A 288358-nucleotide genomic window follows, 5' to 3' on the forward strand; every position below is an offset into this window, starting at 1 on the left:
GCACCTCCATAGCAGTATAATGCACCCCCATAGTAGTATAATGCACCTCCTTAGTAGTATGCACCTCAGTTTTGCTTTGGCAAAACTAATGTGTATTTAGTCCTGCCAATAAAGCTTCTTTGAATCTTGAATCTTGAATCTTGTATGGGGCACCTCATAGCAGTATAAAGTAACCTCCTAGTAGCATCATGCAGCCCCATAGTAGTATAATGCACACCCATAGCAATATAATGCAGCCCCATAATAGTATAATTCACACACATAGGATTATAATTCACAACCATAGCAGTATATTGCACTCCCATAGCAGTATAATGCACCCCCATAGCAGTATAATACACCCTCATTGTAGTATGATGCACCCCCATAGCAGTAAATGCACCACATAGCAGAATAATGCAGCCCCATAACAGTAAAATGCATCCCCATAGTAGTATAATTCACTCACATAGGAGTATAATGCACACCCATAGGAGTATAATGCACCCCCATAGGAGTTTAAGGCAGCTCCATAGTAGTATAATGCACCACGAATAATAAATATAATGCACCCCCATAGCAGTGTAAAGCATCCCCATAGTAGGATAACGCAGACCCATAGGAGTACAGTGCAGACGCTTAAGAGTATAATACACACCCATAGAAGTATAATGCACCCACATAGGAGTATAAGACAGCTCCATAGTAGTATAATGCATCCCCCATTAATAATACTGTATAATACACCCTCATAGTAGTATAATGAACCCCATAGAAGTATAATGCACCGTCACAGCAGTATATTCCACCCCTATAGTAGTAGAATGCACCCCCATACTGGTATCATGCACCTCTGTAGTAGTATAATGCATCCCCATAGTGGTAAAATGCATCTTCATTGCAGTAAAATGCACCCTCATAGGAGTATAATGCATCTCGATAGAAGTATAATGCAGCCCCATAAGAGTATGATGCAACCTTATAGGAGTATAATGCACATCCATAGAAGTATAATGCAAACCCATAGGAGTATAATGACCCCACATAGGAGTATAAGGCAAATCCATATTGGATTGTGATGGACACCGTATCAGACTTACCGCCAGAGACTGTACGCGTGTCCAAAGACGTGCTGGGGAAACCCAAGGACTCCTGCAGTGGAATGTGGACACGGCTGAAAGTATGCTGCAGGAGGAACAGGACCTGCAACATGTGACCACTGGGGGAGTGACTGAGGGCGGATCTAGGTCCCAAACTCCTAGCAGGGATAGTGGGACTCGGCAGAGATGGGAGAATAGTCAGTAAAGCAGAGATCAGACCAGAGGGCAGTACAGTAACAAGTGGATAACACAAGTAGAGTGGTAAGAAGCAAGCCGGGAGTCAGAAGCCAGAGAGAGCAACGCAGTACCAGGGAAACAGGCGTTCGGGAAGTCAGGGATGTAGCCAGGGTAGAACCAAGAGTAACATAGAAAGTACAGAATCAGCAGACGAATATCAAATGGTAAACAGACCGGGTCATACACAGAGCAATCGTACAGAAGTAGCCAATATACACAGGTATACAAGGGTCAGCTACTCAGCCAGTAACGGATGTATCACTGACAACAAGCATAGCACCAATACGATTACTTATAGCCCTCCCCAAACTAAAGAGAGGCCACACAGTATTAACCATAGAAGGACTGTAATAGAAATTCCAAGCAGACCATGACAAGTATAATACCTCACCCATAGTAATATAATGCACCCCCATAGCAGTATAATACAACCCCATAGCAGTATAATGCACCCGCATAGCAGTATAATGCGCCTCTATAGTAGTATAATGCACGTCCATAGTGGTAAAATGCACCCTCATAGCAGTAAAATGCACAGTCATAATAATATAATGCACCCCCATAGCAGTATAATGCGCCTCTATAGTAGTATAATGCACGTCCAGAGTGGTAAAATGCAGCCCCATAGGAGTATAATGCAAACCCACAGTAGTAAAATTCACCCCAATAGCAACCAAATAGTAGTATAATGCACCCCCATAGTAGTATAAATCACTCTCGTAGTAGTATAATGCACCCTCAAAATAGTATCATGCACCCCCATAGCAGTATAATGCAAACCCACAGTAGTATAATTCACCCCCATAGCAGTATAATGCAGCCCCATAGGAGTATAACACACCTTCATAGTAGTATAATGCACCCCCATAGCAGTATAAAGCAACCCCCTAGTAGTATCATGCACCCCCCAAGCAGTATAATACAGCCACATAGGAGTATAATGCACCCCCATAGCAGTAAAATACACCCTCACAGTAGTATTATGCACCCCAATAGCATATTAATGCACCCCCATAGCAGTATAAAGCAACCCCAGTAGTATAATGCACCCCCATAGTAGTATAATGCACCCCCAAAGCAATATAGTGCGGCTTCACAAAAAAAATTCTTTCCTGGCCGAGGTCCAGCGGTGTCCTCTGCTAGATTCATCTGAGGAGTGAACCGTCGTTCTGGCGAATGACAGTGACCTCATACGCCGGTGACGTGCAAGCTGACATAACCTGCAGGCCTGTGATTGGCTGGAGGCTGTTAACTGTTGCAGTACGGGAGGAATCTCCCACACGGCAACAGATTTTAACTGAACGTGCATCTGAGAACAAAAGTTCAGTTACTGAGCCAGCAGAATACTGCTGCTGGGGACAGAAAAGAGGGGGTCTGCTGCAGGCCCTCTCTGCTCGCCGGGCCCCATACGCCAGTAAGGGCAGTAATACCTTAATGACGACCCTGCGACCTGACACAGTAGGTTTTTCAGCACAAACCTGCTGACAGGTTAACTTTAACTCCTTAGTGACAGAGCCAATTTGGAACTTAATGACCAAGCCTATTTTTGCAATTCTGACCACTGTCACTTTATGAGGTTAAAGCTCTGGAACACTTCAACGGATCCCACCGATTCTGAGAATGTTTGTTTGCTTTTTTGTGACATATTGTACTTCATGAAAGTGGTAAAACTTCTTCAATATGTCTTGTGTTTATGAAAAAAACGAAATTTGGCAAACATTTTGCAAATTGTCTCTTCAGAGAGGAAGAGGACTAGAACTCTAGTAGGAAAATATGCCATGGGCTTTTATTTTTTAAACAGACTACAGGATGATAGTGGGGCTGCCATTTCCTTGCCGGACAGGTTTTCTATGTGACCTACGGCCACAGGTTCCTTGTAAAAGCCCCTGCATTAGAGGGTTTGTTGTGTCAGCTTGGTTTTGCAAGTGTGCAGAGCAGAATGCTCTGCAAAGCTCAACGTGTATGAAGCAACTGATCCAAGCAGTGTCTTTGTTTCCTGGCGGATGATCCTATTTACTTTCTGTTTGTGAATATTCTGATCATTAAAAGAGACTACTTTGAACTTTTCCTGGGTCACTGCCTCATCACTGCACAGTGTGGACACCACCACTGCACTACTTATGGTGCAGAATGCGGGCAGTGTGTACTGAGGCACACTCCATAGTATGCTTCATGGCACTAATTAAGCCTGCAATGCTACAGGTCAAGACTGCTGATAAGATGGAGAAGCTTTTGAAGCAGTTAATCCTCGCTCAGCAGCAGCAACAAGAGCAGCACCAGTAGGCTTCAGTTTCAGCGCCAACAAGAGAAATGACAGCAGGAGCAGAAGCAACGGCAGCAGTAGTAGCAGCGATTGCAGAAGGAGCTGCAGCAACTGCAGCAGGAGCAGCACCAATTGCAGCAGACAAATAACTTGTTGATGCAACAAATTGTGGCTATGTGAGAGGCAGCCCCACCAGCGACCTCAATCCGTTTTGAGGCTCGGGCTCTGGTGCAGCGGAATACAGACGTATTCTCAGAGCTGCCGGGGCAGACTTCTGTAGGCTTTGCAAAGCTCCAGATGTGTGAAGCAAGCAATACAGCCAAGTGGAGCCAAAAGACCTGGCACCCTTCAGCGTGCACAGCGGTGCAGTTGCCGATGGCAGCCGGTCTCAGTCACGGGCTGTCTTTGTTTCCCGACTGCGATCCAGAGGATCCTATTTGTGTTTGTGAATACGCTGATCATTAAAAGAGACCTTACTTTGAACTTTTCATGCATCACTGCCTCATCACTATACAGTGTGGACATCGCTGCACTCCAGGAGTAATATATTGGGCAATTATACTGTATGGAACAATGTATGTAATAGTGCACGCCCATAGGAGTATAATGCACCCCGATAGTGGTATAATGCATCCCTATAGTAGTATATTGCACCCACATGGTAGTATAATGCACCTCCATAGTAGTATAATGCACCCCCATAGCAATATAATGCAGCCCCATAATAGTAAAATTCACACACATAGGATTATAATTCACCCCATAGCAATATATTGCACCCCCAGAGCAGTATAATACACTTTCATAGCAGTATAATGCACCCCCATAGGAGTAAAATGCACCCTCATTGTAGTATAATACTCCACATAGTAGAATAATGCAGCCCCATAGTAGTAAAATGCATCCCCATGTTAGTATAATTCACCCATGTAGGAGTACAATTCACACCCATAGGAGTATAATGCACACCCATAGGAGTATAATGCATCCACATAGCAATATAAAGCAACACCATAGTAGTATAATGCAGCCCCTTATGAGTACAGTGTACACCCATAGAAGTATAATACACACCCATAGGAGTATAATTCACCCAAATAGGAGTAAAAGGCAGCTCTATAGTAGTATAATGCACCCCCATAATAATATAATGCACCCCATTGCAGTATAGGGCACCAATATCAGTGTTATGAATAGGTCACCGAGGAGGATGGTAGGAATAGGCTAGGCCACCAGGAAACCAGAAAGTTTGGTGACCCCTAATCCTAATAACACAACTAACAGTAGCCGTGGAGCGTACCTACGATGCCCTAGATGCCTTGGCACAGCAGGAGAACTAATTAAGCCTAAAGCAAGAAAGATGAAATCTAAACTGCCCCGGAGTAGAACCCCAAAGAAATAGCCCCCAAACATATATTGTCAGTGAGACAAGATGAAGCACAAACACAGGCAGAAAATAGACTGAGCAAATGAAGGGGCCCAAACTGTCTAGATAGGATAAGAAAGGAAAGACACTGGTCTGCAATCACACTAAAAAACGCTAAAAAATCCAACACGTCTGATGTACAAAAAACACTGAAGTCTCATGACCTCTCCCCCACTATATCAGCATTCTGGTGTGAACTGGCAGCAAAGCAAAAGAGACTAATATAACAAGGAACTGAACAAACTGACACAAGCTGTAGCATATGGAGCAAAGTCCAGCACAGCCCCAGCAGGGAGCATGTTGAACCCTCACAGTAAAGCAGAAAGAGGCAAAACCAGATCAGATGCAAAGGATTAGAAAATGAACAACTTAACTGAAAAATGCAGGATCAGGCAGGAGACAGCAGACCTCAAGATGCACAGGAAGAAACTAATCACCAGCAACAACTGAGGGAAATACAAAAGACACAAAGACAAAAACATGTATAGAATAAGATAAAAGGAGATGAGTATCCAATATAACAACAGAGTACATATGCACTATATTAATAATATGCTCAGTGCTAACACTATGTGCATCACCTGTGAACAATTAAGGAGCAAAAATACACAGACTGATAAGTAATATAGTCAAAAAGACCCCAATGTATAGCCCTCTTAGTAAAATATAAAATAATTCCACCAAACAGTAGGTGGACAGAGCTAACAATAGGGTCACAACAACTCAAGCACAAGTGAAATACTACTTATTACTGCCATGCATAACTGCCTAGATAATGGTTGATCTTAGAGAAGGTCTCTCATCTAATCATTACACCAATCCACAATGTCCCTAGATGGTGTACAGACACTTCCATGAGGGAACAAAAACCTACTACTATATGAAACTGTCAAATGACAGCTGGGTGTAGAAAGCGTGGATTAAGAGATAAATGGCTGCATGCATATTCAACTATCATAAGTTGAGGATCCAAGAAAAGCACTTCTGAGCATCCGCGCTGCTTTAGTGATAAGAATTCTTCAGAAATCCATATAAATCTTTCAAGTTCTTTATTATATGTACTACAGAAACTACGCGTTTCGAGGTGACAAACCGCACCTCTTCTTCAGGTTACAGTACAGAGTTACTCTATTTTTTAATATCAACCATTATCTAGGCAGCTATGCATGGCAGTAATAAGTAGTATTTCAATTGTGCTTGAGTTGTTGTGACCCTATTGTTAGCTCTGTCCACCTACTGTTTGGTGGAATTATTTTATATTTTACTAAGAGGGCTATACATTGGGGTCTTTTTGACTATATTACTTATCAGTCTGTGTATTTTTGCTGCTTAATTGTTCACATGTGGTGCACACAGTGTTAGCACTGAGCATATTATTAATATAGTACATATGTACTCTGTGTTATACTGGATACTCATCTCCTTTTATTTTATTCTATACATGTTTTTGTCTTTGTGTCTTTTGTAATTGAATAAAATACGTATTTTATGGCGATATGCTTCCGTAATCCATTTTTGATGAGTTATGTTGGAAGAGCCATTTTTCTAGGCCTAATTGTTCTGATTAACAACTGAGGGAAGCCTGCTCACTTATATCCACCCAATCAGTAACCGCTGATTTCCAATCATCGTCTTCAGGTGGCAGACTTCTATCAACCCGGCAGTAACCACCAGAGGGAGCCCCGACTCAGAAGTCAGATCTAGAGAATTCACAACATAGCAGTATAATTCACCCCCATAGCAGTATAATGCACTCCCATAGAAGTATAATGCACCTCTAGCAGTATAATGCACCTCCATAGTGGTAAAATGCACCCTCATTGCAGTAAAATGCACCCCCATAGTAATTTAATGCACCCCATAGTAGTATAATGCATCTCAATAGCAGTAAAAAAGCACCCCAATAGTAGTATAATGCCCCCCCATAGCAGTATAAAGCACCCCATAGCAGTATAATGCACTCCTTAGTGGTATAATGCACCTCCATAGCAGTATGAAGCAACCCCTAGTAATATAATGCACACCCATAGTATAACGCAGCCTCATAGTAGTATATTGCACCCCCATAGTAGTTTAATGCACCTCCATAGTAGTATAGTGCACCCCATAGAAGTATAAATAACCCCCTAGTAGTATCATGCATTCCCATAGTAGTATAATGCAGCTCCAAAGTAGTAGAATTCACCCCCATAAGAGTATAAGGCACCACACATAATGATATAATGCATTCCCATAGCAGTATAATGCACCCCCCATTGCAGCATAATGCACCCCTATAGTGGTAAAACGCACCCTCATAGCAGTAAAATGCACCACCATAGTATTAAAATGCACACCCTTAGGAGCATAATGCACCCCATAGTAGTTTAATGCACCTCAATAGTGTTATAATGCACCCCCATAGACTACATGAGGGAAGCTATCGGGAGATTAGTTCAGAGACATATGGAGGAGACAGGTTATAGATGGCCTTGTAGGTCAGTATTAGTAACTTGAACTGGATACGCTGAGGGAATGGGACCCAGTGAAGAGATTTGCAGAGGGGAGAAGCGGAGGCGTAGCGACGGGAGAGATGAATTAGTCGGGCGGCAGAGTTAAGCATGGACTGGAGAGGTTCGAGGGTGTTAGCAGGGAGGCCACAGAAATGGATGTTGCAGTAATCGAGGCGGGAGATGATGAATTTTAGTAGATTGAGGGTTGAGGAAAGGACGGATTCTGGAAATATTTTTGAGCTGGAGGGGACAGGAGGTAGAAAGAGCTTGGATGTGCGGTTTGAAGGACAGAGCAGAGTCAAGGGTTACTCCGAGGCAGCAGACTTCTGGTATGGGGGAAAGCATGATGTTTTTAATTAATGTCACTAATAGTAGTATAATGCACCTCCACAGAAGTAAAAAGCAACCCCCTAGTAGTATCATGCACCCCCATAGTAGTATAACGCACCCCCATAGCAGTATAATGCAGACCGATAGGAGTATAACACACCTCCATAGTAGTATAATGCACCCCCATAGCAGTATAAAGCAACCCAATAGTAGTATAATGCACCCCCATAGTATAACACAGCCCCATGGTAGTATTATGCACCCCCATAGCAGTATAATGCACCCCCATAGAAGTGCAATGCACCCCCATGGCAGTATAATACACTCCCAGAAGTATAATGCACCCCCATAGTAGTATAATGCACCCCCACAGTAGTATGTTGCACCCCCACAGCAGTATAATGCCCCCCAAAGCAGTATAATCTACCCCCACAGTAGTATTGTGCACCCTCATAGCAGTATAATGCACCCCCATAGGAGTATAATGCACACCCATAAGAGTTTAATGCACCCCCATAGCAGTATAAAGCACTTCCAGTAGTTTAATGCACCCCATAGTAGTATATTGCACCCCCACAGCAACATAGTGCGGCTTCAGAAAAAAAATTCTCCTTACCTAGCCAAGGTCTAGCAGTGTCCTCTGCTAGATTCATCTGAGGAGTAGACCGTCGTTCTGGCGAATGAGAGTGGCATCATAGGCTGACGACGTGCGAGCTGACATCAGCTGCCGGCCTGTGATTGGCTGGCCGCTGTTAACTGTTGCAGTATGGGAGGAATCTCCCACACGGCAACAGATTGTAGCTGAACGTGCATCTGAGAACGATCATTCAGTTACTGAGCCAGCAGAATGCTGCCGCTGGGGCCCGGTGAACAGAAAAGAGGGGACCTGCTGCGGGCTCCCTCTGCTCGCCAGGCCCCATACATCAGTAAGGGCAGTAATGCCCTAATGGCGGCCCTGCTACCTTACACTGTTTGTAGGTTACTCAGCACAATCCTGCTGACAGGTTCCCTTTAGTCCCTTAGTGACAGAACCAATTTGGTACTTAATGACTAAGCCAATTTTTAGAATTCTGACCACTGTCACTTTATGAGGTTATAACTGTGGAACGCTTCAACAGATCCCACTTATTCTGAGAATTTTTTTTGTGACATATTGTACTTCTTGTTAGTGGTAAAATTTATTCAATATGACTTGCGTTTGTTTATGGATAAAGCGGAAATTTGGCAAAAATTTAGAAAATTCTGCAATTTTCAAACTTTTAATTTTTGTGCTTTTAAATCAGTTATATTGCACAAAATAGTTTATAAATAACATTTCCCATATGTCTACTTAACATCAGCACAATTTTGAAACATATTTTTTTTTTTTGTTAGGCATAATAAGGGTTAAAATTTGACCAGCGATTTCTCATTTTTCTAACAAAATTTACAAAACCATTTTTTTACGGACCACCTTACATTTCAAGTGAGTTTGGGGGGTCAATATGACAGAAAATACCCAAAAGTGACACCATTCTAAAAACTACACACCTCAAGGTGTGCACAACCATATTTAAGAAGTTTATTAACCCTTCAGGTACTTCACGAGAACTAAAGCAATGTGAAAGGAAAAAATTGACATTTTACTTTTTTCACAAAAATTTACTTTTGTGCAATTTATCCTGAGTACGCCGATAACCTGTATGTTGGGGAAAGCCACTGTTTGGGCGCATGGCAGAGCTCAGAAGGTAGAGAGCAAAATTTGACTTTTTGAACGCAAAATTAGCTGGAATCAATGGCAGGCACCATTTTGCGTCTGGAGACCCCGTGATGTACCAAAACAGTAGAAATGGCCCAATTCTAACTCTAACATAGCCCTAACTCGAACCCTAACCTCAACACACCCCTAACCCTAATCCCAACCCTAATTCTAACCACAACCCTAACCCCAACACCACCCCAACACCACCCTAACACCAATGCCACCACCCTAACTCTAACACAACCCTAACCCTAGCCCAATCCTAGCCCAACCCTAACCCTAGCTCTAGCTCCAACCCTAACCCTAGCCACAACCCTAACCCTAGCTCTAACCCCAACCCTAGCAATAGCCCCAACCCTAACTGAAAAATGAAAGTACCGTATATGCTCATGTACAAGCCGACCCGCGTATAAGCCGACCCCCCCCTAATTTTGCCACAAAAACTGGGAAAACTTATTGACTCATCTATAAGCCAAGGGTTAATGGTGGTCCAAGAAAATGCTCCATAGATTAAAACCCCCATTATGCTGCTGCACAAGGGATATTGCTGGCCCAAGAAGATGCCCCATAAATACCCCCCATATGCTACTGCACAAGGGTTAGTGCTGCCCCATAAGATGCTTCATAAATACCCCCCAAATGCTGCTGCACAAGGTTTAATGCTGCCCCGTAGGATGGTCCATAAATACACCCCATATACTGCTGCTACACAAGGGTTAATGCTGCCTCATAAGGTGCTCTATTAAAAAATCCCATATGCTGCTGCACAATGGTTAATGCAGCCCCATAAGATGCTCCATAAATACTCCCCATAATATGCTGCTACACAAGGGTTAATGCTGCCCCATAAGATGCTCCATAAATACCCTTTATTTGCTGCTGCCATTAAAAAAAAAAAAATGGCATACTCACCTTTCCGTCGCTGGGGGCCAGGTACCGTGTCTTGAGCCCCCCGGCACTGGCAGTATTTACTGGACCCGTTCCATCGCCATCCACCGCTGTGTCTCCCAGGTCTCTGCAGTCACAGCCGGAGGACCCGGAGACACAGCGCTGCACATTGATGGAACGGGGACAGGTGAATATTGCTTTTCCCCCGTCATACTCACCCCCTCCTGATGCACGGTCAGCCCCTGCTTCTCCAGCGGTCGTCTTCTTCCTGCGTTCAGCAGTCACGTGGTACTTCATTACACTCATGAATAAGTGCATATTCATGAGTTTAATGAGCGGTACCATGTGACTGCTGAAAGCAGGAAAAAGACGACTGCTGGAGAAGCAGGGGCTACACAGACATGCCAGGGGGTGTATGGTCTCTGACACCCCCACTCCCCCTCCCCCGCCCACCCCTCGGTATATGACTCGCGTATAAGCCGAGAGGAGGACTTTCAGCCCCCAAAAATGGGCTGATAATCTCGGCTTATACACGAGTATATACGGTAAAGACATTTTTTTATTATTATTTTTACATAACTAAGGTGGTGATAAAAGGGGGGTTGATTTACTATTTTTTTTTTTTTTTTTCTTTACTTTGATCGCTGTGTTAGACCCTATCAAAATGAACCAATAGGAAAAGTTTCCTATTGTTGCCGGGTGCTGGCTGGCAGATCTCGGCGGGCGCACTGTGCATATGCCTGCCATTTTCTTCCCGAAAGATGACGCTGACGGCCGGGGGGACATCACTGGGAAAGCAGGAGGGACAGGAGGACATCGGAGGTACCAAGGAATGCAATTTCTCTTTCATCTGATGTGCTAGATCACATCCGAAGAGAGAGAAATTAAATGGGAAATCTGACTTTTTTTGCGGTTTTTCTGTGAATAACAATGATCGCAATACTGGGGTCAGTAGAAACTGACCCGAATCATGTTCTCTGGGGTCTTAGCTCCCAATAGATGTCATCCATGGCACAAAACACGTCTTACCAGCACCATTATGTAAATCAATACTGAAGTAGAATCATTTTGTGGATTTGGCTGCAGCCGTGTGGCAATATCCTACAAAAGAAATACTGATGCATGCTGCGCTCATGGAGACAAGGACAGTAATGTACCTATTAGTCAGTGTGCAGTGGACTGAAATTACATTCCTCCAAACTGGGGCTTCGACTACATTCAGATGAACTGACCTCTGAATTATAACATTCATTTAACAACATTAGGTCTTTGGCCTAATTCAGACGTCTGATGTATGAGCGTTAATAAAGAATGTAAGCTCAAAAATTCGATAGAAGTTTAGGGGAGCATTACTAAACCAATCATATACTGTATAGAGATACAACCTTTTATTGAAGCTAATCTAAAAACAAGACAACCACACAGAACAACCAACAAATAACTGTGTCACCTATTATGGCCCTACACTGGGGCCCTGATAGCAGCTACCTAACAGCGGAGGTTGGCACCCTATACACAGTCGAGATTGGCGCCCCCGCTCCACGATGGCTGACCCTATTACTCCTGTATAACCCTGAACTGGTGCCACAAGCAGTCACTCATTTAACCAGGAAAGGAGTGTACAAGTGCTGCCGATATAAATAGGTCAATAGGCAACAATATAAAGGTGCAAAAGAAGTGCTGTAAACACAAGACATAAAGTGACACGTGCAAACAATTGAGTACCTGACTAAACTGTTCCCTGTGACTGAACACCTTCCTGTCAGCAGAGGTTGGCACCCTACTGGTCAGTAGAATGGCGCACCCGATCCACAATGGCTATCCCTTAAATCCCTGATATAATTGTTAAATCCAATAAGGATAGCACAAACTGATTAATCAGAAGGTACAATTTCACCCATTGGTCCATTATTGACCCATATACGAGAAAATATAAATCATATTGATAACAGTAAAGGGTACTCAAAGTTAGTAGTTGATGACATGAAGCCTCAACACGTTTCTCCTATTCAGATCATCAGGTGGTAGATAATCAGATGCTGATATATGATCCCCATTCTAGTATACAGTATATGATGTACATGATCCCCATCGTGGTATATATGAATCCCCATACTGGTATATATACCCACCCTATACTGGTGTATATATATAGCTCCCATCCTGGTATATATGGCCCCCATCACACTGTGTACAGTAACAAATAAACAATTCTACATACCTTACCTGCACTACCCCTCAGTGTGGCGTCCTCTTCTGATGCCGGCAACATAATTGAAAATGTTAGCATTGCAGCGCCCCCACATGCCGACGTCAGCTACCGGAATATTTACTGCTTAACAAAAATGAATTTTCACTGCTGCCCACCCCCATAGTACCGGCATGGGGACCAGTGAATATTCATTTTCTTTAATAACGGACACATGTCCCTGCGCCCATAGTCCTGCCCACCTCTAGGTGCTGGCTTCAGTTTAGAGAGGTTGGTGCGATTATGGGCATGGGGAGCAGTGCATTTTCATCTTCTTTAATAACGGCCATACTTGTTAGCCCCAGTGCTGCTCCTGCTTCCTGTACACTTTCCTCCAAAATTTTTTGGGAAAAAAGTGCATCTTATAGTCTGCAAAATACAGTATAATGTACAGCAGAGAAGTTATTATCCCATATATCATTAATACTAATAGGTGAAATATATCCTTTGTACAAACTTGGAGTCAGTTAATATTAAAATATTAAAATATTAAAATATTTTATTTCCCATTCATAATTTATGTAAGTGCAAGGATTACAATATGGTGCAGTTAGGAACAGTTCTTCTCAGCATTACAATTCAGCAATTGTTAGTAAGCAGCACTTAAGCCTGGCTGCCACGATGTCACACAGCTATGATCAGGGTTGAAAATCACTTATTATGAGAGGGTGAGGTCACATTCACTAGTGATGTCATATTGGCATTCTAGAACCTCCTAAGGACATACAATCACTGAGCACAGTGACTTCACTGCCACTTTGTGAGTTTATGCTTTCGCTAAGACGTCACTTTGGTTCTGGAAAAGCTCTCTAGATTATTTTACATATCTAGTCTTTTTTCCATTGTTTACTTTTAATCTTTAATTTTTGCACAATAATATCGGTGCCACCAGAGAATTGAGTTCTCAAATACTCCATCATTCCATCCTTCTTAAACTAGGCCATGAGTTCCCGAGAGCTAAGACAGCTGATTGAGGACAATGAAGCATGGTTAAGTCGACCAGAAAATGAAGGTAAGTGAAATATTTGGGGTAGAAAATCAATATTCCCCTCATATCTGAGCCTTCCTGGGTGCAGTTATCCATGGAGTTTGCTGGGTAATATTTCAGGGCATTTTCCATCTTCAATCCTTATAACTTTTGGGCAAATTTACAATCTGTCCAGATCCAATCGTTCTTTGAGATGACAATTTTAGTTAAAGCTCCCATATGTGTTAACGACATCATAACATTAGAGCCCACCCATATGTGTAAAAACATATTTGTTAACTAAATTTTATTATTATTATAGGTCAGGCAACAATTGTCCATAGACTGAGGTCATCTCAAAGGCATCAGGGAAGACATTCTGAAACTGATGGCCAACAAAGTTTCAGCAACTCTGGCACTGAGAGAAGAGGGAGATGTGCCAGAGCTCCTCCACATGATAGGGGACAAGAAATAAGAACAGATAGAAGTAGGTCTCCACTAAGTCGTGCCCCTATGGAACCTTTAAGACACACGGGATCTTCAGCTACCACCACTGCATTCGAATTCCAACTGCCAGATACCATCCTGGAGACTCGCACATCCAGGGAAGCTTCAGAAAGAACAGGAGCGAGCTGCAGAAATGATGGCAGACAAGCAAGTGAATCCGCAACTGCCAGAACAGAATTTGTATTTGGTCCACCAAATTCCATCTCACCTAACCTCAGACTGATGCAGTGTCGAGCTATTCTGAGCATGCTCATTCAGCTGCAGCGAATGAGAAGACCAATGCCTCAGGTGCATCCACAATCACCACCTGCACCTTTTCAGGAACGATGTCATTCTCAGCCCAGCACAACTCTGCAAATTGACACTTTGCGAATGAGGACTATAACATCTCAGGAGGACATTGGATCATGTGTCATCTGTATTACAGAGTTTGAGATTGGGGAGCAGGTCACAGTGCTCCCGTGCAACCACAACTACCATCGGCATTGCATTTTGACTTGGCTCCAGTCCAATTCTAGGTGTCCTCTGTGTCGTAACAACTGCTTCATGTAAAGCACCAAAGTTACATTGTAAAACTACTAGAAGGACATGAAGATCAGGGAGTTGTTACCTGCGCAGATCCAGCACTAGGCCCTGCTCTAAACTCCAGTGGCCTCCATTCTTTGATGTAACCCACGCCAAGTATCTCATGTAGTCTGATGGGCTCCTCTGAAATCACTCAAAGCCTTTTATGGTCATCCAGACCGCTATGTATTGTATGTGTAATAGGAGGTTACAGTTTTTTTTTTTTTTTTTATTTTTCAATAAATCTTGCTGTTACGTGCCTCTAAATATATCTATATTCTTATTTTAGCAGTAATTTCCTTTTATCATGCGGTTAGCAGCACTTTCTCTTTGCTAGCTGTAAGGCTGAGTTCACACGTGGCGTTTTTTCGCGTTTCTGCTGCAGTCTTAACCGCGCGATTTGGCTGCGAAAAATAAGCATCCCATGCATTCCTATGGGATTCCGCAATGCTGTGGTAATGCTGCAGTTTTTACCGCGGCGGAATCGCTTCGCGGTAAAAAACGCAGCATGCTCATAAATTTGCGGAATCGCGGCAATCCCGCACCCATAGGATTGCATTGTTCCGCTTACTTCCCGCATGTGGCTGTGCACACCATGCGGAAAGTAAGCAGAACAATTGCGGATGGTACCCACGGTCCGGAGGAGATGAGACTTTCCTCCGGGCTTTGGGTACCATATCCCTGTAAAAAATAGAATTTAAAATAAAAAATATTGTTATTCTCACCATCAGGCGTCCAGCGCAGCCTTCCCGCCTATCTCCACGCTCCCGTTCCCAGTAAGCCTTTGCGAAAATGCCCGCGATGGCGTCCGTTCTCACGGGATCGCGAAGTCTCGCGGTCATTCGCGCGACGTCATCGCGAATTACCGCGAGACATTGCGATTCCGTGAGAACGGACGTCATCGCGGGCATTTTCGCAAAGGATTACTGGGAACGGATGCGCGGGACGTCGGAAGGTAAGAATAACACCTTTTTTTTTTTTTTTACATTCTATCTTTTACTACTGATGCCGCATAGGCGGCGCCTCAGTAGTAAAAAGTTGGTCACACTCGTCAAACACTGTTTGACGAGTGTGACCAACCTGTCAATCAGTTCTCCAAGCGATGCTACAGATCGCTTGGAAAACGCTAGCATTTTGCAAGCTAAATACGCTTGCAAAATGCTAGTTTTTCCGCAGGAATTTAAAATGCGATTTTTTCCGCGGAATGGAATTCCGGAATTCTCGCGGTAATTTCCGCAAGAGTTCCGGTACGTGTGCACTTAGCCTAACACTGATGCTTCCATCCATTGCTTCCACTCCCCAGAGTTTCCTGTGCTGTATTACTACAAGTTCCATCATGCTTTGCACTGGCAGTAAGCCAGCACCAATCACATGAATTCATAACTCCACTCAAGCGCCTTCCTCCTCTATCTTCAGTCTGCATCTCACTATTACCAGTGACACAGTCCAAGCACCTGCTGCTGATGAGAGTGGGAGTAAGCAAGGGGCAGCTAGGCCGTGTTGGGCTGGGAGGCAGGTGCCCCCCGAGCCACTACCCCCAGCAGCTGTACAGGGCCCACCAGCCACCTGCATCTTGAAGTGAGCATAACAGTCATGGCCGTGCACAGCGAACTGCGCCATGTCTGCTGTACTGTAATATGGCCGGGTCAGCACACTGACACATTTACAGGTGCAGTGCAGAATCACAGTACAATAGACACGGCCCTGGACGAACGGAGAGGGGGGGCACCGGCACGCTATGGGGCCTGGAAGTCAGGGGAGCCCTGTACCAGCCCTGGTACCAGAAGCTGCCACCGGGCCCCCCACGTGCGGTGAATGGGAGAGGTGAGTATTTAAAGAAAATAATGTATGGAGCACTACATGGGGCCCATTATATTGTATGGAAAAATGTATTGGGCCCATTATTATATTGTATGGAGCAATGTATGGGGCTCATTACACTATATGGAGCAATTTGTGGCAACATTATACTTTATGGAGCAATATGTGTGGTCATTTTACTTTATGAAGCAATGTATGGGCCCCATTAAACTGTAGGAAGCATTATATGGGGCTCCATACAGCTTAGTAGTATAATGCACCCACATAGCAGCATACTGTACTCCCATGGTAGTATAATGCACCTCCATAGTAGTATAATGCACCCAAATAGTAGTATAAAACAACCCCCAGCAGTATAATGCACCCCGATAGTAATACTACTATTATAGGGGTTTATTATACTACTGTGGGGTTTATTATACAATAAAACCCACAGTAGTATAATAAACCCCTATAATAGTAAAATGCACCCATACAGTAGTATAATGCACCTCCATAGTAGCGTAATGCACCCCAATAGCAATATAAAGCAACCCCCAGTAGTATAATTGCACCCCCATACCAGTATAATGCACCCGAATAGTAGTATAATGCACCCACATAGCAGTAAAATTCACCCCATTTTAGTATAATGCACCCACATAGCAGTAAAATTCACCCCATTTTAGTATAATGCACCCCCATAATAGTATAATTCACACACATAGTATTATAATTCACCCCCATAGCAGTATATTGCATCCCCCATAGCAGTATATTGCACCCCCATAGCAGTATAGTGAACCCCCATTGCAGTATAATTCACCCCCATAGCAGTATAATGCATCATCATTGTAGTGCAATGGACCCCAATAGCAGTATAATGCACCACATAGCAGAATAATATAGCCCCATAGCAGTAAAATGCATCCCCATAGTAGTATAATGCACAACCATCGGAGTATAATGCACCCACATAGGAGTCTAAGACTGCGCCATAGTAGTATAATGCACCTCAAATAATAATATAATGCATCCTCATAATAGTATAATGCAGCCCCATAGCAGTATAAAACATCCCCATAGTAGGATAATGCAGCCCCATAGGAGTACAGTGCACACCCAAAGGAGTTTAATACACACCCATAGGCGTATAATGCACCCACACAGGAGTAAGGGTATGTGCACACGTCTGCAGAAAATTCCTGACTGAAAACCGGACTCCTTCCCAGAGAACGCACGTTTTTTTCTGCGCGTTTTGTGCGCGTTTTTTTCCGGAGCATCCCCAGTCTCATAGAAAATAGTTAGAAATGCAGATTTTTCTGCGAAATTAATGTGCATGCTGCGTTTTTTACTGCGATGAGTTATTTCGCGGAAAAAACGCATTAATATGCACAAAAAGTGCAGAATTCATTAAAATGAATGGGATGCTTATTGTAAGCGTTTTTGCCACTAAAAATGCTTAAAAACCGTGAAAAAACCGCTTACGTGTGCACATACCCTAAAAGGCAGCTCCATAGTAGTATAATGCACCCCCCATAATAATGCACACCATAGCAATATAAGGTACCCCCATAGTAGTATAATGTACCTATATAGTAGTGGTTAAATGCACGCTCATTGTAATAAAATGCATCCCCATAGTAATATAATGCACCCCCATAGGAATATAATGCACCCCATAGTAGTATAATGCATCTCAATATTAGTATAATGCAGCCTCATAGTAGTATAATGCATTCCCATAGTAGTTTAATGCACCTCCATAGTAGTAAAAAGCACCCTAATAGTAGTATAATGCACTCCAATAGCAGTATAAAGCAACCCAATAGAAGTATAATGCACCTCTATAGTAGTTTAATACACCCCCATAGCAGTATAATGCAGCCCCATATGAGTATAATGCACCGCATAGCAGTATAATGCACCCCCATAGCAGTATAATGCACCTCCATAGCAGTATAAAGCAACCCCCTAGTGGTATAATGCACGCACTTAGTATAACATAGCCTCATAGTAGTTTAATGCACCCCCATAGTAGTATAATGCACCTCGTTAGTTGTATGGTGCACCCCGTAGCAGTATAAGGCAACCTCCTAGTAGTATCATGCAGCCCCATAGTAGTATAATGCACACCGATAGCAATATAATGCAGCCCCATAATAGTATAATTGACACACATAAGATTATAATTCACAACCATAGCAGTATATTGCACTCCCATAGCAGTATAATGCACCCCTATAGCAGTATAATGCACCCCAATAGCTGTAAATGCACCAAGTAGCAGAATAATGCATCCCCATAGTAGTAAAATTCACCCACATATGAGTATAATGCACACCCATAGGAGTATAATGCACACCCATAGGAGTATAATTCACCCACATAGGAGTATAAGGCAGCTCCATCATAGTATAATGCACCCTGAATAATAATATAATGCACACTCTTAGTAGTATAATGCACCCCCATAGCAGTATAAAGCATCCCCATAGTAGGATAACGCAGCCCCTTAGGAGTACAGAGCACACGCATAGGAGTATAATACACACCCATAGGAGTATAATGCACCCACATAGGAATAAAAGGCAGCTCCACAGTAGTATAATGCAACCCCCATAAAAATATAATGCTCCCCATAGCAGTATAATACACCTCTATAGTAGTATAATGCACCCCCATGGTGGTAAAATGCATCCTCATTGCAGTAAAATGCACCTCCATAGGAGAATAATGCACACCCATAGGAGTATAATGCACCCACATAGGATTATAATGCAGCTTCATAGTAGTATAATGCATCCCCCATAATAATGTAATGCACCCTCATAGTAGTATAATGAACTCCATAGCAGTATAATGCACCCTCATCGCAGTATAAAGCATCCCTAAAGTAGGATAATGCAGTCCCATAGGAGTACAGTGCACATGCATAGGCGTATAATACACAATCTTAGGAGCATAATTCACCCACATAGGAGTGAAAGGTAGCTCAATAGTAGTATAATGCAACCCCTATAATAATATAATGCACCTCATAGCAGTATAATTCACCCCCATAGCAGTATAATACACAACCATAGGAGTATAATGCACCCACATAGGAGTAAAAGGCAGCTCCATAGTAGTATAATGCACCCCCATAATAATATAATGCACCCCATAGCAGTAAAGGGAACCCCCATAGTAGTATAATGCACATACTGTATACATTAGTGGTTAAATGCATCCCCATAGTAATATAATGCACCCCATATTAGTAAAATGCAGCCTCATAGTAATATAATGCACCTCCATAGTAGTAAAAAGCACCCCAATAGTAGTATAAAGCAACCCAATAGTAGTACAATGCACCTCTTTAGTAGTATAATACACCCCCACAGCAGTGTAATGCAGTCCTGTAGGAGTATAATGCACCCGATAGCAGTATAATGTGCCTCCATAGTAGTATAATGCACCTATATAGCAGTATAATGCACCCCCATAGTAGTATAATGCACCTCCTTAGTAGTATGGGGCACCTCATAGCAGTATAAAGTAACCTCCTAGTTGCATCATTCAGCCCCATAGTAGTATAATGCACACCCATAGCAATACAATGCAGCCCCATAATAGTATAATTCACACACATAGGATTATAATTCACAACCATAGCAGTATATTGCACTCCCATAGCAGTATAATGCACCGCTATAGCAGTATAATGCACCGACAGAGCAGTATAATACACCCTCATTGTAGTATGATGCACCCCCATAGCAGTAAATGCACCACATAGCAGAATAATGCAGCCCCATAGTAGTAAAATGCATCCCCATAGTAGTATAATTCACTCACATAGGAGTATAATGCACCCCCATAGGAGTTTAAGGCTGCTCCATAGTAGTATAATGCACCACGAATAATAAATATAATGCACCCTCATAGTAGTATAATGCACCCCCCATAGCAGTGTAAAGCATCCCCATAGTAGGATAATGCAGACCCATAGGAGTACAGTGCACACGCATAAGAGTATAATACACACCCATAGAAGTATAATGCACCCACATAGGAGTATAAGACAGCTCCAGAGTAGTATAATGCATCCCCCATTAATAATACTGTATAATACACCCTCATAGTAGTATAATGAACCCCATAGAAGTATAATGCACCCTCATAGCAGTATATTCCACCCCTATAGTAGTAGAATGCACCCCCATACTGGTTTCATGCACCTCTGTAGTAGTAAAATGCATCTTCATTGCAGTAAAATGCACCCCCATAGGAGTATAAGGCATCTCAATAGAAGTATAATGCAGCCCCATAAGAGTATGATGCAACCTTATTGGAGTATAATGCACATCCATAGAAGTATAATGCAAACCCATAGGAGTATAATGACCCCACATAGGAGTATAAGGCAAATCCATATTGGATTGTGATGGACACCGTATCAGACTTACCGCCAGAGACTGTACGCGTGTCCAAAGACGTGCTGGGGAAACCCGAGGACTCCTGCAGTGGAATGTGGACACGGCTGAATGTATGCTGCAGGAGGAACAGGACCTGCAACATGTGACCACTGGGGGAGTGACTGAGGGCGGAGCTAGGTCCCAAACTCCTAGCAGGGATAGTGGGACTCGGCAGAGACGGGAGAATAGTCAGTAAAGCCGAGTTCAGACCAGGGGGCAGTACAGTAACAAGTGGATAACACGAGTAGAGTGGTAAGAAGCAAGCCGGGAGTCGGAAGCCAGAGAGAGCAACGCAGTACCAGGGAAACAGGCATTCGGGAAGTCAGGGACGTTGCCAGGGTAGAACCAAGAGTAACATAGAAAGTACAGAATCAGCAGACGAATATCAAATGGTAAACAGACCGGGTCATACACAGAGCAATCGTACAGAAGTAGCCAATATACACAGGTATACAAGGGTCAGCTACTCAGCCAGTAACGGATGTATCACTGACAACGAGCATAGCACCAATGCGATTACTTATAGCCCTCCCCAAACTAAAGAGAGGCCACACAGTATTAACCATAGAAGGACCGTAATAGAAATTCTCGGCAGACCATGACAAGTATAACACCTCACCCATAATAATATAATGCACCCCCATAGCAGTATAATACAACCCCATAGCAGTATAATGGACCCGCATAGTAGTATAATGCGCCTCTATAGTAGTTTAATGCACATCCATAGTGGTAAAATGCACCCTCATAGTAGTATCATGCACCCCCATAGCAGTATAATGCAGCCCCATAGGAGTATAATGTAGCCCCATAGTAGTATAATTCACCCCCATAGCAGTATAATGCAGCCCCATAGGAGTATAATGCAAACCCACAGTAGTATAATTCACCCCCATAGCAGTATAAAGCAACCAAATAGTAGTATAATGCACCCCCCATAGTATAACACAGTCCCATAGTAGTATAATGCACCCCCATAGTAGTATAATGCACTTCCACAGTAGTATAGTGCACCCCATAGCAGTGTAAAGCAACCCCCTAGTAGTATCATGCACCCCCCTAGCAGTATAATACCGCCACATAGGAGTATAATGCACCCCCATAGCAGTAAGATACACCCTCACAGTAGTATTTTGCACCCCAATAGCAGTATAATGCACCCCCATAGGAGTTGAATGCACCCCCATAGCAGTATAAAGCAACCCCAGTAGTATAATGCACCCCCATAGTAGTATAATGCACCCTCAAAGCAATATAGTGCAGCTTCACAAAAAAATTCTCCTTACCTCGCTGAGGTCCAGCGGTGTCCTCTGCTAGATTCATCTGAGGAGTGAACCGTCGTTCTGGCGTATGACAGTGACCTGTGATTGGCTGGAGGCTGTTACCTGTTGCAGTACGGGAGGAATCTCCCACACGGCAACAGATTTTAAATGAACGTGCATCTGAGAACAAACGTTCAGTTACTGAGCCAGCAGAATCCTGCCGCTGGGGACAAAATATGGGGTCTGCTGCAGGCCCTCTCTGCTCGCCGGGCCCCATACGCCAGTAAGTGCAGTAATACCTTAATGACGACCCTGCGACCTGACACTGTAGGTTATTCAGCACAAACCTGCTGACAGGTTAACTTTAACTCCTTAGTGACAGAGCCAATTTGGAACTTAATGACCAAGCCAATTTTTGCAATTCTGACCACTGTCACTTTATTTTTACCCAAGGTGTCATACCAAATTGATCAAACCATCTATTTCAAAATTAATCGGGCAACTCCATATGAAACAAACCTACAAAATACAAGAGTTCAAAACGCCTGGATTCAAAAAATCCCAATGAATCACAAAAAACAATTTTTTTTGTGCAAAATTCATTAAATTTATTTATTAGTGTCCTCATAAAAACGCGTATGTGTGTATATATATATATATATAGATATATATAGATATATATATATTATATTATACACACACAAAACAATGAGTACATAAGGTGGAAGACTAACAGCAAAATCGCCTGAAAGAATTGCCTTTCACGACGCGGCGGGCATGTGCACAATGCATGCGCCTGCCACAAAAGCCTTAACTGAAGAAGTGAATGGGCTCAAAGGCAAAGTGCAAATGTGCACCCAAGGCTAACCGCGTTTACAAGAGCCAATGATTATTGGTGGACATATCCATGTTTGGCTCTTGTAAACGTGGTTAGGCTTGTGTGCACATTTGCACTTTGCCTTTGAGCTCATTCACTTCTTCAGTTAAGGCTTTTTCGGCAGGCGCATGCGTTGTGCACATGACCGCCGCGTCGTGAATGGCATCCGAATGGCTTCGGCGCTCGTCGGGTCTCCATAGTGATGTGGATGCCATGACGCGCGTCGACTTCCGGGATGGCCGGAAATGACGCGGCGGGGACTCCGTGTTCACGGCGCACGCGCGGCTAGAAATGGCCGTGCGCGTCAGTAAGATTAGCGCCTCTATAAAAGGGTCCCTAACCCATAATACAAGTCACACAGCCCCCGAGGAAGCCCTTTGGAGCGAAACGCGTCGGGGCCTAGTCAGCGTCACCTGAAATTCCCACATGGGTAAGAGATTTTTAACTTTATACTCGGATGTTTTGGCATGGTATTAATAGACTGGGTAATTAGGGAGGTCTCAGGTATACTATTGGTGGGCTTTGTCCTTCAATTTACCTGACATGATCTTTGTGCACTATGCTGTTTGAAACCAGATGCGTCCCTATGCACAGTTCTTTTAAGATACACTTATCCCTGTAATGTTATATTATAATGATGACATCAGATATTGCCTCTCGTCCGTTTCACCTATATGGTGCCATTTGTTATGATTACAATTTTTTTCAGGCGATTTTGCTGTTAGTCTTCCACCTTATGTACTCATTGTTTTGTATATATATATGCGTTTTTATGAGGACACTAAGAAATAAATTTAATGGATTTTGCACAAAAAAAATTGTTTTTTGTGATTCATTGGGATTTTTTGAATCCAGGCGTTTTGAAATCTTGTATTTTGTAGGTTTGTTTCACTGTCACTTTATGTGGTTAAAGCTCTGGAACACTTCAATGGATCCCACCGATTCTGAGAATGTTTGTTTGTTTTTTGTGACATATTGTACTTCATGATATGTCTTCAATATGACTTGCGTTTGTTTATGAAAAAAAAACGAAATTTGGCAAAAATTTTGCAAATTGTCTCTTCAGAGAGGAAGAGTCCTAGAACTCTAGTAGGAAAACATGCCATGGGCTTTTATTTTTTAAACAGACTACAGGATGATAGTGGGGCTGTCATTTCCTTGCTGGCCAGGTTTTCTATGTGACCTACGGCCACAGGTTCCTTGTAAAAGCCCCTGCATTAGAGGGTTTGTTGAGTCAGCTTGGTTTTGCAAGTGTGCAGAGCAGAATGCTCTGCAAAGCGCAACGTGTATGAAGCAACTGAGCCAAGCAGATTCTTTGTTTCCTGGCGGATGATCCTATTTACTTTCTGTTTGTGAATATGCTGATCAGTAAAAGAGACTACTTTGAACTTTTCCTGGGTCACTGCCTCATCACTGCACAGTGTGGACACCACTGCACTACATATGGTGGAGAATGCGGGCAGTGTGTACTGAGGCACACTCCATAGTATGCTGCATGGCACTAATTAAGCCTGCAACGCTACAGGTCAAGACTGCTGATAAGATGGAGAAGCTTTTGAAGCAGTTAATCCTCGCTCAGCAGCAGCAACAAGAGCAGCACCAGTAGGCTTCAGTTTCAGCGCCAACAAGAGCAATGGCAGCAGGAGCAGAAGCAACGGCAGCAGGAGTAGCAGCGATTGCAGAAGGAGCTGCAGCAACTGCAGCAGGAGCAGCACCAATTGCAGCAGACAAATAACTTGTTGATGCAGCAAATTATGGCTATGTGAGAGGCAGCCCCACCAGCGACCTCAATCCGTTTTGAGGCTCGGGCTCTGGTGCAGCGGAATACAGACGTATTCTCAGAGCTGCCGGGGCAGACCTCTGTAGGATTTACAAAGCTCCAGATGTGTGAAGCAATACAGCCAAGCGGAGCCAAAAGACCTGGCACCCTTCAGCGTGCACAGCGGTGCAGTTGCTGATGGCAGCCGGTCTCGGTCACTGGCTGTCTTTGTTTCCCGGCTGCGATCCAGAGTATCCTATTTGTGTTTGTGAGTACGCTGATCATTAAAAGAGACCTTACTTTGAACTTTTCATGCATCACTGCCTCATCACTATACAGTGTGGACATCGCTGCACTTCAGGAGCAATATATAGGGCAATTATACTGTATAGAACAATGTATGTAATAGTGCATGCCCATAGGAGTATAATGCACCCCCATAGTGGTATAATGCACCCCCATAGCAGTATAATGCATCCCTATAGTAGTATATTGCACCCACATGGTAGTATAATGCACCTCCATAGTAGTATAAAGCATCCCCATAGCAGTATAAAACAACCCCCCTGTAATATAATGCACCCCCATAGTAGTAAATAAACCCCCACAGAATTAAAATAAACCCTCATAATAGTATAATGCACCCCCAAAGTACTATAATGCACCTCTATAGTAGCATAATGCACCCTGATAGCAATATAAAGCAACCCACTAGTAGTATAATTGCACCCCATAGCAGTATAATGCACCCTCGTAGCAGTATATTTTACACCCATTGTAGTATAATGCACCCACATTGTAGTATAATCTACCCCTATTATAGTGTAATGCACCCCAATAGCAATATAATGCAGCCCCATAATAGTAAAATTTACACACATAGGATTATAATTCACCCCATAGCAATATATTGCACCCCCAGAGCAGTATAATGCACTTCCATAGCAGTAGAATGCACCCCCATAGGAGTATAATGCACCCTCATTGTAGTATAATACTCCACATAGCAGAATAATGCAGCCCCATAGCAGTAAAATGCATCCCCATATTAGTATAATTCACCCATGTAGGAGTACAATTCACACCCATAGGAGTATAATGCACACCCATAGGAGTATAATGCATCCACATAGCAATATAAAGCACCACCATAGTAGTATAATGCAGCCCCTTATGAGTACAGTGTACACCCATAAAATTATAATACACACCCATAGGAGTATAATTCACCCAAATAGGAGTAAAAGGCAGCTCTATAGTAGTATAATGCACCCCCATAATAATATAATGCACCCCATTGCAGTATAGGGCACCAATAGCACTGTTATGAATAGGTCACCGAGGAGGATGGTAGGAATAGGCTAGGCCACCAGGAAACCAGAAAGGTTGGTGACCACTAATCCTAATAACACAGCTAACAGTAGCCGTGGAGCGTACCTACGATGCCCTAGATGCCTTGGCACAGCCGGAGAACTAATTAAGCCTAAAGCAAGAAAGATGAAATCTAAACTGCCCCGGAGTAGAACCCCAAAGAACTAGATAGCCCCCAAACATATATTGTCGATGAGACAAGATGAAGCACAAACACAGGCAGAAAATAGACTGAGCAAATGATGGGGCCCAAACTGTCTAAATAGGATAGGAAAGGAAAGACATTGTCTGCAATCACGCAAAAACCCTGAATCTCACGACCTCTCTCCTGCTATAGCAGCATTCTGATGTGAACTGGCAGCAAAGCAAAAGAGACTAATATAACAGGGAGCTGAACAAACTGACACAAGCTGTAACATATGGAGCAGGGTCCAGCACAGCCCCAGCAGGGAGCATGTTGAACCCTCACAGCAAAGCAGAAAGAGGCAAAACCAGATCAGATGCAAAGGATTAGAAAATGAACAACTTCACTGAAAAATGCAGGATCAGGCAGGAGACAGCACACTTCAAAATGCACAGGAAGAAACTGATCACCAGCAACAACTGAGGGAAATACAAAAGACACAAAGACAAAAACATGTATAGAATAAGATAAAAGGAGATGAGTATCCAATATAACAACACAGAGTACATATGCACTATATTAATAATATGCTCAGTGCTAACACTATGTGCATCCCCTGTTAAAAATTAAGCAGCAAAAATACACAGACTGATAAGTAATATAGTCAAAAAGACCCCAATGTATAGCCCTCTTACTAAAATATAAAATAATTCCACCAAACAGTAGGTGGACAGAGCTAACAATAGGGTCGCAACAACTCAAACACAAGTGAAATACTACTTATTACTGCCATGCATAACTGCCTAGATAATGGTTGATCTTAGAGAAGGTCTCTTATTTAATAATTACACCAATCCACAGACAATGTCCCTAGACAGTATACAGACTCTTCCATGAGGGAACAAAACCCTACTACTATATGAAACTGTCAAATGACAGCTGGGTGTAGAAAGCGTGGATTAAGAGATAAATGGCTGCATGCATATTCAACTAATATCTGCAGAGTAAATTGCACATAAGCATAACGGTAGAAAACCCAGAGGGGTGAAATACAGGTCATATGCTCTGAGTATGATGGTCCCCGACGCGCGTTTCGCGTGAGCTTCGTCCAAGGGGGTAAGTGTGTCTGGTTGCAGCAACAGACTAACCTTAAAGGTCCCTAATGTCACCATCCGATACTTCGGTGCCTTGGCAACGCGCTTTGCCTGCTGTCTTGGGTCTCCTTCCCCTGGCGGCGTTCTGGGTGGAGGAGTGACCGGACATCTGGGGGGAGTGACGGAGGTGATGTCGCATGTTGACACCTGCAACTCTGTTTGTACATGGACCTAGCGCATATACCACCTTTGAGACACCTCTGCAAAATTGTTTGTGGCGTCCATTTCCTGGCTACATCCCCACCGTGGCGCGCTGAGTGTGGTGGGGTGGTGGCACGGCGGCTGGGAGGCGTGGGCTGAGGTGACGTCAGCCATTGTTGACTACCGCTTAGGCCGCGCGTTCTTCCTGACAGGTCCGGGCCGCCTCCCCCTCGTGGGGCGCTGGAAGGTGGGAGTGGCCGGATGTTGGATGGAGTGGGGTGTGATTGATAATGTCGTCACACGCTGGGAGCCTCGGCTCCATTTATGCACAGATGTATCGGACGGTGACATTAGGGACCTTATTTAAGGTTAGTCTGTTTCTGTAACCAGACACACTTACCCCCTTAGACGAAGCTCACGCGAAACACGCGTCGGGGACCATCATACTCACAGGTCATATGCTCTATTTCACCCCTCTGGGTTCTCTACCGTTACGCTTATGTGCAATCTACTCTGCAGATATTAGTTGAATATGCATGCAGCCATTTATGTCTTAATCCACGCTTTCTACACCCAGCAGTCATTTGACAGTTTCATATAGTAGTAGGTTTTGGTTCCCTCATGGAAGTGTCTGTACACCATCTATGGACATTGTCTGTGGATTGGTGTAATTATTAGATAAGAGACCTTCTCTAAGATCAACCATTATCTAGGCAGTTATGCATGGCAGTAATAAGTAGTATTTCACTTGTGTTTGAGTTGTTGTGACCCTATTGTTAGCTCTGTCCACCTACTGTTTGGTGGAATTATTTTATATTTTAGTAAGAGGGCTATACATTGGGGTCTTTTTGACTATATTACTTATCAGTCTGTGTATTTTTGCTGCTTAATTTTTAACAGGGGATGCACATAGTGTTAGCACTGAGCATATTATTAATATAGTGCATAAGTACTCTGTGTTGTTATATTGGATACTCATCTCCTTCTATCTTATTCTATACATGTTTTTGTCTGTGTGGCTTTTGTAATTGAGTAAAATAAGTATTTTATGGCGATATGCTTCCAACATAACTGTCATCAAAAATGGATTACGGAAGAGCCATTTTTCTAGGCCTAATTGTTCTGATTAACAACTGAGGGAAGCCTGCTCACTTATATCCACTTATAGTAACCCCTGATTTCCAATCATCGTCTTCAGGTGGCAGACTTCAATCAACCCGGCAGTAACCACCAGAGGGAGCCCCGACTCAGAAGTCAGATCTAGAGAATTCACAACATAGCAGTATAATTCACCTCAATAGCAGTATAATGCACTCCCATAGAAGTATAATGAACCTCTAGCAGTATAATGCACCTCCATAGTGGTAAAATGCACCCTCATTGCAGTAAAATGCACCCCCATAGTAATTTCATATGAATATAATGCACCCCATAGTAGTATAATGCATCTCAATAGCAGTAAAAAGCACCCCCGATAGTAGTATAATGCATCCCATAGTAGTATAACACACCTTCGTAGTAGTATAATGCACCCCCATAGCAGTATAAAGCACCCCATAGCAGTATAATGCACTCCTTAGTGGTATAATGCACCTCCATAGCAGTATGAAGCAACCCCTAGTAATATAATGCACACCCATAGTATAACGCAGCCTCATAGTAGTATATTGCACCCCCATAGTAGTTTAATGCACCTCCATAGTAGTATAGTGCACCCCATAGAAGTATAAACAACCCCCTAGTAGTATCATGCATTCCCATAGTAGTAGAATGCAGCTCCAAAGTAGTAGAATTCACCCCCATAAGAGTATAAGGCACCACACATAATGATATAATGCATTCCCATAGCAGTATAGTGCAATCCCATAGCAGTATAATGCACCCCCATTGCAGCATAATGCACCCCTATAGTGGTAAAACGCACCCTCATAGCAGTAAAATGCACCACCATAGTATTAAAATGCACACCCTTAGGAGCATAATGCACCCCATAGTAGTTTAATGCACCTCAATAGTAGTATAGTGCACCCCCAAGGCAGTATAAAGCAATTCCTAGTATTATAATGCACCCCCATAGACTACATGAGGGAAGCTATCGGGAGATTAGTTCAGAGACATATGGAGGAGACAGGTTATAGATTGCCTTGTAGGTCAGTATTAGTAACTTGAACTGAATACGCTGAGGGAATGGGACCCAGTGAAGAGATTTGCAGATTGGAGAAGCGGAGAACTTGCGAGGGGAGAACTTGCGAGGGGAGAGATGAATTAGTCGGGCGGCAGAGTTAAGCATGGACTGGAGAGGTTCAAGGGTGTTAGCAGGGAGGCCACAGAAATGGATGTTGCAGTAATCGAGGCGGGAGATGATGAGGCATGCACAAGCATTTTAGTAGATTGAGGGTTGAGGAAAGGACGTATTCTGAAAATATTTTTGAACTGGAGGGGACAGGAGGTAGAAAGAGCGTGGATGTGCGGTTTGAAGGACAGAGCAGAGTCAAGGGTTACTCCGAGGCAGCGGACTTCTGGTATGGGGGAAAGCGTGATGTGTTAATTAATGTCACTAATAGTAGAGTCTGTGCCTCAAAGTGCAGGCGACATTTGGACTGCTAAGGATAAAACTCAATGGTGTAGTGATCCACTGCCAAATGCACAAACAAAATCTCGTAATGTCCTATAACAAAGAGGTGGCCCTGCAGCAATCAGCAACCTGTATACAGCAAAAGAGATATTCAAGTCAATCATGACTCCCGAGATGTGTGACATCATATTACGAGAAACGAATAGAAAGGCCAAGAGAGTTTGTGATGCTTACAACAACGAACTGGTACAACGTTTTCCTGATTCTTCTGAACGGCCACCACAAAAAACATTCAAGCAATTTACTGAAACTGAACTCCATGCATTTTTGGGCATACTGATTGCTGCTGGTGTGCACAGAGATAACAAAGAGAATCTGGAGGAAATGTGGAATGTTGATGCTTTGCCTCTTGTACGTGCAGCTATGTCTCGTGACTGCTTCAAGATAATACTCAGATTTATCAGATTTGACAACGAAAATACACGTGCAGAACGTGGGCAAACAGATAAAGCTGCACCAATATGGGACATCTGGACAATGCTGAACAGAAATCTGAAGAGCGCCTACAAGCCATATAATTGTATCACCGTCGACGAGCAATTATTTTAATTTAGAGGCCATACTAAATTTACCCAGTATATACCTTCAAAACCAGCTAAATATGGCATAAAGATTTTCTGGGCTTGTGACTCGTCAAACGCCTACCCTTTACAAGGTCAGCTCTACACTGGGAAACCAACTGATGGTCCTCGACAAGTAAACGTTGGTGAACGAACAGTATTGGACCTAGTGAGCTCGTATAAAGGCTCTGGAAGAAATGTCACCACCGATAACTTCTTTACAACCATGGAACTAGCTAAGGTATTGAACTCCTGGAACATGACACTAGTTGGTACAGTGAGAAAAAACAAAAGGTTCCTACGTAGCAACATGCAGCCTGCCAAAGAAAGGCCTGTAAACTCGACAAATTTTGCCTACAATCATGATGCAACAGTCTGTTCATATGTACCAAAGAAGAACAAATCAGTCGTGCTTCTATCATCTATGCACATGACGGGAGAAGTTGAAGAGACACTAGCAGCCAAGCCAGAGATAATAAAATACTACAACAAAACAAAAGGCGGAGTTGATGTTATGGCTAAAATGTTGGGAGAGTACACTGTGAAACGATGAACATTACGTTGGCCTCTGGCATTTTTCTACAATATGATTGCCGTCACTGGGTTTGCATCCTACATCATCTACAGAGAACACAATCCAAGCTTCAGGACAAAGGATCAACGAAGAAAGTTCCTGAAAGATCTCGCAAATCAGCTGTGTATGCCTGCAATTGAAGATCATAGTACAAACCGAATGATGAGAAACCATTTTCTTCGAGGTGCAGTAGAAATGGTGCTTGGACGATGCATTCTGGTAGCATCGCAAGCAGCAGCTGGCCCTCAAATACCTCATGGTAGTCGTGGACCCTCCCCTGTTGTTGGTAGTTGCTATGTCTGCCGAGACCTGAGGCGAAAACAACGTAAGACTAGAAAGTCTTGTGTGGTTTGTGTGAAACCCATTTGCGATGAACACTCGGTAGCAAAGACAACATGCATTACTTGCGAAGAAAATCAATAAAAAAAGTTTCTTACATTTTCTTTTATAATGTAAATGAACAGTACTTGTTTATAATAATACTTGTTTATAATAATAAAATAGCATCATTAAAAAAAATATTCTTTTTTCCTTGCATTATCTTCATTCAAAATATATGAGGGTACATTTGTACCTATGCAGCTTGTTATGGATTCAAAAATATCTCGACCCCTTATCTCGGAAGGGGGTGGAGATATTTTATTGAAATTTGGCCAATATATTCTGGACCAAAACTGCAGAGATGTCACGAAAATTCAGCCTTCAATGGCTTTTCAAAAAAAAGTTTTTGCAATTTTAAAACGGAATAGGTACAATTGTACCTACTCAGCCGGACGAAGGATAATGCACCTCCACAGCAGTATAAAGCAACCCCCTAGTAGTATCATGCACCCCCATAGCAGTATAACGCACCCCCATAGCAGTATAATGCAGACAGATAGGAGTATAACACACCTCCATAGTAGTATAATGGACTCCCATAGCATTATAAAGCAACCCAATAGTAGTATAATGCACCCCCATAGTAGTATAATGTACCCCCGTAGTATAACACAGCCCCATGGTAGTATAATGCTCCCCCACAATAGTATTATGCACCCCCATAGCAGTATAATGCACCCCCACAGAAGTACAATGCACATCCTTAGGAGTAAAATGCACCCCCATAGCAATATAATGCTCTCCCAGTAGTATTATGCACCCCCATAGCAATATAATGCACCCCCATAGCAATATAATGCTCTCCCAGTAGTATAATGCACCCCCATAGTAGTATAATGCACCCCCACTGTAGTATTATGCACACCAGCCTGACCAAAGAACTGAGGCGAGCTTCCAGGGCTGCTGAGCGCAGATGGAAAAGATCCCACTCCAACGAGCACTTCATCGCATTCAAACAGTCCCTCACTACTTTCAAGACCACACTTGCCACAGCTAAACAAGCCTACTTCTCATCTCTCATATCCTCCCTGTCTCACAACCTTAAACAGTTATTCAACACCTTCAATTCTCTCCTCCGTCCCCCAGCACCTCCTCCCTCCCACTCATCTCAGCTGAAGACTTTGCCTCATTTTTCAAGCAGAAGATTGATAACATCAGAGACAGTTTTGGTCAACAACCCCCAGAGCCCCTCCTCCCGACTTCCCAGCACTCCACCTCCAAAACCAACTTCTCCACCATTACAGAAGATCGACTCTCCACTCTACTCTCAAGATCATATCTCACCACTTGTGCACTTGACCCGATCCCTTCCCACTTCATCCCAAACCTCACCACAGTCTTCATCCCAACCCTAACCCATCTCTTCAACCTATCACTAACAACTCGTGTTTTCCCCTCAAGCTTTAAACATGCCTCCATCACACCTATCCTCAAAAAGCTCTCTCTTGACCCATCCTCTGTATCTAGCTATCGCCCTATATCACTTCTCTCCTATGCCTCCAAGCTACTGGAACAACACGTCTACCTTGAGCTGTCCTCCCATCTCTCTTCTTGCTCCCTCTTCGACCGCTTACAATCTGGCTTCCGGTCACACCACTCCACTGAAACTGCCCTTACTAAGGTCACCAATGACCTCTTAACCGCCAAGAGCAAGCGACACTACTCTGTCCTCCTCCTGGACCTGTCGGCTGCCTTTGACACAGTGGACCATTCCCTATTATTACAGACCCTCTCATCCCTTGGCATCACAGACTTGGCCCTATCCTGGATCTCATCATACCTAACAGACCGGACATTCAGCGTCTCCCACTCACACACCACCTTCTCACCTCGCCCCCTATCTGTCGGAGTCCCACAAGGTTCAGTCCTAGGACCCCTGCTCTTCTCCATTTACACCTTTGGCCTGGGACAGCTCATAGAATCTCATGGCTTTCAGTATCATTTCTATGCTGATGACACACAGATCTACATCTCTGGACCAGATATCACCTCCCTACTAACCAGAATCCCTCAATGTCTGTCCACTATTTCATCCTTCTTCTCTGCTAGATTTCTGAAACTTAACATGGGGGAAAGACGATGAATTCTGTTTTGTCCATCTCACGTGACCCCCCCAACAAACCTATCCATTACAGTAAATGGCTCCCCAGTCCCACAAGCTCGCTGCCTCGGGGTAATCCTTGATGCTGATCTCTCCTTCAAACCACATATCCAAGCCCTTTTCACTTCCTGCCGACTTCAACTCAAAAATATTTCACAAATCCGTTCATTCCTCAACCAAAAATCTGCAAAAACCCTAGTTCATGCCCTCATAATCTCTCGCCATGACTACTGCAACCTCCTGCTCTGTGGCCTCCCCTCGAACACTCTCGCACCCCTCCAATCTATTCTAAACTCCGCTGCCCGACTAATCCACCTGTCCCCCCGCTATTCCCCAGCTTCTCCCCTCTGTCAATCCCTTCACTGGCTCCCCATTGCCCAGAGACTCCAGTACAAAACCCTAACCATGACATACAAAGCCATCCACAACCTGTCTCCTCCATACATCTGTGACCTCGTCTCCCGGTACTTTCCTGCACGCAACCTCCGATCCTCACAAGATCTCCTTCTCTACTCCCCTGTTATCTCCTCTTTCCACAATCGCATACAAGATTTCTCTTGCGCATCACCCCTACTCTGGAACTCTCTACCACAACATATCAGACTCTCACCTACCATTGAAACCTTCAAAAAGAGCCTGAAGAGACACCTCTTCCGACAAGCCTATAGCTTGCAGTAACCATCGATCGACCAAACCGCTGCATGACCAGCTCTACCCTCGCCTACTGTATTTTCACCCATCCCTTGTAGATTGTGAGCCTTCGCGGGCAGGGTCCTCTCTCCTCCTGTACCAGTTATGACTTGTATTGTTTAACATTATTGTACTTGTTTTTATGTATACCCCTCCTTACATGTAAAGCGCCATGGAATAAATGGCGCTATAACAATAAATAATAACCCAATAGTAGTATAATGTACCCCCATAGTATAACACAGCCCCATGGTAGTATAATGCTCCCCCACAGTAGTATTATGCACCCCCATAGCAGTATAATGCACCCCCATAGAAGTACAATGCACAGCCTTAGGAGTAAAATGCACCCCCATAGTAGTATAATACACCCCCACAGTAGTATTGTGCACCCCCATAGCAGTATAATGCACTTCCAGTAGTGTAATGCACCCCCATAGTAGTATGTTGCACCCCCACAGTAACATAGTGCGGCTTCAGAAAAAAAATTCTCCTTACCTGGCCAAGGTCTAGCAGTGTCCTCTGTTAGATTCATCTGAGGAGTAGACCGTCATTCTGGCAAATGAGAGTGGCATCATAGGCTGGCGACGTGCGAGCTGACGTCAGCTGCCGGCCTGTGATTGGCTGGCGATTGTAACTGTTGCAGTATGGGAGGAATCTCCCACATGGCCAGGGCTGCCACTAGGAATTTCGGGGCCCCATACTGGCAAAATTTTCGGGGCCCCCTTGAGACTCCACCCAGGCTCCACCCCAGCCCTGCCCTCCACCCCTCGAACTGTCCACAGTCCCACTGCTCTCTCTTGGAAAAACTCCACTTCTCACCTATCACACATTAACAGTTCCCATCACCAGATCACACATATAGCCGGCAGCTTTTGTTTTGGCCAAAAGATTTTTTAAGCCACCACCATAACAGGGTAGACACTTTTGGCCGAGCTCTACTCTACTGTATTAAATATTTGTTAAAATATGCAATACAATTTAGATATATTTTTATTTATTTTTCAATATTTAAAATGACCAATAATATCACATACAAGGAACAAATACCGCTACACCATGTGTCCAGACCACATATTACCACCACAGTGACAAAATAATATCACATACAAGGAAAAAATACCACCACACCATGACCAGGCCACATTTTACCACCACAGTGACCGAATAATACCACATACAAGGAAAAAAATACCGCTACACCATGTCCAGACCACATATTACCACCACATGGTGACTGAATACTACAATACTGATCAGTAATAAAATAACACAATACTTTCACCATAAGTGCCATTATACACAGGAGACCTGTACTTAGTATGCAGTGTCTGTGTACAGGTAATACAGGTCTAAGGGGTAAGGTTTCTCCTGGTGGAGAGTGACATGCCAGCTCTGGCTTGTCAAGGTAAGGAGGCTTATTCGCCGTGCAGTGCTCCTCTGGGAAAATAATATGCAAATTGCCTCTTCAGCAAAAAAGAGGACTTGAACTCTATAGCGCCACCTGTTAGTAGTAGCGATCCTACAAGTCACAATCAACCCTTTAACGAGTCTTGTAATATGACTTAGGATAAGTCATATGGGAAAACTTATTGACTCATGTATAAGCCAAGGGTTAATGGTGGTCCAAGAAAATGCTGCATAGATAATGCTGCCCCGTGAGGTGCTCTATTAAAACCTCCCATATGCTGCTGCACAATGGTTAATGCTGCCCCATAAGATGCTCCATAAATACTCACCATAATATGCTGCTACACAAGGGTTAATGCTGCCCCATAAGATGCTCCATAAATACCCTTTATTTGCTGCTGCCGCTGCAATTAAAAAACAAAAAATGACATACTCCCCTCTCCGTCGCTGGGGGCCAGGTATCGGTGTCTTGAGCCCCCCGGCACAGGCAGTATTTACTGGACCCGTTCCATCGCCGTCCAATGCTGTGTCTCCCAGGTCTCTGCAGTCACAGCAGGAGGACCTGGAGACACAGCAGTGCACATTGATGGAACCGGGACAGGCGAATATTGCTCTGGCCCCATCTTACTCACCCCCGTCTGGCACACAGTCTGCTCTGCAGCCCCTGCTTCTCCAGAGGTCGTCTTCTTCCTGCGTTCAGCAGTCACGTGGTACCGCTCTTAACACTCATGAATATGCGCATATTCATGAGTTTAATGAACGGTACCATGTGACTGCTGAAAGCAGGAAGAAGACGACGGCTGGAGAAGCAGGGGCTGCAGAGACATGCCAGGAGTAGTGTTGAGCATTCCGATACCGCAAGTATCGGGTATCGGCCGATATTCGCTGTATCGGAATTCCGATACTTAGTTCCGATACGTTTTTCATATCGAATACCAGAATCGGAAGTTCCCATAATGCTAGGAGCCCGCTCGATTTGATTCAGCCAATGGGGATCCTCAGAAGTGTGGGCACATCCTGTTAGGCACGTAGGCATGTTAACTACTGGCATGGCTGTGATTGGCTGCTGAAATGATGTCATGATGCACTATAAAAACCGCAGCAGCCGCCATTTCGGGTTCACTCTGCTGTGAATTCAGTTAGGGACAGGCTGCTGTTGAAGACTGTGAGGGACAGTTAGAAATAGCGATCATCAAACATATCTATTGCTCTACCCAGGCTACATAATCCACCACTGTAGCATTTTTGTAGCCCAGCAGCGCTGTTTTAATAGCTGTCAGCAAGGGCTGTGTGAGTGGAGACCCACGCTGTGTAGTGTGTCCTGCAGGCACGTCTGCTTGTAGGCCGCCCAGAGTGTGTCTCTGCCTCATACACATTTTTCTTTTATTGCTGCTTTTTTTTTTCTCCTGTATAGTGTGCTTCCATATGTATCCATATACATTGGTTGCAAACACTAAAGGAGTGGACAGCGGAGCCTTTCAGCAGCCTTTCAGTGCTATAGCCCATTTCTCTGCACTGTTTTTGGCTGTCTGATAGGTCTCTCTGTGTGTGAGTGCACTCACTCAGTAACGTCAGCTGATCCCCTGCTGTGTGTCAGGCAAAGTGTCCTGCTCCCTCCACAGTCAAACAACCACAGATTTACACCTGGCTCCAAGTAGGCCTCGGCCTACTACCTGATTTTCCCTGGGCTCCGACACCGACAGTTGGTGCTCAGAAGTGCTGTCCGCACAGACAAAACACTCGCTCATGTGTAAGTGGGGTTCGGTAACGTCAGCTGATCCCCTGCTGTGTGTATGGCAAAGTGTCCTGCTCCCTCCACAGTCAAACAACCTCAGATTTACACCTGGCTCCAAGTAGGCCTCGGCCTACTACCTGATTTTCCCTGGGCTCCAACAACGCCAGTTGGTGCTCGGAAGTGCTGTCCACACAGAAAAAAACACTTGATCATGTGAAAGTGGGGGTCGGTAACGTCAGCTGATCCCCTGCTGTGTGGAGGGCAAACTGCTGCTGCCTCCAAATTGTAACTACTTCAGATTTAAACATTCTCTGATTTGGCCTCTGTCTCCACTCTGTCTCTAGTATTTCCCCTGACCTCCAGCACCGCCAGTTCCTGCTCACAGTTGCCGTCCGCGCATTCCACACTTGTTCCTGTGTTCCTGGTGTTTTGTTACGTGAGCAGATCCCCCAATGTGTGTCCGGCACTGTCTCCTGCGCTGTCCACCTTCCCACTACAAGTGGTGGGAATGTGGACAGTGCAGGAGACTGTGGCAGACACACATCAGGGGATCTGCTGACATTACAGAACCCCAGTAACACAGGAACACGTGTGGATTGGGCAGACGGCTGCTGTACGCATAAACTGGCGGTGTTGGTGGTCACGTGAAATCCTGGAAACAGAGTGGAGACAGATGCCCAATTGGAGCACGTTGACAGTCTGTTGTAGCCTACAAACAATCTCAAACTGCCACCAAGTAGGCCTCGGCCTGCACCATGATTGTCCCTGGGCTCCAACAACGCCAGTTGGTGCTCGGAAGTGCTGTCCACACAGAAACAAACATTCGTTCAGGTGAAAGTGGGGGTCGGTAACGTCAGCTGATCCCCTGCTGTGTGTACGGCAAACTCTCCTGCTGCCTCCAAATTCAAACAACGTCTTATCTTAAACTGCCTCCAAGTAGGCCTCAGCCTACAAAATGACTATCCCTGGGCTCCAACATTGTCAGTTGTTGTTCGGAAGTGCTGTCCACACAGAAAAACACACTTGTTCATGTGAAAGTGGGGTTCGGTAACGTCTGCTGATCCCCTGCTGTGTGTACGGCAAACTCTCCTGCTGCCTCCAAAGTCAAAATACCTCCGATTTACACCTGGCTCCTAGTAGGCCTCGGCCTGCACCATGATTGTCCCTGGGCTCCAACAACGCCAGTTGGTGCTCGGCAGTGTCTTTGGCATGGGTATTCCCTGTTGCCCAGCCTGGTTCCAGCACGCCAGCTGTTTCCGGGTAGTGTCAAGGTCACTATGCCACCAATCCGTTGTCCTGTCGTCTTGCGGCCGGGTTAGCCGACTCTACGGTGCCTGCAGTTTAGGTGACTCCTATGTGGGCTGCGGGAACTGGCACTGAAGGCTGGATCCGTAGTGCCAATGGTACATGGACCCCCTGTAGGACTGTAGGTTTCGGTAACTGCGACCGGCTTGCGGCCTGGCTACTTTGCTTTGGATGGGTACCTTCTGCTGCCCACCCGGGTTCCAGCACTGTCAGCTGGTTCTTGCCAGAGCCTTTGGCCTAGGTGCCTCCATCTTGGTATCCGAGGTCCAGCACCGTCAGCTGGTCCTTGGCAGTGCTTTTTAGCACAGGTACCTCCTGCCTAGTAACCGTGGTCCAGCACCGTCAGTTGGTCCTCGGTAGTGCCATTGGCTCTTGTTCCTTCTGCTACCCATCCGGATTCCAGCACTGTCTGCTGGTTCTCGCCAGAGCCTTTGGCCTAGGTGCCTCCATCTTGGTATTTGAAGGTCCAGCACCGTCAGCTGGTCCTTGGTAGTGCTTTCTAGCACAGGTACCTCCTGCCTAGTAACCGTGGTCCAGCACTGTCAGCTGTTCCTTGGTAGTGCCATTGGCTCTTGTAGCTTTTGCTACCCATCTGGGTTCCAGCACCGTCAGCTGGTTCTCGGCAGTGTCTTTGTCACGGGTACTCCCTGTTGCCCAGCCTGTTTTCAGCACGCCTACTGTTTCCGGGTAGTGTCAAGGTCACTATGCCACCAATCCGTTGTCCTGTCGTCTTGCGGCTGGGTTAGCCGACTCTACGGTGCCTGCAGTTTAGGTGACTCCTATGTGGGCTGTGGGAACTGGCACTGAAGGCTGGATCCGTAGTGCCAATGGGACATGGACCCCCTGTAGGACTGTGGGTTTCAGTAACTGTGGCCGGCTTGCGGCCTGGCTACTTTGCTTTGGATGGGTACCTTCTGCTACCCACCCGGGTTCCAGCATTGCCAGCTGGTTCTCGCCAGAGCCTTTGGCCTAGGTGCCTCCATCTCGGTATCCGAAGGTCCAGCACCGTCAGCTGGTCCTTGGTAGTGCTTTTTAGCACAGGTACATTCTGCTTAGTAACCGTGGTCCAGCACCGTCAGTTGGTCCTCGGTAGTGCCATTGGCTCTTGTTCCTTCTGCTACCCATCTGGATTCCATTCCAGCACTGTCTGCTGGTTCTCGCCAGAGCCTTTGGCCTAGGTGCCTCCATCTTGGTATTCGAAGGTCCAGCACCGTCAGCTGGTCCTTGGTAGTGCTTTCTAGCACAGGTACCTCCTGCCTAGTAACCGTGGTCCAGCACTGTCAGCTGTTCCTTGGTAGTGCCATTGGCTCTTGTAGCTTTTGCTACCCATCTGGATTCCAGCACCGTCAGATGGTTCTCGGCAGTGTCTTTGTCACGGGTACTCCCTGTTGCCCAGCCTGTTTTCAGCACGCCTACTGTTTCCGGGTAGTGTCAAGGTCACTATGCCACCAATCCGTTGTCCTGTCGTCTTGCGGCCGGGTTAGCCGACTCTACGGTGCCTGCAGTTTAGGTGACTCCTATGTGGGCTGTGGGAACTGGCACTGAAGGCTGGATCCGTAGTGCCAATGGGACATGGACCCCCTGTAGGACTGTGGGTTTCGGTAACTGTGGCCGGCTTGCGGCCTGACTACTTTGCTTTGGATGGGTACCTTCTGCTACCCACCCGGGTTCCAGCATTGCCAGCTGGTTCTCGCCAGAGCCTTTGGCCTAGGTGCCTCCATCTCGGTATCCGAAGGTCCAGCACCATCAGCTGGTCCTTGGTAGTGCTTTTTAGCACAGGTACCTTCTGCTTAGTAACCGTGGTCCAGCACCGTCAGTTGGTCCTCGGTAGTGCCATTGGCTCTTGTTCCTTCTGCTACCCATCCGGGTGTCAGCACTGTCTGCTGGTTCTCGCCAGAGCCTTTGGCCTAGGTGCCTCCATCTCGGTATCTGAGGTCCAGCACCGTCAGCTGGTCCTTTGTAGTGCTTTTTAGCACAGGTACCTTCTGCTTAGTAACCGTGGTCCAGCACCGTCAGTTGGTCCTCGGTAGTGCCATTGGCTCTTGTTCCTTCTGCTACCCATCCGGGTGTCAGCACTGTCTGCTGGTTCTCGCCAGAGCCTTTGGCCTAGGTGCCTCCGTCTCGGTATCTGAGGTCCAGCACCGTCAGCTGGTCCTTGGTAGTGCTTTTTAGCACAGGTACCTTCTGCTTAGTAACCGTGGTCCAGCACCATCAGTTGGTCCTTGGTAGTGCCATTGGCTCTTGTTTCTTCTGCTACCCATCCGGGTGCCAGCACTGTCTGCTGGTTCTCGTCAGAGCCTTTGGCCTAGGTGCCTCCATCTCGGTATCTGAAGTCCAGCACCGTCAGCTGGTCCTTGGTAGTGGTTTCTAGCACAGGTACCTCCTGCATAGTAACCGGGGTCCAGCACCGTCAGCTGTTCCTCAGTAGTGCCATTGGCTATTGTTCCTTCTGCTGCCACTACGGGTTCCAGTACTGTCAGCTGGTTCTCGCCAGTTTCTCAGCCTTCTTGTACCTTCTGCTACATTTCCAAGATCAAGCTTTTGAAATTGTCTTTGGTAATACTTATTGATCTCCATGACGACGACCCTGATGACGACGACCCTGAAGACCACACCAAAGAAGACCAGAAATATGACCCTAAATAATAAGACCAAGAGGACAAAGAACATGAAGACAACCACCAAGATACAGAAAAAAAGACAGAAGAACAAGAAGCAGAAGAAGCAAAAGCAGAAGAACAGAAAGCAGAAGAACATTAAGCAGAAGACTAAAAATCAGCATAGAAGAAATCAAAATTATAAGCAGAAGAAGACTAAGCAGTAAATGGGGGTGAGTCCGTTCCTCCTCGTGGTGCCCCTGGAAAATGCCTGCTGCTGCAGGCCAAACTGAACGCGGACAAATCCTGTTGTAAATCTTTAGTGACAGGCAGAACGTAAGGTGTAATCTTATAACTTTTATAGATAAGTACTACAGGAATGCCTGTCACCATAAGAAAATGAAGACAAAGAAGAATAGGAAGAAGATGAAGAAATAGCATATTAAAATTAATAATAGCTGAATAAGAAGAATATGAAGAATGGAAAAAAAATGAATGGGAAGAAGATGAAGAAGAAGAAGATGAATAAGGTGAAGAAAAAGTTGATGAAAACAATGCTACTGCTGCGGATCATGAAGGAGAAAGTGTGGGAGAAGTACAAAAGAAGGTGAAGAGCATGGAAGTTGTGAAACATACATATCTGACAAAATATAAAAAAGGTTAACATAGTCAATATCTTTTTAACTCCGAACTTATTGAAAAAAAAAATTGGAATTAATGCTATGCCATGTGATTTGAATAAACCACTATGCTTTTAATGTCTCCTCCACCTCCCACAATACATTCTACATGACTCTTATTTGTTTTCAATTACGTAGAATTAGCCAACAAGGAAATAAAGGGCTTTTTTAAATATCGATACCGGAAGTCCCATTGACTTGAATGGGACTTCCGGTATCGGAATCGGCGATACCCGATATTTTTTTCGTATCGGGCGATACCATCCGATACGATATTTTTGGGTATCGAACGGTATCGCTCAACACTAGCCAGGAGGGGTGAGTATGGTCTCTGACACCCCCGCTCCCCCGCCCACGCCCCGGTATATGACTCGCGTATAAGCCGAGAGGGGGACTTTCAGCCCCCAAAAATGGGCTGATAATCTCGGCTTATACACGAGTATATACGGTAAATACATTTTTTTTATTATTTTTACCTAACTAGGGTGGTGATAAAAGGGGGGTTGATTTACTATTTTTTTTATTTTGATCGCTGTGTTAGACCCTATCACAATGATCAAAATGAACCAATAGGAAAAATTTCCTATTGTTGCCGGGTGCTGGCTGGCAGATCTCAGCGGGCGCACTGTGCATGTGCCTGCCATTTTCTTCCTGAAAGATGATGCTGACGGCCGGGGGACATCACTGGGAAAGCAGGAGGGACAGGAGGACATCGGAGGTCCCGGGGACGCAATTTCTCTTTCATCTGATGTGCTAGATCACATCAGAAGAGAGAAATTAAATGGGAAATCTGACTTTTTTTGCGGTTTTTCGGTGAATAACAATGATCGCAATACTGGGGTCAGTAGAAACTGACCCGAATCATGTTCTCTGGGGTCTTAGCTCCCAATAGATGTCATCCATGGCACAAAACACGTCTTACCAGCACCATTATGTAAATCAATACTGAAGTAGAATCAATTTGTGGATGTGGCTGCAGCCGTGTGCAGCTCTGTGGCAATATCCTACAAAAGAAATACTGATGCATGCTGCGCTCATGGGGACTAGGACAGTAATGTACCTATTAGTCAGTGTGCAGTGGACTGAAATTGCATTCCTCCAAACTGGGGCTTCGACTACATTCAGATGAACTGACCTCTGAATTATAACATTCATTTAACAACACTAGGTCTTTGGCCTAATTCAGACGTTTGATGTATGAGAGTTAATAAAGAATGTAAGCTCAAAAATTCAATAGAAGTTTAGGGGAGCATTACTAAACCAATCATATATAAAAATACAACCTTTACTGAAGCTTATCTAACAACAAGACAACCACACAGAACAACCAACAAATAACCGTGTCACCTATTATGGCCCTACACTGGGGCCCTGATAGCAGCTACCTAACAGCGGAGGTTGGCACCCTATACACAGTCGAGATTGGCGCCCCCGCTCCACGATGGCTGACCCTATTACTCCTGTATAACCCTGGACTGGTGCCACAAGCAGTCACTCATTTAACCAGGAAAGGAGTGTACAAGTGCTGCTGATATACACTCACTGGCCACTTTATTAGGTACACCATGCTAGTAAGGGGTTGGACCCCCTTTTGCCTTCAGAACTGCCTCAATTCTTCGTGGCAGAGATTCAACAAGGTGCTGGAAGCATTCCTCAGAGATTTTGGACCATATTGACATGATGGCATCACACAGTTGGCGCAGATTTGTCGGCTGCACATCCCTGATGCGAATCTCCCGTTCCACCACATCCCAAAGATGCTCTATTGGATTGAGATCTGGTGACTGAGGAGGCCATTTGAGTACAGTAAACTCATTGTCATGTTCAAGAAACCAATCTGACATGATTCGAGCTTTATGACAAGGCGCATTATCCTGCTGAAAGTAGCCATCAGATGTTGGGTACATTGTGGTCATAAAGGGATGGACATGGTCAGCAACAATACTCAGGTAGGCTGTGGCGTTGCAACGATGCTCAATTGGTACCAAGGGGCCCAAAGAGTTCCCAGAAAAAATTCCCCACACCATGACACCACCACCACCAGCCTGAACCGTTGATACAAGGCAGGATGGATCCATGCTTTCATGTTGTTTACGCCAAATTCTGACCCTACCATCCGAATGTCGCAGCAGAAATCGAGACTCATCAGACCAGGCAACGTTTTTCCAATCTTCTACTGTCCAATTTCGATGAGCTTGTGCAAATTGTAGCCTCAGTTTCCTGTTCTTAGCTGAGAGGAGTGGTACCCAGTGTGGTCTTCTGCTGCTGTAGCCCATCTGCCTCAAAGTTCGACGCACTGTGCGTTCAGAGATGCTCTTCTGCCTACCTTGGTTGTAACGGGTGGCAATTTGAGTCACTGTTGCCTTTCTATCAGCTCGAACCAGTCTGCCCATTCTCCTCTGACCTCTGGCATCAACATGGCATTTCCGGCCACAGAACTGCCGCTCACTGGATTTTTTTTCTTTTTCGGACCATTCTCTGTAAACCCTAGAGATGGTTGTGCGTGAAAATCCCAGTAGATCAGCAGTTTCTGAAATTCTCAGACCAGCCCTTCTGGCACCAACAATCATGCCACGTTCAAAGGCACTCAAATCACCTTTCTTCCCCATACTGATGCTCGGTTTGAACTGCAGGAGATTGTCTTGACCATGTCTACATGCCTAAATGCACTGAGTTGCCGCCATGTGATTGGCTGATTAGAAATTAAGTCTTAACACACAGTTGGACAGGTGTACCTAATAAAGTGGCCAGTGAGTGTAAATAGGTCAATAGGCAACAATATAAAGGTGCAAAAGAAGTGCTGTAAACACAAGACATAAAGTGACACGTGCAAACAATTGAGTACCTGACTAAACTGTTCCCTGTGACTGAACACCTTCCTGTCAGCGGAGGTTGGCACCCTACTGGTCAGTAGAATGGCGCCCCCGCTCCACGACGGCTATCCCTTAAATCCCTGATATAATTGTTAAATCCAATAAGGATAGCACAAACTGAATAACCAGAAGGTACAATTTCACCCATTGGTCCATTATTGACCCATATACGAGAAAATATAAATCATATTGATAACAGTAAAGGGTACTCAAAGTTAGTAGTTGATGACATGAAACCTCAACACGTTTCTCCTATTTGGATCATCAGGAGGTAGATAATCAGATGCTGATATATGATCCCCATTCTAGTATACAGTATATGATGTACATGATCCCCATCGTGGTATATATGAATCCCCATCCTGGTATATATACCCACCCTATACTGGTATATATAGCTCCCATCCTGGTATATATGGCCCCCATCACACTGTGTACAGTAACAAATTAACAATTCTACATACCTTACCTGCACTACCCCTCAGTGTGGCGTCCTCTTCTGATGCCGGCAACATAATTCAAAATGATAGCATCGCAGCGCCCCCACATGCCGACGTCAGCTACCGGAATATTTACTGCTTTTCCAAAATGAATTTTCACTGCTGCCCACCCCCATAGTACCAACATGGGGACCAGTGAATATTCATTTTCTTTAATAACGGACACACGTCCCTGCGCCCATAGTCCTTTCCACCTCTAGGCGCTGGCTTCAGTTTAGAGAGGTTGGTGCGATTATGGGCCATGGGGAGCAGTGCATTTTCATCTTCTTTAATAACAGCCACACTTGTTAGCCCCAGTGCTGCCCCTGCTTCCTGTACACTCTCCTCCAAAATTTTTTGGGAAAAAAGTGCATCTTATATTCTGCAAAATACAGTATAACGTACACCAGAGCATTTATTATCCCATATATCATTAGTACTAATAGGTGAAATATATCCTTTGTACAAACTTGGAGTCAGTTAATATTAAAATATTTTATTTCCCATTCATAATTTATATATGTGCAAGGATTACAATATGGTGCAGTTAGGAACAGTTCTTCTCAGCATTACAATTCAGCATTTGTTAGTAAGCAGCACTTAAGCCTGGCTGCCATGATGTCACACAGCTATGATCAGGGTTGAAAATCACTTATTATGAGAGGGTGAGGTCACACTCACTAGTGATGTCATATTGGCATTCTAGAACCTCCTAAGGACATACAATCACTGAGCACAGTGACTTCAGTGCCATTTTGTGAGTTTATGCTTTCGCTAAGACATCACTTTGGTTCTGGAAAAGCTCTCTAGATTATTTTACATATCTAGTCTTTTTTCCATTGTTTACTTTTAATCTTTAATTTTTGCACAATAATATCAGTGCCACCAGAGAATTGAGTTCTCAAATACTCCATCATCCCAGCCTTCTTAAACTAGACCATGAGTTCCCGAGAGCTAAGACAGCTGATTGAGGACAATGAAGCATGGATAAGTCGACCAGAAAATGAAGGTAAGTGAAATATTTGGGGTAGAAAATCAATATTCCCCTCATATCTGAGCCTTCCTGGGTGCAGTTATCCATGGAGTTTGCTGGGTAATATTTCAGGGCATTTTCCATCTTCAATCCTTATAACTTTTGGGCAAATTTACAATCTTTCCAGATCCAATCGTTCTTTGTGATGTCAATTTTAGTTAAAGCTCCCATATCTGTTAACCACATCATAACATTAGAGCCCACCCATATGTGTAAAAACATATTTGCTAACTAAATTTTATTATTATTATAGGTCAGGCAACAATTGTCCATAGACTGAGGTCATCTCAAAGGCATCAGGGAAGACATTCTGAAACTGATGGCCAACAAAGTTTCAGCAACTCTGGCACTGAGAGAAGAGGGAGATGTGCCAGAGCTCCTCCTCATGATAGGGGACAAGAAATAAGAACAGATAGAAGTAGGTCTCCACTAAGTCGTGCCCCTATAGAACCTTTAAGACCCACAGGATCTTCAGCTACCACCACTGCATTCGAATTCCAACTGCCAGATACCATCCTGGAGACTCGCACATCCAGGGAAGCTCCAGAAAGAACAACAGGAGCGAGCTGCAGAAATGATGGCAGACAAGCAAGTGAATACGCAACTGCCAGAACAGAATTTGAATTCGGTCCACCAAATTCCATCTCACCTAACCGCAGACTGATGCAGTGTCGAGCTATTCTGAGCATGCTCATTCAGCTGCAGCGAATGAGAAGACCAATGCCTCAGGTGCATCCACAAGCACCACCTGCACAAAATTCACCTTTTCAGGAACGATGTCATTCTCAGCCCAGCACAACTCTGCAAATTGACACTTTGCGAATGAGGACTATAACATCTCAGGAGGACATTGGATCATGTGTCATGTGTATTACAGAGTTTGAGATTGGGGAGCAGGTCACAGTGCTCCCGTGCAACCACAACTACCATCGGCGTTGCATCTTGACTTGGCTCCAGTCCAATTCTAGGTGTCCTCTGTGTCGTAACAACTGCTTCATGTAAAGCACCAAAGTTACATTGTAAAACTACTAGAAGGACATGAAGATCAGGGAGTTGTTACCTGCGCAGCTCCAGCACTAGGCCCTGCTCTAAACTCCAGTGGCCTCCACTCTTTGATGTAACCCACGCCAAGTATCTCATGTAATCTGACGGACTCCTTTGAAATCACTCAAAGCCTTTTAAGGTCATCCAGACCGCTATGTATTGTATGTGTAATAGGAGGTTACTGTTTTTTTTAAATTTTTTTATTTTTCAATAAATCTTGCTGTTACGTGCCTCTAAATATATCTATATTCTTATTTTAGCAGTAATTTCCTTTATCATGCGGTTAGCAGCACTTTCTCTTTGCTAGCTGTAACACTGATGCTTCCATCCATTGCTTCCACTCCCCAGAGTTTCCTGTGCTGTATTACTACAAGTTCCATCATGCTTTGCACTGGCAGTAAGCCAGCACCAATCACATGTATTCATAACTCCACTCAAACGCCTTCCTCCTCTATCTTCAATCTGCATCTCACTATTACCAGTGACACAGTCCAAGCACCTGCTGCTGATGAGAGTGGGAGTAAGCAAGAGGCAGCTAGGCCGTGGTGGGCAGGGAGGCAGGTGCCCCCCGAGCCACTACCCCCAGTAGCTGTACAGGGCCCACCAGCCACCTGCATCTTGAAGAGAGCATAACAGACATGGCCGTGCACAGCGAACTGCGCCATGTCTGCTGTACTGTAATGTGGCCGGGTCAGCACACTGACACATTTACAGGTGCAGTGCAGAATCACAGTACAACAGACACGGTCCTGGACGAATGGAGAAGGGGGGCACTGGCACACTATGGGGCCCGGAAGTCAGGTGAGCCCTGTACCAGCGCTGGCACCAGAAGCTGTCACCGGGCCCCCCACGTGCGGTGAATGGGAGAGGTGAGTATTTAAAGAAAATAATGTATGGAGCACTACATGGGGCCCATTATATTGTATGTAAAAATGTATTGGGCCCATTATTATATTGTATGGAGCAATGTATGGGGCTCATTACACTATATGGAGCAATTTGTGGCAACATTATACTTTATGGAGCAATATATGATTTCATTTTACTTTATGAAGCAATGTATGGGGCCCATTAAACTGTAGGAAGCATTATATGGGGCTCCATACAGTTTAGTAGTATAATGCATTCACATAGCAGTATTCTGTACTCCCATGGTAGTATAATGCGCCTCCATAGTAGTATAATTCACCCAAATAGTAGTATAATGCACCCCCATAGTAGTATAATAAACCCCACAGTAGTTTAATAAACCCCTATAATAGTAAAATGCACCCATACAGTAGTATAATGCACCTCCATAGTAGCATAATTCACCCCAATAGCAATATAAAGCAACCCCCAGTAGTATTATTGCACCCCCATACCAGTATAATGCACCCGAATAGTAGTATAATGCACCCACATACAGGGCTGCCACTAGGAATTTCGGGGCCCCATACTGGCAACATTTTCGGGGGCCCCTTGAGACTCCACCCAGGCTCCACCCCAGCCCTGCCCTCCACCCCTCGAACTGTCCACAGTCCCACTGCTCTCTCTTGGAAAAACTCCACTTCTCACCTATCACACATTAACAGTTCCCATCACCAGATCACACATATAGCCGGCAGCTTTTGTTTTGGCCAAAAGATTTTTTAAGCCACCACCATAACAGGGTAGACACTTTTGGCCGAGCTCTACTCTACTGTATTAAATATTTGTTAAAATATGCAATACAATTTAGATATATTTTTATTTATTTTTCAATATTTAAAATGACCAATAATATCACATACAAGGAACAAATACCGCTACACCATGTCCAGACCACATATTACCACCACATGGTGACTGAATACTACAATACTGATCAGTAATAAAATAACACAATACTTTCACCATAAGTGCCATTATACACAGGAGACCTGTACTTAGTATGCAGTGTCTGTGTACAGGTAATACAGGTCTAAGGGGTAAGGTTTCTCCTTGTGGAGAGTGACATGCCAGCTCTGGCTTATCAAGGTAAGGAGGCTTATTCGCCGTGCAGTGCTCCTCTGGGAAAATAATATGCAAATTGCCTCTTCAGCAAAAAAGAGGACTTGAACTCTATAGCGCCACCTGTTAGTAGTAGCGATCCTACAAGTCACAATCAACCCTTTAACGAGTCTTGTAATACGACTTAGGATAAGTCATATGACTTATCCTAAGTCATATTACAAGACTCGTTAAAGGGTTGATTGTGACTTGTAGGATCGCTAGTACCAACAGGTGGCGCTATAGAGTTCAAGTCCTCTTTTTTTCTGAAGAGGCAATTTGCATACAGGTAATGCAGTGATCCATGACATTATACACAGGAGCTCTGTATATAGTATACAGTATATAGGTAACACACTAACTCACCAGTGACGTCTCTAGGTGAAGTCCTTCATCTTTGCTTTTCATCTTTAATCCAGCACAGATCGCCATCACGTCTTCCAGCCAGGGCTCGTCTCTGCAGGAAATAACACAGTTATCTAGAGCTCCACTTGCAGAACACATTACTTATTTTTTTTCCCAACTTCTACATTACACCACATGAAGAAAAAAAGGTGACATAGTATCACTCTGCACAGTAACAGGAAAGCCCCCCCATTTAAAACAGTATGCTCAAAAAATAAAATAAATACATCACTGCAGTAATAATATTCTTTAATTAGCCCCTATGGTAATAATATCCCCCATCCTGACCCCCGTGTGTCTCATTCCTGGCTTCAGCCATATGTTCTCTCATCCTGAACTCATGAGTATCCATTCTGCCCCATATGATCTCCCCATCTTGCCCCATCTGTCTCCATCGTATCCATCCTGCCCCATGATCCTGCCTCATCTGTCTCCAACCCTACCCCATCTGTCTCCAGTCCTGCCCCATCTGTCTCCAATCCTGCCCCAAGTGTATTCAATCCTGCCCAGTATCTCCATTCTTCTGCCCCGTGTCTCCAATCATGCCCCGTATCTCCATTCTTCTGCCCCGTATCTCCAGTCATGCTCCGTATCTCCATTCTACCCCGTACCTCCAATCATGCCCCATACCTCCATTCTGCCCCATGTGTCCAATCATGCCCCGTATCTCCATTCTGCCCTGCATCTCCATTTTGCCCTGTGTCTCCAATCATGCCCCGTGTCTCCATTCTGCCCCGTGTCTCCATTCTGCCCCGTGTCTCAATTCTGCCCCGTGTCTCCATTCTGCCCCGTGTCTCCATTCTGCCCTGTGTCTCCATTTTGCCCCGTGTCTCTAATCATGCCCCGTATCTCCATTTTGCCCCATGTCTCTAATCATGCCCCGCATCTCCATTCTTCCCTGTGTCTCCATTCTGCCCCGTGTCTCCATTCTGCCCCGTGTCTCCATTCTGCCCCGTGTCTCCATTCTGCCCCGTGTCTCCAATCCTGCCCCGTGTCTCCAATCCTGCCCCGTGTCTCCAATCCTGCCCCGTGTCTCCATTCTGCCCCCTGTCTCCATTCTGCCCCGTGTCTCCATTCTGCCCCGTGTCTCCATTCTGCCCCGTGTCTCCATTCTGCCCCGTGTCTCCATTCTGCCCCGTGTCTCCAATCCTGCCCCGTGTCTCCAATCCTGCCCCGTGTCTCCAATCCTGCCCCGTGTCTCCATTCTGCCCCGTGTCTCCATTCTGCCCCGTGTCTCCATTCTGCCCCCTGTATCTCCAATCCTGCCCCGTCTCCATCCTGCCCCCAGTGTCACACTCCAAGCTGCCCGTGTGCCTTCAATCTGCCCTGGCAGGATGGAGACAAATGGTCCATGTGTCTCCATCCTGCCAGGGAAATATATTGGACGCTTTCAGTATTTAAATAAAAAAAAAAACTTTCTACTTACCTGACCGCGCTCCCGCAGTGAAGATGCAGCTGCTGCTGTGAGCTGAAGGACCTGTGGTGACATCATCGTCATGTGATCAGGGGGTGGAGCTGAAGACATCACCACAGGTCCTTCACCTCTTTCATTTCTGCGCAACTCTCATCTGACGTCGGCCGGTGTTGCTGCTCTTCTGATGTGTGCACGCCTTACCGCAGGCGTGGCCACAGCGCACAGCACTTAGGGCCCGGCTGCAGCACACATTACTTGGGGTCCAATGACTAGAAGTACAGGAGTGGGGCCCCTGACATGCGGGCCCCCCTTCTGTACTGCTGTTCACCGCTCCCCATACAGCAGTAAGGGCTGTCATGCCCTGATGGCGGCCCTGCCCACATAGCAGTAAAATTCAACCCATTGTAGTATAATGCACCCACTTTGTAGTATAATCCACCCCTATTGTAGTATAATGCACCCCCATAGCAATATAATGCAGCCCCATAATAGTATAATTCACACGCATAGTATTATAATTCACCCCCATAGCAGTATATTGCACCCCCATTGCAGTAAAATGCACCCCCATAGCAGTATAATGCATCATCATTGTAGTGCAATGCACCCCAATAGCAGTATAATGCACCACATAGCACAATAATAATGTAGCCCCATAGCAGTAAAATGCATCCCCATAGTAGTATATTTCACCCACATAGGAGTATAATGCACAACCATCGGAGTATATTGCACCCACACAGGAGTCTGACTGCGCCATAGTAGTATAATGCACCTCACATAATAGTATAATGCATCCTCATAATAGTGTAATGCAGCCCCATAGCAGTATAATGTACCCCCATAGCAGTATAAAACATCCCCATAGTAGGATAATGCAGCCCCATAGGAGTACAGTGCACACCCAAAGGAGTTTAATACACACCCATAGGCGTATAATGCACCCACATAGGAGTAAGGGTATGTGCACACGTCTGCAGAAAATTCCTGACTGAAAACCGGACTCCTTCCCAGAGAACGCACGTTTTTTTCCGGAGCGTCCCCAATCTCGTAGAAAATAGTTAGAAATGCGGATTTTTCTGAGAAATTAATGAGCATGCTGCGTTTTTTACTGCGATGAGTTTTTTCCGTGGAAAAAACGCATTAATATGCACAAAAAGTGCAGAATTCATTAAAATGAATGGGAGGCTTATCGTAAGCGTTTTTGCCAGTAAAAATGCTTAAAAACTGCGAAAAAACTGCTTACGTGTGCACATACCCTAAAAGGCAGCTCCATAGTAGTATAATGCACCCCCATAATAATATAATGCTCCCCATAGCAATATAGGGTACCCCCATAGTAGTATAAGGCACCTATATAGTAGTGGTTAAATGCACCCTCATTGCAGTAAAATGCATCCCCATAGTAATATAATGCACCCCCATAGGAATATAATGCACCCCATAGTAGTATAATGCATCTCAATATTAGTATAATGCAGCCTCATAGTAGTATAATGCATTCCCATAATAGTTTAATGCACCTCCATAGTAGTAAAAAGCACCCTAATAGTAGTATAATGCACTCCCATAGCAGTATAAAGCAACCCAATAGTAGTATAATGCACCTCTATAGTAGTATAATACACCCCCATAGCAGTATAATGCAGCCCCATATGAGTATAATGCACCGCATAGCAGTATAATGCACCCCCATAGTAGTATAATGCACCTCCATAGCAGTATAAAGCAACCCCCTAGTGGTATAATGCACGCCCTTAGCATAACATAGCCTCTTAGTAGTATAATGCACCTCCTTAGTTGTATGGTGCACCCCATAGCAGTATAAAGCAACCTCCTAGTAGTATCATGCAGCCCCATAGTAGTATAATGCACACTAGTGTAATGACAAAAAATTTTTTTTTATGAAACCATGTGCAATGGAGGAACTTTTATGGGTTATTTAAGAATAAGTAATGCTTTTTTTTTGTTTTTTTAAAAAAGTTCCCCCTTTCATTCAAATGAAATAAGGCAAAAATAGTTTTTCCCCCCAAAAAAGGACATGCAATTTTGCATTATTGAAACGATAACAGTAATAACTAAGCAACTGTTATTATTCGTTTTTTAACAAATACGGTATAAAACAGTTAATTATAAGTACAATATGTACAAAAGAAGTGTTTAAAAATTATTTTTTCCTATGAATTTTAGATTCAATTTTTTCGATTTCGCGTGTAGTTCCTCCATCAGTTTTACAGCACGTTCAGCATTTTGGTTAGATCTGGGACTGTCAATTATTGACTCCTCGCGATTGCCAAGTGCTGGCTTGAGCTTGAAATATTGATAGTCGGATTCGTTTTCTAGGATGAATTGATTCCAAAGGAGCTATTTTGAGCATCGAAAAACCAACCTTGCCTCCACTCTCAACTTGCCTCACGTAGAGCTCTTTATCCTCCGAGTTTTTCCATTCTCCATTAAAGTTGGTGACATCAAATAACTGACAAAGTGTTGCAGTGAATCTATCAGAAGGTTTCTTTTTGTTTTTGTCATTTAGATCAATCAGACGATTGAGTTTCTTTCTGATGAGTGCACTGGATAAAAGTGGGAAGTCTAGAGTTTCCCTCCAGAGCAATTCTATATCCATTATCATATTTTTTATTCGATCTAGTCGCCGTTTCTCGCTGTTGAACAGAAAACTGAAGTTTCCAAGAATTTGGCAGTTCGTTGGCATCCGCGTGAGATTGGAGAGCTTTTCAACATATGGAATACTTGGATCCCTTTTATGTTGAGAATAGGAGGGCAGATTCCTCGTCCAGATAGACCTGTTTGCCTTTACACTGTTGCTGGAATTTCTAGAAGACATTTTCTGAATGACCTGTCCTGCACTTCTTGATCGTAAAACTTGAAGCTTTGCACTGAAAATGAAAAGATAATACTAAATTACAAAATATTTTAAAATATTCCAGAATGTTCTAGGTGTGAATAAAATACCACTTTTTGTTACAACATAGAAATATATTTTCTTTATAGATTAAAATTAAAACACGAAAAATCTTTTTTTTGAAAATTTTGAAATGAAAAAGAGGGGGAACTTTTTTGAATATTTTACAAATTTGATGATACTAATGTCATTTGAATGCAATTGTTCCTCCAATGTAAGGGGTTTCATTTTCGTTTTGCAAAATTTTTAAAATAGTCATCACCCTAATGCACACCCATAGCAATATAATGCAGCCCCATAATAGTATAATTGACACACATAAGATTATAATTCACAACCATAGCAGTATATTGCACCCCTATAGCAGTATAATGCACCCCAATAGCAGTAAATGCACCAAATAGCAGAAAAATGCAGCCCCATAGTAGTAAAATGCATCTCCATAGTAGTAAAATTCACCCACATAGGAGTATAATACACACCCATAGGAGTATAATGCACAACCATAAGAGTGCAATGCACACCCATAGGAGTATAAATCACCCACATAGGAGTATAAGGCAGCTCCATCATAGTATAATGCACCCTCATAGTAGTATAATGCACCCCCATAGCAGTATAAAGCATCCCCATAGTAGGATGTGCTAGATCACATCAGAAGAGAGAGAAATTAAATGGGAAATCTGACTTTTTTTTGCGGTTTTTCGGTGAATAACAATGATTGCAATACTGGGGTCAGTAGAAACTGACCCGAATCATGTTCTCTGGGGTCTTAGCTACCCCCGGGTAGCAAAGGGCTAAGATCCTGTATTGTTATTGTCTAGATGGAATTTAATCTCAGACCTGGCCACATAACGGAATATACAAGTATTCTATGAAATTGTAATCTCCTTCCCAATAGATGTCATCCATGGCACAAAACACGTCTTACCAGCACTCTTATGTAAATCAATACTGAAGTAGAATCATTTTGTGGATGTGGCTGCAGCCGTGTGCAGCTCTGTGGCAATATCCTACAAAAGAAATACTGATGCATGCTGCGCTCATGGGGACTAGGACAGTAATGTACCTATTAGTCAGTGTGCAGTGGACTGAAATTGCATTCCTCCAAACTGGGGCTTCGACTACATTCAGATGAACTGACCTCTGAATTATAACATTCATTTAACAACATTAGGTCTTTGGCCTAATTCAGACGTCTGATGTATGAGAGTTAATAAAGAATGTAAGCTCAAAAATTCAATAGAAGTTAAGGGGAGCATTACTAAACCAATCTATAATAATAAATGCCCTAAGCAGCTTCCGGTTGTAACAACTTCCGTCCAGTTGTAACCGGTGACGTCACCGCACACCTCTTTCCATGTTAACCCTCAACACACACACTCCTCTCACCTTACACCTTCTCCACTCACTCTTTCACTCCACATATGACCCCTTCTCTCACTCCGTCTCTCATACTCACGCCGTCATCGCTGCTGCTCCACGATCCCCGACATCTTCCGCCGGCGCCTTCCTGGATCCAGACGTTGTCCACGCCGGCGACATGTTCTTGCGGCGACGCCATCTTGAGTATAGTGAAATCCCGCGATACTCAAGATGGCGTCGCCGGAAGAACATAGCATCGGGCCATAATCTAGTCATATATAAAAATACAACCTTTTATTGAAGCTAATCTAAAAACAAGACAACCACACAGAACAACCAACAAATAACCGTGTCACCTGTTATGGCCCTACACTGGGGCCCTGATAGCAGCTACCTAACAGCGGAGGTTGGCACCCTATACACAGTCGAGATTGGCGTCCCCGCTCCACGATGTCTTACCCTATTACTCCTGTATAACCCTGGACTGGTGCCACAAGCAGTCACTCTTTTAACCAGGAAAGGAGTGTACAAGTGCTGCCGATATAAATAGGTCAATAGGCAACAATATAAAGGTGCAAAAGAAGTGCTGTAAGCACAAGACATAAAGTGACACGTGCAAACAATTGAGTACCTGACTAAACTGTTCCCTGTGACTGAACACCTTCCTGTCAGCGGAGGTTGGCACCCTACTGGTCAGCGGAAAGGCGCCCCCGCTCCACGACGGCTATCCCTTAAATCCCTGATATAATTGTTAAATCCAATAAGGATAGCACAAACTGAATAATCAGAAGGTACAATTTCACCCATTGGTCCATTATTGACCCATATACGAGAAAATATAAATCATATTTAACAGTAAAGGGTGCTCAAAGTTAGTAGTTGATGACATGAAGCCTCAACACGTTTCTCCTATTCGGATCATCAGGAGGTAGATAATCAGATGCTGATATATGATCCCCATTCTAGTATACAGTATATGATGTACATGATCCCCATCGTGGTATATATGAATCCCCATCCTGGTATATATACCCACCCTATACTGGTATATATAGCTCCCATCCTGGTATATATGGCCCCCATCACACTGTGTACAGTAACAAATTAACAATTCTACATACCTTACCTGCACTACCCCTCAGTGTGGCGTCCTCTTCTGATGCCGACAACATAATTAAAAATGTTAGCATCGCAGCGCCCCCACATGCCGACGTCAGCTACCGGAATATTTACTGCTTAACAAAAATGAATTTTCACTGCTGCCCACCCCCATAGTACCGGCATGGGGACCAGTGAATATTCATTTTCTTTAATAACGGACACACGTCCCTGCGCCCATAGTCCTGCCCACCTCTAGGTGCTGGCTTCAGTTTAGAGAGGTTGGTGCGATTATGGGCCATGGGGAGCAGTGCATTTTCATCTTCTTTAATAACAGCCACACTTGTTAGCCCCAGTGCTGCTCCTGCTTCCTGTACACTTTCCTCCAAAATTTTTTGGGAAAAAAGTGCATCTTATAGTCTGAAAAATACAGTATAATGTACAGCAGAGCATTTATTATCCCATATATCATTAATACTAATAGGTGAAATATATCCTTTGTACAAACGTGGAGTCAGTTAATATTAAAATATTTTATTTCCCATTCAAAATTTATATATAAGTGCAAGGATTACAATATGGTGCAGTTAGGAACAGTTCTTCTCAGCATTACAATTCAGCAATTGTTAGTAAGCAGCACTTAAGCCTGGCTGCCATGATGTCACACAGCTATGATCAGGGTTGAAAATCACTTATTATGAGAGGGTGAGGTCACACTCACTAGTGATGTCATTGGCATTCTAGAACCTCCTAAGGACATACAATCACTGAGCACAGTGACTTCAGTGCCATTTTGTGAGGTTTATGCTTTCGCTAAGACATCACTTTGGTTCTGGAAAAGCTCTCTAGATTATTTTACATATCTAGTCTTTTTTCCATTGTTTACTTTTAATCTTTAATTTTTGCACAATAATATCAGTGCCACCAGAGAATTGAGTTCTCAAATAATCCATCATCCCAGCCTTCTTAAACTAGGCCATGAGTTCCCGAGAGCTAAGACAGCTGATTGAGGACAATGAAGCATGGTTAAGTCGACCAGAAAATGAAAGTAAGTGAAATATTTGGGGTAGAAAATCAATATTCCCCTCATATCTGAGCCTTCCTGGGTGCAGTTATCCATGGGGTTTGCTGGGAAATATTTCAGGGCATTTTCCATCTTCAATCCTTATAACTTTTGGGCAAATTTACAATCTGTCCAGATCCAATCGTACTTTGTGTTGTCAATTTTAGTTAAAGCTCCCATATGTGTTAACCGCATCATAACATTAGAGCCCACCCATATGTGTAAAAACATATTTGCTAACTAAATTTTATTATTATTATAGGTCAGGCAACGATTGTCCATAGACTGAGGTCATCTCAAAGGCATCAGGGAAGACATTCTGAAACTGATGGCCAACAAAGTTTCAGCAACTCTAGCACTGAGAGAAGAGGGAGATGTGCCAGAGCTCATCCACATGATAGGGGACAAGAAATAAGAACAGATAGAAGTAGGTCTCCACTAAGTCGTACCCCTATAGAACCTTTAAGACCCACAGGATCTTCAGCTACCACCACTGCATTCGAATTCCAACTGCCAGATACCATCCTGGAGACTCGCACATCCAGGGAAGCTCCAGAAAGAACAACAGGAGCGAATTGCAGAAATGATGAAAGACAAGCAAGTGAATCCGCAACTGCCAGAACAGAATTTGTATTCAGTCCACCAAATTCCATCTCACCTAACCGCAGACTGATGCAGTGTCGAGCTATTCTGAGCATGCTCATTCAGCTGCAGCGAATGAGAAGACCAATGCCTCAGGTGCAACCACAAGCACCACCTGCACAAAATTCACCTTTTCAGGAACGATGTCATTCTCAGCCCAGCACAACTCTGCAAATTGACACTTTGCGAATGAGGACTATAACATCTCAGGAGGACATTGGATCATGTGTCATCTGTATTACAGAGTTTGAGATTGGGGAGCAGGTCACAGTGCTCCCGTGCAACCACAACTACCATCGGCGTTGCATCTTGACTTGGCTCCAGTCCAATTCTAGGTGTCCTCTGTGTCGTAACAACTGCTTCATGTAAAGCACCAAAGTTACATTGTAAAACTACTAGAAGGACATGAAGATCAGGGAGTTGTTACCTGCGCAGATCCAGCACTAGGCTCTGCTCTAAACTCCAGTGGCCTCCACTCTTTGATGTAACCCACGCCAAGTATCTCATGTAATCTGACGGACTCCTTTGTAATCACTCAAAGCCTTTTAATGTCAACCAGACCGCTATGTATTGTATGTGTAATAGGAGGTTACTGTTTTTTTTTTTATTTTTCAATAAATCTTGCTGTTACGTGCCTCTAAATATATCTATATTCTTATTTTAGCAGTAATTTCCTTTATCATGCGGTTAGCAGCACTTTCTCTTTGCTAGCTGTAACACTGATGCTTCCATCCATTGCTTCCACTCCCCAGAGTTTCCTGTGCTGTATTACTACAAGTTCCATCATGCTTTGCACTGGCAGTAAGCCATCAGCAATCACACGTATTCATAACTCCACTCAAACGCCTTCCTCCTCTATCTTCAATCTGCATCTCACTATTACCAGTGACACAGTCCAAGCACCTGCTGCTGATGAGAGTGGGAGTAAGCAAGAGGCAGCTAGGCCATGGTGGGCAGGGAGGCAGGTGCCCCCCGAGCCACTACCCCCAGCAGCTGTACAGGGCCCACCAGCCACCTGCATCTTGAAGTGAGCATAACAGACATGGCCGTGCACAGCGAACTGCGCCATGTCTGCTGTACTGTAATGTGGCCGGGTCAGCACACTGACACATTTACTGGTGCAGTGCAGAATCACAGTACAACAGACACAGCCCTGGATGAACGGAGAGGGGGGGCACAGGCACACTATGGGGCCCGGAAGTCAGGGGAGCTCTGTACCAGCGTTGGCACCAGAAGCTGTCACCGGGCCCCCCACGTGCGGTGAATGGGAGAGGTGAGTATTTAAAGAAAATAATGTATGGAGCACTACATGGGGCCCATTATATTGTATGTAAAAATGTATTGGGCCCATTATTATATTGTATGGAGCAATGTATGGGGCTCATTACACTATATCGAGCAATTTGTGGCAACATTATACTTTATGGAGCAATATATGGGGTCATTTTACTTTATGAAGCAATGTATGGGGCCCATTAATCTGTAGGAAGCATTAAATGGGGCTCCATACAGTTTAGTAGTATAGTGCACCCATATAGCAGTATACTGTACTCCCATAGTAGTATAATGCACCTCCATAGTAGTATAATGCACCCAAATAGTAGTATAAAACAACCCTCAGCAGTATAATGCACCCCCATAGTAGTATAATAAACCCCACAGTAGTATAATAAACCCCTATAATAGTAAAATGCACCCATACAGTAGTATAATGCACCTCCATAGTAGCGTAATGCACCCCAATAGCAATATAAAGCAACCCCCAGTAGTATAATTGCACCCCCATACCAGTATAATGCACCCGAATAGAAGTATAATGCACCCACATAGCAGTAAAATTCACCCCATTTTAGTATATTGCACCCACTTTGTAGTATAATCCACACCTATTGTAGTATAATGCACCCCCATAGCAATATAATGCAGCCCCATAATAGTATAATTCACACACATAGTATTATAATTCACCCCCATAGCAGTATATTGCACCCCCATAGCAGTATAGTGAACCCCCATTGCAGTAAAATGCACCCCATAGCAGTATAATGCATCATCATTGCAGTGCAATGCACCCCAATAGCAGTATAATGCATCACATAGCAGAATAATGTAGCCCATAGCAGTAAAATGCATCCCCATAGTAGTATATTTCACCCACATAGGAGTATAATGCACAACCATCGGAGTATAATGCACCCACATAGGAGTCTAAGACTGCACCATAGTAGTATAATGCACCTCACATAATAATATAATGCATCCTCATAATAGTGTAATGCACACCCATAGCAGTATAAAACATCCCCATAGCAGGATAATGCAGCCCCATAGGAGTACAGTGCACACCCAAAGGAGTTTAATACACATCCATAGGCGTATAATGCACCCACATAGGAGTAAAGGGTATGTGGACATGTATGCAGAAAATTCCTGACTGAAAACCGGACTCCTTCCGAGAGAACGTGCGCGTTTTGCGCGCGTTTTTTTCCAGAGTGTCCCCAGTCTCGTAGAAATTAGCTAGAAATGCGGATTTTTCTGCAAAATTAATGCGCATGCTGCGTTTTTTTACCGCGATGAGTTTTTTTTGCAGAAAAAACGCATCAATATGCACAAAAAGTGTAGAATTCATTAAAATGAATGGGATGCTTATTGTAAGCGTTTTTGCCACTAAAAATGCTTAAAAACCGCGAAAAAAACGCTTACATGTGCACATACCCTAAAAGGCAGCTCGATAGTAGTATAATGCACCCCCCATAATAATATATTGCACCCCATAGCAATATAAGGTACCCCCATAGTAGTATAATGCACCTATATAGTAGTGGTTAAATGCACCCTCATTGCAGTAAAATGCATCCCCATAGTAATATAATGCACCCCCATAGGAATATAATGCACCCCATAGTAGTATAATGCATCTCAATATTAGTATAATGCAGCCTCATAGTAGTATAATGCATTCCCATAGTAGTTCAATGCACCTCCATAGTAGTAAAAAGCACCCTAATAGTAGTATAATGCACTCCCATAGCAGTATAAAGCAACCCAATAGTAGTATAATGCACCTCTATAGTAGTATAATACACCCCCATAGCAGTATAATGCAGCCCCATATGAGTATAATGCACCGCATAGCAGTATAATGCACCTCCATAGCAGTATAAAGCAGCCCCCTAGTGGTATAATGCACGCCCTTAGTATAACATAGCCTCATAGTAGTATAATGCACCCCCATAGTAGTATAATGCACCTCCTTAGTTGTATGGTGCACCCCATAGCAGTATAAAGCAATCTCCTAGTAGTATCATGCAGCCCCATAGTAGTATAATGCACACCCATAGCAATATAATGCAGTCCCATAATAGTATAATTGACACACATAAGATTATAATTCACAACCATAGCAGTATATTGCACTCCCATAGCAGTATAATGCACCCCAATAGCAGTAAATGCACCAAATAGCAGAATAATGCATCCCCATAGTAGTAAAATGCAGCCCCATAGTAGTAAAATGCATCCCCATAGTAGTAAAATTCACCCACATAGGAGTATAATGCACACCCATAGGAGTATAATGCACAACCATAAGAGTGCAATGCACACCCATAGGAGTATAATTCACCCACATAGGAGTATAAGGCAGCTCCATCATAATATAATGCACCCCGAATAATAATATAATGCACCCCCATAGCAGTATAAAGCATCCCCATAGTAGGATAACGCAGCCCCTTAGGAGTACAGAGCACACGCATAGGAGTATAATACACACCCATAGGAGTATAATGCACCCACATAGGAGTAAAAGGCAGCTCCACAGTAATAAAGTGCAACCCCTATAAAAATATAATGCTCCCCATAGCAGTATAATGCACCCCCATAGCAGTATAATACACCTCTATAGTAGTGTAATGCACCCCCATGGTGGTAAAATGCATCCTCATTGCAGTAAAATGCACCTCTATAGGAGAATAATTCACCCACATAGGAGTATAAGGCAGCTTCATAGTAGTATAATGCATCCTCCATAATAATGTAATGCACCCTCATAGTAGTATAATGAACCCCATAGCAGTATAATGCACCCTCATTGCAGTATAAAGCATCCCTAAAGTAGGATAATGCAGTCCCATAGGAGTACAGTGCACATGCATAGGAGTATAATACACAATCATAGGAGCATAATTCACCCACATAGGAGTGAAAGGTAGCTCAATAGTAGTATAATGCAACCCCTATAATAATATAATGCACCTCATAGCAGTATAATTCACCCCCATAGCAGTGTAATACACAACCATAGGAGTATAATGCACCCACATAGGAGTAAAAGGCAGCTCCATAGTAGTATAATGCACCCCCCATAATAATATAATGCACCCCATAGCAGTATAGGGTACCCCCATAGTAGTATACTGCACCTATATATTAGTGGTTAAATGCACCCTCATTGCAGTAAAATGCATCCCCATAGTAATATAATGCACCCCATAGTAGTAAAATGCAGCCTCATAGTAGTATAATGCACCTCCATAGTAGTAAAAAGCACCCCAATTGTTGTATAAAGCAACCCAATAGTAGTACAATGCACCTCTTTAGTAGTATAATACACCCCCACAGCAGTGTAATGCAGCCCTGTAGGAGTATAATGCACCCCATAGCAGTATAATGTGCCTCCACAGTAGTATAATGCACCTCCATAGCAGTATAAAGCAACCCCCTAGTAGTATAATGCACCTCCTTAGTAGTATGGGGCACCTCATAGCAGTATAAAGTAACCTCCTAGTAGCATCATGCAACCCCATAGTAGTATAATGCACACCCATAGCAATATAATGCAGCCCCTTAATAGTATAATTCACACACATAGTGGTTAAATGCACCGTCATTGCAGTAAAATGCATCCCCATAGTAATATAATGCAGCCTAATAGTAGTATAATGCACCTCCATAGTAGTAAAAAGCAACCCAATAGTAGTACAATGCACCTCTTTAGTAGTATAATACACCCCCACAGCAGTGTAATGCAGCCCTGTAGGAGTATAATGCACCCCCATAGAAGTATAATGTGCCTCCATAGTAGTATAATGCACCTCCATAGCAGTATAATGCACCCCCATAGTAGTATAATGCACCTCCTTAGTAGTATGGGGCACCTCATAGCAGTATAAAGTAACCTCCTAGTAGCATCATGCAGCCCCATAGTAGTATAATGCACACCCATAGCAATATAATGCAGCCCCATAATAGTAGAATTCACACACATAGGATTATAATTCACAACCATAGCAGTATATTGCACTCCCATAGCAGTATAATGCACCGCTATAGCAGTATAATGCACCCCCATAGCAGTATAATACACCCTCATTGTAGTATGATGCACCCCCATAGCACTAAATGCACCACATAGCAGAATAATGCAGCCCCATAGCAGTAAAATGCATCCCCATAGTAGTATAATTCACACCCATAGGAGTATAATGCACCCCCATAGGAGTTTAAGGCAGTTCCACAGTAGTATAATGCACCATGAATAATAAATATAATGCACCCTCATAGTAGTGTAATGCACAACCATAGCAGTGTAAAGCATCCCCATAGTAGGATAATGCAGACCCATAGGAGTACAGTGCACAAGCATAAGAGTATAATACACACCCATAGAAGTGTAATGCACCCACATAGGAGTATAAGACAGCTCCATAGTAGTATAATGCATCCCCCATTAATAATACTGTATAATACACCCTCATAGTAGTATAATGAACCCCATAGAAGTATAATGCACCCTCACAGCAGTATATTCCACCCCTATAGTAGTAGAATGCACCCCCATACTGGTATAATGCACCTCTGTAGTAGTATAATGCATCCCCATAGTGGTAAAATGCATCTTCATTGCAGTAAAATGCACCCTCATAGGAGTATAAGGCATCTCAATAGAAGTATAATGCAGCCCCATAAGAGTATGATGCAACCTTATAGGAGTATAATGCACATCCATAGAAGTATAATGCAAACCCATAGGAGTATAATGACCCCACATAGGAGTATAAGGCAAATCCATATTGGATTGTGATGGATACCGTATCAGACTTACCGCCAGAGACTGTACGCGTGTCCAAAGACGTGCTGGGGAAACCCGAGGACTCCTGCAGTGGAATGTGAACACGGCTGAAAGTATGCTGCAGGAGGAACAGGACCTGCAACATGTGACCACTGGGGGAGTGACTGAGGGCGGAGCTAGGTCCCGAACTCCTAGCAGGGATAGTGGGACTCAGCAGAGACGGGAGAATAGTCAGTAAAGCCGAGTTCAGACCAGAGGGTAGTACAGTAACAAGTGGATAACATGAATAGAGTGGTAAGAAGCAAGCCGGGAGTCAGAAGCCAGAGAGAGCAATGCAGTACCAGGGAAACAGGCGTTCGGGAAGTCAGGGACGTAGCCAGGGTAGAACCAAGAGTAACATAGAAAGTACAGAATCAGCAGACGAATATCAAATGGTAAACAGACCGGGTCATACACAGAGCAATCGTACAGAAGTAGCCAATATACACAGGTATACAAGGGTCAGCTACTCAGCCAGTAACGGATGTATCACTGACAACGAGCATAGCACCAATACGATTACTTATAGCCCTCCCCAAACTAAAGAGAGGCCACACAGTATTAACCATAGAAGGACCGTAATAGAAATTCTAGGCAGACCATGACAAGTATAATACCTCACCCATAATAATATTATGCACCCCCATAGCAGTATAATACAAACCCATAGCAGTATAATGCACCCGCATAGTAGTGTAATGCGCCTCTATAGTAGTATAATGCACGTCCATAGTGGTAAAATGCACCCTCATAGCAGTAAAAAGCATAGTCATAATATAATCCACCCCCATAGGAGTATAATGCACCCCATAGTAGTTTAATGCACCCCATAGTAGTATAAATCACTCTCATAGTAGTATAATGCACCCTCAAAATAGTATCATGCACCCCCATAGCAGTATAATGCAGCCCCATAGAAGTATTTTGCAAACCCACAGTAGTATAATTCACCCCCATAGCAGTATAATGCAGCCCCATAGGAGTATAAAGCAACCAAATAGTAGTATAATGCATCCCCCATAGTATAACACAGTCCCATAGTAGTATAATGCACTTCCATAGTAGTATAGTGCACCCCATAGCAGTATAAAGCAACCCCCTAGTAGTATCATGCACCCCCCAAGCAGTATAATACAGCCACATAGTAGTGTAATTCACCCCCATAGCAGTAAAATACACCCTTACAGTACTATTATGCACCCCAATAGCATAGTAATGCACCCCCATAGGAGATGAATGCACCCCCATAGTAGTATAATGCACCCCCAAAGCAATATAGGGCGGCTTCACAAAAAAAATTCTCCTTACCTGGCCGAGGTCCAGCGGTGTCCTTTGCTAGATTCATCTGAGGAGTGAACCGTCGTTCTGACGAATGACAGTGACCTCATACGCCAGTGACGTGCAAGCTGACATAACGTGCAAGCCTGTGATTGGCTGGAGGCTGTTACCTGTTGCAGTACGGAAAAAATCTCCCACACAGCAACAGATTTTAACTGAACGTGCATCTGAGAACAAACGTTCAGTTACTGAGCCAGCAGAATCCTGCCACTGGGGACAGAAAAGAGGGGGTCTGCTGCAGGCCCTCTCTGCTCGCCGGGCCCCATACGCCAGTAAGGGCAGTAATACCTTAATGGCAGCCCTGCGACCTGACACTGTAGGTTATTCAGCACAAACCTGCTGACAGGTTAACTTTAACTCCTTAGTGACAGAGCCAATTTGGAACTTAATGACCAAGCCAATTTTTGCAATTCTGACCACTGTCACTTTATGAGGTTAAAGCCCTGGAGCACTTCAACGGATCCCACCGATTCTGAGAATGTTTTTTTGTGACATATTGTACTTTATGAAAGTGGTAAAACTTCTTCAATATGACTTGCGTTTGTTTATGAAAAAAAACGAAATTTGGCAAAAATTTTGCAAATTGTCTCTTCAGAGAGGAAGAGGACTAGAACTCTAGTAGGAAAACATGCCATAGGCTTTTATTTTTTAAACAGACTACAGGATGATAGTGGGGCTGTCATTTCCTTGCCGGCCAGGTTTTCTATGTGACCTACGGCCACAGGTTCCTTGTAAAATCCCCTGCATTAGATGGTTTGTTGTGTCAGCTTGGTTTTGCAAGTGTGCAGAGCAGAATGCTCTGCAAAGCTCAACATGTATGAAGCAACTGAGCCAAGCAGAGTCTTTGTTTCCTGGCGGATGATCCTATTTACTTTCTGTTTGTGAATATGCTGATCAGTAAAAGAGACTACTTTGAACTTTTTCTGGGTCACTGCCTCATCACTGCACAGTGTGGACACCACCACTGCACTACTCATGGTGGAGAATGCGGGCAGTGTGTACTGAGGCACACTCCATAGTATGCTGCATGGCACTAATTAAACCTGCAATGCTACAGGTCAAGACTGCTGATAAGATGGAGAAGCTTTTGAAGCAGTTAACCCTCGCTCAGCAGCAGCAACAACAGCAGCACCAGTAGGCTTCAGTTTCAGCGCCAACAAGAGCAACGGCAGCAGGAGCAGAAGCAACGGCAGCAGGAGTAGCAGCGATTGCAGAAGGAGCTGCAGCAACTGCAGCAGGAGCAGCACCAATTGCAGCAGACAAATAACTTGTTGATGCAGCAAATTGTGGCTATGTGAGTTGCAGCCCCACCAGCGACCTCAATCCGTTTGGAGGCTCGGGCTCTGGTGCAGCGGAATACAGACGTATTCTCAGAGCAGTCGGAGCAGACCTCTGTAGGCTTTGCAAAGCTCCAGATGTGTGAAGCAATACAACAAAGCGGAGCCAAAAGACCTGGCACCCTTCAGCGTGCACAGCGGTGCAGTTGCCGATGGCAGCCGGTCTCGGTCACGGGCTGTCTTTGTTTCCCGGCTGCGATCCAGAGGGTCCTATTTGTGTTTGTGAGTACACTGATCATTAAAAGAGACCTTACTTTGAACTTTTCATGCATCACTGCCTCATCACTATACAGTGTGGACATCGCTGCACTTCAGGAGTAATATATTGGGCAATTATACTGTATAGAACAATGTATGTAATAGTGCACGCCCATAGGAGTATAATGCACCCCCATAGTGGTATAATGCACCCCCATAGGAGTATAATGCATCCCTATAGTAGTATATTGCACCCACATGGTAGTATAATGCACCTCCATAGTAGTATAATGCACCCCCATAGCAGTATAAAACAACCCCCCTGTAATATAATGCACACCCATAGTAGTATAATAAACCCCCATGGCATTATAATAAACCCTCATAATAGTATAATGCACCCCCAAAGTACTATAATGCACCTCTATAGTAGCATAATGCACTCTGATAGCAATATAAAGCAACCCACTAGTAGTATAATTGCACCCCATAGCAGTATAATGCACCCGAATAGCAGTATATTTCACACCCATTGTAGTATAATGCACCCACATTGTAGCATAATTCACCCCTATTGTAGTATAATGCACCCCCATAGCAATATAATGCAGCCCCATAATAGTAAAATTCACACACATAGGATTATAATTCACCCCATAGCAATATATTGCACCCCCAGAGCAGTATAATGCACTTCCATAGGAGTATAATGCACCCTCATTGTAGTATAATACTCCACATAGCAGAATAATGCAGCCCCATAGTAGTAAAATGCATCCCCATGTTAGTATAATTCACCCATGTAGGAGTACAATTCACACCCATAGGAGTATAATGCACACCCATAGGAGTATAATGCATCCACATAGCAATATAAAGCTACACCATAGTAGTATAATGCAGCCCCTTATGAGTACAGTGTACACCCATAGAATTTTAATACACACCCATAGGAGTATAATTCACCCAAATAGGAGTAAAAGGCAGCTCTATAGTAGTATAATGCACCCCCATAATAATATAATGCACCCCATTGCAGTATAGGGCACCAATATCAGTGTTATGAATAGGTCACCGAGGAGGATGGTAGGAATAGGCTAGGCCACCAGGAAACCAGAAAGTTTGGTGACCCCTAATCCTAATAACACAACTAACAGTAGCCGTGGAGCGTACCTACGATGCCCTAGATGCCTTGGCACAGCCGGAGAACTAATTAAGCCTAAAGCAAGAAACATGAAATCTAAACTGCCCCGGAGTAGAACCCCAAAGAAATAGCCCCCAAACATATATTGTCGATGAGACAAGATGAAGCACAAACACAGGCAGAAAATAGATTGAGCAAATGATGGGGCCCAAACTGTCTAGATAGGATAGGAAAGGAAAGACACTGGTCTGCAATCACACAAAAAACGCTAAAAAATCCAACACGTCTGATGTACAAAAAACACTGAAGTCTCATGACCTCTCCCCCACTATATCAGCATTCTGGTGTGAACTGGCAGCAAAGCAAAAGAGACTAATATAACAGGGAACTGAGCAAACTGACACAAGCTGTAGCATATGGAGCAGAGGCCAGCACAGCCCCAGCAGGGAGCACATTGAACCCTCACAGCAAAGCAGAAAGAGGCAAAACCAGATCAGATGCAAAGGATTAGAAAATGAACAACTTAACTGAAAAATGAAGGATCAGGCAGGAGACAGCAGACCTCAAGATGCACAGGAAGAAACTAATCATCAGCAACAACTGAGGGAAATACAAAATACACAAAGACAAAAACATGTATAGAATAAGATAAAAGGAGATGAGTATCCAATATAACAACACAGAGTACATATGCACTATATTAATAATATGCTCAGTGCTAACACTATGTGCATCACCTATGAACAATTAAGCAGCAAAAATACACAGACTGATAAGTAATATAGTCAAAAAGACCCCAATGTATAGCCCTCTTAGGAAAATATAAAATAATTCCACCAAACAGTAGGTGGACAGAGCTAACAATAGGGTCACAACAACTCAAGCACAAGTGAAATACTACTTATTACTGCCATGCACAACTGCCTAGATAATGGTTGATCTTAGAGAATGTCTCTTATCTAATAATTACACCAATCCACAATGTCCCTAGACCGTGTACAGACACTTCCATGAGGGAACAAAAACCTATTACTATATGAAACTGTCAAATGACAGCTGGTTGTAGAAAGCGTGGATTAAGAGATAAATGGCTGCATGCATATTCAACTAATATCTGCAGAGTAGATTGCACATAAGCGTAACGGTAGAAAACCCAGAGGTGTGAAATAGAGCATATGACCTGTGAGTATGATGGTCCCCGACGTGCGTTTCGCGTGAGCTTCGTCCAAGGGGGTAAGTGTGTCTGGTTGCAGAAACAGACTAACCTTAAATAAGGTCCCTAATGTCACCATCCGATACATCTGTGCCTTGGCAATGCGCTTTGCCTGCTGTCTTGAGTCTCCTTCCCCTGGCGGCGTTCTGGGTGGAGGAGTGGCCGGACATCTGGGGGGCGTGACACCTGCGACTCTGTTTGTACATGGACCTAGCGCATGTACCACCTTTGAGACACCTCTGCACCATTGTTTGTGGCGTCCATTCCCTGGCTACATCCCCACCGTGGCGTGCTGAGTGTGGGGGGGTGGTGGCAGGGCGGCCGGGAGGGGTGGGCTGAGGTGACGTCAGCCATTGTTGACTACCGCTTAGGTCGCGCATTCTTCCTGACAGGTCCGGGCCGCCTCCCCCTCGTGGGGCGCTGGAAGGTGGGAGTGGCCGGATGTTGGATGGAGTGGGGCGTGATTGGTAATGTCGTCACACGCTGGGAGCCTCGGCCCCGTTTATGCACAGATGTATCGGATGGTGACATTAGGGACCTTATTTAAGGTTAGTCTGTTTCTGCAACCAGACACACTTACCCCCTTGGACGAAGCTCACGCGAAGCGCGCATTGGGGACCATCATACTCACAGGTCATATGCTCTATTTCACCCCTATGGGTTTTTTACCGTTACGCTTATGTGCAGTCTACTCTGCAGATATTAGTTGAATATGCATGCAGCCATTTATCTCTTAATCCACGCTTTCTACACTCAGCTGTCATTTCACAGTTTCATATAGTAGTAGGTTTTTGTTCCCTCATGGAAGTGTCTGTACACCGTCTAGGGACATTGTCTGTGGATTGGTGTAATTATTAGATAAGAGACCTTCTCTAAGATTAACCATGTTGATACAGGAAAGATGTATATCTTTGTACCGTGTTAGCCAGTAGATAGAAAAATATTCAGAATTGAGAGTCCTCAGTGGTTGATACCTTTTAATGGCTAACTGAAAAGATGGTAACACATTGCAAGCTTTCGAGACTACTCAGGTCTCTTCTTCAGGCATAGACTAATACAAAATCTGAAGAGTCACATATTTATGCACAATACAGCACAGAAAAAATGCAATAGATAAGACAAGTGACGTGAAGCAGAACTATCAATATGGGAGAGGGAGAAACAAATATTGGACCAGTACATAAATAAGGAGTCCGGATGTTTTATAGTCCTCTGATTGGAGTCTCCTAATGTGTTGTGATGCCCCCACCAGGTCTTGAAAGCAAATTCCTTAATTGATGTAAAAAGACATAAATCCGTGCGACACATTCATTCCAGCACTGAGAGTGTCAAAGTTCGTCATAAATTTATACTCTATGTCTGAAGAAGAGACCTGAGTAGTCTCGAAAGCTTGCAATGTGTTACCATCTTTTCACTTAGCCATTAAAAGGTATCAACCACTGAGGACTCTCAATTCTGAATATTTTTTTAAGATCAACCATTATCTAGGCAGCTATGCATGGCAGTAATAAGTAGTATTTCACTTGTGCTTGAGTTGTTGTGACCCTATTGTTAGCTCTGTCCACCTACTGTTTGGTGGAATTATTTTATATTTTACTAAGAGGGCTATTTATTGGGGTCTTTTTGACTATATTACTTATCAGTCTGTGTATTTTTGCTGCTTAATTGTTCACAGGTGATGCACATAGTGTTAGCACTGAGCATATTATTAATATAGTGCATATGTACTCTGTGTTGTTATACTGGATACTCATCTCCTTTTATTTTATTGTATACATGTTTTTGTCTTTGTGTCTTTCGTAATTGATTGAATAAAATAAGTATTTTATGGCGATATGCTTCCGTAATCCATTTTTGATGACAGTTATTTTGGAAGAGCCACTTTTCTAGGCCTAATTGTTCTGATGAACAACTGAGGGAAGCCTTCTCACTTATATCCACCCAATCAGTAACCCCTGATTTCCAATCATCGTCTTCAGGTGGCAGACTTCTATCAACCCGGCAGTAACCACCAGAGGGAGCCCCGACTCAGAAGTCAGATCTAGAGAATTCACAGCATAGCAGTATAATTCACCCCCATAGCAGTATAATGCATTCCCATAGAAGTATAATGCACCTCTAGCAGTATAATGCACCTCCATAGTGGTAAAATGCACCCTCATTGCAGTAAAATGCACCCCCATAGTAATTTTATGCACCCTCATATGAATATAATGCACCCGATAGTAGTATAATGCATCTCAATAGCAGTAAAAAGCACCCCAATAGTAATATAATGCATCCCATAGTAGTATAACACACCTCCATAGTAGTATAATACCCACCCATAGCAGTATAAAGCACCCCATAGGAGTATAATGCACTCCTTAGTGGTATAATGCACCTCCATAGCAGTATGAAGCAACCCCTAGTAATATAATGCACACCCATAGTATAACGCAGCTTCATAGTAGTATATTGCACCCCCATAGTAGTTTAATGCACCTCCATAGTAGTATAGTGCACCCCATAGAAGTATAAACAACCCCCTAGTAGTATCATGCATTCCCATAGTAGTATAATGCAGCTCCAAAGTAGTAGAATTCACCCCCATAAGAGTATAAGGCACCACACATAATGATATAATGCATTCCCATAGCAGTATAGTGCAGTCCCATAGCAGTATAATGCACCCCCATTGCAGCATAATGCACCCCTATAGTGGTAAAACGCACCCTCATAGCAGTAAAATGCACCACCATAGTACTAAAATGCACACCCTTAGGAGCTTAATGCACCCCATAGTAGTTTAACGCACCTCAATAGTAGTATAATGCACCCCCATGGCAGTATAAAGCAATTCCTAGTATTATAATGCACCCCCATAGACTACATGAGGGAAGCTATCGGGAGATTAGTTCAGAGACATATGGAGGAGACAGGTTATAGATGGCCTTGTAGGTCAGTATTAGTAACTTGAACTGGATACGCTGAGGGTATGGGACCCAGTGAAGAGATTTGCAGAGGAGAGAAGCGGAGGCGTAGCGAGGGGAGAGATGAATTAGTCGGGCGGCAGAGTTAAGCATGGACTGGAGAGGTTCGAGGGTGTTAGCAGGGAGGCCACAGAAATGGATGATGCAGTAATCGAGGCGGGAGATGATGAGGCATGCACAAGCATTTTAGTAGATTGAGGGTTGAGGAAAGGACGGATTCTGGAAATATTTTTGAGCTGGAGGGGACAGGAGGTAGAAAGAGCTTGGATGTGCGATTTGCAGGACAGAGCAGAGTCAAGGGTTACTCCGAGGCAGCAGACTTCTGGTATGGGGGAAAGCGTGATGTTGTTAATTAATGTCACTAATAGTAGTATAATGCACCTCCACAGCAGTAAAAAGCAACCCCCTAGTAGTATCATGCACCCCCATAGTAGTATAACACCCCACCATAGCAGTATAATGCACCCCCATAATAGCAGTATAATGCAGACCGATAGGAGTATAACACACCTCCATAGTAGTATAATGCACCCCCATAGCAGTATAAAGCAAACCAGTAGTAGTATAATGCAACCCCATAGTAGTATAATGTACCCCCATAGTATAACACAGCCCCATGGTAGTATAATGCTCCCCCACAGTAGTATTATGCACCCCCATAGCAGTATAAAGCACCCCCATAGAAGTACAATGCACACCTTTAGGAGTAAAATGCACCCCCATAGCAGTATAATACACTCCCAGAAGTATAATGCACCCCCATAGTAGTATAATGCACCCCCACAGCAGTATAATGCCTCCCATAGCAGTATAATCTACCCCCACAGTAGTATTGTGCACCCTCATAGCAGTATAATGCACCCCCATAGGAGTATAATGCACACCCATAAGAGTTTAATGCACCCACATAGCAGTATAATGCACTTCCAGTAGTATAATGCACCCCCACAGTAGTATATTGCACGCCCACAGCAACATAGTGCGGCTTCAGAAATAAAATTCTCCTTACCTAGCCAAGGTCTAGCAGTGTCCTCTGCTAGATTCATCTGAGGAGTAGACCGTCGTTAAGGCGAATGAGAGTGGCATCATAGGATGACGACGTGCGAGCTGACGTCAGCTGCCGGCCTGTGATTGGCTGGCGGCTGTTAACTGTTGCAGTATGGGAGGAATCTCCCACACGGCAACAGATTGTAATTGAACGTGCGTCTGAGAACGATCGTTCAGTTACTGAGCCAGCAGAATGCTGCCGCTGGGGCCCGGTGAACAGAAAAGAGGGGACCTGCTGCGGGCTCCCTCTGCTCGCCAGGCCCCATACATCAGTAATGGCAGTAATACCCTAATGGCGGCCCTGCTACCTGACACTGTTTGTAGGTTACTCAGCACAATCCTGCTGACAGGTTCCCTTTAGCCCCTTAGTGACAGAACCAATTTGGTACTTAATGACTAAGCCAATTTTTAGAATTCTGACCACTGTCACTTTATGAGGTTATAACTCTGGAACGCTTCAACAGATCCCACTGATTCTGAGAATTTTTTTGTGACATATTGTACTTCTTGTTAGTGGTAAAATTTATTCAATATGACTTGTGTTTGTTTATGGAAAAAGCGGAAATTTGGCAAAAATTTGGAAAATTCTGCAATTTTCAAACTTTTAATTTTTGTGCTTTTAAATCAGAGTTATATTGCACAAAATAGTTTATAAATAACATTTCCCACATGTCTACTTAACATCAGCACAATTTTGAAAATATATTTTTTTTTTGCTAGGGTGTAATAAGGGTTAAAATTTGACCAGCGATTTCTCATTTTTCCAACAAAATTTACAAAACCATTTTTTTAGGGACCACCTTACATTTCAAGTGAGTTTGGGTGGTCAATATGACAGAAAATACCCAAAAGTGACACCATTCTAAAAACTACACCCCTCAAGGTGTGCACAACCATATTCAAGAAGCTTATTAACCCTTCAGGTACTTCACGAGAACTAAAGCAATGTGAAAGGAAAAAATTGACATTTTACTTTTTTCACAAAAATTTACTTTTTGTGCAATTTATCCTGAGTACGCCGATAACCTGTATGTTGGGGAAAGCCACTGTTTGGGCGCATGGCAGAGCTCAGAAGGTAGAGAGCAAAGCTTGACTTTTTGAACGCAAAATTGGCTGGAATCAATGGCAGGCACCATTTTGCGTCTGGAGACCCCGTGATGTGCCAAAACAGTAGAAACGGCCCAATTCTAACTCCAACTCTAACATAGCCCTAACTCGAACCCTAATCTCAACACACCCCTAACCCTAATCCCAACCCTAATCCTAACCACAACCCTAACCCCAACACCACCCCAACACCACCCTAACACCAATGCCACCACCCTAACTCCAACACAACCCTAACCCTAGCCCAACCCTAACCCTAGCTCTAGCTCCAACCCTAACCATAGCCCAACCCTTACCCCAAGCCCAACCCTAACCCTAGCCACAACCCTAACCCTAGCTATGGGGTTATAGTACAGTACACGAAACGTGTAGAGTTTATGGAATAAAAAGGAAGTTATAATCACTGCTTGGTCCTTGGATTAACTCCTTGTGAACTTTGGACTGGAACAGCGCGATCCTGAAAGCCGGACTTCTCTCCTTCCTCCCAGGTCTCTGCAGTCACAGCCGGAGGACCCGGAGACACAGCGGTGCACATTGATGGAACAGGGATAGGTGAATATTGCTCTACCCCGTCATACTCACCCCCTCCTGACGCACGGTCAGCCCCTGCTTCTCCAGTGGTCGTCTTCTTCCTGCATTCAGCAGTCACGTGGTACTTCATTACACTCATGAATAAGTGCATATTCATGAGTTTAATGAGCGGTACCACGTGACTGCTGAAAGCAGGAAAAAGACGACTGCTGGAGAAGCAGGGGCTGCAGAGACATGCCAGGAGGTGTGAGTATGGTCTCTGACACCCCTGCTCCCCCTCCCCCGCCCACCCCCCGGTATATGACTCGCGTATAAGCCGAGAGGGGGACTTTCAGCCCCAAAAATGGGATGATAATCTCGGCTTATACACGAGTATATACGGTAAATACATTTTTTTTATTGTTATTTTTACCTTACTAAGGTGGTGATAAAAGGGAGGGTTGATTTACTATTTTTTTTTCTTTATTTTGATCGCTGTGTTAGACCCTATCACAATGATCAAAATGAACCAATAGGAAAAATTTCCTATTGTTGCCGGGTGCTGGCTGGCAGATCTCGACGGGCGCACTGTGCATATGCCTGCCATTTTCTTCCCGAAAGATGACGCTGACGGCTGGGGGACATCACTGGGAAAGCAGGCGGGGCAGGAGGACATCGGAGGTACTGGGGAACGCAATTTCTCTTTCAGCTGATGTGCTAGATCACATCAGAAGAGAGAGAAATTAAATGGGAAATCTGACTCATGGGGTCTTAGCTCCCAATAGATGTCATCCATGGCACAAAACACATCTTACCAGCACTCTTATGTAAATCAATACTGAAGTAGAATCATTTTGTGGATGTGGCTGCAGCCGTGTGCAGCTCTGTGGCAATATCCTACAAAAGAAATACTGATGCATGCTGCGCTCATGGGGACTAGGACAGTAATGTACCTATTAGTCAGTGTGCAGTGGACTGAAATTACATTCCTCCAAACTGGGGCTTCGACTACATTCAGATGAACTGACCTCTGAATTATAACATTCATTTAACAACGTTAGGTCTTTGGCCTAATTCAGACGTCTGATGTATGAGAGTTAATAAAGAATGTAAGCTCAAAAATTCAATAGAAGTTTAGGGGAGCATTACTAAACCAATCATATATAAAAATACAACCTTTATTGAAGCTTATCTAAAAACAAGACAACCACACAGAACAACCAACAAATAACTGTGTCACCTATTATGGCCCTACACTGGGGCCCTGATAGCAGCTACCTAACAGCGGAGGTTGGCACCCTATACACAGTCGACATTGGCGCCCCCGCTCCACGATGGCTGACCCTATTACTCCTGTATAACCCTGGACTGGTGCCACAAGCAGTCACTCATTTAACCAGGAAAGGAGTGTACAAGTGCTGCCGATATAAATAGGTCAATAGGCAACAATATAAAGGTGCAAAAGAAGTGCTGTAAACACAAGACATAAAGTGACACGTGCAAACAATTGAGTACCTGACTAAACTGTTCCCTGTGACTGAACACCTTCCTGTCAGCGGAAGTTGGCACTCTACTGGTCAGCAGAATGGCGCCCCCGATCCACGACGGCTATCCCTTAAATCCCTGATATAATTGTTAAATCCAATAAGGATAGCACAAACTGAATAACCAGAAGGTACAATTTCACCCATTGGTCCATTATTGACCCATATACGAGAAAATATAAATCATATTGATAACAGTAAAGGGTACTCAAAGTTAGTAGTTGATGACATGAAACCTCAACACGTTTCTCCTATTTGGATCATCAGGAGGTAGATAATCAGATGCTGATATATGATCCCCATTCTAGTATACAGTATATGATGTACATGATCCCCATCGTGGTATATATGAATCCCCATCCTGGTATATATACCCACCCTATACTGGTATATATAGCTCCCATCCTGGTATATATGGCCCCCATCACACTGTGTACAGTAACAAATTAACAATTCTACATACCTTACCTGCACTACCCCTCAGTGTGGCGTCCTCTTCTGATGCCGGCAACATAATTGAAAATGTTAGCATTGCAGCGCCCCCACATGCCGACGTCAGCTACCGGAATATTTACTGCTTAACAAAAATGAATTTTCACTGCTGCCCACCCCCATAGTACCGGCATGGGGACCAGTGAATATTCATTTTCTTTAATAACGGACACACGTCCCTGCGCCCATAGTCCTGCCCACCTCTAGGTGCTGGCTTCAGTTTAGAGAGGTTGGTGCGCAGGTTGGGGAGCAGTGCATTTTCATCTTCTTTGATAACGGCCATACTTGTTAGCCCCAGTGCTGCTCCTGCTTCCTGTACACTTTCCTCCAAAATTTTTTGGGAAAAAAGTGCATCTTATAGTCTGCAAAATACAGTATAACGTACAGCAGAGCATTTATTATCCCACATATCATTAATACTAATAGGTGAAATATATCCTTTGTACAAACTTGGAGTCAGTTAATACTAAAATATTTTATTTCCCATTCATAATTTATATAAGTGCAAGATTACAATATGGTGCAGTCAGGAGCAGTTCTTCTCAGCATTACAATTCAGCAATTGTTAGTAAGCAGCACTTAAGCCTGGCTGCCACGATGTCACACAGCTATGATCAGGGTTGAAAGTCACTTATTATGAGAGGGTGAGGTCACACTCACTAGTGATGTCATATTGGCATTCCAGAACCTCCTAAGGACATACAATCACTGAGCACAGTGACTTCAGTGCCATTTTGTGAGTTTATGCTTTCGCTAAGACATCACTTTGGTTCTGGAAAAGCTCTCTAGATTATTTTATATATCTAGTCTTTTTTCCATTGTTTACTTTTAATCTTTAATTTTTGCACAATAATATCGGTGCCACCAGAGAATTGAGTTCTCAAATACTCCATCATCCCAGCCTTCTTAAACTAGGCCATGAGTTCCCGAGAGCTAAGACAGCTGATTGAAGACAATGAAGCATGGTTAAGTCGACCAGAAAATGAAGGTAAGTGAAATATTTGGGGTAGAAAATCAATATTCCCCTCATATCTGAGCCTTCCTGGGTGCAGTTATCCATGGGGTTTGCTGGGTAATATTTCAGGGCATTTTCCATCTTCAATCCTTATAACTTTTGGGCAAATTTACAATCTGTCCAGATCCAATCGTTCTTTGTGTTGTCAATTTTAGTTAAAGCTCCCATATGTGTTAACCGCATCATAACATTAGAGCCCACCCATATGTGTAAAAGCATATTTGTTAACTAAATTTTATTATTATTATAGGTCAGGCAACAATTGTCCATAGACTGAGGTCATCTCAAAGGCATCAGGGAAGACATTCTGAAACTGATGGCCAACAAAGTTTCAGCAACTCTAGCACTGAGAGAAGAGGGAGATGTGCCAGAGCTCCTCCACATGATAGGGGACAAGAAATAAGAACAGATAGAAGTAGGTCTCCACTAAGTCGTACCCCTATAGAACCTTTAAGACCCACAGGATCTTCAGCTACCACCACTGCATTCAAATTCCAACTGCCAGATACCATCCTGGAGACTCGCACATCCAGGGAAGCTCCAGAAAGAACAACAGGAGCGAGTTGCAGAAATGATGGCAGACAAGCAAGTGAATCTGCAAATGCCAGATCTGAATTTGTATTCGGTCCACCAAATTCCATCTCACCTAACCGCAGACTGATGCAGTGTCGAGCTATTCTGAGCATGCTCATTCAGCTGCAGCGAATGAGAAGACCAATGCCTCAGGTGCATCCACAAGCACCACCTTCACAAAATTCACCTTTTCAGGAACGATGTCACTCTCAGCCCAGCACAACTCTGCAAATTGATACTTTGCGAATGAGGACTATAACATCTCAGGAGGACATTGGATCATGTGTCATCTGTATTACAGAGTTTGAGATTGAGGAGCAGGTCACAGTGCTCCCGTGCAACCACAACTACCATCGGCGTTGCATCTTGACTTGGCTCCAGTCCAATTCTAGGTGTCCTCTGTGTCGTAACAACTGCTTCATGTAAAGCACCAAAGTTACATTGTAAAACTACTAGAAGGACATGAAGATCAGTGAGTTGTTACCTGCGCAGCTCCAGCACTAGGCCCTGCTCTAAACTCCAGTGGCCTCCACTCTTTGATGTAATCCATGCCAAGTTTCTCATGTAAACTGATGGGCTCCTTTGAAATCACTCAAAGCCTTTTAAGGTCATCCAGACCACTATGTATTGTATGTGTAATAGGAGGTTACTGTTTTTTTTTTATTTTTCAATAAATCTTGCTGTTACGTGCCTCTAAATATATCTATATTCTTATTTTAGCAGTAATTTCCTTTTATCATGCGGTTAGCAGCACTTTCTCTTTGCTAGCTGTAACACTGATGCTTCCATCCATTGCTTCCACTCCCTAGAGTTTCCTGTGCTGTATTACTACAAGTTCCATCATGCTTTGCACTGGCAGTAAGCCAGCACCAATCACACGTATTCATAACTCCACTCAAACGCCTTCCTCCTCTATCTTCAATCTGCATCTCACTATTACCAGTGACACAGTCCAAGCACCTGCTGCTGATGAGAGTGGGAGTAAGCAAGGGGCAGCTAGGCCGTGGTGGGCAGGGAGGCAGGTGCCCCCCGAGCCACTACCCCCAGCAGCTGTACAGGGCCCACCAGCCACCTGCATCTTGAAGTGAGCATAACAGACATGGCCGTGCACAGCGAACTGCCCCATGTCTGCTGTACTGTAATGTGGCCGGGTCAGCACACTGACACATTTACTGGTGCAGTGCAGAATCACAGTACAACAGACACGGCCCTGGACGAACGGAGAGGGGGGGCACCGGCACACTATGGGGCCCAGAAGTCAGGGGTGCCCTGTACCAGCGCTGGCACCAGAAGCTGTCACCGATCCCCCCACGTGCGGTGAATGGGAGAGGTGAGAATTTAAAGAAAATAATGAATGGAGCACTACATGGGCCCCATTATATTGTATGGAAAAATGTATTGGGCCCATTATTATATTGTATGAAGCAATGTATTGGGCTCATTACGCTATATGAAGCAATTTGTGGCAACATTATACTTTATGGAGCAATATATGGGGTCATTTTACTTTATGAAGCAATGTATGGGGCCCATTAAACTGTAGGAAGCATTATATGGGGCTCATTATACTGTATGGAGCAACATATGGCACATTATATAGTGTACGGAGCGATATATGGGGGCCATTATACTGTATGTTGCAACATATGGGGCCCATTATATATTGTATGGATCAATATATGGGGCCGTTATAAACTGTATGGAGCACTATATGGGACCCGTTATACTGTATGAAGCACTATACGGGGCCTGTTATACTGTATAGAGCAATATTCGGGGCCAATTAAACTATATGGAGTGTGATCAGCGACCAGAGTCATATGTGATTGTAATGCAGAACAAAAGCAAGTGTTGGTCTTGGGCAAGCTATTTATCCAACAGAACAAACGGACCAACAGTTAAAGGGGGGTTTGTTTACAGGGATTAACACTGGCAATATAACAGTGCAATTTTTGGAAATGTGAAAACAAGTTCTCAACACAGGCAAAAAGCATAAACAGTATTTAACAGTATTAAACGATGTTTTCTGTGAAAGAACTTATCAGTCTGAAGGGGGACTTACTTGTAATGTCGAACTTCTCACACGTTGGCGCCAATCACCAGTGGCACTTGTCGTCTCAAGTCACTCTGTACTCTGTGGCGTTTCACCGTCTCAGGGGCTGTTGCAGGAGTCAGAACGGATACGAGGCAAGCGGGGTCTCCTCTGCTCTGAGTACTTGGCTCAAACACTATAGTCTCTCCTGGAGAAGCATAACTGAAGCTGCAATCAAGTCTCTCCACATAAATCAAGGGCTCTGCACTGACACCGCAGGCATCGGGGTTGCGTGCGGGGGTCACTACCTCTGTACGGGGCACTGTCTCTGCACGGGGCACAGTCTCTGCATGGTTCACAGTCTCTGCACGGGGGTCAGGACACACCTCAACTGTCACTGCAAACTCCGGCTCTATGTAGTCACGGGCTGCAGTCTCTCTTCTGTACGGGAGTTTTCTCTCTCCCCCGGTCTGTGTCTGCATCTTGTCCTGACCTCTGCCCACGCTGCTCTGAGGACTGCGTGCACAATTTTCCCACTCTCTGCCTAGCTTCCTTCCTGTCCCCGACCTTTTGTCTGTCCCCACTGTGCTGCTCAGTGGTTCCGGGCACGGAGCAGAGGAGGCAACCCCTCCCCGGATCTTCCTGTGTTTCACCCCCTTACATGTTTTTGAATTAGGTGCAGGGCAGGCCTTGCATTCAATGCATAATCAAACAGTATGGGAATACCAAGTGAATACTGGAACTATGGTTGCATGTGGCCATCCAGTATGTGGCTTCAAAGGCTTATTGGGGTGCATGTAACTTTGGTGCAGGGCAGGCCTTGCATTTAATGAATAAGTTTTAATATACCAATTAAAACAATACCAAAAATAATGTCACCCATAAGTGAATTGTCATGATCTGAATTTGATCTGACAGTTTTAAAAGCACAGAGTGAACTTTTTTTCCTTTTGGCAAGTTGCCAAGGTGACTTGACTGTCCCCGGTGGTGGTTAGTGGTATCGCACCTTAGGTTTTCAGTTTAAAGTTTTCTGTAATTATGATTCAGGTGTGGGGCTCTATAAATGAGTCTCAGGGTGTGTAATCACTGCTGGTGATATTCATTCATTCATTCTTTCATTGATTCTGAGTTGGTGAGAGCCTGTTGGAAGGATGGAGCTGAGGAGGAGTCCTGCGCAGCTTAGCCAGGGGGGACGTGTGTCAGCTATGGTGTCTGGACGAAGGGCTGGCATGGCGTGGTGGGGTCGCAGTGATGGTGTCGTCAGGAAGTGTCTGCATGGACTGGTGGAGTGGCTACTATGGAGAGTGGCACTCACCATGTGGGACTTGGCTGCTGAGCTGGACTCAAGCATGCTTGACTTCGTGTCAGAAGCTGAACTCATCCTTGGGACTCTGTTACTAAGCAGCAGCAACTGGTGGTGGACTCTGCTCCAAGTCAGCACTATGGTGAAGGATCCTGTTATGGTGATGGATCCGGGTGGAGGAGAAGACGCACTCAGGTAGAGGGCTCTGTGGCAGGAGCATAAGCACAGAGCATAAAGCTAAGTGGTGTCCCCCTGTATTGTCTCTTTCCCTCATGTGTGTTATTAGTGCAGTGGTGGGATTAGTTTCCGCACCGGCCTTCTCCCTAGTGAGGGTTTAGGTTCAGGGCGAGCAAGGGCTTTGAGGTACGCGTGCGGCGCCCGGTGCGGAACCGGCATAGGGAACGTTAGGAGTGCAGGGACACTGGCTCAGGGGAGCTCAGGAGGTCTCCACTTCCCTTTTCCCTATCGCAGGGCCCACCACTGTTAATGTTTCCCAGGTCCCCCTTATTATTTAAATTCGCCGTACTGGAGGCAGGGTTTCCAGAATGTTTATTAACGTGTAATACCTAAATTCGCCAGGTGGAGGCGGTGTATCCATCTGCATGTATTATTATTTAAATTCGCCACTGGAGGCGCTGTATCCAGGGTCACGTGTGTTATGGGTCCGCCTTGCGGTATCATCTGTGTCCAGACACACGTGACCATGACATGAATTTGTTAAAATACAGAAAGAATGGGTGATCCTCAGAGGATATTTGAAAACACCCAAAAGCATAACATTAGGGATATAGAATGTAGCTGTTAAAACAGACAACAACCTATATGATGGATACAGCATGAAAAATAGCACAGTACTATAACCAATCGCACATGTATACACATGTATAATATATGAGACCAGACCAGGGGGTTCATAGCCCCAAATAACGAGATTTAGAAGTAGGAACGAGATTTCAAAAAAAAAGGGAACAATCTCACCAATTAATGCAGACGGTCAGGAGTCATCAGGGATACTCTGTATACCTACAGGAAGGTAGCGACGGGAAGGCAATACCCTGTCAATTCCCTTACATGCTAACCATTAGACTGATCCCCAGACTCCTGCCCTTACAAGGGCAGTCCACAACTAGCCCTATATTGCACATGCCCTGCACTTTCCCTATAAGGAGCGTCCCAACGCGTTTCATCCAAGTAACTCTTCAGGGGACTAACTTGTTTAAAGTGCCATAGTGCTATAGCTAAGAGAAATGCATCCTCCCGCTCTCTATACTATCTGCTGTCTGCAGAGAATGGAAGGAAGAGGGCATATATATATTATTGTGTTAATGCACACATATTGCCGCAATTAGGTAATTAGCATATATGTTTGATTTCACATACCAGTCATCTCTCATTGAGGGATTTCAAACACCCAGGGCGCGCGCCTTAACCCGCGCTTAAAATGCCCCGCAATGACATCAATGGAAGGGGAAAGAAAACCCCTATCCAATTGGTGGACAGAGCCCCATTTCCGGTATATTCACAAAATGGTGGATGCCCCACTTCCGGTAACAAATCCAAAACATAAATGGCATATTTCAAATCATCAATAACCACTCATAGTTTGCGCACTGGGTAAACAGCATAAAACGACTTAGTTGGGGAGCGCGCGGCATAATTAGCGCTAGACAACGCCTCAATCAATCTCCCAAAGTCGATGTCGCCCCACTTCCGGTAAGGGCAAGATGGCGGATGCCCCACTTCCGTTGGCGTCCATTAACAAAACGGCGCTACACTTCTGGCTCGCAGGGAAAATACCCTGCCCCACTACCGGTAGGAGCAAGATGGCTGATGCCCCATTTCCGGTGGCGTACATTAAGCAAGACGGCTTCCGATTCCCAGGGAAAATACCCTGCCACATTTCCGGTGTCATCTATCTAAACAAAAAGGGCCACGCCACCGGTTAGCAGGGAACAATAAATACCACACTCCTAAGGATGCGGCGCCGCCCCCAGCATCGTGAAGAAAGGCAATCATATATAATTAAACCGGAGAGGCACGTTAATTCAAAAGTAGATATTCATATAAGCATACAGTTTTTTGTCTAAATGTTAATAAAGACAAATGGCGCCCAAATAATACTTAACTAAAGTGTCAGATAAATGGCGCCCAATTAGGTGCCAATATGAAATACCAACAAAAAATAAAAAATAAAATAAGCGGCAACATGAAAATGCAAATATAGGCATATAATATACATATATATATACATATGCCAATCCCCAATACTGGGTGACAGACAAGTGATTCAGGCTTAAGGAAAATCTGAGTTGTGGGTCAGAAAAATGGAAAAGACAGGAGAAGGAATTCAAATAAAACAATTAAAATTGATCTGTTCATTGAGGCCTTTAGGTGTTACAGTATCCAAGTAAAATATCCACTTAGCCTCACGTTGCAATAGCAATTGATCCCAATTGCCACCTCTCTGTGGTTTAGAAACCTTATCAATGGCAGTAAAAGAAAGATATGAAATCTGCCCCTCATGCATACCATGAATATGCCTCGAGACTGGGGTGTCCCTCTTATGTGTTATGTCTCCCACATGTTCACCAATTCTCCTCTTAAATTCTCGAATCGTCTTTCCCACATACTCCAGTCCGCACTTACAAGTCATTTTATATATGACACCTCTTGTGCTGCAATTCATGAAATGTCTAATGACATAGTTTCTACCAGTCACATTACTTACAAAAGTCTTACTCACACCAATGTGCGAACATGCTACACAATGCCATTGGAGTATGTGGGAAAGACGATTCGAGAATTTAAGAGGAGAATTGGTGAACATGTGGGAGACGTAACACATAAGAGGGACACCCCAGTCTCAAGGCATATTCATGGTATGCATGAGGGGCAGATTTCATATCTTTCTTTTACTGCCATTGATAAGGTTTCTAAACCACAGAGAGGTGGCAATTGGGATCAATTGCTATTGCAACGTGAGGCTAAGTGGATATTTTACTTGGATACTGTAACACCTAAAGGCCTCAATGAACAGATCAATTTTAATTGTTTTATTTGAATTCCTTCTCCTGTCTTTTCCATTTTTCTGACCCACAACTCAGATTTTCCTTAAGCCTGAATCACTTGTCTGTCACCCAGTATTGGGGATTGGCATATGTATATATATGTATATTATATGCCTATATTTGCATTTTCATGTTGCCGCTTATTTTATTTTTTATTTTTTGTTGGTATTTCATATTGGCACCTAATTGGGCGCCATTTATCTGACACTTAGTTAAGTATTATTTGGGCGCCATTTGTCTTTATTAACATTTAGACAAAAAACTGTATGCTTATATGAATATCTACTTTTGAATTAACGTGCCTCTCCGGTTTAATTATATATGATTGCCTTTCTTCACGATGCTGGGGGCGGCGCCGCATTCTTAGGAGTGTGGTATTTATTGTTCCCTGCTAACCGGTGGCGTGGCCCTTTTTGTTTAGATAGATGACACTGGAAATGTGGCAGGGTATTTTCCCTGGGAATCGGAAGCCGTCTTGCTTAATGTACGCCACCGGAAATGGGGCATCAGCCATCTTGCTCCTACCGGTAGTGGGGCAGGGTATTTTCCCTGCGAGCCAGAAGTGTGGCGCCGTTTTGTTAATGGACGCCAATGGAAGTGGGGCATCCGCCATCTTGCCCTTACCGGAAGTGGGGCGACATCGACTTTGGGAGATTGATTGAGGCGTTGTCTAGCGCTAATTATGCCGCGCGCTCCCCAACTAAGTCGTTTTATGCTGTTTACCCAGTGCGCAAACTATGAGTGGTTATTGATGATTTGAAATATGCCATTTATGTTTTGGATTTGTTACCGGAAGTGGGGCATCCACCATTTTGTGAGTATACCGGAAATGGGGCTCTGTCCACCAATTGGATAGGGGTTTTCTTTCCCCTTCCAGTGATGTCATTGCGGGGCATTTTCAGCGCGGGTTATGGCGCGCGCCCTGGGTGTTTGAAATCCCTCAATGAGAGATGACTGGTATGTGAAATCAAACATATATGCTAATTACCTAATTGCGGCAATATGTGTGCATTAACACAATAATATATATATGCCCTCTTCCTTCCATTCTCTGCAGACAGCAGATAGTATAGAAAGCGGGAGGATGTATTACTCTTAGCTATAGCACTATGGCACTTTAAACAAGTTAGTCCCCTGAAGAGTTACTTGGATGAAACGCGTTGGGACGCTCCTTATAGGGAAAGTGCAGGGCATGTGCAATATAGGGCTAGTTGTGGACTGCCCTTGTAAGGGCAGGAGTCTGGGGATCAGTCTAATGGTTAGCATGTAAGGGAATTGACAGGGTATTGCCTTCCCGTCGCTACCTTCCTGTAGGTATACAGAGTATCCCTGATGACTCCTGACCGTCTGCATTAATTGGTGAGATTGTTCCCTTTTTTTTTAAAATCTCGTTCCTACTTCTAAAGGGGGTTTTACACTAAGCAATATCGCTAGCAATATCGCTAAAACGTCACTGGTTTTGTGACGTTATAGCGATATTGCTAGCGATATCGCTATGTGTGATACTTACCAGCGACCGGCTCCCCCGCTGCTCATCGCTGATCGCGCGAGAATGTCCGGCTCCATTTCTCGTCGTCTGCTTCCTGCTGGGCTTCCTGCTGTGACGTCCAGCGACGCGTGGAGGCGGGCGGGAGGACGCAGGATTGCTGTGTGTGAATGGTAAGTATCGTGCGCTGCGTCGCTGCTGCATCGCTGTGAGGTCTGCCTGTGTGACAGCTCACTAGCGATCATTTAGCAATGCACCAGCGATCCTGACCGGGTCGGATCGCTGGTTGGATCGCTGGTGCATCGCTAAATGTAAAAGGGCCTTTAATCTCATTATTTGGGGCTATGAACCCCCTGGTCTGGTCTCATATATTATACATGTGTATACATGTGCGATTGGTTATAGTACTGTGCTATTTTTCATGCTGTATCCATCATATAGGTTGTTGTCTGTTTTAACAGCTACATTCTATATCCCTAATGTTATGCTTTTGGGTGTTTTCAAATATCCTCTGAGGATCACCCATTCTTTCTGTATTTTAACAAATTCACTTATGGGTGACATTATTTTTGGTATTGTTTTAATTGGTATATTAAAAGTTATATTTTATCTCATTTGCTGCTTTATATTGTAAAAATTGATGGGAAATATTTGCCATTTCGGACTGTTATTGGCTTTGCTTTAATTGATTTAATGAATAAGCAAGCAATATGGGAGTAGAAAATGAATAATGTGAACTTGGTTTTCCTATGGCACTCCAGTACGTGGGTTCATAGGCTTATTGGGGTGATGTAACTTCGTGGCAGGGCGGACCTTGCATTCAATGCATAGGCTAACAGTATGGCAGCACCAAATGAAAAATGATGGGATCTTTTGTTTCATGTAGCCATCCAGGACGTCTATTCCAAGGGTTATTGGGGTGCGTCTAACTTTGGGGCAAGGCAGCCCTTGCATTCAATGCATAGGCAAACACTATGGGAGACCCACTTTCTTATAATGGGAAGATTTTTTCAGGAGGCCCTCCTGTACGTCCCGTGAAAGGGGTATTGGGGTGCTTTTTAATTTTTGGCAGCCCAGCCACTCAATGCATAGGCAATAACAGTATAGGAGACCCGCTGTTTAATTATGGCCCCTTAAGAATAGTAATGCCGACTGATGCCCCTATAAAAATTGGCTTTGCGACTTTAAGAGTCACGCCTTCATAAATGAAACAATATGTCTCTGATGATGTGCCACACACCACATGGCCAGCTAAGGTGGTTAAATGCTACAATGACATTTCCCAGTAAATACATTTGTATTGGTTGAAAGCAATGGTAACATTGAAAAATGCATCAAAAACGCTACACATGAAAGAGGAGCATTTTTTTGGGGGGGTTATTTCTTTTGCCTTATATACAAATTGCTACCCTGGAAAGGATGTCCCTTAACATATTTCCCTGTAAAATCCGTTTTGTTTTTGTTTTTGCATGTTTTTGTGTGCGCCTGTAAAAATGGCATCACACTCTGACAACATTGATCACAGCAGTGACCTAGGAGTCAGAAATGCTTCTATGGGAGGTCCCCATGATGTTCCCATGTCGTTTTGCACTGTCCCCATACATTTCAGAAGCCTTGATACCCTAGAAACACCTCTGGGGAGGTCGCGGCAAAAAGCTCGGATTTCCCATAGACTAACATTGGGTTCATTGCTCGCTCATCACTAATAAAATGCAATAAGAAGCCATCTAAATATTGCATCTTGCCCACACAAAATAATAAGCCATCTGACAACACCATATAGTGAAAAATTGTAAGCGTCTCGGAAAATGGCGACAAATGCAAAATTTTGTTTTGCAAATTTTCTATTTTTTTTAACCACAGAAATAAAAATAAAAAAAAATATACATGTTTGTTTTGCATAATCATACTGCTCACTTTATTCCGCTCCCACGACATGTGTTGTCCCTCCTCTATAGTCAGTGCGGAAGTTGGCAGCTGACTTCAGTGTGCAAGTGGCGAGTAGCGCATGACATGCGCAGCCAGTGACTTGAACGCCAACGTCAGCTGCCAGTCTATGATTGGCCAGCAACATATATTGTGGTGCAGGGACCCATCCGATCTCTGTGCCGTAATGCATTTCAGCTAGATGTACATCTGACGTCGCCGGGCCCACCTCTGCGACCACGATCGTTACACCCCTTGATCTATGTTTCGCTGTGAATAAAATATGACAATAACAAATGTCCAATTCATTGCATTCTTGTTTTCTTCACATTTTATCCATCATAATAGTTGTGGAATTGGGGTTGTATATACTATAGAGAAATAAAATGTTAGGACGCCTGGTTTCAAAGCAGTTGTCTGTCAACTGTTTTTGTTTCCAAACTCCTTTCCATAGTAGCAAGTGAGTGATTCCTGGAAAAGTAATTGGCTTGCACAACAATAACCAAGTGCTGCACCCTGTGATTTAAGAGAACAGTTGTATGCAACTGAACACCATTATAAAAGCTGTTGTCCTGTTGGAAAAGCAGATCAGCCGGTTGATAACTTTGCCCTTAAAATAATGAGATAATAATAGAGTATATCTGTTTTCACACTATTATTGTATCTCTGGAGCACATCTTTGCAGTACTGTGACCACATATTTTGCACTGGATATTGAGCTCTCAACGATCCCAACAAGATATATTATGCTAGTAACTTAGTTATATTGCACTAAATGTATTATGCAAGATGTCGGCATCTAACAATGCTGTGATTGAGACTTAAAATGGAACTGTATTTTCAGAACACATTGCATAAATAAACAGCAAATAACATTGTGTTCGACACATAATGGACATAAATATAATATTAAAGAGTTTGTTAATTACGGCTCTACACATTTTATGTACATCATCCAGTGTGAACAGTATCACATCACAAGCAATATGTTGAATGCGCAGTGAAAAAATGAGCCAATCTATAACGTCTCCTAAGTGACCATTTAAATTAACCCCTTAAGGACAAAGGCGCAAAAACAAAAATAACCCTATTTTTGTTTTTGCGCTTTTGTTTTTCGCTCCCTTTCTTCCCAGAGCCGTAACTTTTTTATTTTTCCGTCAATATGGCCATGTGAGGGCTTATTTTTTGCGGGACGAGTTGTACTTTTGAACAACACCATTGATTTTACCATGTCGTGTACTACAAAACGGGAAAAAAATTCCAAGTGCGGTGAAATTGCAAAAAAAAGTGCAATCCCACACTTGTTTTTTGCTTGGCTTTTTTACTAGGTTCACTAAATGCTAAAACTGACCTACCATTATGATTCGCCAGGTCATTATGAGTTCATAGACACCAAACATGTCTAAGTTCTTTTTTATCTAAGTGGTGAAAAAAAAATCCAAAGTTTGCTAGAAAAAAACAAGAAAAAGCTACACCATTTTCCAAGACCCGTAGCGTCTCCATTTTTCATGATCTGGGGTCGTGCGAGGGCTTATTTTTTGCGTGCCGAGATGACGCTTTTAATGATACCACCTTTATGCAGACACGTTCTTTTGATCGCCCGTTATTGCATTTTAATGCATTATCACAGAGATCAAAAAAACGTAATTCTGGGGTTTTGACTTTTTTCTCGCTACGCCGTTTAGCGATCGGGTTAATGCTTTTTTTTGATAGATTGGGCGATTCTGAACGCAGCGATACCTAATATGTGTAAGTGGGGTTTTTTTTACTGTTTTATTTTGATTGGGGCGAAAGGGGGGTGATTTGAACTTTTAGGTTTTTTTATTTTTAAACATTTTTTTTTTACTTTTGGCATGCTTCAATAGCCTCCATAGGAGGCTTGAAGCATGCACAACTCGATCGGCTCTGCTACATATGGGCGATGAGCAGATCGCCCATATGTAGCAGATTTACTGGGTGGTGCTGAAAGCCATCAGCCTGGAACAACCATAGAGGTCTCTGGTTGTCCAGACAACATGACGCCGAACCCTGATCATGTGACGGGGGGTCAGCCATGAGCTCACTTCCGTCCCAGCGGCCGGAAGTGCTATTTAAATGCCCGCTGTCAGCTTTGACATCGGGATTTAACTAGTTAATAGGCGCGGGCGGACGGCGATTCTGCTCGCGCCTATTGCGGGCACATGTCCGCTGTTCAAAACAGCGGACATGTCCCGGGTTTGATGCGGGCTCAGCGCTGGAGCCCTCATCAAAGCAGGGGAGATGTCTAATGACGGATCGTGTCCATCATTGGACATTAAGGAGTAAGAGACCTTTAAAACTGGATTCCTCGCAATATATCCAATGATTCCTAAGGTTTCTATAACAACATGATAGACAACTTGATTTTTTTTTTACTGTAACTGGTGTAGAAAGGGTTACTAAATCCATTAGAGGGGATGATTTGCGTAAAATATTGTTTGTAATAGACAAGCATTTTGGATATTGGCACTGGATTTGAGATACCCCTTAGGTATGAATTTATGCATGGACCTTACATATATTTCTTAATGATGTAATTTCATCACTGTACTGTCCATTTCCGTCCCACAGAAAGATGGTGCTCAGCTTACAACACATATTTTACTCCATTTGGGAACTTTATTTACATTCAAGACATTTCAAGACTGCTGCGTAATTTCCTCCATGATGCTGCATGTCTGTGTGACAAAAAAAAATGTATGAAGAGCAGGAGTCCTGATGTGTGCGCTGACAGATCATAGCATCTAGTCTCCTACCACCAGCTCAGCATGGATTGTAAATTAAAGATGCAGCCTACAAAGTGACAAACTGCTGAAAATGCAGTACATAAGTCAGAAATAGTGTTATACTGTATCTCATGTGCAGTGCTAGGTCTCACCTGATACTTTTGATTCTCTAAACTGCAGGTCAAGGTGAACACATGGCCCGAAGGTAATTGCTCAGCAGGCAGGACTTATAGGATGGCATGATGAATAGCAAGGTCCAGTATAACAAGGTAAACTGCATGACATGCAGTCAATCAGAAAAAGATACACCAAGAGGCAGAGAACCGGAGGTGTAGAGAAGCACAGAAACTGAAGATGTAAAGTCGGTCCAGGAATTTTATCAGCTTTTGTAATTATTTGGGTTTGCTTTTATAGTGTCATATAATTCTACAGTACGTTCCAGATGTTATCATCACTGTCCCCATTTCAGGCTTGTAATCTAAATTCCCTATTAGTACAGTATGTTTTTGTAGTGTGGGAGGAAACCGGAGTACCTGGAGGAAACTCACACAAACATAGGAAGAACATTCAAACTCCTTACAGATGTTGTACTTGGTGGGAAGTGAACCCAGGACTCCAGCGCTGCAAGGCTGCAGTGCTAACCACTGGGCAATTATACTGCCCTTAATGTGAACTAGTCCAGATAACAGTTCATGGAGATGAAGGGTTAATCAGTAAAGGGGGCTTTACACATAGCGATATCGCTAGCAATATCGCTAAAGCATCCCCGATTTTGTGACGCAGCAGCGATATTGCTAGCGATATCGCTACATGTGATACTTACCTCTGACCGGCTCCCCCGCTGACTATCGCTGAACGCGCGAGATCGGCCAGGTCCATTTCTCGTCGTCGGCTTCCTGCTGGCCCCGACGAGTGAGCCATGGACGCAGGTGGAAGATGGTCACCCTCGCCGCGTCTGAAAGGTAAGTGCGACCGCCGACCGCTGCAGCATCGCTAGTGAGATCTGCCTGTTTGGCAGCTCACTAGCGACCTTTTATCGATGCACCAGCGATCCTGACCGGGTTATATCGTGGTTGGGATCGCTGGTGCATCGCTAAATGTAAAGGGGCCTTAAGTCTAAGCTAGGTAGTTGATGCAGACTTTAGAGTCTCATACAATACTCAGACACATAAGAGTGTCAAAGTCGGCCTTAATAGTTCTTGAGTGATCATGCTACTAAAGTTTGCCAGGCAATTTGTAGGACAGGGACCATAGGGAAAGGAAACAGAACTTGGCCCTGGACCAAATATAGTTGGGTAATATACATGTATAGCTTATCCTGAAAAATTACTTTAAAGAATAGTTACCCTTTAAGGTCCAAAACACATTAAACTAACATTGTCTGAAGCCAATGTTGGCAGGATGGATCAATGGTATAATACGTATGTGAGCCTCCTAACTCTCCTCCCTGAGATAAGCCACTACCAAAAGAGTGGCTCTCATAGAAAACACAAGAGCACTTGGATAATCTGTGTGCTCCTGTATATGGGGGAATAAGGAGAGATAGCTGTCAGCCGACATCTCTAAGGTGTATCGGGGTGCATTAAGGTGTGTGCACACTGGCTTTTGGCAGGTGTTAAACAACTATTGGTCATTTAACAGACGATTTAGACAGGTTGAGTAAATCTTCCATGTGAAAAGCACAGTCAGTAATAAGATCGTTCTGTGCACATAGACTATCGTTGCTTTAAGCAGCACATATCCTGTTTATACATGAAGATGTGATGCTGAGAATGATGAAAATAATTTTTCCTGATGCACAAATGAAATAGAAATATGTAAATGAAAAGCGCCTTAACACGAGAGTATTGTAAGGCGAGTTTAATGATGCTAATCAATAACCACAGTTTAAAAATCAGGAAAAAAAATGACAAATACGATGATGATGACTCCCTATGCATTTACACGTTTCAGTTTCATCTTGGGCATATCTGGCTTATGCATACAGTAGGAGCTCCACTGGGAAAATGAACTGATGCAACACCTTATTTGTGACCGTATCTCATGAACAAATACTTTGCTCATTTGTCAGGTGATTAGCAGCCTTTTCACACTGGCCAGCTGTAAGAAAATGAGCTTTCCTAGGAATGCCAATTTATGATAATCGCCTAGGTAAATGCACCCTTTTTCCTACTATATGCAGGCATCATTACGTACAGCAATGTTTTCAGGTACCCATTGTAAGGCATGCTATAACAATCCTTTTCTGAACTGGTGACCTGTCTGCAAGTTTAGGATTTCAAGTCCTGTGTAATAGTGTTGTGTGTTTCCAGGATCACAAAAAAGGTATAGAAGGGGGCAGGGGTAATAACAGCCCTGCTTTCCCTCTTCTATTATGTGCAGATAGTAGCTTTTCTACAGTTTACACCACTCCTGTAAATCACTTCTGTGGAGACGACCTCTCTAAACACTACTATGCTGGGTACCAGACATCTCTATTTTTAATAACTGTTCATAGTGGAAAATGAGAATTATATTCATCATCTGGATTAATGTCTTGATTTCTGAATGGTATTTGGAAAGAGGATTTTCTAAGGGTAAGGATGACATTTCATATATTTAAACTCAAGTTTATAAAATGATCTGGTTTTAATTCCTTCTTTTTTTCCTCTGGAAAATACAATTATTGCTCTCTTATCTATTGTCTAGGAATGCAGTGATGTAATATTGGGCAAAATTCAATATGTGCATGGCATGAAATATGATAAAGTACCATATATTTATAACTCTTTATATGGCATTTTCACTCACAAAAGAACAAATTTTTTTTATTGTCGCTGTGTATAAATGTACATATACATCTATCTGTCTATCTATCGGAAAACAGGTGTGTTGTGCTAATTGAGCTATATTAATTAAATTCTGGAGAACCCCTTCAAGTAGAATTAGTGTTTATTATTATTAATAATAATAATAATAATAAAAATAATAATAATAATAATTATTATTATTATACACTAATTCTACTTGAAGGGGTTCTCCAGAATTTAATTAATATAGCTCAATTAGCACAACACACCTGCTTTCCTTTCCAAATATACCATGGGGGAAGTCATAAAAGGAATACTAGAAGCCAGTTTTGGCTGTGGTTGTATTGCTTTTATTAGTGCCACATTTATCAAACTGGAACAAGATATTTGATATTTTTTTTTTCCATTTTTAGACATAATTCTTTCTAGAGACGTTTCTTTTATTTTTGCCCCATTCCCTACTAGCAAGAGAATTGAGAAATATTAGTGACTTTTTAAAAACATGAAAAACTTTTAAAAAATTCATAAATTTGGCTCAAACTTTTTATATAGAAAAAGACTTTTTAAAAGTGGCAAGAGCAGTGTACAATTTAAAAAATCAGCAATTTTTTTTATTATGTAAAAACAATGTGTGAGAAAATTTATATTTTTTTATACAGTAAGTGGCTCAAAAAGCCTTGATAAATTTCCCCACTTTGTAGTAAAATTTAGGAGGTCACATGTTTCTCCTGAAAGTTAAAAAGGTTTAAATAAATGGTGACTATGTGATTACATTGAAGCAACTTCTAAAACTAAAGGATCAGCATCTTGCAAAAAAAAAAATAAATCTATTAATTCAGAGATAATGAAATGTTTCACTGCAATCTTAGGGTACAGTTACACTTAGCGACGCACCAGCGATCCCAGCAACTATATGACCTGGTAAGGATCGCTGGTACGTCGCTAAATGGTCGCTAGTAAGGTGTCAAACAGGCAGATTTACCCAACGATGCAGCAATGATCCAGCGATCCGTATAACGATCCTTGGCGGTCGTTAAGACCTTGTCATACAGCAGCGATTCTGACGACTCCCCCTGCGTCCATGATTTCTGAGTCGCTAACAAGGTCGCTCGTCGGTGTCAAACACAGAGATGCACGCTGGGACACCAGTGATCAAAAAATGGCCCAGGACATTCGAGCACGACTGGCGACATCGCAGCGGGGGCCCGGTCACTGCTAAGTGTCACACGTAGCGAGATCGCTGGCGAGGTTGCTGTTGTGTCACAAAATCGGTGACGTTCTCGCTATGTGAGACGGGGCCTTTACTCTATGAGCTTGATGCCATTCCTAGTATAAAGGCTCTTTCTTTTTGGAAGGATCCCATAGTGATAATCAGTTCTCACTATCTTTTAGTCTGTAGCCTGAGGCACCTAACAGCAATGATGCTGCTTATTACTAAGGAAACTGACAGACAAAACAATAAAAAAGTGAACAGAGAAAGGATTTGCATGTGATGTGGGTATGACAATTGTCATCATATTAGCATACCATACCTAACTCCTGAGTACTTACTGACATTTAATATTTCTTTCAAAATTTTTAATACAAAAGTAAAAAGAAAAAAGAATATCATTATTAATACTACAAAATGAGGTAATTTTTAAATTTGTCTTGCGGGTTTGTTGGCTTTCTCCACAGAAGAAATCTCGACAAGGTGTGAACATGAAGCAAAGCAACACAAAACAAAAATAATGTAAAATCAGTTCTACAAAAAGGACACTATAAATAGGTCGTATTTCTCTGATAAAATTGTCGTTTCATCAATTTTTTTTTAAATATCACAGTGACATGTGAAAAGTTTAACCAAGTTCCTCATTGATTTTTGAAATTTTGGTGCTAGAGAGCGCTGCAAAGCTGTTCTGTTAGCTGTGGTCAACTCTACTTGAAGAGGTAGGGCTAGTAGTGTACAGACTTATAATCCACTTTTCAACTAAGAGTAGTTACCAGAATTCTGTTGTAAAACTGAAATTTCACAAACTTTTTGCTTAACTCTTAGTTGCATAAAAATGGTGCACCTTTTGCCATATTTATAATACCGTAGTCCTGGCTGACGTAGTTGGGAGGTGACATGATTGAGGATGGCTGACAAATTCATCATAATTTACTGCACAAAAGTAGAGAAAGTTATGATAGAAATGTACTACAGTACTCAAAAGAATTTCATTTTCATTAAGAGACACGCACCTCCTAGTGAATTCGAAGCTACATATTAATAGTTTAGTCCATAGACAATTAAACCTGTCTACACAAGGAGAGCTGAACAGAATGGATCAGCACTTGGCTGAGACCTCCTGTCTCTTTATTTCAGAAATTTGGGATGGTTTCTGTATCTGTATCCCCACTGTTCAAAGCTTCAGACACCTCATTAGGATATATCTATAGTTTACTCAATTATTAATATGACCACTTTTCTAAAAAATATTATCAATGTACACTTTGGCAGTACTGAAATTTGGGGGCATCATGTCCACACTTAATGGTTAAGGGTCCCGTTTCACATAGCGACGCACCAGCCATCCCGACAACGATACGACCTGGAAGGGATCGCTGGTGCATCGCTACATGGTCGCTAGTAAGCTGCCAAACAGGCAGAACTCACCAGCAACACACCAGCGATCCCGACAATGATACAACCCTCGTAAGGATCGCTGGTGCATTGTCAAACACATCAGCTATTCTGACTGATTCCAGCCTGTGTCCTGAGTTCTGCATTGCCAACGAGGTCGCTTGTCGGCGTCAAACACAGCGATGCATGCTGGCCAGCGGGACGCCGACGATGAAAAAATGGCCCAGGACATTCGAACATGATCAGCGATATCCAGCGGGGGGGCCGGTCGCTGCTACGTGTCACATGTAGCGAGATCGCTGGCGAGATTGCTGTTGCATCACAAAATCGGTGACGCATCAGCGATCTCGCTAGCGATCTCACTATGTGAGACGGGGGCCTTAAGTCCAATTCCACAGGATCCCAATTGATCTCAAGAAGGAAGCTATAAAATACCTGTGGTTTGAAGCCTTTGACATGTATGCATGTGTAAGGAAGGTGGACTGACGTACGGACCTGTCTGTAGTAGGAAGGCAAAGGTGCAGTGTATTGTAGGTGGACTGTTATAGTGAAAGATGGGAAACAGCTGGAGATAGAGAGAAAGAGTGTAATATTGGAGTTTGACCACAAGAGGGCAGTGGAGAGTATGAGGATAGGACTAAACATCAGCTATTGGCTAAAGAAACTGTCAAGTCCTGGTGGGTGGGGTTACCAGAACAGGAAGGATATAAAAGGTTGAGAGAAGGTTCTGGAAAGGTCAGTCAGTGAGAGGAGCGCAGGAGACAGGAAGATCTGCTGAGGAGAAAAGGACAGGAAAGAAGCTCCTGAGGGGACTGACAGTTGAGAGAGTCACGGGGGGTGGCCCAAACGACAGAAGCCGCAGACGGAGACAGCCTGGGGGTACCAAACGGATGACGTACTCGGACTGGTGAAGTGCTGTGGTAGATAGGCCTAGGGCAGCCACAGCGAAAAGAGCCACGAGGGGCACCACGATGACAGGAAAGGAAAGTGAAGGTACCCGGGCCTGTGTACGAAGAAGTGTGAAGCTACTGTGGTGTATTGCTGTGGTCGTCAGGAGGACGGCCAATAAAAGCGGACCTGTTGAACTTTTTTTTATTTTTTTTTACAACACTTCAACATTTTCCAGACTTTTTTTTTTTTTTTAAGTAAAGCATACTTTCCTAACTGGTAAACATATGAGGACAGGGGTGCTCCCCCTTCCTTTAAGAAGAACACTCTCTCTATGCATCCCTGCTGCACCAGGAGTAGGGTATACTACCCTGAGGGCAAGCGAAACAGTCCCCAGGCTGCGCAACAGCAGTCCCAGCAGTCCATTTTAATGGGTACTCCAGGCCACCTCCTGGCGGCCGATATCTCGCCAACAGGGGACTCCACAGCCGTGGAGCCTCTGGGTTGCTTGCAGTGTCTCTGGGCCTCGAGTGTCCCTGATGCTTGAGACCCAGGAGTCCTTGTCTCTTTATGGGGACTCATACCCCTCAGGGTAGGTGATGACGGCCACCGCATAGTAGCCGCGGGGGAAATACTCCTTGTAATAGGATACCAGACCTCCCTCCCGCGGAGCCCAGCTGTGCTTGATGGACGTTACATTCAGATAGATTTTGTAGCCGGTGTCGAGGTCCCGAATGAAGCTGTAGCCCTTGGCGGTATTCATGTGCACCAGCCGCCCGTACGACTGAGGGGTAGACATGGGGGCCTCCCCCTTCTCATGGAGCAGCGCCCACACCTCCCGCTCTTTGGCCTTCTTCTGCTCAATAACCTCTGCAACCCAGGCAGAGGGTCCGGTGTAGGCCGCAGAGTCCGGTGGGCGGGCCGCAGTTGAGAAAGGGGCAGAGGCGGCCGCAGACATTGGGGAGCAGGCCGCAACCAGAGTAGCGGACGGGACAGAGGTGGCCACAGGCATCGGCGGGTGGGCGGCAGAGTAGGCCGCAGCTGGGATCAAGGCGGCCACGGGCCCCGCTGAGCAGGCCACAGCTGAGGCCGTGGATGGAGCAGCGGTGGCCGCGGATGCCAGTAAGTAGGCCGCGGTGATCTGAGGCGGGCCCGAAGTGGCGACAGGCCCCGATGGATAGGCCGCCTCCGGAAGGCAGAGCACGGCAGGGGCAGCCACAGGTTGGCTCCGCGCTGGCGCCGCAGGGCGGGGCGGCTCGGTGTTGTTGGCAGGAGTCGCAAAGTCATCCAGGGCCGTGGTTGCAGGAGAGCGGGAGGTCAGCCGGGGGTCCGAGGGCCAGTGTCAGGGCCCGGGGGCCTGTCTTGTGCACTGGGCCTGGGGTTGGGATCTGCCTGCGGTGCCGCCGGCTGGGCCGGTGGAACGCTCACCTTCCCCGGCATCGCGGCTCCCAGTAGGCTTTCCCCCAGCTTCTTCAGTAGCCGTTGATCTTCACCCCGTTGTCCGGAACGACCGACCTCCAGGCCCGATGGTTCCGCGGGGAGAACTAGTACAAATTCCTCCAGCGGCTGTTCCAGCAGGGTCCGGGGTACCGTGAATGGCTCTCAGGGGCAGGTCTCCCGACGGGATTCGATCTCCTGACGCCATTTCCATTCCAGGTGTCCGAGGCCACGGCAGCTGCAGCGTCGCATCTCATCCGAGTTCCCGAAGCTCAATGGTGCCTAGCAGCTGCACCCAGTCTCTCCACCTGGGCCACTCCCGTTCTTGGGTGGGTCGTTGATCGGCCTCTCCACCCATCTTCCAGGGTCCAGCATGGGAGGGCGGCTGTCTCCTGATATAGGCTGCTCCCCTCAGGGGTGTGAGCGACATAGTCCCAGGTTGTCCAATGGGGCTGCAAACTCCTGTGCTTCTTTTTGATGCGGAATTGCCTGCCACAGCCATTTTGACAAAACACTTTTCTGCTCCGGATCCACCTGATGACAGCCAGCAATCCCAAACACAGTCCCGGTTTGTAATCCACAAGGAAAAATAAAATCTTCACCCCGTACAGCTTGGGGTCCTTTGGTACTTTGAGGCAGGCTTGCCGCTGAAGATGTCGTATTTGCGGCAATAATCCTGCCGACTACGCCAAATGTAGGTAGGGGGAACCGACAGGGGGGTGGTCCACTTCTTGCCGCAGACAGACACGAGATGGAGACAGAATTTGTGTTCAACAGGTCCGTTTTTATTGGCCGTCCTCCTGACAACCACAGCAATACACCATAGTAGCTTCACACTTCTTCGTACACAGGCCCGGGTACCTTCACTTTCCTTTCCTGTAGTCGTGGCACCCCTCGTGGCTCTTTTCACTGTGGCTTCCCTAGGCCTATCTCCTACAGCGCTTCACCAGTCCGAGTACGTCGTCCGTTTGGTACCCCCAGGCTGTCTCCCTCTGCGGCTTCTGTCATTTGGGCCACCCCCCGTGACCGTCTCAACTGTCAGTCCCCTCAGGAGCTTCTTTCCTGTCCTTTTCTCCTCAGCAGATCTTCCTGTCTCCTGCGCTCCTCTCACTGACTGACCTTTCCAGAACCTTCTCTCAACTTTTTATATTCTTCCCGTTCTGGTAACCCCACCCACCATGACTTGACAGTTTCTTTAGCCAATGGCTGATGTTTAGTCCTATCCTCACACTCTCCACTGCCCTCTTGTGGTCAAACTCCAATATTACACTCTTTCTCCCTATCTCTAGCTGTTTCTCATCTTTCACTATAACAGTCCACCTACAATACACTACACCTTTGCCCTCCTACTAGACAGGTCCGTACGTCAGTCCAACTTCCCTACACATGTCGTTACTCTGTTCATTATCTATAAGACTGCCAGATAAAGATGAATATGGCTCTCCTCTATCATCAGCAGTCTCATGGACAATAGAGTGGTGGCTGTGCATGTGCAGCATGCATAGCTCCATTCTAAGGATTAGGGCTCATACTCACTTGTGAGAGACTCGCACGATTCTTGTGCGAGTCTCTTGCATGAAAACCTGGCACAGCCGTCGACACTGGGACCGGAGTGTGCGGCTACATAGAAATACAAGTAGCTGCACGCTCTGGTCCCAGTGCCAGTGGCAGTGCCAGGTTTTCATCCGAGATGCTCGCACGAGAATCATGTGAGTCTCTCGCAAGTGAGTATGAGCCCTTAGTGAAGGATCCAGAAATGGATCCCTCAAACATAGTTATTACCTATTCTTACCAGCTAATCTTCTCATGGTAAGCTGCCTACATGGAGTTGTGCTTCCACACAGTTTTCCTCAGTGATAATAGCTGATCTCCCATCGCTGAAGTTAGGGCAACATTAAGGCTAAGTTCACACGTACCGGAACTCTCGCGGAAATTACCACGAGAATTCCGGAATTCCATTCCGGCGGGAAAATCGCATTTTAAATTCCTGTGATTTTCCCACGGAAAAACTAGCATTTTGCAAGCATAATTAGCTTGCAAAATGCTAGCGTTTTCCAAGCAATCTGCAGCATCGCTTGGAGAACTGATTAACAGGTTGGTCACACTCGTCAAACATAGTGTTTGACAAGTGTGACCAACTTTTTACTACTGAGGCCGCCTATGCAGCATCAGTAGTAAAAGATAAAATGTAAAAAAAAAAAAAAATGGTGTTATTCTTACCTTCCGACGTCCCGCGCAGCCGTTCCCAGTAATCCTTTGCGAAAATGCCCGCGATGAAGTACGTTCTCGCGGGATCGCGACGTCTCGCGGTAATTCGCGATGACGTCGCATGAATGACCGCCAGACTTCGCGATCCCGCGAGAACAGATGCCATCGCGGGCATTTTCACAAAGGCTTACCGGGAACGAGAGCGTGGAGAGAGGTGGGAAGGCTGCGCGGGACATCGGAAGGTAAGAATAACAATATTTTTTATTTTAAATTCTATTTTTTACAGGGATATGGTACCCAAAGCCCGGAGGACAGTCTCCTCTCCTCCGGACCGTGGGTACCATCCGCAAATGTTCTGCTTACTTTCCGCATGGTGTGCACAGCCACATGCGGGAAGTAAGTGGAACAATGCATTCCTATGGGTGCGGGATCGCCGCGATTCCGCAAAATTAATGAGCATGCTGCATTTTTTACCGCGAAGCGATTCCGCCGCTGTAAAAACCGCAGCATTAGCACAGTATTGCGGAATCCCATAGGAATGCATGGAATGCTTATTTTTTGTGGCAAAATCGCGCGGTTAAAACCGCCGCGGAAACGCAAAAAAAATGCAAAGTGTGAACTCAACCTTATACCTCTTCACTTTAAAAAAAAGGGGTGGTTAAACCAAGAACGTAGCCAAATACTTGCATATGCCAAGTGTTGAATTACTATAAGCAGGAATGGCAATTTTTACAAGAGAAGTCCTGCTATATTGGGTATTCCTCCAATATTCTTCGTTGGGTTGCTTAGCAAAGCCATCACTCAGCTTATGGAGATGGAGTTCTATGACAAACTCCTAAAAAGACCCAAGATTGGCAGGTAAAAAAGGCATCTGGAAACATAGCTGGGCCAGTCACACACAGGTGATGTCCCGCCAGCCCTAGCCTGGGAGCCTGGATTATAGCAACATTTGTCCACAGTCAGAAAACACTGACCGGGCATTGCAAACTGAGGTTGCACAAAGCTATCAGCTCATCTCTATACCATTCCCGCTGCTGAGCATGAAGGACTTGTCTTTTTTCAAGTGTATTTTGGTTTATTTTTATTAATTTATTTTACTTATTACACTTTTTGGCAGGAGTCAATAAATGTTTTCTTCTGTGTAATACTAATGTGCATTGTGTATACTGCACTTAATGAAGATATACATGCATTTGCAAATCAGGTTATAAAGGAGATGGAAACATTTGTAAATATATGGCTCTCATAAATACTTTACATGAAAACCACTATGGTATTGTTACTCGAGATAATTCTTTTATTTTCCTTTTCAGAAATAAACTACTGCAAAAAATCACCCTGCATAAATGGCAAATGTAGGAGCACTTCTAAAGGATTTGAGTGCTTATGTGAGCCTGGATGGGAAGGAGAGACTTGCAATAAAGGTATTTTATGAAGGACTAATATGTATTATATATCAGTAATGTAAGGAGAAGGCATTATAGCTACACGTTCTGCTGATATTATCTTCAATGTCTCTACATTTCTATAGCATAAAACTTCTGATTTTCCTGCTTCTTTAGACATCCGGGTGCTTTCTACATTGATCATTAGTAACGTTATAGTCTCTATCTAAGCACCTAGAAGCCCACAATAAGGCCTCGGTCACACGTTAAGTATTTGTTAGTCTTTTACATTAATATTTGTAAGCCAAAACCAGGAGTGGGTGATAAATCCAGAAGTGGTGACATGTTTCTATCATACTTTTCCGCTGATTGTCCCACTCCTGGCTTTGGCTTACAATTATTGAGTGATTAATTTGTTTTTTTTTAAATATTGTATAAACTCTAAAAATAAAAAGGAAAATCAAACAGACATGAGGTAACAGCAAGAGGTCGGTAAGGATGAAATTTATAGCTATAATATTTAAGATGCGTATAGAAATACAAAATAATGAATAAATAAAATTAGCCATGTTGATTTTATGTAAAGTCCCAGTGCAAAAAAGGTTGAATCAATCCCTAATAGTGATACATATACGAATATACGGTACATATACATAGATGGTAAAGTTCAACTGGCAAGGCATAAATAACCCTCGATGCCTCGAGATATGACAAAGTTAGATAACATATCATGAGAGGGTAGGCTAAATTGGAAAGTAGATCAGTGTGAGCCATGAACATCTCAGCAGCCAGAGAGAAGGCAAAGAGCTATGGGCAAATAGCCATATTGTATACGGGACACATAACCATCCACAGGCGCACACCTGATGCGTATTTCACTTAAGCTTCGTCCAGGGCGTAACACAAAAAGAGACGGTGCAGCTATGTAAGTGTAATGGGATCAATCCTAGGTAGAAGCTAATAAATATAAATATTATGAAGCTGGAAGACTTGCTAGAATGATTTACCTGGGTACTAATTGCAGACACGGCACATCATGTGAGGAAAAATGGAGGCAGACGCCAGAGCTTGTGCAGTTGCATCCAGAAGAGAGAAGCAGTCACATAGTTGTAATGAATAACGGCCATGCGCTGAAGTTGAAAGGGGGAGGAGAAGTAATTGCCATCAGATGACAGTGAGCAATATCATGTGATCTAGCAAAAAGAGGTGTATATTAGTTTTTGGCAAGTAGAGCCAACCATAAGGCCAGAGGTGCGCATGCATAAGCTACCACTATCGCAGAACATAACATGTATCACGTGATCGTGGGTCAGGCGGTGAATACCGTGACTGAACAACTGTTTCTGGATCGCCCCCAGGGACTCGCCAGGTCGACGGGGTACTCGTAGCCGGCCCCGGTGGGTTTCAATGGGAGTTGTCACGGTAACTGTGACCCGGCCCGTGGCCCTGGGCATCCATTGTAAAAGGGGGAAATGTTGAGTGTGCGGATGATGATTAAAGTTTATTAGTGAATGATTTGTGACGCCACCTGTGGTGTTCGGCAATGAAGATGTTAAGCCGACGCTGCAGACAGATCCTCTGGGACAGATGGTGTGGTGCAGCAATGATGGTGTAGCCCTCCACAGGCAGGGCTGTAGTCCCAGGGCAGTGTAGATGGAGAGTTTGTCAGGAGAGGAGAGCGGTGTGGTGTTAAGCACAGAGATATAGCAGTGCTCTAACCCTAATCCTTCCACCGATCAACGCTCCCACTCAATAATTGAGCATCAATGTCACAAAGAAAAAAATTGCAGATACCGACATCACTCTATAATTCAGTACATAAATTGACTTTGGCAATATTGGACAGCCTGAAGAATAATAATACCAATGCATGTAAATGAATAATAAAAAGATATGATAAGTTAAGGTGTCCTTTGATAGGTTACGTGGTGGACATTGCCGCCACATTGCCTGCCAAACATTCCCATTGAAAAATGTTGCAGAACAAAATAAAAATGAATGATAAATAAAAAAATTGGATAAAGGTAAAAAAATAAAAAATATTTATGTTTTAAAAAAATAACAAATAAAATATAAAAAATAAAATGTTTGGATAAAATGAAAAGAGGAAGAAAAAAGTTTTTTGTTTTTTTTTACGTCACCTTCACCTCATCATCTACCTCACCTTTATCCACATACCCACCCGCCTTTTCTCCCCTCCTCCAATGTTTTCTTTATCTTTTCATTTTGTCCCGATATTTAAAATTTATTTTATAAATTTTATTTGACACTCTTACATACTGTATGTATATATATGTGTGTGTATATATATATATATATATATATGTATATATATATATTAAAAAGCTTCCTTCTCATCCCCACTGCGTGTGGTCTTTGTTGTCCTTTCTCATTCTCGGGTCCTCTACCAGAGGCCTGGGAGTTTGAGGGTTCTGCACAGGATCTTAGTTGTTCCCAGTATTGTTTCTGGACAGAGAGCTCAGATGTTGCTCCTGGGATCTGTTGTAGCCATTGTTCCAACTTAGGGGTCACTGCTCCAAGTGTTCCTATCACCACTGGAATCACTGTTGCCTTCACCTTCCACATTTTCTCCAGTTCTCCTTTGAGGCCCTGGTATTTCTCCAGCTTCTCATATTCCTTCTTTCTGATGTTGCTGTCACTTGGCACTGCCACATCTATTAAAATTGCTGTCTTCTGATCCTTGTCTGTATATCTGCTACGAGCCCTGCTGGTAATTCCATTTCATCGGTCTTGACCCCCTTGCCTCTCTTTATTACCAACCGGCCGCACTTCTCCAGTCCAAAGGACATCCCGATGTAATCACTGTAGATCCTTGTCAGGTGGATCAATGAATCGATGTATCATTTGTTTTTTGCATACAGCTTGATGTCATCCATGTAGAGGGGGTAGCTGATGGTGCTTCCACTCTTGAACTTGTATCCATAGCCAGACTCTGTAATTATCTGACTGAAGGGGTTCAAGCCTATGCAGAACAGCAATGGGGACAGTGTATCACCTTGGTATATGCCACATTTGATGGTAACTTGTGCTAGTTGTCTTGAGCTGACTTCCAATGTTGTTCTCCATAGCCCCTTTGAGTTTCTGAGGAACGTTCTTAATTTCCTGTCGACATTGTAGAGAGCCAAGCATTCACAGATCCATGTGTGTGGCATTGAGTCATAGGCTTTCCTGTAGTCAATCCAGGCTGTGCTGAGATTGGTCTGTCTGGACCTTGAGTCTTGAGCGACTGCTCTATCTACTAGGAGCTGGTGCCTAGAGCCTCTGGTGTCGGTCCCGATGCCTTTCTGAGCTGGATTCATGTACTGGTTCATATGGTTCTGTAGCTTGGTTACTATATTGTTCAGTCTCTGTTATTGGTGGAGTTGCTGCCTTTGTGCTGTTGTTCTGTAGTTCAGAGTACACTTTGGATGGTTCTTTGGAGAACATGGCATTTATCTTCTTGGCCTCAGCTTCTCTAGTGTATCTCCCTAGTCTTGCAACGAGTGCTGTGAGCCTTTGCTTAGCAGTCTCTAGGGCTTCAGCTGGGGTCAGGTCTTTGTACTTGTCCAGCTTGGTCTTATTCTTGATCTTTACACCTTTCTGTATTTAAGTTAGTTGGTTGACTTCCATTCGTGTCACCTTCATTTTTGTCTCCAGCCTTCTTTTCCAAGGAGGTCACAATCTTCTGTTGTTCTTACTGGTTGCATAGCCAAGCATTTCCATGATTGCTGATGTAGTAGCATAGATCAGTTTATTAGTTTGAGTTATGTTGGTGGTATGTATTGATGCAAGTACTCTATAGGCATCTTCTAGCATACTGTCTGGTGGTGTCTCTTTGCTGGGTCTTGGCAGTCCATCTCTGGTATTGATGGTATTTAGTTTATCTAAGATCTTCTGTTTCAAATCAGCTGCAGTGCTCTCTAATTGCAGGATTGGATCAGGATCTTCAGGGGGTTGCACATGTTGTTCTTCCAGGTCTTCATGTAGTGTGGATCTGCATGTGTGCAGTTGATCCATCTCAAGCTGTGATAATAGCTTTCTCTTTATGATATTGAAACATTGGGTGACTAGTTGTTTCTCAGTCAGTGGACATGCAGGTCTTATATCCATCCAGAGTTTCCTCATATGCTTCATATATCCTCTCTCATTTGGTCTGCTGCTATAATAGTATTTCATCAGATCCAGGTTCTCTTGCCCTGTCCATGAATGGTTAGTTCCAGTAGCCCATTTATCATCAGATTGTCCTGGTTCTTTGACATCTGACACGGACCTTGTTAATCCAGGTGACATACGAGCCGACATGACTGTCTTTGTTCGTGACACTCTCATGTTTGAGGTAGGCACTATAGTGTTAGTAGTCTTCTGTAGGGTAGAGCCAGGATATGAACCCCACAGTCTCCCATGTTGGTGGGTAAAAATAAATTAAATTATATATGTGGCGCCCCCAGTAGTATGGTCGCCACAGTGGCATTACCTTCCTCCAAGGAGGGTGATGTCATGCTTGGAAGCAATGAAGGGTCTCTCTGACAGTTAATCATTTTCATGCAACACGGTTCCCACTCCAGGCCAGCAGAGGTAGCTCTGAACCAGGATTGGGGGAGGAGTGCGCTCTGAGGGCCAGGAGGGGAAATAGTTAGTGTGAGGAGGGCAACGTGTGTAGACGTGTGGAGAGAAGCTGGAGGTTGAGCTGAGGATAGAGAGCTCCCTCACAGTGAAAGCGCATGATCTGGAGCCTGGTCTCCACGGTTGTATGGATACTGAAGGTCCTGAAACAGAAACCAGAGGAATAGGAAGCTGTAAATGCTCTCTTCCCAACTAAGACTCGGTGTTATGAATGAGTCACCATAGGAGGCAAAAACAGAAATACTAGCTAAGTCCAGAAAACCAGAGAAGTTGACAGCTATCAGATTGCAGACCCCTGAACCTATCAACAACAACTAGCAGTAGCCGTGGGGGGTTCCTACGGTGCCCTAGACCCCTCAATCACAGCCGGAGAACTACATAGCCTAAAGACAGAAAGGGAAATCTAAACTGCCCCAGAGCAGACCCCAAAGCAATAGGCAGCCCCCAACATATAATGACGGTGAAGCAAGATGAAAAAACACTCACACAGATAGAAAGATAGGCTGAGCAAATGATGGGGCCCAAGCTAACTAGATAGGACAGGATAGAAAAGCTGCTGTCTGTAATCCGGCAAAACCCTATCAAAACAAGAGCCAACAGCTGATAGGGAAAAAAGCCCTGAAGACGCTAGGCTTCAAAAAGACTATATCAGTACTCAGGTATTTTCTGAAGACAGAGCAAAAAGGAATTCAGCTCACCCCAGCAGGGAATGGCAGAAATCAAGGAAAACAATGCAAAACAAAACCAAAACACAAATGCAAAAAGTATAGCAGAAAACTTAGCTTTTGAGGAGCATGAATCAGACTGGTCTCATAGAATCCCTCAGAGAGATCACCAGCAAGGCAGAAGGGCGTCTGCTGCCTTATATCCAGTCAGTAATTCCCATCACCCAGTCATCATCCTGCCCAGGTGCTTGGTAATCAGCCTCACTACCTTCCTTCACCAGAAGAGGGAGTTCATCAGACCTCAATGGTGAAGGGGAAAATGAACTCACAACACTCGGAGGCACAAAAGCGACGGGTGAGCCAAGAGAGATAGAGGGCTACAGCTGTCTGCCATACGAGGTAGCTCTAAGAGAAGATAAGAAGGAGGAACTTCAGTGTAACACTGTACTGCATGTATCTCAAGCCAGCGCTAGGAAGGAGACTACACAACCCATCTGATAGAGAGATTCCTGAGTTGCTTCCAGGCTAGCCTGCTCCTGTGTCATCTGTAATCAGGACCCTAGACTGCGTTTGCCAAGTAAAGGTAAAGAAACTGCACCCTGTTGTGTCCTTGCCTCCTTCCTGCAACAGTAATTCCCATCACCCAGTCATCATCCTGCCCAGGTGCTTGGTAATCAGCCTCACTACCTTCCTTCACCAGAAGAGGGAGTTCATCAGACCTCAATGGTGAAGGGGAAAATGAACTCACAACACTCGGAGGCACAAAAGCGACGGGTGAGCCAAGAGAGATAGAGGGCTACAGCTGTCTGCCATACGAGGTAGCTCTAAGAGAAGATAAGAAGGAGGAACTTCAGTGTAACACTGTACTGCATGTATCTCAAGCCAGCGCTAGGAAGGAGACTACACAACCCATCTGATAGAGAGATTCCTGAGTTGCTTCCAGGCTAGCCTGCTCCTGTGTCATCTGTAATCAGGACCCTAGACTGCGTTTGCCAAGTAAAGGTAAAGAAACTGCACCCTGTTGTGTCCTTGCCTCCTTCCTGCAACATTCTCAGCACTGCTACATCTCTGTGCCAAACACTGCACCTTCTTCCTAACATTCCGTTACACTGCCCAGGGACCAACAGCCCTACCTGTGGAGGGCTACAACATCATTGCTGCACTACACCATCCGTACCAGAGGATCTTTCTGCAGCGTCGGCTTAACACCTCCCTTGCCGAACACCACAGAAACTTTATTCCCAACTCAACCCTTTTACATGGGCGCCCAGGGCCATGGACCGGGTCACCGCTGCTGTGACAATCCCCTCTGAGAGACTGGCCCGGTACCCAGTACCCCACAGCCCTGGGAGGGCGACCCATTTTTGGCGTCACGAACAGGATTACGGATCCCGGTATCCCCGGGTCCTGTGTGCCAGAGACTGTTGTGTACTATAGACTGTGTGCGAAATTGGCGCCATTGCTGCCATTATCCCGCTGATTGGCGTGCGTGGGAAGAAAAGGGGCAGGCCTTCGTGGGCGGAGCCTGCCGCAGAGCGCGAAGAAGTGAAGTGCTGCGCGGGGAGAGAGGTCAGCGCCCGAAAAAGGGAGGAGCTGAGGCCTACAGCCGGTAAGCCGCTCAACCCCGGGGTCTGGCAACTGTTAACTAGGGGGGAAGGAATGTCTCAGGCAAGTGCCGATGCAGCGCGGTGCCCAAGATGCGGTGCCCAACGCAGCCACGGCTCCGGTAGCACCCACCGCAGCGGTCCCCATAATGCCGCTGTCTATGCCCTACATACCGGGAGCGGCCTGGCTACCGCAGTACGCGGGTGAGTCCCATACCCTGAGTGAATTTAAAGAGAGACTGTGCAGTTTGTCTCATCAGACCAGGTGGAGGACAATGACTCTGTAAAGCAGCTGGAGGAGTGGTGCCAGCAACTGCAGGTGGGGACTGACTTTACACCCTCATACCAAAAAAATGGGGTTTACAGGGTGACCCAGGAATATGAGCGGGTATTTATTAAACACTCTCTAGATTTTGGGAAGGCAAAAGGGGTTCAACACCATATCCCCACTGTTGATCATCCACCCATTAAGGAAAGGTACCACGGCCTATACCCCCAGCACAATACCAATGTGCCAAAGGTATGTTGAGAGAGATGAAGGAAGCAGGGGTTATCAGATACAGTTGTAGCCCCTGGGCAGCTCCAATAGTTTTTGTAAAGAAAAAGGATGGTACCATGAGAATGTGTGTTGATTAAATAAAAATTAACAGCATTACACATAAAGATGCCTACCCATTACCCAGAATTGAGGAGTCATTAGCTGCACTTAAAACTGCTAACTACTTTTCCACCTTAGATCTTACTAGTGGGTATTGGCAGGTTCCCATGGCAGAGGCAGACAAGGAGAAAACAGCATTTACCACCCCAATGGGTCTCTGTGAGTTCAACTATATGCCATTCGGGCTCTGCACTGCCCCAGGAACATCTCAACGGCTGATGGAGTGCTGCCTGGGACACATGAACTTTGAGACAGTCCTGTTGTACCTTGATGATGTCATTGTTTTCTCCAAGACTTGTGAAGACCATCTGGAGCACCTGGCTGAGATGTTTGAAGCCTTGTCCAACTTTGGCCTAAAGGTGAAACCTTCCAAATGCCACCTCCTGAAGCCCAAGGTACAGTACCTCGGTCATGTGGTCAGTGCAGAAGGTGTGGCACCAGATCCTGACAAAGTCACAGTCATCCAGGACTGGCCGAAGCCCAGCAACCTCCATGAAGTACACCAATTCCTCGGGTTGGTAGGCTACTACTGAAGGTTCATCAAAGGCTTCACTGAAATAGCCACTCCAATGCAAAATCTTTTGGTGGGGCAGTCCAAGAAAGCCAAACAGAAGAATTCCACATTTGAATGGACTGAGGAATTGGAGAGGTCCTTCACCCGACTGAAGATGGCTCTCACAGGAGATGAAGTTCTGGCCTACCCAGATTATGACCAGCCCTTTGTGTTGTATACTGATGCCAGCAATGTGGGACTGGGAGCAGTACTGTCACAGGTACAGAATGGCAGAGAAAGAGTGATCTCCTACGCCAGCAGGAAGCTTCGTCCCACTGAAAGGAACCCAGACAACTACAGTTCCTTCAAGCTGGAGTTCCTCGCCATAGTCTGGGCTGTGACTGAAAGATTCAAGCATTACCTAGCTTCAGCCAAGTTTACCATCTCCACGGACAACAACCCGTTGACTCACTTGGACACTGCAAAACTAGGTGCACTGGAACAGCGATGGATGGCTCGGCTTTCTAATTATGAGTTTACCATCAAGAACCAAGCAGGGCACAAGAATGCCAATGCTGATGCGCTGTCCAGAATGCCTAATCTGCCAGATGCAGGAGAAGACCCTGAGGCTCTTGAAGAAATAGAGTTACCTCCCTTCCACCGGCCAATTGCAGCCCAACGTGCTCAAGGAGTGAGAAACAGATGGTCTGGCTTGAAAGAGGTCACCCTAAATCCATTGCCCCATCATGACTAGGCAGAAACTCAGGATAATGACCCCGCAGTCTGCCTGGTGAAGGAGCTACTGTCACAAGCTGACTCACGCCCAGAGTCGAATGCTCCTGAAGAAACCCAGCAGTTGTTGAAGGAGAGAGGCCGGCTGTTCATTTATGAAGGAAAGCTGTGTCGGAGGAGTATCAATGCCCACACTCATGAGCTGGTTTGGCAGGTGATAGTCCCAAAGAAAGAGGCATCAATGGTCTTGGAAGCATACCAAAATGGAGTTGGCAACTTCAGATGGAAGAAGTTGGAAGCATTGCTCCGGGAGAGATTCTACTGGGCTGGTATGAGGAAAGCCATTGAAAAGTGGTGCCGGGAGTGTGGACAATGTAACCTGCGCAGAAAGGATCGAAACAGCCAGAGGGCTCCTCTGCAGCCAATAGTGACCAAGCAGCCACTCGAGTTGGTGCCCTGGACCATGTGAAGTTGGTCCCAAGCTGGTTGGGCTACATCTATGCTCTTACCATCGTGGACCACTACTTAAGATTCCTGGTAGTTGTGCCTGTCAAGGATCAAACAGCCGGGACAGCATCCAGAGCCTTTCAACAGCGCTTCTGTAGACCACATGGATATCCTGAGCGAGTGCTTTTGAGGCAGAAGTGTTTCAGGAATTCTGTAACTTGTATGGTTGTAAGAAGATCAGGACAACCCCGTACCACCCACAGACCAATGGCATGTGTGAGAAGATGAACCAGGTGGTGATCAACCTGCTGAAGACCTTGCCTTTGGAGGAGAGGAATCTGTGGACAGAAAAGTTGCCAGATCTGGTAGACCTCTACAACCATATTCCTGTGAATTCCACCAATTGCACTCCATCCTACCTAATGAGAGCAAGGCCTGGTAAGCTGCCTATTGATTTGGACATGGGAGTCCTGACACCTGAGGTGACGTCACCAGATGCTGACTGGGACACAGAGGCAGCAACAGTACAAAAGAGTACAAGAATGTGTGGAAAAGAGTCTAGCTCAAGCAAGACAAAAACAAGAGAGGAACTACAATCAGCATGCACCTGCGGTTCCCTTGTCACCAGGAGAACAAGTCCTCAAGAGGAAAAGGAGGATGCATAAATTGGATGACCAATAGGAAGCTGAACCCTATACCATTCTACCCTCAAACTTTGACAATACCAAGGTGTGCCTTATTAGTAAAAATGGAGGAGAAACCTCAGCAGCAATATCAAGAGATCATTTGAAATTATGCCCTGACCAGCTAAAAGAAAGAATGGAAGAACAAAATAACATCCAACCCATAGAAGAAGAAAAGGTCAGCACCATACTTGGAGAATTCCTTGCAAATTGGATTAAAGTAAATGATGCTATAGTGGTGCCAGTGTTGACATTTCCCCAACTGGTAGTACAAGAAGAAGTGACTCAAGAGAATCCTGAAAATCAGGAAAATCAGGCAGCAGATGCCACACCAGCAGTGGAGCCAGAGAACCCTCGCCCTGCCAGTGGTGAATCTGTCATGCCCACAGTGAGTAGAACTGGACCTAGGAAATCTAGTATCCCTGTGCTATGCAGAACCACCAGTAGTGTATCTAGTACATTACACACTACACCAGTAGTTAGCACAAGACAACCAGTAAGATCCCCAATCACACCAGTGTTACATAGATCTACCCGTGCTACACAAGGTATACCACCCATCAGATATCGCATATAAATAAGTTAAAGTAGTGTTAACCTGTACATGTACATATGTAACTGTTTTCAAGTTTGTGCCTACAGATAACCTGTAAGAAGTCTTTTTGAAGTTCTTGTTTCCTTTTCCATGGACATTGGACCACAGGACTTGTGTGGTCACTACCCTTGTAAATAGTTCACCATTTGCCGAGGAATGGACCATGGACATTGATGCTTGGACTTATCATCATAGGACTATTTTTGGAGCTTGTGGTTTTTGTACATTTTTCATTTTTCTAAATCTTGTACAATTATATTTGTTATTTGATTATATGTTTTTTATGTTGTTCATCAGCCCAGGAGTGCTGACTTGCACTAGGGGGGAATGTGGCGCCCCCAGGAGTATGGTCGCCACAGTGGCATTACCTTCCTCCAGGGAGGATGATGTCATGCTTGGAAGCAATGAAGGGTCTCTCTGACAGGTAATCATTTTCATGCAACATGGTTCCCACTCCAGGCCAGCAGAGGGAGCTCTGAACCAGGATTGGGGGAGGAGCGCGCTCTGAGGGCCAGGAGGGGAAATAGTCAGTTAGTGTGAGGTGGGCAATGTGTGTAGACATGTGGAGAAGCTGGAGGTTGAGCTGAGGAAAGAGAGCTCCCTCACAGTGAAAGCGCATGATCTGGAGCCTGGTCTCCACGGTTGTATGGATACTGAAGGTCCTGAAACAGAAACCAGAGGAATAGGAAGCTGTAAATACTCTATTCCCAACTAAGACTCGGAGGCACAACAGCGACGGGTGAGCCAAGAGAGATAGAGGGCTACAGCTGTCTGCCATACGAGGTAGTTCTAAGAGAAGATAAGAAGGAGTAACTTCAGTGTAACACTGTACTGCATGTACTTCAAGCCAGCTGAGTTGCTTCAAGGCTAGCCTGCTCCTGTGCCATCTGTAATCAGGACCCTGGACTGCGTTTGCCAAGTAAAGGTAAAGAAACTGCACCCTGTTGTGTCCTTGCCTCCTTCCTGCAACAACCTCAGCACTGCTACATCTCTGTGCCAAACACTGCACCCTCTTCCTAACATTCCGCTACACTGCCCTGGGACCAACAGCCCTACTTGTGGAGGGCTACAACATCATTGCTGCACTACACCATCCGTCCCAGAGGATCTGTCTGCAGCGTCAGCTTAACACCTCCCTTGCCGAACACCACAGGTGGCGTCACGAATCACTTATAAACTTTATTCCCAACGCAACCCTTTTACATGGGCGCCCAGGGCCACGGACCGGGTCACCGCTGCTATGACAATCCCCTCTGAGAGACCGGCCCGGTACCAAGTACCCAACAGCCCTGGGAGGGCGACCCATATATATTATATAAATATATATATATCTAAGGATTTTGTGGGGAAGTGGAGTAATATGAGTTCATTTTCCAGAAATTCAAATTCACATTTGTGACTTTGAGAGTGGATTCACGGTTTGCAAAACAAAAGAAACTTGCCTGGCTTCAGTTTCCACACTACTGAAGCATCAAAGAGTGGGTTAATATAATTTTGCATTGCCGTGCGGACCTCTCCATAATGCTCTGCAGCTATGATACTGTATCTAGTTTAATAACATACTGTACCTTGTAAAGTAGTGGTCGGTAACTGGCCGATCACAGATCAGTAGTTCCCATTGGAGCACAGTTTGTACGGCAGACTCCTTTTCCATCTCCAAAATTACTAGGTAAGTATCTTTGTTCTGTGGAGTGTTAGCTCTTATAGTCAGTCGAGTCTTCTCTCTCTCTTGTAGAGTATGAGATCTTATAGTCAGCAAGATCATCACTCTTGCCTGTAAAATGTAAGCTGTTCTTGTCAGTGAGATTTCATCGTTCTCCTCCCCTCCACCTGTATTTTACGAGTAATTACAAGATTTCCATTATTGACATTTGAGCAATTTTATTGACCGTAAATCAATTTTCTTGAGAAAAATTCAGCAAAGTCAGTGAATTCAAATTTCAAAAGATACGATCATCTATAACCAGCCCTCTATACCCCTGTAGGGCGCAGCATAATAAGGGCCCAAAGCTATGGGGAAGAATAACAGGAAAATGGTGAAATATGTACATTAGACAGATATTGCTTCTAGTACCATTTCTTTCAAGAAATTCTCTTTTTTTCCACTGTCAAGTTAGGAAGGTAAAGAAAGCAGTATAACTTGGTAGTGTCTTGATTAAAAACAGCGATGATTGTCGGAGGTGGCATGTAGCAGGCGATTGGCAGCAGCAGAAAATGCTATTCAAGAGGCAGCCCTGAATCTACACACAATTGCTAAAGGAAATATTTTCACCACACTTTTGGATGACCGAAACTTATGGGAAAATAGCATATTGCTTGGATATATTTCTGTTTAATATGTGTAAGGGTCGGGCAGGGCGGTAGTCGTGGCTGAGGTAAATGGCTCATGCACACCCAGGTCTTCCCTCACATAGACATGACAGTTCTCTGTCAGCATACCTGTTGCTCCATTCTTCTCACCTTCAGGGCCTTCCCCAGGTGGCTGCACATTTTTTCCAACTCTTTTGGCAAAAACGAAGACAAAGTCCAATTCCAAATTTAAACAAGAAACTTTACTCTTTTGTATTCTCAGTCCGATCTCTTCAGTTACAGCATTGACATCAGCTATCAAACAATTTGCCTTCTTCTCTTTCCCTAGTTTCTCACTGTCACCTTTCAGAACATTCCCAGGTCGTCCCTTCCCGGTCAGCATCACAGCATCCTCCCTGTCCAGCTTCAAGATCTTTGGGAGTTCCCCTGTCCGTTTTGCCCCAGACAAAGGGGCATCTGCCCATGTAGCAAGCTGCCTCATAATGAGCGATCTGTGCTGCTGTACTGCTGCCAACTGTCTCACTTCCATCTGCAGTGTAGTTCTCGGTACTGCAATGTTCTGCACTGCTGTCATCTGTGGCCCTCAGGCCCGGAATGGCTGGGCTCGTGTCCTTAAATGTTACAAGGCTACCTGTTCTGTCAGTGCTACTTAGCCCAACTGACTAAAATGCCAGATGCTCGCTGGCTTAACCACAGTTAGCCCCTCCTACATTAACTATTTACATTCTGAGCATAACTATATCCCCATCTAGCAGGCCTACTAGGGAACTACGCTTGCCCTACATAAATTTGATAATAGCAAATCAGAGAATTATACAGTGGACATTAATCAACATTAAATATACATAACATAAATGAAAGGCACGTATAACATGACTTTAGACATCCCTTACATATGCAAACAAATTCTGACATATCTAATATACATAAAGAATTTAGACTAAAATGGATTGTACCCAAAATTGAAATTATTCCTTAATCATGGGATAGGAAATATCTTCTTGATTGCTGGGATCCACACCAATCCTAAAGAGCCTTATCTGAATGGAGCATAGATGGAACATGCGCACCTCCACTCCATAATTCCAAATGGGACCACCGGAGACAGCAAGGAGATCTCCAACAGTCCACTCAGAAGAAATGTATTGATGATGCACATGCTCAATTCAGACTGTGCCCTTCATAGCCCCAGTCTCAGGATTGGTGTGGATCACAATTAGCAGATCCCCAGCATTCATTAAGTTATTCTCTATCCTATGGACAGGGGATATCTATTAATCTTGGTGTAAATCATGTGCAGTTTGAGATCTGCTTGTTTGATATGTGTTCTATTCTCAAAACAGAGAAACATAATTCCTGTAGAACATGGTGCTGTTAAAGAATGGATGTAAACAAATGAAAAAGGGCATATATAACTAAAATGGTGTCCATTTGGCTTCCATCTTGTGTCCATTCTGCAGTCAATCCATATTCCCCATTCCAAAAATGCAAGTGTGAACATAATATTTCTAAAATAACAGGGAAGGATAATTTACCATATATTCTTTGTATCTGCATTTTTAGTTCATATTGGCAGATTATAATGCCAAAAATACATAAACTAAGTCTTAACATCAAGCTCCAGTCACATTTTTATTCTTATTTTCTACATTCCTTAACAAATAATTTTATTGTTTAAATACACCTCAAAACCTGAAGCAACTTTATAAAAACTTCTGTCTTGAGTGGAAAAAAAATCTACCGCCAGTGTATACATCTCTTCCCTATACCTTTGTGTCTCCATGGGTCCATACAATACAAATATTGTGTGGTCTGATCCAGCACAATATACACAAAATGATAGTGTAGTTCGAAATTAGAAAATTTATTTTTTTATTTTAGTAATACATTTGATCAATTACACTGGCTGGAAAAGTTTGTGGATTTTATTTATCTCCTGAATCAGTCAGCAAATTTGCATCAAAGATGTCTTGTCCTCATACATGACAATGCTACAAATTATTTATAAACTGTTATTGATTATTCTACTTTTTATCACAGATGTGGACGAATGCCAGACAGGCCTCAGTATGTGTCACCCGAAAGCCACTTGTTTAAACACAGACAGCTCCTATTTCTGTGTGTGTAAGGAAGGCTACAAAGGAGACGGATTTACCTGCCTTGGTACATAATTTTTTTAATTTCAGTTTTGTACATTTTACTAACATTTTTATTTGCTATGCTATCAAATTATATAGAAACCGATGTAAAGAAAGTGGTCAATCCGTTGTGAGTGGAAGGGATAATTGGAACTCTCATGGTCTTTCCTAGATGTTCTACAGAATTTTATCTGGTTTTATTCAGAAATCCTGATTAAAAAAAAACTTCTGTCAGAGTGTAGCATCAATTCCACTATTGTATCCTTCTGTTAGACTGCGTTGATAAGGATTTTCTGCAGTGGATCCGCTCCAAAAATCCTCCTCAAAATTTGTTTCTGAAAGCTTGGGAAACCCTTCCTATTCAATTATTATTATCATTATTTATTATTATTATTAATATTATTATTATTATACATTTATATAGCACCATTTATTCCATGGCGCTTTACATGGGAAAAGGGGAAATATAGACAAGTACAATAAACATGTGCAAGACAAGGGACACACAAGTACAGAAGGAGAGAGTACCCTACCCGTGAGGGCTCTCAGTCAACAGGGATGGGTGAGGATACACTAGGAGAGGATAGAGCTGGTTGTGCGGTGGTTCAGTAGACTGAGGATCATTGCAGGCTATAGGCTTGTCGGAACAGGTGGGTCTTCAGGTTCTTCTTGAAGGTTTCCCTTGTTGGTGAGAGTCTGATGAGTTGCGGCAGAGAGTTCCAGAGTATGGGGGAAGCACGGGAGAAGTCTTGTATGCGGTTCTGGGAAGAAGAGATGAGGGGGGAGTAGAGAAGGAGATCTTGAGAGGATCGAAGGTTGCATGTGGGTAGGTACCGGGAGACCATGTCACAGATGTATGGAGACGACAGGTTGTGGATGGCTTTATATGTCATGGTTAGGGTTTTGAACTGGAGCCTCTGGACAATAAGAAGCCAGTGAAGGGTCTCGCGTAGGGGGGAGGCTGGGGAATAGTGAGGAGACAGGTGTATTAGTCGGGCAGCAGAGTGTAGGATGGACTGGAGTGGTGCCAGAGGGCTGGAGGGGAGGCCAGAGAGTAGGAGATTGCAGTAGTCGAGGCGGAAGATGATAAGGGCGTGCACTAGTGTTTTTGTGGTTTCATGGTGGAGGAATGCGCGGATCCGGGAAATACTTTTTAGTTTGAGGCGGCAGGAGGAGGCAAGGGATTGGATATGTGGTTTGAAAGAGAGGGCAGAGTCAAGGATCACCCCAAGGCACCGAGCATGCGGGACTGGGGAAAGCGAGCAGCCGTTGACATTGATGGATAGGTCTGGTGGAGGGGTAGAGTGAGATGGGGGAAAGATGATGAATTCTGTTTTGTCCATGTTCAGTTTGAGAAAGAGAGCAGAAAAGAAGGCTGAAATAGCAGACAGACATTGGGGGATTTTGGTCAGTAAGGAGGTGAGGTCAGGTCCAGATAGGTAGATCTGCATGTCATCGGCGTAGAGGTGGTACTGCAAGCAATGGGATTCTATGAGCTGTCCCAGGCCGAAGGTGTAGATGGAGAAGAGTAGGGGTCTGAGGACTGAGCCTTGAGGAACACCGACAGGCAGGGGGCGAGGTGAGGAGGTGGTGTGTGAGAGGGAGACACTAAATATTCGGTCTGTTAAGTATGATGAGATCCAGGATAGGGCCAATTCTGTGATGCCAAGAGTTGAGAGAATCTGTAGCAGGAGGGAATGGTCCACAGTGTCAAAGGCAGAAGACAGGTCCAGGAGAAGAAGGACAGAGTAGTGTCGCTTGCTCTTGGCTGTTAGTAGGTCGTTAGTGACTTTTGTTAGCGCAGTTTCAGTTGAGTGATGCGGTTGGAAGCCAGATTGTAATCGGTCAAAGAGGGAACAGGAGGAGAGGTGGGAGGACAGTTCAAGATATACATGGGTCGAGGGAGGGCTTTTTGAGGACGGGTGTCACGCCGTGCTCACCTGGGGGCGGGACCTCGGTTCCGACGTCATCTCTTCCGGAGCCGCGGTCACTCCGGGGGTCCCGTCGGGCGCGCACGCGCAGCTCTCGTCCCCGGGTCTCCTCCTACATGTCACGTTTGCGCTTGCGCGCTCCTGTCAGTGCTGTATAGGGCTCGGTCCTCTCTATGGTAATGGAGGACCTGACCCGGAACCTGTAGTGGTCATGTGCTTTCTGGCTAGGTCCTGACCCGGAACCAGTAGTAGTCATGTGCTATATCAGACGACCTCCCCCTAGGGGAGGTGCCTGATTATTGTTGTGCTTCCTGGCTTGGTCTGCCGTGTCCCTGCCTGGCTGTGCGCTGTATTCAGGTCCCCTGCCTTGCACTCTGTTGTGCCTCTTGGCACACGCTCTGAATCTGCACTCTGCTTTGTACTTTGTGCCTCCTGGCACATGCTCTGACCCTGTGCTCTGTCTCGTACTCGGTTGTGCCTCCTGGCACACACTCGGACCCTGTGCTTTGTCTCATACTCAGTTGTGCCTCCTGGCACATGCTCTGATCCTGTACTCAGTCTCTTACTCTGTTGTGCCTCCTGGCACACGTACCAATCCTGCGCTGTCTTATGCTCAGTTGTACTGAGCACACACCCTGCTCCTGTACTCTGTTACACCTCCTGGCACACCTGCTACCTGACTCAGTGCTCTGACGTGCTCCTTGCGTGCATCCTGGTTCACTCACACCCGGACGAACGAAGTCTCTGTATACCACGTGTTCCCGTGTCCACGCTTTACACGTTCCTGCAGACACATTCACCCACTCGTGTCTCCTGTGAGCCGGCTGCCTGGTGCCAGCAGTCGTGGTGCCTCACCCCCTGGGGCTTCCCCCTGACACTCCCTATATAGGGGGTGGTCTTCACTAGGTCAGCTCGCCCTAGGAGGGTTGTTGTCATGACCCAGAGGGTCCACTCCAGGAGTCGTCACAACGGGTGTGATTGAGGCATGTTTGAAGGATGAGGGAAAGACACCATTTGTAAGAGAAAGGTTGAAGAGGTGTGTTAGAGTTGGGATGAAGACTGTGGCAAAGTTAGGGATGAGGTGGGACGGGAGCGGGTCAAGCGCACAAGTGGTGAGGTGTGATCTTGACAGGAGGGTGGGGAGCTGATCTTCTGTTATGGTGGAGAAGCTGGTTTTGGAAGAACAGGGCTGAGCGGCTAGGAGGCGCATTGGGGGCTGCGGGCCAAAGCTTTCTCTGATCGTATCGATCTTCTGCTTAAAGAAGGAGGCAAAGTCTTCAGCAGAAATAAGAGGAGATGGAGGAGGTGCTGTGGGACGGAGTAGAGAATTGAAAGTGTTGAAAAGCTGTTTAGAGTTGTGAGACAGTGAGGATTGAGGGATGCAAAGTAAGTTTGTTTTGTGGCAGAGAGCGTGTACTTGAAGCTGGCAAGTGACTGCTTGTATGCGTTGAAGTGATCGGTAGAACGGGTTCTCTTCCATCTCCGCTCAACGGCCCTGGAAACCCGTCTGAGTTCTTTGGTCAGGCTGGTCAGCCAGGGCTGCCTGTTGATTGTACGAGTTTTACTCTGCGTGAGGGGGGCGGCTGAATCAAGTATTGCTGTTATTGTGGTGTTATAAAAGGTGGCAGAAGCATCTGTGTCAGGAAGGGAAGCTATGTCTGTGAGACGGAGAAGGGACAGTGATTGTAATTTGAGGTGTTTGAGATTTCTGCGAGGGTGAGCAAGTTTGTGGAGTGGGGGTTGCGCCGTCGGAGAGGAGAGGGAAGAGAATGTCAGTAGGTTGTGGTCGGAAAGGGGGAGGGGTGAGTTATTGAGATTAGTGAGGGAACAGAGACTGGTGAAGATAAGGTCCAGCGTGTGACCATCTTTGTGAGTGGCCGCAGAGGACCATTGAGTGAGGCCAAATGAGGCAGTCAGTGATAAAAGTTTAGAGGCAGCTGAGGTGGAAGTGTCAATGGGGATGTTGAAATTGCCCATGATGATGGTGGGGATGTCAGCAGAGAGGAAATGGAGTAGCCAGTTGGTGAAGTGGTCGAGAAAGGTGGAGATGGCTAGTTCTGGGGGGTGGTAGATGACAGCCAGTTGGAGGTTGGAGGGGGAATAGATGCGGATGGAGTGCACCTCGAACAAGGAAAGAGTAGCGGAGGGTGGAAGTTGAATTGGGGTAAAGGAGCAGGTATCATACAGGAGCAAGCCAAATCCTCCACCACGTTTGATGCTGGGACGAGGGGTGTGAGAGAGATGGAATCTGCCATAGGAAAGCGCAGCTGGAGAGGCTGTGTCAGAGGGAGTGAGCCAGGTTTCAGTGATGGCAAGGAAGGAGAGTTTGTTGGTGATAAAGAGGTCATGGATAAACGAAAGCTTGTTGCAGACAGAGCGTGCGTTCCATAAGGAGCCAGGTAAGAGGACAGGGGGGTTGGGGGCTGGATGAATAGGTATGAGGTTATCATGGTTGCAAAAATGTGTAGAGGATCGTGGCAGGATGTTAGAAATGAGTGAGGGATGTGTTGAGGAGGGCCAGGATTTGGGGATACGCTAGATAGTTAGTAATTTTTAATTATGGTGGAATGTCCTAAAATACACGAGTAAGCTGGTAAACATACAGATAACCATTTTCTTATCATCAGGTGACTCTCATCTTAGACTGGAGGAGAGTCTAAAGTCTAATCTTCATCATTAGCCACCATAGTTACTAATCCTTTATCTAATTAATTATATGCTAAGTGTCATTAGCTACCTCAATCAATACTGTGCTAAGTGACTTTGTGTGTTTACCATGTACAAAAATACTTGGCACTCAAAAATGAAGAAGCAGTATATTCTTTATTTAGCATCCAGACAATAATAGACTCATATCGTATGAACGTTTTTGGTCCAACAACTGACCTTCATCAGAAAGGTTTTTTGGTTTCTTTTGGTAGAAAACTGCAAAGTCTATGCTGCTGGTATTATATAGAGGCTGGAACACGAGTCTATCTGGTTGGAATTAGATAAATGTGACTGGATAAAGCAGGGCTACAGGAATGGGTTAACAGCGTTAGGAGTGCAGGCTCTGCAAACAGATACAGCGCTTAGTGCCTGCAGGAGGAATCCAGGGTGCCGCCGTATCTAATTCCAACCAGATAGACTCATGTTCCAGCCTCTATATAATACCAGCAGCATAGACTTTGCTACCACCTAAGGATATCTATTACCCTATTGGTATCTTTTGCAGTTTTCTACCAAAAGAAACCAAAAAACCTTTCTGATGAAGGTCCGTTGTTGGACCGAAAACGTTCATACGATATGAGTCTATTTTTGTCTGGATGCTAAATAAAGAATATACTGCTTCTTCATTTTTGAGTGCCAAGTATTTTTGTACATATTTACGGGTTGGAAACCTTCCTTGAGCACCGAACAACCTTCCTTTTTTTTTCTCTGGAGTGCCGTGTTTTTTTGCCTATTTGTGTGTTTATCAGTTAGCAGGTTGTGTTGACCCAAAGAAATGTACAACTCATCTAATATGTTCTAATATGTTCAAAGTCTCACTGCAATCAAATGTCATCTTGAATCAATAAGTACTGTTTCAATATAATTCTAGCTATGAGAGTCATAGTGTTTAAGAGATATTCTTAAAGGGTCTCTAAGTGTGTGTTAGAAGGGTCTCTGAATACCCTATCACCAGCAATGAGGAGTAGCCGACAGAGCGTTAGAAGGTGGGAGCAGGATAGGACATGATGTGGCCATGTGAGTCTGGAGAAAAAGGATTGTATGTGGAGGAACAGTTCTGAGGAGAAGGTTAGGTGGCTGGGGAGGATGGAGGGGGAAATGACAAGTTCCTTACTAGGTGGGGGGATTACAGGAGATTGGACAAAATAGAGAAGTATGGGGGTGAAAGTGAGAAGAAACCAAAACATTGTGGTGATTAAAGATTCCAGTCCAATTCTAGTCTAATTCTAATTCACCTGCCGTTGGCATACAGCTCATCTTGACATAGTAAATGAATTTGTCCATCTTGTTCAGTGTCAGTGCAATCTATATGAACCACAGTATGACTTAGTGTGTCATATTTATTTTTATCTGCAGATATTAATTATTGTAAAGCATCTCCTTGCAAAAATGGCCATTGCAGAAGTCTATCAAGAGAATTTGAATGTTTGTGCAACCCAGGTTGGGAAGGAAATACCTGTAGCCAAGGTACAGTGTTACATTTCTCAGACTGCAGGAATCTGCCTGCAGAGAATATAAAAAGGAGACTGTGACAGAATACAATGACAATTGTCAGCTACCAGCAAGTTGCCGGGAACCCAGAGGCCTCCATGCAATTAGTCCAAATTATATGGTATATTTAAGTCATTGGCCCATAATAAATAAGGATGGTACTCCTGTTTGCTTGTTTTTTGCTTTTGTTTGCTTTTTTTATAGTGTGCTACTCAACACTTTTTCTAGCTAGTGTGTATACAGCTTAGTCCAAATTTGTGAAAAATGTATTATTCCAATGCACCTATATGTCGGCACAAAGTATAGGGCTCATTCACACGTGAGTTTTTTTACACACCTGTGCTATCCATTTTTTTCATGACTGTCCCTCGTCTGGAGCTGTTCACATTTTTGCGTGGTCCATGCAAAGTCACGAAGATATGTCCAATATTAATCCTAGTGTGGGATCATACTCAGCAATTAAAGTCTAAGGATCCATGAAAGAAACTGACAACACTCGGATGCCATCCAAGTGCTTTCCATTTTTCGCTGACTGATAGATGGGAAAAGGTGGATAACCTTTTTTTTCCTCATTATTGATAAAAAACTGATGAAACTCTGACCAAACTATGTTAGCACACTGCTGAAAATCTGATGAAAATCACTGATGAAATTCAGTTCATTTTTCTCATATGGCCCCATACACACATTCAGTATGTTACCTCAGTATTTGTAAGCCAAAACCAAGAGTGGGTGATAAATCCAGAAGTGTTGACGGGTTTCTATTATACTTTTCCTCTGACTGTCCCACTCCCGGTTTTGGCTTACAGATACTGGTGTAACATATTGACCAAATCCTGAACATGTGGATGTTGCCTAAGAGTTAAGGTTCATTCAGATGTCAATATTTTCTACGTACAAAAAAACTGAGAAAAATGGACCAATTATTCTGGTCAGACTGATCAGACATTGATCAGAGTTTGATCAGAGTGTGGTAAGAGTGTCATTAGTTTTTCTCCTAAATGTAGAGAAAACAGAAACATTTTCTCCACCTTCTCCTATGTGACAGTCCATGAAAATCAAATTTGGATGACATCCTAATGCTGTTCGATTTGATCATGGAACTGTAGACTTGCACTGCCGATTCTGATCCCATGCTTGGATCAAATTCTGACATGTCTCTGTGATTTTCTGAGGACTGAACGATGGGCAAAAAATCAACGATATGTGAATTGCCCCATTGACTATCATACAGTAAAACCACTGACTGTACTCATATGAGAACATCAGATGTGTGAATGAGCCCTCAGTTTATACCATCATACTTTGATCCAAGTTTCATCAGTTTTTGATCAGTGTATCAGTTTTTACCATAAGAATTTATTCAATTTCATCATTTTTTCTCAGATGAAATAAAAAACTGAAGAAATTTTCTCCACCTTCTCCTATCAATCAGTCCATGAAAAATGGACAGCACGTGGATGTCATCCAAGCATTGCCCATTTTTTTGATGGACCAGTTGACTTGTATATGCAGATTTGATCCCAGACTCAAATCAAAATTGGACATGCCTACTTGATATTGTGCGGACCACTCAGAGCGCCGAAAATCAATATATATGTTAACTACCCCATAGGCCTTAAAAGGTACGAGTTCTATCTGTGAAAACCTTGGGTAGACCTTGTACTAGAACTCGTACAGGGGCACGATATTCTAATGGTATCAGAAAATACGTTTACTAAAATGATATATAGAGGACATTTTGTTAATGAGATAGACTTGGGGCTCTTGGCATTGTGGACTATGCTATGTAAGAAAACCAGAGTTGTTAAAATAATTTTTGAGACTTTGATGCCGCCCTCAAATGATTCATGTATCATAAAAATCCATTCTTTAATGAACTATTAGGAAAGACAAGGCAGGGGGCATTCATTCTGCGGGAATATGGATCCTAGCCATACAGTAGGTCACTGTTTTGTTTCAGTCAGTAATTTGCAAGGAAATCTTTTACATTTCTTTGAATGTAACCCCAATTGTTACTGTGTTACAGATGTAAATGAATGTAGCTCTGGACTGAGCAGTTGCCATCCTAAAGCAACGTGTATAAACACTGCGGGATCCTATAAATGTTCTTGTAACCCAGGATATAAAGGAGACGGATTCACTTGTAAAGGTGCTGTACAAACTGATATTTATGGCATACAGTAATAACCATAATCTACTGATCTGAATTATATAATCTAAGGGTCCCGTTTCACATAGCGACGCTCCAGCGATCCCGACAATGATACGACCTGGTAAGGATCGCCGGTACATCGCTACATGGTCGCTAGTAAGCTGCCAAACAGGCAGATCTACTCAACGATGCAGCAACAATCCGGCGATCCGTATAACGACCTCGGCGGTGGTTGGGACCTTGTCACACAGCAGCTATGACAATTTGAAAAGGTTATCAGCTCAGCGCAGGATATTTCTTGACCATCAATCATACTCAGTTAATTGAGTATGTAGTAAAGTTATCTGACATTTATTATAATGGTTTTCCGGTGTAACAAAATATACTTACATGCATATTGGATTGTTCCATTGGTCATAGAAATTTCTTCAACGAAAAAAGGGGGAAGATTCCAGCTTCATGAATTCATGGGCTCTGATGAATGCAGGTTTTCGTTCGAAACGCGTTGCTCAATTCATTGGGATCATGGAATCTATTTTACTGGAATAAATATTTGAAAATTCTTGAATCTGGAATCTTCCTCCTTTTCTCGGCAAATTTCACTGCAAGTGGTCCCTTACGTTCCGTGGAGTCTTGGTGAGCTGTTTATTTCTTTACTTCTCATAGAAATTTCTTAAGACTTCATTCGCATGACAGTATTTTCGATCTGAGTGCTCTCTGTAAAAAGTATGACCCATACTCGGACAAAAGTTATTCAAATGGGGAAGTGCAGATGACAATTTATTTTTCACTTACCAAATCTTCAAGTGAAAAAAATCACAGCATGAACTAGATTCTTCCGTAAAACAGATGAGACTCACCCATTCAAGTCTATGAGTGTGCAAATAAGTTGGATGCCATACTGAGCAACAGTATAGCATCGGATTTTTGCATTGCACTTCTGTAGCATAGCAAATTGTAAATGGTCTTGTAAATTCCTAATAGCTGCTGCTGTAAAATAACACATTGCTTACAGACTGCACACGGATGAAAAAAATGAAAAATTTTATTAATTCAAATTATGATCCCAGCTTTCTGGATGAAACGTTGAAAAAATTTTTTATACGCTCATGTAAATCTACCCTACAGAGAATCTGGCACATGGAGATTTTTTTTGCATAATTTATAATTTACGACTTTTCGAGATCTCAAAATGTTTGCACAATTGCACTCCAGTACCATAACAGAATATACATTGTCTAATTTTATTTAAACACTAATTTATGACAGTTTAAAATACCACACAAATTTGGAGCGTGACACAAGTTTGGGAATTTTAGCTGTTTACCAAAACATATTCAAGATACAGTTATATAATCAATATGGGTTTAAAGTGCAGAGTTTCAGCTTTAGGCTGGCATCAAACTACCATAGAATATGGGCGAGTGCTATGCTAGAAAAGATTGCAGCGCACGCAGACCAGTGTTAATCTGTGGGGCAGACACATCACCGTTTACTTTCACAGTCGCATTCAGCATGCTGCGATTGTCACTGAGACTCGGCCAAGACTTGCCAATGCAAGCGAGAAAAAATATCATACAGTACTCGGACCATGCGAGTGCTGTCCGATTTTTACGCACCGGTGTGCTTTGAAAAGCTGGCAATTCATCTGCAGCATACAGTAATATCACACTGACAGGTTAGAGTACAATAGATAGAATAGATATATACACATAGAATACATAGATATACAGATGTCAGTGACACACATATATATGTATATATATTACATAGATAGAAGAAAAGCCTGCAATTCATCTGCCATGTACTGTAGAATCACTAAAGGATCTGACAAGATAGAAGAGATGGATTACATACAGTAAATACAAATAGAATAGGTAGATACATAGATGTCAGTGACAAATACAATTTTCTTTCATTGTAATATATCTACAGTTGTGCTCAAAAGTTTACAGACCCCGGCAGAATTTTTGCTTTCTTGACCTTTTTTCAGAGAATATGAATGATAACAGCAAACCTTTTCTTCCACTCATGGTTAGTGGTTGGGTGAAGCCATGCATTGTCAAACTTCTGTGTTTTCTCTTTTTAAATCATAATGACAACCCAAAACATCCAAAAGACCCTGATCAAAAGTTCACATACCCTGGTGATTTTGGCCTGATATCATGCACAGAAGTTGACACAAATGGGTTTGAATGGCTACTAAAGGTAACATCCTCACCTGTGACCTGTTTGCTTGTAATCAGTGTGTGTGCATAAAAGCCGAGTGAGTTTCTGTGATCCAGACAGACTCTTGCATCTTTCATCCAGCCACTGACGTTTCTGGATTGTGAGACATGGGGAAGCAAAAGAATTGTCAACGGATCTACGGAAAAAGATAGTTGAACTGTATGAAACAAGAAAGTGATACAAAAAGACATCCAATGAATTGATAATGCCAGTCAGCAGCATTCAAACTGTGATTAACAAATGGAAAATCAGGAGCTCTGTAAAAACAAAACCACGGTCAGGTAGACCAACGAAAATTTTTTCCACAACTGCCAGGAAAATTGTTCGTGATGCAAACCCACAAATAGCATTAACGGAAATACTGGACTCTCTGAAACCTAGCAGAGTGGCTGTTTCAAGATGCACAATAAGGAGGCACTTGAAGAAAAATGGGCTGCTTGGCCGAGTCACCAGAAGAAAGCCATTACTATGCAAATGTCACAAAGTATCTTGCCTACAATATGCAAAACAGTACAGAGACAAGCCTCAAAACTTCAGGAACAAGGCAATTTGGAATGATGAGACCAAAATTGAACTTTTTGGCCACAACCATAAACGTTACATTTGGAGAGAGGTCAACAAGTCCTATGATGAAAGGAATACCATTCCTACTGTAAAGTACAGAGTTGGATCATTGATGTTTTGGGGATGTGTGAGCTACAAAGGCACAGGAAACTTGGTCAAAATTGAAGGAAAGAAGAATGCAGCACATTATCAGCAAATACTGGAGGAAAATTTGCAATTATCAGCCCGGAACGTGTGCATGGGACATACTTGGACGTTCCATCATGACAATGATCCAAAACACAAGGCCAAGTCGACCTGTCATTGGCTACAGAAGAACAAAGTGAAGGTTCTGGAGTGGCCAAATCAGTCTTGTAACCTCAATATCATTGAACCACTCTGGGGAGATCTCAAGTGCGCAGTTCATGCTAGACAGCCCAGAAACTTGCAGGAACTAAAGGCTTTTTGCCAAGAAGAGTGGGCAGCTTTACCATCTGAGAAAATAAAGAATTTCATCCACGACTACCACAAAAGACTTCAAGCTGTCACTGATGTTAGAGGGGGCAATACATGGTATTAAGAAATGGGGTATGTGAACTTTTGTCAGGGTCATTTGGATGTTTTGGCCTGTCATTATGATTTAACCGCTTCCCGACCGCCCACAGTAGATAAACGTTGGCGCTTGCTGGGCTTTGTGCAGCGCTGACGTTTATCTACTGTCGGCGGTTTTGTGCCCCCCGGGACCCCCACATACCTTATAACGTGGGGATCCCGGTGCACAATGCATGCTGGGACCCCCGACGTCATCGAGACCTGATTGGTTCAGGTCCTGATGATGTCAGCGTCACAGCAGCCAATGAGAGCGCTCGCTGGGAAAGCTGCTTGTTTCCCGGCGATCTCACTCATTGTAACGCTGCCTGGGACAGCTGATCGCTGCTTCTCCTCTGATCATCTGTCATTGTGAGATCAGAGGAGAAGTCACGTTATTATGTGCCAGGCAGCGATCTTGTCACATAGTAACGCTGCTTCTCCTCTGATCATCTGTCAGTGTGAGATCAGAGGAGAAGTGGCATTACTATGAGTCAGATCGCAGGGCAGCAATCTTGTCACAAAAAGAAAAAAAGTAAAGAAAAAAAAGCAGGTACACAGGTTAGGGCTAGGGTTAGGGCTAGGGTTAGGGCTAGGGCTGGGATTAAGGTTATGGGTGTGTTGGTGTTAGGTTTGTGGTTAGGGTTATGGTTAGGGCTGAGATTAGGGTTAGGGGTGTGTTGGGGTTAGGGTTGGAATTAGATTTACGGTTTCCACTGTTTAGGTACATCAGGGGCTCTGTAAATGCAATATGACGCCCGCAGACCATTCCATCAAAGTCTGCATTTCAAAACGTCACTACTTCCCTTCCGAGCCCCACCGTGTGCCCAAACAGTAGTTTTCTCCCACATATGGGGTACCAGCATACTCAGGACAAATTGGACAACAACTCTTAGGGTCCAATTTCTCCTGTTACCCTTGTAAAAATAAAAATTGGGGGCTAAAAGATCATTTTTGTTGAAAAAAAAAGATTTTATTTTCACGGCTCTATATTATAAACTTTAGTGAAACACTTGGGGGTTCAAAGTTCTCACCACATATCTAGATAAGTTCCTTGGGGGGTCTAGTTTCCAAAATGGGGTCACTTGTGGGGGGTTTCCACTGTTTAGGTACATCAGGGGCTCTGCAAACGCAACATGACACCCGCAGACCATGCCATCAAAGTCTGCATTTCAGAACGTCACTACTTCCCTTCCGAGCCCCACCGTGTGCCCAAACAGTAGTTTTCTTCCACATATGGGGTACCAGTGTACTCAGAACAAATTGGACAACAACTTTTGGGGTCCAATTTCTCCTGTTACTCTTGTGAAAATAAGAAATTGGGGGCTAAAAGATCATTTTATGGAAAAAAAATGATTTTTTATTTTCATGGCTCTACGTTATAAACTTCTGTGAAGCACTTGGGGGTTCAAAGTGTTCACAACACATCTAGATAAGTTCTTTAAGGGGTCTAGTTTCCAAAATGGGGTCAATTGTGGGGGGTTTCCACTGTTTAGGTACATCAGGGGCTCTCCAAATGCGACATGGCATCCGATCTCAATTCCAGCCAATTCTGCATTGAAAAAGTCAAACGGCACTCCTTCCGTTCTGAGCTCTGCCGTGTGCTCAAACAGTGGTTTAGCCCCACATACGGGGTATTGGCGTATTTGGGAGAAATTGCACAAAAAATTTTGTGGTTCATTATCTCTTTTTACACTTGTGAAAATAAAAAAAAATGGTTCTGAAGTAAAATGTTTGTGAAAAAAAGTTAAATGTTTATTTTTTCCTTCCATATTCCATTCATTCATGTGAAGCACCTGAAGGGTTAATAAACTTCTTGAATGTGGTTTTGAGTACATTGAGAGGTGCAGTTTTTAGAATGGTGTCACTTTTGGGTATTTTCTGTCATATTGATCCCCCAAACTCACTTCAAATGTGAGGTGGTCTTCCTTTCCATTCCTGCTGCTGTCAGAAACTGCAATTTCCCTGGGTGTTCCGGTCTTATCCAGCAGCCATCTGACTGTGCCTGTGCTTTCTGCTTTTCCACAACATTGTGTAGCTGCTATTTCAACCTGGGCTTGGAGCCCTTGTGGACTTGTTGGGCGGGCTCGCCCTTCTGACTTATTCCTATGACCTATGCTTACTTAACCCATAGCAGCTCCTCCTACAGTTAACCCTTATGTGAACTCCCTATCAACTATACCTAACAAGGCCCACTCGTATACCCCCATCTAGTGGCCCACAACAGAACTACGCTTACCCAGTCTATGGAACTATATACTAACAGTGCCCTCCAGTATTGAACCCGAAGGTTGCACTGGCTTACCCTAAACTAAGCAAAAATGTCGCTGGAGCCCCGCACCACCAAGCACAGCAAAACCTGCTGCACCAGTCTGGGTCATCTCATTGCCAGACCACCAAACACCCCCTGTGACTCCACTCTACCAGCACTGCTAATCACCCCAAGGTAAGCTGAATTCAGGACTGTAGGACGGACCCAATTCATTTTTTTCCCCATTTTTCTCCTGAAAATTTGGGGTGAGTCTTGTGGTCCGGTGCGTATTATAGTCCGAAAAATACGGTAACGTAATTGTTGTATTTTTCTTTGCAGAAATAAATTTTTGCAAGAAATCCCCATGCAAGAATGGTCAATGTCGAAAAGGTGTCAATGAGTTTGAATGTGTTTGCAACCCTGGATGGAAAGGGGCAGCTTGTAATACAGGTAAAAGGACGTACCGTATGCAGCTTTAGCTTACTTACATTTTATAAAGATGTGATTACTTTAAGCACCACTCCAGCATTTGTTTGATTTTCAGCACTGGAGTGGAGCTTTGAATATAAATCTCCTGCCCCCTTTAATTTTATCACCTTCCAGCGGCCTTACCGTTTACCGACGTTGCTCCATTCCCGTGGTGCCATTAAGTGACTGTCGCTTCTGACTGGCTGTAAGTCAGACGCTACGTCACAAGCTCTCAATGAAAGTCCACGAGAGCCAGATCGAGACCAAAATAAGGCTCATATAGACTTGTATTGAACAGTGACCTCCGACCTACTGCTTTACTGCTTTTCTACCTGAGGATGCTGACAATCAGGTCTGGTCACAGGATCTCCCATCAGTGGCCATTTTATGAACAAAAGTGCTGATAAAATAAAGTGGCTTACCCCCTTAAATAAGAGCTAATATGAAAAGTTGTTTGTTTTCACAAGCATTTTGCAATTCTTAGCCATTTAAAAGACAACATTTCATGTTCATAAAAGCTTTTTTTACCTACAGATATAGGGATCATCTGCAAGGTAAATAGTGTTTAAATTATTATATACCGCCTTACTGAAATAGCAGCTAAAGGGAAAACAAGTAAGCTTAAATTCTTCCTTCAGCCTCTTGTTTCCATTTATTAGAATGTAGCAGGTAACTGTAACAGGCAGCTGGTAAGATTTTAAATTTATTTAGCCCCTTCACCCTGAAGCCTGCTTTCACATCCCTGACAGGTTGAAATTTTTCAGTTCCGACAGTATCACTTTATGTGTAATAACTCTGTAAGGGTATGTTTCCATGTTCAGGAATACATCCGGAATAGCTGTGGATTGAACGCTGCATCCTGCCAGATGTTCCTGCATAGTGGAGGGGATTTTATGAAATCTCGTCTCCACTATGCGTCCTATTATGTGGGTGACTCACCCGCTAAACCAGACATGAGGCGCGTCTTTCCAGACCGCAGCATGTCAGTTTACCTTGCGGAGACGCTCAGTCTCCGCAAGGTAAACTGCCTACTCTATGGCTACCCTGTGGCGATTCCGGATGTGTTCAATGAGCACTTCCGGATTCACCGCATGGCCAGAAGGGGGCGGGGCTTTGGGCAGAGCGGGGTTTCCGCTTTGTCCAAAGTGCCGACAATCCAGTACGTAGAAACGTACCCTAACACTTCAACATATCCCAGTGATTCTGAGACTGTTTTTTTCATGACACATTATACTTCATGCAGATAGTATTTTGGTTGATATGATTTGCGTTCATTTATGAAATATCAGAACATTTTTAAGATTTTAAACATTTTGCAATTTTTAAACTTTGAAATTTTATTCTCTTGAATCAAATTGTTATACCACACAAAATAGTTAATACTATTTACCACATGTACCGTTCACTTTGGAGTTATTTTTTAAACCTGTTTTTATTTTACCAACAAAATTTGTAAAAACAATTTTTTTAGGCACCACATCACATTTGAAGTGACTTTGATGGGCCTATGTTTCACAAAATTCTGAAAAGTGAACCTATTTTAAGATATGCATCCCTCAAAGTGCTTAAAACCATATTCACAAAGTCTATTAACCCTTTAAATGCGTTAAAGAAATTTAACTAATCTGGAAGAAAAAATGAACTTGTATGTCGCATGTTGTGAAGGGGGTTGAATTAAATTTTACCTGACGATTAACCTTATTCCTACAGGTAAATTGTGTTTCTTGACATGACTTTAAAGTGGAACTGCAGCATTCAGAAAAGAAGCTTGAAGTCATTACACCCTGACTAACACCTATTGTATAAGAAACATGGATAATTACTAGTGATGAGCGAGTATACTCATTGCTCGGGTTTTCCCGAGCATGCTCGGGTGTACTCCAAGTATTTTGGCGTGCTCGGAGATTTAGTTTTCCTCGTCTTATCTGCATGATTTGTGGCTGCTAGACAGGCTGAATACATGTGTGGAATGCCTGTTTGTTAGGGAATTCCCACATGTATTCAGCCTGTCTGCAAGTCGTAAATCATGCAGATAAAACGAGGAAAACTAAATCTCCAAGCATGCCAAAATACTCGGAGGACACCAGAGCATGCTAGGGAAAACCCGAGCAACGAGTATAGTCGCTAATCAGTAATAATTACCTTCTCCTGTCATGCTGTTGCTTGAAGTGTGACCCTTTTAGTTGCAGCAATAATACACTTGACTTCAGCAGTGGCCCCTGCAGGGAGCACACTGTCATCATGCATTCCTGACAACTATTCCAGGTTGTTCCCCTAACTTTTGAAGTTTTCACCATTGAAGCAATACATATTGAGCCCCTCTTCTGACTCTCACATACTGTATTATCTCTATGCAATCCCTTATTAAGTTAAATGAAAAGACAAGTGATAAAATAATTGCTATATGCAACATTCTTTGATGTTCATTTCATTTGTCATTGTAACAATGACATTCTGTCTACACAAGACAATAGACAAGGGCTGGAGTGAACCACGCAACCCCCCACCCCACAGCGGCTAAGTGGAGGCCCTTCATGATGGTGGGTTGGAGGGAAGGGGTTAATGATCCCAAAGGGTAGAGGAGGGGGGTAGTAGGGGATATATTAAGGGGCTTTAGGGGCGGTTACCTTCAGTTCCCGCTCTGGAGCCACGAGGGATTGTCCAGGAGAAGACCCTGCAGTTGAGCCATGGCATCCATACATGCGGTCCTGGAGAGGCTGTGGGCGGCAGCAGAGGCGCAGCCGGTCGGATGGCTGGAGCAGCAAGTGGCCGGTATCATCGGGGGAGGCAGCGGTGCGGCAGCTGCTGCAGATTCTCCCTGGATGAAGAGGCGGGTCAGGCCACCGGAGCGCTTGTCACCAGGTTCTGCGCCAAGAACCCAGTGTCGGCGTCGGAGCCCCTCCCGGGACCCTCCGGCCGGGGTGCCTGCCAGTAAGCGCGCTGGCAGGCCCCGGGCCGGGAGGAATCCACGGGCCGGCCCGGGTGCAGCGGCGGTCGACAGGCCTTCTCCTAGGCCTCATCAGGAGGTGGGGCCTGCGCTCGCCGGGACGGCGCTGATGGATGACGTCACGGCAGGCCGCAGTGGAGTCGGGCGGCCTGCCTCTTCAGCGCGAGGAGGCGTGACGAGGGCAAGAGCGGGGGGATTATCGGGCGGCAGCCCCTGGCGGGCGGGGCGGGCTAGTGCCTCCTGTGCTGCAGGCCCCTTGACTGGACCAGCGGAGGGGGAGGAAGACAGCGGACGGAGCAGCAGACATGCGGTGAGGGATGCGGGCAGTGGGTGGCCACAGGCGGCAGCCCCTGGGCCTGTGCATCCTGCTGGCCTCGGCGGGTGTCGGACCGTAGACGATTCAAGAAGAGAGTGGCCCGGGAGTGTGACGGGGTCAAGAGAGCCTGTCTCAGCAAGTATCGGACCTCTGGGGACGGAGGGTCTTCTACGCAGCTCCAGTCATGATGCTCAGTGGGATTCGGGAATGGCGGCTGGAGGAGACACAGCGTCCTCGCAGCCCGGTGAGTATGCTTCTGTGTCCTGTCTGTCATCACCCTTAGTAAGGTCTCCTGCGGTCGGGTGCGGAGCGGAAGGCTGGCCCGGGGCGGTGGGACAAGTAGTGGGAGAGCAGGGCCCGTCGCCGATTGGGGGGCTTGGGGACATGTTAGAATCCGTGTGGGATTTGCTAGCATGGATGGAGGGAGTTAGAGAGCCATCGGCGCATTTAGCTGCCTGGGTAGGGTCGACAGAGCGAGGGGCTGGCTCGTCGGGGGCAGCTATCTGGGTTTCGGGGGGCCGAGCGGACCCCGTATCTGTGTCGGTTCAGACGGAAAAAGAGAAGTAATGTCGGGTCCATTTAGATGATAGGGCCCACGGGGAGGTGTACGTATGTTTTGAGGGCCCGCTGGGAGCTCATTTAAAAAAAGAGGTGCGGGAAAAGATCTGGAAGGATGAGTATGTTGAGATTTTTTCCCTGTTACCCCTAGAAAAGTTTAATTTTGATAAGGGAAGGAAGGACGATAGCAAAAAGGAGGAGGAGGAAAAACGGAGATGGCGTTTGATTCCACAAACGTTTGCTAATTGGCTCCAGGCGTTTGCAATCCTGGCTAGCGTGATTGGTGAGAAGGCGCCTGAGAATTGTTCTCCTCTTTTTTGTTATTTGGATTCAATTGGGGAGGCATATAGGGTATATGGGGGTCAGGCTTGGCTTCGTTACGAAGAGCAATTTAGGCAGAGAAAAGCGATTCGTCCGGCGATTTGGTGGGATCAGAAGGACATAAGTCTGTGGTTAAAGGTCATGACACAGTCTAAATTTGGCCATTCCTTTCTTGGCGGAGGGGGGGCCGGGGGGGCCAGTTCATCAAATGTGCAAAGCGGCGGTCAAGGGGCAGGCGGTCAGTCGGGTACCCAGAAGCAGGGTCTCTGCTGGCAATTTAACGATGGGCAATGCAAATTCGGATCGAACTGCAAATTCAAGCACCTGTGCTCCCATTGCAGCGGATCCTCGCATGGGGCTTCCAGATGCTTTAAGAAACAGAAAGGAAGGGCTGAGAGTGGTAATTCCAAAGGGGGAGACACCAGTGAGAATAGCCATGATGGCCCCTTATCTAAATAGGTTCCCGGATGGTGAAAAGGCGGCTAAAAGGTGTCTGGTTTATGGATGGTTTTAGAATTCCCGAACCTCCTTTTGAAATACCATGGGGGCGGAAGAATCTCAGGTCAGCTGACCTGTATGGGGCGGTGGTGTCGGAAAAGTTGGCAAAGGAAGTGAAGTTGGGACGGATGGCGGGGCCTTTTAAGGATCCTCCGTTTGAGGATCTGGTTGTTTCGCCCCTGGGGGTGGTGCTGAAAAAAGAGCCAAATAAGTTTAGGCTTATTCATCACCTATCTTTCCCTCGTGGTAGGTCGGTGAATGATGGCATTGATCCGGAACTGTGCTCGGTGGTGTATATGTCGTTTGATGAGGCGGCGAATTTGGTCCGGAGGTGTGGTAAGGGGGCACTGTTGGCGAAAACGGATATCGAGTCGGCGTTTCGTTTGCGCCCGGTTCATCCAGAGAGTGTTAGGTTGTTGGGCTGTTATTGGGAGGGGGAAGGTGTTTGCCAATGGGTTGCTTGGTTTCTTGTGCGTTGTTTGAGGCGTTCAGCTCTTTTCTTGAATGGGTTGTCCGGGACGTGTCGGGTTTTGATTCAGTGATTCATTACCTGAATGACTTCTTGTGCATCGGTCCGGGTGACTCAAGCTGTTGTGAGAGTTTGCTTAGGGCCGTGGTCTGGGTTGCTGAGCGCTTTGGCGTACCGCTTGCTCCAGGAAAAACGGAGGGGTCTTGTGCGTGCTTGTCTTTTTTGGGAATTGTGATTGATTCAGTGGCTTGGGAGTTCCGTTTACCGGACGACAAGGTTGAGGCATTGCGGGTTGCGGTGGCTCAAGCTAGACGGGTGAAGAAATTGTCATTGAGAGAGGTGCAGTCACTACTTGGTAAATTGAATTTTGCCTGTCGGGTCATTCCAATGGGAAGGGTTTTTTCTCGGCGTCTGACGAGTGCAACGGCGGGAGTGAAGGCCCCACATCATTTTGTTCGACTTACTAGTGATCATAAGGCGGATTTGGAGGTGTGGGACAAGTTTTTGGAGCAATATAACGGAAGATCATTGCTCATGGAGGAGGCAGTTTTAAACGAGGAGTTGGACCTGTTTACGGATGCATCAGGTGGAGTGGGGTTTGGGGCGTATTTTAAGGGCCAATGGTGCGCGGCCGTGTGGCCTGACGAGTGGGTTCAGCTGGGTCTCGTTAAGAATATCACTTTGTTGGAGATTTTTCCCATATTGGTGGTGGTGTACCTGTGGAGGGAGGAGTTTTAAACGAGGAGTTGGACCTGTTTACGGATGCGTCAGGTGGAGTGGGGTTTGGGGCGTATTTTAAGGGCCAATGGTGCGCGGCCGCGTGGCCTGACGAGTGGGTTCAGCTGGGTCTCGTTAAGAATATCACTTTGTTGGAGATTTTTCCCATATTGGTGGTGGTGTACCTGTGGAGGGAGGAGTTTCGGAATAAAAAAGTCCGTTTTAATTGTGACAACATGGGAGTGGTGTGCTCCATTAACAGCTTGACTGCGTCCTCTCCTCCGGTGATTCGAGTTCTGTGGCAGCCAGTTTTAACTTGTCTATCGCTCAATGCTCATGTGACGGCTTCTCATGTGCCTGGTGTTAGGAATTCCATTGCTGATTCTTTGTCTCGTTTGCAGTGGGAGCGCTTTCGGACTTTGGCCCCAGAGGCGGAGGAAATGGGTCTCGAGTGTCCAGCTGGGCTTTGGAAGGTGGTCTCAGGCCTGCAGAACCTTTGATACGGGCATCTTTGTCTGCCGGTACTTGGTCGATCTACGAGTCGTTTTGGAGTTCTTGGGAAAACTGGTTGGGGACACATTCGTATGGCAACTCTGGGGAGGATCATTTGGGCGCGTTGCTGGCGTGGTTGGGTTTTGGAGCGGAGGAAGGGTGGTCGGTGTCTAGGGTGGGGCAGGTGAGGGCTGGTTTAGCTTTCGGATTTAAATTGCGGGGACAGGTTGATTTGACTAAGTGTTTCTTGGTCAGCCAGGCTATTAAGGGGTTCAGACGTCGGGGCAATAGGGTGGATTGCCGGCGTCCGCTGTCATTTGGTATCCTTGAGCGGATGGAGGCGGTGTTGGACGAGGTCTGTGTGTCACGGTTTGAGTGTTCTCTTTTTCGGCGGCTTTTTCACTTGCCTTTTTTGGGGCATTGAGGGTGGGGGAGTTGGTATCCCCAGGGCGGTATTCTGGTGGGGGTTTGTTGGACAGGGACGTGTTGGTGGGTGACAGTGGTTTGGAGTTTTGGATAAGGAGGTCGAAAACAGACCAGGAGGGTAGGGGAAAAAGGGTGGTGTTGGGCGCTGTGCCTGGATCTCTGATGTGCCCGATGCGCTGCTTGCAGGATTATAGGTCATGGCAGCAGAGGGGCAATGGGCCATTGCTGCGGCATGTTGACGGTTCCTTCTTGTCGAGGTTTCAGTTTGTGGAGGTTTTGCGTAAAGGCCTGGACAGGTTGGGTATTGATGGGTCTAGGTTCGCTTCTCACTCTTTCAGGATTGGGGCGGCTACGGAAGCTGCTGTTGGTGGTTTAGGTTCAAAAGTAATACAGCGGATTGGAAGGTAGGAATTGGGCCGCTACAGGTCATACGTCCGAGCTGGGGCTTTGGGTGCGGAACTACGTTAAGGGGAGGGCGTGGTGTTAGTTGTTTGCGCGGTGGCTAATGGTGGTTTTTTGTCGTTGCAGGTTGCACTCCTTTGCACTCCTTTGTGGATCCTGGGCCATTCCTTTGTGTATTGGGGAGCTCGGCGTGCGGATGTTCGGCGAGAAGGGCGGCAGTTGGGTTTTTTGCGAAGTGTGGCGGTAGTCAGATGGTTGGGCTTTAGGGGTATGGGTTTTAACAGGGTTTTGCAGGAGGTACATAATAGAACTAGACTTGACAGGGATCCTGATATTCTAGTTCTGCACGCAGGGGGAAATGATTTGGGGGTCCGTCCTTTCCGGGAATTGGTCAAGGACATTAAGCACGATCTTCTGCGGTTGTGGTTATCGTTTAAAGGGTTAACTGTGGTGTGGTCGGAGATGGTGCCGAGGAAGACTTGGCGGCATGCGAGATCGGTGATCAAGTTAAATAGGGCACGGATAAAGGTTAATAGGGCGGTGTCTAATTTCGTAATTAGGAACGGGGGGGTGGTGGTTCGGCACTTTGACCTGGAAGGAGGGAGTGGGGAGTTTTGGCGGGTTGACGGCGTTCATTTAAATGATGTGGGCATGGATTTATGGGCTTTGAGTCTGCAGGACGGGATTGAGAGGGCCATGACTTTTTGGAATGGGTGGGTCTCAGGCAATCGAGGTCTTCAATTGCCTTTGTTGTGGCGTGTGGGGGGAGGGGGCCCTTGAAGTTGGTGTTAAATTGGTTTTGGGGGATCTGTGGTTATATGGATTCCTCAATGTTATTATCCGTGGTTTGGGTCTGGTGATTTGGGGGGACTTCCGGCAGTGGTTGGTCGGAACCCCAGGGATTAAGTGGACAGTGTAACCCCGACGGGGTTTTGGTGCTCCCGAGCAAGTGGGGTAACAGCTGGGAGTAATTTATGGTATGTGTTTGTCCACAAAAAGTATTCTTTACGTTCTGGTCCCATATTTGGAGCTTCAAGGACCCTCCCCAAGGTTGCGATATATTTACAGAATGTTTTACGTTACTTAAATAAAAGGCTGCTGTGGCCATTATATTCCATTTTGGTGTCCTGGTGTTATTTGGGGCTCAAGTGGGTGGGGAGTTTCCTGGGAGGTTGGTGGTTGGAGGAGGTAATCCAGCCGCACATTGCCAACTCCAATGTCATGGCCTGAGAGATGTACAAAACAAGATCACTCAGGTGATTGGCTGCAACTGGGTAGATGGCTTGTTATTTCAGCAGTCAACTAAATAAACACTTGTGGGGATCACCGGAGAGCAGAGGGTATGACAGATGAGTACATATTGCTGTGTTATGTAACACATTGCCTGCTATTAACCTATTTTTTATGATCTTAGAAAATACCTTCAATAATAATATTAGCAATATTTTTTCTTATAGAAATTAATGAGTGTCAGAGCAACCCATGCAGCAATGGTGGCATTTGCACTGATTTGGTGAACAGCTTCTTGTGCTCCTGTCTCCCAGGATACATTGGAAAAACGTGTGCTGACGGTAAGACATAAATAAAAGTTCTACATATTTATTATACTCACTTATATAGCACCATTAAATCCACAGCACTTTACAGACGTCCTCATTGGGGTTCTCAATCTAAATACCCAATCAATATGTCTTTAAGTGGGAGAAAACCAGGGTACCCTAAGGAAACCCAAGCAAACACGGGGAGAACATACTAAACATACTAACTCCTTGCAAATGTAGTCCTTGGTAGGATTTAAACAGAGGACCACAGTGCTGCAAGGCTGCAGTGCTAGCCGCTGAGATACCATTGTATGTTTTTTACTGCTATAATATGGTCTATATACAACATACATACTAATATGTATTGTCTTGTATGTTAGGAATGTATGCTCTGATAATGGCAAAAACCTATCTATCTGCCTGTCTGTCTGTCTATCCATTCATTTATTCTGCATGATACGTATACTGTATATCAAAGAAAGGAATAGTGTATGCAGGCCTCACATGCCCAACAAATAAGTGAGAAATGTCAGCAATATGATCCATGCCAGGTAATGGGATAGTAGCTCACACAGCAAAAACATTAGGATAACGACAACAGGTTCCAACCTCAAAAGGGGAATGCCATGTCAAAACGAGGATCGGTCATGCAACAATCAACATAGCAGCAGATATGGAATTTTGGCTTCATATGCAGGAGAGCATCTCTTGTGATGCCACTGTATATATAATAATTCTCTATGAGGCACCTTTGGCATGTTTCCATTCTAGTCGCAAACCCAGATTATATTATATCAACCTTGCTTTCATGTTACAGGTTTTAAAAAAAACATTCTATTAAGCTATTAAGCTCAGTTTTGTTAATTTTTTTAGAGTAATGCTTCTCCCTCATTATAGTGAATGGATCCCTCAGAGTTTCATCTGAAACATGTAATTGGAAGATTTAGATGGAAACCCTGATGTAAGTGCTCAGCATAGAGTGCAGGATAAATCTAATCCCAAATGTTAAGTAAAATATCCCAAACAAAAGCTTCAACTCAATCCACAAAAAAGCAAATCCCCACTCAGGTCGGTCATCTGTTACTGGAAATATAGGGGGCTTCCACATTACTAGTCGTACAAAGGCTCTGGAAAAGCGATATGATCCCTTGCCGTCCAAAAGAAATCAAGCAAATTTTGTGCTCCAAAATCCAAATGCCCCCATCCCTTCTGAGCCCCCACAGTGTGCCTAAACCGCAGTTAGCATGCACGTTTTGCCTGTAATGATGACAGCCCACCTAATTTACAGGTTCATGTCTAGAGAAGCACAAGTTGGGCACAATGTACGGGCACTCCACTATACTGGGCATCACAATGTATGGGCACTACACTGACAGATTTGCAGTTTTCCTGAGCCGAGCCTTGTGGCTAAGTAGTACAGTACAGCCACATATGGAGTACTGCCACGTTCAGCTGAAATTGTGTGACAAATTTTGATGCCATTTATACCCATTTCCCCATATGACAATATAAAATCTGATGTTAAAAATTTTTTATTGTGGTATAGAGATGAGCGACTTTGCATTTTTTCGGGTCGAGTTGGGTTTCGCAAAACCCGACTTTCGCAAAAGTCGGGTCGAACGAAATCGGCCGACTATAGGGAAAAGTCGGGGGTCCGACTGAAACACGAAACCCAATGTAAGTCAATGGGGAAGAAAAGTCAGCAGTGAGAGGAGGACAGGAAACACACTTACAGTGCCCATTTGAATGCCAAAAGCATAAATTCTTATTACTGAAGCTTGTCACCCTTTATTTACTTCATAATACTAGCTACACACTGAATAATGGGGGTTATTTGGCTAAAGTTGTGGGGGGGTAGGGCTGGCTCCAGGTTTTCATGTGCCCTGGGCGAAAGAGCGCCCCTTTAACACATACCACAACTCATGCTGCTCCGATACGGCAGAGAAATAGTGGTATACTACAAAGAAAAATACTTCACTTTTTACATCTCATGATGAGGCCCATCTATTTCTCCATACAGAATCATTGGTCCCATATAATGTTTGAAACAGTATATGATGAGCTCCACATAATGCTACAGTATATGTCGGTCCCCATGGATGAAGCTCCACTGTCTTATGGGCACAAATAATGCTCCATACATAATGGGCCCCATTTCTAATGCTCTAGTGTATAATGGGCCCTGTAAATGCTGCTCCAGTGTCTGATGTCCACCTTTGGAATGTTCCAGTGTATGGTGGGCCCCATCTATCATTCTCCAGAGTATAGTGCTCCCCAAAAATTGCTGTCCCAACATTGAAAACAATGAAATAAGTCTCCTCGCTAGGGAATCCCTGTACTAGTCTGGACTCCTCGTCGTCCCCATCTTCCATCTCACTGCACAGTATTTCAACCTTGCAAGTGGTGTGATCCTGAGCAAGCAGCAGGGGCCCATTCGTTGGTGACGGCACTGGCACAGGGCCCCTGATAGTACGGTGGTGTGTCTGACGGCGGGTGGGCCGAACCTGCACTTTCATCTGCAGCTTCCTCTTTGTCACCGTGTAAGATGGAACATTATATGGGAAGGGTAACCTGAGTTTCATCAGGGTCAGATTCAGGCCGTGTAGAGTGCAAGGGGAATGTAGTGGTCTGGGTCAATGTACCTGCAGATTCATCGAGCAGTGGCTGGGCATCAGTGCACTTGTGTCACCCCCAGGAGTACGGTCGCCACAGTGGCATTACCTTCCTCCTAGGGAGTGTGATGTCATGCTTGGGAGCAACGAAGGATCTCTCTAGCAGGTTAACTGATTGGGCGGCGTTATTCCCACGAGTCACGACCCTTCAAACAGCGTTCATGAAGGCAAAGTGTTTGTTTTACGTGGGCAGTATGGTTGCAAAGCTGAACCTTAAAGGAATGTCCAGAAGGGCACCACCAGGAGTGGAGCCTGCAGCGTAATTTGACTCAACACGGGCAACCTCAACCATTCAGCAACAAAAAAGATGCACACATTGCAAGCTTAATTCCGTTAACGAACGAGACTCCGTCATGCCCCGCGGTCCGAGTCCGGCTTACTAGAGGGACACGCGTGGCTCTGGCACGTGAGATTGGCCAATAACTGGTGTGTCATGCCCTTACATGTCCGTGGCTGCATGTGCGCTACACTGAAAGGGCCAGCGTTTGTCGCTTACAGGTGCAGATAACCCGCTGAACACCGTTAGTGATGGGGATCTGGGATTACAATTATTACCCGCAAACGATGATTTCCCAGTAAGTGCAGGTCAACCGCAGTTCCGGAATTAGGCCTAACCGTCATTCCTGAAAAAATGAAAAACTTACGTGTGCAAACCACAGGTGCTGTAGCTTGCTTAACAGCTCGCCAGCTGTTCTCAGGCCCAGTGTGGATTACACGTGATTGCACAAAGGTGAGAAAGGGTACCGTATCACCGGATAACATGTATGGATAGCATAGTGTACACATTCAAAATATATGTCTATAGATCAGGAGGCAGGCTCAGACGGTGTCAGGCCCAGTATGGATTACACGTGATTGCACAAAGGTGAGAAAGGGTACCGTATCACCGGATAACATGTATGGATAGCATAGTGTACACATTCAAAATATATGTCTATAGATCAGGAGGCAGGCTCAGACGGTGTCAGGCCCAGTATGGATTACACGTGATTGCACAAAGGTGAGAAAGGGTACCGTATCACCGGATAACATGTATGGATAGCATAGTGTACACATTCAAAATATATGTCTATAGATCAGGAGGCAGGCTCAGACGGTGTCAGGCCCAGTATGGATTACACGTGATTGCACAAAGGTGAGAAAGGGTACCGTATCACCGGATAACATGTATGGATAGCATAGTGTACACATTCAAAATATATGTCTATAGATCAGGAGGCAGGCTCAGACGGTGTCAGGCCCAGTATGGATTTGACGGCCCAGACTACACAGCGGAGGAGCAGGGAGAGGTAAAGATTGCAAATGCTGGGGCCCTGCCCAAGCAAGGGGGGCCCACTCGTGGGCGTTGGTACTGGCACTGGGCCCCTCATAGTACGGCGGTGTGTCTGACGGCGGGTGTGCACCACCACCGTCAGAGACACTTGATTGCACTATGAGGGACCCTGTGCCAGTGCCCACGCCCAAGAGTCGGCCTACCCACCTGTCCAGGGCAACGGCACTCGCACGGTTTCGTGCGCTAGGTGGTGACCCCGGCCATGGGGGGGGAGGCAGCACAGTTAGGGAGTTTTAGAAAGTGGCATATGTTGATGTTGGACATTCAGCTGATGCAAAAAGCGGAATTGGGCATGTCCGAGGAAGAGGAGGACAAAAGCGAGGCAGTTTTCGGGTAACCTATGTGTCATCAGGGGAAGGTGGGATAAAATCCTTGGAAACCCATGCATGGTTCATTTTAATGAAGGTTAGATCATCCACATTTTAGGTCGACAGACGGGTCCTTTTTTCTGTCAGGATTGATCCAGCAGCACTGAAGACTCTTTCCGATAGCACACTTGCATCTGGGCAAGCGAGCTCCTGTAGCGCATATTGTGCCAATTCAGGCCAGGTGTCCAGTTTAGCGGCCCAATAGTCAAAGGGGAATGACCTGTGAGGGAGAATATCGACATGGGAGGAAAAGTAGTTTGTAACCATAGTTGACAAGTGCTGTCTCCTGTCACTTTCCATCGATGCAGTATTACCAGTCGTGTGAGCGGGACTTGAAAAATCAGTCCACAACATGGTCATGAAACCCCTGTCTCCAACGCCACTTTTGATGTGTGCACCACGAACATCTCTTCCAAGCTGCCCCTGGCCCCTACGGCTCGTGTGAGAACCATCACCGCTGCTGTGTGCTGGGAATGCCTCAACCAACCGGTTTACCATAGTAGTTTGTTTGTTAGCCAATATTAGGTCAAGGTTCTCCTGTGGCATGATGTTTTGGAATTTTCCTTTATAGCGTGGATCCAGGATGCTGGTCAACCAGTAGTCGTCATCGTTCATCATTTTGGCAATGCGGGGGTCCCTTTTTAGGATCTGCAAGGCATAATCGGACATGTGGGCCAATCTTCCTGGTGTCAATGATGCAATGCGACTGCTTGGTGGAGGAGCACTTTCTGGCAAATCCACATCCCTCCAGTCATGCACAAACCCTGTACCAGACCTTGCCACTCCAACATTTTCTCTGGACACACGAGAAGCATCCTCCTCCCCTAAATAATCATCCCCATCATCACCCTCCTCCTCCTCCTCTTCATCTTCTTCCTCCACCTCGTCCAGGAGATGTCCCGGAGCAGACAATGGCTGACTGTCTTCAAGGATTTCCTCCTCCTCTTCCTCTTCGTCAACCTCGGCTGCAGACGCCTGCTCCTTAATGTGCGTCAAAGTTTGTATGAGCAGACACATAAGTGGGATGCTCATGCTTATGATGGTGTCGTCTGCGCTTACCAGCCATGTGCATTCCTCAAAACGCTGAAGGACTTTACAGAGGTCTTTCAGCTTTGACCACTGCACACCTGTCAACTCCATGTCTGCCCTCAAAGTGCCTGTCCGGGTATCCTCCCACAAATGCATTGCGGCCTGCATCTGCTTGCACAGCCGCTCAACCATGTGCAGGGTGGAGTTCCACCTTGTTGCAACGTCGCTAATTAGCCGGTGCTTGGGAAGGTGTAGCAATTGCTGCAGCTTCTGCATACGACTGGAGTGTACGGGCGACCGGCGGATGTGCGAGCACAGTTTTCGAACCTTCTGGAGCAGGCCTGTTAGCTCTGGATAATTATTGAGGAAGCATTGCACCACCAGGTTCAAGGTGTGAGCCAAGCAAGGTATGTGTCTGAGTTTTGAAAGGGCTATGGCAGCCACAAAATTGTGGCCGTTATCGCTGACTACCTTGCCTGCCTCAAGATGTAGACTGCCCAGCCATGACTCAGTTTGTTGCTGAAAGTAGTCGGCCAGTACCTCCGCGGTGTATCTGTCGCCCAAACACATCATCTTCAACACAGCCTGCTGATGCTTTCCACTAGCTGATCGATAGGGGGACACCTCGTGTACAACACTGGCAGCTGCGGATGGAGTGCTGCTGCAACTGCGCTCTGGGGACAAGCTTTCGCTTCTAGAGGAGTAGGAGGAGGAGGGTCGAACGCCTACAGCCAACTGTTTCCTATACCGTGGGCTAGGCAGCACAGTCCCACCACCGCTGTCCCCTGTGGACCCTGCATCCACCACATTAACCCAGTGCGCAGTGATGGACATGTAACGGCCCTGGCCATGCCTACTGGACCATGCATCAATTGTGAGGTGCACCTTTCCACTCACTGATTGCTTGAGTGCATGGACAATGCAGTCCTTCACATGAAGGTGGAGGGCTGGGATGGCTTTGCGAGAAAAGAAGTGGTGACTGGGTAGTTCATAGCGTGGTACTGCATAGGCCATGAGTTCGAGGAAAGCTGCGCTTTCCACCAACCGATAGGGCATCATCTCTAACGAGATTAATTTGGCAATGTGGGCGTTCAAACCCAGTGTACGCGGATGAGAGGATGAGTACTTTCTTGTCCTACTCATAGTCTCTGGCAGGGTGAGCTGGACTTGAAAGATGCCTATGGTGGAACTAGCGGGGGACATGGTGGACTGAGAGAGGGTTGATGATGGTGATGGAGTTGGTGTTCTTTCTGATGGCCTAGATTCAGTCTTTCGTTGATATAACATTGTGATTCCCTGACAGCTTTGGCCTTGCAACGACACCTCAACATTTGCTGCTGTGCTAACTGGTGGGCTTACAGTGGGGGAAACAATGTAGCGTTGCTGACTACCTTCTTTGGGAGCATTTGCACATGTGGTACTTGAGGTTTGGTGTTCCGTCCACGCTTGCAAGTGCATGGTGGTTAAATGTCTAAGCATGCAACTGTATTCAAATTTTTCAGATTTTTCCCTCGGCTAAAGGTCTTTGCGCACTTCTTACAGATAACCTTGGCCTGATCATTAGGATTTTGTTCAAAAAAGTGCCACACTGCACTCTTCCTACTATGGAAGACATTTTGCATCCTTGCACGCTGTGCTATTTTGACCGTCTGGCCAAGCAGTCCAGCAACTTTTTGGCTTTTTGTAACCCATTTTTGGACTACTCCATGCCTGCCAGATAACAGCTGTTGCGATGTCGATGCCTGCTGCGGATGCTCCTCCTCCTCTTCAGAGCTATTGGCAGCGGCACCCTCTTCCCCCAATGGATGCCAATCTGGGTGAACAACTGGGTCATCCTTCACCTCCTCTTCAATGTCATGTGCACCTTCCTCTGTGTCACCGTGTACGGTGGTATAGTATGCGGGAAGGGGCACCTGAGTTTCATCAGGGTCAGAATCTAGCTCAGTACTCTGCGAGGACAATGTCGTGCTCTGAGTGAATGTACCAGCAGAATCATCTATCAGTGGCTGTGCATCAGTGCACTCCATGTCAGATTCTTCTTGGCCTGGGTAATTCACCATTTCACTTGATAACCCAGGCATGGTATGTGAAAGTAGCTCCATGGAGTAATCTGTTGTGTGGCCTGCCGCATCCTTCAATTTTGGTTGGGGTGAAGGACACAAAGAAAGGTGTGGTTCATGACCATGAGCCTCCAAAGATGACTCAGTGCTTTTATTTTTTACAAGTTCAGAAGAGGAGGCGATAGAGCTGGAGGCCGAGTCAGCAATGTAGGCCAAAACTTGTTCCTGAAGCTCCGGCTTTAAAAGCGGTTTACCTGCTCCCAGAAAAGGGAGCCTTCGAGGCCTTGTGGAGCCAGACGATGATGCAGGCTTAACACCTCCTGCATTAGGTGTTATTTTGCTTTTGCCACTACGAGCAGATCCAACACCAACACCATCATTAACAGCTGGCAACCCCCGCCCACTAACACGGCCTCTTACACCACACTTCCTCATTTTTTTGAAAAATGTACTCACAATTCCACCAACGATATGGAACTGTAAAACAAGGTACAAGATGTATATAGGACAGGGGAGAATTTAATTCTCCTACCACTTCTGGACACTGATGTATTGTGTCAGGCCAGTGTATATCACACCGCTGTATGACAGGCTGAATTTGGCTGGTGTCTAAAATGTGATATATGACGGGAGAAATGGAATGTCCTTACACACTTCTAGACACTGATGTATTGTGTGAGGCCAAATGTATATCACACTGCTGTATGACAGACTGAATTAGGCTGGTGTGAAAAATGTGACATAGGATGGCAAAAATGGATTGTCCTTACACACTTCTGGACACTGATGTATTGTGTGAGGCCCAATGTATATCACACCGCTGTATGACAGGCTGAATTTGGCTGGTGTGAAAAATGTGACATAGGACGGCAGAAATGGATTGTCCTTACACACTTCTGGACACTGATGTATTGTGTGAGGCCCAATGTATATCACACCGCTGTATGGCAGGCTGAATTTGGCTGGTGTGAAAAATGTGACATAGGACGGCAGAAATGGATTGTCCTTACACACTTCTGGACACTGATGTATTGTGTCAGGCCAGTGTATATCACACCGCTGTATGACAGGCTGAATTTGGCTGGTGTGAAAAATGTGACATAGGACGGCAGAAATGGATTGTCCTTACACACTTCTGGACACTGATGTATTGTGTGAGGCCCAATGTATATCACACTGCTGTATGACAGGCTGAATTTGGCTGGTGTGTAAAATGTGATATATGACGGGAGAAATGGAATGTCCTTACACACTTCTGGACACTGATGTATTGTGTCAGGCCAGTATATATCACACCGCTGTATGACAGGCTGAATTTGGCTGGTGTGTAAAATGTGATATATGACGGGAGAAATGGAATGTCCTTACACACTTCTGGACACTGATGTATTGTGTGAGGCCAGTGTATATCACACCGCTGTATGACAGGCTGAATTTGGCTGCTGTGTAAAATGTGATATATGACGGGAGAAATGGAATGTCCTTACACACTTCTGGACACTGATGTATTGTGTGAGGCCAGTGTATATCACACCGCTGTATGACAGGCTGAATTTGGCTGCTGTGTAAAATGTGATATATGACGGGAGAAATGGAATGTCCTTACACACTTCTGGACACTGATGTATTGTGTCAGGCCAGTGTATATCACACCGCTGTATGACAGGCTGAATTTGGCTGGTGTGTAAAATGTGACATAGGACGGCAGAAATGGATTGTCCTTACACACTTCTGGACACTGATGTATTGTGTGAGGCCCAATGTATATCACACCGCTGTATGGCAGGCTGAATTTGGCTGGTGTGAAAAATGTGACATAGGACGGCAGAAATGGATTGTCCTTACACACTTCTGGACACTGATGTATTGTGTCAGGCCAGTGTATATCACACCGCTTTATGACAGGCTGAATTTGGCTGGTGTGAAAAATGTGACATAGGATGGCAGAAATGGATTGCCCTTACGCACTTCTGGACACTGATGTATTGTGTGAGGCCCAATGTATATCACACCGCTGTATGACAGACTGAATTAGACTGGTGTGAAAAATGTGACAAAGGAAGGCAGAAATGGATTGTCCTTACACACTTCTGGACACTGATGTATTGTGTGAGGCCCAATGTATATCACACCGCTGTATGACAGGCTGAATTTGGCTGGTGTGTAAAATGTGATATATGACGGGAGAAATGGAATGTTCTTACACACTTCTGGACACTGATGTATTGTGTCAGGCCAGTGTATATCACACTGTTGTATGACAGGCTGAATTTGGCTGGTGTGTAAAATGTGATATATGACGGGAGAAATGGAATGTTCTTACACACTTCTGGACACTGATGTATTGTGTCAGGCCAGTGTATATCACACCGCTGTATGACAGGCTGAATTTGGCTGGTGTGTAAAATGTGTTATGTGACGGCAGAAATGGATTGTCCTTACACACTTATGGACACTGATGTATTGTGTCAGGCCAGTGTATATCACACCGCTGTATGACAGGCTGAATTTGGCTGGTGTGAAAAATGTGACATAGGACGGCAGAAATGGATTGTCCTTACACACTTCTGGACACTGATGTATTGTGTCAGGCCCAGTGTATATCACGCTGCTGTATGACAGGATGAATTTGGCAGGTGAGAAAAATGTTATATAGGACGGGAGAAATGAAATGTCCTTACACAGTTCTGGACACTGATGTATTGTGTCAGGCCCAGTGTTTATCACACCGCTGTATGACAGGATGAATTTGGCAGGTGTGAAAAATGTTATATAGGACAGGGCAGGATTGGTATCTCCCTAGAGTGTAGGTCTGTAAGAACGGAACAACTCTTCGACTTATCCTTACAGAGTCACACCCTTAGCTTCACTGTGGCCGTGATAACAGCCGTTACACGGTACTGAGAGAGCAGCGTGCACGTACACTGCTGTCCGGTGTATGTTAAATTGTCAAGCTCCGTGTTTTTTTAGTATACGGACTGACACACGCTGTCTCTCTATAGTTTTGAATGTAATCAAACAGCAAATAGACTAGACTGTTTGAAAAACAGACAAAACTATAAGGTGGAGGTCTGTAAGAACGGAACAACTCCTCGACTTATCCTTACAGAGTCACACCCTTAGCTTCACTGTGGCCGTGATAACAGCCGTTACACGGTACTGAGAGAGCAGCGTACACCGCTGTACGGTGTGAAAAAATGCATGCTCAGTATCTCACCAGGACAAAAAAAAGGATTGCTTTTAAAAAAGCAGTTTGCAAAGCAGTGTGAAACCAGCAATGCAGCTATCAGGTAGCCTTATAAGGCAGCCTAACAACCAACAGAGCTGATCCACCAAAATATAGCCTCCCCTTGCACTGCACAGTGACTGGTGTGTTGTACAGGCAAAATCGCTAGCAGCAGCAGCTGATTTTTTTTCTTCTTCCCTGCCTAACGCTCTCCCTACAGAATCTGCAGAAGCAGCATCTCTCCCTATACTGAGATCAGCAGAAGTAAGATGGCGGTCAGCGTGCACGCCCTTTTATACCCCCTGTGACGCCCCCCAAAGCAAGCCAATCACTTGCATGCCCTTCTCAAAGATGGTGGGGACCACTGCCTATGTCATCACGTTGCCCACAGTGTCCGTTCTTCCTCATTGGCTGAAAAATGGCGCTGAAGCATGTTTTGAAAAGCGACTTTGGCGCTAAAGTCGCCGACCTCGTGGCCGACCTCACGCTGAGGTCGGGTTTCGTTTCATGAAACCCGACTTTGGCGAAAGTTGGCGACTTTTGAATTTTTTCGACCCGTTTCGCTCAACTCTATTGTGGTATAAATATAATTATTTTTTATTTACCGCCCAATGCGATAATGTTGTGTGAAACACCTGTAGTTTTATCAATGCACCATTAGATTATTTCATTGAAAGGTGTAGTATGCAAAATGAATTAATTTATGGGGGGTTCTGCTGTTCTGGCACCGCAGAGGCTCTGCCAATGTGAAATGGCACCCTCGAATCATTCCAGCAACATGTGCAGTGCTTCACTTCGGAGCTTTGAACTATGCCTTAAAAGTAGTTTTCAACCACATAAGTGGTATTGGCAAACCCAGGAGAAAATTCATAATATATTTTGTTGTCCATTTTCTCCTATTATGCCTTATGAAAATTGAAAACTTGTGGCCAAAGTAATTTATTGGTAAAATGGTAATTTTCCATTCAATGAGCCCAATGTTATACAATTCTGTGAATTGCATGAGGATTTAAAATGCTCACTGCAGTGCTAAATGAATTCCTCAAGATGTGTAGTTTGCAAAATGTGGTCAATTTTTGGGGGTTACTGTTGTTTCGGCATGGCAGGGGCATTCGCAATCTGTTCTAGCCAAAATGGTGCTTCAGAATTCAATTGGTGCTCCCTCCCTTCGGAGCCCTGTCGTGTGCCCAGTAGCTTTCCACCACATGTGTGGCATCAGTGTACTAAGGACAAATTGCACAACAAATTATATAGTCCATTTTCTTCTGTTTCGTTTGTAAAAATAAAAATTTGGTGCTAAAGAAATATTTTTGTGGGAAATTTTTTTTTTTCATTTTCATGGCTCAGCGATATATAAAATTCTGTGAAGCACCTGTGAGATCAAGGTGCTCACTATAGCTCTAGATAAGTTCCTTGAGGGGTGTATTTTCCAAAAAAGGGTCATTTGTGGAGGATTGCCACTGTTCAGGCACATTGGGGCTCTGCAAACACGTCATGGCATCAGCTATCTACTTTAGCTAATTTTGCGTTCCAAAAATCAATTAGCCCTTTTTCCCTTCGGAGCCCTGCCGTACTCTCAAACAGTCGCTTTCCCCTACATATAGGGTATCAACGTACTCAGGAGAAATTGTGCAACAAATTTTGAGGTCTATTTCTCCTGTTAACCTTGTGAAAACAAAAAACTGGGGCTAAATGAATTTTTTGTGAAGAAAAGTAAAATGTTAATTTTTTCCTTCCACATTGCATTAAATCCTATGAAGAACCTAAAGGGTAAATACACTTCATGAATTTGGACTTTGAGGGCTTTAATTTTTAGAATGATGTCACTTTTTCGTATATTCTGTCATATTGGCACCTCAAATTTACTTCAAATATGATGTGGTCGCTATAAAAAAATGGTTTTCTAAATTTTGTTGTAAAAATGAGAAATCGCAGTTTCAAAGATTGTGCTGAGGTAAAGTAGACATGTGGGAAATGCTATTTATTAACTATTTTGTGTAACATCATTCTGGTTCAAGGGCAAAATTTCCAATATTTTCTCAAGTAAATACAGTACATGTCATATTGAAGAATACATTTTACAACTATCATGAATTACAATATGTCATGATGAGAAAACCATCTCAGAGTCACTAGAATCCATTAAGGCATTTTAGAGTTATTACCACATAAACTGACACTAGTCAAAATTGCAAAAATTGGCCTGGTCAGGAGGGTGAAAACAGGCTTTGAGGTGAAGGGGTTAATAATACTTATTTTAATTGCTCTGAATCATGATTATGAGAACAGATGTGGAATTGCCTATGCTGGGGGGAAATATTGTGACTGAAGAGAGCTCAGGGGTAAGTGGATAGTGAGCAGATAAATGCCATACAGAAGTCAATGTGCTGAAGAGAGCTGACTGTTAAGGTACTGTCACACTTAGCGATGTACCAGCGATCCCGACCAGCGATATGACGCGGTCAGGATCGCTGGTACATCGCTAAGTGGTCGCTAGTGAGCTGCCACACAGGCAGATCTCACCAGCGACATCGCTGGGGACAGGGGTCGCTACTTACCTGTCAGATGCCGCGATCCTGCGTCCTCCCGCCCGGCTCCACGATCGTCGCTCGTCTCTCCACAGGAAGCCCAGCAGGAAGCTGACGACGAGAAGCGGTCCTGAACGCTCTCGCGTGATCAGCGATAAGCAGCAGGGGAGCAGGTCATAGGTAAGTATCAGACACACCGATGTCGCTAGCAATATCGCTATAACGTCACATGTTATAGCGATATCGCTTAGTGTGACAGTACCTTTACACTACTGTTAAATTCTCTCCTGTAATCTAATTACTGCACATAATGGCCAAACTCCACAGAAATCAGCTGTACACTTTGAAGGATAAAAGTTCTCATTGCAGGAGAATTACAGCAAAGTTGATTATTTTCATGTCGTCTACCTAACTAGTGCAATCTAGTAACTTGAGAATACCTCTTTAACAGTTGCTATTGTGAGTAAAATGGTGATGGGTTTCTGAGTAAGGCTTGGGTCTCATGGCTGTAGATTCTCCCATGTGAGAGAATCTGTCCGATTATGCTAATGATACTCAAACTCTGTCATTTTAATATGCTGCGATTCTCCCGCATGAGAGAATCGTATCATGGGTGCGGAAATTATAGCAAATGTAATTTCTCCATTTTCTCCACTGTAACCCCACTTGCCACCGCTACAGGGCAAGTGGGAAGAACCCGACAAAGCTTTAGAATAGGCGCATCTAATAGATGTGTCTTTTCTGGGCAGCTGCGGGCTGCTGTTTTAGTCAGGTTGGTTGTCAAAAAATGGAGGGACGCCACGCCGTTTTTTAAAATTATTTACTTAATTAAAAAAACAGCATGGGGACGCATCTATTCTTGAGAACCAACCTTGCTGAAGCTGACAGCTGGGGGTTGCAACCCCCAGCTGTGAGTTTTACTGGGTTGGTTCACAAACAGAGGGGGATCCAGCGTCGGGTTTTCATTCATTCTTATCTCCTGCTTGCTGTTGCCGGCAGAGCAAGAGAGAAGAATGACAGCCACGTTCAACACCAGCCCACGGGGAACAGCGCTTACTGTAGCGCTTCTTCCCCGGCGGCCGTCTGTGATCACGGAGGACAGTGTGAACTGTTCTCCGTGTGCACGTGTTCAGCACGTTTTGCGGACTATGCGCTTCCACAAACACTGACATGTCTCCGTGATTTGCACATGGACACACGGCCTGTGAAAACACACTGACATATGCATAGACCCATTCATTTGAATGGGTCTACGTATGTCAGTGTCTCCGGTAAGTGAGGAAACTGTCACTACACGTACCGGAGCCACTGATGTGTGAAACCGGCTTAACACAGACACAAGCGGACTGTATTGGAGACCCTTTCATACCAGCAGATAATCAGATTCACTGCAGAGTCGGCTGTCATTCAAAGTGCCGGGGCGTGCTTACAGTGAACGCTCACAGTACAGTAAGTGATGGCTCAAGCCACCAAAGCACACCTTTAAGATTGAAAGCCGACAACTCCCAATAAGAATAATATTAATTTTCAGGACTGCGGCTGGACACCTAACATTATCCAACCACATATATAGATATACAGTATGTTCCAGGAAAAAAATGTAATGCTGAGGAGGCAGGAAATGACTTCTATCATTTGGGGTCATTGAGTCACCCTCAGGCACTGAAGAAGACATAAATATATCAGTTTATTCCTGAGTCTTTATGTCCAAAATTAGAAAAATCTACTTGACCAAAGGTTGTTTATGGCAGGGCATCTCAGCTCAAATCAATTCAATAGATCAGAGTTGCAATACAAGATATACTGTAGTTATATAGTTATAGTAGTTATATAGTTTTAATAGTTATATTTTCATATTTTTATGAATACATAGGATCTGCTATTTCTTCTTTTTCTTATTTTCAGAAATTGATGAGTGCCTGAGTAACCCCTGCAAAAATGGTGGAACGTGCAGTGATTTGGTCAATGACTTTTCGTGTTCTTGTCCTCCAGGATTTTCAGGAATAAAGTGTACAAATGGTTGGTCAATAGTTGATAAATATTTAGTGCTTGATAGTTAGTGGGCATATCTCAGTGGCCTTCTTTTATATATTTTGGCTGATTTATCAAGTCAAAAAGTAGAAAACATTTTGAAGATATGTACTCCAGTTTTCCCTGGAGTTAATTTGTTTATGTTTAAAAAAGTCACAGTTTGCAACATTTTATCTGAACATGTGATTGTTTGTGATAAATGGTGGCAAAAAAGGTTAAACCCAAAAGAACATAGCACTTTTTTATTTTACACAAAATTCATGAATTATGCGCCCCACTTTGAAGAATTTGGCACAAAAATGTCAACGAATTTCACAAGACAAAAAATAGAATAGATCAGTGCCAGGTTTTCGTGGGACCTGGGTGAAAGTGGCCTCTTTAACACATACCACAATTCATAATACACAGATACGGGAGAGAAATATAGGTATAGCACAATGCCAAATATTTCACTTCTTACATTACATGAGTGATATTTATGATAAATTTTACAATAGATCAGAAACCAGCGAATCCTAGCCACGCACAGTGCGTGCGCTGGGGGATTTAAAAGCCTGCAGTCATACACAGTGACTAGCATCTTCTGCTCTTGTTCTCCAGATTATACTGGAAGATTCTGCAAAATTGGTAAGAAACTACATGAAGCTGCTACATTATAAACTCTAAAAGCTGGCACACGACAGTCCGCAAACACTTGCTGGAGACTTGTGTATCAATTAGGGATGAGTGAGTATACTCGTTAGGATTCAGTACTCGCGGTACTCGAATCCTAGTGAGTAAATTTCCTTACTCACCTCGCAATATTCGGATCTCCCACCAGGCATGTGTTAGCCAATGACAGTAAAGCCACCACCGTCTTTGTTGTGGCATTACGGCGATTGACTAGCCGCGCAGCGTCACTGTATCGCTGGAGTCCCTGGAGAGCTCTCACATCAGCTGATGCGGCTGCTCTCCATGGGAGATCGACGTGGGACCCTCGTTATTAATGGGATTATGGCGAAAAGGTGAGTATAGGTTGCTCTATTATTTTAATTTTTTTACAGGTGATCGATGGCTTTGGGGAATTAGGTGTGTGCGGTGAGTATATACTCTATGTTATGTGTTGTATGTTATGTGTATGTACTGTATGTTATATGTTGTATGTTCTGTATGTCTTTTTTTTTACATTCACCACATTAGCTGGATGGGAATACTACTTTCCCATCATCGCTAATGCTGTCACTGTAGTGGGCATAGCCGGATGGGACAAATAGTCCCATCTGACGATGCTGCACAGCCGGCACAGGCCTGCACCTCCCGGCACGGCCTGCCACAGCCCCACACAGGCCGGCACAGGCCCTGCACAGGTCCGACAGAGCCTGCAGAGCCCGGCACAAACACGCACAGCCCCACAGACCCCCACACACATTCTCTGCACACATTCTCAATGCACACATAGTCTCCGCCCACACACATTCTCTGCCCACACACATTCTCTGCCCACACACATTCTCTGCCCATTACTCGCATTTCCCATAGACTTACATTGGACTTGCTACTCGTTGCTAGTACCCAAGAATTAGGAGCTACTCATAACGAGTACAGCGAGTCCGAGTGTTTCAATACTCGTTCAACCCTAGTAACAATGCTTTGAACACAATGACAATTGCTCTGAAAAAAAGCAGGATTTTATACATCTGTATTATTAATTTGATTGTTTTTCCATTTATTATATTTATTAGGTAAGATATTTGGCTAAATATGCATAAATACAGTTGTGGCCAAAAGTATTGACACCCCTGCAACTCTGTCAGATAATACTCAGTTTCTTCCTGAAAATTATTGCAAACACAAATTCTTTGGTATTATTATCTTCATTTAATTTGTCTTAAATGAAAAAACACAAAAAGAATTGTCCTAAAGCCAAATTAGATATAATTCCACAACAAACATAAAAAAGAGGGTGGACAAAAGTATTGGTACTGTTCGGAAAATTATGTGATGCTTCTCTAATTTGTGTAATTAACAGTACTTGTAACTTACCTGTGGCACCTAACAGGTGTTGGCAATAACTAAATCACACTTGCAGCCAGTTGACATGGATTAAAGTTGACTCAACCTCTGTCCTGTGTCCTTGTGTGTACCACATTGAGCATGGAGAAAAGAAAGAAGACCAAAGAACTGTCTGAGGACTTGAGAAACCAAATTGTGAGGAAGCATGAGCAATCTCAAGGCTACAAGTCCATCTCCAAAGACCTGAATGTTTCTGTGTATTCCGTGCGCAGTGTCATCAAGAAGTTTAAAGCCCATGGCACTGTGGCTAACCTCCCTAGATGTGGACGGAAAAGAAAAATTGACAAGAGATTTCAACGCAAGATTGTGCGGATGTAGGATAAAGAACCTCAACTAACATCCAAACAAGTTCAAGCTGCTCTGCAGTACGAGGGTACAACAGTGTCAACCCGCACTATCCGTCGGCGTCTGAATGAAATTGGACTGTATGGTAGGAGACCCAGGAAGACCCCACTTCTTACCCCGAGACATAAAAAAGCCGGGCTGGAGTTTGCCAAAACTTACCTGAAAAAGCCTAAAACGTTTTGGAAGAATGTTCTCTGGTCGGATGAGACAAAAGTAGAGCTTTTTGGGCAAAGGCATCAACATAGAGTTTACAGGAGAAAAAAAGAGGCATTCAAAGAAAAGAACACGGTCCCTACAGTCAAACATGGCGGAGGTTCCCTGATGTTTTGGGGTTGCTTTGCTGCCTCTGGCACTGGACTGCTTGACTGTGTGCATGGCATTATGAAGTCAGAAGACTACCAACAAATTTTGCAGCATAATGTAGGGCCCAGTGTGAGAAAGCTGGGTCTCCCTCAGAGGTCATGGGTCTTCCAGCAGGACAATGACCCAAAACACACCTCAAAAAGCACTAGAAAATGGTTTGAGAGAAAGCACTGGAGACTTCTAAGGTGGCCAGCAATGAGTCCAAACCAGAAACCAGAAACCAGGGGAAGAGTCTTGAGGAGATCATTTGCATATTCCCAGTGCCTTCTGGGATAAGTGAAGAGTCTCCGCGAGCTCAACGATCACTGGGTTTTGGCCGTTGCAGCTGAAAAGAGGAAATCGGAGAAACCAGGGGAAGAGTCTTGAGGAGATCATTTGCATATTCCCAGTGCCTTCTGGGATAAGTGAAGAGTCTCCGCGAGCTCAATGATCACTGGGTTTTGGCCGTTGCAGCTGAAAAGAGGAAATCGGAGAAACCAGGGGAAGAGTCTTGAGGAGATCATTTGCATATTCCCAGTGCCTTCTGGGATAAGTGAAGAGTCTCCGCGAGCTCAACGATCACTGGGTTTTGGCCGTTGCAGCTGAAAAGAGGAAATCGGAGAAACCAGGGGAAGAGTCTTGAGGAGATCATTTGCATATTCCCAGTGCCTTCTGGGATAAGTGAAGAGTCTCCGCGAGCTCAACGATCACTGGGTTTTGGCCGTTGCAGCTGAAAAGAGGAAATCGGAGAAACCAGGGGAAGAGTCTTGAGGAGATCATTTGCATATTCCCAGTGCCTTCTGGGATAAGTGAAGAGTCTCCGCGAGCTCAACGATCACTGGGTTTTGGCCGTTGCAGCTGAAAAGAGGAAATCGGAGAAACCAGGGGAAGAGTCTTGAGGAGATCATTTGCATATTCCCAGTGCCTTCTGGGATAAGTGAAGAGTCTCCGCGAGCTCAACGATCACTGGGTTTTGGCCGTTGCAGCTGAAAAGAGGAAATCGGAGAAACCAGGGGAAGAGTCTTGAGGAGATCATTTGCATATTCCCAGTGCCTTCTGGGATAAGTGAAGAGTCTCCGCGAGCTCAACGATCACTGGGTTTTGGCCGTTGCAGCTGAAAAGAGGAAATCGGAGAAACCGCGCGCCTATCGGCGCGCGAATTTTGGCTCATCTTTCATCTTTTTAAGAAATCTCAAGATGGAAGAGGCCAGGAGCCATTTGGTGAGCTGCATTTCTTGCTACATGTTCACAGATTTACCAGTGGAAAAACCAAACTTCACATGCCACAAATGCAAGCTTGTGACCCTGTTGGAGGAAAAGTTGCAAAATCTCGAAGAGAGGTTAGCTACGTTGAAGATCATTAAGGAAGGTGAAGAGTTCTTGGACAGAGCAGAATTATCTCTTCATGTTACAGAAAGAGAAGAAATTCGAAGTGCACCTGAAGAAACAGAGGATTGGAGACATGTGACCCAGAGAAGCAGGAGGATCAGGAGGCAGTCAGCACCCATACTGCTCAGAAACCAGTACCAGGCTCTCACGCAGGAAAACGATGAAGAAATACATCAGGATAAGACTTTGCCAACAAACAGCAACCTTGTACGCCTTCAGAGTCCTCCTGGATGGAGAAAGAAAAATGTTGTGAAGAAGAAACGGAGAGTGGTGGTCATGGGGGATTCCCTGTTGAGAGGAACAGAGGCCGCTATCTGCAGACCGGATATAACTTCAAGAGAAATGTGCTGTCTTCCAGGTGCAAAAATTAAAGATGTGTCTGACAGATTATCAGGACTCTTCAGACCTACAGATGACTACCCATTCCTGCTACTACATGTGGGGACAAATGACACCGCAAGAAACGACCTGGAAACCATCTGCAGAGACTTTGAAGACTTAGGCAAGAAAGTGAAAGAACTGGGAGCGATGTCCAGGAAGGATGGGAAATCTTGAAAAATGAAATTCTCAAAGCACAGTTGTTAACAATTCCGAAAAGAGGGAAGAATAGGAAGCATTTAAGGAAACCAGGATGGATGAACACAGAGCTTAAGCACATGCTAAAAAGGAAGCAAAAAATGTTTATAAAATGGAAAGAGGGAGGCATATCTAAAGAAGAATATAATGCTGTCTGCAGAACCTGCAAGGCACAAATCAGATTATCTAAAGCTGAAAATGAATTGAGGCTTGCAAGAGATGTCAAAAGCAATAATAAAGGATTTTGGGGATATGTCAAAAGTAAAAGAAAAGTCAAAGATGCTATAGGATTTTTACAGGATGAAAATGATGAAATGGTAAGACAGGATGTTGAGAAGGCTGAACTTTTAAATTCCTATTTTGCATCTGTTTTCTCTCAGAAAGGAAATGTAACATCAACTGTTATTCACTGTCCTATTAAGGGAATAGAAGAATCCAGGATATCTATAAACAGAAAGATAGTGAGGAAACACTTAGCTAACCTAAATGTATTCAAGTCTCCAGGTCCAGATGAATTACACCCCAGAGTACTGAAGGAGATAGCAGAAGAAATTTTTGAACCCCTCTCCATAATCTTTGAAAATTCTTGGAGAACAGGAGAAGTGCCAGAAGACTGGAGAAGAGCAAATGTTGTTCCTATTTTCAAAAAGGGGAAGAAGGTGGACCCAGGCAACTATAGGCCGGTGAGTCTGACTTCTATACCAGGAAAGATCTTTGAACAAATTATTAAACAACATGTATGTCAATACCTGGATAAGAATGAAGTGATTAAACAGAGTCAGCATGGGTTTGTAACTAATAAGTCATGTCAGACTAATTTAATTTCCTTCTATGATGGTATTACTGATTGGGTGGATCAAGGAAATGCTGTAGATATAGTATATCTTGACTTCAGCAAAGCATTTGACAAAGTCTCTCATACAATCCTTATTGAAAAAATGACTAAGTATGGAATGGACAAGGCAACTGTTAGGTGGATTCATAACTGGCTTAGTGATCGGACCCAAAGAGTGGTCGTAAATGGCTGCACATCCAGTTGGAAGAATGTCTCAAGTGGGGTACCACAGGGCTCTGTCCTGGGCCCTGTATTGTTCAACATCTTTATCAACGATTTAGATGAAGGAATTGAGGGTAAACTGATTAAATTTGCTGATGACACAAAGCTAGGAGGGATAGCTAATACTAGAGAAGAGAGAGAGAGGATTCAAAAAGATTTAAATAAACTGGAGAAGTGGGCAGCAACTAACAGAATGGCTTTTAACAGGGAGAAATGCAAAGTACTACATCTGGGCAATAAAAATGAAAAAAGCATATATAGAATGGGAGGAATAGGGCTAAGTGACAGCACATGTGAAAAAGACTTGGGTATACTAATAGATCACAGACTGAATATGAGTCAACAGTGTGATGCAGCAGCAAAAAAGGCAAATGCAATTCTAGGATGTATTAACAGAAGCATACAGTCTAGATCACGTGAAGTAATTATTTCCCTCTACTCCTCTTTGGTCAGACCTCATCTGGAATATTGTGTCCAATTTTGGGCACCACATTTTAAAAAAGACATCAACAAACTGGAGCAAGTTCAGAAAAGAGCGACCAGAATGGTGACCGGTCTGCAAACCCTGTCTTATGAGGAAAGGTTGCAGGATTTGGGAATGTTTAGTTTGCAAAAGAGAAGACTGAGAGGAGACTTAATAGCTGTCTACAAATATCTAAAGGGCTGTCACATTGTAGAAGGATCAACTTTATTCTCATTTGCACAAGGAAAGACTAGAAGCAATGGGATGAAGCTGAATGGGAGGAGACACAGATTAGATATTAGAAAAAACTTTTTGACAGTTAGAGTGATCAATGAGTGGAACAGGCTGCCACGAGAAATGGTGAGTTCTCCTTCAATGGAAGTCTTCAAACAGAGGCTGGACAGACATCTAACTGGGATGATTTAGCGAATCCTGCTTTGAGCAGGGGGTTGGACCAGATGGCCCAGGAGGTCCCTTCCAACTCTACGATTCTATGATTCTATGATTCTATGAGTCCAGACCTGAATCCCATAGAACACCTGTGGAGAGATCTAAAAATGGCAGTTTGGAGAAGGCACCCTTCAAATATCAGGGACCTGGAGCAGTTTGCCAAAGAAGAATGGTCTAAAATTCCAGCAGAGCATTGTAAGAAACTCATTGATGGTTACCGGAAGCGGTTGGTCGCAGTTATTTTGGCTAAAGCTTGTGCAACCAAGTATTAGGCTGAGGGTGCCAATACTTTTGTCTGGCCCATTTTTGGAGTTTTGTGTGAAATGATCAATGTTTTGCTTTTTGCTTCACATTCTCTTTTGTGTTTTTTCATTTAAGACAAATTAAATGAAGATAATAATACCAAAGAATTTGTGTTTGCAATCATTTTCAGGAAGAAACTGAGTTTTATCTGACAGAATTGCAGGGGTGTCAATACTTTTGGCCACAACTGTATACTTATATACATACACAGTATTTGTGTAATTAAAAAAGCATTAGATGTGCTATATTGAGTTATTACTGTGTGTGCACCACTTATCTGTTAAATATAAAATATTTCTAATGGAATAATAAAATATCCAAAAAACATATTAATATCCTCTTTCCTCTTCTTGCTACAGACATTAACCTCTTAGTGACAGAGACAATTTTTACATTTCTGACCATTGTCCCCTTATGAAATTATAGCTTTGAAACGCTTCAATGGATCATACTGATTCTGAGAATATTTTTCATGACATATTCTACTTCATGATAGTGGTAAAATTTCTTCAGTATGACTTTTGTTTATTTATGAAAAAAACAGAAATTTGGCAAAAATGTAGAAAATTTAGCAATTTTCAAACTTTTACTTTTGTGCCCAAAAATCAGTCATATCGCACAAAATAGTTAATAAAAAGGATTCCCACATGTCTACTTTACATCATCACAATTTTGGAAACATAATTTTTATTTGTTAGGACATTATAAGGGTTAAAAGTTGACCAGCAATTTCTCATTTTTACAAAAAAATATACAAAACTATTTTTTTTATGAACCACCTCACATTTGAAGTGAGTTTGGGGGTCAATATGACAGAAAATACCCAAAAGTGACACCATTCTAAAAACTGCATAGTCCAGTCAAAATACGGTTTGACCCGGAACAAATTCCAAGAAAGCGTTTTATGATTTTTTTTTTATTACTATTATATGTGGGGAACAACATATTAAAAGTTTTCCAAAAATTGATCCCCACAAAGGTCCTAACTATGACATCATAAGACAATGACAGCCATCGCACTAAAAATATCGAATATTTCCCTATTTCAAAGCTGTAGCTTTAGGTTACAGAAGAGTTTGCATTTTGCATACTATATATTTTCATATAACAATTTTTATACAAAGTTTTATACTAACTACATGAACAGGCGAGGTCATGACTAGTGTTGAGCGATACCATCCGATATTGAGAAATATTGGATCGGCCCGATACCCAAAAAAGTATCGGGTATCGCCGATTCCGATACCGGAAGTCCCATTCAAGTCAATGGGACAGAAATATCGGAATTAAAAAAACCCTTTACTTGCACATCCAGTTCGGGAGGAGGGAAGAGTGTGGGCGGTGCGGGGGCGGACACTGTGCGTGACTGTGTGTCTGGGAGGGGCCTGTGCGGGCCTGCCGGGGGTCTGTACGGGCCTGCCGGGGGCCTGTACGGGCCTGCCGGGGGCTTGTGCCGGCTGCTGGGGGTCTGTACGGGCCTGCCGGGGGGCTTGTGCCGGCTGCCGGGGGTCTATACGGGCCTGCTGGAGGCTTGTGCCGGCTACCGGGGATCTGTACGGGTCTGCCAAGGGCTTGTGCCGGCTGCCAGGGGTCTGTACGGGCCTGCCGAGGGCTTGTGCCGCTGCCGGGGTCTGTACCGGCCTGCCAGGGACTTGTGCCGGCTGCTGGGGGTCTGTACGGGCCTGCCGGGGGCTTGTGCCGGCTGCCGGGGGTCTGTATGGGCCTGCCGGGGGTCTGTGCAGGCCTGCTGGGGGTCTTGTGTGTGTGCAGGCATCATCCGATGGGACTACAAGTCCCATCGGGCGATGCCTGCTACAATGACAGTGATTGACACATTAGCCAATGATGGGGTAGTAGTCCCATCATCCGGCTAATGTGTTGAATGTAAAAAGAAAAAAGCATACATACTACATACATACTCCATACATACATACTACATATATACAACATTCATACATACTACATACATACTACATATATGCAACATTCATACATTCTACATACATACTACATATTGTGGGGATGTGGCTCGCTTAGGTGCAGCGGGAGACAAATGTGAGACAGGTTCTTCCACAGTGCTTGCAGTTTATTCACGGCATAAACGCACAAGGCAACGTAACACCAAACAAATAGCCTTTTAGCTCAGGCAAAATAACACAATGTCCGTAGTTGTAGACTCAGAGCAGGAGTCTCAGCACACATGGGAGGTTTAGTCCTCCCCACACACAACTCCCTGGTTCAGGAGCAGGTCACATTATAAGGCTGTAGCCACACCCACGTTCCCAGCAGCTGACTGGTCACATGACTGTGACCTCACCACAGGTCCTTCAAACAAAAACAATAACAATATCTGGTATGCTTTACTTCTGCCTTACATTATGGAGATAAGCCATTTATGAGACACATATCTCCCATCAATTACACGACCCTTAGCCCTGCCACATACCTCCCCCCTCTGCCTAAAGCCGTGGGGCTTGGCACTTTCACCTACCAGGCAAGGGATTCTGGAGAGGGCATCAGCATTCCCATGTAGCTTCCCGGCCCTATGCTCTACATGGAAGCTGAAGTCTTGTAGGGCTAAGAACCAGCGGGTGACCCTAGCATTCTTGCCCTTGGTTTCCCTCATCCACCTGAGTGGGGCATGGTCGGATATTAACCTAAACTTCCGTCCCACCAGGTAGTACCGTAATGTGTCCACTGCCCATTTTATGGCCAAACACTCCTTCTCTACAACTGAGTAATTTCTCTCACAAGAAGTCAACTTCCTACTCAAGTAGAGAACAGGATGCTCCTCCCCACGTATCTCTTGGGAAAGGACAGCTCCTACCCCGACATCTGAGGCATCTGTCTGGAGGACAAATTCACGTTTAAAGTCTGGGGCCACCAAAACGGGCTGCTTACAAAGAGCTCCCTTCATTTCTTGGAAGGCTGACTCTGCTTCTTCGGACCAGCTGACCATCACTGACTTTGTCCCTTTAAGCAGATCAGTTAGAGGTGCAGCCATTGTGGCGAAGTTTGGGATAAACCTCCTGTAATATCCCACAATCCCCAGGAAGGCTTTAACTTGCTTCTTTGACAGAGGTCTCGGCCATGTTTGAATTGCCTCCACTTTATTGATTTGGGGTTTGATCTCGCCACACCCCACTACATATCCGAGGTACTTGGCTTCTTCTCTCCCCAAGGCACACTTCTTCGGGTTTATTGTAAACCCCGCCTCTCTTAGAGCGTCAAACACTGCTTGGACCTTTTCCAGGTGAGTCTCCCAGTCCGGGGTAAAGATGACGATATCATCCAGGTATGCGGCAGCGTATAGCTTATGAGGTGCAAGGATTCTATCCATCGCCCTCTGGAAGGTTGCTGGAGCTCCCTGTAGGCCAAACGGCATCCGGACATACTGGAAGCACCCGTCTGGTGTGGAGAATGCCGTCTTCTCCTTGGCTTCCTGTGCCATGGGGATCTGCCAATATCCCTTGGTCAGATCCAAAGTGGTTATGTACCTGGCAGGTCCAAGTCTCTCGATGAGCTCATCAACGCGTGGCATGGGATAAGCGTCGAACTTGGAGACCTCATTCAGCTTCCGGTAATCATTGCAGAACCTCCATTCACCATCAGGTTTTGGGACCAGGACAATCGGGCTCGACCAGCCGCTCTTGGATTCCTCAATGACCCCGAGCTTCAACATACGCTGCACCTCCTTGGAGATTACCTCTTGCCGGGCCTCAGGAATACGATATGGTTTCACGTTCACCCGCACATGTGGCTCGGTCAGAATTTCGTGCTCCACCACCTTCGTGCACCCCGGCAACTCTGAGAACAGGTCGCGGTTTTTCTGGAGTAACTCCCGGCACTGCTGCTTCTTGGCCTTCGATAGAGTCTCCGCTATGGTAACGGCTCCAACCTCCCCTTCTATGTTGCCCAGCAAGCACGGAGTTACCGCTGGCTCTCTATCTTGCCACGGCTTGATAAGGTTAACATGGTAAACCTGGTATGGCTTCCGTCTTCCGGGTTGGTGGATCTTGTAGTTTACGTCTCCCAGTTTCTCCACCACCTCATATGGCCCTTGCCACTTGGCCAAGAACTTACTTTCCACCGTCGGGATTAGCACGAGAACTCGGTCTCCTGGATTGAACTGCCTCACTCTGGCTGACCGGTTGTAGACCCTGGCCTGAGCCTCTTGTGCCTGGCGGAGATGTTCTTTAACAATGGGCATCACCTTCGCAACCCTCTGCTGCATCAGTGCCACATGCTCAATGACGCTTCTGTGGGGCGTGACTTCGGCTTCCCAGGTTTCCTTGGCTATATCTAGGAGACCTCGCGGATGCCGGCCATACAGAAGCTCGAAGGGGGAGAACCCCGTGGAGGCCTGGGGAACTTCACGGATAGAAAACAGTAAATACGGTAAGAGACAATCCCAGTCTCTACCATCTTCCTCTATGACTTTTCTCAGCATGCTCTTCAGGGTCTTGTTAAACCTCTCAACAAGGCCATCTGACTGTGGATGGTACACTGAAGTCCTCAGCTGGGAAATTTGCAAGACTCTGCACAATTCTCTCATCACCTTGCTCATAAAAGGTGTCCCCTGGTCGGTCAGGATCTCCTTCGGCAAACCCGTCCGGGAAAACACATGGACCAGCTCATGGGCTATACTCTTCGCAGAGGAGTTTCTCAGGGGAATGGCCTCAGGATAGCGTGTGGCATAGTCCAGGATGACTAATATATACTGATGGCCCCGAGCTGATTTAACTAAGGGACCGACCAAATCCATGGCAATTCTCTCAAATGGCACCTCAATAATGGGCAGTGGCACAAGAGGGTTCCGAAAATAAGATGTGGGGGCAGTTAACTGACATGTCGGGCAGGACCTGCAATAGTTTACTATTTCCCGGTGACACCCAGGCCAATAGAACCTCTGTACAATCCGTTCCTGGGTTTTTTCCACCCCCAGGTGTCCCCCCAAGATGTGTGAATGGGCCATATCCAACACTTTTCGTCTATAGGGGCCTGGTACTATTAACTGCTCTGCCACCTCCTCCCTTATTTTCGTGACCCGGTACAACAATTCCCCACTCAACATAAAATGGGGAAACCTTGTGTCTGCTCCCGGCTCTTGTGCAACCCCATTAATGACGGTGACATTGTTAAAGGCTTCCCTTAGTGTGGGGTCCCTATGTTGGGCAGTCCCAAAATTCTCCCCGGCCACCCCCAACTCCGGGATGTCAGGTACAGGGGACCCTTCCTCTTCATCCCCAACAAGGACACATAAAGGGAACTCGTCTGCCTCTGGTGGTGGCGATACCTCTGTGGGGTGGATTGGTTCCCTGCTCTTGCTAGCACACTCAGAACCCATCCCCCACAGATCCCAAAACAGACAGAAATCCCGGCCAATAATTATGGGATGCAACAAGTCTCGAACAACGCCAACTTCATGCGACTCGGTGCCATGCGCCGTTTCAATCTTCACCCTAGCCATAGGGTAGTCCTTTGCATCGCCATGTATGCACCGAACACCAATCTTTTTACCCGGGAGTATGTTTAGAGGAAAACTGGCCCTCACAAGGGTCACCAAGCTCCCGGAGTCCAGAAGCGCCATTACTGCTCGACCGTTCACCTTCACGGGACACGCTTGTGGCCCCTTGTTAGGTAGCGAGTTCACACTGCAAGCTGGATATGCGTAGTATGAACTACGGCGTCCCATGCTGCAGTCCATCTGCTCGGTGGTCTGGGGACAACGGGCCGCTATATGTCCTGGCCCATGACACTTCCAGCAAATAACACCCGAGGGGACCTTGGGCACCGCCTCCCCCGCCCCTTTTGACCTTGGACGCACCACCCCTTTTTGTGACTCCGCCCCCTGCTGGGACCCCCAATATGGAATGGGCTGCTTCCCCAAGGAACCTTCCATCCCCTGGTATCTCTCAACCAGCCCAACCAGTTCATCAGCATTTTGGGGATCACCCTGGGCAACCCAAGTCTGTAGAGGTCTTGGCAGAGAATGCACAAACCGATCCATCACAACTCGCTCTACCATCTGTGCAGGGGAAGCCGACTCTGGCTGCAGCCATTTCTGGACCAGGTGCAACAGGTCAAACATTTGGGAGCGCGGGGGTTTGTCCCGGTGATAGGCCCAACGATGCACTCTCTGTGCCCTGGTAGTCATTGTTACCCCCAAGCGGGCGAGAATTTCCGCTTTTAATTTGGGATACTCTCTGGCATCTTGTACCGTCAGGTCAAAGTACGCCTTCTGGGGCTCCCCCGTTAGGTAAGGGGCCAGTACCTCCGCCCACCGCTCTGGCTGAAGTTTTTCCCTCTCAGCCACCCTCTCAAACACCGTCAGGAAGGCCTCCACATCATCCTCAGGGGTCATTTTTTGTAATGCGCGTCTTACCGCCTTCTCGACGTCGGTGGCATCAGCCCGACCTGGGGTTGGGGCGCTCGTCCTGCCCTCCTGGATGGCGGTTGCCAGGAGCTGCATCTGCTGCCGTTGTTCCTGCTGGCTCTGCTGGAACTGCTGCCGCTGCTCCTGCTGGCCTTGCTGGATCTGCTGTAACAGCAGCTTGTTGGTTTCCTGCTGCAGTGCCTGGGACTGGACCAGGTGTTTCATGAGGTCCTCCATGATTCCAGGCAATGCTTGTTGCCCCGCTGCAAACTTCACCCAGGACATGCAGCAACTGTCTCAAGTCTCTGCTGGGACCGCTGCCCGCACGTGTACCACCAATTGTGGGGATGTGGCTCGCTTAGGTGCAGCGGGAGACAAATGTGAGACAGGTTCTTCCACAGTGCTTGCAGTTTATTCACGGCATAAACGCACAAGGCAACGTAACACCAAACAAATAGCCTTTTAGCTCAGGCAAAATAACACAATGTCCGTAGTTGTAGACTCAGAGCAGGAGTCTCAGCACACATGGGAGGTTTAGTCCTCCCCACACACAACTCCCTGGTTCAGGAGCAGGTCACATTATAAGGCTGTAGCCACACCCACGTTCTCAGCAGCTGACTGGTCACATGACTGTGACCTCACCACAGGTCCTTCAAACAAAAACAATAACAATATCTGGTATGCTTTACTTCTGCCTTACATTATGGAGATAAGCCATTTATGAGACACATATCTCCCATCAATTACACGACCCTTAGCCCTGCCACAATATATACAACATTCATACAACATACATACTACATACATACTTCATATATATTACATTCATACAACATACGTACATACATACTACATACAAACTTCATATATACTACATTCATACAACATACATACATACTACATATTTACTACATTCATACAACATACATACTACATATATACTACATTCATGCAACATACATACTACATATATACTACATTCATTCAACATACATACATACATACTACGTACTTACTACTTGCATACAACATACATGCAACATACATACTACATACAATACATTCATACAATGCATACATATAGACATACAGTACATATAACATAGAGTACATACTCACCCATACTTGTCATTTTGATCCCTGAAGCCAGTGTCATCTGTGGAAAAACATGAAAATAACAAACAACCTATATACTCCCTGATCCGCAGAAATCCACGAGTGTCCCACACCGATTTCCCGTGGAGAACAGCAGCATCAGCTGATGCGACTGCTCTCTACAGGGCTCCAGGAATACAATGACGGGAGGTAGGTATCCTTCCACACTGTATTCCTCCGCCACTGTAAAAAAATAGTCCCTAGAAAGTTCCCACTCAGCTTTTGCCATAAAGTGAGACCCGGGACTATATTTTTACAGTGGTGGAGGAATACAGTGTGGAAGGATACCTACCTCCCGTCATTGTATTCCTGGAGCCCCATAGAGAGCGGTCGCATCAGCTGATGCTGCTGTTCTCCACGGGAAATCGGCATGGGACACGCGTGGATTTCTGCGGATCAGGGAGTATATTGCTTGTTTTTTTCATATTTTTCCACAGATGACACTGGCTTCGGGGATCAAAGTGACAAGTATTGGTGAGTATGTACTCTATGTTATATGTATTGTATGTCTATATGTATGTATTGTATGAATGTATGAATGTATGGTATGTAGTATGTATGTTGTATGTCTGCAGCATGTTGTATGTACAGTGGGGAAAAAAGTATTTAGTCAGTCAGCAATAGTGCAAGTTCCACCACTTAAAAAGATGAGAGGTGTCTGTAATTTACATCATAGGTAGACCTCAACTATGGGAGACAAACTGAGAAAAAAAAATCCAGAAAATCACATTGTCTGTTTTTTTTTCATTTTATTTGCATATTATGGTGGAAAATAAGTATTTGGTCAGAAACAAGCAATCAAGATTTCTGGCTCTCACAGACCTGTAACTTCTTCTTTAAGAGTCTCCTCTTTCCTCCACTCATTACCTGTAGTAATGGCACCTGTTTAAACTTGTTATCAGTATAAAAAGACACCTGTGCACACCCTCAAACAGTCTGACTCCAAACTCCACTATGGTGAAGACCAAAGAGCTGTCAAAGGACACCAGAAACAAAATTGTAGCCCTGCACCAGGCTGGGAAGACTGAATCTGCAATAGCCAACCAGCTTGGAGTGAAGAAATCAACTGTGGGAGCAATAATTAGAAAATGGAAGACATACAAGACCACTGATAATCTCCCTCGATCTGGTGCTCCACGCAAAATCCCACCCCGTGGGGTCAGAATGATCACAAGAACGGTGAGCAAAAATCCCAGAACCACGCGGGGGGACCTAGTGAATGAACTGCAGAGAGCTGGGACCAAGTTAACAAGGCCTACCATAAGTAACACACTACGCCACCATGGACTCAGATCCTGCAGTGCCAGGCGTGTCCCACTGCTTAAGCCTGTACATGTCCGGGCCCGTCTGAAGTTTGCTAGAGAGCATTTGGATGATCCAGAGGAGTTTTGGGAGAATGTCCTATGGTCTGATGAAACCAAACTGGAACTGTTTGGTAGAAACACAACTTGTCGTGTTTGGAGGAAAAAGAATACTGAGTTGCATCCATCAAACACCATACCTACTGTAAAGCATGGTGGTGGAAACATCATGCTTTGGGGCTGTTTCTCTGCAAAGGGGCCAGGACGACTGATCCGGGTACATGAAAGAATGAATGGGGCCATGTATCGTGAGATTTTGAGTGCAAACCTCCTTCCATCAGCAAGGGCATTGAAGATGAAACGTGGCTGGGTCTTTCAACATGACAATGATCCAAAGCACACCGCCAGGGCAACGAAGGAGTGGCTTCGTAAGAAGCATTTCAAGGTCCTGGAGTGGCCTAGGCAGTCTCCAGATCTCAACCCTATAGAAAACCTTTGGAGGGAGTTGAAAGTCCGTGTTGCCAAGCGAAAAGCCAAAAACATCACTGCTCTAGAGGAGATCTGCATGGAGGAATTGGCCAACATACCAACAACAGTGTGTGGCAACCTTGTGAAGACTTACAGAAAACGTTTGACCTCTGTCATTGCCAACAAAGGATATATCACAAAGTATTGAGATGAAATTTTGTTTCTGACCAAATACTTATTTTCCACCACAATATGCAAATAAAATGAAAAAAAAAACAGACAATGTGATTTTCTGGATTTTTTTTTCTCAGTTTGTCTCCCATAGTTGAGGTCTACCTATGATGTAAATTACAGACGCCTCTCATCTTTTTAAGTGGTGGAACTTGCACTATTGCTGACTGACTAAATACTTTTTTTCCCCACTGTATGTAGTATATGTATTGTATGTAGTATGTATGTTGTATGGAAGTTGTATGTCTGCAGCATGTTGTATGTATGTAGTATGTATGTTGTATGAATGCAGTATATATGTAGTATGTATGTATTGTATGAATCTATGAATGTATTGTATGTAGTATGTATGTAGTATGTATGTTGTATGTCTGTAGCATGTTGTATGTATGTATGTTGTATGTATGTAGTATATATGTATGTAGTATGTATGTATGTTGTATGAATGTAGTATGTATGTATGCATGTTGTATGAATGTAGTATATATGTAGTATGTCTGTATTATGTAGTATGTATGTTGTATGAATGTAGTATATATGTAGTATATATGTATTATGTAATATGTATGTTGTATGAATGTAGTATATATGTAGTATGTATGTTGTATGAATGCTGTATGTATGTAGTATGTATGTAGTATGTATGTATGTTGCATGAATGTAGTATATATGTAGTATGTATGTAGTATGTATGTATGTTGTGTGAATGTAGTATACATGAAGTTTGTATGTAGTATGTATATATATATATATATTTTTTTACATTCAACACATTAGCCGGATGATGGGACTACTACTGTTCCATCATTGGCTAATGTGTTAATCACTTTCATTGTAGCAGGCATCACCCGATGGGACTTGTAGTCCCATTGGACGATGCCTGCACACACATAAGACCCCCGGCAGGCCCGCACAAACCCCCGACAGCCGGCACAGGCACCCAGCAGGCCCATTCAGACCCCCGGCAGGCCCGTACAGACCCCTGGCAGCCGGCACAGGCCCCCGGTAGGCCCGTACAGACCCCCAGCAGCCGGCACAGGCCCACGGCAGGTCCGTACAGACCCCCGGCAGCCGGCACAGGCCCCCGGCAGGCCCGTACAGACCCCCGGCAGCCAGCACAAGCCCCCGGCAGGCCCGTACAGACCCCCAGCAGCCAGCACAGGCCCCCGGCAGGCCCGTACAGACCCCCGGCTGTCGGCACAGATCGCGCATCATGATGCACACAGACCGCGCATCATGATGACATCATTTCAGCAGTCAATCACAGCCACAACAGTAACTCATTGCATTATGGGGACATCCGATTCTGGTATCCGATATTGAAAAAATATCGGTACTCGGTATCGGAATTCCGATACAGCGAATATCGTCCGATACCCGATATTTGCAGTATCGGAATGCTCAACACTAGTCATGATGTCATCAATGACGTCATGATATATATGTACATTTCTAGAAATTATAGAATTAATACACAGTGCATTTTAAGACCTACTTCATCACTAAATAAGCGTGTCAGGTCAATAGTCACTATTTTCATCATCAGATACTGCTTCCTCACTCATATTGTCACAATGCCCTTCTTGACATGGTCCGCATACCCGTGAACAGGTAAGTCCGTGTCTTTTGCAAGTGCACCGAAGTGTACTACAACCACGAGAACAACTGCATTGAATTATTTTCAGAAGTGTTTCTGGCGCGGGTGAAGTATCCGTCATCACTGGAACTAGACTGTTGTTCTGCAATTCCCATCCCCATTCAGTAGTGTCCATGGCCTCACCATTGTCTATGGAAAGCATCACTTGGAGGTAACTCCGAAGGGCATGATACTTCGTTGCAGAGGAGGCCGGTGGCAGTCGTTCAGATGTAACAAAGATTTTGGCTGAACCAACTTTTTTGCAGAGAGTAGAATACCTCATTGCAGACAGATTGTCTCCAGGTTTGCCTCTGAACAACGCCACCATCGCTTTACACCCAGCGTCTTCAATCTCTGCTCTGTTTTTGTTAGGTGTGGAAAAGATCTTAGCACAGCTATTTAAGACCGAGTCTCCCTTCAAAACCTTGTGTAGACCGAGTTTTTTTCCGATTCCAAAAGCTGTGGAAGTGGTATCGCAACCCGTGAATGCATGAAGGAACAGAAGACTGCTGCAGACATGGTTTCCCAGGAACTTCTTCATAACCTTAATGTCGTATACTGTTGCAGGACTCCCTTTATCCGAGTAGAAATAAAGCTTGTTGCCATCGCTGGTTGACGCGTGATGAAGTAACAACACCAAAAGATCTGTATCTTCACCAATAAGACTAGTACTTTTGTTGGATGACATTGACACTGCTGCCTTAACAATTTCCACATCTGCATCCCCCTCTGATTGTATTACGTGGCAACCTCTGTCATTCATGCGCTGTGAAATGAGATTGATAAGAGGCTGTTTGTTCTCCACATTCGAATGGAAGTCCTCCTTATTCCCGAAAATTTCATTCCTTCAGCAATGTTCACTTTGTTACTTGTTCGTTTTTTGCGCCGTCGCTGATGGGTAATGTCCTTAGTGTTTGGTCCTCCAATGTAACCATCAAATACTATCGTAGCCTTACCATAGTGCTTTAGTGTGAAAGATGCATAGTCTTCTCTTCAGCGATTGAACAATATGTCTTTCCTTCTGACCACTTCAGTCGATGGAGAAGAGAACCTCCGTCAAGAACATAATGTTCCACTTCTGGTACATCCTTGAGTACTGCGTCATCTGAACTCTGTTCTTTTATAGCAGCCATCAGTTGTGCTTTGTTTGGTTGGCATAAGAGATGTTTTGCCTCAAAGAGGGATGGTGGGTATGGTGAAAGTTCATAGGCCATCACCTCAACAAGGGAAAGATCAGCAGTTTGAGACACCACAAGAAACCTTTGGAACAAAAGAGCAGGGTCTATTGTTTTGTCCTTAGCAACATCAATAGCCTCACTGGATGCCAGGGTCTTGGCTTTCATTGACTGCTTGTACTCAACTGAAAACAGTGATTGACCCTCCATTGTTGCCACTATTTCTCTGCCAATGGTGAACAGGTTATGGATTTTCACATCCTTATTTGCATTGACACCGGTGACAATGTTGCGAAGAGACACTTCATCAGAGAAAGGTGAAAAGGTCTCAAGTTTATCTGCAATTTTCTCCAGGTCTTCACGATCTCTTCTCATCCTTGATGTTCTTGCCTCCTTGTGTTGTTCACTGGTGACAAAGCTCTGGCGAGTGAAACCCTGCATTGCATCACTGTAGGAAGAGGACACTGGCACAGACAGAGTACACAAGGCCCTCTGATGTTCGGACATTCCACTTCCTCTGGTAAGTCCTCCTGCAGTTTTTAGGGAGCGCATCAGAGCTAGCTCAATGACTAGGTCGCAACCCAGGCCTGCCCAGTACTGATCAGTCCGCCTTACAACATGCAAGCCATTCATAAATCTATGGAAGATTGATGGCTTATCATCTTCCAGAGTGGTCATAGACTGGAGGTAAAGGTAGGCGGCCACATATAGTTCCCATGCCCAGCAGCTGCAAGAATGGGCAAACATTCGGCTACAGCATGAAGGTGCATCAGCCAGGATCCAGTACGATCGGCCTCGATAAGCTCCCTTGCAATTCCAACCATCTGTTGGCAATTCAGCCATAGTTTACTGGTGCGAGAGTGAGCGGATAATCCGCTTCTTTTGGTGGACAAGAGGTGGACAACTTCACTAAGGCAGGTAGAAGTGATGACCGAATTCAAGTCACTCTCCCCTGTCAGTGTCCGAGCATACAACTGCTCAAGTTCTTGCAATAGGTCTGCAAAACCGGGATGGTCACAAAGTACTTTGACTGCAACTTGCTGAGTAAGACACTGATCAAGGAGGAGATGTCCACGATCTGCACGCTGAACTGCCTTTCCGGTCATGATGTGTTGCACAGCATTGTCACTGTAAATTGTTTCCAAGATCTCTTTGATTCCACTCCCATTCATCAACGTTCCTATGGCACCCATAAAATTCATCAATGTGTGGAAGCTCCCTAGCATCAGGACAACATCTCGAACCGGGCTGTCTTCAGGCACCTCGTGTTTGATTTCTCACGCTTTCCAGTAGAGTGGCTGATCGAATGTAACAACTGCAGCGGATCGGTGTTTATCAGCAAGGTTGCACAGATACTCAAGAGTAGAGAAGATGCATGGTTTTACTTTACATGATAACATGCAGAGTAAAAAATGTTGTGGAAAAAATAATGGGAAAATTTGTCATTGATTGGGATTTCATGTGTTGGTAGAGTGTTTCATCCTGTTAGCACAAATCGTGAAATCTGAAATAATTAATATTATACAGTCATATGTTAAAGTTTGGGCACCCCTATTAATGTTAACCTTTTTTCTTTATAACAATTTTGTTTTTTGCAACAGCTATTTCAGTTTCATATATCTAATAACTGATGGACTCAGTTATATTTCTGGATTCAAATGAGGTTTATTGTACTAACAGAAAATGTGCAATCTGCATTTAAACAAAATTTGACCGGTGCAAAAGTATGGGCACCCTTATCATTTTCTTGATTTGAACACTCCTAACTACTTTTTACTGACTTCCTGAAGCACTAAATTGGTTTTGTAACCTTATTGAGCTTTGAACTTCATATCCAGGTGTATCAATTCATGAGAAAAGGTATTTAAAGTGGCCACTTGCAAGTAGTTCTCCTATTTGATTCTCCTATGAAGAGTGGCATCATGGGCTCCTCAAAACAACTCTCGAATGATCTGAAAACAAAGATTATTCAACATAGCTTTTCAGGGGAAGGATACAAAAAGTTGTCTCAGAGATTTAACCTGTCAGTTTCCACTGTGAGGAACATAGTAAGGAAATGGAAGAACACAGGTACAGTTCTTGTTAAGCCCAGAAGTGGCAGGCCAAGAAAAATATCAGAAAGGCAGAGAAGAAGAATGGTGAGAACAGTCAAGGACAATCCACAGACCACCTCCAAAGACCTGCAGCATCATCTTGCTGCAGATGGTGTCACTGTGCATCGGTCAACAATACAGCGCATGCATAACGCCTTTTTGTATGACCAAACAACTCAATCTTTGTTTCATCAGTCCACAGGACCTTCTTCCAAAATGTAACTGGCTTGTCCAAATGTGCTTTTCCATACCTCAGGCGACTCTGTTTGTGGCGTGCTTGCAGAAACGGCTTCTTTCGCATCACTCTCCCATACAGCTTCTCCTTGTGCAAAGTGCGCTGTATTGTTGACCGATGCACAGTGACACCATCTGCAGCAAGATGATGCTGCAGGTCTTTGGAGGTGGTCTGTGGATTGTCCTTGACTGTTCTCACCATTCTTCTTCTCTGCCTTTCTGATATTTTTCTTGGCCTGCCACTTCTGGGCTTAACAAGAACTGTACCTGTGTTCTTCCATTTCCTTACTATGTTCCTCACAGTGGAAACTGACTGGTTAAATCTCTGAGACAACTTTTTGTTTCCTTCCCCTGAAAAGCTATGTTGAATAATCTTTGTTTTCAGATCATTCGAGAGTTGTTTTGAGGAGCCCATGATGCCACTCTTCATAGGAGAATCAAATAGGAGAACTACTTGCAAGTGGCCACTTTAAATACCTTTTCTCATGAATTGATACACCTGGCTATGAAGTTCAAAGCTCAATAAGGTTACAAAACCAATTTAGTGCTTCAGGAAGTCAGTAAAAAGTAGTTAGGAGTGTTCAAATCAAGAAAATGATAAGGGTGCCCATACTTTTGCACCGGTCAAATTTTGTTTAAATGCAGATTGCACATTTTCTGTTAGTACAATAAACCTCATTTGAATCCAGAAATATAACTGAGTCCATCAGTTATTAGATATATGAAACTGAAATAGCTGTTGCAAAAAACAAAATTGTTATAAAGAAAAAAGGTTAACATTAATAGGGGTGCCCAAACTTTTACATATGACTGTATATGTTAGGAACCAGGATTCTCCCGCTGCACGGGATGGATCTCAAGCCTTGTCTGGTGCTGTGGTTTTCCATTCAGGCTCTGGGATGACTGCTCAGCACAGACTCTGAACCCAGCACCTTGCTTGCCCAAGCTCATGCTGCATGTGTAGTTGCTGCTAGCTCTCCAACTAAGCCTATGTAGACTACTGGTATACACGTGCAGCGTTGTACTCTGGAGCCTAAGTCCAGATTTCATCCTACTGAGCATGTCCGGGATATGGCGCCTTCTTATTGGTGCTCGGACATCACCTGCTATGGTTATGTGGCAGCTTCTGATTGGTCCACAGGCAAGGTCTTATCTGTCTGAACTTCAGCTGTATGCATAAAAGGTCCTCTGGAGCTCATGCCTGTGCGATAGTATCATGTGTGTTTGGTGTGTTGGTGGCTACTTTACCACCCTGTGTGTATGTGTGCCGCTAATAGCACTGCGAGTGTTGGTCTAGGCAGGCAGTGTAGATTGGGAACTCCTGCATGAACTTAGCATCTGCACTGGGCATCCTCAGGCACATGTACTAAAGCACACCATGTGTCAGAGCAGCGTCAACCACCAGCTTAGTCTTCCATGGGGGGTTAAGTTATAGGTACCCCAATTAGTATTTTTCTATACGCCTGTGCAGTCCAGATCCTTAGCACCTCTCGTTTTCTGGGTGCCCTGAAAGAGGTTTTTTGGGGCCACAAGTAACTTATGATACCGCACTCCAACTCCTGGCCTTAGCTCAGGGTTCGTCCTTGGTTAGCCTGTTTGCCATTCAGTTTCGTACCCTGGCTACCGAATTGGAATGGCCTAATAAGATCCTAATACTGATATTCTGGAGGAGATTAGCAGATCATGTCAGGGATGCCTTGGCCACTAGGGAGATTCCAACTACCCTGGAGGAATTAATATCAGTGGCCACCCGCATCAATCTGTGGCATGTTGAGTGTAATTTGGAGTGAGCCCATATTAAACCCCGGGTTCAGTTGGCTCCGAATTTCGCCAATACCATGTGTCCTCCAACTCAGGTTGATGGGCCTGTAGAGCCCATGGATGTCTCTTGAGCAGTGCCAATCTCTGGCTCTGTATGTCCGCAGCCGACTTGTTTTGCCTGCGGGCAAGTCGGTCACTTTGCCAATAAATGTACCAAGCGTCAGCAAGAGTCACAGCCTCAAGTGACGTTCGGGAGAGGTTCATTAGTTCCTGTTGAGGTGTCACCCAAGTTGGCTTTTGGAGTTTCTCTGACGTTTAGGTCGGCTACTCTTACAGCTCAGGCTTGCGTAGACTCCGGGGCTGAGGGCAATTTCATTGTCCGCTACCATCGCCCCTGAAGAAGCCATTTTACTGGTGACACACGTCAGGAAATCTTTTATCCATCTCTCCCCTCCTTGGCTCACTTTCCCAGCTTTAAGACCATTGCTGGGCTCCTATAGGGTCTCAGCTACACATGCTAGGCGCATATAAGGGTACAGGAAGTAACATTTGTGAATGGGCATATTACCCGATTCACTGCCTTATTATATATTTGTAACCTGCACCCTATTTTGAAAGTCGGCATAATCTACTGTTTATTTGAGCTTTTGTCAGAGTATATATTTCTCTGCACCTGAAATTGGCATCCAGGTGAGAGAGTCTTCCATTGTGTCTGCTTGATTGGCACATCCATCTGGCCGACTTTGGGTTCGTTAGTTTATAGGTAGTAACTACCTTCTATCTTTGTTTGCATGCATTAGTGTATCTATTCGGCTTTAAGCTTGTACTACTTGTTTTTGTTAGTAATAGGCAGTGGTTCAAAGTACCATTTAACTAAGGCACCATTTGCAATCTAATTTTTGTTTCTTGCATTTTTATTACTGGAATAGGCTAGGGAGTGTTGCTTTGTCTGGGGAGATGGTTTATAGCTCTATTATGGACTTATGTGTTATTATTATGCCTGGTTAGGCTTTTTAATGTTTTTATAACTGGAGTCTTCATGTATGTCAGTAAAGATTTACTGTTTTTACATTCATGAGTGATCCTAGGTATTAGTATGTCCCTTTTTTCTTCTTTTTCTTGGTTTCCTACCTTCGCCCAATGGCACGCCATCCCATTAGTTATGCGACCTAAGCTGATGTCTTTTCGGGTAGCTAACGGATCCATCTTGCCAACCCTAATTTTCCATCGGGCTGTACCCTTTACCCTCACCGTGTGTCCGAAGCATCAGGAGATAATCTCCTTTCTAGTTATTTCTGAGGGTATGGATGAGGTAATTCTGGGGTTACCCTGGCTGCGTCTTCACTCCCTCAAGATTGATTGGGCAATGGGAAGCATACAAAAATGGGGTAGCTTTTGTGAGAGCCTGTGTCTAAAAGCCCACATACCCCCGGGCAAGTTCTCCGTACCATCTAGAACTTCAGCTGATCTGCAAAAACACTTCCATACCTCCTAGCGTATGGCAGTTTCTGAGCACGGGATGGATCTCAAGCCTTGTCTGGTGTTGTGGACTACCATTATGGCTTGGCTGCTGGGAGTACTGCTTTACATATGGAGCATTGTACTCTGGAGCCTAAGTCCAGATTTCAACCTACTGAGCGTGTCCATGATGTGGCGCCTTCTCATTGGTGCTCAGCCATCACCTGCTCTGGTTATGTGTCAGCTTCTGATTGGTCCACAGGCAAGGTCCTGTCTGTCTGGACTTAAGCTGTATGTATAAAAGGTCCTCTGTAGCACACACCTATGTACTATATCATGTGTGTTTGGTGTGTTGGTGGCTACTTTACCACCCTGTATGCACATGTGCCACAAATAGCACTGCGAGTGTTGGTCTAGACAGGCAGTGTAGGGTGGGAACTCCCGCTTGAACTTAGCATCTGCACCAGGCATTCTCAGGCGCGCGTGGTAAACCAGACCATGTGTCAGAGCAGGGTCAACCACCAGCTTAGTCTTCCCAGGGGGGCTAAGTTATAGGGACCTCAATTAGTATTTTTCTATACGCTTGTGCAGTCCAACAGGGTATAGTCCTTTTTGCTTTCCTTCATGGTACCGCTCTGTGGTGTAACAGAGCTTGTTACTTTGCGCTCTGTGCACACTGAGTGACATTTAACTCAGTGTGCTTAAAGTGTTTTCTGGCAGCCTTGCTCCGCCATTGTGCTAGCTGCGGTTTCTCCATTACCGCACGGTGGACCCCGGGTTACGAAAACACCTTATTATAATTTCTTATTTGGTGCGTTCCGCCAATCCTAACAATATACATATATTTTAACTGCTTTCCGACATCGGGCGTAATAGTACGCCAATGTCAGACTCCTTTTTGATGTGGGCTCCGGTGGTGAGCCCACATCTTTCCCATCTTGAACAGCTGACAAGTGCTCGCAACAGCTGAGGGTGGAAACGCGATCCACCTGCTGCTATTAACCCTTTAAAATTGTTTTGATCACTAATAGTATGAGAGCCATAAGTTTGATAATTTTCCATCTGCAGAGCTGTATGAATGCTTACTTTTTGTATAGCAAGCTTGAGTTTTCAGCAGTGCTATTTCGTATTAGGTGTGACTTTTTGACAATTTTTAATTAACTGAGAGGCAAAAAGACCAAAAAACAGCAATTCTATATTTTATTTATTTCGGTTTAATTGCCGTTTTATCTTTATTTTGTTGGCCTATCTACATAGTCAAACTAATGTTACAACCAATCCCATATATGGTACATACAGGACTAAAGAAGAGATCCCACAACTTATCAAAATAAAACCAATAACTTTATTAATCAATGTTAAAAAAAACATAAAAAAGCAGAAATGCTGTTTAGGGGATGCAGGCACTGTATAAAAATGGGTCAGAAAAATATAAACTACTACAATGCAAAGTAGATAACTGCACAGAGTAAATACAAATCCAGTGATACAGTCATATGTTAAAGTTTGGGCACCCCTATTAATGTTAACCTTTTTTCTTTAAAACAATTTTGGTTTTTGCAACAGCTATCTCAGTTTCATATATCTAATAACTGATGGACTCAGTTATATTTCTGGATTCAAATGAGGTTTATTGTACTAACAGAAAATGTGCAATCTGCATTTTAACAAAATTTGACCGGTGCAAAAGTAAGGGCACCTCAACATAAAAGTGACATTAATATTTTGTAGATCCTCCTTTTGCAAAAATAACAGCCTCTAGTCACTTCCTGTAGCTATTAATGAGTTCCTGGATCCTGGATGAAGGTATTTGTGACCATTCCTGTTTACAAAACAATTCCAGTTCAGTTAAGATTGATGGTTGCCGAGCATGGACAGCCCGCTTCAAATCATCCCACAGATATTCAATGATATTCAGGTCTGGGGACTGGGATGGCCATTCCAGAACATTGTAATTGTTCCTCTGCATGAATGCCTGAGTAGATTTGGAGCGGTGTTTTGGATCATTGTCTTGCTGAAATATCCATCCCCTGCGTAACTTCAACTTCGTCACTGATTCTTGCACATTATTGTCAAGAATCTGCTGATACTGAGTTGAATCCATGCGACCCTCAACTTTAACAAGATTCCCGGTGCCGGCATTGGTCACACAGCCCCAAAGCATGATGGAACCTCCACCAAATCTTACTGTGGGTAGCAAGTGTTTTTCTTGGAATGCTGTGTTTTTTAGCCTCCATGCATAACGCCTTTTTGTATGACCAAACAACTCAATCTTTGTTTCATCAGTCCACAGGACCTTCCTCCAAAATGTAACTGGCTTGTCCAAATGTGCTTTTGCATACCTCAGGCGACTCTGTTTGTGGCGTGCTTGAAGAAACGGCTTCTTTCGCATCACTCTCCCATACAGCTTCTCCTTGTGCAAAGTGCGCTGTATTGTTGACCGATGCACAGTGACACCATCTGCAGAAAGATGATGCTGCAGGTCTTTGGAGGTGGTCTGTGGATTGTCCTTGACTGTTCTCACCATTCTACTTCTCTGCCTTTCTGATATTTTTCTTGGCCTGCCACTTCTGGGCTTAACAAGAACTGTACCTGTGTTCTTCCATTTCCTTGCTATGTTCCTCACAGTGGAAACTGACAGGTTAAATCTCTGAGAAAACTTTTTGTATCCTTCCCCTGAAAAGCTATGTTGAATAATCTTTGTTTTCAGATCATTTGAGAGTTGTTTTGAGGAGCCCATGAGGCCACTCTTCATAGGAGAATCAAATAGAACTACTTGCAAGTGGCCACCTTAAATACCTTTTCTCATGATTTGATACACCTGGCTATGAAGTTCAAAGCTCAATGAGGCTACAAAACCAATTTAGTGCTTCAGGAAGTCAGTAAAAAGTAGTTAGGAGTGTTCAAATCAAGAAAATGATAAGGGTGCCCATACTTTTGCACCGGTCAAATTTTGTTTAAATGCAGATTGCACATTTTCTGTTAGTACAATAAACCTCATTTTAATGCAGAAATATAACTGAGTCCATCAGTTATTAGATATATGAAACTGAAATAGCTGTTGCAAAAACCAAAATTGTTATAAAGAAAAAAGGTTAACATTAATAGGGGTGCCCAAACTTTAACATATGACTTTATCAGTATTGATTAGCATACTAGAGACTGTTAGCAAAAAAGCCCCTCACAAGAAAAGAATTATAACACCACAAGGTAAAGAGTAAATAGCTACACAATACACATTTAGCACAGAGTAAACATGCTTTGTGTCAAAATAATCCAGGAAGCTTCCCATGCATGCGTAAATCTGGCCATGATGGGGATCCCTATCTCCTGTATTCTCACTTTGCAGTTTTGCAATACACTGATACATCTGTACAGATTTGACTTACATTATCGATTCTTAAAACCCTATCCACATGTCTTGTAATTCAAGAAAAAAAATCTCAACATCGAAAGTAAAAGTTTAAAAATAACTGAAAAAGGCTCTGGAAATACTACTGCTTTGACTTAACTCTTGGCATCCTAGGATTTCTGTAGATTCTAAGAGGATCATTCTATCTTCACAAATCAATCTAAACATGAATTTATTTTCTACTTCAAACACATTGTTCCTGTAATTGCTCATTCCCAAGCACATAACAGTTTGTGCAATTACTCACGGCACAAGTAAAATGTTCAACTGACCTTATTGCATCACTTTTAGTACACGTGGGCTTTACATAGCTATTTTCCATCATTTAGATATGAATGAATGTGCTCTATCTGATTCACGAATATGTCCTACTCAGTCTATTTGCATAAACACACCTGGATCATTTGCGTGTGAATGTCTAAAGGGGTACAGTGGAGTCACCTGCACAGTGGTGATTTCTTAACACTAAATCAGACTTAAAGAGAACCTGCTACATTGACCATGGTGTATGGTCTAATGGTAAAGTTACCTGTTTTTGGAAAGCTGTTGTTTAGTTTTTGGAAAAATTTAGAATAATTTGCACTTAATCTATTTTAATCCCTGTTCTTTCAATGCGTAGGAGTCCAATGGGTATTCCTGTCAGCAAAGATTGGTAATCCCTCCTCCTGCTGGACTGTTAACCATAGAAAGAAAAGAGATTCAAAAAGAACCTGTCATCACGTTAAGAGAGTTTTTTTTCTCTTATTGTTTTCTTGTTGCTCTGCTAAGTAATCTGTTATTTGCTTTTAAAATGCTCCATACGGTTCTAGAGATGTGAGTAATTTTTAGGGCTATGTTTTTTTTATGGTCTTTTCCAAGAGTGCATTGGTCACAGAATGCTTTAGATGCATATCTTCAGTCTACTCTGAATTATAACCTTGTGGGTAGTGTTGAGCGATACCTTCCGATATCGGGAAATATCGGATCAGATTGGATCGGACCGATACCGCAAAAATATCGGGTATCGCTGATTCCAATACCGGAAACCAATGCAAGTCAATGGGGCACAAATATCAGAATGAAAATAAACCCTTTCTTTCCTTGCACATCCAGTTTGGGAGGGGGGAAGAGTGTGGGCGGTGCGTGGGCGGAGACAGTGCGTGTGTGTGGTCGGGGTCTGTGCGGGCCTCTCGGGGGTCTGTGCGGGCCTCTCGGGGGTCTGTGCGGGCCTGCCGGGGGTCTGTGCGGGCTGCTGGGGTTCTGTGCAGGCCTGCAGGGGGTCTGTGCGGGCTGCCGGGGGTCTGTGCGGGCCTGCCAGGGGTCTGTGCAGGCTGCCGGGGGTCTGTGCAGGCCTGCCGGGGGTTGTGTGTGTGTGCAGGCATCGTCCGATGGGACTACAAGTCCCATCGGGCTATGCCTGCTACAAGGACAGTGATTGACACATTAGCCAATGATGGGACAGTAGTAGTCCCATCATCCGGCTAATGTGTTGAATGTAAAAAAAACAAAAAAAAACATACATACTACACACATACTACATATATACTACATACATACTTCATATATACTACATTCATACAACATACATAATTATTACATACATACTACATATATACTACATTCATACACAAAACATACATACTACATAATACATACTTACTACATATATACTACATTCATACAACATATATACATACATACTACATACATACTACATATATACTACATTCATACAACATACATACTTACTACATATATACTACATTCATACAACATGCTACATACATACAACATACATACAACATACATACTACATACATACTACATACATACTACATACATACTACATACAATACATTCATACAATACATACATATAGACATACAGTACATATAACAGAGAGTACATACTCACCATCACTTGTCACTTTGATCCCCGAAGCCAGTGTCATCTGTAAAAAATATTAAAATAACAAACAGCCAATATACTTCCTGATCCACAGAAATCCACGAGTGTCCCACGATGATCTCCTGTGGAGAACAGCAGCATCAGCTGATGCGACCGCTCTCTAGGGGCTCCAGGAATACAATGACGGGAGGTAGGTATCCTTCCGCACTGTATTCCTCCGCCACTGTAAAAAAATAGTCCCTAGTCTCACTTTTGGCATTGCTGTGTGAGAAAGTTCCCACACAGCTTTTGCTATAAAGTGAGACCAGTGAACTATAGTAACCTCTCAGTGATGCACTGCAGGATATCGTCGTGGGACACTCATGGATTTCTGCGGATCAGGGAGTATATTGGTTGTTTGTTATTTTAATATTTCTTACAGATGAAACTGGCTTCGGGGATCAAAGTGACAAGTAATGGTGAGTATGTACTCTATGTTATATGTACTGTATGTCTATATGTATGCATTGTATGAATGTATTGTATGCAGTATGTATGTTGTATGCATGTAGCATGTTGTATGTATGTTGTATGTATGTAGTATGTATGTTGTATGAATGTAGTATATATGTTGTATGAATGTAGTATATATGTAGTATGTATGTTGTATGTATGTATGTTGTATGAATGTAGTATGTATGTAGTATGTATATATGTTGTATGGATGTAGTATATATGTAGTATGTGTTACACCGCTCCGCCATACTCACCCGGCCTCCGCTCCCATGCCGCAGTCGCCCTCCGCTCCCACGCCGCAGCCTCTCTCCACCCGACGGCCGCGGCGGTCACCTGAGACAGACCCGCGACCGATGCCTTCCCTGCATGCTATGCGCATGCGCCATAGGCCGCGGCCGCGCCTCCTTCCTGCTTCTTATGCTCCGGCTGTGCCCTGACCCGGAAGCACATTTGGACCAATGGCTGACCAGACGGGGCCATATCAGGCCACTTCCCCCTGAGGGAGGCGCCTGATCGTTGTGTTTCCTGACACTCTGGCCTCGCTCCATCGTGCACACTCTGCTCCTGCAGTTCCTGTCTCGGCTGCTCCTCACAGCAGCTTCTCAGTCCTGCTACCCATGTTCCTGTCGTCCTACTCCAGTCCTGCCTTGTGTTCCTGCCGTCCTACTCCAGTCCTGCCTTGTGTTCCTGTCGTCCTACTCCAGTCCTGCCTTGTGTTCCTGCCGTCCTACTCCAGTCCTGCCTTCACTGTTCCTGCCGTCCTACTCCAGTCCTGCCTTGTGTTCCTGCCGTCCTACTCCAGTCCTGCCTTCACTGTTCCTGCCGTCCTACTCCAGTCCTGCCTTGTGTTCCTGCCGTCCTACTCCAGTCCTGTCTTCAGTGCTCCTGCCGTCCTACTCCAGTCTCAGTCTTACTCCGGTCCATCCTGAGCCGCCCCTCTCGGTACCGGCTACCGTGGTACTCGAACCCCTGGGCCTGCTCCTAACGGTCCCTGTATAGGGGTCGGTTCCACCTGGCAGCTCGCCCGGGGTCCCTCGGTGCCACGGTCCAGAGGGTCCACTCTCGGAGCTCCCGCTCCTGACCACCCACGCTAACAGTACGATCAGGCCATGGACTCCGCCGGTACTACGGCTGCTACCCAGAAAGAGTTGCTATTCCTACGGGAGAATCAGGGGTGCATTATGTCAATCATGAAGTCGATGGACACCCGTTTGTCGGCCTTACAGGTGGCCGATCCTGGAAATGCCACTCAGCTGGCCAGTCTCCAACAGGAGCTGGGCCAGCAGCAAGATACTCAAACCCACATTTTGTCCTACATGGCCTCCTTTGATAGTCGCTTGTCGGCCCTCCAGGCTGCCGCTGCAGTGCCGACTCCTCCCCCTGCGTCTGCTGCTCATCCGACGCCCCGCCTCGCCAAGCCGCCTCGTTTCACCGGGGATCCCAAGCTCTGTAGGGGGTTCTTAAATCAGTGTAGTCTCCACTTTGAATGGCTGCCGCAGCAATATCCCTCGGACCGGGCCAAAGTGGCCTTCATCATGTCCCATCTGGAGGGAGAGGCCCTTTCTTGGGTAAACCCGCTCTGGGAACGTGACGACCCGGTCGTTTCGAGTCTCCCGGTTTTCCTGGATACGTTTCGTAAGGTTTTCGATGAGCCGGGCCGGTTAGCCTCTCTCACTGAGTCACTCTTTAACTTACACCAGGGCTCTCTCACGGTCGGACAGTACGCTATTCGCTTTCGCACTATTTCCTCTGAGCTCGGCTGGAATAACGCAGCTTTGGTGGGGGCATTCTGGCGCGGTCTTTCTAGTAAAATAAAGGATGAACTCGCTGGTCGAGATACCCCGTCCACCTTAGAGGACCTTATCTCGCTGGCTACCCGCATTGACCTGCGCTTCCTGGAGCGCGCTCGGGAGTCAGTGAGAGACAGGCGCTCCTCCAGGTCAGTTCCTCCTTTCGCTCAGTCGGCCAGCTCACGTTCAGTCGGATCTTCTTCCCTCTCTTCGGGTGAGCCCATGCAGATAGATCATCTCAGGTTGGCCGAGTTACGTCAGAGAGAGAGACGGGCACAAGGTCTGTGCCTCTATTGCGGTCATTCGTCACACTATATCCGCACCTGTCCTAAGAGACAGGGAAACGACTCCACCTAGGTCAGGTAAGAGAGGCCTTCCTAGGTGATGATGATGATTCCTCTCAACCCCTTACGATTTCTGTGCTTTTGGTTTCAGGAGGGAGGCGTGGTTCCGAGGTGGCCTACGTGGATTCGGGCTCAGCGGGTAACTTCATTCGGCCGGAAGAGGTAGACAAATACCAAATTCCTGTAGTCACTCTATCTAACCCAATTCAGATTGCCACCGTGGATGGCAAACCGCTACAGGTGACCGTCACCTTGGTCACTGAAGAGGTGGAATTGCAAATCGGAGTCTTACATCGAGAGAAGATAGCCTTTTACGTTTTACCTAAGCTCTCTCACGCCATTCTACTCGGTCTTCCATGGTTAAGGACTCATCAGCCTGTTCTCGACTGGTCTTCTGGGGAGATACTCCGCTGGGGGCACCCGTGCCAAGCTCGCTGTCTGACTCCTGTCCGCCTGGCGGCCGCTCCACGGTCACCTCCAGACCTCCCGGGTCTTCCTCCAGCTTACAGCTCCTACGCCGATGTTTTTGATAAGAAGGAAGCAGAGGTCCTCCCTCCACACCGGCCGTTTGACTGCCCAATTGAACTTGTTTCTGGTTCAACCCCCCCAAGGGGCAGAATCTACCCTCTGTCTCCCGTGGAGACCACCGCCATGTCCGAGTACGTCCAAGAGAACCTCGCCAAAGGCTTTATACGGAAATCCTCTTCGCCCGCGGGAGCCGGGTTCTTCTTCGTCAAAAAGAAGGACGGGACTCTACGGCCATGCATTGACTATAGGGGCTTGAATGAGATTACCATCAAGAACAGGTACCCTCTTCCACTCATTCCGGAACTGTTTGACCGTCTCAGAGGGGCTCGGGTCTTTACCAAGCTGGACCTCAGAGGAGCCTACAATCTGGTCCGTATCCGTGCAGGTGACGAGTGGAAGACCGCTTTCAACACTCGAGATGGCCATTACGAGTACCTGGTCATGCCCTTCGGTCTTTGCAATGCTCCTGCAGTCTTTCAAGAGTTCGTCAACGAGATCTTCCGGGATCTCTTGTACTCCTGTGTGGTCGTGTACTTAGACGACATCCTCATCTTCTCGCCGGACCTCTCGTCCCACAGAAAGAGTGTCCGCCTGGTGCTTCAGCGTCTTCGGGAGAACCGTCTGTATGCAAAGATCGAGAAATGTCTCTTCGAACAGACCTCTCTGCCATTTCTGGGATACATTATCTCCGACGCTGGTCTAAGGATGGATCCCGAGAAGTTGTCTGCCATCCTCAAATGGCCTCGCCCCGTCGGATTAAAGGCGATACAACGATTCCTCGGGTTCGCCAACTATTACCGGCAATTTGTCTCCCACTTCTCCGCGATCACAAGACCCATTTCTGTGCTTACCCGTAAAGGGTCTACTTCCAAGGATTGGTCTCCTGAGGCAGAGGAGGCCTTTCTGTCCCTAAAACGGGCTTTCTCCACGGCTCCGGTCCTGCATCGCCCTGAGAGCGATCGACCTTTTGTACTCGAGGTGGACGCTTCCTCGACTGGTGCCGGGGCGGTGCTGTCCCAGAGAACCGCCTCCGGTCGCCTGCACCCTTGTGGCTTCTTCTCGAAGGCCTTTTCTCCATCCGAGTGTAACTACTCGATCGGTGACCGGGAACTTTTGGCCATCAAGTTGGCCTTGGAGGAATGGCGCCACCTCCTGGAAGGAGCTGTCCATCCTTTTGTCATCTTCTCGGACCACAAGAATCTGGCCTATCTCCAGTCTGCCCAGAGACTAAACCCTCGGCAGGCCAGATGGTCTTTATTTTTTGCCCGATTTGATTTCGAGCTCCGATTCCGTCCCGGCAGCAAGAATTCCAAAGCCGACGCCCTGTCCAGGGTCTTCCAACCACACGAATCCACGGAGGAACCGTCACATATCATTGATCCCACTAGGATCATCACCGTGGCACCAGTGAACTGGCTTACTCCTCCGCCTGGCAAGACGCTTGTGCCAGAGAATCTCAAGCAAAAGGTTCTTCTATGGGGGCACTCCTCCAAACTGGCCGGCCATGCCGGAACTAAGAAGACCCTTGATCTTATCAAACGTCACTACTGGTGGCCCTCACTTCGCCAAGATGTACTCGATTTTGTGGCTTCTTGTCCATCCTGTGCAAAGAACAAGGTACCACGGAGATCTCCGTCTGGCTTGTTGCTTCCGTTGCCTGTCCCTACGGTTCCTTGGGAGAACATCGCCATGGATTTCATCACCGACCTACCCTGCTCTGCGGGCTGCTCAGTCATTCTGGTGGTGGTGGATCGTTTTTCCAAGATGGCTCACTTCATCCCTCTGCCCGGTCTTCCCTCAGCGCCGGAGCTGGCCGAGATCTTCATTCATCAAGTCTTCAGGCTTCATGGACTACCTCGACGCATTGTGTCTGACCGAGGGGTTCAGTTTACCTCCAAGTTCTGGCGTTCGCTTTGTAAGCTTATGAACGTTTCCCTCGACTTCTCCTCGGCCTACCATCCACAGTCCAACGGACAAGTAGAGCGTACCAACCAGACGCTTACGGGATACTTACGCCACTTCTCTAACGCCCACCAGAACGATTGGGTCAGCTTACTCCCCTGGGCAGAGTTCGCTTATAACAACCATGCTGGTGAGTCTTCGGCCAAGTCTCCGTTTTTCATTGTTTTTGGCAGACATCCTGGTGTCCCTCTTCCGATAACCCCTGCCTCTGAGGTACCCGCGGCCAATGCCTTGTCCTCGGAATTTTCTAAGATTTGGGCTGAGACCAACACATCACTCAAGAGATCCGCTGATCAGATGAAGAACTATGCAGACAAAAAGAGGTTGGATTCTCCTCCGTATCGTGTTGGCGACAAGGTCTGGCTCTCCTCCAAATTCGTCCGACTAAAACTGCCCTCCTACAAGTTGGGTCCACGCTACATCGGTCCGTTTGAAATTCTGGGACGTATTAACGAAGTTGCCTACAAATTGAGGTTGCCTGCTTCGCTCCGGATCCCGAACACCTTTCACGTCTCTCTCCTGAAGCCTGTGGTGCTGAATCGTTTCCATTCCTCGCTTGATCTTGGTCCTCAGCCGGTGGGTGCCGACAACGTTTTTGAAGTGCAGGACATCCTCGCTGTGAAAAGGGTTAGAGGTAGGACTTTCTTTCTCGTTGATTGGAAGGGCTTTGGTCCTGAGGAGAGATCCTGGGAGCCTCGGGAGAATATTAATGCTCCCCGTATCCTCAAGAGGTTTCTTGTTAATCTCCGGGGGGGGCGGCTTAGGGGAGGGGGTACTGTTACACCGCTCCGCCATACTCACCCGGCCTCCGCTCCCACGCCGCAGTCGCCCTCCGCTCCCACGCCGCAGCCTCTCTCCACCCGACGGCCGCGGCGGTCACCTGAGACAGACCCGCGACCGATGCCTTCCCTGCATGCTATGCGCATGCGCCATAGGCCGCGGCCGCGCCTCCTTCCTGCTTCTTATGCTCCGGCTGTGCCCTGACCCAGAAGCACATTTGGACCAATGGCTGACCAGACGGGGCAATATCAGGCCGCTTCCCCCTGAGGGAGGCGCCTGATCGTTGTGTTTCCTGACACTCTGGCCTCGCTCCATCGTGCACACTCTGCTCCTGCAGTTCCTGTCTCGGCTGCTCCTCACAGCAGCTTCTCAGTCCTGCTACCCGTGTTCCTGTCGTCCTACTCCAGTCCTGCCTTGTGTTCCTGCCGTCCTACTCCAGTCCTGCCTTGTGTTCCTGCCGTCCTACTCCAGTCCTGCCTTCACTGTTCCTGCCGTCCTACTCCAGTCCTGCCTTGTGTTCCTGCCGTCCTACTCCAGTCCTGCCTTCACTGTTCCTGCCATCCTACTCCAGTCCTGCCTTGTGTTCCTGCCGTCCTACTCCAGTCCTGTCTTCAGTGCTCCTGCCGTCCTACTCCAGTCTCAGTCTTACTCCGGTCCATCCTGAGCCGCCCCTCTCGGTACCGGCTACCGTGGTACTCGAACCCCTGGGCCTGCTCCTAACGGTCCCTGTATAGGGGTCGGTTCCACCTGGCAGCTCGCCCGGGGTCCCTCGGTGCCACGGTCCAGAGGGTCCACTCTCGGAGCTCCCGCTCCTGACCACCCACGCTAACAGTATGTATGTATTATGTAGTATGTATGTATGTAGTATATATGTAGTATGTATGTAGTATGCATGTATGTTGTATGAATGTAGTATATATGAAGTACGTATGTTGTATGTATGTAGTATGTATGTAGTATGTATGTTTTTTCTTTTTTTTTTTTTTTTTTACATTCAACACATTAGCCGGATGATGGGACTACTACTGTCCCATCATTGGCTAATGTGTCAATCACTGTCATTGTAGCAGGCATAGCCTGATGGGACTTGTAGTCCCATCGGACGATGCCTGCACACACACAACCCCCGGCAGGCCCGCACAGACCCCCGGCGGCCCGCACAGACCCCCGGCAGGCCCGCACAGACCCCCGGCAGACCTGCACAGACCGCGCATCATGATGACATAATTTCAGCAGCCAATCACAGCCATGCCATTAGTTAACATGGCTAACACAACTAGCTCATTGCATTATGGGAACTTCTGATTCCGGTATTCGATACTGTAAAAATATCGGAACTCAGTATCGGAACTCCAATACAGCGAATATCGGCCGATACCCGATATTTGCAGTATCGGAATGCTCAACACTACTTGTGAGCAATACTCTCTTAAAACAGACTATAACAATTTGCACTAAAGCTAAAAACAGCGATATCTCAGGAACTGTATGGCAATTTAAAAAAAAAAAAGAATACTCAGGAAGCAGAGGGAATAAGATAAAAGCGAAAACTGACAACTTTTGACCTGGTGATAGAGTAATAGGTCCTCTTAAAATTAATAAATTATAAATTTTACTAAATCTTTTTCCCCTATACATCATTCTGTTCCTCCTACGCTAATACTTTCTAGATAGGACTGATTGTTCAACATGAAAAGTTCATGCAAAATAGTTTATTATCGATACTATAGATCCTATGCCTTTGCAATGGATAGACAACTGTTTTAAAAAAAAATCTAAAATAAACATCTTTTAGGTAGAAAATCACAATTAGATTAAATTATATGTTTTCCTGGCAAGAGAATATATAAAGATGTCTATTATAGGCTTTTAACACAGATTCTCCATATTTCTATAAATGTCTACTTGTAGGTTACCTTAATGTACTATTTACTGCTAGCCTTTATTAATCCTACTTCCACAAACACTTATATGTTCTGTAATACCATTGCTTCCTAAAGTATATTTGCTCTTGTTTCAGAAACCCAATCTGCTGCATTAAGTGCCACATCTTCAGTAGTCAGCAAAACCACTTCTGATATAATTAATTCTGGAACTTTAACAAGTAGACACAAAGGTGAAATCACAACTAGTGCAAATCTGAAAGTCTCAGGATTGGGAACAATAACAAGATCAACTTTAGCCCAAATGCTACAATCTACAGGTCAAGTACCAAGTACTGGGGCAAGTTTTACTAAATCCTCCCAAGAAATAACTGGAAGTTCAATAACAAATGCCTACAATTACACATCTACGATCTACTTTCCAAGTGTAGTACCAGCTGCTCAGTCGTCATCTCCTTTGCAGACAAAAGGATCTGCAAGTGCAGAAGAGACTGGCTATGTATTTAAAACAAAGCTTACTACTGGCAGAGAGTCATCATCAACATATACATTGTCGGACAATCAAAGCCAGACAACAATCCAACCTGAAAATAAAGTATCTGTTACAGGATATAGCACTAACGGTGATCTACCTGAAATCACAAATGTATTTACTATGAACATCGAAACATCAAATGCTAACACGGAAAATGGACAACAAAGTTCTAGTTTGGTCACCAGTAATGTTCAAGATATTACAAGCAAAGTAACTTCATTTTTATCTTTGGCACCTGCCATCAATGAAAATATGTCAACCACTTATCTTGAAACAAACAAGCTAGGTTCATCATCAGACCCTGTCACACTTACATTTTCCAATGCTCTATCTTCAGCATCCTCATCAAAAACAATAGGAAACAGAAGAGATGCTTCAACTATGGAGGTGACAACATTGTTTGAAAAAGAGTTCATTACTGCCAAAAATTTGGATTCTAAAATGTCAAGCCAAAAGATATTCAGTTATGAAAGAGATGGAAAAGATGCACCATCAGTTACTCCATCAATGACTCTGAGACCATCTATGCTTTGGAGTCAAGACTCAACAAATCAGCAGACTACAACTGAAGATTCAGTTATAACTGATGTGACAGCATTGAAATTAAAATCTAAAGAATCTCTTGAGACTACAAAAGCAATATCTCCATCCTGGCAAAATAATATTTATTCAAGTGTTTCTCCTAAAAGCACAGACTTTCTGACATCTGAGAAAAATATTGAAGTAACCTTATCAAGTACAGTTGAGTCATCCATCAGTAAATTGGATAGCAGTTCTTTATCTGCTAATGTAACAGCATCTCCCACATTTGAGATAACGTCCATGATTTCTGACTTATTGACAAGTGACTTCACAGCTTTAATATCAGAAAGTCAAACTATTTTAAGCAATGCAGGCTCTGAAACCTTGCACCATACCACTTCTGAGACATCTAAAACTAAAGAGACTTCAGTGGGTGAACCTACCTTATATTCAATTCATGTCTCTGCAACACAAGATAAATCATCTTCTGTGCAGATAGCTGAAAAGAGTGATTCAATATCAGAAAGTCATGCTATAATGGTGTCTTCAGAACAACATACATTTTTAACATTCGCAGATACTTCTAATATACCTGGAAATAGTATTACTACTTTAAGACCAAACCAAGTATCCACACAAGCTGTGCATTGGAGTAGCCATCCTGTAGTGAATACTTACACCAATGAGGTAACGTCGGAAGTAACAAAGGCATCCTCAGAAGTTTTATCTGAAGTATCATTGCCATCCCCCGTTAATTCGACAGATATTTCTATTGCTTTATTCAGTGAGAAATCTCTTGAAACCATGAAGAGCTTGTCTCAGTCTTCTAAAGCTTTGCAGTCTACAGACCGAGTACTAAAGACGGATCTTACACCCCCATTACCAACATCAATGCATGAGATACCTATAACATCAACTGAGCCTGAAGGAAGTTTAACTTCAGTAGACCTGAGTATCCCAACAAATAAGGTTTTATTTACTACAGATTTAAGGGAGCAGAACAATAATATTATAGCAACAGGATCATCCATGAGTATTACAGTTAATCCATCAACCATTTCACTGTTAAGTATTGATACTTCAACCATTTCTGGAAATAATATTGAATCCTTACCAACACTGGATATTTCAATCCATGCACTGAACAGTACTATTATATCTGTTTCTGAAAGCAAACTGAGTGAAAACCTTAGTAAAGCATCAATCCTGAAGCTAATTTCCACAGAGGAAAATAGTGATACAAAAACTAATTCAGAAACACTGTACAGTTGGCCTAGCAGTGAACTTGCTATCACAGAATCACTTGTATCAATCTCTATGAATAAAGAGTACACAGATGTAGCTTCACAGCCTCCTGGAACAAAAGCAAAGCACAGTCCTATTACTGAATCATCAGAACCAGATTCACTGGCCTCTACGAACTCGAACACGGCATCAATAAAGACCATGGGGGTAACAAGCAGCAACACTGCTGAAATGTCAGAGATTTTTACACCAACAAGCAACTTTAAACCAGAAACTGCAGAAAACCTACCATCTGGTATCACTTCTAAGCAACTTACATCTGGAAAGGATTTTTTTTATACGTCTCATGCAGAAATAATGACATCTCCAATGCAAGAAGAGTCAAATGCAGATATAAAAACTGTGTATTCACTTGAAGAAAGGTCTACTGAACCAATCACTAGTACTACTATTTCTACTGCTTCTGTTTCCTCAAGGACCAATATTTTCAGCACAGCTGTACACAACAGTCTTACATATGGCAGCATGGAAAATGTACCAACTGAAACAAGAACTGACATTATTTCTAATCTTAGTACAGCTAACTATGAAAATAATGATGCTTTAGAGACTTCTACAACGAGATATAATACAAAGATCGACAGTCAAATTATAATAACTAGATCAAAGACCTTGAGTACTAGCATAGAAAATGACCATCTGGACCAAGTGCCAACAACAAAATCTGATGTCCAGAATACACAATCAGAAGATAGCCAAAGTGCATCTCCAATATATTCAACCGCCACCTCAGAACTAAACAACGACATTTCATCTAGCTCCTCACCTGGGACCAATCAGTTTATCTCATCATCTTTAACTGAATGGAACATGTCTTCTATTACAGAAACAACTTCATTGTTGCCTTTTCTTAGCCAAGTGATTACAACCTCAAGTAATTTGGGAGCAGAAGGCACCTCAAGTTTTGACATTAGTTATTCAGTCTCACCACCAGACTTGAAAAATAGGACAACAGAATCAAATGAAAGTAAAGACTCACATGCATATCCCACTGAAATAACAGCACAGAGCAGATCGAATACATCTGAATCAGCAATAATTGCATCTTCCTTCATAAACAATCCATCGGTTTCTTCAATACCTTCAACATACCCAAGGATGGAAGAGGTGGACACCATGGATAATTTATTGGATAAGACATCTAATATTGTAGCAATGCCTGTGACTACTACAGTCCAGAATATGAACTGGATGACTAGCAGTCATCTAAAGGTTACAGGTCATACAACTTTCAACACGCTTAAAACAAACCATGCAAGTACTACATCGGACACATCACTTTTGACAACTAATAACCATGAAAATGATACTTTATGGAGTCAATACACCACTGCAACTCCACATTTAGTAAGCTCAACTAAAACATATCCAGGTGAAATAAACTTAGAAGAAACAATGAATATGAATACAGATGGAACATATACAGAGGATTCAATGAAAAACATTACAAACTTTAGTGAAGTCTCAAGTGAAGACCCACATTTCACAAATCTTGAAGCAAAAATTGTAACACAGTCAGAAGAAGCAACAACTTTAAGGACCAATGCTACTTATATAGAGGAAACAAGGAAATCTCAATTTTTTACACAATCAATAGATACAATGAATACAGGAGAAATAGCAGATAATATGGACCATACCACACATTTAAGAGAAACAAATGGAATTTCAGACATTACCTACTCAGAAGAAGCAAGTAAGAAGGCAGTTGTTACACATGCCATAGAAACATTTAATAATTCAGATTTTACATCCTCAGAAGTTAATAAAATGCAAACAACAGAAATTGAAAGGAATGATATCACACACTCCAATAAAATATCAAGTCAATATTCTGATGTCACATACTCTGCAGAAATATTAAGTAAAAGTCCAGACTTTGAATTTGTTCATACAATATTATACAGTACTTATTTAGAAGGTAAAACCAATACAATGACAGACAATACATACTCTGAAGTAACAGGCAACTCTATGGATGGGAAAAGTGCAACAGAAACAACAAATGTTGCTGGCACACATTCAGATGAAACCGCAAGTATAACACTAAATGACACATCCTCGGAAAAAACATCTATTAAAGAACCCCAAATTACACACAAAGAAATTACAACTACAAATAAAATATTCTCTGGAATAACATCAAGTAATAGACCAACTTTTACATTACCAGAAGATATAAGTAAAATTCAAGATTTTACGCACACAGAAAAAAGCATATCTAAATGGGTGAATAATTTATTGTCACAAGAAACAACTAACAGGTCATATACTGATAGATCAGATAAAATAAGTAAAATCCCAAAAATTACATACAAAGAGACAATGAGCAAAACACTGGATGTTTCAAATGCAGAAGGAATGACAACGAAAACACCAAATGTCACACTTCCAGATGCAGATAAGAGGACATTGACATATAGTCCATATTCTCAAGAAAACACAATTGCGCAGACAGATGTTCCACAAGAAAAAAGTTCAAAGCCAGATATTTCTTTATTAGAAGACAGATCAAGTAGAGGCACAGGAGCATCAAGTATCAGTACATATGTCACTGAAGCTGAAAATATGTCAAATAAAGCTTCCCATACTGCAAATTCAGAAGTATCAGCGGATGCAAACTCAGCTACAAGCAGCAACCCAGATTTACTAACCTCAGAAAAATCAAGTGATACAGAACCTATAACACATCACAAAACAAGTAGAGATCGAGATAGTACCAAAGATGAGAAAAAGAGTAGTACAAGGACATATCCTACATCAAAACAAGAAATAACTAAACACATGGATGACATACAATCTGAAAAGACAGAAAGTAAAACACCCACTCTAACAGGAAAATATATTGTTACAGGAAAGGAGATAACAGTCAGCGAAGAGTCAGGTGTCATGTACTCAGAAGTAACATCAACTATAAAGTCAGATGTCACAAATTTTGAAGAAACAATGAGCACAATTACAGATCTGAAATACTCCAAAGAAAAAATATCTCAAAGTTCTGATCATAAATCCTCAGTAGGAACAATGCATAATAGCCTAGACATCACCAATGTGGAAGATACAAGTGCATGGAATACACATGTAAATATTTCAAACTCTCAAAAAGCAAGTAAAATGCCAAATCTTGCTCAATTTCAACAAACTAGCAAAATTCAAGCTGTCACACAATCTGAAGAAATCTCAAGCATAAATCAAGGTTTTACTACAATATCTATAAATACAGCACCAGGTGCCAAATCCTCAGTGTGGACAACAAGAAATAGGACAAATGGTACACATGTAGATGAAACAAATGAAACGTCAGATGCTACATACCCATCAGGAACATCAAGACTCATGGTTCCATACTTTGGCCAAACCGCAAGTGAAAGTACAGATGTCCAAAACTATAATTTAACGTCAGATGTCACCCTATTAAAAGAAACAAGTAGTGTTCTCCCTAAGGCACAATCCAGAGAAGCAACAAGACAAGAGCAGCAAACCACACAATCAAAAATGACAAGTATAAGCAGAGATGTCAAACAATCAGGAGCAATACCAAGTAAAACTTCATTTATTCCAATTATAGACATTTCAGTTAGTGCTAATCCAGATGCCCCTTTTTCAGCAGGCACAACCGGTAGAAGACAAGATGTTTCAGTCTTAGAAGAAACAAGTGTAAGTTCAGATATTACACAATCAGAAAACATGAGTAAAAGAGAAAGTGTTACCAAGCTAAAAAAAAATACCAGTGAAAGAACTGAATTTACATTTTTACACGTAACAAGCCAACAGATAAATAGTTCTCAATATGGTGAAACAGCAAGCAAAGCTCCAGTCATTAAATTCTCAGCCGAAACAACGAGTAAAAATCCAAATGTTTCAATCTTAGAAACTACAGTAAGTACAAGGTCAGATGGAATATATTCACGAGTCATCATAACAAGTAAAGTGGCAGATGATTCAGTGATAGAAACTTCAGAAGTCTCATACGCTGAAGAAACTTCAAGCAACAATCCTAATGTTACAACCGTGGAAACCACAATGAGAAAGTCAGATGGAAGTGAAGCAAGTGAAGGGATGGATGTTACACACTCTGAAGATACAGGAAGCATAACTCCAAATAACTCATACTCGAAAGGAACTTCAAGTAATATTTCTATTGTTAGAAATAAACTAACAACAGTGAGTCCAAATTCAGATGGAGGCGAAACAAGTGATGGCATGGATGTTACACACTCTGAAGATACATGGAGCAAAATTCCAAACAACTTATACTCAAGAGAAACTTCAAGTAGTAATGTTGATGCTACAAATATACAAAGAAACGTGAGTACAAAGTCAGATGCCGTAATCTCACGAGTCATAATAAGTGATGTGCCAGATTTCACCCACTCTGAAGATACAGTGATCACAACTTCAGAAGACACATACTCTGAAGAAACGTCACGTAATAATGTTAATCTTATAAACGTAGAAACAACAGTAAGTGCAAAATCAGATGGAAGTATAAAAAGTGATGAGCTGGATGTTACATGCTCTAAGAATAGAGTGAGTAGAGCTCCAGAAATCACATACTCTGGAAAAACTTCAAGTAATAGTCCTCCTAAAGTAGCAACAACAGACACAATAGTGAATACAACATCAGATGGTCTCTACTCAGGTGGTGTAACAAGTGCGGTGTCACACGTGAAATACTCTGGACATACAATGAGCAATCCACTAGCTGTCACATCCTCTGAAGAAACATCAAGTAACAATCCTGTCATTACAAATGTACAAACAACTTTGAGTGCGAAATCAGATGGAGGTGTAACAAGTGATGTGCCCCATGATACACATTCTGAAGATACAGTGAGAAAAACTCCTGATGTCACGTACTCAGAAAAAACTTCAAGTATCAATGCTACTGTTACAAATGTAGAAATAAGTGCAAAATCGGAAAGTGGTGTAACAACAGATATGTCAGATGTTACACACTCTGAATCTACAGCAAGCAAAACTCCACCAGTCACAAACTCAGGAGACTCTTCTCACAACAGTCCTAATGTCACAAATATACAAACAGCAATCAGTAGAAGATCAGATGTGATAAACTCAGAAAGTAAGATACCGAATATTGCTTCCTCTGAAGATACAGTGAGCAAAACCCCAGATGTAACACACTCAAAGGAAACTTCAAGTAACAATTCTAATGTTACAAAAATAAAAACAACTTTAAATACAAGGTCAAATGGTACATACTCAAGAGGTGTAACAAAAAGTGAAGTGCTAGATGTTACACTCTCTGAGAATACAAGTAGCAAATCATCTGAAGTCACAAACTCTAAAGAAACTTCAAGTAATAATTCTAATGTTATAAATACAAAAACAGCAATGAGAACAGAAGCAGGTGTAACTAGTGACATGAAGGATTTTACATACTCTGAAGATACAGAGAGCAAAACTGCAGATAATATACACTCAGAAGAAACTTCAAGAAACAATTCTAATGTCACACATATACAAGCATCAGTGAGCACAAAATCAGATGGAGGAGAAACAAGTGATGTGCCGAATATTACGCACTCTGAAAATACAGTGAGCAAAACTCAAGATGGCACCTACTCAGGAGAAAGTTCAAGTAACAATCATACATATATACAAGCAACCGTGAGTACAAGGTCAGATGCCATATACCTGGGAGGCATAATAAGTGATGTGCTGAATGTTACACACTCTGAAGATACAGTGAGCAAAACTTCAGTATTCACATTCCATGAAGGAACTTCAAGTAACAATGATGGTGTTACAAATATAGACTCAAAAGTAAGTACAAAGTCAGATGGAAGTGTAACCATTAAAGGGTTGACTATTACACACACTGAGAATACAGTGAACAAAGCTTCAGAAATCGCATACTCTGAAGAAACGTCAAGTAATAATCCAACCATAGAAACAGTAGTGAATACAACATCAGATGGTATATACTCAAGAGGAATAGAAAGAGAAGTACCAGACATTACACATTTTGGACATACATTAAGCAAAACCACAGATTTTAGATACTCTGAAAAAACATCAAGTAACAATCCTAATGTTACAAATGTAGAAATATCAATAAGTAAAAAGGATCTGTCGGATGTTTCACGCTCTGAAGATACAACAGGCAAAACTCCAGATGTTAATGACTCACAAACAATTTCAACTAACAATGCTAACATTACAAACGAACAAACAAAAGTAAGTGCAACATTGGAAAAAAGTGCAACCAATGTGCCACGTGTTACATACTCTGAGAATGCAAAGAGCACACTTTCAGGAGTCACATACTCAGAAGAAACATCAAGTGATAATCCTAATGTTGCAACTGTAGGAAAACCCATGAGAAGTACTTTCAATGACATATATTTAAGAAATGTAACAAGCGAAGTGCTAAATGTTGCAATCTTTGGAAATACAGTGACTAAAACTCCAGATAATACAAACTCAAGAGATATTTCAAGTAATAATCTTACAAGTACAAGGCCAGATGGTATATACTCTGGAGGCATAATGAGTGCTATATCAGAATTCACACTCTCTGAAGATACAGTGAGCAAAATTATAAATGATATAAACTCAGGGAAAACCTCAAGTAACAATCACAATGCTACAAACATAAAAACAACCACAAGTACAATGTCAACTGGAAGTTTAACAAGTGAAGCGCTGGATGTTACACACTTTGAGACTACAGTGAGCACAGCTTCAGAAGTTGCAAACGTTATAGAAACTTCTAGAATTGATCCTAATGTTGCAACAACAGAAACAACAGTGAGTACAAAGTCCGATGGTGGTAAAATAAGTGAAGCACCAGATGTTACACACTTTGGAAATACAGTTATCGAAACTCCAAATGTCACACACTCTGAAGAAACTTCAAGTAACTATACCAATATAACAAATATACATATAAGTACATGGCCGGATGATATTTACTCAGGGGGCATAACAAGGGATGTGCTGGATCTTGGGCACTCTGAAAATGCAAAAACTTCAGAGAAACTAAGCAAAACTTCAGAAGTCACATACTCAGAAAATACTTCAAGTAACAATTCTGATGTTACCAAGGTGGAGCGAGCAGTGAGTGCAAGGTCAGATGGTAAATACTCAGGACCAATAACAAGTGATGTGCCGGATTTCACAACCTCACACCATACAGTTATCAAAACTTCAAAAGTCACATACTCTGGAGAAATTTCAAGTAACTATTTTAAAATTACAAGTGTAGAAACAGCAGTGAGTACAAAGTCAGAAGGAGGTGTAACCAGTGAAGTCATGGATCGTACGCTTTCTGAAGATAGAGTGAGCAAAACACCAGATGTCACTGAAGATTCTGTGACCAAAACTCCAGATGTCACATGCTTAGGAGAAACTTCATGTAAAAATCCAATTGTTACAAAGCTAGAAACAGTGAATACAAGATCAGATGATGTCATAGCAAGTGAAGTTCCAGATGTTACAAACTCTGGAAATGCACTAAAAACTAAAACTATTACACAATCAGAAGGAACTTCAAATAGCAATCCTATCAATGTTACAAATCCAAAAGCAGTGACGACATTGTCAGATGATGTATGCGCAGGAGGCATAACAAGTGAAGGGTCAGACGTTGCACACCCTGAAAATACAGTGAGCAAATCTCTAGATGTCACATACTCAAAAAGAACATCTGTTAGGAAGGTTAATTTATTTTCTGGAGCAAGTCAAGAAAACATTGGTGCAGAACAAACAAGTCAAAAAGCAGAAGCAATAAATTTACAGGAAGTAAGTAAAGCACCAAATATGACACAGTTACAAGATACAGTAAATATGGAACAAGATATCACACAGTCAAAAGTAACTAGAAATCAAGTTTTAACCTCTGAAATATTACTGAGTGCCCTGACAGGAGCTGCACCAGCTAGAAGCACAGATATTACAAGTAAAGCTCCAGACGTTACAAATGGTAAAGAAACAATAAACTACTTAGAAGGAACAAGCAGTGCAATGACTGACTCAGAGGGAACAAGTAAATGGGCACCATATATTACCATCACTGAAGAAACATCAAGAGAACATACAAGTGTTGTAATCCCAGACAAAACACATACAATGCCAGATGCCACACAGTTGGAGAAAACAACAATGAGCTGGTTATATGAACCACAACTTGTAGAAACTACAACCAGAGAGACACAAGTTACACAATTGCAATCATTAAATAAAAATCAAGATCTCATACAATTAGAAAACTCATCAAGTAAAATTACAGAAACCAGAGAAACAACTACTAAGAAGACTGATGTTCTAAAAGAGGAAACAACAAGCAATGGCCAAAAAGTTGCACATCCTATAGAAACATCAGCAACTTCATATAAAACATCATATGTTACTTTGAGAAACGATATACCTGTAACAAGTTCCAATGTTCTAATAAGTCGATATGGTACTTTTTCAAAAGAAATAATAAAAACACAAACATACCAAGAAGAAGTGATAAATACAAAGCCAAATATTACTATCTCACAGGAAACTATGATTGGGTCATCAAATGCTACATTCTCAAAAGCATCTACAATTAGTTTACCAACGGTGACCCACTCAGTGGAAACGACACACTCAACAGAAGTAATAATCAAAGGACAAGATTTAACATATTCAAATGAAATAAGTAAGCAAACAAGTGAAACACATGTGACTGCAAGCACTAAGAAGCCAGAAGATACAATCTCAGGACTTTCTAATAGCACTGTGATACCTTCCGGCTACCTGAAATCTGTGACGACACCTGAGTCCTATCCTGAGGTCAATGTTACCACTTTAGTAGAGCAAGTATCTTCTAAAGAGACTCATATCAACAATGTGGTCAGTACTGCAACTAGTGGCAAGATATATTCCAAAAAAACAACATCAACCACCAATTATGTAGAAGAAAACACAACAAATTTTCCAACTTCAGAAATAAGAACGAATGGAACATTTAATCTTTCTACAAATCTTCTCCCTTCAAGTACCAACCATTTTGCCTTCCAGATCATTGAACCTTTGCAGTCTTTAACCAACTCATCACTGGCGATATGGTCATCATCTACAGCTGATAGTCGTACATCTCGACCTGTGCACCCAGTGACTACATCGGAAGCATCCATTGTGACCAATAAAACTCCAACCAGCACTCAACACAAAACTATGTACAATCAAATAGATTCCAATGCACAGACAGAAGCTCGAGTATCCAATCTGACAAGTGTGGGAGAAACGGTGTCAACAGTTTCTGCTCATATTACAAATCACACAAGTGATACATATTCTTCACGTGGAACATCTACGAGAATCAGTACACTTACATCTTCACCAGTGACCACTACGAGCAACAGAGGTAAGGAATTTTGAGATGCTGCATTTTAAGTATCATTGTAAATTAAACATGCCTTTTAAAGGCCTCAACTGAAAATGATAAATAGTCTTTTTTCAGAAAGCATAGGTCGTGTATAGTTCTGCAGTTCAGCTCTATTCAGAGACCTTATTTAACCCATGGACAAGAGTGGTACACTTTCTGGAAATAAGCAGACCTATTTTTCTGCTCTTGGACAATTCCTTTAACAGTGCTTCTGCTTTTTATGTTCCAGCTGTTTCATTGTTTGCCTATGGAGAAAGCGCTGGTGATATACCCTATGTCCAGAGGAGAAAAGATTTCACCTCTCCTCTCTTCCAACCAGTCATGGGATTTCCCTTTGGGAACCAGCTGAAACGTTTTCTTTATGTAAGTACCTTCATATTCACAAACTATTATCATCTCTTGCAAAATTTCAGCTTTAAAGGGATACACTTGGCCAAACCATTAGACTCTCAGTATTCTTTAATTCACTGTGCCATGCTCATCCCTGCTCAGACACTGCACATGTCATAAATAGTGACATCATTTATCACCACGCTCCAGAAAGTTTGGTCTTGTGATCTATAGCAACAAATCTGAACTCAGCTATGAAATATTGAAAGTTGCAGTGTAATTAGTTGTTATAGTCTACAAGGTCATGTTTTCGTAAGCTTAGATTGGAAGGGTAAAGTGTTAAGAAATATTTGTGACATGTCCACCTCTATAGGGTGGCTTCCCATCTGGCCTCCTTGCGGTGTGGATACAATCAGCTAACAGAATCCCTGTTCCCACACAGATGTAGTAAAATCCAACATGACGGCTGGCGAGCCTTACCACTAGCACATCGGTCGCTCTTTTCTATTTGTGTAACACTGCCATCTTCGTTCACGGTAAATGAGCGTCAGCATGCTATAGTTACAGAATGCAACCGGAGTTAAATTTTTGGTTGTTACATTTGTAAAATCATTTAATGTCGAGACAATATTACATATACCATGTGCATAATAAAATCATAGTGCCCAAATGCAGCATCCAAATAATCTGCACTTGGAATCTACATCAAATTTCTGGTTTTCGTTTGATTATGCAGTTCCCATCCTGCAGGGCCATCATAATTGTGGACTTAAGGAAATTGCCAAATTTATCACCCTTAAACCATCCCTGCTTCTCAAAATGTCCCTTTTATATTGGATTGGAATACATAAAACAAAAACTCCCCTTTTGTCAATCCTTATTTCTTATTGCCACCTTTTTCCTAGGGATCTTCAAGACTGAACAATAATTTTACCAATAACTATCCAATAAAGGAAATATGTCACCATATTTTTGCTATGTAATCTGAGAGCAACATAATATAGGGGCTGAGACCCTTATTCCAGGGATGTGCCACTTGTTAGTTTGTGTGCTTTAGTTTCAGTACAATCAGTGTTTTATCAGCAGGAGATAATCACTGCAGCACTAGGTCTCATGTGCAGGCCAGTCAGGCTAATCTGTGTAACCCCACCCCTACCACTGATTGGAAGCCGATTGACAATGTACAATTTCTACAGGAAGCTGACACTCAGGGGTGTGTACAGGGTTATACACAGCTCAGCATTCTGAGCACTGCTAGATCTACAACACAACAATCAGGGATTTTATTGAAGCTACACCAAAAAGCCCAGTAATTGAAAATTTCAGAAATTTGTCTCTCAGCCCTTATATTATGCTGCTTTCAAATTACATAAAACTCTGCTGACGAATTCCCTCTAATGATGCAAATACTGGTACTGAAGAAGGACCTAAAAGTTGTAAATTATTCCATTTTATTGATCGACGCATATAATTTCGGCGACTTCCTGTATCATTAGAAAAGATCTATGCAGATGTATTAGATTTCGACTTGTGGCTTTTCATTTTTCTAGTACACAGACAATGGACAGATCATCTTTCCAGTGTCGAGAAGTAACATCTTCTCTTACACTAACCCACCAATCAATGGGTTTACTGCGGATTACAGAGTGGCGACAATTGCTATTTTTTGGGATGATGCAGATTTCTCCAAAAATATGGGAAACACTTACTACAAGGTAAAATCATCATTGTTATGGGTGTTAATGAGTGTGATACAAGTTAGATTTTCAGTATGTGATAACTCCCTATAAATGCTGTAATATTATGGTTATATTACACATCTAATGCCACAATCCAGTATTATATCTGTTCCTTCCATTGTGATACTTGGACTTGTGCATGTTCTAAAATTTGTAGAATAATAATATTCAGGTACATAGTATATAGTGTAAATCGCGCCCTACAGTATATATGTTTATACAATAAAAGCAATATTATAATAAATGTCTCCATATTCCTAAAACAGGAGTACATCAAGAGCGCCTCAGCAGAGGAAAGCTTTATAACAGAAGTGGAGGACATGATCTGGAGATATATGAACACGTCATACACTGCCCAGTGGACACTGAAAATCACCTGGGAAAATGTACCTGCATATCCCGCAGACAATGATTACCAGGTCAATAGAAACATCTCTAGATGAATTCTTTCAAGATATTTATAGTTCATGATTGCCAAATATATTTCATCCGTATAATTTTTTTGTTTCCATTTTATTAAGAATGAAAATTCATAGTGTTGTATCACTCTAAATAATAAACATTTTTGGTTAAAAAGCCCACCATTTACAAAGATTCTCTTAGTTATGTGAATAACTATTTCATATTTTAAATTTGTACAGACTAGCACATACCAGGCGGTATTGACTACTGATGGGTTTGTTTCATACATCCTGATGCTGTACAAAGAAGGCAGTATGAACTGGGATGTAACAAGTCGCCTTTGTGAAGTGGTCATTGGATATTCCAGGTAACAAATATTATATAAAATATCTGTTGCTAATCAACTAAACCAAAGGCATTTACAATGGTCTAATGGGTAATGTCTCTCCTTGTGGAGAGTCATGTGCTTGAAATGTAAGTGTAAGAAGACTTATAGGCCATGCAATGCTCCTCTGGAAAATAACTATGCAAATTTTCTCTTCAGCAAAGAAGGGGACTTGAACTCTAGTGGCAATGTCAACTCTTTAAAGGGAATCTATCACCTATTTTTTGGCATATAAGATGCGGCCACCTCCATCAGGGGCTTATCAGTAATCATGTAGATTAGCCCCCGATGTAACCTGAAAGATAAGAAAAACGAGTAATATTATACTTAGTGGGGGGTGGTCCGGTCCGATGGGTGTCGCAGTCTAGGTCCGGCGCCTCCCATCTTCACACGATGACTTCCTCTTCTTTGCTTCCCGTCGCGGCTCCAGCACAGGCGTACTGCTCTGCCTTGTTGAGTGCACAGGCGCTGGACCTATCTGACCTTTCCCGGCGCCTGCGCACTGCAGTACTCTGATCTGCCCTCAACAGGGCAGAGCAGTACACCTGCGCCGGAGGTGCAATGGGAAGCAAAGAAGAGGACGTCATCACTAGAAGATGGAAGGACCCGGACCTGGACCGCAATACCCATCGGACCCAGACCAAACCGCCCCCCCGGTAAGTATAATATAACTCGTTTTTCTTATCTTTCAGGTTACATCTGGGGCTTATCTACAGCATTACAGAATGCTGTAGATAAGCCCCTGATGGCGGTGGCCGCATCTTATATGCCAAAAAATAGGAGACAGATTCCCTTTATCGAGCCTTGCCACATGACTTGGGATTAAAGTTAAACCAGAATCTATTTGCAGACCCGTATTTTGGGATGTTGCCCCTCCTCAGTGCAAAGCTTGAGAATTGATTTGATTGTATGAGAGGCCTCTGACTGAAGACTGATGGGTAATTTCTTACTTTGTGGAGAATGACATGGCTGACATGCCAGAATAAGAGTTTACAGTGTCGCGTACAATTTTGTGCCATTTTTATACTGCATATTAAAGGGAACCTGTCACCTTGCAAATCACAATTGACCTGCAGAATTGGGGGAATCTGCAGATAAATATAGTTACAATGCAGTGCTGTTTTCTAGGTTGCTCTATCTTGAATGTCTGTGATCACTGTATATTTTTTTCTAATTAATTGCCAAAGCATTATTAGCTATAAATGATTATCACACGGTCTCAACAAATGCAATTACGGTGCCTAAAATATTTAGCTAAAATAAATAATGCTAAGGTTCTACATACATAATGGCATTTTGCAGAAAATCCATACAGGAAAATATTATTCCAAAAATGCCAATATAATATTTTACAAACTCTCTGATTTATTTCTCTTTATTTTGCTTAGTGGAACATCCAATAATTTTTTCAAAAATGATGACATCATGAGAAGACCAGCAAATGAGAAATATCGTCCATCAAGCTTTGTTGGTTACAACTCTGGTAATGTGTCTAGTCTAATTTATATTTCTATTACATTTTTATATTACATATTTTTTTTCTGTAATAAATTCCACCTGATTTTTTTTGTTGTAGTGTAATTTCAGGCATATTAAAGTAATTTACATACTTAGATTTAAAAAAGTCCATCAAGATCAACTTTTTTTGATCAATCAGACATTATCTATCACTAGATTATTGATAACCCACCATTTGGTGAGGGAAAAGTATCTATCTATCTATCTATCTATCTATCTATCTATCTATCTATCTATCTATCTATCTATCTATCTACCTATCTATCCTTTTACAGATGCTGACATAGTGTCTGCAATTACTACATCTTGTGGTTCACAAAAAAGCAGCAAAAACACATTTGAAATTTTACATTGTTATGGGTTCATTATATTTCCTTCCTATTCTAGATATGAAAGGTCTCTGGATATACGCATTGAATAGTAATTCTGTAAATAACAGTCGTATGAAATGTCTGAACTGGTACTCTGCCCAACCATTGTCATCTCAGTGGAATTCCAATTTACTGTCTTGCCCGTGCTCATACCAGCAAGGGCTTGCTGACTTGAGATACAGAACAATTAAAGCAGGTAGGATTAGATTCTGTTTCAAAAACTGTTTTTGAAAAATTATGTAAAAATGCAGGTCATATAACCACAAAATCTAGACTTGTGCCTTTTGTTTCCATTCTATAAGTATGACTCTAATGTAATAGCACACTGAAATGTGTTTATATGCTTGTGTCTCAACTTTACAAAAAATAGAGGGACAGACTATGCAGGCCCAGGGAAATATTTTAGGCTCTGCATGTGGCCACACAGATTTACCATTTCATTCTTCACCGGCTCATGAGAACGAAAAGTGATGGAGAACCCATTTATGGTTGTGGTCACACAACTGCCAAACCCTTCCATTGTCCTACTCCAATTTGGAACAATGCTCCACCCGTGGTTATAAACTTGTTAAATCCTGCTATCAATAACTGTCAGCGAGATTTAACACGTGCTAATAGGGGGGTGCGTCATTCCACCCACCCATTGGCATGCCCTCCACTTGATTGTGGGGTGCTGATGGGCTGTCATGACAGCCAAGGGTCTTCTGATGACCCCCCTGCCTGTTGTTATGATACTCTTGTGAATGCTGGCTCGGGGCCCGCGTTCACAGGAGATCATGATGTATGCCATACATAGCAGTGCTGAATCACTGTTTTGTATAGCAAAAGCGATCAGACAATCGTAGCTTAAAATCTCCTGATGGGGCTATGAAATGAAATAAAAAGTAAAAAGTAATCTTTTAAAAAGATGGGGAAAAAAAACAAAAGTTCCCCTTTGAAATTAAAACAATAAAAAAACACATATTTGGTATCGTCGCGTCACAAATGTCCAATCTGTCAAAAAATAAAATAAATTAATCTAATCAATAAATGGCATAATGAGAAAAAAACAAAAAGCCACATTATTGCAGTACAATGCAATATCGTATCTACCCCAAAATGACAACAGTAAAAATATTATAAAAATGCTACAGGTCTTCAAAATGGTAGCAAAAGCAATAATATTTTTTTCCTACAAATTTCTGAATTGTACTTCTTTGGCAATTTCACCGTTATTGGAATTTATTTTCCCATTTTCCAGTACACTATACGTTAAAATCAGTGGTGCCATTCAAAAGTACCACTCGTTCAGCAAAACAACAAGCCCCCACATGACAAAATTTGCTGAAATATAAAAAGTTATGGTTCTTGGAAGAAGGGAAGGAAAAAGCAAGGACATGGAAAATGGTCTGAGAGTGAGCATGTTAAAAAGAATATCCATTTTTGAATGCAGCTCTATAGATCCTTGATTAAATTAACCCCTTTCTGCCATGTGACGTACTATCCCGTCCATGTGCCCTGGGACTTAATTCCCAGGGACGGGATAGTACGTCATAGCGATCAGCGGCGCCCACGTGGTGAGCGCCGCTGATCGCAGCCGGGTGTCGGCTGATTATCACAGCTGACACCCAGCACAATGTGTTAGGGGCAGTCACGGACCGCCCCCGAAACGTTAACCCCTGGCACACCGCGATCAAACATGATCGCGGTGTACCTGGGGTTAAAGGAAGCATCGGCAGGGAGGGGGCTCCCTCCGTGCTTCCCTGAGCCCCCCGGAGCAGCGCAATGTGCAGTGCTGCTTCCCTGCAGGTCCCTGAATCCAAAATGGCGACGGAGACCTTCGGGGGCCTGCAGGGAGCTGGCTTCCTCACTGCCCGCAGAGCGTAGGCATGAGGAAGCCTGCAGCAGTGCCTGTGACAGATCAGCGATCTATCACAGCAATCTGTGATGTGACAGATCAGCGATCTGTCACACGACAGTGATGTCCCCCCTGGGACAACGTAATAAAGTAAAAAAAAAAGAAAGTGTAAAAATAATTAAAAAAAAAAATCGTTGAATAAATAAAAAAAAAAATATTCCCTAATAAATTCATTTTTTGGAAATAAAAAAAAATAAAATTGAACATATTTGGTATCGCTGCGTCCGTAACGACCCGCCCTATAAAACTGTCCCATTAGTTAACCCCTTTAGCGAACCCCTTAAAAAATAAAAATAAAAGACAAAGCAAAAAATAATGATTTATCATCATACCGCCGAACAAAAAGTGCAGTAACGCGCGAGCAAAAAGACGCATATAAATATCCATGGTACCGCTGAAAACGTCATCTTGTCCTACAAAAAACGAGCCACCACACAGCACCATCAGCAAAAAAATTAAAAAGTTATAGCTCGCAGAATAAAGCGATGCAAAAATAATTATTTTTTATATAAAATTGTTTTCATTGCATAAAAGCGCCAAAACATAAAAAAAGACAAACAAGGTATCGCTGTAACCGTACTGACCCGAAGAATAAAACCGCCTTATCAATTTTACAACACGCAGAACGGTGTAAACGCACCACCAAAAGAAATTCATGAAACGCTGGTTTTTGTTCATTCTGCGTCCCAAAAATCGGAATAAAAAGCGAACAAAAATGTCACGTGCCCGAAAATTGTGCCAATAAAAAACGTCAACTCGTCCCGCAAATGTTAAGACCTCACATGACTCAGTGGGTGAAAATATGGAAAAATTATAGCTCTCAAAATGTGGTGATACACAAACTATTTTTACAATAAAAAGCGTCTTTTAGCGTATGACAGCTGCCAAATATAAAAACCCGCCATAAATAGTAAATCAAACCCCCCTTTATCACCCCCTTAGTTAGGGAAAAATAATAAAATTAAAAAATGTATATCCATTTTCCCATTAGGGTGAGGGCTAGGGTTAGGGCATGGGCTAGGGCTAGGGTTAGGGCTAGAGTTAGGGCTGAGATTACGGTCAGGGGTGTGTTGGGGTTAGGGTTGGAGTTAGAATTGGGGGGTTTCCACTGTTTGGGCACATCAGGTGCTCTCCAAACGCAACATGGCGTCTGATCTCAATTCCAGCCAATTTTGTGTTGAAAAAGTCAAATGGTGCTCCTTCACTTCCAAGCTCTGCCATGCGCCCAAACAGTGTTTTACCCCCACATGTAGGGTATCAGCCTACTCAGGACAAATTTCAAAACAACTTTTAGGGTCCAATTTCTCCTGTTACCCTTAGGAAAATAAAAAATTGGGGGCAAAAATATCATTTTTGTGGAAAAAAATATGATTTTTTTATTTTCATGCCCGGGCATTATAAACTTCTGTGAAGGACTTGGGGGTTCAAAATGCTCACCACACATCTAGATAAGTTCCGTGGGGGTATAGTTTCCAAAATGGGGTCACTTGTGGGGAGTTTCAATAGTCTAGGCACATTAGAGGCTCTCCAAACCCGACATGACGCCCGCAGACCATTCCATCAAAGTCTGCATTCCAAAACGTCACTACTTCTCTTCCGAGCCCCGACATGTGCCCATACAGTAGTTTTCTCCCACATATGGGGTATCAGCGTACTCAGGACAAATTGGACAACAATTTTTGGGGTCCAATTTCCCCTGGTACCTTTGGGAAAATAAAAAAATTGGGGACTAAAAATCATGTTTGTGGAAAAAATACGATTTTTTTATTTTCACACCCGGGCATTATAAACTTCTGTGAAGCCCTTGGGGGTTCAAAGTGCTCACCACACATCTAGATAAGTTCCTTGGGGTTCTAGTTTCCAAAATGGTGTCATTTGTGGGGGGTTTCCACTGTTTTGGTACATCAGGGGCTTTGCAAATGCGACATGGTGTCCTGTTATGATTGGGTCACCGAGGAGGAAAACAAGACCAAGCTAAGCCACAGAAAACCAGAGAGGTTGGTAACTAAGCGGATTGCAGACCCCTGATCCTATCCACACAACTAGCAGTAGCCGTGGAGCGTACCTACGATGATTCTTGACGCCCCGACACAGCCAGAGGACTAAATAAGCCTAAAGCAAGAAAAGGTGAAATCTAAACTGCCCCAGAGCAGACCCCAAATGAATAGATAGTCCCCAAACATATATCGTCGGTGAGACAAGATGAAACACAAACACAGGTAGGAAAATAGGCTGAGCAAACGATTGGGCCCAAACTAACTAGAAAGGACAGGAAAAGAAAGATACTGTCTGCAATCATGCCAAAACACCCTGCAAAAATGTCCAACACTTCTGATAGCAAAAAACCCCTGAAGTCTCTAGACTTCACCCTCTATATCAGCACTCTGACATATTCTAAAAACAGAGCAAAAAGAGGCCAATCTAATAAGGGACAAAAAGCAAACTGGCACAAACAGTAACATAAGAATGGAAATTCAGCACAGCCCCAGCCGGGGCTGGCTGACCACACAAAACTGCATGGACAAAACCAAATCAAATGTGAACAACAGCAAAGCACACTTAGCTTGAGAATTCAGGGACTGAACTGGTAACTAAGACCTCAGGAGACAGGAAAATTCACCAACAGGGATAGAGGGAGTCGGCTGTCTTAAATCCAGTCGGAGACTCCAGATGTCCAATCGTCATCTTCATTATCAGGTGGCAGGTCTCTGTTAATTAGATCAGCTTCATTACCTCCTGCAACCACCAGATGGAACCCAGAAAGAGAACTCACGACTCCTCTGTTATGAATGAGTCACCGAGGAGGAAAAAACAAAAAGCAAGCTAAGCCCAGAAAACCAGAGAGGTTGGTAACTAGCGGATTGCAGACCCCTGATCCTATACACACAACTAGCAGTAGCCGTGGAGCGTGCCTACGGTGGTCCTAGATGCCTCGTCATGGCCAGAGAACTAAATAAGCCTAAAGAAAGAAAGGGAAAATCTAAACTGCCCCAGAGCAGACCCGAAAGCAAAAGACAGCCCCCAACATGTATTGTCGGTCAAACAAGATGAAAACACAAACAGATAGAAAGATAGGCTGAGCAAACGATGGGGCCCTCACTAACTAGAAAGGACAGGAAAGAAAAGATGCTGTTTGCAATCATGCAAAAAACCCTGACAAAAAATGTCCAACACGTCTGATAGAAAAAAGTCCTGAAGTCGCTAGACTTCAATTCCCTATATCAGCACTCAGGTATATTCTGAAGACAGAGCAAAAGAGATCAACTGATCAGAGACAAAATGGGGATTCATCCCAGTCCCAGCCAGGGCTGGCTGAACACAAAAACTAAGTAAACCAGATGAAAACTCATATGAACAATAGCAGAGAAAACTTAGCTTTAAGAAGGCAGGAACCAAACTGGAAACCAGAAGCCACAGTCAGGAGAAATCACCAGCAAGAAACTAGGGAGTCGGCTGCCTTAAATCCAATCTGAAATTCCTGATGTCCAATCACAGTCCTCTTTCTCAGGTGGCCGGTCTCTGCCATTTAGATCAGCTTCATTACCTCCCTTCACCAACAGAGGGAGTCCAGATAGAGAACTCACTACTCCTCTGTCAGCACAGCCAGCTCCATAACCCTCACCAAAAGCCAGAGGCAAACCCGAAAATGCGCTCACAACAGTACCCCCCCTTGAGGAGGGGTCACCGAACCCTCATCCACGCCACCGGGCCGATCAGGATGGGCCCGATGAATAGCACGAAGCAAACTATCGGCATGAATATCAGAGGCAGAGACCCAAGAATTGTCCTCCTGGCCATAAACCTTCCACTTGACCAAATACTGGAGTCTCCGTCTAGCCAGACGAGAATCCAGTATTTTCTCTACCTCATATTCCACATTACCTTTACCCAATACAGGGTCAGGAGGTGCCGCCATAGGAACTACTGGCTCAACATATCTCTTCAACAGCCACTTCTGAAACACGTTATGGATCTTAAACATAACAGGAAGAGCCAATCGAAAAGAAACCGGATTAAAAATCTCCAAAATCTTGTAAGGTCCAATAAATCTTGGCTTGAACTTTGGAGAAGCCACCTTCATAGAGATATTCTTTGATGACAACCAAACCATATCACCCACTTTAAACCGGGGACCAATGGTCCTATGCCGGTTAGAAAACCACTGGGCCTTTTCCTGGGAGAGAGACAACTTATCCACTACTTGGTCCCAAATCTGCTGCATTCTCTCTACCACAGTGTCAACACCTGGGCAGGCTGAAGATTCCACTTGCCCTGAAGAAAATTGAGGATGAAACCCAAAGTTACAGAAAAAGGGGGACATCAAGGTAGCAGAACTTGCTCTATTATTTAAAGCGAATTCGGCCAAGGGTAAAAATGAAACCCAATCATCCTGATCAGCAGATATAAAACATCTCAAATAGGACTCCAAAGTCTGGTTTGTTCTCTCCGTCTGCCCATTGGTCTGAGGGTGAAACGCAGAGGAGAAGGACAACTGAATTCTCAGCTTGGAACAAAAGGCTTTCCAGAATCTGGAAACAAACTGAACTCCTCTGTCCGATACAATATTCTCAGGAATCCCATGCAACCGAACCACCTGTTGTAAAAACAAGGGTAGCAACTCAGCAGAAGATGGCAACTTTGGGAGTGGTACAAGATGGACCATCTTAGAGAATCTATCACAAATCACCCAGATAACAGTCATTCTCTGAGAGACAGGAAGAATAGAAATAAAATCCATTGAAATATGGGTCCATGGCCTCTTAGGCAGCGGCAAGGGCATCAACAACCCACTAGAGCGAGAACAGGGTTTAGACCGGGAACAAGTCCCACAGGACTGCACAAAATTCCTGACATCACGAGATAAGGCTGGCCACCAAAAAGACCAACTCAACAAATCTCTGGTACCAAAAATACCTGGATGACCAGCCAATGCGGAGCAATGAACTTCAGACATCACTCTCTTCCTCCACTGGTCAGGAACATACAATTTTTCCATAGGACAATGCTCAGGTTTGTCTTCCTGGAATTCTTCCAGAGCACGTCTCAAATCGGGCGAGATGGCAGAAAGAACTACCCCCTCACCTATGATGGTTTTAGGCTTGGTCACAATAGGAGAATCAGCAAAGAAACTCCTAGAAAGGGCGTCTGCCTTAACATTCTTAGTGCCTGGAAGAAAGGAGACCACAAAATCAAAATGCGTAAAAAACAATGCCCACCTAGCCTGTTTAGGATTCAAGCGTTTGGCCCACTCAAGGTAAATCAAATTCTTGTGGTCAGTGAGGACCACAACTTGATGTCTAGCTCCCTCCAACCAATGTCTCCACTCCTCAAATGCCCATTTCATGGCTAACAATTCCCGATTCCCCACATCATAGTTGCGTTCAGATGGGGAGAACTTTTGGGAAAAGAAGGCACAGGGATTCATTTTAGATGTCACCGGATCTTTTTGGGACAAAACAGCTCCTGCACAAATCTCTGAAGCGTCTACCTCCACCTGAAAAGGAAGTGAGACATTAGGTTGCCGCAAAACCGGAGCAGAAGTGAACCTCCGCTTCAGCTCCTGAAAGGCCGAAACAGCCTCTGATGGTTGATTCAGCACATCAGCACCCTTCTTAGTTAAATCAGTCAGTGGTTTAGCAATACCAGAAAAATTAGCTATAAATTTACGATAAAAATTAGCAAAACCCAAAAACTTCTGGAAAGCCTTCAAAGAAGTGGGTTGAACCCAATCATAAATGGCCTGTACCTTGGCCGGGTCCATTTCAATAGTTGACGGAGACAAAATAAATCCCAAAAATGAAATCCTCTGTACAACAAAAAGGCACTTCGATCCCTTAACCCCTTAACGTTCATGACCGGGCTAATTTTTACAATTCTGACCACTGTACCTTTATGAGGTCATAACTCTGGAACGCTTACATGGATCACGGTGATTCTGACACTGTTTTCTCGTGACATATTGTCCTTCATGTTAGTGGTAAAATTTCATTCAAATAATTTGCGTTTATTTGTGAGAAAAACGGAAATTTGGCGAAAATTTTGAAAATTTCGCAATTTTCCAACTTTGAATTTTTATGCCCTTAAATCACAGAGATACGGCACACAAAAAACTTGATAACTAACATTTCCCACATGTTTACTTTACATCAGCACAATTTTGTAACCAAAATTTTTTTTTGTTAGGAAGTTATAAGGGTTAAAAGTTGACCAGTGATTTCTCATTTTTACAACACCATTTTATTTTTAGGACCACATCACATTTGAAGCCACTTTGAGGGGTCTATATGATAGAAAATACCCAAAAGTGACACCATTCTAAAAACTGCACCCCTTAACGTGCTCAAAACCACATTCAAGAAGTTTATTAACCCTTTAGGTGCATCACAGCAAATTTTTTGAATATTTAAAAAAAAATGAACATCTAACTTTTTTTCACAAAAAAAAAACTTCAGGTTTTTTTTTTATTTTTGCCAAGGGTAACAGGAGAAATTGGAATGCAAAGTTATTGTACAATTTGTCCTGAGTACGCTGATACCTTATTTGTGGGGGGGAACAACTGTTTCGGCGCATGGCAGAGCTCAGAATGGAAGGAGCGCCGTTTGACTTTTTCAATGTAAAATTGGCTGGAATTCAGATCGCACGCCATGTCACGTTTGGAGAGTCCCTGATGTACCTAAACAGTGGAAACCCCCTACAAGTGACCCCATTTTGGAAACTAGACCCCCCAAGGAACTTATCTAGATATGTGGTGAGAACTTTGAACCCACAAGGGCTTTACAGAAGTTTATAACGTACAGCGGTACAATTAAAAAATCATATTTTTTCCACAAAAATGATCTTCTCACCCCAGTTTTTACTTTCCCAAGGGTAACAGGACCCTAAAAGTTATTGTGCAATTTGTCCTGAGTACGCTGATACCCCACATGTGGGGGTAAACCACTATTTGGGCGCATGGCAGAGCTCGGAAGGGAAGCAGCGCCATTTGACGTTTTTGGCTGGAATTGAGATTGGACACCATGTCGCGATTGGAAAACCCCAGATGTACCTAAACAGTGGAAACCCCCCACAAATGACACCATTTTGTAAACTAGACCCCCCAAGGAACTTATCTAGATGTGTGGTGAGCACTTTGAACCCCCCAGTGCTTCACAGAAGTTTATAATGCCAGGGCGTGAAAATAAAAAATTTGTATTTTTTCCACAAACATGATCTTTTAGTCACCATTTTTTTATTTTCCCAAGGGTACCAGGAGAAATTGGACCCCAAAAGTTGTTGTCCAATTTGTCCTGAGTATGCTGATACCCCATATGTGGGAGAAAACTACTGTATGGGCACACGTCGGGGCTCGGAAGGGAAGTAGTGACGTTTTGGAATGCAGACTTTGATGGAATGGTCTGCGGGTGTCATGTTGCCTTTGGAGAGCCCCTAATGTACCTAAACAGTGGAAACCCCCCACAAATGACCCCATTTTGAAAACTAGACCCCCTAAGGAACTTATATAGATGTGTGGTGAGCACTTTGAACCCCCAAAGGCTTCACAGAAGTTTATAATGCCAGGGCATGAAAATAAAAAAATCGTATTTTTTCCACAAACATGATCAATTAGTCCCCAATTTTTTTATTTTCCCAAGGGTAACAGGAGAAATTGAACCCCAAAAGTTGTTGTCCAATTTGTCCTGAGTACGCTGACACCCCATATGTGGGAGAAAACTACTGTATGGACACACGTCAGGGCTCGGAAGGGAAGTAGTGACATTTTGGAATGCAGACTTTGATGGAATGGTCTGCGGGTGTCATGTGCGTTTGGAGAGCCCCTGATGTACCTAAACTATTGAAACTCCCCACAAGTGACCCCATTTTGGACACTAGACCCCCACAGACCTTATCTAGATGTGTGGTGAGCACTTTCAAGCCCCAAGTGCTTCACAGAAGTTTATAACGCTCGGACGTGAAAATAAAAAAATCAATTTTTTCCACAAAAATGATATTTTTGCCCCCAATTTTTTATTTTCCTAAAGGTAACAGGAGAAATTGGACCCCAAAAATTGTTTTGAAATTTGTCCTGAGTAGGCTGATACCCTACATGTGGGAGTAAAACACTGTTTGGGCGCATGGCAGAGCTTGGAAGGGAAGGAGCACCATTTGACTTTTTCAACTCAGAATTGGCTGGAATTGAGATCAGACGCCATGTTGCATTTGGAGAGCCCCTGATGTGCCCAAACAGTGGAAACCCCCAATTCTAACTCCAACCCGAACCCCAACACACCCCTAACCCTAATCTCAGCCCTAACCCTAACCCTAGCCATAACCCTAACCCTAGCCCTAACCCTAACCCTAACCCTAGCCCTAGCCCTAGCGGAAAAATGGAAATAAATACATTTTTTTTATTTTATTATTTTTCCCTAACTAAGGGGGTGATAACGGGGGGTTTGACTTACTATTTATGGTGGTTTTTATATTTGGCGGCTGTCGCACACTAAAATACGCTTTTTATTGTAAAAATAGTTTTTGCATCACCACATATTGAGAGCTATAATTTTTCCGTATTTTGACCCACCGAGTCATGTGAGGTCTTATTTTTTGCGGGACGAGTTGACGTTTTTATTGGTACCATTTTCGGGCACGTGACTTTTTTTTAATCGCTTTTTATTCCGATTTTTTGGACACAGAATGAACAAAAACCAGCGTTTCATGAATTTTTTTTGGGGGGGTGCGTTTACACCGTTCCGCGTGCGATAAAATTGATAAAGCAGTTTTTGTTCTTCGGGTCAGTACGGTTACAGCGATACCTCATTTAGGTCTTTTTTATGTTTTGTCGGTTTTATGCAATGAAAACTATTTTATATAAAAAATAATTATTTTTGCATCGCTTTATTCTGCGAGCTATAACTTTTTTATTTTTTCGCTGATGATGCTGTGTGGTGGCTCGTTTTTTGCGGGACAAGATGACGTTTTCAGCGGTACCATGGATATTTATATGCGTCTTTTTGATCGCGCGTTATTACACTTTTTGTTTGGCGGTATGATAATAAATCATTATTTTTTGCTTCATTTTTTATTTTTATTTTTTAAGGGGTTCGCTAAAGGGGTTAACTAATGGGACAGTTTTATAGGGCGGGTCGTTACGGACGCGGCGATACCTAATATGTGTACTTTTATTGTTTGTTTGTTTTTATTTCCAAAAAATGGATTTATTTGGGGGAATATTTTTTTTTTTTTCTAATTTATTTGGCGATTTTTTAAAATTTATTTTAACACTTTTTTTTATTTTTTTTAACTTTATTAAATAGTCCCAGGTGGGACATCACTGTCCTGTGACAGATCGCTGATCTGTCACATCACAGATCACTGTGACAGATCAGCAATCTGTCACAGGCAGTGCAGAAGGCTTCCTCATGCCTGCGCTTTGCAGGCACTGAGGAAGCCAGCTTCCTGCAGGCCCCCGAAGGCCCCCGTCGCCATCTTGGATTCGGGGGCCTGCAGGAAAGGAGCCCACCGCAGCAGCGCTGCACATTGCGCTGCCGTGGGGGGCTCAGGGAAGCACGGAGGGAGCCCCCTCCCTGCCGATGCTTCCCTTTAACCCCCGGTACACCACGATCATGTTTGATCGTGGTGTGCTAGGGGTTAACGTGTCGGGGGCGGTCCGTGACTGCCCCTGACACATTGTGCCGGGTGTCAGCTGTGATAATCAGCTGACACCCGGCCGCTGATCGCGGTAGACGTACTATCCCGTCCATGGGCATAGGGGCCCGGGTCCCATGGACGGGATAGTACGTCTAATGTCAGAAAGGGGTTAACATACAAGGAATTCACTCTCAAAATCCGGAACACAGTCTGAACATGTTCCACATGAGAATCCCAATCCCTGGAAAAGATCAAAATATCATCCAGATAGATGATCAAAAACTTATCCACAAAGTCCCAGAAAATATCATTCACGAAGGATTGGAAGACAGAAGGGGCATTAGTGAGCCCAAAAGGCATCACCAGGTACTCAAAATGTCCCTACGGAATATTAAGCGCCATCTTCCATTCATCCCCATTCTTGATACGAATAAGATTATACACCCCCTGAGGTCAAGCTTAGTAAACCAGCAAGCACCTTTAACTCTGGAGAATAAATCAGAAATCAGGGGTAACGGATACTGATATTTAACCGCAATTTTGTTGAGGGAACGATAGTCAATACAATGCCTTAATGAACCATCTTTCTTGGCCACGGAAAAAAACCCAGCACCTAAGGGCGAAGCGGATGGTCTAATATGACCCTTCTCCAATGACTCCCTAATATAAGATCGCATAGCCTCGTGTTCGGGTACAGATAAATTGAAAAGTCGACCCTTGGGAAATCTACACCCAGGTCTCAACTCAATTGCACAGTCATAACTCCTATGTGGAGGCAAAGACGCAGACTTGCTCTCACTAAATACATCACAAAAATCAGCCAAATAGTCAGGAACATCATGCGACTGGGGAGAGGTGGAGAAAACAGGAGTGTCGCCAAGAGCACACGACAACCCCAACTCACCACAGACACAGATTTCCAATCCAAAACCGGATTATGGATTTGCAACCAGGGAAAAACCCAGAACAATGGTATCATGTAAATGATGCAACACCAAAAATCTGCAATTTTCTTGGTGGTCTGGGGCAACCCATATTATCACCTGGGTCCAAAACTGAGGTTTATTCTTCGCCAAAGGAGTAGCATCAATACCCCTCAAAGGAATAGGCATCCGCAGAGGTGTCATAGGAAAACCACAACGTTTAGCAAAATCCAAGTCCATTCGATTCAAGGCCGCTCCTGAATCCACAAAAGCCTTCACGAAAAATGTGGATAAGGAGCAGATCAGAGTAATTGCCAAAAGAAACTTAGGTTGTACACCATCCACAGCAAATGTGTGTGCAAAACGTTTCTCTCGTTTAGGGCAGACAGAAATAACATGAGAGGCATCTCCACAGAAAAAACAGCTTATTACGCCTTCTAAACTCCTGACGTTGCGCCCTAGACAAAACTCTATCACATTGCATATGTTCAGACATTTGTTCAAAAGGTGGCAGCGTGTCTTGTGTTCACGTAAACGCCGATCAACTTGAATGGCTAATGACATAGAATCATCAAGACCAGAGGGAACAGGAAATCCCACCATAGTATCTTTTAAAGTTTCAGACAAACCCTTCCGAAAGAGAGTTGCCAATGCACTATCATTCCATGTAGTAAGGACCGCCCACTTTCAGAATTTCTGACAGTATAACTCTGCAGGATCCTGACCCTGGTTCTATGCCAATAGTGCTCTCTCAGCTTGATCAATAGCATTAGGTTCATCATATAAAAACCTCAAGGCTTGAAAAAATGCATCCACATTAGTCAAAACAGGATCTTCAGGTGTCAAAGAAAGCGCCCAATCCTGGGGATCGCCGCGCAGCAAGGAGATGACAATTTTAACCTGCTGCGCAGAGCTCCCCGATGAGTTAGGCTTCAAGGCAAGAAATAATTTACAATTATTCTTAAAATTCAGAAATTTAGACCGATCCCCAAAAAACACATCTTTGGTTCAACAGCATGTGAATGAGTGAGATAGGCGGAAATTCCCCGCACTTCAGCAGCATGCTGCTGCACACGATCAGACAATTGCTTAATCTCCATCAAGGAGAAAGAAAAAAAAATCCTCCTGCGGCCCCAGAGAAAAAGAGGAGAAAATATACATTAAAAAAAAAAAAATTCCAACACTTTTTTTTAACAATTCTCTCCTGCTTTTGAGTACCCTAGAATCTGTGGTATGGCTGGTGATTCTGTTATGAATGAAGCACCATGGAGGAAAAAACAAAAAGCAAGCTAAGCCCAGAAAACCAGAGAGGTTGGTAACTAGCGGATTGCAGACCCCTGATCCTATACACACAACTAGCAGTAGCCGTGGAGCGTGCCTACGGTGGTCCTAGATGCCTCGTCACGGCCGGAGAACTAAATAAGACTAAAGAAAGAAAGGGAAAATCTAAACTGCCCCAGAGCAGACCCCAAAGCAAAAGACAGCCCCCAACATGTATTGTCGGTGAAAGAAGATGAAAACACAAACAGATAGAAAGATAGGCTGAGAAAACGATGGGGCCCTCACTAACTAGAAAGGACAGGAAAGAAAAGCTGCTGTCTGCAATCACGCAAAAAACCCTGACAAAAAATGTCCAACACAACTGATAGAAAAAGGCCCTGAAGTCGCTAGACTTCAATTCCCTTTATCAGCACTCAGGTATATTCTGAAGACAGAGCAAAAGAGATCAACTGATCAGAGACAAAATGGGGATTCATCCCAGTCCCAGCCAGGGCTGGCTGAACACAAAAACTAAGTAAACCAGATGAAAACTCATATGAATAATAGCAGAGAAAACTTAGCTTTAAGAAGGCAGGAACCAAGCTGGAAACCAAAAGCCACAGTCAGGAGAAATCACCAGCAAGAAACTAGGGAGTCGGCTGCCTTAAATCCAATCAGAAATTTCTGATGTCCAATCACAGTCCTCTTACTCAGGTGGCCGGTCTCTGCCATTTAGATCAGCTTCATTACCTCCCTTCACCAACAGAGGGAGTCCAGATAGAGAACTCACTACTCCTCTGTCAGCACAGCCAACTCCATAACCCTCACCAGAAGCCAGAGGCAAACCCGAAAATGAGCTCACAACACTCCTCTGTCAATACAACCAGCTCCACCACCCTCACCAGCAACCAGAGGCAGATCAGAAAGTGAATTCACAACAGTGTCCGATCTCAATTCCAGCCAAAAAAGTCAAATGGCACTGCTTCCCTTCCGAGCTCTGCCATGCGCCAAATAGTCGTTTACACCCACATATGGGGTATCAGCGTACTCAGAACAAATTGCACAATAACTTTTAGGGTCCTGTTACCCTTGGGAAAATAACAATTGGGGGTGAAAAGATCATTTTTGTGGAAAAAATATGATTTTTTAATTGTACGGCTGTACGTTATAAACTTCTGTGAAGCCCTTGTGGGTTGAAAGTTCTCGCCACATATCTAGATAAGTTCCTTGGGGGGTCTAGTTTCCAAAATGGGGTCATTTGTGGGGGGTTTCCTCTGTTTTGGTACATCAGGGGCTTTCCAAACGCGACATGGTGACCGATCTCAATTCCAGCTAAAAAAGTCAAATGGCGCTGCTTCCCTTCCAAGCTCTGCCATGCGCCCAAATAGTCATTTACTCCCACATATGGGGTATCAGCGTACTCAGGACAAATTGCACAATAACTTTTAGGGTCCTGTTACCCTTGGGAAAATAAAAATTGGGGGTGAAAAGATCATTTTTGTGGAAAAAATATGATTTTTTACTTGTACGGCTGTACGTTATAAACTTCTGTGAAGCCCTTGTGAGTTAAAAGTTCTCACCACATATCTAGATAAGTTCCTTGTGGGGTCTAGTTTCCAAAATGGGGTCACTTGTAGGGGGTTTCCACTGTTTAGGTACATCAGGGGCTCTCCAAACGTGACATGGCGTCCATCTGAATTCCAGCCAATTTTGCATTGAAAAAGTCAAACGGCGCTCCTTCCCTTCTGAGCTCTGCCATGCGCCGAAACAGTGGTTCCCCCCACATATCAGGTATCAGCGTACTCAGGACAAATTGCACAATAACTTTTACAGTCCAATTTATCCTTTTACCCTTGGTAAAATAAAAAAGATTGGACCTGAAGTATTTTTTTGGTGAAAAAAAGTTAATGTTCATTTTTTTTAAATATTAAAAAAATTCCTGTGAAACACCTGAAGGGTTAATAAACTTCTTGAATGTGGTTTTGAGCACCTTAAGGGGTGCAGTTTTTAGAATGGTGTCACTTTTGGGTATTTTCTATCATATAGACCCCTCAAAGTGGCTTCAAATGTGATGTGGTCCGTAAAAATAAAATGGTGTTGCAAAAGTGAGAAATCGCTGGTCAACTTTTAACCCTTATAACTTCCTAACAAAAAAAAATTTTGGTTCCAAAATTGTGCTGATGTAAAGTAAACATATGTGAAATGTTACTTATTAAGATTTTTATGTGCCGTATCTCTGTGATTTAAGGGTATAGCAATTCAAAGTTGGAAAATTGCAAAATTTTCAAAATTTTTGCCAAATTTTCATTTTTTTCGCAAATAAACAAATTATTTGAATGAAATTTTACCACTAACATGAAGTACAATACGTCACAAGAAAACAGTGTCAGAATCACCGGGATCCATGGAAGCATTTCAGAGTTATTACCTCATAAAGGCACAGTGGTCAGAATTGTAAAAATTGGCACGGTCATGAACGTGCAAACCACCCTTGGGGGTTAAGGGGTTAATTATGGTCTGTATAATTAAGACTAAGATAAATTATTTAGTAGATAAATCAAGTCATGTTGTCCATCAATATGTAAATATATTTAGTATGTTTATACTATATAATATACATGTTAATCTCTATATACAAATATACATATGTGTACAGTATAGATATATACTGTATATACAGTGGGTGAAATAAGTATTGAACACGTCACCAATTTTCTAAGTAGTATATTTTTAAAGGTGCTATTGACATTAAATTCTAACCACATGTTGGTAACAACACATGCAATCCACACATGCAAAGACATCAGATCATAGATGTTCATGAATTAAGTTATGTATAATAATGAGAAATGACACAGGGAAAATGTATTAAACACACTTACTGAAATTTATTTAATAATACAAAAGCCTTTGATGGTGATGAACACTTCAAAACGCCTACTGTATGCTTAAACTAGTTGCATACATTGCTCTAGTGTGAGTGAACTCATTCTTCCACAAAAACTCTCTTCAAATCCTGAAGGCTCCATGGGCTTCTTCTATAAACTCTGAGCTTTAGTTCCTTCCATAAATTTTCTATAGGATTTAGGTCAGGAAATTGGCTTGGACATTCTAGCAGCTTTATTTTCTATCTCTGAAATCAATTGAGAGTTTTCTAGGCTGTGAGTTTGGGATCACTGTCTTCATCATCCTGGTAGATTGCAGCAGATTTTAATCAAGAATGTCTCTGTACATTTGTCCATCCATCCTGCCTTCCATTTGCCAGTGCCGTATGCTGAAAAACAGCCCCACACCATGATCATACCACCTCCAAACTTCACAGTTGGTATGGTGTTTTTGGGGTGATATGCAGTGCCTTTTGATTTCCAAACATGATGTGTTTTATGGCATCCAAAGAGTTGAATTTTGGTCTCATCTGACAATCAGACTATATTCTCCAAGTATTTTACTGATTTGTCTAATATTGTTAAGCAAACTTTAAACATGCTTGTATATGTTTTTTGTTGAGCAATGGAGTCTTGTGTATGGAACATGCATACTAGCCATGGAGGTTAAGTGCATTACTTATAGTTTTCTTTGAAACAATTAAGCTTGCTGATTCCAGGTATTTCTGTAGCTCTCTACAGATGGTCCTGGACAACTCTTTTGATAATTATTTTCACTTCTGTGTCTTTAATTCTTGCATTAAGCACCTGGTCGTGGTCAATTTATGGTGAAACTATGTTCTTTACTCTTCCGAATTATTGCCCTAACAGTGCTCACTGGAACCTTCAGTAGTTTAGAAATGTAGACAGCTCACTGGTTTTACCCATCATGAGATGTGTCTTATGTGGCACCTTGAATGAGACACCTTTTCATAGGCCAAAAGTTGAACCAGCTGATATCAGGGTTGCAGCATGGAATTTCATGGCCCTGTGAGAAGACTGCAGGCACGTAGGATGCAGTAATGGACTGTACACAGACCAAGGGTGAAAGGGGTTTATTATACCGTAGAAACTCCATGCAGGGAGAAAACAGAGGGATAATATTCCCTAATACAGCAAAAAGCTAATGGGGATAACTTAAGGAACAGGGAAAAATATAGCCGACAATACAATAAAATATAACTTATCACTCAGACGCCAGTCACGGTTGAACTTCTGCCTGTCACTGGTGCTGCCTAGATGGCGTCGCAGTGGGGGTCTGTCACAATCCGGAGGTAAATGATGTAGTATCTTTTGACGTTGGTGGTGTCCTCCCATGCTCCTGACGATGGTGACGAATCCTTGGGATCCTGATGTGGGTCTTGGGTCCAGCAGATGAGGTGATGAAGAGGGATACGTCCTTATCCTCAGCGGTGAGTGTTCCAACACTACGGAGCTTTGCAGCACTGCCCAAACCCAGTTTACAATGGGCAGCCCGCTTCACTGTGCCTAATTGACACACGCCTAAGTGCTGTTCACAGACCTTGTCTCTCACTGTCAGTACTGTCAGCGGGGGCGGCTGTGACAGCGGTCTCAACGAGGGCAGTGATGTCGGCTGGGACAGCGGTGTCTAAGCGGTACTCAGTCGACGGTCTCCTGTCAAAGCGCTCTGACGTCCCAGGCTCTGTTCTTCCCAGATGCCGCTCAGCTGATTTTACCTCACAGGCGTCCCGTGCACCTGAAGTTCCTGCCCAAACTGTCTTGTCACTTGTGTGCTGCAGCTCTGTCCGCTTTCCTCAAACAGAGTATGGTCTGGAGTCTGAAGCTTTCTACCCCGCAATATAGGTGACAGCCCCGACAGTTCCAGACCCTTCATGGAGGAGACATGCCTTGTTAGTTCCTTCCCCTTACAGCCCCTTACTGGCAAAATTTTGAGGCAGCCTTGAGACTGCATCCAGTCTCCACCCCAGCTCTGCCCCACCCCTCAAACTTTCCACAGTCCCACCGCCCGCTCTTGGAAAAGCTCCACTTCTGCACCACATCCTCACTAATCACACATTAACAGTTTGCATTGAATACCATATCACATACATAGCCATTAGCTTTTATTTTGGCCTCAAGATTTTTTAAGCTTGTCACCATGAGAAGCTAGACTCTTCTGGCAGGGTACTACTCTAATCTAACCTATTAAAAATTTATTAAAACACCCAATACTCTTTTAGGTATATTTTTCTTTATCTTTCTTTAAGGAAACGTGTCACATAGCGTTTTTAAAATCACCAATAATACCACATACAAGGGGCAAATATCCTCACACCATGGCCAAACCACATATTACCACCACATAGTAACCAAATAATGCCACATACAAGGAACAAATACTTCCACATCATGACCAGATTTCAGCTAGTGCATGACGTTCCATGGCTTTTTACAACTCTCTTTCTTCATGTGTTCAATACTTTTTACCTGTGTCATTTCTCATTTTTGCACATAATTTAATTTATGGACATCTATGGTTTGATTTCTTTGCCTGTGTGAACTGGATGGGTTGTTCCTGACATTTAGTGATAATTTCATGTCAATAGCATCCTTAAAAATATGTTTACTTAGAAATAAGGTGACGTGTTCAATACTTATTTCACCCACTGTATATCTGAAGCCAGACTGTTTTTATATTTTATGCACTTTATGGTTCCAGCTCAATCTTCCACAATGAGCATGCTCCGGCCAATATTCTCTAGCAGTTTTGAAGCTGGTGTGAGGTGTTTATACAACTTGAAAAAACAGTTTTTAGAAGGTTTTCAAGAAAGAAAATGGACATTTGCATCTACTGTGCCTGGTAAGAATCCTGTTTATATTATAAAGGTATTCTGTATCACAGCACCCCTTTGTTTAAAGACTTCATTAGATGTTTATGGCACTACTATTTAGATCAGTTGAATTAATAGGGAAGATGGTTTTGACCCTTAGAATGCCATACATTTTTGGATGAGCACTAAACATTATGTTTTCACACATACCTGTAGCCTAGTTCTTCCAGGTCTTGCCTACCTTCTATCCAGTTGCAGAACGTATATAAACAAAGCTCTTAAAAATGCAGATAAATATCTTAACTTAACCCCTTCATGACATTTGACGTATGTATACCCCATGGAAGCAAGGGAGTTCCAAAGCGATGAGGTTTAGATATGTCATGGCGATCGTGCAGGCACAGGAGCTGATATCTGACTCTCACTGCCAGCTAAAAACCAGAGGAAGAGTCTTGAGGAGATCATTTGCATTCCCCTGGGTGCATTCCCAGTGCCTTCTGGGATAAGTGAAGAGTCTCCGCGAGCTCAACGATCACTGGGTTTTGGCCATTGCAGCTGAAAAGAGGAAATCGGAAAACCAGGGGAAGAGTCTTGAGGAGATCATTTGCATATCCCAGTGCCTTCTGGGATAAGTGAAGAGTCTCCTCAAGCTCAACGATCACTGGGTTTTGGCCGTTGCAGCTGAAAAGAGGAAATCGGAAAACCGCGCGCCGATAGGCGCGTGAATTTTGGCTCATCTTTCATCGTTTTTAAGAAATCTCAATATGGAAGAGGCCAGGAGCCATTTGGTGAGCTGCATTTCTTGCTACATGTTCACAGACTTACCAGTGGAAAAGCCAAACTTCACATGCCACAAATGCAAGCTTGTGTCCCTGTTGGAGGAAAAGTTGCAAAATCTCGAAGAGAGGTTAGCTACGTTGAAGATCATTAAGGAAGGTGAAGAGTTCTTGGACAGAGCAGAATTATCTCTTCATGTTACAGAAAGAGAAGAAATTCGAAGTGCACCTGAAGAAACAGAGGAATGGAGACATGTGATCCAGAGAAGCAGTAGGATCAGGAGGCAGTCAGCACCCATACTGCTCAGGAACTAGTACCAGGCTCTCACGCAGGAAAACGATGAAGAAATACATCAGGATAAGACTTTCCCAACAAACAGCAACCTTGTACGCCTTCAGAGTCCTCCTGGATGGAGAAAGAAAAATGTTGTGAAGAAGAAACGGATAGTGGTGGTCATGGGGGATTCCCTGTTGAGAGGAACAGAGGCCGCTAACTGCAGACCGGATATAACTTCAAGAGAAATGTGCTGTCTTCCAGGTGCAAACATTAAAGATGTGTCTGACAGGATATCAGGACTCTTCAGACCTACAGATGACTACCCATTCCTGCTACTACATGTGGGGACAAATGACACCGCAAGAAATGACCTGGAAACCATCTGCAGAGACATTGAAGACTTAGGCAAGAAAGTGAAAGAACTGGGAGCGCAGGTGGTCTTCTCTTCCATCCTCCCAGTGGATGGCCATGGAACAAGGAGGTGGAATAAGATTCTGCAGGTGAACAACTGGCTACGTCGATGGTGCCGTCAGCAACGATTTGGATTTCTGGATCACGGAGTGAATTACTTATACGATGGACTACTTGCTAGAGATGGGGTGCACCTTACGAAGACTGGAAAGCATGTATTTGGAAGCCGCCTTGCTATACTTGTAAGGAGAGCTTTAAACTAGAACAACATTGGAAGGGAAGCCAAAGACCAGAAAAAGCCATACACCTGACAAATGCTATTGAGAACTCTGCTATTAGAAGTGGAAAGGAAGAACAAAGACAAAAGAATCTAATTAATAAAAATATTGGAGAAAGAGAAACCAATCACAAACTAAAATGTTTCTATACTAATGCACAAAGCAAGGGCAACAAACAAGGAGAATTGGAACTACTAACACAGGAAAAGAAATATGATGTCATTGGAATCACTGAAACTTGGTGGGACAATACACATGATTGGAATACAAGACTAGAAGGATACAACTTATTTGCAAGAAACAGACTTGATAAACGAGGAGGGGGTGTCGCATTGTATGTTAGAAACGCGTATATCTGCACAGAGATTGAAGCTTCAGAGACTGGAGTTCTGTGGAAACTGTTTGGGTAAGAATACAAGGACAGAACAATGGAAAGGACACCATTGTAGGCATTTACTACAGGCCGCCTGTGCAAGCTGAAGATATGGATGAACTCTTTATGCATCAAATGGCCAAGTTCTCCAAAAAATATGACATAGTTGTCATGGGAGATTTCAACTATCCAGACATTTGTTGGGAATCTCTCTCAGGCAAAACTAACAGGTCAAGGAAATTCTTATCCTCTCTTGCTGACAACTTTATCTTCCAAAAGGTAGGGGAGAAAACAAGGGGAACTGCTACTTTAGATCTAATCCTTATAAACAGGGAGGAAATGGTTGAGGAGGTAAAAGTGGTTGGGACCCTAGGAGGTAGCGAACATGCTATTTTAGAATTTTGGATAACTAGGCGGAAGACCTGTGAAGACTCAGACGTCAAGGTTAGATTTGAGAAAGGCAGATTTTAAGGGATTCAGAAAGAGAATTGGAGGGATCCAATGGCTGGATATCCTTAAAGACAAAAATGTCCTGGAAGGATGGGAAATCTTGAAAAATGAAATTCTGAAAGCACAGTTGTTAACAATTCCGAAAAGAGGGAAGAATAGGAAGCATTTAATGAAACCAGGATGGATGAACACAGAACTTCAGCACATGCTAAAAAGGAAGAAAAAAATGTTTATAAAATGGAAAGAGGGAGGCATATCTAAAGAAGAATATAATGCTGTCTGCAGAACCTGCAGGGCACAAATCAGATTATCTAAAGCTAAAGCTGAAAATGAATTGAGGCTTGCAAGAGATGTCAAAAGCAATAATAAAGGATTTTGGGGATATGTCAAAAGTAAAAGAAAAGTCAAAGATGCTATAGGATTTTTACAGGATGAAAATGATGAAATGGTAAGACAGGATGTTGAGAAGGCTGAACTTTTAAATTCCTATTTTGCATCTGTTTTCTCTCAGAAAGGAAATGTAACATCAACTGTAATTCACTGTCCTATTAAGGGAATAGAAGAATCCAGGATATCTATAAACAGAAAGATAGTGAGGAAACACTTAGGTAACCTAAATGAATTCAAGTCTCCAGGTTCAGATAAATTACACCCCAGAGTACTGAAGGAGATAGCAGAGGAAATTTTTGAACCCCTCTCCATAATCTTTGAAAATTCTTGGAGAACAGGAGAAGTGCCAGAAGACTGGAGAAAAGCAAATATTGTTCCTATCTTCAAAAAGGGGAAGAAGGTGGACCCAGGCAACTATAGGCCGGTGAGTCTGACTTCTATACCAGGAAAGATCTTTGAACAAATTATTAAACAACATGTATGTCAATACCTGGATAAGAATGAAGCGATTAAACAGAATCAGCATGGGTTTGTAACTAATAAGTCATGTCAGACTAACTTAATTTCCTTCTATGACGGTATCACTGATTGGGTGGATCAAGGAAATGCTGTAGATATAGTATATCTTGACTTCAGCAAAGCATTTGACAAAGTCTCTCATACAATCCTTATTGAAAAAATGACTAAGTATGGAATGGACAAGGCAACTGTTAGGTGGATTCAGAACTGGCTTAGTGATTGGACCCGAAGAGTGGTCGTAAATGGCTGCACATCCAGTTGGAAGAATGTCTCAAGTGGGGTACCACAGGGCTCTGTCCTGGGCCCTGTATTGTTCAACATCTTTATCAACGATTTAGATGAAGGAATTGAGGGTAAACTGATTAAATTTGCTGATGACACAAAGCTAGGAGGGATAGCTAATACTAGAGAAGAGAGAGAGAGGATTCAAAAAGATTTAAATAAACTGGAGAAGTGGGCAGCAACTAACAAAATGGTTTTTAACATGGAGAAATGCAAAGTACTACATTTGGGCAATAAAAATGAAAAAAGCATATACAGAATGGGAGGAACAGGGCTAAGTGAAAGCACATGTGAAAAAGACTTGGGTATACTAATAGATCACAGACTGAATATGAGTCAACAGTGTGATGCAGCAGCAAAAAAGGCAAATGCAATTCTAGGATGTATTAACAGAAGTATACAGTCTAGATCACGTGAAGTCATTATTTCCCTCTACTCCTCTTTGGTCAGACCTCATCTGGAATATTGTGTCCAGTTTTGGGCACCACATTTTAAAAAAGACATCAACAAACTGGAGCAAGTTCAGAAAAGAGCGACCAGAATGGTGACCGGTCTGCAAACCCTGTCTTATGAGGAAAGGTTGCAGGATTTGGGAATGTTTAGTTTGCAAAAGAGAAGACTGAGAGGAGACTTAATAGCTGTCTACAAATATCTAAAGGGCTGTCACATTGTAGAAGGATCAACTTTATTCTCATTTGCACAAGGAAAGTGTCAGAGACACCGCACTGAACTTGCTCACTGAGCCAGTGCGCGTGTCCTGAGAAAAGCGAAAGCGTTCTCAAAGCTACCTGTGGAGCGGGCAGCAACCGAATAGTTGCGTACTTCAGAGCCGCAGGACCTGAAGCACGTGACTGCTAGAGGCGTGGCCTAAACTCCACAGAGCTAGGAGCTGCAAGACAATTCCTAGCAGAGTAACTGCGAGACAAAGTTACCAAGGGGCATAGACAGGGAGAATAGTCAGAACGTAGCCAATGAGTCACACACAGAGATAGCTGCAAGGTACCAGAGGGGCGAGCAGAGAGTAGTCAGGTCACAGGCAATGAGTCATACACAGATAGCTGCAAGGTACAAGAGGGGCGAGCAGAGAGTAGTCAGGTCACAGGCAATGAGTCATACACAGATAATAACGCAGTACAAAAACAACAGGCAAACTCACAACAGGAAACAGAATTGGGTCAGAACCACATATACAAGCTATAGCAACAAGCAGGCACATGGGGTCAGCACACTAGGCCAAAGGCAAAAGTATAACTGGCAGGGATTGAAGCTACCCAGAGGTTTATGAAGCTCTCCCAGAACCAGAAAGAGGCCACAATCATTAACCCCAAGTGTGCATGTCAAAACCTGCACAGAGCTCCAGACATTAACCCCCGGTGTGCAGCTCAAAAACCTGCACTGGGATCATGACAGTACCCCCCTCTCAACGGGGAGCCTCTGGACCCCCAGGCTTCCCCGGGTACTTGGCATGGAATGCCTGAACCAGGCGATCTGCATGTACCGAACGAGCAGGGACCCATGAGCGCTCTTCAGGTCCATATCCCTTCCAGTGGACCAGGTACTGCAAAGAGCGGCGCACCCGCTGAGAGTCCACAATATGTCCGACCTCATACTCCAATTGACCCTCCATCAGCACTGGAGGAACAACAGTCTCAGAGTTCTCTTTGACAGATCCTGCTGGTTTCAACAGAGACTTATGGAACACATTAGATATTTTTATGGAGGCGGGGAGACGCAACCTATGTGCCACAGGGTTGACTATCTCCATAACCTCGTACGGACCAATGAACTTTGATCCCAACTTAACTGATGTTACCTTTAAGTTGATGTTACGCGTGGAGAGCCAAACCTTCTCTCCCACCTGAAACATGTCTCCCGAGGCTCTCTTTTTGTCCGCAAAATATTTGTATCTCCCCTGGGCCCGAGAGATATTACGCCGGACTTCAGCCCAGAGGTTTTTTAACCGTTGAACGGACCCCTCTGCTCCTGGACAACCGGAATCCACCCGAGAAAACTCCCCAAAATGCGTAGTTAATCAGGAATGGGGACATGTTGGTGGACTGACTCACCCGGTTGTTAAAAGCGAATTCAGCCAACGGTAACGCATCACACCAATCCTCCTGTCTGGCGGAGGTCAGACACCTGAGAATTTGTTCCAGGGATTGATTGGTGCGTTCCGTCTGACCATTGCTCTCCGGGTGATATGCCGACGAGAAGGAGAGTGAGATGCCCAATTTCATACAGAACGCCCTCCAAAATTTGGCCACAAACTGCACACCTCTGTCAGACACAACATTCAGGGGTACCCCATGCAATCGGACCACATGCTGCACAAACAACCTTGACAATGTTTCTGCTGAAGGTAATGCTGCCAAGGGAATGAAATGGGCCTGTTTAGAAAACCTGTCCACCACCACCCAGATCACGGTATTGCCCCTGGAAGGTGGAAGACCGGTAATAAAATCCATGGAAAGATGAGTCCATGGCCTATCAGGAACCGGTAACGGTATGAGTTCCCCAGCCGGTCGGTTATGCGAGCTTTTGGAACGGGCACACATGCCACAAGCAGAAACGAATTCCTTGACATCGGACCTTAATGAAGGCCACCAAAAACCCCTGGTTACTGCCTCTCTAGTGGCCGTGATACCTGGATGAGCACTCAGCCTAGAATCATGAAACTCCTGCAGAAGTCTAGGCCGCAATGAATCTGGAACAAACAGTTTATCGCTTGGCCTGGTTGCCGGAGCTAGGGCCTGAGCCCTTAGGATTTCTTGTTCCAACTCACTTGAGACCCCCGCCACTACCACCCCTGGGAGAAGAATGGAGGACGGCGGCTCAGGGGGAGACACTGGATCAAAACTTCTGGACAGGGCATCCGCTTTAACATTTTTGGATCCCGGTCGAAAAGTAATTGAGAACTGAAATCGTGAAAAAAAAAAGTGACCAACGGGCCTGTCTAGGAGTATGTCTCTTAGCAGATTCAAGGTATGCCAAATTTTTGTGATCCGTGACAACCGTGATAGGGTGAGCCGCCCCTTCCAAAAAGTGCCTCCATTCCTCAAATGCCAGCTTGACCGCAAGAAGTTCTCTATTGCCTACATCATAGTTTTTCTCAGCTGAAGAGAACTTCTTGGAGAAGAAGGCACAGGGTTTGAGATTGGTAAGGGTGGCCAGACCCTGGGACAGCACAGCCCCCACCCCCACTTCAGAAGCATCCACCTCCACAATGAATGGTTTGGACGGGTCAGGTTGCACCAACACCGGGGCAGACATAAAACATTTCTTAATTGCTGAGAAGGATTCCTTAGCGAGTACAGACCAATTTTTTACATCAGCTCCCTTCTGGGTAAGATCCGTGAGTGGTTTAACCACTTGTGAGAAACCTTTAATGAATCTCCGGTAATAGTTTGCAAATCCTAAGAAGCGCTGGAGCCCCTTGAGATCTCGAGGCTGAACCCAGTCAGCGATCGCCAGCATCTTCTTAGGATCCATACGAAACCCCTCACAGGACACAATCAACCCCAAAAAAGACAGCTCCTGTACAAAAAACGAACATTTTTCCAATTTGGCGAACAATTGGTTCTCCCTGAGTCTCTGGAGAACAGTCTTTAGATGTTGCAAGTGAGATTGACTGTCCGGGGAATACACCAAAATATCATCCAAATAAATAATAACAAAACGGCCTATCAGATCAGAAAACACAACATTGATGAAATTTTGGAAAATAGCGGGTGCATTAGTTAACCCAAATGGCATTACCAGGTTCTCGAAGAGTCCTTCTGATGTGAGGAATGCCGTTTTCCACTCGTCCCCTTCCCGAACCCTTATCAGATTGTAGGCCCCCCGCAGATCCAACTTGGAGAACCATTGGGCCCCAGATAACTGGTTACATAAGTCTGGGATTATGGGAAGCAGGTAAGAGTTCCTAACCGTTATCTTGTTCAGTTCCCGAAAGTCGAGGCACGGCCGCAAACCACCATCTTTTTTCTTCACAAAGAAAAACCCTGCTGCCACAGGTGACACAGAAGGCCTGATATGCCCTTTGCGGAGACTCTCAGCTATGTACTCCTTCATGGCTTGGCGCTCAGGCCCAGACAAATTGAACAATCGAGCCTTAGGTAACTTGGCTCCGGGTACTAAATCAATGGCACAATCATAGGGTCTATGTGGTGGCAGCGCCTCAGCCTCACTTTCGGAAAAAACGTCTTCGAAATCTTTCAGGTACTCCGGAATACCTTCCAGATCGACAGACGACACAGACACTGATTTAACAGCGTTAACAAGATGTCCCCGGTTACCACATTTACTATTGAATCCCCATTGAGTGATTTCCCCTGTAACCCAATCAATGGTAGGATTATGGCTTTGAAGCCAAGGCATCCCCAGTACCAGTCCTGCAGGCAAGTTATCTACCACCAGACAACTTAGTTTCTCCACATGAGTGGAAACCACTTTTAGAGAAAAAAGTTCAGACCTGCAACAGATACCGTCTTGGGTAAGAGGAGATGAGTCAATTGCCACAAGTTTAACAGGATCGTGAAGACTGACTGTCCCTATCTTATAAAGAGTCATAACCTTGGTATCAATCAGGTTCACAGCCGAACCGCAGTCAATAAAAGCAGTAGTCTGAACAGGGCCATAACCAAGTTCCAGTTCCACCTGCAGCACCATTTTTGCACATGAGTCTGGGTAGCCTCCTCGATTACTACCCAGACCTAGTCGTTTCCCGCCATCTTGGAGGATGACGGACAGGAGGGGCAGTCCTTCTTCCAATGTCCAGATTTCCCACAATAGAAGCACAACTGCTTTTCCCGGCGGCGTCTTCTTTCCTTTCCCTCACAGGTGACAGCGTTCACCTCCATAGCCATAGGAAGAGTCTGGGTCTCATCTCCACTGAAGAATAAGGGCGTTTCCCGTTGCATAATGCCTCTAGCCCACAGCCTGCGATCCATGCGAACCGCTTGGACCATGGCATCCTCCAGGGAGTCAGGCGGAGGATGAAGTGCCAAAGCATCCTTCAGACGTTCACACAGGCCTCTGTGGAACAGCCCCCGCAGGGCAGCGTCACTCCAGGAAATCTCCGCTGCCCAACGTCTGAATTCAGTACAGAACCATTCAGCCGAGTGCTCCCCCTGACAGACACTCATCACTTTGTCCTCAGCCAACCGCACTCTATCAGGCTCATCATAAATAAGCCCTAAGGCTTCAAAGAATGCATCCACAGACATTCTCTCAGGGGCAGAAGAGGAAAGCGAGAATGCCCAGGCTTGTGGGGACCCCCTAAGCAGGGACATCACCACCCCCACCCTCTGTTTCTCATCCCCAGAGGAGCGGGGTCTCAAAGAAAAAAAAAGCTTACAGCCCTCCTTAAATGCCCTGAAATCATCCTTGTTACCAGAAAACATATCTGGTAATTTAACCGGGGATTCAGGTGGGACTAAAATGACATCTCTATTCCCCACCTGCTGGAAGCCTGCGGAAAGTACCCCCTGAACTGAGTCCTCAACCCGCCGCTGGGACTGGGCCAGAGCTTGGTGTTCCAAACTAAGCTTCTGCAGTGACTGAGTCAAGCTTTTCACCTGCTCAGATAAAGCACACATTGGGTCCATGCTGCAGAAGTGAGGAGAGAAAAAAAAAATTGTAGGCCAGTTATAATGTCAGAGACACCGCACTGAACTTGCTCACTGAGCCAGTGCACATGTCCTGAGAAAAGTGAAAGCGTGCTCAAAGCTACCTGTGGAGCGGGCAGCAACCGAATAGATGCGTACTTCAGAGCCGCAGGACCTGAAGCACGTGACTGCTAGAGGCGTGGCCTAAACTCCACAGAGCTAGGAGCTGCAAGACAATTCCTAGCAGAGTAACTGGGAGACAAAGTTACCAAGGGGCATAGACAGGGAGAATAGTCAGGACGTAGCCAATGAGTCACACACAGAGATGGCTGCAAGGTACCAGAGGGGCGAGCAGAGAGTAGTCAGGTCACAGGCAATGAGTCATACACAGATAATAACGCAGTACAAAAACAACAGGCAAACTCACAACGGGAAACAGAATCGGGTCAGAACCATATAAACAAGCTATAGCAACAAACAGGCACACGGGGGTCAGCACACTAGGCCAAAGGCAAAAGTATAACTGGCAGGGATTGAAGCTACCCAGAGGTTTATGAAGCTCTCCCAGAACCAGAAAGAGGCCACAATCATTAACCCCAAGTGTGCATGTCAAAACCTGCACAGAGCTCCAGACATTAACCCCCGGTGTGCAGCTCAAAAACCTGCACTGGGATCATGACAGAAAGACTAGAAGCAATGGGATGAAACTGAATGGGAGGAGACACAGATTAGATATTAGAGAAAACTTTTTGACAGTTAGAGTGATCAATGAGTGGAACAAGCTGCCACGAGAAGTGGTGAGTTATCCTTCAATGGAAGTCTTCAAACAGAGGCTGGATAGACATCTGACTGGGATGATTTAGCGAATCCTGCTTTGAGCAGGGGGTTGGACCAGATGGCCCAGGAGGTCCCTTCCAACTCTACGATTCTATGATTATAAATAACAAAATACTGACTTTCACTTTCAAGCTAGTGTGAACAGGTGTGTACTAGGAGTAGCCACCTCCATATACAATATGAAAAAGAAGTTGCACTCTGTCGTGCTAATGCATGCAGACATGGAGTATATGAAATAGGAATAGCAATACAGTCTGCACAGCTTCCTGCAGTTTAACCCCTTAAATACTGTGATCGATATCGATTTCAGCCTTTAGAAGGCAAGAAAAGGTAGGGGGCTTCATCTTCCCTCTGATCGTCACCCCCAAGTTGCCATGGTGACCCGAGGTCGTCAGGACATCATCCGAGTCGCCAGGCAACAGAAAGCCTGTTAGACCATGCTCACTTGTTTGAGTGATTTTCATCCATTTTTCCTTGGAAAATTCTTAGGGTATGTCTCCATGGTCAGTAAACGCTGCGGGTTTGATGCTGCGTACATCCGCAGCGTCAAACCCGCAGCGTCCAGATGTTACAGCATAGTAGTTGGGATTTCATGAAATCCCATCTCCACTATGCATTCAGAGACGCAGGCAGCAGACCATGCATAACCGGACATGCGGCGCATCTTTCTAGACTGCAGCATGTCTATTTACGATGCGGAGACGCTCAGTCCCTTCAGCTCAAATTTCCCATAGACTATCATTAGATGCAGTAAAACCGCATCTAATTATTAGTCACATGCGTAATAACTGCTTAAACGCAGCTTACTATGCATGTGTACTAATTAAAATAATGTCTTACCTTGTGACCACCGAACGTTTGTGTCCACTGCGATGACTAAGCTGAGACCGCGAGAACTACAGTGCAGGCGACCACCAGAGATGTCAGGCATCCAGATGAAGCAGAGCTGGACTCGTCATGGGACACTTGTTATTAAGGACTACATCGGACAGGAAGTATTTGTGTTGGTTTATTATTTTATTTTCATTTTAGGAGAATGAGGGCTTCGTAGGAATTAGGAGTATAATAAAATGGGAAAACTTGTGTTTAATGATTTATTTCATTAAAATACTTTATTCTGGCTGTGTCTTTTTTTTACCATATTACAACTATAGGATTAGTAATGGATAGGTATCTTATTGACACCGTTCCATTACTAAGCCAGGCTTGATGCCATCTTACAATACAAAGGTGACATCAACCCCTCAACTACCCCACATGCCACCAGTACAGGACAGTGGGAAGAGAAAGGCTAAGTGCTAGAATTGGCACATCTTAGAGATGCACCATTGCTGGAGCAGCTGAAGGCTGGTGTTTGTAGCCAGGGGGGCCAATACCCATGGCCCCTTTCTAGGCTATTATCAGCCCACAGCTGTTTGCACAGTCTTTTCTGGCTATTAATTAAAGGGGGACCCCCAAGCCATTTTTTGGGGGTCCCCCTATTTTAATAGCCAGTAAAGGCTAAATATACAGCTGTGGGCTGACATTCATAGCCTGGAAAGATCCATGGGTAGTACCCGCTTCCCAAGCTATAAACATTGGCCCCCAGTTGCTAGCTTTCCCTCTCTGGTTTGGAAAATTGCATGGGAGCCCACACCATTTTTTTAAATTATTGCTAGTGTGATGTGAGAAACTTGTGTGACTCTCTAGCATCAACACCCGACACTGCCGTCAGCACTCAGGACCGAAGTGTGCGGCTGCATGTATTTCTATTCAGCTGCACGTGCCTGTCCAAATGCAGTTGACAGTGCCAGGTGTTGATGCAAGAGACTAGCTTGAGTTTCTCACATCACACTTGCAAGTGTGACACCAGCCTGTCATGTACTTCCGGATGTCACACAAGATTTAACATATGTAAATTAGTACACATGCATAGGAAGCTGCGTTCCCGCAGTTATTACTCATGTGACTGATAATTAGATGCGGTTTTACTGCATCTAAAGAAAGTCTATGGGAAATTTACGCTACGGGGACTGAGCGTCTCCGCATCGTAAATAGACATGCTGCAGTCTGGAAAGACGCGCCGCATGTCCATTTATGCAGGTCGTCCGTCTGTGTATTAGAATGCATAGTGGACATGGTATTTCTTGAAATCCCATCCACTATGCTGTAACATCTGGTCGCGGCGGGTTGAACGCTGCAGATGTACGCAACGTCCAACCTGCAGCATTTACTGACTGTGCACATAACTTATCTGCAAACTGGAAATCACTTTTTTCCCTTCACAGAAGTCAACTTTCAATAAGCTATATTTCAAATGACAAAAAAAAAACACAGGCAATGAAAAAACGCATCAAAGACACATGCGGAAAAAAAGCATTAAAAACGCAGGTGACCTGCCAGTGACCTGTCTTGCTAAATTTTCTCCCAAATTAGGTTATTTACCTTAACTTACGTAGCGCTCACTGGCATCCCAACCAGGCAAAGATTATTGACAATCTTTTATTTTAGCAAGCAATCATTTTGTTTTACATAGCACATGAATAGTCTCAAGATTTTAAAGAATGACAGTTATGACATGAAAGATTTCAGCATCAATAATAATTACCGAGTTATTGTAGCATCACCCTTCGCATCGGGGGACCTCGATCAGCGGGAAGGGGTTCTCCTCGGTAAGCATCACAGACTAAGTGCGTCCACTTGAATCGTCTGGAAAGTCCCTACCCGCTGAGGAGGTCAGTACTTTTTATAATATTAATTGGAATGATCACGCACGACATGCGCAGTGAATCAGGTTTCACCTTGATCACGCGCTGTCATGCACAGTAATTTGTTTTTTTTCACATTCCTCCGTTATCTCAGTTGGTTTGGTTCTCACATTCCTCCCATTCGACTCCGACAACAATGCCTGAGCAGGTGGTTGTTTTTCACATTCCTGAGTGTGTGCTCTCCTCATGGTAGGAAAAGTTCAGATTCCGATCATAATCCATAGTATCCAAATGGATGTTTCAATGTACTGCAATCACTATCTTACTGACTGGATGCCTATCTATACCAGTCTCTCACTCATGCATATCCCATTTGTATCACAATCGGTCCTTGATTGCAGTCTTTTAAACGCCATTTTTATAGGACACCATGAGCACTTGTGGTTTCTTGCAACACATTTTGTAAGCTATATAGCAATTCCATATGGATAATAGAATCACTACAATAGCCATCACCAACACGGGATGAATCAGCCAATTCAATAATTTAGTAGCTGAGGGCGAATACCCTAGAAAAATATCATACCAATGATGAGAGGTAGCATCAGCAATAATCGATCCCATTTTTACAATCTTATCTGCTATAATAGTGGTGCTTATCACATGCATTTGTATAGTTCTATTTAATTGAGTAATCATATATTTTCCTTCTTCTGATTGTTCAATTATATGTTTCAATTTCGTTAAATTTACCTCCCAATTATTGATTTCTAATGTTGTTGGTTCCCACTCAATAGTGGCAGCAGTGGTTACATCTGAGCTTAACAGAAAAGTTCGATTTTCCCATTGTAGTACTGTTACATTTCTTAGGCATCCCACATAAGGTACTATCATTCCGGAGATTATTGGAACATCCGTTATTACACATACCTCTCGTGGGGCTATTTCAATCAACATTCTATATGAGGTTGGCAAAATGATGAATTCACATACATTCATAGTATTTTGTAACAAACATGGTTCATATACGGCTGATTGTAACCTGCAAATTTTCCCCTCTAAAGTATCCTCACATAAACTTAAATCATGAGTATGATTATTTTTATCAATATATAACCCATTAAACTTGGGCATCCATAACCACTGTTGTCCAGGAATACCTAATAATAATGGCATCACTACAAATCTACACATTACTTGTTGATTGGTTACATTATAAACAATCAATAGTCCTGAACACAAAGTGTCGTTGCAAACCATCTTAGGAGCTTCTATTCTTAACCAGGAAACCTTGGGGATTGTATTTTTAAATACGGTCCTCCAGACTAACTCATTCCCAGTCATAAGTTGAGTTTGCATATTATTTTTCTGCTGAATTTGATATATATACGATTAGTCCCCAATCCCCACAATTTTAAGCGTGTCCTGAAAACGCATTTATTCAGACTGGCCTACCACCCCAACACATTAACCTAATCTATCCCTGTGTGGCAGAGCCAAAAGTTTTACCATAACCAGGTTCCCCGCATCATGTTCCCACATGCTTTATGCCTCCATTAGCCCTCTGTGTCTGTACTGTTACACACTTAACATTATGACTGGTCCATACAATCAGGGTAACTGTTACCACCCACCTTTCGTGTCTCCCTCTTTCCTCATAGACTGTAAGCTTGCGAGCAGGGCCCTCATTCCTCTTGGTATTTGTTATAATCTACTGTATGTGATTATTGTTATGCTGTAATGTCTATTGTCTGTACAAATCCCCTCTGAAATGTAAAGTGCTGCGGAATATGTCGGCGCTATAAAAATAAAATTTATTATTATTATTATTATTATTATTATATATAGCTTGCAGCGTACATATTGTCCAGTTAACTATTATGCTAACATTAGTATTAATTTCTAAATTTAAACCATCTGAAACATTTTTCATTTGTAAAAGAAAAGTATCCATTTGTAATGCCTGCTTCCAAGGACGCCAAATAGTAGGCATCCATCTACCTTGTATAGTCAAAGCATCTTGGATATCTTTTCCGGCATTATGCATTTTATTTGCCAAAGTTTCAATATCAAATGAGTTCAAAGTCCCAGTCACAGCCCCAACTCCTCCCAATACTGTATCATACCATGCCCTTTTTCCCCTATAATGGCATGCAGGAGTAGATGGGAAGATTATTTTGGCTGCAACGACAGTCTTCTGCGATTGAGTTCCTGTTTTTACACATGATGTGGGAATCTTCTTCATCTGTCCTGGATCAGCTTTAGTCTGTGACATCAGATACACCCGGAGTATCCTTCTCCATGATACACATGATAAACTAGGTATCCCACAGCATAGTCCTGTTCCGTTATAGGTTCCCGTGTGATTATTACAAGGCGGGTATTTCTGTCCTGTCATCGCCACCATCTGACGATTGGTGGCATTACCACAAAATATAATCATAGTTTTGTTTAAAGTAAAAGTGAACTCAGTTTTATTCTCCCCTTTTGAACTATAATTATCCCATATCGACTGATCAAAGGTTAATTGTTCTGTCGTCCAACAAATAATATGATCTTCAGCTTGAATATTCAAAGTGTCCTTACTATCAGCTAAGTATATAGTAGACTTAGTCCCATTATAATACCACGGTCGGGGATATTTTGCAGTTATGGTGAGATTAACGTAAAAAATCACTTGAGTGGTGAGTTTTCCCCAACCTCCACATCCGGCATTTTCATTCGGGGTGGTTCGGTTGTATTCCTTCCAATCTCCTGGCCTCGGAACGTACTCCTTCCTGAATTTTGTAGTCAGACAGATTCCAGGAGTCCAGGCACCGATGCTGTCCAAACACGCGAGCCCAAGGATTCCACTTAACCATATTTGAAGATTTGGAATCTATAAAATCAATAATCAACATTATTCTCTCAAATAACATTTTTCTTGTGGGATATATTCCCATTTTTCCACTCCTGGCCTCATAATTAACAGGGTATGGTCTTTGCCTATAGCTATCACTTCAGCCTCTGAAGGCGGTCCTTGGGTATTTTGAACCCAGATTTTGGCTCCCACATTAGTGATGTTAGAAGAGCCAAAACCTTTTGAGCCTCTGATCGTTAATTCTGAAGGGGCTGTTCCCTCTTGCACATCTGACAAATTTATTGGAATCAAAAGCATTTGCGCAATACGCTGTCCTTTCTCCAAAATTAGAGGCTCATTCCCCAAATTTATCATTAATACTTTGATTTCTCCTTGATAATCTGCATCTATGACTCCTCCCACCACCATGGCCCCCTTTAATGCCAAACTAGACCTAGTGGCTATCTGTCCATAGTGGTCCTTTGGAATCTGACACCCCAATCCTGTAGCTATTGGTTTTACCTTCCCCTGTGGGATCACAACAGTTTCCAATGCACTCAAATCCAAACCTGCTGAATGTGGAGTTGCTCGTTCCGGTATTCGTGCTTCTTGATCAGTTTTCCACCATATGACGGACCTTATCAGGTGTGCCTCATGTATGGTGAGATTGGGTGTAAGCATCCTCATGAGAGGAGTCATAGAGTCTGTGATAGGCCTGTTGTTAATTATCTGTAAAGCCTCACTCAAATTGTCTCTCCATTGTCCATACTGTGTATCAGATTGATTAAGTTTTCTCAATGTGGATTTTAATAATCCATTCATTCTTTCCACCAAACCTGCTGCTTGTGGATAGTAAGGTATATGATATACCCATTGTATATTATTGTCCTGAGCATATTTTTTAATGGCATCTCCAGTGAAATGAGATCCATTATCAGTTTGAATTTGTAAGGGGACCCCATAATACTGTGTTATTATCTCTAAGGTCCGCTCTGTGCTCCATTGGGTGGCTGCTTTACACGGAAAGCCCACCATCAGTCCTGAATATGTATCTACCGCAGTACAGACATACTTACACCCCCTACTCTCTGACAAAGGGCCGATGAAATCCATTTGCCATATCTGAGCAGGTAACTGGCCTCTGCCTATGTGTCCCATTACGGTGTGTGGTACCTCTCGTTTTTGTGAATGTTGACATATTGGGCAATGTTGTATAGTTTGTTTTATTATGTCAAGTGTCAGAGGCACACCTCTCTCCTGGGCCCACCTGTAAGTGGCTTTTTCTCCAAGATGTCCGCTTTTCTGATGAGCCCAAACGGCTGTACCTTGCAGCCATGCTTCTTTTTCTCCAGCATCAATCTCAGTAGTATTTTGTCGAATAGCAGCTGCTTTATCTGCTTCAGAGTTAAACAAACGTTCAAGTGAGTCAATTGGCATATGAGCATCAACATGAAAGACAGTGGTAGGTGTCTCTTGCACCATTTCCTCCAAATATTGCCACACTTCCCTACCCCAAATTTCTTTACCATGAATCATCCAATTATGCTTTTTTATCCCATGATCCAAGTAGCTAATCCATTAGCCACTGACCATGAATCAGTGTACAGATAACATTCTGAAACTTGTTCATGTTTCAAAGCCAAAAACAACAACAACAAAAAAACCCCATATAATTCAGCATATTGACTGCTTTTCCATTTTCTTTTCCAGTATTCCAGGAACTTTTACTGCAGTTTTTTTTTTTCCAGCTACATTCTGATAATGTTCTCACTTGTCTTTTTACAACCAGGTGTTACATTCTAACACCACTTTCTGCCCTCCTACTTCTGTTATCTTTTGTTTTAACTGAGAGCATTTCCTCTGCATGTTAATCTTCCGGTCATGCATAACACGGTAAGCACTGAGCAGAATCCACATGCGCCATCCTAAAGACACTACATCACCTGCCTTAGCAGGGACACCCCTGAGTACATTAACAACATCCTGGGTTGACTGCATCACCTGCCTTTGCAGGGAAAACCTCGAGTAACTAAACAACATCGAGGGGTTATCTGCATCACCTGCCTTTGCAGGGATCCCCATGAGTAAACCAACAACATCATGGGTTAACTGCATCACCTGCCTTTGCAGGGAAAACCTCGAGTAACTAAACAACATCGAGGGGTTATCTGCATCACCTGCCTTTGCAGGGATCCCCATGAGTAAACCAACAACATCATGGGTTAACTGCATCACCTGCCTTTGCAGGGAAAACCTCGAGTAACTAAACAACATCGAGGGGTTATCTGCATCACCTGCCTTTGCAGGGATCCCCATGAGTACACTAACAACATCATGGGGCTCTGAGCCCTTGAGCTTATTATCCTATGCCTCTGCAAGTCCACTACTCCCCAATTCATGCGCTATTATATCATACAGAGCTTCGGTCCAGCCAGGAACCTCCGTTTTTTCCTCAACTTTTCTTTATTACTTCGCCTGAACATTGTAACAAAAATTTGGCAAAATGCCAAATGCTGATTTTTTGCACAAAGAAACCTTAACTAATATTCCGTATTTTGACAAAAATAGAATTTCAAAATTATATTCAGGCAAAAAGTTATTTAGGATTTTCCAAAATTGGCTTTCTGCCAAATAGACGCAACCTATCACAACTTTACAATTATCACTTCTCCAGACTATAGAACATACCAAAAACCTTCCTAGTTACAACTACAAAAATCTTTTTACTCAAAAGCCTGAAATTTGAAAAATCCTGCCGACTATGTGTCACGGGGGCTTAGTTCAACTAAGGCTGAAATACCCGGGGCCCCTGTGGTGTCCCTTTTACTAGGGGAAACCCTGTCTGACCCTCAACCCAGGGTTTTTGCTGAAGGTGCAAATGCCTGAGCCTCCGACCTTTCCTTATCTCCTGCTCAGCCCTGCACTTAACCCTCCACCCTCCACCCAGTGAGGAGACACACCACCAAAGCTCCCACACAAATAATGACAGACAGGGAGAACTTAAACTGCACTGCACCGCACACACACAGGAATAAACAGTAATGTGAACAGGGCACAACTAAACACAAATATGGGAAGGAGAAAGGATAACGACGGATCATACGACACCAGATATGAATCTCTCTCTCTTGAACACCTCCACTCCAGACCGGAACCACTTGGTATGAAACACAAGCTATAATCGGCGACGCCCATATGCCAGTATGACTATTTAAAGACCGTGGGCGTGACTAACCTTCCATCCTGGTCTCCAGCAGGATTAACCCCCGAGAGCCTGAAGATCAAGCCGGCGCCACTGAGGCTATAGTGGCTGGAGGTGGAACTACCTCTGCCTGCCGGACGCTGTGGTGTGAACAGCGTCCGACATGACAGTACCCCGTCTTCTACGAGGGACCCCAGGGCCCTCAAGACTCATAGGACCCGGCTTGTCCGGATGACGACGGTGAAAAGAACTGACCAGCCGATCCGCATGTATGTCTGAGGCTGGAACCCAAGACCTCTCCTCTGGACCATACGCCCGCCAGTGCACCAAATACTGAAGAGTACGGCGTACTACTCGAGAGTCCACTACCTTGGCGACCTCGAACTCTAACTCGCCATCCACCATGATTGGAGGTGGCATCGGCGTCGTGTCCACCAAGCCTACCACCTTTTTCAATAAAGCCCTGTGAAAAACGTTATGTATTCTGTACACCGCAGGAAGTTCCAACCGATAAGCCACTGGGTTAATGATGGCAGAAATCCTAAAAGGCCCAATAAACCTTGGACCCAGTTTTAAAGATGGGATTTTGAGTTTTATGTTCTTCGTAGCTAACCACACCCATTCACCCACACACAGGTCCGGACCTGGCACGCGTCTACTGTCAGCCACCCGTTTGTACCTGGCACTCATGCTCAACAAACGCTGTTTCACCCGCCTCCAGACTGATGACAATTGGGCTCCTAGCTGATCCTCCTCCGGGACACCCCCGGAGTCACCCTGACGTAAGGTACAAAACCGAGGATGTTGACCGTACACACAAAAGAATGGAGACTCTCCTGATGACTCTTGGCGGTGATTATTTAATGCGAATTCGGCCAGAGGAAGGAAAGTAGACCACTCCTCCTGGTTGTCGGACACAAAGCATCGTAAATACTGTTCTAGATTTTGGTTCATACGCTCAGTTTGTCCATTAGACTGTGGATGAAACGCCGATGAATGTGACAACTTGATCCCCAACCTTGAGCAAAAAGCTTTCCAAAACCTCGCCACAAATTGCGTACCCCTATCAGATACTATGTCAGACGGTACTCCGTGGAGTCTGACCACCTCCTTCACAAATACCTGAGCCAACGTCTTAGCATTGGGCAAAGAAGACAACGCCACAAAATGCGCCATCTTTGAAAAACGGTCAACCACCACCAGGATGACCGTGTTCCCTGCCGAGGCTGGCAAGTCAGTGATAAAATCCATGGAGATTTCTGTCCATGGCCTATTGGGTACCCCCAGAGGCTGTAGCGTGCCAGCAGGACGGGTTCGGGGTGACTTAGCCCTAGCGCACGTGATGCAAGCTGCCACGTACGAGACCACGTCCTGCCGGATTTTGGGCCACCAGAAACGACGCGATACCAGCTCTAAGGTGCCCTTCACCCCTGGGTGACCAGCCAGTACCGAATCGTGGTGTTCCTTCAACACCTTAAGCCGAAGATGCAGGGGTACAAATGATTTGTTGGCGGGAAGTCCTGGTGGTACCTCCTCTTGGGCCTCGGCAATCTCCGCCTCTACCTCAGTCGTGAGAGCCGAGACCACTACCCCTTTCTGGAGGATGGGTACCGGCTCTTCCCGAGGTTCTCCCCCCGGAAAACACCTAGACAAAGCATCCGCCTTGGTGTTTTTAGCCCCGGGACGGTACGTCACAAGAAAATTGAAACGAGTAAAAAACAATGCCCAGCGAGCCTGCCTAGGAGACAGACGCTTGGCCGACTCCAGGTAGAGCAGATTCTTATGGTCGGTGATAACTGTGACCTGGTGAGCCGCCCCCTCCAAGAAGTGTCGCCATTCCTCAAAAGCCAGTTTGATGGCCAACAACTCCCTGTTGCCGATATCATAATTCCGTTCGGCCAGCGACAGCTTCTTGGAGAAGTAGGCGCATGGATGCATCTCGCTCAAGGACGAGCCTTGAGACAGTACTGCCCCCACTCCCACCTCCGACGCATCAACCTCCACCACAAAAGGTTTAGACACGTCTGGTTGCACCAGAATGGGGGCTGAAGCAAAACTATTCTTCAGACGCTCAAATGCACGTATAGCCACCTCAGGCCAGTTCGCCAGATCGGCACCCTTTTTTGTCATGTCCGTGAGCGGTTTGGCGACAGTCGAAAAGTGTTTTATAAATTTCCTATAATAATTCGCAAACCCAAGGAACCGCTGGAGTGCTTTCAGACTCTCCGGCCTCTCCCATTGCAACACCGCTTGCACCTTAGCGGTGTCCATTTTAAAACCGGCTGCGGACACAATATATCCCAAAAAGGGCAACTCCTGGACAAAAAATAAACATTTTTCCAGCTTAGCATAGAGCTGGTTCTCCCGGAGCAACTGTAACACCTGCCTAACATGCTCCAAATGAGTGTCCCGATCGCTAGAATAAATGAGGATATCATCCAGGTATACAATCACAAATCTCCCCAGGACATGAGCAAATACATCATTAATAAAATGTTGGAAAACGGCAGGCGCGGTGGTCAACCCAAACGGCATAACCAGACTCTCAAAATGACCCTCAGGAGTGTTAAACGCCGTCTTCCACTCATCCCCCTGACGGACCCTTATGAGGTTATACGCCCCCCTGAGGTCCAGCTTGGAAAACCATTTCGCCCCCGCTACCTGGTTGAACAAATCCGGGATCAACGGCATTGGGTAGGGATCACGGATAGTAATCTGGTTTAACTCTCGGAAATCCAGACACGGGCGTAACCCCCTATCTTTCTTCTTAATGAAGAAAAACCCCGCGGCTACAGGCGAGGACGAAGGCCGGATGTGACCTTTGCTCAGACTCTCCGCGATGTAGTCTTTCAGAGCTTGTCTCTCAGGACCAGAAATATTAAACATCCTGGCCTTAGGTAATTTGGCCCCGGGTTTTAACCTAATCGCACAGTCATAGGCTCTATGTGGAGGCAGTTCTGAGCAACCCTTCTCAGAGAAAACATCCGCAAAATCCTGCAAAGCCTCCGGCAGGCTGGGCGTCACGGCGGACACACATGTGGCCAAGCAATTGTCTTGGCAGAAACCACTCCATTGTACTATGTCCTGAGTTTTCCAATCAATTACCGGGTTGTGCCTGGACAGCCATGGAAAACCCAGGACCATTTGAGCTGGGAGATTACGGAGGACCCTACATGTAACCGACTCAGAATGTAGGACCCCAATGTGGAGTTTCACCTCTGCCACAAACTCAGTAATCTCCCCTTGAGGGAGGGGAACAGCATTAATGGTCACCACCTGTATGGGGTGAGGAAGTTTTTCGATCTTAAACCCGGCGGTGTGTGCAAACTCCTCATCTATGAGATTGGTGGCGGAACCGCTATCCACAAACACTGATATAGGTAGCTCTCTGCCGGCGATAATAACCTTGGCAGGGAGCATACATTGAGATACCATCATGGAGGATATGCATACGCTCAGTTGGGTCTCCTCCATACCCTCTGAGCTTAACAGTTTTCCGCCGGTGTGACCCTCTTAGGTAGTACCGGGCAAACGTTAACATAATGACCTCCTTTACCACAGTAGAAACATGCTCCGGGCTTCCGGAATCCCGGAGCGCGAGGCTGAACCTGTGCCACGCCAGCAATCTGCATAGGTTCAGGGGACTCATCTACTTCAACCACACCTGCACCTCTGTTTTCCCCCAGAGGTAGCGTCTCCTGTGCCCCCTGACGAAAACGGCGATCAATACGTATCACCAAACTCATGGCAGACTCCAATGATGCCGGAGTCTCATACATCAGGAGGGCTTGTTTCACCCTCCCTGATACCCCATGAATAAACTGGCTCCGCAGTGCTGGGTCATTCCACTGTGTGTCTACAGCCCAGCGGCGAAATTCCGAACAATAGTCTTCTGCCAAGCGCTCCCCCTGGCGGAGGGCGCGGATTTTAGATTCCGCTAGAGCCAGTCGGTCAGGGTCATCGTAAATGAGCCCGAGGGCAGAAAAAACATTATCGACCGAATGAAAAGTAGCAGAGTCAGCTGGTAAGGAAAATGCCCATGCTTGGGGGTCACCACTCAGTAATGACAACACCAGCCCTACTCGCTGGGCCTCATTACCTGAAGATATTGGCCGCATGCGGAAGTATAATTTGCAGGCCTCCCGAAATACGACAAATTTGCTGCGATCGCCTGAAAATCGTTCTGGCAGCGGAAACTTCGGCTCTGCACCGATACCTGCAGATGCCGTTTGCACCTTTGCTACTACCAGGCCCTGCTGCTGAACTGCCCCTTTCAACTCGGAGACCTGTATGGACAGCGCCGCCAACTGGCGCGTTATGGAATCTAATGGATCCATGGACTCCTGAAAAAATGTGGGCCGATTATAATGTCATTCAGCCTTAGTTCAACTAAGGCTGAAATACCCGGGGCCCCTGTGGTGTCCCTTTTACTAGGGGAAACCCTGTCTGACCCTCAACCCAGGGTTTTTGCTGAAGGTGCAAATGCCTGAGCCTCCGACCTTTCCTTATCTCCTGCTCAGCCCTGCACTTAACCCTCCACCCTCCACCCAGTGAGGAGACACACCACCAAAGCTCCCACACAAATAATGACAGACAGGGAGAACTTAAACTGCACTGCACCGCACACACACAGGAATAAACAGTAATGTGAACAGGGCACAACTAAACACAAATATGGGAAGGAGAAAGGATAACGACGGATCATACGACACCAGATATGAATCTCTCTCTCTTGAACACCTCCACTCCAGACCGGAACCACTTGGTATGAAACACAAGCTATAATCGGCGACGCCCATATGCCAGTATGACTATTTAAAGACCGTGGGCGTGACTAACCTTCCAACCTGGTCTCCAGCAGGATTAACCCCCGAGAGCCTGAAGATCAAGCCGGCGCCACTGAGGCTATAGTGGCTGGAGGTGGAACTACCTCTGCCTGCCGGACGCTGTGGTGTGAACAGCGTCCGACATGACACTATGCCAATTTATGTCTTGCTAAATTTTCTCCCAAATTAGGTTATTTACCTTAACTTACGTAGCGCTCACTGGCATCCCAACCAGGCAAAGATTATTGACAATCTTTTATTTTAGCAAGCAATCATTTTGTCTTACATAGCACATGAATAGTCTCAAGATTTAAGAATGACAGTTATGACATGAAAGATTTCAGCATCAATAATAATTATCGAGTTATTGTAGCATCACCCTTCGCATCGGGGGACCTCGATCAGCGGGAAGGGGTTCTCCTCGGTCAGCATCACAGACTAAGTGCGTCCACTTGAATCGTCTGGAAAGTCCCTACCCGCTGAGGAGGTCAGTACTTTTTATAATATTAATTGGAATGATCACGCACTGACATGCGCAGTGAATCAGGTTTCACCTTGATCACGCGCTGTCATGCACAGTAACTTGTTTTTTTTCACATTCCTCCTTTATCTCAGTTGGTTTGGTTCTCACATTCCTCCCTTTCGACTCCCACAACAATGCCTGAGCAGGTGGTTGTTTTTCACATTCCTGAGTGTGTGCTCTCCTCATGGTAGGAAAAGTTCAGATTCCGATCACAATCCATAGTATCCAAATGGATGTTTCAATGTACTGCAATCACTATCTTATTGACTGGATGCCTATCTATACCAGTCTCTCACTCATGCATATCCCATTTGTATCACATGACCTCAGATGCAGATTTCACCTAAGCAAATACTGAGCCAATCCTGACCTTGGAAATCTACCCTTACAGTTCTGTGAGAATCTTGGTTTGCCTTATATGCGCTAGAGTTGAGCGAAACGGGTTGGTCAAATTCATAAGTCGCCGACTTTCGCTGAAGTCGGGTTTCATGAAACGAAACCCGACCATAGCGTGAGGTCGGCCACGAGGTTGGTGACCAGAGCGCCAAAGTCACGTTTCAAATGATGCTTCTAGATTTTTCTGCTGGTACATTCACTCATTGCACTACATTGTCCTCGCAGTGTACTGAGCCAGAATCTGACCCTGATGAAACTCAGGTGCCCCTTCCCACATACTATACCACCTTACACGGTGACACAGAGGAAGGTGCACATGAAATTGAAGAGGAGGTGATGGATGACCCAGTTGTTGACCCATATTGGCATCCATTGGGGGAAGAGGGTGCCGCTGCCAATAGCTCAGAAGAGGAGGAGGAGGATCCGCAGCAGGCATCGACATCGCAACAGCTATTATCTGGCAGGCCAGTAGCAGTCCAAAAACGGTTTACAAAAACCCAAAGAGTTGCAGGACAGCTTGGCCAGATGGTCAAATTAGCACAGCGTGCAAGGCCTCAAAATGTCTTCCATAGTAGGAAGAGTGCAGTGTGGCACTTTTTTGAACAAAATCCTAATGATCAGGCAAAGGTTATCTGTAAGAAGTGCGCAAAGACCTTTAGCCGAGGGAAAAATCTTAGAAATTTGAATACCAGTTGCATGCTTAGATATTTAATCACCATGTACTTGCAAGCGTGGACGGACTACCAAACCTCACATACCACATGTGCACCTGCTCCGAATGAAGGTAGTCAGCAACGCTACATCGCTTCCCCCACTGTAAGCCCACCGTTTAGCACACCACCAGCAGCAAATGTTGAGGTGTTGCCGCAAGGCCAAAGCAGTCAGGGAATCACAATGTTATTGCTACGAAAGAATGAATCTAGGCCATCAGCAACAACACCAACACCATCACCAACCCTCTCTCAGTCCGCCATGTCCACCGCTAGTTCCACCATATGCAGCTCTGAAGTCCAGCTCACCCTACCAGAGACTCTCAGTAGGACAAGAAAGTACTCATCCTCTCATCCGCGTACACAGTGTTTGAATGCCAACATTGCCAAACTCATCTCGTTAGAGATTATGCCCTACCGGTTGGTTGAAAGCGAAGCTTTCCGCGAGCTCATGGTCTACGCAGTACCACGCTATGACCTACCCAGTCGGCACTTCTTTTCTCGAAAAGCCATCCCAGCCCTCCACCTGCATGTGAAAGACCGCATTGTCCATGCACTCAAGCTATCAGTGAGTGGAAAGGTGCACCTCACAACAGATGCATGGTCCAGTAGGCATGACCAGGGGCATTACGTGTCCATCACTGCGCACTGGGTTTATGTGGTGGATACAGGGTCCACAGGGGACAGCGGCGGTGGGACAGTGCTGCCTAGACCACGGTATAGGAAACAGTTGGTTTTAGGCGTTCGACCCTCCTCCTCCTCCAGAAGCGAAAGCTCATCCACAGAGCGCAGTCACACGAGCACTCCATCCACAGCTGCCAGTGTTGCACACTCGGTGTCCCACTATTGAACAGCTAGTGGTAAGCGTCAGCAGGCTGTGTTGAAGATTATGTGTTTGGGCGACAACAGACACACCGCGGAGGTACTGGCCAACTACTTGCAGCGACAAACTGAGTCATGGCTGGCCAATCTACATCTTGAGGCAGGCAAGGTAGTTAGTGATAACGGCCGGAATTTTGTGGCAGCCATAGCCCTTTCAAAACTCACACACATACCTTGCCTGGCTCACACCTTGAACCTGGTGGTGCAGTGCTTCCTCAATAATTATCCGGAGTTAACAGTCCTGCTCCATAAGGTGCAAAGACTGTGCTCGCACATCCGCCGGTCACCCGTACACTCCAGTCGTATGCAGAAGCTGCAGCGATTGCTCCACCTTCCCAAGCACCGGCTAATTATCGATGTTGCAACAAAGTGGAACTCCACCCTGCACATGGTTCAGAGACTGTGCGAACAGAGGCAGGCCGTAATACCTTTGTGGGAGGATACACGGCAGGCAGTTTGAGGGCAGTCATGGGGTTGTCTGGTGTGCAGTGGTCGAAACTGAAAAACCTCTGTAAAGTCCTTCAGTGTTTTGATGCACACGGCTGGTAAGCGCAGACAACGCAATCATAAGCATGAGCATCCCACTTATGCGTCTGCTCATGCAAACTTTGACGCACATTAAGGAGCAGGAGTCTGCAGCCGAGGAGGAAGAGGAGGAGGGAAGCCTTGATGGCAGTCAGCCATTGTCTGCTCAGGGAACTCTCCTGGATGAGGTGGAGGAAGAAGAGGAGGAGGAGGATGATGGGGATGATTAATTAGGGAAGGAGGATGCTTCTCAGGGGGCAAGAGAAAATGTTGGCGTCGCAAGGTCAGGTACAGTGTTTGTGCGTGACTGGAGGGATGTTGATTTGCCAGAAAGTGCTCCTCCAACCAGCACTCGCAGTGCATCATTGACACCTGGAATATTGGCCCACATGTGTGACTATGCCTTGCAGATCCTAAAAAGGGACCCCCGCATTGCCAAAATGATGAACGATGACGACTACTGGTTGGCCAGCATCCTGGATCCACGCGATAAAGGCAAATTCCAAAACATCATGCCACAGGAGAACCTAGAACTAACATTGGCTAACAAACAAGCAACTCTGGTAAACCGTTTGTGGCATTCCCAGCACACAGCGGCGGTGATGGTTCTCCCACGAGCCGTCTGGAGCCAGCCCTACCCCCCACAACTTTAGCAAAATAACCCCCAGTTTTCAATGCCTAACAATTATTATAAAGTAAATTAAGGTTGACAAGCTTAAGTAATAAGAATTGATTTTTTTTGGCATTAAAATGGGCACTGTAGGTGTGTTTCCTGTCCTCCACTCACTGCCGACTTTTCTTTCCCATTGACTTGCATTGGGTTTCATGTTTCAGTCGGCCTTCGGCTTTTCACGACAATCGGCCGATTTCGTTCGACCTGACTTTTGAGAAAGTCGGGTTTCATGATACCCGACTCAACCCGAAAAAAGGCAAAGTCGCTCATCTCTACTAAGCAGTACTGTACAGCAACATACAGTATGGAGTATTCTTTTTTCAGCAGAAATTATGAGACATATTTTGGTGCCATTTTTACCCATTTTCCATGTGAAAATGTAAAATCTGGGGCTGCAACAACATTTTTGTGGTAAAATTGTAATTATTCCTGTCTAATGGTATAATATTATGTTACACACCTGTGGTGTCAATATGATCACTGCAAGCCTAGCTTAATTAGTTTTCAAAGTGGTTTATGATGCATGTAGGCCTGGACATTGGTTTGTCTGAAAATTACCTTTATTGTGCCTTGCTGTCTTAGTTTAGTTTGATTAACGAGAAGAGAGAGAAAAAAAAAATCTAAGCCTTAGATTCCTATATATTCAGACCTAGCTTGGGGGAGCATTTATGCAGGGGGGCATTTATGCACACTTTATCGAAGTACAGTTTATCAAAGTACTGGCAGTTATAACATGGCAGTTAGACAGGGCAGGAGACAGGTAAGACATTTATATATATATATATCTACTCCCTGTACTACAGGAGTACAACAAATATATACCATATGCATTTGTGTAATTTATATCCTGGCGCTGTATTCACACACATCCACCGCCCTGGCATTAACTCTCTCCACTCCATCCATATCAGCCCCTCGCTTCTTTCCTCTCCTATGTATAGCACTCACACTCTTTTCACATTGTTAAATTGCACATATCCATTCAGTCCCACCATTCAACATAAGAGACGCTGCCACAAATCACTCAACCATCTGCTCACTCTTTCTATCCTCCTTCTCCTAGTCGCAGGTGACATTGCTCCCAACCCTGATCCCCCATGTTATAGAAAGTTAAACCCCCCAATTGCTACACTCAGAAACCCCTCTAATCTTATTAATATTCCCTTCTTGCCTTCTGTCTCCCTTAATTGTGCCCTTTGGAATTCTCGCTCAGTGTGTAATAAACTCTCCTTCATCCATGACTTCTTCCTGTTGTGAGCTCATCTGTTCATTCACCTTTTGTGTCCGAGGATCTCCCTCTTCTGGTGAAGGAAGGTAGTGAGGCTGATTTAGATGAAAGAAACCAAACACCTGATCAGGTGGATTGTGACTGGGTAACAGGAACTTCAGATTGGATATAAGGCAGCCGACGCCCTTCTGAGTGGCTGGCGATTTCTCTGCTGGATTCTTGGAGACCAGTCTGATTCCTGCTTCCCAAAGATAAGTTTTTGCTCTGCTATTGAACTTATTAGTTTTGGTTTTGTTTACCTTGTTTTTTGAGTTCAGCCATCCCCGGCCGGGGGTGTGCTGGATTCTTTTCCCTTGATCAGTGTTCTCTTTTGCTCTGCTTTCAGAATATTCTGAGTGCTGATATAGGGTTTGAAGTCTAGTGACTTCAGGGTCCTTTTTGCTTATCAGTTGTGTTGGTAATATTTTTAGCAGGGTTTTCTCGGATTGCAGACAGCAGTTTTTATGTCCTGTCCTTTTTAGTTAGCTTGCGCCCCATCTTTTGCTCAACCTATCTTTCTATCTGTGTTAGTGTTTTCATCTTGCTTCACCGTCATTATATGTTGGGGGCTGCCTATTGCTTTGGGGTCTGCTCTGGGGCAGTCAGTTTTTCCCTTTTCTCTCTTTAGGCTTATTTAGATCTCCGGCTGTGACGAGGTGTCTAGGATCACCGTAGGAACACTCCACGGCTACTGCTAGTTGTGTGACAGGATTAGGGGTCTGCAATCCGCTAGTTTCCAACTCTCTGATTTTCTGGGCTGAGCTTGTGTTTTGTTTTTTCCTCCTCGGTGACTCAATCATAACACTTCCTTTCTAATTCTCTTAACCTCCTGGCTCTTACTGAAACCTGGATCCAGCAGTCAGACACTACCGCTGCTGCTGCTCTTTCATATGGGGGATTACACTTCTCTCATACCCCAAGATCAGACAAAAGAGCAGGTGGAGGCGTTGGTCTGCTTCTATCACCAAAATGTACTTTTCAGGTTATCCCTCAAGTATCCTCACTAGTCTTCCCTTCTTTTGAGGCCCATGCTGTCAGACTCTACACCCCCTTCTCCATGCGAGTGGCGGTGGTGTATCGTCCTCCCGGCCCCTCCCATCAGTTCCTGGATCATTTTGCCACTTGGCTTCCACATTTTCTCTCCTGTGACATCCCTACCCTCATCATGGGCGATTTCAACATCCCCATTGCTCTTCCCCTCTCCCCATCTGCTACTCACCTTTTATGTCTAACCTCCTCGTTTGACGTTTCACAGCTTACTAATTCTCCAACGCATGAAGACGGAAACTCCCTCGACTTGGTCTTCTCTCGGCCTTGTGCAGTGGATGATTTCACAAACTCCCCTCTCCCACTCTCTGATCACAACCTTCTTTCATTCTCTATCAAGAACTGCCAGGCTGCTCAGGTCTCCCCCACTGTCCATACTTATAGAAACATACAGGCCATTAACACCCAGAAACTTACGATGAACTTGCGGTCTTCATTGGCCCCTATCTCCTCCCTCTCATGTCCTGATTCTGCACTGAAGCATTACAATGAAACCCTTCAAACTGCCCTGAAATGATTTTGCACCTCATATACATAGAACAACATGACAAAGACAGCGACAACCCTGGCACACCCTGCAAACACGTTTCCTGCAGCGGTGCTCCAGGTGTGCTGAACGTCTATGGAGAAAATCCAATCTATACGAAGATTTCATCCATTATAAGTTCATGCTTAGAACATACAACACTGCCCTTCACCTCTCCAAACAAACCTATTTCAACACCCTCATCACCTCACTGTCCAATAACCCGAAACGTCTCTTTGACACTTTTCATTCCCTGCTCAACCCAAGAGTGCAGGCCCCAACCACAGAGCTTCGAGCTGACAATCTGGCCAATTACTTCAAAGAAAAAATTGATCATATCCGACAGGAAATTATCTCCCAATCATCTCATACCATGCACTGTCCTCCCTCCCCCACTGCATCTAGCTCACTCTCTGAGTTTGAACCAGTCACAGAAGAAAAAGTAAGCAGGCTCCTTGCATCTTCTCGCCCAACCACTTGCACCAGTGACCCATTTCCGTCACATCTGCTCCAGTCCCTTTCCCCTGCTGTCACCCCTCACCTAACTAAAATATTTAACCTCGCTCTCTCTTCTGGTATCTTTCCCTCCCTTTTTAAGCATGCCATCATACATCCACTACTTAAAAAACCATCCCTCGACCAAAACTGTGCCGCTAACTATAGACCTGTCTCTAATCTTCCCTTCATCTCTAAACTCCTGGAACGTCTGGTCCACTCCTGTGTGATCCGCTATCTCTCTGATAACTCTCTTCTCGACCCTCTCCAATCCGGTTTCCGCTCTCTACACTCTACTGAAACTGCCCTCACTAAAGTCTCTAATGATCTACTAACAGCTAAATCTAACGGTCACTACTCCATGCTAATTCTCTTGGATCTCTCTGCAGCATTTGACACGGTGGATCATCAGCTCCTCCTCACTATGCTCTGCTCCATCGGCATCAAGGACACCGTTCTCTCCTGGCTTTCCTCCTATCTCTCTGACCGCTCCTTTACTGTATCTTTTGCCGGCTCCTCCTCCTCTCATCTTCCCCTTACTCTTCGGGTTCCTCAAGGATCGGTTCTAGGCCCCCTCCTCTTCTCCTTGTACACTGCCCCTATTGGTAAAACAATCAGTAGATTTGGTTTCCAGTACCATCTCTATGCTGATGACACCCAATTATACGCTTCTTCTCCTGACATCACGCCAGCCTTTCTAGAAAACACCGGCGATTGTCTAAACTGAACCTGTGAAATACTAAACTCCTTGTGTTTCCTCCCTCTACTAATGCACCTATACCAGACACTGCCATTTCCGTGTGTGGTTCCACTATTACTCCCCAGCAACATGCTCGCTGTCTTGGGGTCATACTTGACTCTGAGCTTTCATTCACCCCCCACATCCAATCACTGGCTCACTCTTGTTATCTGCATCTCAAAAACATTTCTAGAATTCGACCTTTTCTTACATTTGACTCTGCAAAAACTCTTACTGTTTCTCTTATTCATTCTCGTCTAGACTATTGTAACTCTCTTCTAATCGGTCTCCCTCTTACCAAACTTTCCCCCCTCCAATCTGTCTTGAATGCTGCAGCCAGGATCATATTCCTCACCAATCGTTACACCGATGCCTCTACCTTGTGCCAGTCCTTACACTGGCTACCTATCCACTCCAGAATCCAGTACAAACTTATTGCCCTCACCCACAAAGCACTCCATGGCTCAGCACCACCCTACATCTCCTCCCTTGTTTCAGTCTACCACCTACCCGTGCCCTCCATTCTGCTGATGACCTGAGGTTAGCATCCTCGATAATGAGAACCTCCCACTCCCGTCTCCAAGACTATACACGAACTGTGCCAATTCTTTGGAATGCACTTCCCAGGTCAATACGAGTAGTCCCCAATCCCTACAATTTTAAGCGTGCCCTGAAAACTCATTTATTCAGACTGGCCTACCGCCTCAACACATTAACCTAACTATCCCTGTGTGGCACATTCAAAAGTTTTAACATAACCAGGTTCCCCGTATCATGTTCCCACATGCTTTATGCATCTATTACCCTCTGTGTCCGTACTGTTACACATTTAACATTATGGCTGGTCCAAACAATCAGGGCAATTGTTACCACCCACCTTTTGTGTCTCCCCTTTTTCCCTCATAGATTGTAAGCTTGCGAGCAGGGCCCTCATTCCTCTTGGTACTGTTATGATCTATGTGATTATTGTTATGCTGTAATGTCTATCGTCTGTACAAGTCCCCTCTGAAATGTAAAGTGCTGCGGAATATGTCGGCGCTATATAAATAAAATTTATTATTATTAATTAGTTGAGAGGTGTAGTTTGTATAATGTGGTTACTTATGGAGGGTTCTGCTGTTCTGGCACATCAGGGGCTCTTGCAGTCGGTCATGGCACCTGCAAACCATAACTGTACAGTTTGTATTAAATTAAGGTGCTCCTTCCCTTCTGACCTTTGGACTGTGTCTTAAAAGTATTTCCCAATTAAATGTAGGGCATTGGCATGCAAAAATTGCACAAGCAGAGAGGTCCATTTTTAATTTTGTAATTTTGTATTTTTTCCTATTAGCCCTCATAAAAATTAAAAGCGGGGCTAAAATAACATTTTAGTGATAAAAAATGTAATTATTTTTTCTGCACTAACCAATGGGATAATATTCTGTGAGCCACAGGTGGTGTCAACCTGCTCACTGCACACCTAGATGAATTCATTGGGGGTGTAGCTTGTAAAATGATGTCACTTATGGGGGTTTCTGCCCTGTTGGCTCCTCAGCCTCAGAGGCTGTGCCAATGTGACAAGGCACCCTAAAATTATTCCAGCAACATCTGAACTCAAATATTCCCTTCTAAGCTTTGAACTTTGCCTCAAAAGTAGTTTTTGACCACATATGGGGTTTCAGTGTACTCAGGAGAAATTGTTCAACAAATTATGGGGTCCATTTTCTCCAGATATTCTTGTGAAAATTACAAAAATTGGGGCTAAAACATTATTTTTGGTGAGAAAAATCTTTTTTTTTTCATTTTCACAGTTTAACATGGTAAAATTCTGTGTAGCAAAATTGGGTTCAAGGTGCTTACCACAAGTCGAGATAACTTGCATGAGGGGTCTAGTTTCCAAAATGGGGTCATTTGTGGTGGGTATCAACTGTTTAGGCACATCAGGGGCTCCCCAAGCGTGACATGACACCCACAAACCATTCCATCAAAGTCTACGCTCCAAAACGTCACTTCTTCCTTTCCGAGCTTTGCCAGGCACCCAAATAGTAGTATTCCCTGACATATGGGGTATTGACGTACTGAGAAGAAATTGGACAATAAAATTTGTTGTGCAATTTGTCTTATTTTAAAAGTTGGGGCTAAATCTAAATTTTTATGGGAAAACTGATTCTTTTTTTTCACCGCTAAACGTTAGAAACCTTTGTGAAGCACCTGGGTTATAAAGGTGCTCACCACATATCTAGATAAATTGCTTGATAGGTCTGGTTTCCAAAATGTTTTTTTGTGAGGGTTTCAACTGTTTAGGCACATGAGGGGCTCGATAAACGCAACATGGCTTCTGCTCACGATTCCAGCTATTTTTGCGTTCAAAAAGTCAAACAGTGCTCCTTCCCTTTCGGGCCCTGCCCAAGCAGTAGTTTTCTCCCACATATGGGGTATCGGCATAGCAGAAATTGCACAACAAATTTTGGGGTTAACTTTCTCTTGTTGGGGCTAAAATGACATTTTTGTGAAAAAAGTAAAGTGTTTATTTTTACCTTCTACATTGCTTTAATTACTGTGAAGCACCTGAAGGGTTGATAACCCTATCGAATGTGGTTTTGACCACTTTGAGCGGTGCACATTTTAGAATGGTGTTACTTTTCAGTATTTTCTGTCATATAGGACACTCAAAGTAATTTCTAATGTAATGTGGTCTCTAAAAAAATGGTTTTGTAAACTTTGCTGGAAAAATTAGAAATTGCTAAATCAATTAACCCTTCTAACTTCCTAACAAAAAAAACAACTTTCAAAAATGATGCAGATGTAAATTAGACATGTTGGAAAGGTTATTTATAAATTATTTTGTGATATTTCTATCTTGTTTAAGGAGTCGGACATAAGAATTAAAAGTTTTAAAATTTCTGATATTTTCACAAAGAAACACAAGTCATATCAAACAAATTTTACCACTATCATGAAGTACAATATGTCACAAAAAAGCAGTCTCAGAACCACTTGGATCCCTTGAATCATTCCAGAGTTGTAACCACATAAATTGACACTGGACAGAATTGTAAAAGTTTGCCTGGTCATGAAGTTTTCCAGATTGCATATGATTATCTGCATATGTCAAACCTTATAAATTGATTCAATCATGTCGCTATTAGGCTCAGATTCACTTAAGTCAGAAGCATTTAATTTCCCAAATTTATTTTGCACCTCAAATCGATAATAATGCAATTTTTAGCTTGTATATGTTTTAATTATGTTTTTTTTTTCCGACAAATGTAACTTGTACATTAGATGAAGAGATTCAAGCTCAAGAATGGTGCTGCAATGAAGTTGATGACCCTCAGTTCTGTGAAATGTACAAACAAAAAAGACCTGCAGTTAATTGCTGGGATTATAAACCATTGTTTTCAGGTGAGCAAACTGTATTTACTAGAGATGAATGAATTGGTTCAGGGCGAATTGAATTCTCCTAAAATTTAAAAAAAAAAAATCAGATTCTCCAGAATCTAAATTTTTTATTCTTTTCTTTGAGAGAAGTCAGCTGCCATTTTTCTGACTTGTTGAGCACTGGGAAAAGGGGTGAAAAACATAACTCGCCTCACTACCCCCCTGTCCCCCAAGTGAAGACCTCCTGTCTTCTCCTCTAAACTGTCTTTGAACTGCAACATCTCCTTATCTATTCTGGCTGCTTAACTGAGCGTCGAGTCTTTGATAGCTGAGTAGGCCTTTGAGGTCATGCTGCATGGTGTGACATCATGATGTGCGTTGCTCAAGGCTCTGCCTACGTTTGAACATTATAATTCATAATGTCATTATTGGTGTTGTGATTTCATGACAAGTGATGTCAGAAAGGCCTTTTGAGTGCCCAAAGTCCAAGTAAATATGCTGGAAGAGCTAAAGAGTATTTCAAGCTCGCTATTCTAGAAGAAGCTGCATGGAAAGCCAGGCAGCCGAGCAGTGAGGGGAGCTTTTTTTCACACTTTATTTATTATGCTCTAGGTTCTGGAGATACCTCAGAAAACAATGAGGAAGATTTGAGAAGGAGATACATAGTAACATACATAGTTTTGACGGCTGAAGGAAGACCTTATGTCCATCTAGTTCAGCCTATTTTTAGTGCAGCTGTTCTGCATTGTTGATCCTGGGGAAGGCAAAAAACCCACAGAGTAGAAGCCAATTTTCTCCATAGGGAAAAAAATTCCTTCCCCTAAACTGGGTCAATCATCTACCTATAATATTATGTTATTCGTAACCTTTTATACTATTACTCACAAGAAAAGCATCCATTCCTTTCTTAAATTCATTCAGTGAGTTGGCCATCACCATTTCCTCAGGAAGAGAATTCCAGAGCCTCACTGCTCTTACCGTGAAGAACCCTCTTCTATGCTGGTGCAGAAATTGTCTTTCCTCCAAACGAAGAGAATGCCCCATTGTTCTTGTCACAGTCCTTGGTACAAACAGTTCATTGGAGAGATCTCTGTATTGCCCTCTGATATACTTGTACATATATATTAGGTCTCCCCTAAGTCTTCTCTTTTCTAGAGTAAATAGACCTAATTTTGATAACATTTCTGGGTATTGTAGTGAACCAACTCCATTTATCATTTAAGTAGCACGCCTTTGAACCCTTTCAAGTTCAGTAATGTCTTTCTTGAGCACCGGCGTCCAAAATTGCACACAATACTCCAAGTGTGGTCTGACGAGTGATTTGTACAGAGGGAGAATTATGTTTTCATCTCGTGTCCCCAGACCTCTTCTAATGCATTCCATGACCCTATTTGCTTTGGTGGCAGCTGCCTGACACTGGGATCTCCAATTTAGCTTCTTATTGACTAAGATGCCTAAGTCTTTTTCCATGTCTGATTTCCCCAGCAGTTTCCCATTTAGTAAGTAATTGTAGCATCTGTTTCTCCTTCCCATGTGCGTAACCTTACACTTATCTGTGTTAAACCTCATTTGCCATTTTTCAGCCCAATTCTCCAATTTACTCAAATCTGTCTGTAGTTGCAAACTGTCCTCCTTTGTGTTAACTACCTTACATAGTTTTGTATCATCTGCAAATACTGATATTTTACTGTGTAAGCCATCCACTAGATCATTAATAAATATATTAAATAGTAGGGGGCCCAATACAGAACCCTGTGGTACCCCACTAGTAACCCTGGCCCAATCTGAGTATGCCCCATTAATAACCATGCTTTGTTTTCTATCACTAAGCCAGCTACCTACCCATCTACACACATTTTCCCCTAGCCCAATCTTTCTAATCTTATACCCCAGAGTATAACAAGGGAGATTTGATTTGGTGCAAACTAAATTTCCTGGCCAAACTGAACTGAACTGACAAATTGAATTTTGGTAGATTTCCCCATGACTAGTTACTACATGTACTGTAGTCCACCAAACAATTATACATACACTTTCGTGCTCATGTTCGAATTTTCTCTCGTAATGCAAAACGAGAGACCACAATAACATTTTAAACACTGCAGGTCATTAGTAATCATTTTAAATTAAATTTTAATTAATTAGCGCCATTATATTCCACAGCGCTTTACAAATATTATCACTGTCCCCATTGGGGACAATCTACATTCCTATTAGTATGTCTTTGGGTTGTGATAAGAAAACAGAGTACCCGGAGGAAACCCACACAAACACGAGGAGAACATGCAAACTCCTTGCAGATGCTGTCCTTGGTGGGAGCATCCCATCACTGCAAATGTAAAGTGCTAATGACTGAGCCACCATGCTGCCCACAGATGGCTAAAGCTCCTTACCATGGGTCAAGGTTCATTGAGATGCCCTTTTTTAATGCAATTTAAAAAAAATAAAAAGATGTACATGGTGTAATATTTACAATGATATATAGTTTAGAATGGTAAAAAAATAATGTTACCGTATTCCAACATGATTTGTGAATTTTGTAATCATCTAATGTTTTCTTACAATCTCAAGTAAAATAAATACATAATAGTGTAAAGTATTGCTTTAGCCATCTGACCACAAACTAAACACTTTCAATGTCCTCACTGATACACTTTGGATCTAGTGCACAGCAGCACCTCACTGACAGTTCACATCATTCCTCATGGCACAGACAGGTTTTCCTCATACTGAAAGCCATGCTGTGAGTATATCTTACCTTCTAATGCACCAAATAGGAATATCCTTGCCTTCTAATGCACCATAAGGGGTTGGAAAGGCTGAAATCAAATTTCTGTGGTCACTGTATGTAACTGCAGACTGCCATATTGCGATATTATGTGTACACTGTCATAAATAAATACACTCTACTGTGGTCCGATTGGTACACTTGCAGTCATATACCGGTTGTGATGGTGGCATATGGTATGTGGGTATCACTTTGTTTGTATTAATATTTTACTGATTTTCATGGTGTTCTCTTGTGGGATGAGTTTTTATTTGCTAATGGATGAATGGTTGTTGTTGCCATCTGATATCAGCCCCCACAGTACTGTATTGTTTGCTAACATGCTAATGACATATTGACCTAGCTTGTTGAAACAATGAGCCCTTTACACCTTCCCCCCCATCTGTGAATGAGGAGAGGGACTTTTAAAATATCAGTATGATGAGACACAACGTCAGATCCTGTGTGGAAATATGATGTGATCACAGCACTTCAGAGAGAAAGAAGGGTATATGGACTATGTTATCCTCTGTCTGCTGGATTGTTGGACTTGAACTCTCATTTTCCCAGGGCTTCATCCTGTTACTGAATTGCATTCGAGTTCTGGACTATCTTATCCTTTGTGTGGTGGATTGAATATGGACCTTTTCTATTTTTGCCTAAATAAAGGTCTTGGAATTGTTCACTCTTCTCTTGCTCTGTTGTGTGATACCAGAGAAAGACTCAGTGACACCGACTAGATGTATCTGGCTTCTTTCAATTCTTTTCTATTGAGCCCGAAAAATCAGGCATTATTCAAAGTAATCTTGTAGGAGAGAGAGCCCCCGCTGTGTAACCGTGCCGGAACTAAGTGGGCTGTCACTTAGGTTCCCACGGGGTATGTTCCCGGGGGAAGTAATTACAGGCTGTGACAGAGACTCTTCTGGAAAGTGCAGGGGCGGGGCGACTGTAAAAGGAGCACAGGAGACCAGCAGGGGGCACTCAATGAGTAGAAAGACAAGAGGCAGGAAGGTGGAACCTAGGTGGCACTGGAGAGCAGGAGGGAGCCAGCGCCTTCCAGAGAGACAGGACAGGGCCCACCTAACCCAGGGAGAGGATGGTACCAAGCGATGTGAGGAAGAGACACAGTGCTGACACTCACGGCTGCCACTGCCCATGCTCCACACTGCGGCCCAGACGCCGAGACCTGTTGCCCCCACTGCCCTGCTCCATCCCGTGGCTGCGGCCTGTATGCTGCCACCCACGGCTGCGGCCTGCACGCTGCCACCCGCGGCTGCCACTGCCTCACTCCATCCCGCGTCCGCGGCCCGTATGCTGCCACCCACGGCCTCCACTGCCCCGCTTCATCTCGCGGCTGTGGCCTGTACACTGTCACCCGCGGCCGCCACTGCCATGCTCCACACAGCGGCTGCAACCCAGATGCTGAGACCCACGGCCACCGCTGCCCGGCTCCATCCTGCAGCTGCGGCCTGTACATCAAGGTCCGCGGCTGCCACCACCTCACCTCCGAGAAGGGCGGTCCCGACACTGGGGCACTCTTCTGGGGCCTGTTACACCCCTTCTGCACCTGGGCGTAGGAATGCCCGAAGCCTCCGACACCTCCTCGTCGGCTTGGCCCAGCGGCTGAGACACCGAACGGACACCTAACAGACAACAACTCTGTAGGACGTGAGAGAGGGATAAGTGGCACTCCGTTGGTTGTTAATTATAGTTTCAGGACTCATAGTCATCCATATTGCGGCCATCTAGTTGCCGGCACTTGCCGAGTAGACTTATATTGGATTATTTGTGTATTATTGTCTAACTTCCCTGCGTGGAAAACTATTGTCAGCTTACCCGTTATTGATATAATCCATATATAAAGGCTGAATTTAATCTTGCTCCGTCTACGGCTCGTCACTGCATCCTGCGTACCTGCGAGTACCACAATCTCAAAGGAACCCAAATGTCTATTTCTCTGCTGGACACATTCCCTGGTTGGTTACAACTTCACTTTGCCACTTCAGCATTTGCAATGACACGTATATGTGTAGTTTCATTATATATGTAAGACAAAAAACAATATTCTTGTATTGAACTTTCTGCAACTGTCATCTTTTACAGGATGGATGTTTGGAGATCCTCACATTACAACTCTAGATGGACTTAATTACACATTCAATGGACTTGGAGATTTCCTCCTTCTTAATGCATCGGACTCAGAAATCTCTTTAGTTCTACAAGGTCGTACAGTGCAGACCGAGCAAGCGAATGCCACCAACTTCCAGGCCTTTGCCGTGCAATACATATCAAGCAATGCTAGTGTTAAAGTGAGTCATAGTGGAGTTGAATTTGCGGTTCCTAGATCTTTCAGATATGATGTATACATACAGTATATGTATAGATAAAATTTATACATACAAACACATACTCTAACCAAAAATAAATACCCCCAGTAAAAAAGAGAAACAACAATACAGTTTTATTAGAAAATAGATTAAAAGATTATCATAGAGTGCCCAGTCGGGGGGACACTGCAATATCCAAACTAATTTACTGCTATATTAATAGAATAACAAGGATACTTAATTTGTGATCAAGTAAAGTACCTTCCAATTATAGTATGTCATGCTAATCACATAAAATGGAGTACTAAGCAACCCAAATCAATGAGTAATGCAGAGATATAAAATATATGATAGCATCAAAAGGAAATAAAACTTGAGATGTAGCAGTGTAGGCTGACAGCAACAAGTCAATCACGGTATAATATACTGACAAGATAGGTATAGTAAGATGGAATTTATCCTATTGGATGGCAGCGCTACATTTAAACATCAGAATAGTCCTAACATGAGTAAAGAAACTGTAAGAGAACTAAAGGTAAGTATAGTCATGGCAACCATCCGAATAAAATTAATAGTCCATATCAGCAATACATAAGCGCTCTTAGAAGAATAAACCATGAGTAAATACCTGTAAGAATGATGTCAGGAGAGCAAAAAAGGTCAAGCTGGATAAGAGTGGCACCCCCACTATCACGATGCGCGTTTTGCCATTTGCTTCTTCCGGAGGCGTGTCATCTCTGTATAACTTCATGATTTGGGCTATTTAGAACTCCAGTTTATGTGATTAGCATGACATACTATTATTGTAAGGTATTTTACTTTATCACAAATTAATTTTCCTCTTGTTAAGCTATTAGTATAGCAGTGAATTAGTTTGGATATTGTGGTGCCCCCCCAACTGGGCACTCTGTGATATTTATTTTTGTCCAGGGTATGTGTTTGTAGTATTGCCTGAAGTGCCATTAATTTAATATGTGGATACCTTTTGATAAACAATTTACATATACTATACAGGACATTGATACATTTGTATCTACATAAAGCACATATCAGGTGAAAAGATCAAGAAAGTAATAAGGATGGTTCTAGGCTACATTGTAAAAATATGTGAGCAAACCATCATTATGGTTCTTCATGGTTCTCTGCCACTCCTTAAAACCAAGGTCCCCAAATGAGCACTTTCAACACACATATGTTAGCATAAGAGATGTTATTCTGCGTGACATTGCATTCACTCTTTTTTATTCCACGATATATAGTAATGAAATTTACTTCAATGTAGCTCCAGAATTTGTCCAACTGGGTTTCAAGGGTAATTGTAAATTATAGCTATATAGATTTAAAGGGAATCTTTCACCCCACTTTCGGCCTATGAGCTGCGGCCACCGCCATCAGGGGCTTATCTACAGCATTCTGTAATGCTGTAGATAAGCCCCCGATGCAACCTGAAAGATAAAAAAAACAAGTTAAGATTATACTCATCGCGGTGTCCGGTCCGATGGGTGTCGCGGTCCGGTCTGGCGCCTCCCGTCTTCTAGAAATGATGTCCTCCTCCTTACTTCTGCCATGGCTCCTGCACAGGTGTGCTTTATCTGCCCTGTTGAGGGCAGAGTAAAGAACTGCAGTGCGCAGGCACCAGACGTCTCTGACCTTTCCTGGCGCCTGTGCACTGCAGTACTTTACTCTGCCCTCAACAGGGCAGATAAAGTACACCTGTGCAGGAGCCATGGCAGAAGTAAGGAGGAGGACGTCATCCCTAGAAGATGGGAGTCACCGGACGGCCCGGCCCGCCACGCCCTCCGCACCCACCCCCACCCCCCATGAGTATAATCTAACTCAGATTGCTATCAATCTGCAAATATACAGCAGGGTTAATCAGCAGGTTTACAGCTTTAAAATGCTATTCTGCCACCTTACTGAAAGTGTGATACCCAGTATAAAAAGGAATTTTATTCCTCCTGGGACCCAACAACTTTCAGTCATAGAGGTGTGCCCTGAGTGACTTCAGTCACCGCTCAGTACGCAGTGAGTGGCAGTTGTAAGAATGCCACGATGCTTTGATTCCAGCTTAATTTGTGGCCCGTCTGTGCAGAGCAAGCTGTCAAAGTGCAGAGTTGGGCTTAAAGCTGCCACTCGCAATGCCCCCATAACCGGTGATTCCCATGAGTAATAAAGTTAATGTTCTCCTGAGAGTTGCATTTTCAGTAAGGCAGCCATACAGAATTGTTGCGCTATTTATCTGCATATTAACCCTATATCTGGGGGTTAATAACATTTAGGGACATGACCGGTTCCTTTTAAAACTGTTTTGCTATAAATTTTACAGAATAAATGGTACACACTTAATTACAAGCAGGTAAAGCTAAGAAAGGAATAGCTGTGGCAGGTTCATGGTCAGTAACTATTCTGTCTCTGGATCATCTAATGACTTCAGAAAATTTGGTTATTGGTTCTCATATAACCAATACCACAAATGTAGACAAGTAACCTTTGTTTTCTTGATAGGCCTCACTCATATATATTCATATATATATATATATATTGATTTGATCACTTCTGAGTACTCTGTATATATAGAGTCGGCAAGCTTAACCGGTGTCATTTGAGTCTTCGATGCTTGACTGTCGATGAGCGCAGTCTGGACCTTAACCAACATAGTTCTCGTCTTCGGTGCTTGACCATCGTCATGCCAGTCGTGGCCTAGCTGGTACTCGCAGCTGTGGCCTACTATCTCGGCAGCTGGAGCTCTCTTGGTGCCAAACCGCCACTAAGCCCCGCCCCGGCCACGCCCCCTCCGGTCAGTTCCTTCTCTGATTGCATGAGGCTGCATGCGATCAGCGTATAATATATTTAGCATTGGATACGCTGATGGTGCGCTGACCGTGCGCTGGTCTGATTTTGCCGGCGCTGCGCCCTTTTGGCGCTGCGCCCAGATCACAACAATGCAAAACAGTGCGTTTTTGTGCACTGGGCGCAGCGCCAAAAGGGTGCAGTGCTAGCAAAATCAGACAAGCGCACGGTCAGTGCACGATCAGCGTATCCAATGCTAAATATAGGATACACTGATCGCATGCAGCCTCATGCGATCAGAGGAGGAACTGACCGAAGGGGGGCAGGCCGGGGGCGGGCTTAGCGGTGGCCCTGTGCTGTGCCCAAGAACGCTAGTGTGAAACTAGCCTTAGACTAGCATTTCTTCTACACTGTTGCTATCAGTGTGTCAAGAGTGGGAGAAGAGGGTTACTAAGAGGTACTGCTATTTGATTGATATTTTAAAAAGTCTCAGAATTCTCATTGTTTTTTTCCTAAAACTGAACATAAGAGCCGTGTCCCAATTACAAAAGTGATCATCACCTCTAAAGCTTCTAAGGCTTCACAGTTAACATTCACATTCCGTGTGCTTTCTTTTCTTTCAGGTGGAATGGTATTTATTAAGCAATGATATCATAAGTACTTATGTTAATGGTCATGTGGTCAGCTTCAGATACTCAGAAGGTAAAAACCTAGAAATATACAACAGTTTACAGTAAAGCACAATATTGTTTTCGCACTAAGCAATTTTCTCTCATTCTTAGATATGAATGCACAGATTAATAACAGTAACCCGGATGTGTTCCTACGATACGATGACTCCATTACTGCAACCTTTGGAGGTCTTTTGTCAGTATCAGTGTCAGCCTATTCTGGAATACTGAATGCAATAATCAACCTTCCGAGACAGTTCTTAAACAAAACCCGGGGCTTGCTTGGTGGGTATATTTGCTGCAGCACCTTAATGTCACCGTACTTACATAAAGTACATATTTCTAATTACAATATATCATATTCTACAAATGTAGTATATTTGAAATATTGAGGATGAAAGCTGCTTTCATTGTCATATATGGCAACACGATAAACAGTGTAATATCTTCTTACAGGCTTATGGAACTGGGATATGAGTGATGATCTTATGAGGCCAGATGGTTTCTTTATTTCTCATAAGAGTACAGAAGAAGAGATTTTTAATTATGGAAAGACATGTAAGTGTTTTAAAAAATCAAAACTATAATTCGGCTTTGCTCACTTTTGAAAAGGGCTGTGAGTGACGTTGGTAGAGTCATGTCTAAAGATATCTGCCAAATCATGAGCATGTCTCTCAGATATCATACACATGTGCTTTACTAAAAAGACTGAAGTGAGTTATCTGCTGCTCATCCATACAAGCCAGCAGATATCTGTAGATGTGACTTCACTATCTCCAGTCACTGCTCAATGCAGAAATAGTGCTGGAATAACCCTGTAAAGAGAACTTGACCTGAGACTTAACCCCCCCCAAACCCAGATGATAACAGATTGATAATGGTGTGTTTCTAAATTCTTGTCACTTCCAAATTGTCACGTCGGCGGTGACCGCCGCCGTTCCAGCAGCGGCGGGGCCCGCCGCCGCCTCCACTTACCTGCCCATGGCTTGTCGCGCTGTGCCCGCCTCCTCCTCCTCGCTCCCATCCTCCCAGCGCATGGCTGCTCTGCACAGGCGCCCTAGGCCGCGGGCGCGCGCTCTGCAGGTTTCTTAACCCTGCAGTGCCCGCCCAGTGGTTCTGGCCGCCCAATCATCCAGCGGCCTATGGTATATCTGGCGTCTCCAAGATGGTGGAGACGCCTGATTATCGTGTGCTAACCCTTGCAGTTTTCTGGCCGAGTTGTAGGGGTCTCCCTACAACTTCTTTCTGTACTCAGTCCTGTACTCCGTCTTGTACTCCGTCCTGTACTCCGTACCCCGTCCTGTACTCCGTACTCCGTCCTGTACTCTGTACTCCATCCTGTACTCTGTCCTGTACTTCATACTCTGTCCTGCACTCTGTACTCTGCCCTGTGTTCCTGATCCGTCCTGTATCTCCGGTCCTTCCTGTGCTCTGGTTCTCCCAGTTGTTCTCTGGTCCTTTGAGCCGCCCCTCTTGGTTCTAGATGTTGCGGTATCTGTCTTCCGAGGGTCTGCCCCTAACAGTCCCTGTATAAGTGTAGAGTCGTGGGCGGACTGGGGGGGTGGTCCCTCGATATACCGCGCAGTGATGTACAGACACAAGATGAGGCAAGTTTCGGGTACAACAGGTCCAAGTTTATTCTCTTGCCGTCTGCCTGAAGGCCTCCGAAGTACACCGCACTTCAATTTACTTCAATTCACTTATCGGTCCTCCATTTCCAGGGCCGCTTCCCGCACACCGTACTTTACACCGGGGATGTACATATACGCACCGTCCCCTCTTCACTCTTCGACGCTCCTGTCAGGTCCGTCACTGTGGCCACCTTAGGCCCGTAAGCCAACAGTACTTTTACTGATCAGTCGTCTATCCCTCAATACGGTGTGCTTTACCTCAGTGTCTTGTCTATTCTGCGGTACTCTTGTGTCAGGACCACCCCCCTGACTTTCTCTCTTCTCAGTCCCCCTGGTTTGGTTTTCCTCACAGTGCACAAACTGTTGTAGTCCTCCTGTCACTTGAGCTCCCCCTGGGGACTGGAACTTTCTGGAACCCTCCTGTCAAATTTATATCATTCCCGGTTCCCTGTAACTCCGCCCCCCATGACCAACGGTTTCCTAAGCCCTAAGCTGATGTCAAGTCCTTTGCTGACACTCCTCCCTGCCCTCTAATGGTCAACCCAAGGTACTGCACGTCCACTACACTTTCTCAGCTGTTTCCCCACTGTAGTAACTGACACCTGTCTAAACTGTGCAAACCTTCCTTTCTCTATTCTGACAAGTCTATCTGTCCATCAGGTCACCTTCCCTACATAAGGGTCGGCTTCACCTGGTGCGCTCGCCCCCGGGAGCTCCAGTTCCGCGATCCAGAAGGTCCACTCTCGGACGTTGCCTTCCTAGGTCGTCACACAAATAATGTAAAAAATATAAGCAATCAAGGGGAAGGAGATGCTTCCTTTAGCAGTGAGACTGAGTAGTCTATCTTCTTGTTTGATTGCTGTCAGAGAGGCCAGATACATCATCACTGGCCACCAAGTGTCCAGTGAGTAGTTAAACAAGGTGTAGAGGCCCTTATTTCTTCCATGCACTGCACAGTCAAAGGTGTCTTGTGATGACAAAAGTGTCCTTGGGAACCTCAATAAAACCATAAAGGAGACCAGCTTGTTTCTTCATTTTCTTGACTCTCTTCAGTTTCGTGCAGCTATTATCCGGTTAATTCAAACAAAAAAGGAAGCACACTGTAGCGCCATAACATGCAAACATGAAAATTGAAAAATGAATTGCATTACTGCATTAGAAGTATTTTTCATACTTCTAATGCAGTAATGCAATTCATTTTTCAATTTTCATGTTTGCACGATATGGTGCTACAGTGTGCTTCCTTTTTGTTTGCATGCATATGAGTTGGTGACTCTAAGTTAAGCACCTGTTCACACTATGCTTATACTTGGATGTGACAGTCAGTTTTTGAAATTTGTATTCATTAACCTTCTGACTGAGCACTCCACCTGTTAGCCGCAGGCATTTTTAATCAAAGCAGGACTACTACCCCTCCACAGAGATATAGACTTCAGTCTAAGTGAGGATTGACATTAGATAGGGTCCTGGAAAGCGAGAAATGCCTTACTGTGGCATCCAGGTACACATGACTTGGCCATTTTGTGCGCTAAACTTTCTAAATTTTTCATACTTCTAATGCAGTAATGCAATTCATTTTTCAATTTTCACGTTTGCATGTTATGGCGCTACAGTGTGCTTCCTTTTTTGCTTGAATGTATATGAGTTGGTGACTCTAGGTTAAGCACCTGTTCACAATATGTTGTGACAGGTTAATCACTCGGCTCTTATCCAGTTACATCCCACCGTCGATCTCTGACACATCGGGTGTAAGCAAGTCATTAATCCCATTGATTGGCACCCCTGGCATATGATCACAGGGCACCTATGGGTTGTTATGACAGCTGAGGACCTTTAGAAGACCTCTGTGCCTGTCATCATGATACTCCTATGAATGCTGGCTCGTGGCAGGCATTTATAGGAGATTGTGATTTCTGCTTTACAGTGCTTCAGCACTGCTATGTATAGAATAAGTAATCGGACGATTGCAGCTTCAAGTCTCCCATGGGGGCTATTAAATAAAGTAAAATGTGAAAAAAAAAGTTTAAAAAAATATGGTCAAAATAAGAAAGACACAAGTTCAAATCACCCTTCTTTTTCCCCATTGAAAGTAAAACAATAAAAAATACATATATTTGGTATTGCTTCATTCGTAAACGTCCAGTCTATAAAAATACAAAATAAATTACCGTATTTTCCGTTCTGTAAGACACACTTTTTTCCCCCAAATTTGGGGGGAAATGGGGGTGTGTCTTACAATGCGGATATACCAGTAACCGCTTACCCGTAAGTAGCTGCAGGCTGGGATGAGGGGGTGTTCGCTGCCGCCGTGTGGCTGCTGCCCACCGCTGCTGCCTGTGATGTCCACTGCTGCTGCCCGGGGTGTCCGCGTCTGCTGCCGCTACCCGTGGTGTCCACCGCTGCGGGGGGCTCTACCGACATTTTGTGAAAGGCCAGAGCCCCCCGGCAGTTCTGTGGTTTCCTCCTTTGCGGTAGACTCTAGTAATATGGCCACCTGGAGGCAGCGCAAGTGCAGATGAAAATCTCAGGAGATGAGATTTCAGTGCTGAGATCTCATCTCCCGAGATCACCATGCTGAGATCTCCATCTGCGCATGCATCGGTGGCCATTTTACTGGAGTCCACACGCACAGGCTGAAACTACGGAACTTCCAGGGGGCTCTGGTCTTTCAAGAAATATCGACAGAGCCCCCTGCAGTGGCAGACATCCCGGGCAGCGGCAGCGGGCAGCAGCAGCCGAAATCCCAGGCAGTGGCGGCCTCGGACACCCTGGGCAGCAGCGATGGGCAGCAGCAGACACCCTGGGCAGCAGCGGTGGGCAGCGGTGGCGGGCAGCAGCAACAGAGACCCCTGGCAGCAGCAGCAGAGACCCCTGTCAGCAACAGCAGACACCCCTGGCAGCAGCAGCAGACACCCCTGGCAGCAGCGCCAGACACCCCAGGCAGCAGCTCCACTGGGGACACCGGCAGCATCGGACACCCGCAGCGGTGCACTGCACATTGGACACTCCTTCATCTCACCCTGCAGCTTCACCCCAGCCACCCCCCCCTGGTGAGCAATAAGAAGATGCATGAATTATAAGAAGCACCAGCATTTTATTAAAAAAAAATTTTTTTCTTTTTTTCTCCTCAAAATTTGGGGTGCGTCTTATAATCCGGAGCGTCTTATAAAGCAAAAAATACAGTTACCAGATCGGTAAACAGCATAATGAGAAAGAATTGAAACGCCAGAATTACATTTTTTTGTGGCCGCAACATTGCAATAAAATGCAATTAGAGGTGATAAAAACATTATATCTACCCCAAAATGATATCAATAAAAATGTCAGCTCAGCAGGCAAAAAATAAGCCATCACCCAGCCCCAGATACCAAAAAATAAAACTGCCACTGGTCTCAGAAAATGGCGACAAAGACAAAAACTTTTATTCATACTAATTTTGGAAAATTCTTTACCAATTAAATAAAAAATAAATTATACATGTTAGTATCTGCATACTCAAACGGACCTGGGAAATCATATTGCCTGGTCAGTTTTACCATACAGTAAACATGGTAAATAAAAAACCCCAAAACAATTTAGTAATTACACTTTTTTGGCAATTTCATGGTACTTGGTACTTTTTCTTGTTTTCCAGTACATTATATGATAAAATCAATGGTCCCATTCAAAAGTACAACTCGTCCCATACAAAAAAAACCCTCATATGGCCATATTAATAGAGATATAAAAAAAAATACTTTTCATAGATAACATAGTAATATTTGGACATTGAATGTTACAAATGTACATTATTTTAACCCCTTCCCAACAAGCGCTGTATATGTAAGGCGTTAATTGGGAATAGTATGATTTAGTCTCAGGCGGAGCCATCATACCTGGCAGAGCTCCGCCCATGAGTGTTAAGCTGTTAAGTCACTATCAATCTCTAACAGTGGCATTCTCAGCACACCAGTATTGGGACTCATCATTCTATGCATCATTTGGCCAATGTATTACTATGACAGTCAAGGGTCTGTTGAAGACCGCCATACCTGCCATGACAGCATTGTTCAACCCAAAATGTCAAAGCTGTGATGGTTATGTGTGACTGGACACACCGCCTCCAGCAGGGTGAATTTCTCTGACACACGTGACCCTGGATACACCGCCTCCAGTAGGGCGAATTTAAATAACATAACGTGCAGCCGGATACACCATCTCCAGCAGGCGAATTTCAGAATTACATGTGTATCTGGATACACCGCCTCCAGCAGGGAGAATTTAAATAATAAGGGGAAACACCAGGGAAACCGATACAATGGAGGGCCCTGCGATAGGGAACGGGGATGTGGAGACCTCCTGCACTCCCCTGAGTCAGTGTCTCTACACTCCTAACAGTCCCTATGCAGGTTCCGCACCTCGCGCCGATCAGGATACCAAAAAACCCTAGCTCGCCCTACACCTAGCCCTTTCTAGTGAAATGGACGGTGCAGAAACTAATCCCACCACTGCACTGAAACACACAAAAGGAAAGGTACAAACAGGGATAACACCACTTAGCTTTGCTCTGTTGCTATTGCTCCCAGCAACAGAGTCCACCACCAGAATGCAGCTTTCCTCCTGAATAGCTGCTACATCACCAAGCGTTGTCAGAGCTGCAAGGAACTCCTCTCTGTGGCTCCTTTTACACCAGGACTCTGACTGAGCTGCAAGGAACTCTCTCTAGCTCCTTCCTCCACCAAGGATGGTTGGAAATGACCAATATCACCAACAGTGATTGCAACCACCTGACACTCTTTTATAGGTAAGAGCCAGCAATCACACCTGCTTTATAATCATGTGCACTAAACTAAAGTAACCAGAGTGCAATGACCCTAATGGCCACTGGGGGCAAAACTAGAACTGAAACCACCACAGTGCAATGACCCTAATGGCCAGCGGGGCAAAACTAACTTTAAGCACACAGCTTAAGGAAAAAAAAAGGTTACTTGTGCATTTATCTGTCATAATCCAACCTGGATCATGACAAAAGCTATCCTAAAATGATATAAATAAAAACTTTGGCTTGATGACTAAAGCAATTTCATCAACTGAAAAATGAAATTGTTATGAATCTCAGAAAGTATCAACAGAGTGAAGTTTTTTTTATTAACAAATTTTTAATTTTTTCCATCACTAAAATAATTTAAAAAAACTGGATAACTTTGGTATTGTAATCATACTGACAAAGCGAATCATGATGCCATTTTTAACACACAATGTATACTGTGAAAACAATGTCCAAAAACAATGTCAGAATTGTGTTTTTTTTATCCTGCAATTTCCCCGCACTTGAACACAAGTGCGACCGGCATTAAACTGTTTTATGTTTTTTTTTTAACAAATACTCTAAGATTTCACACCACAGCTGTTTTATGCTTCTTTTTCCTTTTCCAACTTGTCCAGCAAAAAGCAAGCCTTACTTTTATGTGGATGGAAAAATAAAAAAATATGTGGCTCTTGAAAGAAGTGATAAAAAAACCTAAAATCAAATCTAAAAATGGAAATTGGCTATGTCGAGAATGGGTTAAATACAAATCACATTTGCAATTATGGAAATGTATATCTAGCTGATATAAAAACTTTTCCAACTAATGATTTTTTGAGTATAGTTTGAAGAACTATAACAAGCAAATGCAGTTACTAAGTTTATTCTGAAGAAGCGTGGTCTGATTGTTGTTTTATTGTATACAATGACTTATCTGTAATTGTTATGTTCTGTAACAGGGGAGGTCACTCAGGATACATTATTTACTTTCAACGATTCAAGGGCAAAACCACGCAGTTTTACTCCAGTATTTTTCAATGACATAATATCAAATAAAGAAAGGTACCTCAAATTATCATCCATTTGTGCGAACAACACAGAGTGCATTTATGACGCCCTCAGCACAGGAAATGAGACAATTGGATTTTTGACCCAGAAAGTGGTTACTGGCTTCCAAATCTTGAATGCTACACTCAGTAAGTGAAATGATAAGTTATTAATGTGTCCTTTATGTTATAGTATATACAGTACAGACTTCCCAACACTAATTATTCAGTCACTGGAAGTATATGATTGTTAGATATGACAGGGATACAGTTGCTAATGGAATATTGTGTTGGCGTGTGTTTTTCAAACCAATAAAAAGGAACTGTTCAATCCTGGCAAGCCAATAATTTTTTATATACAGTATATTATTTCTCAGTCACTTCATTGAGGGACATAGGAACCATGGATTAATATGGTTAATATACTGACACCTAGAAGCTGACAAAAAAAAGTTGACTCCTCCCTGCCAGACTACATCTGGGAAGACAACACCCAATTATTCACTTTAGCTTAGTGCTATTCCTAGGTGGACATTGGTCTGAATAGTAACCCTGTCTCAGCCTTGATTAGACAGTTTAGGAACTAACCTTTGCTCTATTACTTTTGTGTTTTAGAAGACGTGAGCCAAAATTTTTCATAGAATGGGTAATAGAGCATGAATGAGCCACACATTCTGTTTAACCCCATGGAGCGACAGAGAGTACAGCCTGTACTATTCAGCTTGTATACTCTCACATCAGTATGGCAGGACCATGTACCTTGACACAGTCGGTGATCGGGTATTTAGGGCGGTTGGCCTTTCTGGCTTTGACTTCTCCCCGCCCACCATAGTGTGGCACATTTTTATGATTTTCCCATATTTATCCACAGGATCTAGAGTCTAATTTTTTATTCCATACTGACACTACTTAAGGCCCCGTCACACACAGCGATCTCGCTAGCGAGATCACTGATGTTGTGACGCCATAGCGATCTCGCCAGCAAGATCGCTGTGTGTGATGGAGATCAACGACCGGCCCCCCCGCCGGGTATCGCTGATCGTGCAGCATCGTCCAGGGCCATTTATTCATCGCTGCTCTCCCGCTGGCCAGAGCGCATCGCTGCGTGTGGCAGTGGGAGCCAACACTCAGCGAGGCTCCCAGCGCTCTAAGCAGGCGCTGGGAGCTGGTCTCTAAGGTAAATATCGGGTTACTAAGCGGCGCGCGTCACTTAATTACCCGATTTGTACCTTAAACTAGAAACCTGCGTGCTGGCAGATCCCAGCGCGAGCACGCAGGTTTCTAAGGTACACATCGGGTAACTAAGGCTAGTTTCACACTAGTGTTTTTTGCCAGCAGCGCACGCCGCCGCTAAGCCCCGGGCCCCTGCCCGCCTCCTCCGGTCATCTCCGCCTAGTATCGCACACAGCTGCATGCGATCTGCACACCCTATCTTTAGCATAGGGTGCGCAGACCGTGCGCTGACCGTGCGCTAGTAGAATTTAGTGTGCTCTGTGCCCTTTTGATGGTGCGCCGGTGCGCGCCGAATGCCCCATGTTGCATTTCGGTGCGCTCGGAGCGCCGTCAAAAATTCTACTAGCGCACGGTCAGCGCACGGTCTGTGCACCCTATGCTAAAGATAGGGTCTGCAGATTGCATGCAGCCGTGTGCGATACTAGGCGGAGATGACCGGAGGGGGCGGGCAGGGGGCAGGGCTTAGCAGCGGCGTGCACTGCTGGCAAAAAAACGCTAGTGTGAAACTAGCCTTAGTGACGTGCGCCGCTTAGTAATCCAATATTTACCTTAGATACCAGTGTCCTCGCTGGTGCTGATCGCTGGTGAAGCTGCCTGTTTGGCAGCTCACCAGCAATCATGCAGCGATGCACCAGCAATCCTGACAAGGTCGTATCGTTGTCGGGACCACTGGTGCATCTTTATGTGTGACGGGGCCTTAAGTCTTCTGTCCACATCTTTGTGAAGCTCTTACCTTTGCATCTAGAGAAGCGAGGTTTAGCAGAAGGGTACTACAAGTGGCAGTTTTTTAAGTAGCAACCTGAGGGATTGCTGTTCCTCCTGCAGTAATGGTATTAGTTTTTCTACTCTAAAGACATATTTAGGACATTCTTTTGTTACTGTGTTCCCTAATGAAGAGACTGAGAAAGATTTTTTGAATGCACCATACATTTTCTTTCGTGTAGCCTTTAATGGGGTACACAGCACCCTCCCTTGTTAGGGGTTTCTTGGTTTTGCTCCTCCTACTGCTTTTCCACTGACTGAATGATGGGGTGTCAGCTGTTCAGGTGTAGTGTGGTGAGGAGGAGTCAGCTTTTTTCTAACATATATTCTTAGTGTAGGCTTCCAGGTGGCAGCATGTAACCCATGGCTCATGCATCCCCCAATGAAGGCGAAAAGAAGGAGCATTTATGAGGAATGCCAAAAATGTATGTTTTTTTAAATAAATGTCTGTCATGTCAATCTAATGTGTTAGTTTTTATGTCACATTCTTAAAGAACTTCGCCATCTGCCTACCACTTTAGGAAATCAGATCTTGTCTAAACAGTACCATATCAGATCATATAATTAAAAAAAGCAGACTAATAGCAATGTCTTATATCTTATGCTTTCTACTTCAGATTTTATGCCACCCAAGATTATGGGAGACAGCTATGTTCAAGCATTTAAGATGGAGAAAGTTCAAAAGCTCTATAAAGCTAATGGAGCAGGAGTTAAATTTATTGCACATACATCAGTGAATCTTAATGTAACAGGTTGGTATATTAAAGAAGTAGATAAGCTACAAAAATTAGATGTCAAAAGTGATTAAAATGTATGGATACCTTTCATAGCAGTTTGTCTTAAAATCATTTTTGTAATTTAGTCTAATTAAAAATGTTGAACCGTTTCTACAACCGCTATGTATCACAGTATATAGCTCATTGCAGAACTAGTTATCAATGCTTCTATCAGTGACTTTGCGACTATTATCTTTCTATCCTATGCTTTTTTATGAGTGCATCAGAGCTGAAATCATGCACCATGAATAATAGTAAAATATCATGTGTGTCTAACATCATCTATTGTATGTGCAATCCAACACGTAAAGTTACAATAACTTCTCTAATTACTATGTGTTAACCACATCATCTATATTTTGGTATTATTTAGAGGCTGGACTCATGACCTGGGCCCCTACAAGCATTGATGGCTTTACTTTCCAATTGGAGGCTATTGATTCACATAATCTTTCCAGTGTTTTCTTTATAAAGTTCATCATATGCAGCTGTCAGTTCAGCAGTGAGTGCAACTACATGGAAATCACAAGAGTCAACAGCAGTTCTCTCTTTGTAAGTCAAATGTAATTTGTATTTCTGATATCACACAGTGCATTGAGTGGCTGTATATAATTTAAAGTGAATGGTGATATTTTCTGTGCAAACTAGATGGCAAGCTGCAATTGTATTGATAATTACACTGGGATCTTCTGCAATGAACACATAAACCCTTGCAATCAAGGGTGCTATATCAATGTAAGCTGTGATCCAGTCAAGGGCTGTGGATCATGCCCTCCAGGTCTTTCTGGAGATGGACTTCATTGTTCAGGTAAGGAGCACTTTATTGCCAAAATAAACACTATATATAAGGTCTCCTTCCTGATGTTGCTGGTACTGGTGGTATGTGTGTCCGTGTGTAACATACGTGTGTCATCCCTCTGCCGTCTGTGTGCCGCATCAGTGTGACACGCACTGGTGCCTGGGAAAAGCAGGACAATTAGCACTGTTCCCAGGCACTCGGTGCTAAATGCAGCTCTCATCATTGTTGTCTGATCTCCCTACGATCAGTGAGACCAGGCGACGCTGAAGGGAGTTGGAGTCAGTACGGTGAGTAGTCGCATCACTGATGTCACCACTCACCACATCACCTGGATGTAGCTGAGTTGGGGATCTTCTTGGAGCATGAGCATTATGAATTATCAGTGGAAAGGCGAGTATAACTTTGCTTTTTTATTTTTATTTTTTGATGAATAAATAGGTAAAAGATGGTTGGGGAGTGTTTATTTCAATTAATGGACTTTATCTATGACTTTATAAAATTTGACTATGGGGATAATAATGGGGGTGTCTGATAGACACCTCTCCATTACTAAGCCCTGGGCTTGATGTCAGCTGACATTACAAAGCTGACAACAACCCCGCAAATATTACCCCACTTGCCAACGCATATGGGCAATTGGGAAGAGTGAAGGCTAAGCACCAGAATTGGCGCAGCTAATGGATGTGCCATTTCTGGGGTGGCTGAGGACTGATATTCTTAGTCTGGGAGGGAGCCCATATCCATGGCCTCATCCCAGACTATGAATATCAATCCGTAGCTGTCTGTTTAGGCTTTGCTAGTTAGTACATATAGGGGTGACCCCTATGTCATTTTTGAGGGTTTCCCCTATAATAACTAGTAAAAGCTAAGCAAATAGCTTTGAGCTGTTATTAATATACTTGGAAACTTTATGGCTATTGGCCCCTTTCGAGAATATTAACATTAGGCTTCAACTGTCGTCTTTCCCTCAGCTGGTTGGGAAAATAAAGGGAGACTTCACGCGTTTTTTAAATTATTTATTTAATGCACGATATACACAAACAACTGGTACTGACTCCAACTCTTATCAGCATCTCCTGGTCTCGCTGATCGCAGGGAGACCAGGCAACAATGGTGGGTTTAATTCCATACCCAGAGCCTAGAAACAGTGAATAGTGTACTCCTTTTCCCCTGGCACCAGTATGTGTCACACTGATGATACACAGATGTCATCCATATGTCTTCAGTGTGCGTGTGCACAACACCAATTTTGTCCTTAGCGCATGAAAAAAAGGATAAAAAAATCGATTTGTCTTTTTGGCCATAAAAGTATTTACATAGATTGTTCACAATATAATTTTTCTTGTGCATCACACTTCAACACCAAGATTTTTGTTGACATGGCTGCAGCCTTGTTACCGGGCTCATTAGTCTTGTAACATCTATGTCGGCATGACCAACGAATCCAGTGATTGGATGCTGATTTTAGCAGTTGTGATGTCACCACTATGTCCAAAAAACCAGGGCATTGACAAAGAAGCATTGCTGTAATAGTTGAGGGTAAGTCAGTCCAGTTTTGATAATATATCACTAAGGCTACGTTCTCACAATGAGCTTTTTAAGAGTTTTTGATGTTGCAGATTTTATGCATTATTTTTGCACCCTTTAAGTTAGCTAAATTACTTGTGTATTTTTTGAAAATCTACAGTGTAAAAAAAGTCACCAAAAGCTCATAGTGGGAATGTAGCCTAAGTGTGTAATCACCTGTACTAATGCTGCTTGTGCTTGTAAAGTTTTGCATTCTTGTATGTAATCTATTTTTTATTTTTTATCTTTTTTAAGACTTTGATGAATGTTCTCAAAACCCATGTTCTCCCAATGCTGCTTGTACAAACACTTGGAGGAGTTATCACTGCACCTGCATGGAGGGATACATTGGTAAAATATATATTGTTATATATAAAAACCCTAATTAAAAAAAATGGGATAACATGTAAAATGTAAATTAAGCAGGCATGCAATGATTTGAAAATGTATTATAGCCATATTTTATTCAGAACAGAACATAAAAGCCAAATCAGTTAAAAGTTAGATAATTTACCATTTAATTTGAATAAATTAATTAATTAAGAAGCTTATGGTAGCATCTAGTGATGAGTGAGTATGCTCGTTACTCGCGTTTCCCTGAGCATGCTCGGGTGGTCTCCGAGTATTTGGAAGTGCTCATTGATTTAGTTTCTGTAGCTGCAGCTGCATGATTTGCAGCTACTTGACAGCCTGATTACATGTGGGAGTTCCCTAACAAACAGGCATTCCCCACATATCTTCAGGTTGGCTAGCAGCCACAAATCATGCAGCTGTGGAGACACAATCTAAATCTCCGAGCACACCAAATACTCGGAGATCACTCGAGCATACTCGTTCATCACTAGTTGCAACACTTCTTTGTGTTGCTGTCAAAGTCATCAGCAAACCATAGACTATTGCAGATTTACGGTAAGTTTAGAAATGAATTTTAAGCTATAGAATTTTAGAAAAATCCAAAAACACCCACAAAATACAGCAAATACATTTAAATGTAAACTGACACAATATTTGTTCCCTTTTTGTGGTGTGGCAAATTAGACTGTTCAATGGAAATTAAATGTATGCCCAACAATAGTGGTGCAAAAGATTTTTCTAAATTGTTCCTAGTAGGGGGACTCATGTCATGTACATAGAGATTAGCATTGGAGAAGACAAGGTGGACTGAAAGCAAGACAATGGTTAGAATTCAGAAGTAGGGAAGTCTGAAGCTGCATAAATTAGGTCCAAGTCAGTCTTACAAGTCTTACTAGTTATATGAGAATGCATAGTAAACTAATATCTGTGCATTCTATATTAATATACTGTTACCAAAGGTTTTAACATTGAGCAATTTCTTGTTAAGTTTGTTGATTAGATTTTAAAAGAGTAATTTATGCCTAGTTTACTTATCATAAATATCAAAAATACTCCTCCAACTTGTTAGAAGCCCATTGGCAATAATTATCATCACAAATGATATAGCACATATAGTTTCAGCAGTTTAATATGGTAATATATTATTATATTATCCAGTTATTTCATGTTGTTCAGGTGATGGAAAGCATTGTGATGATACCAATGAATGTTTGGACAACCCATGTTCTTCCAACGGATATTGTTCCAATACATTAGGGAGCTTCGTGTGTTCCTGTAATGCTGGCTATGCAGGTAACATGACTCCTGTTATATACATAATCTTTGTTATGCATGTGAATATAAAACTGTTAAAGTACCTATAGTACACTCATAGAATTATAGAATCGTAGAGTTGGAAGGGTCCTCCTGGGTCATCTGGTCCAACCCCCTGCTTAAAGCAGGATTCACTAAATCATCCCAGACAGATGTCTGTCCAGCCTCTGTTTGAATATTTACATTGAAGGAGAACTCACCACCTCTTGTGGCACCCTATTTATTCCACTCATTGATCATCCTTACTGTCAAAAACTTTTTTCTAATATCTAATCTGTGTCTCCTCCTATTCAGTTTCATCTAACTGCTTCTAGTCTTTCCTTGTGCAAATGAGAATAAAGATGATCCTTCTACAATGTGA

This window comes from Dendrobates tinctorius, unplaced genomic scaffold, assembly GCF_039654945.1.
Source record: "Dendrobates tinctorius isolate UK_male_01 unplaced genomic scaffold, ASM3965494v1 ptg000107l, whole genome shotgun sequence".
NCBI classification, from domain to species: Eukaryota; Metazoa; Chordata; class Amphibia; order Anura; family Dendrobatidae; genus Dendrobates; species Dendrobates tinctorius.